At 42.9% G+C, this 275,034-nt stretch overlaps 2 protein-coding genes across 2 annotated transcripts; both read right to left on the bottom strand.

Annotated features, from left to right (window-relative positions):
* Positions 1-60,629: 60,629 nt before the first annotated feature.
* Positions 60,630-161,552, bottom strand: LOC148481535 (vomeronasal type-2 receptor 116-like). Its single transcript, XM_088453293.1, has 3 exons — positions 161,334-161,552; positions 149,460-149,583; positions 60,630-61,537 (listed from the first exon to the last, which is right to left on the bottom strand). Exons 1-3 carry the CDS (start codon positions 161,550-161,552, stop codon positions 60,630-60,632), a joined length of 1,251 nt encoding a protein of 416 aa, XP_088309419.1.
* An 885-nt stretch (positions 161,553-162,437) lies between these two features.
* Positions 162,438-247,945, bottom strand: LOC148481534 (vomeronasal type-2 receptor 26-like). The gene is made up of 3 exons (XM_088453292.1): positions 247,821-247,945; positions 241,097-241,388; positions 162,438-163,310 (listed from the first exon to the last, which is right to left on the bottom strand). Exons 1-3 carry the CDS (start codon positions 247,943-247,945, stop codon positions 162,438-162,440), a joined length of 1,290 nt encoding a protein of 429 aa, XP_088309418.1.
* Positions 247,946-275,034: the final 27,089 nt, after the last annotated feature.

The following is a 275,034-nucleotide window of genomic DNA, read 5'->3' as shown; positions in this document are numbered from 1 at the left end:
CCTGACCGCATATCACTGGTACTTTACACTGCTTCACCTGCCTCACCTGACTGAACATCACTGGCACTTTGCACTGCCTCACCTGCCTCACCTGACTGAACATCACTGGCACTTTGCACTGCCTCAACTGACCACACATCACTGGCACTTAGCACTGCCTCACCTGCCTCACGTGCTCACACATCACTGCCACGAAGCACTGCCTAACCTGACTGCACATCACTGGCATTTATCACTGCCTCAGCTGCCCCGCCTAACTGCACATCACTGGCACTTAGCATTGCCTCACCTGACTGCACATCACTGTCACTTAGCATTGCCTCACCGGACTGCACATCACTGTCACTTAGCACTGCCTCACCTGACCACACATCACTGTCACTTAGCACTGCCTCACCTGACCGCACATCACTGTCACACTTAGCTCTGCCTCACCTTAGTGCACATCACTTGCACTTAGCACTGCCTCACCTGACCACACATCACTTGCACTTAGCACTGCCTCACCTGCCTCACCTGACCACATGTCACTGGCACTTAGCACTGCCTCACCTCCCTCCCCTGACCACACATCACTGGCAATTAGCTGTGCCATAACCTGAAAGCACAAAACTTTCACTTAGCTCTACCTCTCCTGCCTCAACTGACCACACATCACTGGCACTTAGCTCTACCATAACCTGACTGCAGAACACTAGCACTTAGCTCAGCCTCACCTGACCGCACATCACTGACACTTAGCACTGCCTCACCTGACTACACATCACTGGCATTTAGCACTGCCTCATCTGCCTCACTTGCCTACACATCACTGGCAATTAGCAATGCCTCTCTTGTCCGCACATCACTGGCATTTAGCACTGCCTCACTTGACCACAAATCAATGGCACTAAACACTGCATCACCTGACCGCATATCATTGGCACTTAGCATTGCCTCACCTGAGTGCACATCACTGGCACTTAGCACTGCCTCACCTGACTGCACATCACTGGCACTTAGCACTGCCTCACCTGACTGCACATCAATGGCACTTAGCACTGCCTCACCTGACCGCACATCACTGTGTCACTTAGCTCTGCCTCACCTGAGTGCATGTCACTGGCACTTAGCTCTGCCTCACCTGACCGCACATCACTGGCACTTAGCACTGCCTCACCTGACCACACATCACTTGCACTTAGCACTGCCTCACCTCCCTCACCCGACCACACATCACTGGCACGTAGCACTGCCTAACCTGACTGCACATCACTGGCACATAGCACTGCCTCAGCTGCCCCTCCTGACCTAACATCACTGGCACTTAGCTGTGCCATAACCTGTCCACTAGAAAATTTCACTTTGCTCTGCCTCACCTGACCACACATTACTGGCACTTAGCACTCCCTCACCTGACCACACATTACTGGCACTTAGCACTGCCTCTCCTGCCTCGCCTGAAAGCACATCACTGGCACTTAGCACTGCTTCACCTGCATCGCCTGAAAGCACATCACTGACACTTAGGTCTGCCTCAACTGCATCGCCTGACAACACATCTGGAACTTAGCATTGTCTCACCTGACTGCACATCACTGGCACTTAGTACAGCCTCACCTGACTGCACATCACTGTGACACTTAGCTCTACCTCACCTGCCTCACCTGAGTGCATGTCACTGGCACTTAGCACTGCCTCACCTGACTGCACATCACTGACACTTAGCACTGCCTCACCTGACCGCACATCACTGTGACTCTTAGCTCTACCTTACCTGCCTCACCTGAGTGCACATCAATGCCACTTAGCACTGCATCACCTGAACAAACATAATGCTTGCACTTAGCACTGCCTCACCTGCCTCACGTGAACACACATCACTGGCACTTAGCACTGCCTCAGATGCCCCGCCTGACCGCACATCACTGGCACTTAGCACTGCCTCACCTGACCGCACATCACTGGTACTTAGCACTGCCTCACCTGACTGCACATCACTGGCACTTAGCACTGCCTCACCTGACTGCACATCACTGGCACTTAGCACTTCCTCACCTGACCGCACATCACTGGCACTTAGCACTGCCTCACCTGACTGCACATCATTGGCACTTAGCTCTGCCTCCCAAATGTGTCACTTAGCTGCCTCTCCCCTTCCTTGATTACCCTACATGTAGCGATATTCACCAATACTGTAAACCATAACACCATCAATGTGGACCATCGATGGATTACTATTTAATGACCATATAATATATAGTATAAAGGATAAATGCTGAAGCACATCTTACAGTATAGAGCTTGCAGGAGGATCTCATCGAGTAACCTTCATAACACAATCATAAGGATTATGTGTCTCTCTCTAATTGTCTGCTCTGGACCTGGATTCTGAGTCAGACACAACACAGATACTCACACCCCATGGTATGTACATACAGAGCCGCAGAAAATATATTGGGCATGTTATAGGATTGTTGCACAACTAATTCATTACTCAAATGCTTATTTGCAAACATTGGAGCCCATACTCTCATGGTGATCCTGCAGCAAGCATGGGGCTGGTGGAAGTGCTGGTGGTGGATCCGATGGCTTACTTACCGGCTTTCCAAATATCCTCTCTGGGAGCAGCTAGAAGAGGAGATGCTGGTGTCTGCTTTGGAGGGTGGGGCCAGACTGCCGAACTCTTTAGGCCCCACCCCTTTTATCAGGAAAACACAATTTGTGTGTCTGTGAAGAGTAGCAATGGCTATATGATGTGATTCCCGTTATTTAGCTTCACCCCCTCCTTACACACCCAAAAATTTCCCAGTAAATCTCCCCATCCTGCCCACTTCACTAGAAAGAGGGAGATCTGCCTACTCTTTCAGGCCTACCTGAAAAATCAGGAGCCTCTTGCAACTTCCAGGAAAGAAAATATCTGATAGCTGTGAATGCACCAATGTTCCCTGCTAATGTCTCATCATATATACCTGTCACTGATCATTATACAGTGTGTGTTACACAGCGTGTGTGATATATACAGTAATGTGTGACACTATCACCTGTTATTACACCATAACGCTCTCATGTACAGACCACAGTCATTATAGTGTAATACTCACTCCAGATCTATCAGGCTGCACCAATGTTCCCTGCTAATGTCTCATCATATATACCTGTCACTGATCATTATACAGTGTGTGTTACACAGCGTGTGTGATATATACAGTAATGTGTGACACTATCACCTGTTATTACACCATAACGCTCTCATGTACAGACCACAGTCATTATAGTGTAATACTCACTCCAGATCTATCAGGCTGCACCAATGTTCCCTGCTAATGTCTCATCATATATACCTGTCACTGATCATTATACAGTGTGTGTTACACAGCGTGTGTGATATATACAGCAATGTGTGACACTATCACCTGTTATTACACCATAACCCTCTCATGTACAGACCACAGTCATTATAGTGTAATACTCACTCCAGATCTATCAGGCTGTACCGATGTTCCCTGCTAATGTCTCATCATATATACCTGTCACTGATCATTATACAGTGTGTGTTACACAGCGTGTGTTATATATAGGGGTGAGCAGGTTCGGATTTCTGAAATCCGAACCCCCCCGAGCCCCCCCGATCCGAGTCCGATCCGAATCACGCTCGACTTTTCCCGCCTGACTCGGATCTGAAATCGAGGCAAAACGTCATCATCCCGCCTTCCGAGTCTCGCGGGTTTTGGATCCTATATAAGGTACCCACGTCGGCGCCATTTTCTCACTCGGCTGTGGACAGTGAAGAGGGAGGGTGGGAGTTAGGGCTGTGTAGTGTAGTGTAGTGTAGTGCTGCTGTTGTCCACTACTTCAAAGTCCATAGGGGCTGGCTGTGTTGTGCTGTGCTGCTGTTGTTAATAGGGGCTCTGTCCACTACTTCAAAGTCCATAGGGGCTGGCTGGACTGTGTTGTGCAGTCAGTTCTCCATAGGGGCTGTGTCCACTCCAAAGTCCTGTGCAGTGTCCCAGTCCTAAAGGAGTGCTGTAGTGTTGTCCAGGGGGTGCTCTGTCCATCAGGGGTGCTCCCCCCAAGTGCTAAAAAAATAATATATTTTCTGTGTTTGTGAATTGTGTGCGCAGTAGCCGCACGTGCATCAACAAAGTAGTGCCAAGCGTGCGCCTGTGTCATAAGTAAAGGGCCGGCTGGCTTGACCGTTAAGGGTGCTGTAACCCCCGAAAGTACACACCAGTCCAAACCAAAAAAAAAAATATTTTCTGTGTTTGTGAATTGTGTGCGCAGTAGCCGCATGTGCATCAACAAAGTAGTCCCAAGCGTGCACCTGTGTCATAAGTAAAGGGCCGGCTGGCTTGACCGTTAAGGGTGCTGTAACCCCCGAAAGTACACTCCAGTCCAAACCAAAAAAAAAATTATTTTCTGTGTTTGTGAATTGTGTGCGCAGTAGCCGCACGTGCATCAACAAAGTAGTGCCAAGCGTGCACCTGTGTCATAAGTAAAGGGCCGGCTGGCTTGACCGTTAAGGGTGCTGTAACCCCCGAAAGTACACTCCAGTCCAAACCAAAAAAAAAATTATTTTCTGTGTTTGTGAATTGTGTGCGCAGTAGCCGCACGTGCATCAACAAAGTAGTGCCAAGCGTGCGCCTGTGTCATAAGTAAAGGGCCGGCTGGCTTGACCGTTAAAGGGTGCTGTAACCCCCAAAGTACACTCCAGTCCAAACCCAAAAAAAAAATATTTTCTGTGTTTGTGAATTGTGTGCGCAGTAGCCGCACGTGCATCAACAAAGTAGTGCCAAGCGTGCGCCTGTGTCATAAGTAAAGGGCCGGCTGGCTTGACCGTTAAAGGGTGCTGTAACCCCCGAAAGTACACTCCAGTCCAAACCAAAAAAAAATTATTTTCTGTGTTTGTGAATTGTGTGCGCAGTAGCCGCACGTGCATCAACAAAGTAGTGCCAAGCGTGCGCCTGTGTCATAAGTAAAGGGCCGGCTGGCTTGACCGTTAAAGGGTGCTGTAACCCCCAAAGTACACTCCAGTCCAAACCAAAAAAAAAATTATTTTCTGTGTTTGTGAATTGTGTGCGCAGTAGCCGCACGTGCATCAACAAAGTAGTGCCAAGCGTGCGCCTGTGTCATAAGTAAAGGGCCGGCTGGCTTGACCGTTAAAGGGTGCTGTAACCCCCGAAAGTACACTCCAGTCCAAACCAAAAAAAAATTATTTTCTGTGTTTGTGAATTGTGTGCGCAGTAGCCGCACGTGCATCAACAAAGTAGTGCCAAGCGTGCGCCTGTGTCATAAGTAAAGGGCCGGCTGGCTTGACCGTTAAGGGTGCTGTAACCCACAAAGTACACTCCAGTCCAAACCAAAAAAAAATTATTTTCTGTGTTTAGCCGCACGTATATATCAAATCGATATAACATAAATGGAGGACCAAACTTTCTCCGATAAAAATAAAATAGAGAAAGATCAAGAACCACTTCCTCCTAGTGCTGAAGCTGCTGCCACTAGTCATGACATAGACGATAACATGCCATCAACGTCGTCTGCCAAGGCCGATGCCCAATGTCATAGTAGAGGGCACATACAATCCCAAATGGCAAAGTTCAGGAAAATGACCTTGAAAAAGACATTTAAATCAGCTGAAGAGAAACGTAAACTTGCCAATATGCCATTTACGACACGGAGTGGCAAGGAACGGCTAAGGTCGATCCCTAGTATGTTCATGACTAGTGGTTCAGCTTCACATGACGATGGAAGCCCTCCTCCCACTAAAAAAATCAAAAGAGTTAAGCTGGCAAAAGCACAGCGAAGAACTGTGCTTTCTAAGAAGATATCACAAATCCCCAAGGAGAGTCCAAGTGTGGTGGTGGTTGCGATGCCTGACCTTCCCAGCACTGGATGGGAAGAGGTGGCTCTTTCCACCATTTGCACGCCCCCTGCAAGTGCTGAAAGGAGCACCCACAGTCCACTTGCTGATATGCAAATTGAAGATGTCACAGTTGAAGTACAACAGGATGAGGATACTGGTGTAGCTGGCGCTGAGGAGGAAGTTGGCGAGGAGGATTCTGATGGTGATGTGGTTTGTTTAAATCAGGCTCCGGGGGAGACAGTTGTTGTCCATGGGATGAAAAAGCCCATCACGGTCATGCCTGGGCAGAAGACCAAACATTCCACCTCTTTGGTCTGGCAATATTTCTATCCAAATCCGGACAACAACTGTCTTGCCATATGTACCATATGTAAAGGTGAAATAAGTAGGGGTAGGGACGTCAACCACCTAGGAACATCCTCCCTTATACGGCACCTGCAGCGCGTTCATAAAAAGTTACTGTCAAGTTCAGAAACTTTGGCTAAGACCGTAAGCAGTCCAGGGACACCTAAATCCCGTTGTCCTGTTGTATCCAAGCGCCTGCAAACCACACCGTCAACTCCCTCCTCGTCAATTTCCTCCTTAGTCAGGATCGGAAGTAGTCCTGCAGGCCATGTCACTGGCATGACTGACTCTCCTATCCGGGATTCCTCTGGAGGATCCTGCATTGCTACGCCTACTGCTGCCGCTGCTGCTGTTGCTGCTGCTGGGAGTCGTTCATCATCCCAGAGAGGAAGTAGGAACACCACTACTTTTACTAAACAATTGACCCTCCAACAGTCCTTAGCGAGGAGGATGAAGTACGACAGCAGTCATCCTGAAGCAAAACGTATAACTGAGGCCTTGACTGCTATGTTGGTGTTAGACGTGCGTCCGGTATCCGCCATTAGTGCAGTGGGATTTAGACAATTGATGGAGGTAGTGTGTCCCCGGTTCCAAATCCCGTCTAGATTCCACTTCACTAGGCAGGCGATACCGAGACTGTACAGAAACGTCAGAAAAAGTGTCCTCAGTGTCCTGAAAAATGCCGTTGTACACAATGTCCACTTAACCACGGACATGTGGACAAGTGGAACAGGGCAGACTAAGGACTATATGACTGTGACAGCCCACTGGGTAGATGTATCACCTTACGCAGCAACAGCAGCAGCGTCACCAGTAGCAGCATCTCAGAAATGCCAGCTCGTTACAAGGCAGGCTACGCTGTGTATCACCGGTTTCAGTAAGAGGCACACCGCCGACAACCTCTTAGACAAACTGAGGGAAATCATCGCCCAGTGGCTTACCCCACTTAGACTCTCCTGGGGATTTGTGATATCTGACAACGCCACCAATATTGTGCGGGCATTACATCTGGGCAAATTCCAGCACGTCCCATGTTTTGCTCACACAATAAACTTGGTGGTGCAGAATTTTCTGAAAAGCGACAGGGGCGTGCAGGAGACGCTTTGGGTGGCCCGAAAAATTTCTGGCCACTTTCGCCATTCAGCGACTGCGTGCCGAAGACTGGAGCGCCAGCAAACACTCTTGAACCTGCCCCGCCATCACCTGAAGCAAGAGGTTGTGACGCGGTGGAACTCAACCCTCTATATGCTTCAGAGGATGGAGGAGCAGCAAAAGGCCATACAAGCCTATACATCCACCTATGACATAGGCAAAGGAGGGGGTATGCACCTGACTCAAGCGCAGTGGAGAATGATTTCCGTGTTGTGCAAGGTTCTCCAGCCCTTCGAACTTGCCACACGTGAAGTCAGTTCAGACACTGCCAGCTTGAGTCAGGTCATTCCCCTCATCAGGCTTTTGCAGAAGCAGCTGGAGAAAGTGAAGGAGGAGCTAAGACGGAGCGATTCCGCTCGGCATGTGGGACTTGTGGATGAAGCCCTTCATTCGCTTTGCCAGGATTCCAGGGTGGTCAATCTGTTTAAATCAGACCACTACGTTTTGGCCACCGTGCTCGATCCTAGGTTTAAAGCCTATGTGGTGTCTCTCTTTCCGGCCGACACAAGCCTGCAGAGGTGCAAAGACCTGCTGGTGAACACACTGTCAGCTGAAGCGGAACGTGACACGTCAACGGCTCCTTCTTCATTTTCTCCTGCAACTGGGGCTGCCAGGAAAAAACTTAGGTATCCTAAGCAACCCGCTGGCGGTGATGCAGGGCAGGCAGGACCAAGTTTGGACATCTGGTCCGGACTGAAGGACCTGGCAACAATTTCTGACATGTCTACTGTCACTGCATATGATACTGTCACCATTGACAGAATGGTGGAGGATTACATCGGTGACAGCATCCAAGTAGGCATGTCAGACAGTCCATACCTGTACTGGCAGGAAAAAGAGGCAATTTGGAGGCCCCTGTACAAACTGGCTCTATTTTACCTGAGTTGCCCCCCCTCCAGTGTGTACTCCGAAAGAGTGTTTAGTGCAGCCGGGAACCTTGTCAGCGAAAGGCGTAGGAGGTTGCTTCCACAGAATGTGGAGAAGATGATGTTCATCAAAATGAATTATCAGCTCTTCCAGGGAGACCAGCCTCCAGAAGGTACAGAGGGACCTGTGGTGGTGGATTCAAGTGGGGACGAGTTAATACTTTGTGAGGATGAGGATGTACACACTGAAGAGGGTGAGGAATCGGTGGATGAGGAGGATGAGGATGACATCTTGCCTCCATAGAGCCAGTTTGTGCAGGGACACATTAATTGCCAGCTTGTTTTGTGGGGGCCCAAACGAACCAATCATTTCAGCCACAGTTGTGTGGCAGACCCTGGCGCTGAAATTATTGGTTTGTTAAAGTGTGCATGTCCTGTTTATACAACATAAGGGTGGGTGGGAGGGCCCAAGGACAATTCCATCTTGCACCTCTTTTTTTTCTTTGCATTATGTACAGTTTGGGGCCTAGTTTTTCAAACTGCCATCCTGTCTGCCACTGCAGTTTCACGCCTAGATGGGTCACGTGTTTGTGCCGCCCACTCGTGTCGCTTAGCATAGTCATCCAGCTACCTCGGTGCAACGTTTTGGACATAAAAACACTATTGTGAGGTGTGAGGTGTTCAGAATAGACTGGAAATTAGTGGAAATTAAGGTTATTGAGGTTAATAATAGCATAGGAGCAGAAAAACCTACAAATTCTGTGATTTTAGCTGTTTTTATGCTTTTTAAAAAAAAATTACAGATCCAAAACACAAAACCCAGAACCCAAAACACGGAAGGGTGGTTTTGGCAAAACCAATCCAGATCCAAAACACGAAGAAAGATCCAGATCCAAAACCAAAACACAAAACACGAAAAGTGGCCGGTGCACACCCCTAGTTATATATACAGCAATGTGTGACACTATCACCTGTTATTACACCATAACCCTCTCAAGTACAGACCACAGTCATTATAGTGTAATACTCACTCCAGATCTATCAGGCTGCACCAATGTTCCCTGCTAATGTCTCATCATATATACCTGTCACTGATCATTATACAATGTGTGTTACACAGTGTGTGTGATATATACAGCAATGTGTGACACTATCACCTGTTATTACACCATAACCCTCTCATGTACAGATCACAGTCACTATAGTATAATACTCACTCCAGATCTATCAGGCTGCACCGATGTTCCCTGCTAATATCTCATCATATATACCTGTCACTGATCATTATAGAATGTGTGTTACACAGTGTGTGTGATATATACAGCAATGTGTGACACTGTCACCTGTTATTACACCATAACACTCTCATATACAGACCACAGTCATTATAGTGTAATACTCACTCCAGATCTATCAGGCTGCACCGATGTTCCCTGCTAATGTCTCATCATATATACCTGTCACTGATCATTATACAGTGTGTGTTACACAGCGTGTGTGATATATACATCAATGTGTGACACTATCACCTGTTATTACACCATAACCCTCTCATGTACAGACCACAGTCATTATAGTGTAATACTCACTCCAGATCTATCAGTCTGCACCGATGTTCCCTGCTAATGTCTCATCATATATACCTGTCACTGATCCTTATACAATGTGTGTTATACAGCGTGTGTGATATATACATCAATGTGTGACACTATCACCTGTTATTACACCATAACCCTCTCATGTACAGACCACAGTCATTATAGTGTAATACTCACTCCAGATCTATCAGGCTGCACCGATGTTCCCTGCTAATGTCTCATCATATATACCTGTCACTGATCATTATACAGTGTGTGTTACACAGTATGTGTGATATATACAGCAATGTGTGACACTATCTCCTGTTATTACACCATAACCCTCTCATGTACAGACCACAGTCATTATAGTGTAATACTCACTCCAGATCTGTCAGGCTGCACCGATGTTCCCTGCTAATGTCTCATCATATATACCTGTCACTGATCATTATACAGTGTGTGTTACACAGCGTGTGTGATATATACAGTAATGTGTGACACTATCACCTGTTATTACACCATAACCCTCTCATGTACAGACCACAGTCATTATAGTGTAATACTCACTTCAGATCTATCAGGCTGCACCGATGTTCCCTGCTAATGTCTCATCATATATACCTGTCACTGATCATTATACAGTGTGTGTTGCACAGCATGTGTGATATATACAGCAATGTGTGACACTATCACCTGTTATTACACCATAACCCTCTCATGTACAGACCACAGTCATTATAGTGTAATACTCACTCCAGATCTATCAGGCTGCACTGATGTTCCCAGCTTTCTTTCCTCCCACTCCCTCCTTGACCCTTTTCAGTCTGGCTTCCGTTCTCTCCACTCCACAGAAACTGCCCTCATTAAAGTCAGCAATGACCTCCTTGCTGCCAAATCCAAAGGCCACTACTCTCTACTCATTCTCCTTGACATTTCTGCTGCTTTTGACACTGTGGACCTCCCTCTCCTGCTGCAGATACTTCACTCCCTTGGTTTACGTGACACTGCCCTCTCCTGGCTATCCTCCTACCTTTCTTTCTGATCGATCCTTCTCTGTCTCCTCTCATGGCCTATCTTCCCCCCCACATCCTCTCACAGTAGGTGTTCCCCAAGGTTCTGTTCTTGGACCACTCCTTTTCTCCCTCTATACATCCTCTCTAGGTGAACTCATCAGCTCTTTTGACCTCCATTATCTTCTTTATGCTGACGACACTCAGATCTACCTTTACTCCCCTGACATCTCTCCCTCTCTCCTCACTCGGATCTCCAACTGTCTTTCTGCTATATCTTCCTGGATGTCCCAGCGATTTCTTAAACTTAATATGTCTAAGACTGAGATGATCATCTTCCCACCCTCCCACATAACCTCACCTCCCACTATTTCTTTATCAATTGACGGTACAACTATCTCCTCTAGCCTCAAAGTGCGCTGTCTTGGAGTTATCCTGGACTCCTCCCTCTCCTTTAAACCACATATCCAGAACCTCTCACAGTCCTGTCATTTCCATCTTAAAAATATTTCCAGGATCAGACCCTTTCTCACCCAGGATGCAACTAAGACGTTAATACACTCACTGGTCATCTCAAGATTGGATTACTGTAACCTTCTCCTATCTGGCCTCCCCAAATCCCATCTCGCTCCTCTCCAGTCTATCCTTAATGCTGCTGCACGGCTTATCTTCCTCTCCAAATGCTCTACATCTGCCTCCCCTCTCCTACAAGCCCTCCACTGGCTCCCCTTCCCCTTCAGAGCCCAATTCATGGTTCTCACAACCACAAAGCCCTCACACACTCCTGTCCCATTTACATCTCTGACCTCATCTCCCTTCACTTTCCAGTCCGCCCTCTTCGTTCAACAAATGCACACCTCCTCTCATGCCAGCTGATTACTTCCTCCCACTCCCGCCTCCAAGACTTTGCCCGTGCTGCTCCCCACCTCTGGAACTCTCTCCCTCTCCCCATCAGACTCTCCACCTCTCTACAATCCTTCAAACGGGCTCTCAAGACCCACTACTTCATCAACGCTTTCCAGCTCTCATCCTAACTTGCTACTACATGCTCCTTCCTCCCTGTCTTCCCCATCTGTATCACACCCATCTGTCTGCCCCTCCCCTTGAGAATGTAAGCTCTTACGAGCAGGGCCCTCTACCCTCTTGTGCTTCTCCTTACTATATGTTCATCTACCTCTTACTCAGCACCTGGACACCTAACACTTGGTGCCTATGCTTTGCTGCTTATTTGGGTTTTATGGCCACCTTTGTATCAATGTATATTATCCATGTCCTTGTTCTTCATTGTATTGTATTTTACTGTAAGTCACTTTTTGGAAATGTACCTTGTAAGGCGCTGCGGAACACTTGTGGCGCCATATAAATAAACGATAATAATAATAATAATAATAATAATAATAATAATAATAATAATGTCTCATCATATATACCTGTCACTGATCATTATACAGTGTGTGTTACACAGCATGTGTGATATATACAGCAATATGTGACACTATCACCTGTTATTACACCATAACCCTCTCATGTACAGACCACAGTCATTATAGTGTAATACTCACTCCAGATCTATCAGGCTGCACCGATGTTCCCTGCTAATGTCTCATCATATATACCTGTCACTGATCATTTTACAGTGTGTGTTACACAGCGTGTGTGATATATATAGCAATGTGTGACACTATCTCCTGTTATTACACCATAACCCTCTCATGTACAGACCACAGTCATTATAGTGTAATACTCACTCCAGATCTATTAGGCTGCACCAATGTTCCCTGCTAATGTCTCATCATATATACCTGTCACTGATCATTATACAGTGTGTATTACACAGCGTGTGTGATATATACAGCAATGTGTGACACTATTATCTGTTATTACACCATAACCCTCTCATGTACAGACCACAGTCACTATAGTGTAATACTCACTCCAGATCTATCAGGCTGCACCGATGTTCCCTGCTAATGTCTCATCATATGTACCTGTCACTGATCATTATACAATGTGTGTTATACAGCGTGTGTGATATATACAGCAATGTGTGACACTATCACCTGTTATTACACCATAATCCTCTCATGTACAGACCACAGTCATTATAGTGTAATACTCACTCCAGATCTATCAGGCTGCACCGATGTTCCCTGCTAATGTCTCATCATATATATCTGTCACTGATCATTATACAGTGTGTATTACACAGCGTGTGTGATATATACAGCAATGTGTGACACTATCACCTGTTATTACACCATAACCCTCTCAAGTACAGACCACAGTCATTATAGTGTAATACTCACTCCAGATCTATCAGGCTGCACCGATGTTCCCTGCTAATGTCTCATCATATATACCTGTCACTGATCATTATACAATGTGTGTTACACAGCATGTGTAATATATACAGCAATGTGTGACACTATCACCTGTTATTACACCATAACCCTCTCATGTACAGACCACAGTCATTTTAGTGTAATACTCACTCCAGATCTATCAGGCTGCACCGATGTTCCCTGCTAATGTCTCATCATATATACCTGTCACTGATCATTATACAGTGTGTGTTACACAGCGTGTGTAATATATACAGCAATGTGTGACACTATCACCTGTTATTACACCATAACCCTCTCATGTACATACCACAGTCATTATAGTGTAATACTCACTCCAGATCTATCAGGCTGCACCGATGTTCCCTACTAATGTCTCATCATATGTACCTGTCACTGATCATTATACAATGTGTGTTATACAGCGTGTGAGATATATACAGCAATGTGTGACACTATCACCTGTTATTACACCATAACCCTCTCATGTACAGACCACAGTCATTATAGTGTAATACTCACTCCAGATCTATCAGGCTGCACCGATGTTCCCTGCTAATGTCTCATCATATATACCTGTCACTGATCATTATACAGTGTGTGTTACACAGCGTGTGTGATATATACAGCAATGTGTGACACTATCACCTGTTATTACACCATAACCCTCTCATGTACAGAGCACAGTCATTATAGTGTAATACTCACTCCAGATCTATCAGGTTGCACCGATGTTCCCTGCTAATGTCTCATCATATATACCTGTCACTGATCATTATACAGTGTGTGTTACACAGCGTGTGTGATATATACAGCAATGTGTGACACTATTACCTGTTATTACACCATAACCCTCTCATGTACAGAGCACAGTCATTATAGTGTAATACTCACTCCAGATCTATCAGGCTGCACCGATGTTCCCTGCTAATGTCTCATCATATATACCTGTCACTGATCATTATACAGTGTGTGTTACACAGCGTGTGGGATATATACAGCAATGTGTGACACTATCACCTGTTATTACACCATAATCCTCTCATGTACAAACCACAGTCATTATAGTGTAATACTCACTCCAGATCTATCAGGCTGCACCGATGTTCCCTGCTAATATCTCATCATATATACCTGTCACTGATCACTATACAATGTATGTTACACAGCGTGTGTGATATATACAGCAATGTGTGACACTATCTCCTGTAGAAATATCTGGTAAGTAGCTGCACACGTGCTGGTGTATCTCTCAGTACATGTATGTAGTAAGGGGCCTGTCAGGGGAAAATATGAATCTCTATTTTCTTACTATATTTAAACCTATTTTTCATAGACAAGAAAACTATTCCCATAGTGTAAGTGCCACATATACTTACAATGTACACACACTGTATAATTTATGTTTTCCCCTCAATTTAGTCATCTCTGTAGTTCTGGAATGAGCAGATATTAATCCTCCGATAATGATGTCTCCATCTTGGTAATATTTATACTCAAAAAAAGATTTATGTGCGGCCAGGTTACACTGAATGGCTGAGTCCTGCATTATATGTCCATAACATGTTACCGGCAGGGTAAGTAACAGCAAATAGGAGGCAGAGTGTACAGGAGACCAGTCCATGACATACACAGGATCTTCTCCTTCTGTATAATCACTGACAGCTCTGCAGGTCCTCAGTACAGGGGATTATACAGTCACCAGCAGCTTATATACATTATCTGGGACTGATATAGACTCAGAGCTACAGCTGCTTAGTAATAAATAACTGTAATAATTGCAACATCAACTTCTAAAATAATATCTATATTTGATTGTGGTAAATTATATTGTCAACTATATGATATTTTTATTAGATCTGTTTTATGTACAAGATAATTAATAGATTTTTAACAGAAAAAGTTTTTTAAGACTAAAGAATAATCCATTTGGTTTAGCACAATACTGTATTCCAATGCACTGATAATAATGCAAACAAATAACAAGGTTCTTTACCTTAAAACATAAACCACAAAGGGGGTTCTTAAAAATATTAACCATTGAAATCACATTTTATATATGGCCCACACAAATGACAGTCAGCTGAAAACCAAAATGTTACAAGAACTGATAATTAGGATGAGCAGGTCCAGTTCTCTGAGTACACAATCCGGGCCAGCTCGGGTTTTACCGCCTTACCCGGATCCCAAAACGAGGCAAAATGTCATCCTCCCACTGTTGGATTCTTGCGGGTTTTGGAATCTATAAAGGTCCCAGGTCATCGGCACCATTTTCTCTCTGGCTGTGGAGAGTGTACTGAGCAGATGAGTGTGTGTTATCCAGAGGTGATCTGTCCATCATAAAGGGGCCACTGTGTCCTTCAGGGGTGCTCTCTTGGTCTAGGGGTGCTATGTCTATCTAAAATGGTGCTGCTGTGTCCATCAGGGGTTTACTGTCAGTCTAGTAGTTCTCTGTCCATTCAATGGTACCCAGTGTAAAATAAATAAAAGGTAATAATATATTTTTGTGCTGTACCTCAGTGTGCTATATATTTTTTTATTTTACTGTGATGCTACAGGTCAGACCGCAGTGTAATATTCATTAAAAATATTGTGACACTGTAAGTGGAACCGCAGTGTAATATTCTTAAAAACATTGTGACACTGTAAGTGGCGTAGTGTTATATTCATACATGTATTGTGATGCTGTAAGTGGTAGCACAGTGTAATATTATTCATAAATGTATTATGACATTATTGGTCAATAATACTGTAGTGTATTATTTATAAAAATATTGTGACTCTGTATGTCATTGATATGGCAGTTTTATTTTTAAACTTGGTACAAATTGACATGTGTACTAAACCCCATTTCTTTTGTGTTTGTTTATATGGAGAACAATCAGTTGAGAGGAGAGCAGGAACCACATACTAGTGCTGGAGCTGCTGCCAGTGCCACCAGTCATGACTATACTAGTCCGTCTACATCCTTTAATAAAGCTGATGCCCAAGGGCATACAGAGCTTAAGTCAGGGCATCTAAAATCAAATAAACATTCTTTTACATTGGTAAAGAAAAAAAACATCAAAGGGAAAGTTAGCTGCTGAAAGACATAAAAATGGCAATTTGCCTTTCACCTCACGAAGGTGTTTCTGCCTCTTATGATGCCACTGGTGTTTCTGCCTCTTATGATGATGTAAGCCCTTCTCCCTGTAGACTTAAAAAAAAAATAAGGCACAGTAACCAACTGTGTGCTCAGAAATGTCACAAATCGCTGAGGAGAGTTTAAGTGTGTCAATGGGTGCCATGTGTGAGCCTGGCCTTTCCAATACTGTAGTCAAAGAGGAGCCTCCTTCTACCACTTGTGCATCTTCTGCAAATGTGGGGATGAGCAGCACAAGTGAACATGCTAACATAGAAAAAAAATGCTTCTATAGAAGTACTCTAAGATAAGGCTAGGTGACTCGTCCCTTATCCAGTATTCCTTAGAAGAATTATTGAGTGCTAGGTCTGCTGCTGCTGGGTGTGAATCTTCATCCCAGAAAGGAACCAAGAAGACTACTACTAGTAGTAGTAATAGTAGTGAAAACAATATTGTGAGCTGTGAGGTGGTTAAAAATGCCTGGAAATACCTATAATTTATTACTATTAAGGCTAATAATACTATAGGTACAAAAGCTGGCCTGAATCATGTGGTTTTAGCCATTTTTTTCATTTATAAAAAAAATACAGAACCAAAACGCACAAGGGTGGTTTTGCAAAACCAAATTCAGATCCAAAACCAAAACACATCAGTGTACATCCCTACTTATAATTAGAGATGAGCGGATCTGGATCTCAGAGATCCAAACCCACCCAAATTTTGAGATCCGGGGCGAGAACCAAACATGCGTTCGGTTCATGTGTCAGCCCCAGATCTCAAGCTGAGGCAAAATCATAGAGACGAAAACTCGCGGCTCATGAACTTTCGTCTCTATGATCTATGTATTATATATGGACCACGCGGCGGATGCCATTTCACTCCGGCTGTGGAGACTGGGTAGTGTAGGGCTGGGAGAGGTGCTGGTGCTGTGCTGTCTGCTGTGTCCTGGGATGGTGCTGATCTTTTCTGGACTGGAGCTGTGCTGTCTGCTATGTCCATCTGGGCTGGTGCTTTGCTGTCTGCTGCTGGTGCTGTGCTGTCTGCTGTGTTCTGGGATGGTGCAGAACCATTCTGGTCTGGTGCTGTGCTATCTGATGTGTCCATCTGGGTTGTTGCTGATCCATCTGGGCTGGTGCTGTGCTATCTGCTGCGTCCATCTGGGCCCAAGTTCTGGACCCCCCCAAAAATATATATCTTGTCAATTTATTTTCTGTGTGTGTGTGCATGTTAGGTTTAGCCGCACAAGATACAGCAAGTTGAAACCTAGTGCTCCAGTCCCAAGTTCTGGACCTTAAAAGATAAATAAAAATAAAGTGTCTTTTTTGGTATAATATTTGTGTGTGTGTGTTAGGCATAACTGCACAAGATACAGCAAGTCAGCAACACAACCTAGTGCTGCCCAACTCCAGTCATCATCAATCTGTGCTATGGGCCCAAGATCTGGACCTGAACAAATAAATAAAAAGAAAGTGTCTTTTTTTGTATAATATTTGTGTGTGTGTGTGTGTGTGTGTTAGGCATAACTGCACAAGATACAGCAAGTCAGCAATGCAACCTAGTGCTGCCCAACTCCAGTCATCATTAATCGGTGCTCCGGGCCCAAGTTGTGGACTGGCAAAAAAAAAATAAAACTTAGTATATTTTTTGGTCAAATTTTTTTCTGTGTGCGCATGACTGCAGGTGTGTGAATTTTGTAACCACACCTTGGCTACACTAATGGTGCTTTTGACACTGCTTCAAGACTGCAGAAAATATGGAGGGCTATCACATGACAGGAGAACAAGGCCAAGAACCACATGTTGTAGCTGCTGCCAGCAGTGCAAGGCCATCAACTTCCTCATCCTCTATGAAGGCTCATGCGCCAGGACTTGCCATTGATATGGTAAAGCTACTTTTACTGAAGTTAAGAAAAAAAATTGAAAGGAAATTTGCCATTAGAAAAACAAAAAATTGTCAATATGCCATTCACTACACGAAGTGGCAAGGAAAGGATAAGGCCTTGGCCTTTCTTTATGAAGACTGCTGGTTCTGATTCTGATAGCCCTTCTGCTTGTAGTAGTAGTAGCGGTGGTGGTACCATTAAAAAATTTTAAGTTGTTATGATGAGTAAGACAGCTCCGGAAAAAACAACTGTGTGCCCTGAGAAATCAAAATCACAAATCCTGGAGGAGAGTTCAAGTGTGTCTGCGGTTGGCATGTGTGAGCCAGACCTAAATACTAGTGTACTGGAGGATCCTCCAAGTTCCAACATTTGTGTGCCCTCTGTAAATGTGGGGAAGGGCAGTCAACATCTTGCAGATGTAGTCATCGAGGATGCTTCTATGGAATTGCACATGGAGGAGGAGGATATTTTTGTAGTTGAAGGTGATAAGAATGTTGATGATAAAGATGTTGGTGATGGGGATGTTGATGCTGAGGATGTCCTTTGTGTAAGTAAGGCAACAGCTGTTGCCCATGGATTGAAAAAGCCAAAGCCCATTGTTGTCATGCCGGGGCTAAAGACAAAAAAATCCACTTCTCACGAGTGGAATTATTTCCACCCCAATCCGGACAACTGATGTCAATCCATATGTAATCATTGCCAAGCAAGAGTGAGCAGAGGGAGGAACCTAAACAACCTTGGAACCTCCTCCTTGTTATGTCACTTGGAGCGCATTCTTCAAATATCAAAGTGTATGTCGCCAAATTCCAAATCTCAAAACGTAACAAGTCCAGTGTCACCTACCTGCTCCCTCTCTGTGGGATCCAAGCGCTTTTGATCTCCAACACCAACATCTGCATCATCAACATCCTCATTCATCATCAGGAGTAGTCCTGCTGCATCCAACGTTGTTATTCGAACCATGATTGACTCCTCTCCTATTCGTGATTCCTTAGAAGGATCCTTGATGACTACGCCTGTTGCTGCTGCTGCTGTGAGTGGATCTTCATCCCAGAAGGGGACCAGGAGGAAGATTACTTGTAGCATATACTCCAAAAAACAATTATCTGTCAAACAAATGTTTGCAAGGGCAAACAAGTATGACAGCAATCACCCAGTTGCACATCATATTACTGATGTCATAACAACTATGCTGGAATTAGATATGCATCCAGTTTCTGCCATTACTGCAGTGGGTTTTCAATAGTTAATTGAGGTCCTGTGTCCTTGCTACCAGATCCCTTCTAGATTCCACTTTGCTAGAACAGCAATTCCAGGTCTGTACAAGGACATTAAAAAAATCTTATTAATGTCCTCAGAAATGCTGTTGTACCCACTGTCAGAGGTAGTAACTCCGTCGAATTCTACCCTCTATATGCTTCAGCGGATGGAGGAACAGCAAAAGGCCATCCAGGGCTACAACAGCCTATGACATAGGCCGTGGAGTGGGAATGCACCTTACTCAAGCACAGTGGAGAATAATTTCTTTGTTGTTCAAGGTTCTCAAACCCTTTGAACTTGCCACACGTGATGCTAGTTTAGACACTGCCAGCTTGAGTCATGTCATTCCCCTTATCAGACTTTTGCAAAAACAGCTGGAGAATCTGAAGAAGGAGCTGAAATGGAGTGATTGCCCATAGTATGCTGGACTGGTGAATCAAGCCCTTGATTCACTTCACCAGGATCCAAGAGACGTCAATCTATTGAAATCTGAAAAACACATTTTGGCCACCATTCTGGAACCTAGGTTTAAGTCCTACCTTGTGAGTTTTTTTCCAACAGGCCAAAATCTAAAACTATGCAAAGAGCTGTTGGTCAAAAAATTGTCAGCTGCAGTTCCACTTGAAACGCCATCATCTCCTCCTTCAGTTTCTGCAGCTGCCAGGAAAAAACGAAATTTTCCTTACAGATTGCCTGCTGGTCATGCAGATCGTTCAAAAAAAATGACATCTGGACAGGCCAGAGAGAACTGCCTACTAGTGACATGTCTTCTACTGTGACTATGTGTGATGCAGTCTCCATTCACATAATGGTGGATGACTATTTCAGAGATAACATCATAATAGGCATGTCAGACAATCCCTTTTAGTACTGGCAGGAAAAAGAGGCAATTTGGAGTCCCATACACAAACTTGCTTGTCATTGCTTAAGTTGCCCACCCTCCATTGTGTACTCCGAAAGAGTTTTCAGTGCAGCTGGCAACCTTGTCACTGATTGGTGTAGAAGGTTAATTCCTAAAAATGTGTAAAAGATGATGTTCATTAAAATGAATTACAAATTCCACGAGAAAGACCTCTACCAACAATTACATAAATAAAATACAGAGGCACCTATGGTGGATTCCAGTGGGGACAAAGTAATATTGTGTGAAGAAGAGGATGTACATGCTGATGGGGATGACGATGATGAGGACAACGACAACTTGTAATGTAAAGCCAGTTTGTGTATGGGATCATTTTCATTTCCATGTCCAATGCACATTGGCAGCTTGTTTTATGGGGGTCCAAACAAACCAATCATTTCAGCCACAATTGGCAGTCCTTGTCGCTGAAATGATTGGTTTGTTAAACTGTGAATGTCCTGTTTCATATACAACATAAGGGTGGGTGGGAGGGCCCAAGGACTTTTCCATCTTGCTCCTTTTTCCTTTCCATTATTTGCTGGTTGGGGCATTGCTGCCTGACATTTTAAATTAATGTATTATTTGGTTTAGGAACCAATGATTTATTCTTAAATTACTTTATTATCTATTTTACAGCCAGGGGCTGTACCAATGAATTGTTTTTTATTAATTATTCAGCCAGGGGCTACACCCAATTAATTGTTTTTAATTAATTTATTATCAATTTTACTGCCAGGGGATGCACCAATGATCTTATTTTTATTGATTATTTAGCCAGGGGCTGCACCCAATGAATTGTATTTGAATTAATTTATTATCAATTTTACAGCCAGGGGCTGCACCAATGAATTTCTATTTATTAATTATTCATCCAGGGGCTGCACCCAATTAATTGTGTTTTAATTAATTTATTATCAATTTTACAGCCAGGGACTGCACCCAATGAATTGTTTTTTAATTAATGTATTATTAATTTTACATCCAGAAGCTGCACCAATGAATTTATTTTTATTATTAATTATTTATCCCAGGGCTGCACCAATGATTTGTTTTTTTTTAAATTAATTTATTGTCATTTTTACAGCCAGGGGCTGCACCATTGAATGTATTTTTATTAATTATTCAGCCAGGGGCTGCAAACAATGAATTGTTTTTTTACTTTTTTAATTAAATTATTATTATTCAGCCCGAGGCTGCACCAATAAATTGTTTTTTAATTAATTTATTATCAATTTTACAGCCAGGGGCTGCACCAACTATCAATTATTCAATCCTCAAGGGTAACACAACCATCATCTTTGCATAGTCCTCAACTCTATTATTAAATATATCAATCAGTTTTAAGCCAGCAAGCTGGATGCAACCTTTTGGCCCTTTAACTAGATGAAAGAATCAATATTGTGAGCTGTGAGGTGGTAAAAATTGACTGGAAACGAGTGGAAATAAATTTTATTGAGGATATTAATACAGTAGGAACAAAAAAGGCCAATTTTATGTGATTTTAGCTGTTTTTTTATTTTTTAAGAAAAATACAGATCCAAAACCAAAGCACGAAATGAAAACTTGGAGGTGAGGTTTTGGCAAAAAACATATCAAAAACCAGGGGAGATCCAGCTACAAAACCAAAACCAAAACACAGGGGTCAGCGCACATCTCTACTTATAATACTGGGATATAATTTCCTTTGTATTTTGAGCAAAGGTATTTGTGTGAAGTGAATTAAGCTATTAAAATCATCCTTCAATGATTTTTAAATGATAACATATAAATAGACAATAAGGGGTAAATTTAGTAAGAATCGAGTTTGGGCGAGATTAAACTCACCGTGTTTCACACGAACAAGCTCGAGTTTTCCCCGACTGATTACGTTAATTTACTAAGATGCAAGTTTTACCTTTTGAGTTTTTTAATGGTGAATGTATTCGAGTTTTTTTGCATGAAACTCGCATGAGTCCAATCTCATGTGCAAATGTTTTTCAGTACCCGTGTGAGTCAAAATAAATGAAAATGGGGGGTAGGATATTTAAAAGTTGCTATAGTGAAATTTTAAAAATCGTTAAAAATCCACTACTGAAAGCATCTGCAATAAAAAAAACACCTGGGGCATACTTGGGGACCCCCCTGGAGTGTATTTCGCTATTTTCTAACTTTGTCCCCCAAATTTTTTTTATCGCCCCTAAAACAAAAGTATTTTTTTGGGGTTTTCTTAAGTGTTTTTTTTATTTTAATGCAGTTTACTATTGGGGGACTGTCTTAAGGCTTAAGGTTCCCGCAATGTTGCACCCCAAAACCCCAATTCTGCACTATTTTCCACCTGCTATTCATAGGCAAACTTTTTTGACGGGTCCATTGCAAAAAGTCTTTGAAATTGCGTAGGCAAAAAATCTTTGAAATTGAATATGAGGTAAAGGCAAAATAAGCAAAAATGACGTAATCGGTGAACGAATATTGCCGAAACTGACTTTTCGCTCCAAATTCAATACGGCCTTGAGTGCCCGGGATACCGATGCCCCCAGGCACAGTGGTAAGTTTTGGTTTTTTTTTATATGTGCAGAAGTACTTGTTTGGCTTTTTTGGACTGTTTTTCAAAGGATTCACTATGATTTGTGGTCGGTGGTTCAAATCCCGACAGCGGCATCCAGGCAGCAGTGAAAATCCTGATCGTCCCCAGGTAAGTATTTCCTAACCTATTCTACCCCTAACCATCCCTTAGGGGTGCCTACCCCTAACCTCCCCCCCAAGTGCCTAACCCTAAGCCTCCCTCTAAGTGCCTAAACCTAACCCCCCCTTTTATCCCACCTAAACCTAAGTCCCCAGGGGGTGACTCACCCTAACCTCCCCCTGGGGGTGCATAACCCTAAGCCCCCCTTCCCCTAGCCTAACCCTAAACTCCTGGGGCGGTGCCTGACCCTATGTCCGCACCTGGCTTGCCTTCGATCGGTAAGCCGGGTGTCGGATTCCTGGTGTAGGTAAAATGATAGGCGTCAGGATTTTGATTTGTCAGATTTGTCAGATGAACGATTTGAACGACTGAACAATTTTTAAATCATTATTGTTCAGATCTGTAGAAAAAATCTGACCGTGTGTATGCACCATAATATGCATCCCTACAGCTGTGGTGAAACTACATATACCAGCATTACATGCTACAGTGTTGGCATGCCATCATATGTTATCTGTTATAATCCATGCTGGGATATGTAGTGCCACAGCAGCTGGATGTGGCCTTTTTGACCAACACTTTTTTTATTTTTGACGTAATGCTTAATGTGTTTATTTTATAAAAACATAAATTTTTTGGGTCGTGTTTTTTAGTTTGCAAATGTAGACCCAGCTTGCCATGTCGTTTTTTTTCATTGGCCAACACATTAACTTAGTGTTAAAATGCTAATCACACTACACTTGCTTTGCCACTTCACACCATACTATGGCTTGTTCTTGTTTTGTTGTTGCCACATTTTAAAGTACACGAGGGGGTCTCACATGGAGCAATATGTTGTAAGATCACCTACCTGCTCTTTTATTACTCTGATCTGGGACTTGGTGCTCTATAGACTTATGTTAAGGCAGGGCCGCAACTAGGGGGGGCTAGAGGTGCACGTGCACTGGGTGGGGATTGCGGGGGGAGTGAAAAAAGCTGACTCAGCCATCCAAAAATGGCCGCCCCCAAAGAGGAGTCAAATTCTAGAGGTCATTACTGGACCTCTAGTGTCTGTCTCCTCCTTGGCGGTAGCCATTTTTGGATGGCCGTTTTCAGCAGATTCCATGCAGACTAGCCGTCCGCATGGACTCTGCTGAAAATGGCCATCCAAAAATGACCGCTGCCAAGGAAGAGACACAGCATTCCCAGAAGTGCCGGGAATGCTGGCGCTGCCGAGATGTATGTGTATAATGTATATATTACTCCTCACACTGTATGAGAGGAAGGAGACGCCCAGCTGTATACAGGAGGAGTAAGATTGCCGCTGTGCTGTATATGTGTGATGTATGTGTATAATAGATATATTACTCCTCACACTGTATGAGAGGAAGGAGACACCCAGCTGTATACAGGGAGAGTAAGATGGCCGCTGTGCTGTGTATGTGTGATGTATGTGTATAATAGATATATTACTCCTCACACTGTATGAGAAAGCTGCATCTTCTCCCATGAAATCCCCTGGCAACGAGCATGTAACCCCCTGGCAATGAGCATGTAACCCCTGGCAATGAACATGGCACTCCTGGCAACGAGCATAACTCCCCTGACAACAAGCATGAAACCCCCATGGTAACGAGCATGAAACCCCATGACAATGAGCATGAAACCCCTGGCAATGAGCATAAACCCCCTGGCAATGAGCAGGTAATTTTAAAGTAATTAGAAGCCTTACTGTGGGATATAATATGGTGTCGGGCAAATATGTAATTGGCACTTTGGTAATAGGCATTACAGTGTGTGGCATAATGTGTAATGGGCATTATGGTGTGTGGAATAATGTAAGTCACTATACCAGGGACATCTGAGTAGTGCACTGCCTTATGGAGGAGCTAACAAACTTCAGGTACATGAAGGGAGGGGGCACAAAATTGCTGCCTTGCACCGAGTGATGGATATAGTCTAGTTTCGGCTTGGTTAAGGTTCTGTGCTTGTGTTATGTTATTATTGTGTATGCTAGATAAATCATGTGTATACTGAAAATGTTTGCCAATATACATTAAAGTCTCAATCTGTTTGGTGTGCAAATTACAAATTCAACCATGATAGCAAAATACAAACACAAACTTAATATTGTAAATTTGCTTTGCATTTAGAAACAGGCAAAAAATCTGCAAAAAAAAGAAAACTCAACAACAGGAGGATACAGATTTGGAAGAGACTGGTAAATAATTACACAAAGTATTTCCACTTATACACAACAGTAAGAAGAAACCTTGTAAAATAAACTGTAATTTGTTCAGGCCCATCCACTCAACAGCAACTAGCAGCAAGAAGAAAGCTACGTAGCCAAGTGCGGGCCTCGGACACCGATGCTGCAGGTAATTATTGTCTACCATTGTTGTCTGTGCTGTCACCATTTAGAAGTACCAATGTAAAAATGTAAATGTTTGCCATTAAGCTCCAGCCAGGCCATAGCAACCTGCATGGAACAAAAGCCTCTCCAGGCAACTTCAAGTTTTGGATTTGGATGATGAAGGTAATTAAATAATTAAATTTATTATTATTATTATTATTATTATTATTATTATTATTATTATTATTATTATTATCATCGTTTATTTATATGGTGCCACAAGTGTTCTGCAGCGCCTTACAAAGTACATAACCAAAAAGTGACTTACAGTAAAATACAATACAGGACAAGGACATGGATAATATACAATGATACATAGGTGGCCATAACACCCAATTAAGCAACAAAGCATAGGCACCAAGTGTTAGGTGCCCTAGAGGTGAGTAAGAAGTAGATGAATATAAAGTAAGTAGAAGCACAAGAGGGTAGAGGGCCCTGCTTGCAAGAGCTTACATTCTCAAGGGGAGGGGCAGACAGATGGGTGTGATACAGATGGGGAAGACAGGGAGGAGGGAGCATGTAGCAGTGGGTTAGAATCAGAGCTGGAAGGCATTGATGAAGTAGTGGGGTCTTGAGAGCCCGTTTGAAATTATTGTAGAGAGGTGGAGAGTCTGATGGGAAGAGGGAGAGAGTTTCAGAGGTGGGGAGAAGCACAGAAACATTATTTGTCTACCTGCAGACAAGATTAAAAAAGTAAAGATTAATGTATGGAACATATTTATTTTAGGCCCCTCCTTGCTTCTAGCACAATTGACCCCCTCAACACACCTACAGCAAGGAACCTACACACCTACAGTAAGGCACCTACACACCTACAGCAAGGCACCTACACACCTACAGCAAGGCATCTACACACCTACACACCTAGAGCAAGACACCTACACACCTACACACCTACAGCAAGGCACGTACAGCAAGGCATCTACACACCTACACACCTAGAGCAAGACACCTACACACATACAGCAAGGCACCTACAGCAAGGCATCTACACACCTACACACCTAGAGCAAGACACCTACACACCTACAGCAAGGCAGCTACACACCTACAGCAAGGCACATACACACCTACAGCAAGGCAACTACACACCTACAAACCTAGAGCAAGGCACCTACACACCTAGAGCAAGGCACCTACACATCTACACACCTAGAGCAAGGCACCTACACACCTACAGCAAGGCACATACACACCTTCAGCAAGGCACCTACACACCTACAGCAAGGAACCTACACACCTACAGCAAGTCACCTACACACCTACAGCAGGGCAACTACACACCTACAGCAAGGCATATACACACCTACAGCAAGGCACCTACACACCTACAACAAGGCACCTACACACCTACAGCAAGGCACCTACACTCTTAGACCAAGGCACCTACACACCTACAGCAAGGCACGTACACACCTATAGCAAGGCACCTACACACCTACACACCTAGAGCAAGGCACCTACACACCTACTGCAAGGCACCTACACACCTACAGCAAGGAATCAACACACCTACACACCTAGAGCAAGGCACCAACACATCTACACACCTACACACCTACAGAAAGGCACAAACACACCTTCAGCAAGGAACCTACACACCTACAGCAAGTCACCTACACACCTACAGCAGGGCAACTACACACCTACAGCAAGGCATATACACACCTACAGCAAGGCACCTACACACCTACAACAAGGCACCTACACACCTACAGCAAGGCACCTACACACCTACACTCTTAGACCAAGGCACCTACACACCTACAGCAAGGCACGTACACACCTATAGCAAGGCACCTACACACCTACACACCTAGAGCAAGGCACCTACACACCTACTGCAAGGCACCTACACACCTACAGCAAGGCATCAACACACCTACACACCTAGAGCAAGGCACCAACACACCTACACACCTAGAGTAAGGCACCTACACACCTACACACCTACAGCAAGGCACCTACACACCTACAGCAAGTCACCTACACACCTACACACCTACACTGCTACAGCAAGGCACCTACACACCTACAGCAAGGCACATACACACCTAAAACCTACAGCAAGGCACCTACACACCTACAGCAAGGCACCTACACACCTAGAGCAAGGCACCAACACACATACAGCAAGGCACCTACACACCTACAGCAAGGCACCTACACACTTATACACCTACAGCAAGGCACCTACACACCTACAAACCTACACACCCACACACCTAGAGAAAGGTACCTACACACCTACAGCAAGACACCTATACACCTACAGCAAGGCACCTACACACCTACACACCTAGAGCAAGGCAACTACACACCTACACACCTATAGCAAGGCACCTACACACCTACAGCAATGCACCTACACACCTATATACCTACAGCAAGTCACCTACACACCTACAAACCTACACACCCACACACCTAGAGAAAGGCACCTACACACCTACAGCAAGGCACCTACACACCTACAGCAAGGCACCTACACGCCTACACACCTAGAGCAAGGCACTTACACACCTAGAGCAAGGCACCTACACACCTATAGCAAGGCACCTACACACCTACACACCTATAGCAAGGCACCTACACACCTACAGCAAGGCACCTACACACCTACAGCAAGGCACCTACACACCTGCACACCTAGAGCAAAGCACCTACACACCTACAGCAATGCACCTACACACCTACAGCAAGGCACCTACACACCTACAGCAAGGCACCTACACACCTATAGCAAGGCACCTACACACCTACAGCAAGGCACCTACACACCTACAGCAAGGCACCTACACACCTACAGCATGGCATCTACACACCTACAGCAAGGCACCTACACACCTACAGCAAGGCACCTACACACCTACAGCAAGGCACCTACACACCTACAGAAAGGCACCTACACACCTACAGCAAGGCTCCTACACACCTACAGCAAGGCACCTACACACCTACAGCAAGGCACCTACACACCTACAGGAAGGCACCGGTCCAACAATGTCCTCTCTGAATCTGACTTCTGGAAGGTGAGTCTGTGATTACTGTAAAGAAACAATTACACTGCATACTACAACATTTGTAGTTGTCCCCCAAAGTTTCATATACACATACTTATATTTATCTTGAAATGGGTTGTAATTGAGTGCTTCCAGGGATCAGAATTTTAGCATTTGTATAATGCATTAGGTTATTTTTTGAGGGGTACTGTTGAGGCCAAATAAGGTACTGTTTATAGGTGAGGGGGGACACACCAGCATGGGCACACACCAGCATGGGCACCCACCATCTTGTTTTGAGAATCACATACATTACATCCATTACTTTCATTACCTTTTAAACTGCATGATACATTTCTAAACTAAGCAACATACATATAAATCTGCACATTCATTATTTTCCTTAGGTGTAATGGTTAGCATTACTGCCATACAGCACTGTGGTCATGGGTTCGATTACCACCATGGCCCTGTGTGGAGTTTGTATATTCTCCCTGTGCTTGTGTGGGTTTCCCCCAGGTGCTCTGGTTTTACTCCCACACTGCAAAAAGATACTGGTAGGTTAATTGGATCCCAACAAAAATTAACCCTAGTGTGTATGTGTGTGAGCATGTGATAGGGAATATAGAGTGTAAGCTCCACTGGGGCAGGGACTGATGTGAATGGCCAAATATTCACTGTAAAGTGCTGCGGAATATGTGTGAGCTATATAAATAACTGGTACTAAAATAAATAAGTGTTCAGATGACTTAATGATGGGGTATTAATTGTTTAAGCATAAGGAACACAAAAGATTGATAAATACATTTAGATGCACTTGTTTAAACTCGCTTGCTACATTTACCAAAACAAACAGCAGGAAATAATGAGATATTTGTCCATGGCCTCTTACCCAAAGTGGATATCTTAATATAGTGTTGCTTTGGCGAAGTGGAGATGTTGCTCTTATTTTGTAAAACATTTCAAACAGATATCCGGGAAAAGTATGACAAACAAGCGCAAAAATATTACTAGTTTTTTTCAAAGTTCAGAAAGCACACCTTAAAAGAACACACACATTTACACCTAAAACCAAAAGTGTGGAAACATTTTTAAACTTGTGTTATATCATTGACTGTGCTTGCCTAATGGATGCACACCCTGTAAATTTTGATGGTTGTGGAAATATAGCATTATAGCAAGGTAGATCAGAACATTTGCAGTATGTTGATGGTTTTCATGACTTGAAACATGTAATTATGTTTGGATCAAACAAAATATGTCTTAAAGCCTTGTGTATATTTTCAGTATATGTGTGTTCCAAACAATACTTACTCTAAACTTTTTTTTGAGGCTTGCATGACACACCTGTGGACCTGTTGGGAGACATCAGCAATTTGGAGCCTGCAGAAGCAGAAGATGATCAAGTTACTCTAACAATGGTACCGGTGTCTCCATCCATGACAACACAGCATACAGAACATCAGACAACACCAGAACTACGGGCAATCCCACACATCCTCCTCCTGGTCAGCCTGACCTGTCCTATTACCAAGCTATGTTAGAGTATCAAAAGCAGCAGCTCAATCTTCTCACAAACATTCACACAGGCGTAATAGGTCCGTGTCGGGGCAAACTGCCTTGAGCAAATTAGAGAGGGCAATAGAAGGTTCCAAAACAGTTTTATTGATGCAGCAAAATCAAGAAAGATATTAGGAGGCTAATAACCGCTTTCATGCAACTTTCTTACATCTACTTGAGAACCAGAACACTGCTCTACAGGACATAAATGGCACAATAGTTAATGTTGGGAAACAAATCTTAGTGTAAGCACTTCTTGAGCCAGCACTTCACAGAAAAATACACCTGCAAGCATAAATAAATGCAGGGGGGGTTCTATCTGCCTGGAAACCCCCTCCCCAGCCCACACCATGACGACAATAGAAATAGTAATGTAATACAATTTTACTAGTGTTGCATTTTCTTCACAGTATCAAAAATTAAATAATTAGCACCACCTGTGAATCTTTTTTTTTCATGTATCAGACAGTAATAAATAACCTGTGCACCAACTCGGAGATATGGAAAACATGCACTGTTAGAGATGTACTGCTATAGAGCCCAATATGTACATATATGTCCAGGGCAGTGCTAGGTTCTTCTGCTGCTCCCCCAGACTTGCTCTAATACTCTGGAATGGTATACTCCAGGGCTTGTGGCCATGAGACCCTACCGCAAGGGTCTCATCGCAATCCAGATGGTCGCGATGGTCTTGACCATCGCTACCATCATTTTGGCTGCTCGCTATAGCTGTGGGTGGTCACCCACAGCTATGTGAGTTGTCAGGAGGCCGCTCTTAAATTCAGAGGGACGGCCCTGATTCAGAGCGAGCGCTCTGTCAGAGCATCCGGCTCTGAATCAGGGCCCGTGCCCACATCTAAAAGAAAAACATTGAGCTCAGGCAGGATGGCCCTACTGCCATATCTAATGGCTTACTGTGATCGCTGATCCTGTATATGCTGGAGTTATGACACACAATACCCTTTGTATGATGCATATTAAAGCTGGTTAAGTTCTAATTCTGCCCTCTTCATGGACTGGCCACACTCACTCTAAAATCAAGCATTTGGAAACCCCCCTCTAGAAATCCTGCATTTGCTACTGGCAAGCACACCACCAAGATGGACACCATGCACTAGAGGTGGAATGCAAGTGGCACGGGGTGGTAAAGTCCCACCCAGGGGTAGGTTTTAAATAAAAAATGTTAGGCACAAACACAAAGCATTCATCTTGTGTGAAATTTGGCCATGATGCTTTCGATTTTAAAAATTAACCAAATATGAAAATGTGCACTTGTGGTGACCTTACACGTTTACACCTATTTTTGGTCAAAACAAAAAACATATGAATACGGTGTAAATTGTGTTCTGTACATTACATTTTTATATACTTTTATATACCACCATTTCACTTTAAATATACAATTTTTAAAAACATTATGGAAAGTAAAGATTGTGTGGGTATATGTATGTGTTTAACACACCTTAAGGGAACATGCAAGTGTTTTTGTCATGTATGTTTAGAAGAATGTACACTGTTATTTGCAAAACAACATATATATTTATGTGTACATGTGAAATACATTATAGTGATTATACACAATGTTGTTTGTTAACCACATTTTGGCCACAAAGGGGACTGTGCATGTTGCCTTGGAAATCAACACACACTGTTTTATATTTTTGCCACAATCAGATTGCTGAGGATGAGAAGAAAACAATTTAAGGGTTAATAAAAAAAAAAACATTGTCACTACTGACTAATAATAAACTTGATTGTATTGTATGTGAACATTTGAACAATGGATAATACATAACCCAAAAACATTTCCAAAAAAGAGAAATGACCAATGTGCTGCTTGTGTTTTCCTTAATTGATTTTAACTTTAAATATTTGTGTAGCACAAGGCTTAGAAATTGGTCTAGGTTAGTTTCGAATGACCACCCTAAAATTAATATTACCTCAAAAATATTGGTATAAAACCTATTGCACCCTAGCAGAAGGATATCACAATGCTGATAGATCAAATGAGGTTTATTGAAGCGGATAAGTCCTATACAACTAAGCAAGTCATAAACAAATTATGGTGACACATTTAATGGGGCTCACATGGTTTATACATAACATTTGAGATGTTGGACTTTACCTTAAAAATGTGTACACTACTGGTAAAATTAAATGTACAATTACAAAGGTGATCGGATATTTTAAAGGCTAAAACAGGGGTAAGTAACTACACACAAAAAAGGGGGAAAGCTTATCCTGGAAATGCTGATTGATGAGCTGGAGCCTGATCTGCCTCCCACTCTCTGTGGTCAAATTGTCACCAGGTACAACAGAGGGCCTGATTCAGACCCGGTCACAAGCGCTGAGCGCTCACAACTAGGTTGATGGTGGCCCACAGTGCATGTGCATGGCTCCATCGTTCACATGTGCCAGACCCGGGCACTTCGTCGCTCCGGGTCTCGCACCAAAGGGGGCGAGCTGTCGATGTTGAGTGACAGCTCACCCCGTTTGGTGGGCGGGCTGGGGGGGGGTGGTTGCCCAAACTGAGGTGTTCCCATGAGAACACCTGCCGTTTTGGGGGGCAGCCCCACTGACATCACAAGTGATGTCAGTGGAGAGCTTCTGACTCTGTTAGAATTATTATATAAATGTATTTTCGAGACCTAGATAAAGATAAGATGGCAACTGCTACCTTGTTTACTGGATTGTATGTATAGATAATGTCATAAGCAGACATATGGCGTTTGATCTATGAATCATTTATTAATTAGTAATGTAATACAAGGCTTGTACAATTGATCAAGTTAAAGGTAATATAGCACTTGTAAAAATATTCTATTTTCATACTTTCATACTTCAAAAACATATTAAGAAGTGTGAAGTATTTAAATCTTTTTTTATATTAAGTGAATAAAGTATTTTATATTCTTCTAAAATGGCTGACACCAGAATGTTGTTTCTCAATATATAAAGTTTCAGATGTGCTTCTCATTTCTTGCTGAGTTATAATCTGAAGACACCAGATGTCTTCTGTCTTGGTGGGTCATGAATGACTAAGAATGACTGTGCAAAATGACATTGCCCACTTTGCTGTACAAAATTGCATGCTTGAGATATCAGTATGCCATCTGTCACCAATTGCTGATATTGTGGAGAAAAGCCAAACCAAGTTGGCTTGGACACTGTTCTTTTCATTACAAAGGAACTATTGCTGGAAGTCAAGAAGGCTCTTGACCTATGGACTTTGAGTTACAGCCTAGGACATTTGCTTACAGGCAATATAAATTGAGACGTCCCTTTAAAACATGAAAAGCAAAGATTATGGAGACAGATTAAAAGTTGACATCATGTACTTATGAATATTGTAATGAGCTTTGATATATAACGCAACTGTTGAAATGAGTTAACAAGCTTTCAGAATTGAAGCCCAAGCATGCTGCCACTCCATAGTGGCTGGCTGATATCAAATATCCAATGATAAAATAATTGTAAAGAACAATTATTTCTGCCCCAGGAGTGGTTACAAGTTATTGCACTTTGATAACTTTGGGGGCTCGTCTGTCTTCATCTAAAACTGACCGCGGACTACATGCTTCCTCCATCACACTGCCCGATGGGGGATCAATCCAGTATTGAGGTAAGTAAGATGACTGACTTCTAATTTCACTTTTGTTTTCATTGATTGAGCTCTGTTGTGTGGTATTGCATGGAAGGAATTCATCCATGTAGTGAGTTTCTACTGCATGAAGTTAAATGAATTTTAAAATAACTAATGTGTCCAGTAATTGAATTTATAATTTTATTAGCATTTCTAATCTGATGCCTGTTATATCAGTTTGTTTTCGTGTTTTCAAGATTTTAAAAGTGTTAATAATAATAATAATAATAATATTATCTTATATTTATATGGTACCACAAGGGTTCTGCAGTGCCTAACAGTACATAAACAAATGAACACACAAGAAATAGTTATTAACAGTACAAACAATACAGGACAAATACATGATTTATAAACATTGCAGCATAACACTTAAATAAGCAGCATGGTGTCACCAACCAAGTGTTAGGTGCTGTTGTAAATTAAAACAGAAGTAAGGGAAGGAGAAGCACTTGAGGTAAGAGGGCCCTGCTCGTGAGAGCTTACATTCTAAAGGGGAGGGGGCAGACAAACAGGGTGACACAGATGGGCTGGATTGTAAGGAAGGAACAGGGAGTAGTGGGTTAGGATGAGCACTGGAAAACTTGAGGAAGAAATGGGTCTAGAGAGTCCATTTGAAGATTAGGAGCCAAGAAGCAAAGTTATCATCAAATTTTGACCCAAGTCCAGGGGGGAAAAAAGGCAGCTACTTGAGGAAGCTGGAAGAAGCAACTGATATGTTCATTGAATGGAAATAATGAAATGGAGAGTTTAGAAGGTAAGAGTAGGTGGTAGTGACCAAACAATAGAATCTCCCCAACACTGTGGCAACCTCCAGTCCAGGTAGCATGAAAGAAGGTGAGGCACCCAAAGGAGATAGCTGCAGGAGGAGAGGTGGTGTCAGATGGGTAAATCCAGGATTTGGTGATGGCTAGGATATTCAAGGAGTTGGCGAAGAAACCATCATGGATGGTGACCAGTTGATTATAGACAGAACTGGATTTCCAGAGGAGACAGGAGAAAGGGACAGGGGTGGGAGGAGAGAGAAGGATACTGTTAGGGTTGCTGTAGTGTGGGGTTGAGATTGATTTAGTGCAGGGGGATAAGGAGAGTGTGGGTATGTGGTGGGCTTCTGAATGAGAAAGGGTGACAGCAGGTGGTTTGCAAGGTGGAGGTTTTGTGTGGCATGGGTTAAGAAGAGGTGCAACTTGAAGAAAAGTGAGGGTTCAGTGCTTAGGAGTTATGGGATATCTTGTGGAGAGTACTAGATGGGATGAAGGGAAACAGAGGAGAGGAAGGAGGGAGAGGAGAAGGTGGAAGAGACTATGGAGGGAGGAAAGAGATGGGAACTGGTGGTAGATGAGAGTATTATGTAGCTTTTGAGTGATGGGGATAGACTAAAAGAAAAACATAGTGTAGATGAGGGTATTGGGAGAGAAACAGCAGTAGTAGTGATGAGAGTGAGGAACAGTACAGTTAAGATGTTAAAAAAATCAGAAAAGGAAGAACACTGCTGGTAGAGTTAAAGGCACAACTACAATAGTATATAATAAACAAAATGAGATTGGAGCTGTTAAAGTTAAAGGACTTTAAATTAAGGGTAAAGTATTCTTAAAGATGTACAGGTGTTAAACAATGGTAGATACTACAGTGGTATAGAGAGAAAGTGAAAGTGGTATAGGAATAATATAAACAGTGTAGAGTAAAAAGAAAAAAAAGACACATACAAAATTAAAATGGAGCAAACTACCTGTAATTGTTTGTAATGCTATGTTCCTCCTGTTTAACTCCTGTGTAACTCTTTAAATACTGATGTATATCTAATACCACTTTGAAATAAAAAGACAATGCAGCCTTGAACAGGCCTGCAGCCTGTGAACCTACTGAGTATATAGTCAAGCATACATGTGTAGTCACTGACTGCACCCCACCCCCCAATAACCTCACCCACACTAGATACAAGTCATTTTCTAAAGGATTGAAAAATACTATAGTTGTGGATTAGCTGCTATTACTAAATTCTTGATCAATCTCTGTTGTTGAAAGTTGTGTGACATGTGTGTCTGGCTGTAGAGAGCATTATGTTCATGAATGTTCAGACAAAATGTTTCAAGCTTTCCCACTCCATGGTACATTTAAGCATCTGTATTGGTGAATGTTGAAGAACACATCATTGTGTAATGCACTGCTAAAATATATTGAACCAGTTGAAATGTCTGGATCTATGGAAACATAAAGGCATATGCATGCAGACAGCTCAGTATTCTGGCATGATATCACCAGCCACCCCAATTGTACCCCCACATATAGCCTTGCAGTGTTAGTGCCAGCGCATAGTTACCTCTTGCAAATAGAAAATTCTACTTTAAATGAGAAACCTGATACCTCTGCGGAAGCTGCAGATGTTTCCATACTTACAGGAACAAAACAATTGTGTACTGCGCTCCTGTACTTATGTTGGGACATTAGAATACCACAAAACAATTTATATGCATGAAAATGTAATCAATAATAAACAATTTTTAAGACAAAGACCTAAAATGAATAAACTCAAACAATTTACACATATATCTAATAGTATAACATATGAAAATATCTATAGTTGGATTCACAATATATTCCTATTACATAAATAATTGTATCCAACGATAAAAAAGAGTTGATCAGACTCTCGGTATATATTGCTAAATGGGAGTAATAATTCCAATATGAAGCAGCTATATCTCAGCATTATAAAAGTCAAATGTGCCAGTAACTAATTTGAGATTGTGGTTTAATTGTATCCTCATACAGTAGCTGATACTGATGAAATTAGTATCTAGGTGATGATTCCCTGGAGATTCTCTCTGACAAATAAGTACAGTTTGCGGCATTAAAACCAGCTCTCCTTTAGTTGTTTAGATGGAGAAAAAATAGCCCGTCATGATGATATAATGGAGTCACTGTTATATTGGTCAGACTCAATAGGTGTATAACAATTTTGCCATCTAAATAGCCCAAAGTGCAGTTTGTGTCCCCTCAGCTCATCAGCTGTTAGTAGTCCTGTACATGTGCACATCAGTGAATGGGGTCTTGTCAGTATCTATCACTGACAGCCTGTACCTTGCGCTGTGACTGTAAGGAGGCTAGGACATGGCAGAGGAAGAAGGCTTGGTTTAATGAACCACCACAGTCACGAGTGACTTCTGTCTCTATGTTGTTATTGCGGCATAGGAGATATAATGGGTAATTGCCAGCAATCAGTGACCATGTGTACCAGTGCTGTAGATGTGGTCAACTCCTGCCTCTGTAGAAGCCTGATGGTGTGGAGCTTGTAGCATCAATTGCCATGAGCCAATCCATAGCAGGCAGTTGGACATAGATCGAATCTCCAGTGTTCCTTGTAGTGATCTCAGTCTGCATGAAAATGTTCAACCGCTTGCCTAGCACTAGGTGTATATCTCTTTCTTTATATACTTACAGATACCCATTTACATGAAATGCCACCCACATTTGACTCTTCTTCTGTCTGTATGTCCAAAGAGCATGAGGATACAGTACCAAATGGAGCAGCATCTCCACCAGTTCCACTTTGTACTCTCTCCTCCATCCACTGTGCCACAATATATCAAGTAAAACAACACAGGAGTGGAAAGAAAATGAGAAAGGGCACAGACCAAGAAAACACACCATTGCTGTTACATCTGCAGGGTCTAGTGGTTCTTCACCCCCAGATACTACTAATCCTCATTTAATGCCCATTAGATATATGCTTCTCCTGTGAGAACAGGAACATCCAAATCGCACTGTGGTTATGGATGTTGCTCAATAAACTAGTCTTTCTCCATAGACAGTTGTCTGGCATAAACTAATTACACTTAAGCAATCAAGCCAGGAATTAGTAAGAGATTATTGCAAAAGAGTGGTATCAGAGATGAAACATTTTACAGGCCTACAAGATGTAGATACAAGTGCCACACATACTATGGCTGCCAGTATATTAGTTGATGATCTCTTAGATCCTATTAAAACCAGATTTTGTACACAATTACCTTGATGGAGAACAGACACGTACAGCTCTTTCAATGAAATCATGTACAAACTGGATTACAATATTCTCAGACAGAAAAACATGCCACAAAGTAAATGACTTCACTTGCAGTTGCACACCTTGCACTTACAACAAACACAGTTACAGGCTATACAAGTAGGCCAAACCCATTACAGGGCTAAGGCATCCCATACTAATATGGACTCCTCCAGTCTATCTACCACCAGTTTATCTACACTTTTCTCCCACTGTCAGTGCAATGACTACAGTCATCTGCTATGAATGGAAAATGAGGCCACATCGGCAGCAATTGTAGATTGTCGTCAAAGACAGACAAGCATTTCAAAGCCCTAGGGATCAGTCATTTTACACAGAATCATCCTGGAGACCTAAAATGGACTTCAAGTTACCACAGCCCCCTTTCCAACAGCGTGTGTCCCATGGTACCTGCTCATAAATTACCAAGGTTGATGAAGTCTTGGCCATCTACAAGACAGTCTGGGTTCTCCTCTACAACATTTCATGTGAATGAGGATGATGGGTCTGTTTAATCCAAAATAGTTCTCCTCTTCCATTTTAGGAATAAACTAAAACATTTCCATAAAAATTACACAATTGTTAAAAAAAATAATATTTTTTAATTGCAATGATGCTAACAGCATATCCTAAATTTAACAGACATTTTCCAAATTCCGCATGATGCAATAATTTTAAGTTTTTTTATTTTTTGGCCCATATGCTACATATACTTTGATGACTATTCTTTTTTTTGCTTTGTAACAGTACAACTGCAGAGTATAAAAACATAAGCATTTATATTTACTTTTACATAAGTAAAAGGTACCTCTACTTACAAATGGATTGTATAATAAGGCTTAAAAGTGTCTAAACTGGTATTAACTTCTTCTACCTATGATGGAACTGCGCTCGCAGGAAAAAAAATACTTTCAGTTAAATCTTGTAAAACAAAAATTAATATATGCTTCATTTGGTGAAAGATATTGTGCTGGATTTAAGATGCTAGTTCCACTAACAAAAACTGTTCTTACAAAAGTATTTTGCTAACTAAAAATTCCAAGTTTAAATAATTTTTCTACATTTCATTTAAGCAAGCTTTCTCATTCTGACATGACATATCTGCTCTTGCCAAGTGATACCAACATGTTATCTTTTGTTTCAACACCAATAACACCATTAGAAGAGAAAAAAAAAATGAAATTACTTGGGTATTTCTTAACTTTTTCTTGAAGTAACAAACCCGACATATTTAAACCATACTAATTTATGTTACAGTACTCACTAATTTTCTCATTTTATTTCTTAAAAATACAAAACAGAGGTTTAATATTTGTTTTTATTTTGAACAAAGAAAAGCTCTCACAAAAGTATAGACATAATGAATTCAGTTTATCCTTAATGAAGAATGAGTATTATATTTCAAAAAATTACTAACCTATTTCTTGCCTAAGCATAGACCAGTTGGTTTTATTATTATTTAATAAGCATGTAATTTTTTTTAACTCATATCTTCTCTGTGATATTAATGGAAAAATTGGGAAATTTTTTACCAATGTTATACAGTACCTTAGTATTGTTTATTTTGTTGCTGTGTAATTAGGGATAATAATACTTTATTATCATTATTGAAAAGGCAACATTTGACTTCATAGTTTATATATGTGAACTTGCACTTTTTTATTACAAAATTGTTTAACCATGTACAGGTACTACCAAAATATGTTACTGTAAAAAAAACTTTATTATTTGGTTCTTAAGTTCTATTATTTTTAGTAGGACAAATGGAGCTACTGCTAAACTCTCATTGTGGTTTTAAGTTTTATCAATATTATAAGGTATAAATAGACTCCCAAATTTGTTGTACTCCATACATATTGTTATATACAACAACAAAGTGCTTTTTATGGGATATAGTTAATAGACTGGCAGACAACATGCTGCTGTTCTATATCCTGACAGCGAGATGGGTGACTTAATATAGGTGCCAAAATACAGACACCTATCTTAATCCCGATGCCAGATTACAGAAGGATGCTGGACTGATCGAAGTAAGTCCAGATGTCTTAGCACTTAGCCATAGGGGGTTAGGTTTTGGGACTCCCGAAAGGACTTAGAGTTAGGCACCCCCCAGGGAGGGTTAGGGTTAGTATAGGGGAGTGGGGGGTTAGGGATAGGTACCACTGGGGGAGGTTAGGGTTAGGCACCCCCCTGGGAGGGCTAGGTTTAGGGCGTGTGAAGGGAGAGTAAGGTTTAGTCCCCCCCAGTGGGATTTAGGGTTAGGTACCAATCCAGGGGTTTTAGGATTAGGCACCACTAAAGGAGGGTTAGGGGGGAGAGGGGAGGGTTAGGTTACTTAGCCTAGTTGGGTTCTTTTCTTGAGTTGGGATTTAAACCAGCGGCTAAGCCCATTCCCTTTTTATTGACATCTATGAGTACACAATTAATAATTGTATTCCCAGATTACTAGTTACATGTGATTATTCAGACATTTGGAAGAAAAAGTTTTGCTAGATCTTATAATTAGTATATAATGTAGTTACTAAGTATTTTATAAAGTACAAATATTACATTGTTTTCAGAATTGTACTATAAAACACCAGTGATAGAATGGGGTTGTTCACATAATGTAGTAAATACACAGGTTTAATGAAATAATTATTCTTTTTAAAAATAAATTTATATGTAAATTTCTTGTTTTGTATCAGATTTAGGTGTATGCTGTCTTATATTTATATGCTCACTCTGATCATTTCTAAGGATCTACTATTAACCAAGAGGGAGATACTGTAGGTTGATGAACTTTTTTATGAGCTCTCAAGTTAGGTTTCCAAATTGCAGCTCATTCTGTTAAGAGCCATTCATGACTCACCAGCTGTATGTGCTGATAGTTGTGAAAGCTAAGCAGAGTTAGGTCTGGTCATCATTAGGATGGGAGACCACACATACATAGAATAATTAGCTTATATCTAAAATAGTTTATACTGTATATATTTGTATACTATAAAGAACTCCTTAGTACTCTCTCTTTAAATTAAAGAAAATATATTAATATATCTTTTAAAAAATATTTTAAATAACAATATAAAGTAGATTTGATGCAATTCAGGCACTAATATAAGATGTGTAATTAGATATATATTTTTTACTTTTTTGGCACTTTTAAAATAATATATAGATGGTATGTATAAATATATAAAGGTGATTAAGAATAAATATTTTAAAACAAAGAAAAAATGGTTTATATATTCTACACAGTGTATATTATTGTGCATATATAGATGAAAGGAATTCTTTAACATTTTTTTTTACTTTTTTGTATATTCATAAATTATTTAAATAAGACAAAAGACTTTTCTCTCTTTGTACTGGTTGTACAGGTATATATTTTTATAGAGAATAGCTATATATATATATATATTCACAAATGTCAGTCCGTCACTCACTATATGAGGGTGCCTCTTGTATACATTAATAATGTGGATAGAAAATAACCAGCGGCACTCTGAGATTTGTGAAAATACAAAATATTATACTAAGACCATTAGTCAAAAATAGGCCAATGTTTCGGGGCCCACACGCCCCTTTGTCAAGGTGAAATGCAAGCCTATTTTTGACTAATGGTTTCAATATAATATTTTGTACTTTCACAAATCTCGGAGTGCCGCTGGTTATTATATATATGTATATATATGTATATATATATATATATATAGTAATAAAATACTAAGTTTATTGTAAGTTGAAACAAAACAAATGAATGTGAATGGGTCCATAATTAAGTAATTGACTGCGCTGTGATGAATCAATCAATCTAAATTCCCTTTATAAGGAGACCCTGAAACACAATACCTGTGTCTTGAAAAACCTCCAGATAAAGAGTGAAATGCATAAACTAAAAGGTTAAACAGACTGATATCTCTCAGGAATTTCTACTGTACCACTTGTTTATGCTCGTGGATTACCCCACGTAAAAACTATCACTATCCAGTAAAACAAGCATGGAGAGAAGCAGCCGGCAAGAGGAGCGACCACCGCATAGATGCATGCCGTGGTCTTCCTCCATTACCAAAGTTGATCTAGCTATTCGCTAAAGACATTTCAGCTTTCACTAGTACGTTGCATTTATTCACCAGCTGGTCCGAGACTTTCTTGTTATGTGCTAATTGCAGGTTATATAGCCATTTTAGTAACCGCTAAAGGACTTGCTCTTTTGGACATTTAACATATTTGGAAGGGTAAGAGAACTATAATTTATTATCATGTGTGGACAGCAGAACAAAGAGAAAACACTGTTTCTTGATTGCTAAGATTACACATATATATATATATATATATATATATATATATATATAAATGTTCCTCTGGATACATCTGTATGAACTGAGGAACTAACTATATTCTGATCAGCATGAACATGAATTACAATTTATACTCATAGCAACCTTACTATTATTATTAATATACTGTATGTGTTTATTCATTATCATATTTATTTATGTATGTTATTTAATATGTGTTGTTTTAATAAATGTATTTTATCTGAGAGAAGTCTTGATACAATTATTTTCAGTCAAGTTATTCCATAATATTTTTAGATTTCTATTTTTATATTTATATTTTTATATTCACATTTATGTAAATTATAGTGCAGTCCAAATCTGGTCTTTGTTGGTGTGTGTGTTTTTTTTAGGCCAGTTGGTTCCTGGCCAATTGGACTAGAGGCAATTATGGTAGATCTTTAGAAGTGCAAGGATACTAGGTGTTAGACAACTAATACAATTTAAATTATATGTCAGGTTTGCAATCTCAAATTCCAATTGTGGGTGGACAGCTACAAATGGGGGAAATAGATAATACCAATAGATGACACTCTAATCTAGAAACAAAATCTGCGAAGAACAATACAAACCTGTAATAAATATGCATGTTTTTACAGAATGAATATAACAATGTTCTAAGGTTGTATCTCATAGGAACGGGCCACGTGGAAACTAAAGGGATGTGAACAGGAAACATTTTTTTTTACTGCCAGCACTAGCTGAAACAATAGCACATGATATGTGCCATGTTAAAAAGGTATTTGTACAATCATTGGACACTATTGGTATGCCCAAAATTCAATTCATATTCCTCTAACTACTGGTCTTATCCAGAGAAAGCAAATTGACTTCATACAAATGCAAAAGGTAAATTTCAAAATGCTAATTTACAAATGTTTTAATGATAAATAGATTTATTTTCACATAAATCTAGAGGTTTATTCAGTGGCTTACTGTATAGCAGCATTTGTAGCAAAGAAATTGGTTCAGGAATTTATATCTAGGTATGGTATCCCACAGATGATAGAAAGTGATATAGGTACTCATTTCATAAAGAAATTTTAACTTTGACAAAGATAAATTTACCAGAATAACTAAGAACCAGCTTTATAAGGTGGTTTCACAGACAAGAATGGGATTACTTAAGGTACTGCCAATGGTCTTATATAGTTTGTGTCACCTCCAAAGAGTCCTTTTACTTTTTCCTTTTGAGGCATTTTGTTTTTAAAACAGTCCAATGTGATTGTAAGCCCAGCTACAGACTTTTCATGATTTGACAATGGACTATATCATACAAAAAATTCTGAACATTTAAAGGATTTACAAAAAAACAAAAGAAACTAATCAATTTTCACCAAAAATAAATGGACTTTTTACATAGAAGTAAAATATTAATTTATATGAAATGCATTAAATTTAAAATTTAAAAATCAAAAAAGTAAAAGTTTTAAAAGTGATAGAGTGGAGAGTACGAAAGAGTGAGTTCCTAGCAACACGTTTCACAGAGCCAATGTCTGCTTCTTTAGGTTGAGGCTCTGTCAAAAATCCGTTTATCCCTTGTAAATTTGTATATTTATTTGGCGTAACTTGAACGCACCATAATAGAATAATAAGTACAAATTATTTGGTAACTTAATTTTTCAAGAGTATTTAATTTTGGATTAAATAAGTACTTTTGGGATCCATTGATTATTTATCTATTCATATATTACCGATGTACATCGAGTTTTCAGAAATAAATGTCCAAGGCTTTCATTACACCCCATTTAGGGTGATTATACAACATAATCTTGTAGGACCTTGTATTGGATACACTGATCTGCACTGTGGAGGCTTGTTTTATGTGTCTTCCCACTAAATATGTAATTATCTGGAGTGAATTACTGACCATATTGGCCAGATCTACCTTACATTCTGCGATCATTGTAAGATCACAGTGAAAATTGTATCCAAAGTCTATTACTCACTTCTGAAGGGTGAGTGCACATCTGTTTCTTATAAGAAACAATATATGTTTATGTTATCGCACTATATTATTGTTTCTTTTCTCACATATCTTTGAATAAATTGAGAATCCAATCAAAAAATTATATCAGAGCCCTAGCATCTCAAGATATTGGATCTGACAATCACATATATAGAAATAATCTATTCAGCATGTAATATTAAACAAATAGTAGTGACCTATTAACCATGCAGTATTAAAGAAAGATGATTTGGTATATTATTAGTAAATTACATCAATGGTAGATGTCAGTATGGCAGAAGGAAATTGAGACAGGAAGGAGAGAAGCATAGTCCTAGAATCAAGGTTATAGACTGGAATATATAGAGATGTAAAAACATAAGGTATATATCCAGTAAGATTACCTGATAACTTATATGTCAGCAGATGTTAATAATAGAGTATGGATAACTTCATCCAGTACCATATCCTCTATGAATCTAAAGTTGTTACTTACAATACATTAAAGAGGAATAAGATCTTCATCCCTCATAGCTTCATGGTTGTAAATCAATGGGCATATCCTTAGAGGGGATGTAGTCGGCATCCCGGAGTACGGGATGCCGACGGTCCAAATACCGGCACCAAAATCCAGACAGGTTGGGATCCTGGTATCAGTATCCCAACCATCGGCATCCCAAAGGTTAGTATCAGGGTGTTAGGGGGAGGTTAGCATTAGCTAGCAGGGTTAGGGTTAATCATAAGGGGGAGGGTTAGACACTGGTGAGGGAGTATTAGGATTAAGGTGTGGGGAGGGGGATGTTAGGTTAGGTTTAGGCACCATGAAGGGGTTCTGAGGTTTAGGGTGTGGGGAGGGGGAGGTTAGCATTAGCTAGCAGGGTTAGTCATTAGGGGGAGGGTTAGGCACCAGGGAGAGAGAATTAGGATTAGGGTGCAGGGAGAGAGAATTAGGATTAGGGTGCAGGAAGGGGGATGTTAGGGTTAGGCACCATTAAGAGGGTCTGAGGTTTAGGGTGTGGGGAGTGTTGCAGTCAAATAATTGGTTATGATCATTTTTAATTATTATCTGATGGTCTAGTCATTTATGGGCTGATAAAGAGTAAATCGGACGCTACTCTGTGTTGGAAGCAAGCCTATGCACAGAAATTCACATATATATATATATATATATATATATATATATGTCATTCAAGGTTTAGTCAAGTGTTTGAGAAGCAGGAGTATGACTTTGACAAGTAATTGAAAATACACAAAGATCCTGTGAGTGATTTGCATATATATTGAGAAGCTCCCCATACAGATACAGTATGTCTGTGGCAATTGAAGTGTAACACAGACACTGATATGCTCCAAAGAAGTGTTCTGAATGTAGAGTTAGAAACAATTGTCAGAAGTTTGATTATCATTAACAATTGTATGCCGTGTGTCCAATGCTGATGTTGTTAAAAAGTACTGACAATGGTATTCTAAATAAGCATAAGAAAGCCTTTGTTAAAGTTATCAGATGTCTTGACTATGGCCAAGGCTTGCCCCACCTGTCAGCAGGACAAACTTCATCTTATATGACCTTTTGTTATTAGATTCAGACTGATATAATATCAAAAATATTACCGTATAAATCTATCGCTTTCTCTCTCTCTCTGTCTCTATATATATATATATATATATATATATATATATATATATATATAAACACAGCAGAATGGACAGCAATCATGAGACTAATAATGAAAATATAAATGAGACCATGACACCAGTCGGCGTGCAGTCACTGCACGCCGACCGGTGTCATGGTCTCATTTATATTTTCATTATTAGTCTCATGAGTGCCGTCCATTCTGCTGTGTTTATGGATTTATACAAGACAGGCACCAGGGCAGTTGCTTGGGTAAAGGAGTGCCGGTAACTTTGGACTATTATATATATATAATTTTAATCCATGACACAAACACTAATGCACATTACACACACATGCATACACATAGACAATCACATGTGTATCCACAATGCGGACACTCTTATGCTTGCGCACATACCCACGAACATACCCTGTAATTATTTTAATATGAAGACGCACAATGCACATTAGCATATGTAAGATAAAAAGCACAAACAAAGGGCATAATTGCGTTGTGCACAATACATACATGCACCTCAACATTTGCGCTGTGCTCAGTTGCACAACACATACTTATGTATTTCTGTAAATATCTCACTATTACTTATGCAAGCCATATAGAAAAGGTTTTATTAGACAATCATTATGGTATAAAGTGTGCATATATGATATTTAAGGTATACAACATGGTAGACATGGTTTGTTTGGTACTATACTGTCACCCTGTTTATTTCCAGATACTCGAATCTATCAGCGAGGGAGCCGCATCTTGCATTCAATGGTATTGGATTATAGGAAATTATTGGTTAGAATGTATACTCTGTATGTAGTGTCTTAAACCAGTTAAAGAAAGACGATGTAATCTCAAGACATTATTGGAGAATTGGGACATACCCCTAGTGACTACATATGAACTGTCCTATTAACTACAGTGTACCACAAAGACAAAGAGCAAGAACCAATGGAATTATGTTTGTCTGTCTATATGATTGTTATCATGATCTGTAGGGTATATCTGTAGGGTATATAACCTGTGCACCAGTCCCAGTCAGTAGCCATTCTCTTGGATGACCATAGACCTCAGGATTGACGACTGTATACTGGGACTGCTGCGCATGCTTATGTATGAAGCTGCACCTTTTGTATTTAATTGTCTTTGCACTAATTGTGATAGATAAAAACGTATAACTTACTTTTTGTTGCAAAAATAACTTTTTGTGCTTTGGAATCACAATCAAAGTCTGGAAAGCAATTATTTCTCTCTAGCAATCTAGGGGTATTCATAGGAGGGGGAGGTTAGGTTTAGGCACTAAGTAGAGGGGGTTAGGTTTAGGCACAGTGGAGGGAGGGTTAGTGTTTTACACTATCTATTTGGATGCTCCATGTGACAATTACCCACCCTCAATGATCATATCCAGTGTGCTATACGCACACAACCCCCTCTAACAACAATTACTAGTCCCAACCATTTTGGCACTAGACACTTCCGTGTTCCATCCAGCATCCATCATTATCCCCCTTCCCTATACCTTCCGCCCTTCCCTCCCTGCATCAGAAGTGTTTAGCAGACAAGGAGCACTGTGACTCCATAATAACTCTGCAACTTATAAATAAATAAAATACTCACCATTTGTACTTAGTTATCTCTATTCATTTATCTCATTACCACTTCACCATCTTTCAAGCGCAGGCACAATTATTGTTTTCATGTAATGGCTGGTGTCTGGCACACTGTGACATTGGTTGATACTTTATCGCTCACAATTTTATCTCTCTTCAAGCTTCTGTAAATACCAACTTACTTTTTTTCCCCTATGTATATTATAATTGCCAGGATCTGTGAATTGTCTAAACTTGAAACAGTACCCAAGGTCTGTATAAGGCTGGAGGACATATAATGAAAATTGTGAGGTTTAATAGGGTTTCTCCTCATAAAAGTAGTGTAACTGATTTATTGATACTGGCAGTAGAAGTTGGAATCTGGAAGGCACAATGCAACAGTCATTGGTTTCCAGTAAGGACTGGTAAAAATTAGAGATGTGCACCATTTTTTTTTTGTTTGTTTTGGATCTGGTTTGGTTTTGCCAAAACCTCATCTCTGTGTTTTCTTTTAATTTTTTGGTTTTGGATCTGGATTTTTTTTTTTAAATAAAAAAAACAGCTAAAATCACATAAAATGGGCCTTTTTTTGTTCTAACTGTATTAATAACCTCAATAACAATTATTTCCACTTGTTTCCAGTCAATTTTGACCACCTCACAGCACACAAGGGGACCAGGAAGTGTGCTTTCCAAAAATAAATAAACAATTAACTTAAATAATGCTTTGCAAATCTTCTATAGAGGCATTTCCAAAACTGTAGAGGGACATAAAAAAAAACATAGTTAGTTAGTGGCCTTCAAACTGCCATTGTTCCCACTATCCACTTAACCATATGAAATGTATTGTGAACAAGCAGAACAGAGCAGCAAATGCATCATTTCAGACCTAAGGTTACGTTGTATCTTTCTTGAGCACCATGCCTGTTTGCTGGAAGTTGATTTTTTTCATCCAGGAAGTGTGCTTTTCAAAAATAAATAGACAATTGACTTAAATAATCCTTTGCAAACCTTCTGTTCCGTAACAGAATTTTCCGATCTGTACAGGGACAGTAAAAAAACAGAGTTAGTTAGTGGCCTTCAAATTGCCTTTGTTCCCACTGTCCACTTCTTCTTAGATATGTGAATGTTAGAATGTGGAAGGCCAAAAATTGGGTGGACCACACATGGCTGATTGATCAACCATGGCGACTAAATTAGTGTCATAAAGAAGAGGAGGCTGCAAACTGGGTGTCATGTTATGAGATGGCCATATGATATATGTTGCTGTTAAGGGATCATGCTGTTTATCAGTGGACACATTATATTATAGTTGTTGTTATTCTGGGTTGCCATCTCCTGAAGGGTGTTTACCAACAGACAGAGACTACCTACCTATTAGTTCAGGCATAGACACTTCCTGAGGAACAGAGCTCTTTTCTCTGGAGGGAAGCCAAATAGGTGGGAGCCCCTGTGCTTCCAATATCTGAAGCTCTTATCTCTCCACATCATCTATGATAGAAGAAAAAAAATGTAATTGGGGATATCTAGCTCCTCTTTCTGTACCCTGCTTACCCTTTTTGGACAGGAAGTCCAGCATGTATAGTTTGGAAGAAGAAGGCCTAGCAACAGATGGGGATGGGCATTATCAATACCTGGTCCCCCCAGTGGGTGTAGTCTGGGAGGTATTGGTTGGCATGCAGGCAGCGGAATAACAAAGGCCTTCATGTTGTCTGTGCTTACTATTCTGTATTTCATTTTGCGATTCATGTAGGAATAAAGTGGGCTACAGAACACAGTGACAGAATCAATGGATGTCTTAGTGCATTCAGGCCAATTATGATCCATGAATTCACAGACAGATTCTGGACAGATGAATTATTTGCTTGTGATAATCTTTGGTTATTCCTGGCAAGGGTGGGTGTTATAGCCAGACACTTTGAAGGCTGTAACTTTGAACTGCTTTATAGAAAACATGTGAATGAAACCTTTCCACACTGCAGAACATGATGGAGAAATCCCTTGAAGTTCAGCACATAGAGCATCTTTTTTTTATGTTATTTGAGGCCTCTCCTGACTGTGAATAAAGATTCTCCACATGGTAGTCTTCCATTGTGGCTTTTTAATGGTGACTTCAATGTTGTCCACTGGCTGAGATCCATCTCATTTGAGGATTGGGTTTTCCCCATGCAAATGAGACAATTCACATCCAGAAGGTGACTCTTATGATTAGCCAAGGTGTCAGTCTCTCTTTTGGCAGAATTAGGCTTTAGTTTTTTACAAATATAGGCTTTAGTTCATTAGAGCATATAACTTTATAAGCTGTTAGAATAACATTTCTGCTATGTTTAAGATTTAAAAAAAAAAACCTTTTGTAACCCAATAACTTAAAAAAAAAAGTTTTCATTGCAATATTCATGCAGCCCCTTGACAGACAACAGCACAGCACCCCTGCACAGCTATGCTGATGACAGGTGTGGCTGACATGCACACAAAAAAAAATGTTTATTTATTTTTGGGGCAGCAGCCCCTCGACAGACAGGAACACAGCACCCCTGCACAGCTACGCCAATGACAGTGAAAGCCAGGTGTAAAATTGATAATAAATGAATTTAAAAACAATTCATTGGGTGCAACTCATGGCTGTTAAATTGATAATAAATGAATTTAAAAACAATTCATTGGGTGCAGCCCCTGGCCGTTAAATTGATCATAAATTAATTTAAAAATAAATCATTAGTTCCTAAACCAACCATAACATTAATTTAAAATGTCAGGCAGCAATGCACCAACCAGCACATAATGGAAAGGAAAAAGGTGCAAGATGGAAATGTCCTTGAGCCCTCCCACCCACCCTTTGTATACAAAACAGGACAGTTTAACAAACCAATCATTTCAGTGACAAGGACTGGCAATTGTGGCTGAAATGATTAGTTTGTTTGGACCCCCCATAAAACTAGCTGATCCCATACACAAACTGGCTTTACATTACAAGTTGTCCTTGTCCTCGTCATCCCCATCAGTGTGCACATCCTCTCCTTCACACAATATTAATTCGTCCTCGCTGGAATCCACCATAGGTGCCTCTGTAATTTTTCATGTAATTGTTGGTAGAGGTTTTCCTCATGGAATTTGTAATTCATTTTAGTGAACATCATCTTTTCCACATTTTGAAGAAGTAATCTCTTATGCCGATCACTGACAAGGTTGCCAGCTGCACTGAAAACTCTTTCGGAGTACACACTGGAGGGTTGGCAACTTAACTAATGCAAAGCCAGTTTGTGTATGGGACTCCAAATTGCCTCTTTTTCCTGCCAGTACTGAAAGGGACTGTCTGACATGTCTAAATAGGATGTTATCTCTGAAATAGTCCTCCACTATTCTGTGAATGGAAACCGTATCACACATAGTCACAGTAGAAGACATGTCACTAGTAGGCAGTTCTCTCAGGCCCGACCAGATGTCATGTTTTGGTTAACAATCTGCATGACCAGCAGGCATTCTGTAAGGAAAATTTAGTTTTTTCCTGGCAGCTGTTGAAACTGAAGGAGGAGATAATGGCGTTTTACATGCAGCTGCAAATGACAATTATTTGACCTACAGCTCTTTGCATAGTTTTAGATTTTGGTCTCTTGGAAAAAAACTCACAAGGTATGACTTAAACCTAGGATCCAGAATGGTGGCCAAAATATATTTTTCAGATTTCAATAGATTGACAACTCTTGAATCCTGGTGAAGTGAATCAAGGGCTTGATCCACCAGTCCCATATACTTTGCGCAATTGCTCCATTTCAGCTCCTCCTTCAGTTTCTCCAGCTGTTTTTGCAAAAGTCTGATAAGGGGAATGATCTGACTCAAGCTGGCAGTGTCTGAACTAACTTCACGTGTGGCAAGCTCACAGGGTTTGGGAACCTTGCACAACATGGAAATTATTCGTCACTGCGCTTGAGTAAGATGCATTCCCCCTCCACTGCTTATGTCATAGTCCATTGTATAAGCCTGGATGGCCTTTTGCTGTTCCTCCATCCGCTGAAGCATATAGAGGGTAGAATTCCACCAAGTTACTACCTCTGGCTTCTGCTGATGTAAGGGGAAATTTAACAGTACCTGCTGGTCATGCAATCTTCGTCAAGCAGTCGCCGAATGTCTAAAATGTCCGGATATTTTGTGGGCCAACAAGAGCATCTCCTGCATGACATGTCACTTTTTAAAAAATGTTGCACCACCAAATTAATTGTGTGAGCAAAACATGGGATGTGTTGGAATTCACCCACATGTAATGCTCTCACAATATTGGTGGCATTGTCTGAAATCACAAATCCCGAGGAGAGTGCAAGTGGGGTAAGCCATTTAGCAATGTGTAACGAAATGAGAAGTGTGGTAAAAATGTATTTGCAGTATCTCATTCCTTGCAGAAATTAATTAACTTTTTAGACCTTTTGTGTTCCCCTACCAATCTCCTAGAGTACAGTATGTGTGATCATTTCTCAGGACACACATATCCATTAGCAGGTATATTATTTACTGTAAGAATGGCAGGAAATGTAATGTTTAGTACTGTCTAGCACTTGATGTTAGCCTGATGTCTAGCCCTTGATGTTTTCACTGTGTTGTGCCATCTTTCTGCAGCCTCACTCCAGCTAGCTCCATTTGTGGAAGGACTGCAATCCTCTACCCTGTCTTGTCCGTTGCCAGCAGTCCTGTGGTCTCATCTCTGTGTGAGAGCCGTAACACTAGTTGTGTCTCAGGATTACAGGGAGCAGTTGTTAGCTCTAGCCCATGACATTCAAGCAGCAGGCCACTTTGGGGTCAGAAAAACTCTGATTCAGCTTCTCCATTAGTTTTTCTTGCCCCTTCTCACAAGATGTAAATCCATATAATGCCTCCTGTGACACCTGTCATTGGATAGGGAAGCTAACATGAAAGGCACCTCTCCACCCCCATCATCCAAGAAGAGACACAGAGCATGTGGCAAGGGGCTGATAGACTTTTTTCAGTAGGACCAGATACCCCAAGAAAGTAGTCACTTATCAAGAGGCACAATTCCAAGGAGAGCTCATGCAGACACTATGGGGAAAAAGGAGTGTACCTGGGGATACCTGTTTGTATCACCCATTATCATCCCCAAAGTAATGGGTTATGTGAGCACTTTAATGTACCATCTGAGGGGACAGAATGGGAGCAGGCCCTGCAGCAATTACTATTTGCATATCACAAGGTGCTCCAGGAGAACACTGGGTACTCTCCCTTTGATTTGCTCTTCGGTAGGAAGGTACATGGGCCACTAAATTTAGTCCTTCAAAATTGGGAAAGGACATTTAAAGAGAATTTACAGCCTATCCCCCAAAATGTGAAGGAAATGAGGAACAAAATGATGAAGCACTTACAGTGGAATCAACAGAGGCAATAGATTTTTATGACACCCATGTGCCGGCCGAGGAACTAAAGACAGTGATAAAATAATATTACTTATCCCCATCTGTAAAAATAAATTGCAGGGACTCTGGGATGGACGCTACACAGTTATCTGACAGATAGGCCCAGTTACCTACATAGTAGCTTTAAACAATGGGGGAAGGCATTTTGCACATTCCACATCATCTCATTAAAAGTGTGTGTAGACTGATATCTAGAGGTGATGCTAATATGCTGCCCACCTATGGAGACCCCGGAATTAGATTCCCTGCCAAACCTGTTAGGAGCCACTCAAGAGAGAGCAAATGGGTTAAAATGGTGTATATAGGACAACAGTTAGAGCCAGTTCTAAAGCAGGAGATGTGGAGGGTATCAGAAATTGAGAGGGCCCAGTTCACCTGCAAGTCAGGCTGCACTCATCTGGCTACTCGCCATGGAGACACCGCCCATGTGAGGCCCTTCAGGTGAGTGACGTATTGGATTACGCCTGCCGTGCTGAACCAAGTGAGAAATAATATTGAGGAAATGTTGGCCTTAGGAGTTATTGTGCCATCTAAGAGACCCTGGGCTGCTGGAGTGGTGATGGTGCCCCAGAAGGATAGCACCACTAAGTTCTGTGTAGACTAGATATGTGCGTCGGACCATTTTTCTGGTTTTGGTTTTGTTTCTAATTTGCTGTCTGGTTTTGGGTTTGGTTTTGCCAGAACGCCATAACTGGTATTGATTTTTTTCTAAAAAATGTAAAAAAAAGCTAAAATAACATAATTTGAGTATTTTTTGCTCCTAGAGTATCATTAACCTCAATAACATTAATTCCCACTCATTTCCAGTCAATTTTGACCACCTGACTGCTCACAATATTGTTTTCATCCAGTTTAGGCCACAAGGTTGCACCGAGCTAGCTGGCTGACTAAGCTACGCAACAGCAGTGGGTGGAACATAGCAGTTCTGCTTCCAACATGGCACATCAGGAAATAAATGTTTTTATTTATCAAGAGGCCTTAGGGAGATGGAGTATGTATGTATTTGAAGGCAGGGAAAAGAAGGAGTGATTTGTATTACATTTAATGTAATTTTTGAATTCCAGAGCAAATTTATGAGGTAGGAGGGGAGGCATTTATGAAAGAAATGTATCACTCACATCAGTTCTTGCCCCAGTTTAGAACTTTGGTGGTTCCAAATGTTTTACACAAAATCAAAGGGGCATGCAGGAGATGCTGTCTGTGGCCATAAAAATTTCTAGAAATTTTTGGCATTCATCAACCACATGTAAATTTCAGAAGCTGTGGTAGTTCAACTTCCAAACAAGGCATGTGACAACCTATGTACCCCCAGCATGATACAAGCCTGCAGCTTGGGTCGTCCCAAAATCATGTACTTTTTACAGCCTGCTTTCTGCTTTCAAGTGTATAAGTGCAGGAGGTGGAAAGTAGCTGTTTCTCCTGCTCAGAACCACTGCATGTGTGTCAGTGGAATGGGACATATTATATTGCAAATGATTTGTGCCTCACATTGTGCTGGGGATGAAACTGCATATTGGACATTAATATGACCTTATATAAATGGGTCTGACCATGATGTGTGACTGTGTGTAATATGTAGAAACTGTATATACAAGTGTTTGTGCCTATCAGTGTATAATATCGTTAAAGACTGATATGTTACGTATAAGATGCATATGACATATGTATCTGATTTTATAATGTCTGGTGAGGAGGCAGGTGAAGACATCCCCATCCCACTTGAATGTACAGACAGCCAGGTATCTGGGTATGCCTGCTAATATCCCCCATATGAAGTTACAAAGCTGATAACCCCCACAGCCCCCCCTCTCTAAGCTCTAGACAGGAAGCTAGAATCAGCTGAATGGCATGTGACATCACAAATTACTATGAGGGGTTAACATTGACTCCTTCTATAGCCCCAGGGGAGCCAGCCCTCTTATCAACATAATTAAGTTTCCTTTGTACCAAAGTGGACTTTGCGAGACTGGCCAGCACCGATATCCACAGGGGGGGAGCAGGAAATTATATGATCACTAACCGTACAGAGCATTCAAATCACCCAATAGCAGGGCTAAGGGGTGTCACCTAATTGTGGGAAAATTAGAGTTTTCATAATGGCAAGTGCAGGGGTTTTTAGTGAGCTCTGACGTGAGACCTGGGTGGAGTGGAGGTCCTAGCAGGACCCAGGTTGGGCAAAGGAGTTGGGAGATCCTACCAGCCTGCCATCCAGGGAGCTAACACATATGCTCCAACTGGAGGGGGTCCTGTGGGGTGCGACTGGTGTGCTAGCTGGAGCTTGGTGACTGGTTGGCACACTCTGTTTTTGGCGAGCAGAGGACCATCAGGCCAAGTGGCCAGGAACTGTAAGTCACGGATGGAGAAGCCATCTCCCGGAGAAGCGTGGAGCCACACAGCAGCCTCACACAAGTGTGGTGTCCCCAGCCCAGGTGTGTAAGCCGGTCCTAGTAGCTGTCCGCCTTTCTAACACTAAAGGGGTCTCTGCTATAGGGACATGTGTCTGGGTTCACCAAAGGTTAGCTAATACTACTGGCATTTCTGCATATATTGTATATAGTTGTGGTTGCTGATTTTACATGTAGAAGTAGTGTGTATGTATAAAATAAAGGTATTGTTATATTTTTGCTAATGTGTCAATTCCTGTGTGATCAAAAGGGACTCATAAAGGACCCAGAGTACTGTGCAAGAGAGAGCTATAACCTTTCTGCCTTTCTCAAGGTGGTAAACGGTCAAGAGGGTGCAAATAATGCATGCATAAACCCGGGATCCTCACAAGGCACATCTAGGAAACAGAATGGTACTGCAGTGGCAGACAGGATGAAAGTTTAATAAACTATATGACCCCATATAATAACCCCAGGAATGTTTTCATTAATCAATAACTAGATCAGAGGCCCAAAGGGATATGGAGAATGTATGTAGTTGAAGGCATGGAAAGAGAGGGTTGATTCGTATTAAATTGAATTTAAGTTCTGGATTCCAAAGCAAATTTATGAGGATGGAGGGGAGGTATTTTTTAAAGCACATTTTCTCATTTATATCAGTCTTTGCTCCAGTTGAGCTCTTTAGAGGTTCCAAATTCAAAATTCAAAAAGGGCATGCAAGAGATACTGTCTGTAGCCATAACATTTCTGGACATTTTTGGCATTCATCAACTGCATGTACAAGATTTCAGTGGCTGTGGCAATTCAACTTACAACATGGCACATCTAGTAAAAAGTGTCAGGAAATTTTCATTAATGAAGAACTAGATCAGTGGCCCGAGGGAGGTAGAGAATGCATGTGGTGGAAGGCAGGGAATGGAAGGATTGATTATTTAGTTTAATTAAATTTTTTTGATTCTGAAGAAAATTTATGAGGGAGGAGGGGAACCAGTGGCTTCTGAGCCCTGGCTGGAGTTTTCCCACCAGACTCATATTCAAAATCAAGGCAAAACATCATCATCTCGGTATTGGATTCCACAGGTTTTGGATTTGATATAAGTCCCTCTCACAGTGATTTGGGTTCCATTTTATAGAGAACCACTGGAAGGAGAGCTCACACTAGACTGCCGGGGCAGAAATTAATTAATAATTACAAATGGGTGAAGATGTCCCATGTTTTGCCCACCTAATAAACTGGGTAGTTCTGATTTTTTTTAAAAATGAAAGGGAAATGCAGGATATGCTGTCTGTGGCCATAAAATTTTTTGGACATTTTTGGCATTTATCAACCACATGTACAAGATTTCTGTGGCTATGGCAGTCAAATTACCAACATTGCACATCTAGGGAAGAGTATAGCAGTGCAGTGGCAGACAGGATGGCAGTTTAATAAACTATAACAATAATATTTGTTATCTACACAAATAGACAGTCAGCAATGCACCAATCAAAGCAAAAAAAGAGGTGCAAGATGGAATTGTACATGGGCCCTCCCACTGATGGGAGTAATGCTAGTGTCATGCCTGCTCATTTCGATACTTGAATGGGTGGAAGAACTATTAATGTGGCAGCACACAAAATGAAAGCTCTGAACAGGAAGGGGGCAGAGAGATTATTAAAGTCTGGTACTAAACATCTCTCATCATCATGCTCCTGGGCTTATGTATTGGTAGGCTGGGAGGGGAGAGTGGAAAACATGTCCAGATACCACCAAAAAATATCCCTCTGTTTGGTGCTTTAGATGCATCTGAACAAACATGACTGTTATGATCAAGGGAAGCCAAGCCCATCTGTTGTTACAAATTGCAATGAAAGTTTAAGAATAAAGGAAACCAGATTGGTTTCTACGAATCAAGGTTGAAAAGGCATCAGAGTATTTTGCAAGTATATCTATCTATGTGATTTTCATTGAAATAAATCTAGTATTAAACTAAAAAAAAAGAAAGTGACAGAGCAGTGGCACAAACACATGGCAGTTTAAAAAAATATTGGACATCTATGAAACATAAAGGGATGGAGAAGGAAAGCACTAACACACTGTTTTTATATACTGTATAGTACAAAAACATTTATTGATAGCTCACCTCAATGAAAGGATATTACCATCTATTAAGCAATTATTACTGAGCCAAAGTAATTTGAAAAAGCATTCATAATAATATAATAAAAACACATCAGGAAAAACACTCATAAAGAATATTTGCTGTTTTATATTATATTAATTTATACCTTCAAAAGATAAAAATAACCTCTTGATATTTATAACCACAATATCCTTATTATTGTATAACCCTTAACAGGCTATTGTCTATGAGTAACAATCACAGCTATAATATCTAGTATAAAAATCACACATAGTAACAATAGGTTAAATTTGTAACTGTTTCATAGTAATTGATATTCTTACACTAGTTGTTACACAAGTAGCAATCTAAAAAAGTGGATTCTTGTGTAACAGCTCTTTACTACAGTGTGGGGTTATTCTGCTTATTTTATCTGCACTATCCTGTATATTCAATTTAAAGCACAGTCTTCAGGCATTTTAACCCAGGGAAAAGCAGATATTAACTCGTTCCATGGCAATTTTAAATCACAGCACACAGTCAGATTCCCCAGCTGATTCCAATCACACTGCACAGCCATTTTTTTCACATGGATCTCCACACTCAATTTAAAATATAGTCCTTTATAAAAAAAAACACGAGTCCTTAGTACTCATTAATGAAAAGTTGCATGCATGCTTAAATAAAAAATATGGCCATATAAAATATATATATATATATATATATATATATATGAGAAAATCAACTCCCAGCAGCAGCCATGCTCAAGGATTCCTCTATGGCAAGGACTGATGTAAATGTATCACATTTTTTAGTAAATGCTTCCTCCCCTTCTCCTTCAAAAAAATTCTTCAGAATCAAAAAACAAATTAAATTTACTACCAATCAAACCTTCCTGTCCCTGCCCTGCCTTCAACTACATACACAATCCAACTCACTCAGGCTTCTCTTAAATAATAAAAGTGTTTCCTGATGTGCCATGTTTAAAGTTGAACTGCTATGTGTTTGTGCTGCCCACTGCTGCAGCTTAGCTTACTCAGCCCGCTATCTTGGTGCCAATTTTTGGCCTAAACTAGATTAAAAAAAATCAATATTGTGAGCTGTGAGGTTGTCAAAATTGACTGGAAATGAGTGGAAATAAATGATATTGAGGTAAGTAATACTGTTGGAACAAAAAAGGTCCATTTTACGTGATTTTAGCTGTTTTTATGATTTTGTAAGAAAAAATCCAGATACAAAACCGGAAAAAAACACGGAGTTGAGGTGTAGGCAAAACCAATCCAGATCCAAAACCAGGGGAGATCCAGATCCAAAACCAAAAGCTAAACACGAGGGTCTGTGTACATCTATAGTAATCATGGCATGGCTGAGAGATGTGGTCAGAGACAAAGCTGGGGTCTGGTACACAGTAATCATGGCATGGATGAAAGCTGTGGTCAGAGACAAAGCTGGGGTCTGGTACACAGTAATCATGGCATGGCTGATAGCTGTGGTCAGAGACAAAGCTGGGGTCTGGTACATAGTAATCATTGCATGGCTGATAGCCGTGGTCAGAGACAAAGCTGGGGTCTGGTTCACAGTAATCATGGCATGGCTGATAGCTGTGGTCAGAGACAAAGCTGGGGTCTGGTACACAGTAATCATGGCATGGCTGAGAGATGTGGTCAGAGACAAAAGCTGGGGTCTGGTACACAGTAATCATGGCATTCCTGATAGCTGTGGTCAGAGACAAAGCTGGGGACTGGTACACAGTAATCATGGCATGGCTGAGAGATGTGGTCAGAGAAAAAGCTGGGGACTGGTACACAGTAATCATGGCATGGCTGATAGCTGTGGTTAGAGATAAAGCTGGGGTCTGGTACACAGTAATCATGGCATGGCTGATAGCTGTGGTCACAGACAACGCTGGGTTCTGGTACATGAAAAAGCAGTATATATAGAGCAGTAGAACATCTGGGATAAAACCAGTTACCAGAGGTAACATAATGGAGGATTAGACAGAATGTATATGGAGTGCACTACTACATAGTCTATATGATGATCTTTTAGGGAAGCATCAGAACCTTGCAATGATGGCCGCTCGTTTGTCTTATGGTGCATTTGCAGCACCATCCTTTCAATGTGGTAGGGTGGGACACAGATGTGATACTGAAACCCTGTGATATATCCACAGATAACCTGACACCACTGCTTGTAAATGTACCACTGTCCACATACATCTCCAGTTGGTGCTCTGTATGTTCTGATCAAGCTCCACTCTCTCCAGATATTGTGCATGTAACAGTGAGTACGGCTGTATAAACTTACTAACATGCAATACACCACTTTCGTTAAGTACTGAACTGTTTGTTGACTTTGAGGATCCTCTGGTGTGTACTATTATTCTGCTTATACCATTGCTAAGTAGTAGACACATATAACATAATCAAAGCTAAATAATACAGTAGCCGGCAACAGGAGAATGCAGAGAATGCTGGATACTGGTATAAGAACTCTATAAACTGGTAACATGGTCACTGGTATCAGACACCAAAGATGATGCTGGTCTGATTAATGTTGTGGTTTGAGTCTAGTAATAAGAAGTGCCCTAAGACTAACAGGGAATATTGGAGTCATTTGTTATTTTATACAAATAAAGTTAATAGCAGACTTACACTTTGTGACGGCCTTTATAGAGAATTTACTTAGTACTTTTACCCTTAGTAGATGTGACAATTATTAATGGGAGGATGAGCCGTGTGTAATGTATTCAATATAATCTAAATGTAACTATTGCATTTCACTGAGGGTAGACAGGACACATATTCATCTATATATGTAATTAGTGCATTTAAATTTTACATTAATACATTTGAAACATAGAATAATATGTAATAGGAGGCTAGTTATATACAGAATCATATACAGATCTACGTTTGTGGACTTATCATTGCCCTATTCTGTTGCCATATTACTTAGTTCCTTGCTAAGGGGGCAGCTAGGGTACTATAATATAACACTTGGAATAGTTCTAAACATCGGATGGGTACAGAATCCCAATTCCAGCATCCTAACAGGGTTAGAATACTGACACTTGCCAGTCACTATTCTAACCCTCCCCCTCTCCCTACCCTAACCTATCTAACCTCCCCTATAGTGTCTAAACCTAACCTCCCCACCATACCCCGCACCCTAAACCTAACCATACCCCGTTTTACATAACCCTAACCTTCCCCATAGTGCCTAACCCTCCCCCTCTCCCTACCCTAGCACTGAATCTAACCTCCCCCAGTGTCTAAACCTAACCTCCCCACCATACCCTGCACCCTAAACCTAACCTCCCCACCATACCCTGCACCCTAAACCTAACCGTACCCCCTGTTTTACATAACTCTAACCTTCCCCATAGTGCCTAACCCTCCCTCCAACCAAGCTATTTACCTTTGGGATGCTGGGACCAAGATTCTATCAGGTGTCGGGATTCTGGTGCTGGTATTCTCAGTGCTGGTATCCTTTGCACCAGGATATTGAACTGATCCCTCAAATGCATCTATACTTATTTCCATAAACAATCTGATTATGCAACTGGTATTTTTTAAGCAATTTTCAGGAAACAAAAAACTATTATGGTATATATTGGTACTATGTGTAATTCTTTATAATTTGGTCTGCCCCAGTATAATTTTTCTCGAGTTCAATTCAGGTTTTATAAGCAGAATATACAACTTTGGGAAAAATATACAGCCCAGAACTCCAGCACATGAGGACAATATGGCGAATATCTCCAAAGCAACCGCGTCTTTCCCTTTGGTGCTCAGATAGGCCGGGATCATTGCAATCCAGACACTGGAGAACACCAGCATGCTGAAGGTGATGTACTTGGCCTCATTAAAACTGTCTGGTAATGTCCTCACCATGAAAGCCAGAACAAAGCTCACAGCCGCCAGTATCCCCATGTAACCCAACACAGAGTAGAACCCAATCACTGACCCTTCATTACACTGAATGGTGATCATTCCCTGATAGGAGTGATGGTCATACTCCCGGTAGGGAGGAGAAACAGACAGCCAGATACCACAGATCAGAGCTTGGACAGAGGAGCACACAATCACCACATAATTAGACACTTTGAGTGTGACCCACTTCCTCCAGGAACTGCTCGGTTTGGTGGTTCTGAAAGCAATGCAGACAGTGACCGTCTTGGCCAGAACAGAAGAGACAGCTGTGGAGAAGAAGATCCCAAATGATGTCTGTCTCAGCCTGCAGGTTATATCCACTGGCCGACCGAGGAACAAGAACACAGAGAGGAAGCTCAGCAAGATGGAGACCAGGAGAATGAAGCTTACAGCCCGATTATTGGCTTTCACAATGGGAGTGTCCCAGTAATAAATAAAGTTCCCAAATATAAATAATGTTATGGCAGAGAAAGATGAAGCTGTTACTGCAGAAATTAGCACCACAATGTCCTTCTCATATGACAGAAAGTCGTACGATTTGGGAACGCAGCACACTTTTCTTTCATCCGGCCAATCTTCATATGGACACCTATGGCAGCTCTCACTGTCTATGATGAAATATACAATAAACACATAATATCTGTGTGGCCAATAATTTGTTTAATATATAATAGTTCTAAAACATCCATAGTAAATAAAACTCTACAGGAACAATGTATAATACAATTCACTGGTAATAGTCTTGCTGTGCTTCTACCTAAAATGCTTCATCATGTAGTTGACCCATTAAGAGATGTACTGTCAATGGAACAGTATGGCCAGGGCTGCCGACAGCCATGTTGGGCCCAGGTGACAGGGGGAATGGCCTAATCGTGGGAGGTGTGGCCATGCTCCCTTAGAAAAAAAAGAAAACACATGTTTGAAGCGCTGGGTAGGGGGGTGCTGTGTGCCCCTCAGCCCTGCACACAGCCAATGGGGGGTGCGAGCAATGAAACCCTTCCCCCCACAGGCATAGGAGACTGCTGTGACTGCTGCAATTGCAGCCACGAGCAGTCTCCCAGTGAAGCCCAGCACGCAGCAGCATGTGCTGGGCTGCTGTGATGTAAGAGGGAGGGGGAGCAGTGCCGAACCCTGGCCCCTGTTTTGGCCCCTCCAGCAAACCCAGACCCAGGAAATTAGTACCCCTCCCCCCACTTGGCACCCCTGAGTATGGCAACTGCACCCTGACCTTTACCGGCTTTTGTACTTCTGACTAAGCCACAGTTTATTTTCTACTACTGAGCTGAGTTACACTAAAGATGAGCAGGGGATGATGCATGTGGAGCAGTGAGGTAATACTGCCGTGTAGGACCTGAATGCTATTCCTATAAGGTGACAGAGTGGGCTCCATTGAGCAAATGCTACAGTGTGGTCTGTCTCTGAGTGACACTTTATGTGTTATCAGTTGTGGACAATAATTTTCTTAAAATTACAAGCGCAGTTAAAAAAAGAGGATGCTGCTAGGTTTTGCGTGTAGGCGTTCACCTCATGCAATTAAAGTTGAAACTAATAAAATTAATAAGCAAAAATCCAGAGCATCCCCTGTTTAAACAGGTTCACATATACACCCACTATATAGTGAGAGAATAGACAAATAAATTGCAAATACAGGCACCTAATAATAAATAAAAAAACTTCCCCAAGTCCTTATTAGTTGGTAGCCAGTCCCAAATGTAAGGGTCCCATTATTACAATCACCAGACAGTGCTTTTGAATTAATTCAGGAAGGGGGAACTTGATAAAGATGTCCTCTTCTTATTCCCTGTAAGAAATATATCCTCCTCCCATATAAATGGGTATAGAGGGAAAAAGACTTTAGTGCAGAGACCTTTATAACATTCGGAGATCTTTAATAATAAAATGCACTCACAGGCCTGGTTGTTGAGATAAACATGAAATCAATCCTCAATGGCACAACAGGAAACACATAGACTGTCAGCCAATAATCCAATAGCCAGGTAATTTCCTAAAAGATATCAGTGTCCTCTTCCCATGTACATACATGGATCAATAGGATACAGAAAAATCAAAACAAGCCGTAGTGCAGAGACCCTTTAGGCGCATACAAATCATTTAATACTCAGTTGCACTCACAATTTAAATACCTATAAAAACATGGTATCACTTCCTTAATGGCAAAGCAGGAACATTCGAAGATGAACAGTGTCCTAGTTCAGGTGGTATAACAGGATAGCTAGGTGACAGTTCCAGAACCCATACCCGCCTCACTGCATGTTTCAACTGTCCAGCATTCCTCAGTGAAGTGTTCCACGGAAGCCATGCTTTACCCGCTTCCTTCATCAGAAGCATGGCTAACTCTTTCACTTTAGCCCTTTAAATACCCATGTTAATTCATTCCAGCTGTATCCATCATCAGTCAATCAATGTGCCAGACATTTGCTTCACTCATCACGGCAGAAATGACGAATGTGGAAACCGGATCTAGTATGGCTGCCGAATTGCATTCCAAGCTGTGCGTTCCAGCATAAACTCCACAAAGCTTATAATCCTCCTTCTGCACATGCGCTCTCATAGACATCACAGATAGGAGTATTACATGATACCGTGGTATTGGATCAATCCAATCATTGTATTTATAATGATTCAATAAAACTACAGAAAATGGGTATGAAGGGGAAAAAAATACGTATAAATAACCAATATAAAAAAATATTTAAGATTAAAATCACGAAAAAATATGTTTGTTTACATCAGACTAAAAAACATTTAAACTCAAATTCACTGTTTAAACTTTTGGGTACCAAGGTCTTTAATTCATAAACCCATTTCATTTCGGATCTTGATAACCTTCTGTCCAAATATCAGGTTCTCCATTTATTTAAGATCTGTTGTACTGTTTACCACCAAAATGTTTGATACAACATTCCCTAGAGTTATGGGTCTTTTTAAAAAAGCTGAGACCGTATGTGTCTCCAATCCCTTGCATATATTATATATGCGTTTGCTAAACGCAATTTAAGACATCTAGTCATTTTAGCTATGTACAGTATATAAGACTGCATATACACTCTAGGGCATAAATTATATTCTTTGATTTACATGTGATGAATACATTTATGGGGTAATTTTTACCATTAGCAGTAAATTGCTAAAATGTGTTATTTGTGCTTTTGACAGCTCTGCACATTAGGGAGGCCCCACACCTATGAATACTCATAGTCTGGGCTCACCTTACAGACTACTATGCACCAAGAGGTCCTTCAAGGCTGGGGCCTTCCTATATATAAAAATTGGGTCTGATGGTAAACTCTCACACAAAACAGGATCCTGCTTTAAAAGTTTCCAATTGCTCTTAAAAATTATTTCAATTCAATTTATTTCTTTAAAACAATTACTATATTGACTGATAAAAGCCCATTGATATTTATCATCTTTCAATTGTTTTGTGCTTTTCTCTAATAATAGGTCCTTCCTATAAATTTTATCTATTCTCACCTTTGCCTTTTCCAGAGTGCTTGAACTATAACCTTTATTTAAAAATCACTCAGACACTTCCTTTATTGTTACTTACATATTGCCTTATTTGTACAATTTATTTTTACTCAGATAAACCGTCCAAATGGGATACCATCTTGCCAGTTTACATATTATTGACCTGTTTTGTCGATGAAGCTGTTAGATTCAGTTATTTTCCTATAATTTTTAGTTTTAACCATACCTTCATCGATATAATTACATAAATCAAGGAAAGATACCTCTCTCTTACTTTGGGCAATAGTTAGATTGATTCACATATTATTAGAAATAAGTGAGTCACAAAAATGTAAGAGGGAATTTGCATTCCCCTTCCAGACAAATAGAATGTCGTCTATAAAGCACTGCCAGGATACCAGGTCCGCCACCAAACCACCATCATGCCAAATGTGGTGCTCTTCCCAGTATGCCATAAATAAATTGGCATAACTGGGGGTGAACCTGGTAACAATGGCTGTGCTGACAACTTGCAGAGAGAATGAACCTCCAAAATAGAAAAAGTTATTCTGGAGTATAAATTTTTTGCCATCCAAAATAAAATCCTTCAGTTATTTATTTAAATTACTTTTCTCCAAAAAATAGGATACAGCTGTTAGGCCTGTTTTACATTTCTTTAATTGTGTATAATGTACACACATCAGCACTACATAGATAAAGGTCATATTCCCAAGTTAAAAGAGATAGTTTTCTCAGTACATCCACTGTATCCTTTAAACAGGTCTTTGTCTCCTGCATTAATGGTTGCAAATAAAAATCTATTAAGGCTGACAAGTTACAGTACATTAAAAGCTGTTATAAACCGATATTATGGGTCTATTTGGATGTTCTTTGGGTTTTTGTGGACTTTGGGGACAATAAAAATCGATGGTATTGAAGGATTATTAATATGTAAGAATTCAAATTCATTTTTGGAAATTACCTCATTTTTTAGAGCTTTCTTAGTGAATTCTAACAATGCTTTTTCTATTTACAATGTGAGATTATTCTTATAATCTTTTATATGTGCACCCATCATTAAGTTCTATCAATATCTCCTCTGTATATTTATCCTTGTCCATTAAAACAACATCGCCCTCTTATCAGCTGGCTTAATAACTAAATCTGCATCCTCTTTTAATGACTTTAAAATTCCAAAAAATTCCTTTTTGTTAAATTGGACTTTTTTCTAATTTTACTTTGTATGGATTTCTCCATTTCATCACAAACTACCTTATTACAACATTATATAAATTACTTTTACACTATGTAGGATAAAATGTAGCAGGTGGTTTCAATTTTATTTTTTGTAATGTGGGCTGACTTACCTCATCTTTTTTCTGCAAATTTTAGCCCCTTTTTGAGTACATTTTCCTCATATATATATATATATATATATATATATATATATATATATATGTCTTCCTGATTCTCTATAATATCTCCTAATTTTAGAATTTAATCTGTTCTTATTATTTTTATTCCAATGGGATTTCTGGGAGTTTGTTCTATTCCTCGGAGGTATACATTGATTCATATTTAATTCCCTTTTACATTGCTGTATATTTGTGTTCCTTGAATTATAATTTTTCTTCAAATATGGAGTGGAATTTTTTACATTTATTTTTCAAATTTTTACTTTTTCTAAATCAATTCTTGAGGAGGTGGATATGATATTCTGAAATTAATTTCCTACAAACTATGGTTAATCCATTCAAAGAAATGGAAGAATTCAAAGCAGCAGTAACAGAACTCCTTAAAAAAATGAATAAAAACACCAAGGAACTTAGGGAAAAAGTATAAAAATATTTAATGGATTTTAACTTAATGAAGGTTAAAGAAACATAAATATCATATGCAACTAACCAAGAACGGATTGAGAAAAAAAGTCAAACATGTGAAAAATTCCACTCTGTATTGGAAGAAAAATAAACACAAATATACAGCAATATAATAGGGAATTTAATATGAATCATTCTTTTCCTGTGAGGAATAGAACAAACTCCCAGAAATACCATTGGAAAAAAAAGAACAGAATATATTCTAAAATTAGGAAAGAGTATATAGAGAATCAGGAAAGTATACATATATATATATATATATATATATATATACAGTATATATATGTATATATAGATAGATAGATTGTTTACCATCTAGATTCCAAACAACAAATAGATTTGCTTCCTTAGCAAATGAGGACATGGAAGGATCATCCTCATCCAATGGACCTTTTTTATATAGGGACCCGAGGATCCCACAGAGCCAAATTTTTATTAAAAATAAAAAAGAAACAGAGGTGGTATAAAAAAAACTAAGAAAGAATAGGACTCTATTAAGCTCACCTGATGTAATTTATAAAATAGATGAAGAAAACATCTTTAATTTAAGTAAGAGGGTATTGGATAAAGATGAGGAAAATGTACTCAAACAGGAGCTAAAATTTGCTTCTTCTTTCACACCTAAGGCTTTTGCTATCATTTTAGATGTACAGAAATTTATAAGAAAGATAAAAGTTAAAAGTTTTTGCTTAAATCAGGACAAAAAGATGAGGGCAGTCAGCCCACATTAGAAAAAATAAAATTTAAACCACCTTCTACATTTTTTCCTATACTCATACACAGTAATGAGGTAGATTATAGAATGTTTTAATAAGGTAGTTTGAAATTAAATGGAGAAATCCATGCAAAGTAAAATTAGAAAAAAGCCCAATTTAACAAAAAGGAATTTTTAGCATTAAAGTCATTAAAAGATGATTTAGATTTAGTTATTATGCCAGCTGATAAGGGGGGTGGGGTTGTTTTAATGGACAAGGAAAAATATACAGAGGAGATATTGAGACAACTTAATGATGGGTGCACATATAAAAGATTGAAGAGTGATCCCACATTGCGAATAGAAAAAGCATTGTTAGAATTCACTAAGGAAGCACTAGAAAATGAGGTAATTTACAAAAATGAATTAGAATTCTTAAATATTAATAATCCTTCAATACCAACAATTTGTATTATTCCCAAAGTCCATAAAAACCCAAAGAATGCCCCTGGTAGACCCACAATTTCGGGTTGTAACAGCTTACCATGTAACTTGTCAGCCTTAATAGATTTTTATAAGCAACCATTAGTGCAGGAGACATAGGCCTACGTAATGGATACTGGGTATTTACTGAGAAAACTAGCTCTTTTAACTTGGGAAGATGACCATTATCTATGTAGTGCCAATGTGAGTACACTATACACAATTAAAGAAATGGAAACAGGCCTAATAGCTGTATCCTTATTTTTGGAGAAAAGTAATTTAAATAAATAACTGAATGATTTTATTTTGGAAGGCATCCAATTTATACTAAAGAATAACTGTTTCTATTTTGGAGGTTCAGTCTCTCTGCAAGTTGTCGGCACTGCCATTGGTACCACGTTCACCCCAAGTTATGCCAAGTTATTTATGGTATATTGGGAAGAGCACCACATTTGGCGTGTTGGGAGTTTGGTGGTGGAGCTGGTATCCTAGCAGCACTTCATAGATGACATTCTATTTGTCTGGAAGGGGGATGCAAATTTCCTCTTACATTTTTGTGACTTACTTAATTCTAATAATATGTGAATCAATTTAACTTTTGCTCAAAGTAAGACGGAGGTAGCTTTCCTTTATTTATGTATTTATATTGATGAAGGTATGGTTAAAACTAAAAATTATATGAAAATAACTGACTCTAACAGCTTCATCAACAAAACAAGTCAACTTTATGTAAACTGGCAAGATGGTATCCCGTTTGGACAGTTTACCTGAGTAAACATAAATTGTACAGATAAGTCAATATGTGAGGAACAATTAAAGTAAGTGTCTGAGTGATTCTTAAATAAAGGTTATAGTTCAAGCACTCTGGAAAAGGCAAAGGTGAGAATAGTCAAAAATTATAGGAAGGACCTATTATTAGAGAAAAGCACAAAACATTAAAAGCTGATAAATATCATTGGGCTTTTATCAGTCAATATAGTAATTGTTTTAGAGATATTGAAATAATTTTAAGGAACAATTGGAAATTTTGAAATCAGGATCCTTGTTTGTGCGATATCTTCGAAGGAACTCTTGGTGCTTAGTAGTCTGGAAGGTGTGGGGTCTGCCTAATGTGCAGAACGCGAATGGTCAAAAGCACAAATAATAAAATTAAGGAATTTACTGTTAATGTTAAAAATTACCCCATAAATGAATTCATCACATGTAAATTAAAGAATATAACTTATATAATTTATGCCCTAGAGTGTATTTGTAGTCTTATATACAATATATATATATATATATATATATATATATATATATATATATATATAAAAAGAACAGCAAATCCTGCACACTCTCACTATTTTTCAAAAAATATCTTAGGGTGCCGGATCATAAATATTAATAGTCACAAAAGTCCAGAACACCAGACGACCGGCACACCCTTTTCAAATGCAAAAAATAAGTTTTAATCCATAAAAACCATCAAAAGGTAAATAGCCCAATGGCTAATAACGTCCGTTCATGTGAGACAAAAGAATGCAACACCCCCTCTTATCAAATTCTTATTCTGATGGAACGCACGCGTCACTTCCGGTTTCCCGCTGGACGCGTGGTTCCATTCTCCGGAGTTTCCAGGTGAGAAGATTATCCACAGGTGAATGCTGTTGATTGATGCCGTTTGCTTCAGGTGCAGGCTGTCAGGACGCTATAAGACATGAGGCCTTAGTGTTTGTGGCAGTGCCCTTGGAAGAAGGTACCGGAGGATACCAAAACAGCTGTCGGGCCGGGCCACAGTTCATTGCTACAACGAAGGTTCTACTAACGATGAGTATCATGCTGGAATTACATTACTTGATTGCATGTTGCATTCTTTTGTCTCACATGAACGGACGTTGTTAGCCATTGGACTATTTACCTTTTGATGGTTTTTATGGATTAAAACTTATTTTTTGCATTTGAAAAGGGTGTGCCGGTCGTCTGGTGTTCTGGACTTTTGTGACTATCTATCTATCTATCTATCTATCTATCTATCTATATATATATATATATATATATATATATATAATATATGCAAGGGATTGGAGACACATATGGTCTCAACACATTTTAAAAAGACCCATAACTCTAAGGATTGTTGCATCAAATGTTTTGGGGGTATACAACAGATCTTACCTAAATGGAGAACCCAATATTTGGATAGAAGGTTATTAAGATCCGAAATTAATCCCAAAGTTTTAAACAGTGAATTTGAGTTGAAATGTTTTTTAGTCTGATATAAATTAACACATTTTATCGTGTTTTTTATCTTGATTATTTTTTTATATTGGTTATTTATACGTATTTTTCTTTCCCCTTCATACACATTTTCTGTAGTTTCATTGACTCATTATAAATACATTGATATGATTGATCCAATACCACCGTATCATGTAATACTCCTATCTGTAATGTCTATGAGAGCGCATGTGCAGAAGGAGGAATTAAAAGCTTTGTGGAGTTTATGCTGCAACGCACAGCTTAGAACATAATTCAGTGGCAATACTTAATCTGGTTTCCACATTCGTCAGTTCCACCGCGACGAGTGAAGCAAATGCCTGGCACATTGATTGACTGATGATGGATACAGCTGGAATGAATTAACATGGGTATTTAAGGGGCTAAAGGAAGAGAGTTAGCCATGCTTCTGATGAAGGATTTGGTGCGGTCAGAAACACGTAAAGCATGGCTACCGTTCTAAACTTCACTGAGATTTGCTGGACATTTGAAACATTCGGTGAGGCGAGTATGGGTTCCTGAACTGTCACCTAGCTATCCTGTTATACCACCTGAACTAGGACACTGTTCATCTTTGAATGTTCCTGCTTTGCCATTAAGGAAGTGATACCATGTTTTTATAGGTATTTAAATTGTGAGTGCAACTGAGTATTAAATGATTTGTATGCGCCTAAAGGGTCTCTGCACTACGGCTTGTTTTGATTTTTCTGTATCCTATTGATCCATGTATGTACATGGGAAGAGGACACTGATATCTTTTAGGAAATTACCTGGCTATTGGATTATTGGCTGACAGTCTATGTGTTTCCTGTTGTGCCATTGAGGATTGATTTCATGTTTATCTCAACAACCAGGCCTGTGAGTGCATTTTATTATTAAAGATCTCCGAATGTTATAAAGGTCTCTGCACTAAAGTCTTTTTCCCTCTATACCCATTTATATGGGAGGAGGATATATTTCTTACAGGGAATAAGAAGAGGACATCTTTATCAAGTTCCCCCTTCCTGAATTAATTCAAAAGCACTGTCTGGTGATTGTAATAATGGGACCCTTACAATTGGTACTGGCTACAAACTATTAAGGACTTGGGGAAGTTTTTTGTTTATTATGTTAGGTGCTGGTAATTGTACTTTATTTGTCTATTCTCTCACTATATAGTGGGTGTACACATGTATGTGAACCTGTTTAAACAGAGGAAATGCTGGATTTTTGTATATTTATCATTTGTGAGTGACTTTGGGCCTGATTCTGCAAAGAACACAGATGCAAATTCCTATGCACCCCGGATGATGTTTGCCCTCTGCGCATGCATATACATCATACTGTTCGTGTGCGCAAACTATACAATAAAAGAGAAGACACAAAACCCAGCACTATTTACTGTATATAATAGTAAATGTATTGTTTATCCAACTTATTAATCACATAAATAAGCAGTAAAAAAAAGATCGATGTGAATGAAACAGAGCCAAGACATAAACTATATTTTATATTTTTTTACTAATATTATTTCAAATGACCGGTCAATATAAAAAAAACAATATACAAAGAACAATCACAATAATTAAATCATTAAAAAATGAATTGAACATGGTACATCTGTATATCAATACATTAAAAAGATTGATAGAGGAGGTGTATCCAAAAAAATATATTATTATGTATAAGCAATTGTAGTCATCCAATATGAAAATGTGGTTTATTCCTTAAAAATCCCCACCCGCAATAAAGTATCCGATGATCTCACCAGGGATTAAAATAACTTGAATGCAATCATGTCATGCTCCATAGTGCTTCATATCCTGGGAGACTGTATTATGTGGGGATCATTTACAAATTGTTAAGTCCACATTCAAATGAGTGTGAAAACATACAGATGTTGGAGGAGGCTATTGCACCAGGAGAGAAAGGATAAAGCCCAAGACCTGTGGAGTGAAACGCATCAGTGGACTTTCTTTGGACCCATTGGGAAAACCTAAATCCAATTGATCACCTGCTCTAATACTGCAACCCAAGATGAGAGATCCGTGATCCCGGTGGATGCACACTGACAGTCAGAGTAGAGGCCAGTATCGAGACACAGCAGGAACAACATAATCTATTTGCAAGGTAGCCACTTTACTCCTGTCTCTCCGGGGCGCAATATCCTCCTCCAACATCTGTACATTTTCACACTCATTTGGCCCGGAGTGATTTTGGCTCTATCAGAGCCAAAATCACTCCCACTGACATCACTAGTGATGTCAGTGGGCCGGCTTCTGACAGGAGGCGGTCCCTTAGGAACGCCCCCGTCAGGGAGGCACGCCCCCGGCATGCCCACCAAAGGGGGCGTGCTGTCATTCAACATTGACAGCACGCCCCCTTTGATCAGACACAACGAGCGAAGGAAAGTCCTTCGTTCGTCGCGTCTGGCGCATGCGCACGACGGAGCTCCCTCCGTCGTGCGCATGCTCAGTGCAGAACATCGACCCACTTGCTAGCGGACAGCCGCTCGCGAGTGGGTCTGAATCAGGCCCATAGATTGTAAGCTCTACTGGGCAGGGACTGGTGTGAATGGCCGAATATTCTCTGTAAAGTGCTGCGGAATGTGTGCACTATACAAATAACTGGTAATACATAAACAAATAATAAATGATGGGGTAAGTATTGGGCCAATTCCCCAATTCCCAGATGCTGGGGCCAGGACATCGGTGGAATCCAACATTTTGGGTTTTCCTGATTTTCCAATCCTGACCCAAATATGAACGGGATCAGGAAATTGGGAATTTTTAAAAGGTAGATTTTCAATGATTCCCCCATAGATTAGGGATCATAGATGGCCACTGGCTGCCATTATAATAGGTGGATCTGTGTTTCCAGTCCAAAGGGAGGATTGGTGAAACAACCACCTGATATATTGAGGCTTTAGGCCCTGATTCAGAGCCGGACTCTCTGACAGAGCGCTCGCTCTGAATCAGGGCAGTCCTTAACTTTTAGAGTGGCCTCCTGGCTGCTCGTATAGTTGTGGGTGACCACCCACAGCATTAGCGAGCAGCCAGAAAGATGGTCGCGATGGTCAAGACCATTGTGACCATTGGGCTTGTGACGAGACCCTTGTGGTAGGGTCTCGATGCCACAAGCCCTGGAGTGCTTTCGGCTCTATCAGAGCCAAAGGCACTCCCACTGACATCACTTGTGATGTCAGTGGGGCTGGCCCCAGACAGTAGGCAATCCCATGGGAATGCCTCCATCTGTGCAGCCACACCCCCAGCACGCCCACCAAAGGGGGCATGCTGTCACTCACCATCGACAGCATGCCCCCTTTGGTATGAGACCCAGAGTGACGGCTTGCATGTCGCTATCCGGGTCTCGCGCATGTGCATGACAGAGCCGGCTCCGTCGTGCGCATATGCACTGGGCCAACATCAACCCGCTTGCGAGCACTCAGCGGTCGCAAGCGGGTCTGAATCAGGCCCTTAGTTTGTAGAGTTACACATATCCTGATTCTCTATGGATCGCTATTCTTCTTATACGCACACATCGCAGGTGCTAATACCAGCGGTGATATGTAAATGTTTGCATTCACATGGCGATCACAGCCTGACATAAGGATGCCCAGTTCCCCATACTCACATCCGTATACTTTGGAAACATAGTGAAACAATCGGTAACATCGGACACATGAGGCCTCAGGCTGCATATGGTATTGCAGTGGATGATTTATGCATGCCCATGTAACAGCATTGAAACACACTGGTACACACCTGCTTTCACTCAACCACCCCACTGTCAACACTCGCATTTCCACTGCGATTGCAGTTTTGATCACAGCATTTGGTAAGCGCATGCAAATTGCAATACATACGCATCCACAGTGTGAAATAATAGAGTGATTGCGAACAAATAAGCCACTGCGATCCTTGCAGAATCAGGTCTTCAGTTTCTAGCAGTGGGACTGGGGGTCTTATTCAGACCCCCACGCAAGCGCCTATACACTCGCAAGTGGGTCAATGTTGAGGCCCTGCACACGCGCAGTGGCCACACTGTGCATGCGCAAGCCCCGGAGCGAGAGAATTTCTCAATACAAAAGGGGCGGCTGTCAGTGGTGATCGACAGCTCGCCCTGTTTTGTAGGCAGGGGGTGGATTCACAAATGGAGGCGTCCCCGACAGAATGCCTGCTGTTTGGGGGCAGCCCCACTGACATCACAAGTGATGTCAGTGGTGAACTTCCAGCTCTAATAGAGCCAAAAGCTCACTGGAGCTTACAGTAGACGAGACCCTACCACAAGGGTCTCGTCGCAAGATCCGATGGTAGTGATGGTCTTGACCATCATGTCCATCAACATGGCTGCTTGCTAAAGCTGTGGGTGGTCACCCACAACTTAGCGAGCGGCCAGGAGGCTGTCTCTGTCAATAAAAGCGGCTGCTCTCATTCAGAGTGAGCGCTCGCATTTTGCAAGCAGCTCTGAATGAGGTCCTGAGTGTTTACTCACTGTACAAAATGGTTTCCTGGTCCTCTCTGCAAACAGCAGGTAAAACACAGTAATGGATGATAACAATTAGGCAGCTGCTGAATAATATTATACTAAGGGGCCTATATATCATCGCTTAATTTTACAAAAGCGTGTTCACCTGCAGTTGTAAAAATTAAGTATTCAGGTTATTCATCACAAAGGTAAAGCAGGAGTAATCACAGATATACCCATACACTAGTATTACAGATATCTCCTGCTTACCTTTCTCTCCCGGAATGGCCCACTGTCCCCATACACTAGTATCACAGATATCTCCTACTTACCTTCCTCTCCCGGCATGGCCCACTGTCCCCATACACTAGTATCACAGATATCTCCTACTTACCTTCCTCTCCCGGAATGGCCCACTGTCCCCATACACTAGTATCACAGATATCTCCTACTTATCTTCCTCTCCCAGAATGGCCCACAGTCCCCATACACTAGTATCACAGATATCTCCCTGCTTACCTTCCTCTCCCGGAATGGCCGCTGTCCCCATACACTAGTATCACAGATATCTCCGGCTTACCTTCCTCTCCTGGAATGTCCTGCTGTCCCCATACACTAGTATCACAGATATCTCCTGCTTATCTTCCTCTCCCGGAATGGCCCACAGTCCACATACACTAGTATCACAGATATCTCCTGCTTACCTTCCTCTCCCGGAATGGCCGCTGTCCACATACACTAGTATCACAGATATCTCCTGCTTACCTTTCTCTCCCAGACTGGCCCGCTGTCCCCATACACTAGTATCACAGATATCTCCTGCTTACCTTCCTCTCCGAGACTGGCCCGCTGTCCTCATACACTAGTATCACACATATCTCCTGCTTACCTTCCTCTCCCAGACTGGCCCGCTGTCCCCATACACTAGTATCACAGATATCTCCTTCTTACCTTTCTCTGCTGGAATGTACCGCTGTCCCCATACACTAGTATCAAAGATATCTCCTGCTTACCTTCCCGTCCCGGAATGGCCGCTGTCCCCATACACTAGTATCACAGATATCTCCTGCTTACCTTTCTCTCATGGAATGTGCAGCTGTCCCCATACACTAGTATCACAGATATCTCCTACTTACCTTTCTCTCCCGGAATGACCGCTGTCCCCATACACTAGTATCACAGATATCTCCTGCGTACCTTCCTCTACTGGAATGGCCCACTGTCCCCATACACTAGTATCACAGATATCTCCGGCTTACCTTTCTCTCTCAGAATGGCTCACTGTCCCCATACACTAGTATCACAGAAATCTACTGCTTACCTTCCTCTCCCGGAATGGCCGCTGTCCCCATACACCAGTATCACAGATATCTCCTGCTTACCTTCCTCTCCCGGATTGGCCCCCTGTCCCCATACATTAGTACCACAGATATCTCCTGATAATCTTTCTCTCCCGGATTGGCCCGCGGTCCCCATACACTAGTATCACAGATATCTCCTGCTTACCTTCCTGTCCCGTAATGGCCCACTGTCCCCATACACAAGTATCACAGATATCTCCTGCTTACCTTTCTTTCCTGGAAAGTCCTGCTGTCCCCATACACTAGTATCACAGATATCTCCTGCTTACCTTTCTCTCCTGGAATGTCCCGCTGTCCCCATACACTAGTATCACAGATATCTCCTGCTTACCTTTCTCTCCCGGAATGACCGCTGTCCCCATACAGTAGTATCAAAGATATCTCCTGCTTACCTTTCTCTCCCGGAATGACTGCTGTCCCCATACACTAGTATCACAGATATCTCCTGCTTACCTTTCTCTCCTGGAATGTCCCGCTGTCCCCATACACTAGTATCATAGATATCTCCTTCTTACCTTCCTCTCCCGGAATGTCCCCCTGTTCCCATACACTAGTATCACAGATATCTCCAGCTTACATTTCTCTCCTGGAATGGCCCGCTGTCCCCATACACTAGTATCACAGATATCTCCTGCTTACCTTCCTCTCCCAGACTGGCCTGCTTTCCCCATACACTAATATCACAGATATCTCCTGCTTAACTTCCTGTCCCGGACTGGCCCGCTGTCCCCATACACTAGTATCACAGATATCTCCTGCTTACCTTTCTCTCCTGGAATGGCCGCTGTCCCCATACACTAGTATCACAGATATCTCCTGCTTACCTTTCTCTCCCGGATTGGCCCGCTGTCCCCATACACTAGTATCACAGATATCTCCTGCTTACCTTCCTTTCCTGGAATGGCACTGTACCCATACACTAGTATCACAGATATCCCCTGCATACCTTTCTCTCTCAGAATGGCCCGCTGTCCCCATACACTAGTATCACATATATCTCCTGCTTACCTTCCTCTCTCAGAATGGCGCTGTCCCCATACACTAGTATCACAGATATCTCCTGCTTACCTTTCTCTCCCGGAATTGCCCCCTGTCCCCATACATTAGTATCACAGATATCTCCTGCTTAACTGCCTCTCCCGGAATGGCCCGCTGTCCCTATACACTAGTATCACAGATATCTCCTGATAATCTTTCTCACCAGGAATAGTCCGCGGTCCCCAAGCACTAGTCTCACAGATATACTCTGCTTACCTTCCTGTCCCGAAATAGCCCGCTGACCCCATAGACTAGTATGGGTATACAAGTCATCCTATGGGAAGGAGTCCCGGGTTGTGAAGAGGGATCCTTTCAGATCCTTCTGCCTAAATTCAGGGCTCTTGTGTACATGTGTGACTGTTCATGTACAGTATATGATAGTTATGGTGACTGTGCATGTACAGTATGTGATAGCTATGGTGACTGCATGTACAGTATGTGATAGATGTGGTGACTGTGCATGTACAGTATGTGACAGATGTGGTGACTGTGCATGTACAGTAGGTGATAGCTGTGGTGAATGTGCATGTACAGTATGTGATAGCTGTGGTGAATGTGCATGTACAGTAGGTGATAGCTGTGGTGAATGTGCATGTACAGTAGGTGATAGATGTGATGACTGTGTATGTACAGTATGTGACAGATGTGGTGACTGCATGTACAGTATGTGATAGCTGTGGTGACTGTACATGTATAGTATGTGACAGATGTGGAGACTGCATGTACAGTATGTGATAGCTGTGGTGACTGTGCATGTACAGTAGGTGATAGATGTGGTGACTGTACATGTACAGTATGTGATTGCTGTGGTGACTGTACATGTACAGTATGTGATTGCAGTGGTGACTGTGCATGTACAGTAGGTGATAGATGTGATGACTGTGTATGTACAGTATGTGATAGCTGTGGTGAATGTGCATGTACAGTAGGTGATAGCTGTGGTGACTGTGTATGTACAGTATGTGATAGCTGTGGTGAATGTGCATGTACAGTAGGTGATAGCTGTGGTGACTGTACATGTATAGTATGTGACAGATGTGGAGACTGCATGTACAGTATGTGATAGCTGTGGTGACTGTGCATGTACAGTAGGTGATAGATGTGGTGACTGTGCATGCACAGTATGTGATTGCTGTGGTGACTGTACATGGACAGTATGTGATTGCAGTGGTGACTGTGCATGTACAGTAGGTGATAGCTGTGGTGAATGTGCCTGTACAGTAGGTGATTGTTGTGGTGAATGTGCATGTACAGTAGGTGATAGATGTGATGACTGTGTATGTACAGTAGGTGATAGCTGTGGTGAATGTGCATGTACAGTAGGTGATAGATGTGGTGACTATGTATGTACAGTAGGTGATAGATGTGGTGACTGTGCATGTACAGTAGGTGATAGCTGTGGTGACTGTGTATGTACAGTATGTGATAGCTGTGGTGAATGTGCATGTACAGTATGTGATAGCTGTGGTGACTGTGTATGTACAGTATGTGATAGCTATGGTGACTGTGCATGTACAGTATGTGATAGCTGTGGTGACTGTGTATGTACAGTATGTGATAGATGTGGTGACAATGCATGTACAGTAGGTGATAGCTGTGGTGAATGTGCATGTACAGTAGGTGATAGATGTGGTGACTGTGCATGTACAGTATGTGATAGATGTGGTGACTGTGCATGTACAGTATGTGATAGCTGTGGTGTCTGTGCATGTACAGTATGTGATAGCTGTGGTGTCTGTGCATGTACAGTATGTGATAGCTGTGGTGAATGTGCATGTACAGTAGGTGATAGATGTGACGACTGTGCATGTACAGTAGGTGATAGCTGTGGTGACTGTGTATATACAGTATGTGATAGCTGTGGTGAATGTGCATGTACAGTATGTGATAGCTATGGTGACTGTGCATGTACAGTATGTGATAGCTGTGGTGACTGTGTATGTACAGTATGTGATAGATGTGGTGACAGTTCATGTACAGTAGGTGATAGCTGTGGTGAATGTGCATGTACAGTAGGTGATAGCTGTGGTGACTGTGCATGTACAGTATGTGATAGATGTGGTGACTGTGCATGTACAGTAGGTGATAGCTGTGGTGACTGTGTATGTACAGTATGTGATAGCTGTGGTGAATGTGCATGTACAGTATGTGATAGCTATGGTGACTGTGCATGTACAGTAGGTGATAGATGTGACGACTGTGCATGTACAGTAGGTGATAGCTGTGGTGACTGTGTATATACAGTATGTGATAGCTGTGGTGAATGTGCATGTACAGTATGTGATAGCTATGGTGACTGTGCATGTACAGTATGTGATAGCTGTGGTGACTGTGTATGTACAGTATGTGATAGCTGTGGTGACTGTGTATGTACAGTAGGTGATAACAGTGGTGAATGTGCATGTACAGTATGTGATAGCTGTGGTGTCTGTGCATGTACAGTATGTGATAGTTGTGATGACTGTGTATGTACAGTATGTGATAGCTGTGGTGAATGTGCATGTACAGTAGGTGATAGCTGTGGTGACTGTGTATGTACAGTAGGTGATAGCTGTGGTGAATGTGCATGTACAGTATGTGATAGATGTGGTGACTGCATGTACAGTATGTGTAAACTGTGGTGACTGTGCATGTACAGTATGTCATAGATGTGGTGACTGTGCATGTACAGTAGGTGATAGCTGTGGTGACTGTGCATGTACAGTAGATGATAGATGTGGTGACTGTACAGGTACAGTATGTAATAGATGTGGTGACTGTATGTACAGTATATGATAGTTGTGATGACTGTGTATGTACAGTATGTGATAGCTGTGGTGAATGTGCATGTACAGTAGGTGATAGCTGTGGTGACTGTGCATGTACAGTAGGTGATAGCTGTGGTGACTGTGTATGTACACTAGGTGATAGTTGTGGTGAGAGTGCATGTACAGTATGTGATAGATGTGGTGACTGCATGTACAGTATGTGTAAACTGTGGTGACTGTGCATGTACAGTATGTCATAGATGTGGTGACTGTGCATGTACAGTAGGTGATAGATGTGGTGACTGTGCATGTACAGTAGGTGATAGATGTGGTGACTGTGCATGTACAGTGTGTAATAGCTGTGGTGACTGTGCATGTACAGTAGATGATAGATTTGGTGACTGCATGTACAGGAGGTGGTAGATGTGATGACTGTGCATGTACAGTAGATGATAGATGTGGTGACTGTACAGGTACAGTATGTAATAGATGTGGTGACTGTATGTACAGTATGTGATAGCTGTGGTGACTGTGCATGTACAGTATGTGATAGATGTGGTGACTGTGCATGTACAGTATGTGATAGATGTGGTGACTGCATGTACAGTAGGTGGTAGGTGTGATGACTGTGCATGTACAGTAGATGATAGATGTGGTGACTGTACAGGTACAGTATGTAATAGATGTGGTGACTGTATGTACAGTATGTGATAGCTGTGGTGACTGTGCATGTACAGTATGTGATAGATGTGGTGACTGTGCATGTACAGTAGATGATAGATTTGGTGACTGCATGTACAGGAGGTGGTAGATGTGATGACTGTGCATGTACAGTAGATGATAGATGTGGTGACTGTACAGGTACAGTATGTGATAGATGTGGTGACTGTATGTACAGTATGTGATAGCTGTGGTGACTGTGCATGTACAGTATGAGATAGCTGTGGTGACTGTGTATGTACAGTATGTGATAGATGTGGTGACTGTGTATGTACAGTATATGATAGTTGTGGTGACTGTGCATGTACAGTATGTGATAGATGTGGTGACTGTGTATGTACAGTATGTGATAGATGTGGTGACTGTGTATGTACAGTATATGATAGTTGTGGTGACTGTGCATGTACAGTATGTGATAGATGTGGTGACTGCATGTACAGTAGGTGATAGCTGTGGTGAATGTGCCTGTACAGTAGGTGATTGTTGTGGTGAATGTGCATGTACAGTAGGTGATAGATGTGATGACTGTGTATGTACAGTAGGTGATAGCTGTGGTGAATGTGCATGTACAGTAGGTGATAGATGTGGTGACTATGTATGTACAGTAGGTGATAGATGTGGTGACTGTGCATGTACAGTAGGTGATAGCTGTGGTGACTGTGTATGTACAGTATGTGATAGCTGTGGTGAATGTGCATGTACAGTATGTGATAGCTGTGGTGACTGTGTATGTACAGTATGTGATAGCTATGGTGACTGTGCATGTACAGTATGTGATAGCTGTGGTGACTGTGTATGTACAGTATGTGATAGATGTGGTGACAATGCATGTACAGTAGGTGATAGCTGTGGTGAATGTGCATGTACAGTAGGTGATAGATGTGGTGACTGTGCATGTACAGTATGTGATAGATGTGATGACTGTGCATGTACAGTATGTGACAGCTGTGGTGACTGTGCATGTACAGTATGTGATAGCTATGGTGACTGTGCATGTACTGTATGTGATAGCTGTGGTGTCTGTGCATGTACAGTATGTGATAGCTGTGGTGTCTGTGCATGTACAGTATGTGATAGCTGTGGTGAATGTGCATGTACAGTAGGTGATAGATGTGACGACTGTGCATGTACAGTAGGTGATAGCTGTGGTGACTGTGTATGTACAGTATGTGATAGCTGTGGTGAATGTGCATGTACAGTATGTGATAGCTATGGTGACTGTGCATGTACAGTATGTGATAGCTGTGGTGACTGTGTATGTACAGTATGTGATAGATGTGGTGACAGTGCATGTACAGTAGGTGATAGCTGTGGTGAATGTGCATGTACAGTAGGTGATAGCTGTGGTGACTGTGCATGTACAGTAGGTGATAGATGTGGTGACTGTGCATGTACAGTAGGTGATAGCTGTGGTGACTGTGTATGTACAGTATGTGATAGCTGTGGTGAATGTGCATGTACAGTATGTGATAGCTATGGTGACTGTGCATGTACAGTATGTGATAGCTGTGGTGACTGTGTATGTACAGTATGTGATAGATGTGGTGACAGTGCATGTACAGTAGGTGATAGCTGTGGTGAATGTGCATGTACAGTATGTGATAGCTGTGGTGTCTGTGCATGTACAGTATGTGATAGTTGTGATGACTGTGTATGTACAGTATGTGATAGCTATGGTGACTGTGCATGTACAGTATGTGATAGCTGTGGTGTCTGTGCATGTACAGTATGTGATAGTTGTGATGACTGTGTATGTACAGTATGTGATAGCTGTGGTGAATGTGCATGTACAGTAGGTGATAGCTGTGGTGACTGTGTATGTACAGTAGGTGATAGCTGTGGTGAATGTGCATGTACAGTATGTGATAGATGTGGTGACTGCATGTACAGTATGTGTAAACTGTGGTGACTGTGCATGTACAGTATGTCATAGATGTGGTGACTGTGCATGTACAGTAGGTGATAGCTGTGGTGACTGTGCATGTACAGTAGATGATAGATGTGGTGACTGTACAGGTACAGTATGTAATAGATGTGGTGACTGTATGTACAGTATGTGATAGCTGTGGTGAATGTGCATGTACAGTAGGTGATAGCTGTGGTGACTGTGCATGTACAGTAGGTGATAGCTGTGGTGACTGTGTATGTACACTAGGTGATAGTTGTGGTGACAGTGCATGTACAGTATGTGATAGATGTGGTGACTGCATGTACAGTATGTGTAAACTGTGGTGACTGTGCATGTACAGTATGTCATAGATGTGGTGACTGTGCATGTACAGTAGGTGATAGATGTGGTGACTGTGCATGTACAGTAGGTGATAGATGTGGTGACTGTGCATGTACAGTGTGTAATAGCTGTGGTGACTGTGCATGTACAGTAGATGATAGATTTGGTGACTGCATGTACAGGAGGTGGTAGATGTGATGACTGTGCATGTACAGTAGATGATAGATGTGGTGACTGCATGTACAGTATGTGTAAACTGTGGTGACTGTGCATGTACAGTATGTCATAGATGTGGTGACTGTGCATGTACAGTAGGTGATAGATGTGGTGACTGTGCATGTACAGTAGGTGATAGATGTGGTGACTGTGCATGTACAGTGTGTAATAGCTGTGGTGACTGTGCATGTACAGTAGATGATATATTTGGTGACTGCATGTATAGGAGGTGGTAGATGTGATGACTGTGCATGTACAGTAGATGATAGATGTGGTGACTGTGCATGTACAGTATGTGATAGATGTGGTGACTGTGCATGTACAGTAGATGATAGATTTGGTGACTGCATGTACAGGAGGTGGTAGATGTGATGACTGTGCATGTACAGTAGATGATAGATGTGGTGACTGTACAGGTACAGTATGTAATAGATGTGGTGACTGTATGTACAGTATGTGATAGCTGTGGTGACTGTGCATGTACAGTATGAGATAGCTGTGGTGACTGTGTATGTACAGTATGTGATAGATGTGGTGACTGTGTATGTACAGTATATGATAGTTGTGGTGACTGTGCATGTACAGTATGTGATAGATGTGGTGACTGTGTATGTACAGTATGTGATAGATGTGGTGACTGTGTATGTACAGTATATGAAAGTTGTGGTGACTGTGCATGTACAGTATGTGATTGCTGTGGTGACTGTACATGTACAGTATGTGATTGCAGTGGTGACTGTGCATGTACAGTAGGTGATAGTTGTGGTGACTGTGTATGTACAGTAGGTGATAGCTGTGGTGACTGTACATGTACAGTGTGTGATAGCTGTGGTGACTGCATGTACAGTATATGATAGTTATGGTGACTGCATGTACAGTAGGTGATAGATGTGGTGACTGCATGTACAGTAGGTGATAGATGTGGTGACTGCATGTACAGTAGGTGATAGCTGTGGTGACTGTGCATGTACAGTAAGTGATAGCTCTGGTGACTGTATGTACAGTATGTGATAGATGTGGTGACTGCATGTACAGTAGGTGATAGATGTGGTGACTGCATGTACAGTAGGTGATAGCTGTGGTGACTGTGCATGTACAGTAAGTGATAGCTGTGGTGACTGTGCATGTACAGTATGTGATAGATGTGGTGACTGCATGTACAGTATGTGATAGATGTGGTGACTGCATGTACAGTAGGTGATAGATGTGGTGACTGCATGTACAGTAGGTGATAGCTGTGGTGACTGTGCATGTACAGTAAGTGATAGCTGTGGTGACTGCATGTACAGTATGTGATATATGTGGTGACTGTGCATGAACAGTAGGTGATAGCTGTGGTGACTGCATGTACAGTATGTGATAGATGTAATGACAGTGTATGTACAGTATGTGATAGTTGTGGTGACTGTGCATGTACACTATGTGATAGTTGTGGTGACTGTGTATGTACAGTAGGTGATAGATGTGATGACTGTGTATGTACAGTATGTGATAGATGTGGTGACTGTGCATGAACAGTATGTGACAGATGTGGTGACTTCATGTACAGTATGTGATAGCTGTGGTGACTGTACATGTACTGTATGTGACAGATGTGGTGACTGTGTATGTACAGTAGAGAAACCGAAAGATTGCATAAGAAAAGAGGTGTGTTAAACCTCTAGGATGGGGGCAGGCATGTATGCAAATTACTTGTGGGAGTTAGCCTATGGCAAGCAGGGGCGGGTTTGTAACAGGAACATTATATAGTGGGATAAAAGTGTGGGCCAAAGCCTCTTTGTTCCAGATTCCTCCAGGACAGGGAAGTGCAATTTGTCAGTTGTCATTTTCCTTAATAAAACTCTCTTAGTGCTTCTCCTCCTTCTTCTCTTCTTCTCTCCTCCTTTTCCTTATTGTATTTAGTCTCTTTTCATTTACTTCATATCATTGCTTTTACTTTTCCTTTCTGTCCTCAATCACTGTCTTTTCTGATTTCTTGTTCTGCTGGGGGTGGGTGTAGCTATGTCCTGCCTAGTAATGAGCCTCCCCAGACCCTGGTCTCTGGCTCCACAGTGTCCCCATGTTATTAGGAGCTGCAGGTGTGGTTCCCCTATTGATAGTTCTATCCCCCCTCAGGCTGCAGCAGCTTTGTGGAAGGTGTGCCAGTGCGGGGGAGGGGTGCTTCCCTTTAGTCCTTAATGCCCCTGGTCAATATTATCTTTGTGGCTGCAGTGGCCAGCACCATAGGCAAATGCAGGAGGGGTTTATGAGTGCCTTGCCTGAACCCCCCCTCAGCCCACACCATGATGACTACAATAGAAATAGCATATAATACTAAAGTTGCATGTTTTTTAGGATCCCCTCAGTGTCACAAATGAAATAACTAGCACTACAGTCCCTGTTGATCTTTTAAATGTGTCAGCCAGTAGAAAAAGTTAAAAAGCCAGTAATGAATATTGTTGTGCACCAACTAGATCTGGAAAACATGCACTGTACGGGGTGCACTGATATGGATCACCTATTGGATCAATTATTAATACTGGATAATACACCATCCAGTACATAGGGGGACCAATCTGTGCATCTATGTCCAGGACAGTGCATGGTTTCTTTTTCTGCCCTCTCCCAGATTCCCCAACTTGCTCATATGATCTGTAAAGGAGACGGCACATGAAATAAAAAGATTCAGCTCAGACAGGATGGCTCTACTTCTACATATAATTACTAGGGGTGTGCACCGGCCACTTTTCGTGTTTTGTGTTTTGGTTTTGGATCTGGATCTTTCTTCGTGTTTTGGATCTGGATTGGTTTTGCCAAAACCACCCTTCTGTGTTTTGGGTTCTGGGTTTTGTGTTTTGGATCTGTATTTTTTTGAAAAAAAGCATAAAAACAGCTAAAATCACAGAATTTGTAGGTTTTTCTGCTCCTATGCTATTATTAACCTCAATAACCTTAATTTCCACTCATTTCCAGTCTATTCTGAACACCTCACACCTCACAATAGTGTTTTTATGTCCAAAAGGTTGCACCGAGGTAGCCTAAATGACTATGCTAAGCGACACGAGTGGGCGGCACAAACACGTGACCCATCTAGGCGTGATACTGCAGTGGCAGACAGGATGGCAGTTTGAAAAACTAGGCCCCAAACAGTACATAATGCAAAGAAAAAAAAGAGGTGCAAGATGGAATTGTCCTTGGGCCCTCCCACCCACCCTTATGTTGTATAAACAGGACATGCACACTTTAACAAACCAATCATTTCAGCGCCAGGGTCTGCCACACAACTGTGGCTGAAATGATTGGTTCGTTTGGGCCCCCACAAAACAAGCTGGCAATTAATGTGTCCCTGCACAAACTGGCTCTACGGAGGCAAGATGTCATCCTCATCCTCCTCATCCACCGATTCCTCACCCTCTTCAGTGTGTACATCCTCATCCTCACAAAGTATTAACTCGTCCCCACTTGAATCCACCACCACAGGTCCCTCTGTACATTCTGGAGGCTGGTCTCCCTGGAAGAGCTGATAATTCATTTTGATGAACATCATCTTCTACACATTCTGTGGAAGCAACCTCCTACGCCTTTCGCTGACAAGGTTCCCGGCTGCACTAAACACTCTTTCAGAGTACACACTGGAGGGGGGGCAACTCAGGTAAAATAGAGCCAGTTTGTACAGGGGCCTCCAAATTGCCTCTTTTTCCTGCCAGTACAGGTATGGACTGTCTGACATGCCTACTTGGATGCTGTCACCGATGTAATCCTCCACCATTCTGTCAATGGTGACAGTATCATATGCAGTGACAGTAGACATGTCAGAAATTGTTGCCAGGTCCTTCAGTCCGGACCAGATGTCCAAACTTGGTCCTGCCTGCCCTGCATCACCGCCAGCCCCAGTTGCGGGAGAAAATGAAGAAGGAGCTGTTGACGTGTCACGTTCCGCTTCAGCTGACAGTGTATTCACCAGCAGGTCTTTGCACCTCTGCAGGCTTGTGTCGGCTGGAAAGAGAGACACCACATAGGCTTTAAACCTAGGATCGAGCACGGTGGCCAAAATGTAGTGGTCTGATTTCAACAGATTGACCACCCTGGAATCCTGGCAAAGCGAATGAAGGGCTTCATCCACAAGTCCCACATGCCGAGCGGAATCGCTCCATCTTAGCTCCTCCTTCACTTTCTCCAGCTGCTTCTGCAAAAGCCTGATGAGGGGAATGACCTGACTCAAGCTGGCAGTGTCTGAACTGACTTCACGTGTGGCAAGTTCGAAGGGCTGGAGAACCTTGCACAACACGGAAATCATTCTCCACTGCGCTTGAGTCAGGTGCATACCCCCTCCTTTGCCTATGTCATAGGTGGATGTATAGGCTTGAATGGCCTTTTGCTGCTCCTCCATCCTCTGAAGCATATAGAGGGTTGAGTTCCACCGCGTCACAACCTCTTGCTTCAGGTGATGGCGGGGCAGGTTCAAGAGTGTTTGCTGGCGCTCCAGTCTTCGGCACGCAGTCGCTGAATGGCGAAAGTGGCCAGAAATTTTTCGGGCTACCCAAAGCGTCTCCTGCACGCCCCTGTCGCTTTTCAGAAAATTCTGCACCACCAAGTTTATTGTGTGAGCAAAACATGGGATGTGCTGGAATTTGCCAAGATGTAATGCCCGCACAATATTGGTGGCGTTGTCAGATATCACAAATCCCCAGGAGAGTCTAAGTGGGGTAAGCCACTGGGCGATGATTTCCCTCAGTTTCTCTAAGAGGTTGTCGGTGGTGTGCCTCTTACTGAAACCGGTGATACACAGCGTAGCCTGCCTTGGAACGAGCTGGCGTTTCTGAGATGCTGCGACTGGTGACGTTGCTGCTGTTGCTGCGTAAGGTGATACATCTACCCAGTGGGCTGTCACAGTCATATAGTCCTTAGTCTGCCCTGTTCCACTTGTCCACATGTCCGTGGTTAAGTGGACATTGGGTACAACCGCATTTTTCAGGACACTGAGGACACTTTTTCTGACGTTTCTGTACAGTCTCGGTATTGCCTGCCTAGTGAAGTGGAATCTAGACGGGATTTGGAACCGGGGACACACTACCTCCAGCAATTGTCTAAATCCCACTGCACTAATGGCGGATACCGGACGCACATCTAACACCAACATAGCAGTCAAGGCCTCAGTTATACGTTTTGCTTCAGGATGACTGCTGTCGTACTTCATCCTCCTTGCTAAGGACTGTTGGAGGGTCAATTGTTTAGTAAAAGTAGTGGTGTTCCTAATTCCTCTCTGGGATGATGAACGACTCCCAGCAGCAGCAACAGCAGCAGTGGCAGCAGTAGGCGTAGCAATGCAGGATCCTCCGGAGGAATCCGGGATAGGAGAGTCAGTCATGCCAGTGACATGGCCTGCAGGACTACTTCCGATCCTGACTAAGGAGGAAATTGACGAGGAGGGAGTTGACGGTGTGGTTTGCAGGCGCTTGGATACAACAGGACAACGGGATTTAGGTGTCCCTGGACTGCTTACGGTCTTAGCCAAAGTTTCTGAACTTGACAGTAACTTATTATGAACGCGCTGCAGGTGCCGTATAAGGGAGGATGTTCCTAGGTGGTTAACGTCCCTACCCCTACTTATTCCACCTTTACATAAGGTACATATGGCAAGACAGTTGTTGTCCGGATTTAGATAGAAATATTGCCAGACCAAAGAGGTGGAATGTTTGGTCTTCTGCCCAGGCATGACCGTGATGGGCTTTTTCATCCCACGGACAACAACTGTCTCCCCCGGAGCCTGATTTAAACAAACCACATCACCATCAGAATCCTCCTCGCCAACTTCCTCCTCAGCGCCAGCTACACCAGTATCCTCATCCTGTTGTACTTCAACAGTGACATCTTCAATTTGCATATCAGCAAGTGGACTGTGGGTGCTCCTTTCAGCACTTGCAGGGGGCGTGCAAATGGTGGAAAGAGCCACCTCTTCCCGTCCAGTGCTGGGAAGGTCAGGCATCGCAACCACCACCACACTTGGACTCTCCTTGGGGATTTGTGATATCTTCTTAGAAAGCACAGTTCTTCGCTGTGCTTTTGCCAGCTTAACTCTTTTGATTTTTTTAGTGGGAGGAGGGCTTCCATCGTCATGTGAAGCTGAACCACTAGTCATGAACATACTAGGGATCGACCTTAGCCGTTCCTTGCCACTCTGTGTCGTAAATGGCATATTGGCAAGTTTACGTTTCTCTTCAGCTGATTTAAATGTCTTTTTCAAGGTCATTTTCCGGAACTTTGCCATTTGGGATTGTATGTGCCCTCTACTATGACATTGGGCATCGGCCTTGGCAGACGACGTTGATGGCATGTTATCGTCTATGTCATGACTAGTGGCAGCAGCTTCAGCACTAGGAGGAAGTGGTTCTTGATCTTTCTCTATTTTATTTTTATCGGAGAAAGTTTGGTCCTCCATTTATGTTATATCGATTTGATATATACGTGCGGCTAAACACAGAAAATAATTTTTTTTTTGGTTTGGACTGGAGTGTACTTTCGGGGGTTACAGCACCCTTTAACGGTCAAGCCAGCCGGCCCTTTACTTATGACACAGGCGCACGCTTGGCACTACTTTGTTGATGCACGTGCGGCTACTGCGCACACAAATCACAAACACAGAAAATAATTTTTTTTTGGTTTGGACTGGAGTGTACTTTCGGGGGTTGCAGCACCCTTTAACGGTCAAGCCAGCCGGCCCTTTACTTATGACACAGGCGCACGCTTGGCACTACTTTGTTGATGCACGTGCGGCTACTGCGCACACAATTCACAAACACAGAAAATAATTTTTTTTTGGTTTGGACTGGAGTGTACTTTCGGGGGTTACAGCACCCTTTAACGGTCAAGCCAGCCGGCCCTTTACTTATGATACAGGCGCACGCTTGGCACTACTTTGTTGATGCACGTGCGGCTACAGCGCACACAATTCACAAACACAGAAAATTATTTTTTTTTTGGTTTGGACTGGAGTGTACTTTGGGGGTTACAGCACCCTTTAACGGTCAAGCCAGCCGGCCCTTTACTTATGACACAGGCGCACGCTTGGCACTACTTTGTTGATGCACGTGCGGCTACTGCGCACACAATTCACAAACACAGAAAATAATTTTTTTTTGGTTTGGACTGGAGTGTACTTTCGGGGGTTACAGCACCCTTTAACGGTCAAGCCAGCAGGCCCTTTACTTATGACACAGGCGCACGCTTGGCACTACTTTGTTGATGCACGTGCGGCTACTGCGCACACAATTCACAAACACAGAAAATAATTTTTTTTTGGTTTGGACTGGAGTGTACTTTCGGGGGTTACAGCACCCTTTAACGGTCAAGCCAGCCGGCCCTTTACTTATGACACAGGCGCACGCTTGGCACTACTTTGTTGATGCACGTGCGGCTACTGCGCACACAATTCACAAACACAGAAAATAATTTTTTTTTGGTTTGGACTGGAGTGTACTTTCGGGGGTTACAGCACCCTTTAACGGTCAAGCCAGCCGGCCCTTTACTTATGACACAGGCGCACGCTTGGCACTACTTTGTTGATGCACGTGCGGCTACTGCGCACACAATTCACAAACACAGAAAATTATTTTTTTTTGGTTTGGACTGGAGTGTACTTTCGGGGGTTACAGCACCCTTTAACGGTCAAGCCAGCCGGCCCTTTACTTATGACACAGGCGCACGCTTGGCACTACTTTGTTGATGCACGTGCGGCTACTGCGCACACAATTCACAAACACAGAAAATAATTTTTTTTTGGTTTGGACTGGAGTGTACTTTCGGGGGTTACAGCACCCTTTAACGGTCAAGCCAGCCGGCCCTTTACTTATGACACAGGCGCACGCTTGGCACTACTTTGTTGATGCACGTGCGGCTACTGCGCACACAATTCACAAACACAGAAAATATATTATTTTTTTAGCACTTGGGGGGAGCACCCCTGATGGACAGAGCACCCCCTGGACAACACTACAGCACTCCTTTAGGACTGGGACACTGCACAGGACTTTGGAGTGGACACAGCCCCTATGGAGAACTGACTGCACAACACAGTCCAGCCAGCCCCTATGGACTTTGAAGTAGTGGACACAGCCCCTATTAACAACAGCAGCACAGCACAACACAGCCAGCCCCTATGGACTTTGAAGTAGTGGACAACAGCAGCACTACACTACACTACACTACACTACACAGCCCTAACTCCCACCCTCCCTCTTCACTGTCCACAGCCGAGTGAGAAAATGGCGCCGACGCGGGTACCTTATATAGGATCCAAAACCCGTGAGACTCGGAAGGCGGGATGATGACGTTTTGCCTCGATTTCATATCCGAGTCAGGCGGGAAAAGTCGAGCCTGACTCGGATCGGACTCGGATCGGGGGGGCTCGGGGGGGTTCGGATTTCAGAAATCCGAACCCGCTCACCCCTAATAATTACTTACTGTGTTTGCTGGTCCTGTATATGCCAGAATTATATCATTCAGTACATTCGTATGATGTATTTTATAGATGGTCTAAGTGCTGATTATGCCCTCTTAATGGTAGAAAACAGTTGCAGCAAACAGTGTCAGTATTATGCTGGGCATTGAGGTATCATTGGGGGAATAGAATGCTTTAGTGATGCGTTATATGACAGTAAGGGGTAATGGCTTTGACACTGCTTTATTTATCTATAGCACCTAAGATCTAGCTTTTATCTCCTTTGAATCATTATTATCAGCCAATAGAGGAGATTGTATTATATACTGTATTCTGAGCATTTAACTTACTAAATAGACAGAATACATGTGCTACAGTGAATTTCTACAGGGTGCACAGCATATTATTGCAATCACTGCCCCAAGCAGCTATCACCGGGAAGCTCCATTCTCAGCTATGCTCCTACTTCGACAAATATACATTGCTGGAGGTCACGCAGCCTTCGCGTCCTGCCTATGAGGGGTACAACGCGTGCAAAGCAGCTAGTTCAGTTCGTCAGGGCTAACAGCAGGCGTCTGGGGAAAATGCTTCGCCTTTAATAATTCCACATTAAAATGTCGCTTTCGTCACCTCTGCTTGCGATGTGGTGGCAATCACCCAGTTGCCAAGTGTTTCAAGGGGGGTGCCCAGCAGCAGCCTGCACAGCCAGCAAAAGGCACAAGTGCTAAGTAAAGTTCCATCCCCTGTCCGTGTCACAGCGATAGCAAAATGGTTGAGTTGGTACCCGGTTCTGCAGGACGCAGAATTTTCGTTAAAAGGCTTCAGTTTTGGTTTTCGTTTACCTATTTGCAGGGATGTCGACACATATTCGCCTAGAAATTTGAAGTCTGCCTTTGAATTGCCTCACATTCTTAGGGAAAAAGTGGCTGGCGAGGTTAGCGCAGGCGCATTGCTGGGCCTTTTGCAGAACCCCCATTAGGGATCTTGTGAATTCCCCGGTGGGAGTGGTTCCCAAGAAAATTCCAGGAAAATAAGGGCTCATGCAACATCTGTCTTATCCGCCAGGCTCGTCAGTAAATTATGCCATACCAGTTGAGGTTTCCTCGGTGGTGTACCAGTCTTTTGACGATGCTTTGGACGTCATTAGGTGTTATGGTCCGGGCGCACTGATGGCTAAGATAGATGTTGAGTCAGCTTTTCGTCTACTTCCTTTGCACCCAGAGTCATTCCAGTTTATGGGTTTTTAGCTTGGACAACGGATATTGCATAGACAAATGCTTGCCTATGGGGTGTTCTGTGTCCTGTGCGTTTTTCGAGCATTTTAGCACCTTCCTACACTGGTGCGCGGAATTTATTTATTTAATTTTTGCGGTAGTCATGGAATAGCCCACTATCTCGATGACTTTCTGTGTGTCGGCCCTTCCGGTTCAGGCAGATGCAGTTATCTTTTGTTTTCTTTACGAGCGCTGTTTTTTCATTTGGAGTTCCCGTTGCTGTGGAAAAAACGGAGGGCCCTTCCCCTTGTCATTCCTGGATATCGAGATCTGTACCTCGGTGGGTTCTTGTCGCATTCCTCTCGATAAGCCTGTCAAGTAATGCCATAGCGGAATGCACGGCTTCCAGTAGAATTACCCTGCGGCAGGCGCAATCCCTCCTGGGCCTGTAAAGTAATTCCAATGGGCAGAGCTTTTTCACGTAAATTGGAAAGGGCCACGGCTGGTGTCACTAACCGAGACATTTGCTACGTTTATCCTCAGAGATTAAGCAGGACGTCTCTGTCTGGGTCTCGTTTCTTCGGGATTTTAATGGCGTTCGGTTGTGGATGTCTCCAGCCGCTGACAATTTGCAGCTGCAGCTGTTCACCGACGCAGCAGGCACCACGGGGTTCGGATGTTACCTTGATGGCTCCTGGTGCGTTGGCCGTTGGCTGGAAGAATGGGTGGGAAAGGGTTTGACTAAGGACTTACTCCTTCTCAAACTCTTTCCCATAATGGTTTCCTTGGAAATCTGGGGGGAATGGTTACGCAATCGCAGCATCATTATCAGGTGTGACAACCTGGGCATGGTCCATGCGATACAATCAGCAACATGCGGCTTCCCTGCTGGTTTTGCGCTTGCTAGCGCAGCTGTGCTCACATGTTTGCGCTGTAACATCATGTTTAAGGCAAGACATGTTCCTGGGGTGGAGAATGAGATAGACGATGCGTTATCACGTTTCCAGTGGGCTAGGTCCCGATCTGTGGCCCTGGTGCTGACGTTGTGCTTTGCCCCTCTTATGTTTGGCAGGTGATCGAGCCGGCATGGAGGGCTAAGCAGAACAGTCTTTAGCCCCCTCCACGTTGCGAGCATATCGGCAGGCATGGAATGAATGGGAAGATTATTCCCGTAGCAGCAAACAGGCAGGTAAGAGTCAGCATCGTTCGATGCTTTCTTTTATTTGGAGTCTCCGTTTGGCTGGCAGATCCAGGGCTTCTGTTTCGCGCTCTTTGGGGGGCATTGCATTTTATTGTAAATTGATTGGCCAACCTGACTTTACTAAAAGTTTTCTGATAGTGAAGGCTTTAAAGGGTTGGGCACGGGTCTCCCAGCCAGTAGCTGACCGTAGGAGACCTGTGGACGCTCATCTGCTTCCGGCAGTATTAGGGGCGGTTCTCGGAGTGGCTCTTACTGCGTATGAGGCGGTCCTGATTCAAGTGGTGTTTTCGGAGGCTTTTCACGGCACCTTGAGGGTATCGGAGCTGGTGGCATCATCCAAATGGGTTGATGCCGCCATGCTCCTCTCGTATATCCTGGTCAGTGAGAGGTCTGTTCTCTGTAGGATTCGGCAGTCGAAGACCGACCAGACTGGTAGGGGTAGGTGGATCTCGTTGGGTCCATCTAGGGACGAACAGATCTGCCCCGTGGCACTAGCTATGCGGTATGAGTTATTGCGGCCGGATGTTCCTGGTTCATGACTCATGCATATGGACAGGACTCCGCTTACCAAATACCAGTTTGGTTGGTTTTTGAAGAGGTGTGTATCAGTTTTAGGCCTCCCGCCTCAAGATTTTGGTACACACTCGTTTCTGATCGGAGCCGCAACTTCGGCGGCAGCTGCGGGTTTCTCGGCATCAGAAATTAAGGCCCTAGGACATTGGAAATCGGATAGTTATAAAGGTTACATTCGACCTAGGCATGAAGGCCCTTTGTTTAAAGTCATTTCACAGTCTGTTCCGGTTACGTTTATATTTTATGCTTGCCTGGTTTTTGTCTTGTCTCATGTACTGTCCTGTCTTGTCTGTTACCCCTGTCCGTCCTACTCGGGATTAGCTACTCGCCATTGCTGGCAATGGGAGTCTTGAGGGATTTTACAATTTTTACCTGAACTGACGGATTCAATTCGGCTATTCTCAATCATTTAATTAGGCCATAGTCCATCCCTCAGCAGGTTTTTATTTTACCTCTTGCCGAGTTCACCTGTTTTTTCCCAATTCCCCCCCACCCATTCTTCCCCTTTGTGTCTTCTGTTTGTCTCAGCCACTTCAAATAGTAAAGTCGGCGACCAATAGAAAATTTTTCTTTTTGGCAGATACTCACTTATGTTCTATCAGATCCCACTAATACACCATAAAATTTTATTGTTTTATGACAATTACTAATTTTTTATTTACTGCTTTCCTCCACCTTTAGGATTGCTCTTTGACACGCAGGACATTTGGGTTATAGGCCACTCATATATTTTCTGGGCTGCTAGGTTTGAGTTCAGATCAAGCTCCAATTTTTGAATATTCAGCTAGGGTCCGTTGGATAGGTTCCAGAGGTATGAGATGGCATTCCTTTTGTCCTAACTGTTAGAGTATGCAAGGCTTTTTGGTAGGCCACGTATTTTGGTGGCTTATTTAGGAGGCAACGACTTAGGGCAGAGGTCCACTGTAGAATTACGAGTTGATATTGTCAACGATTTGGTGAGGGTGCTATCGGCCTGGCCCTTGTGTAAATTAATTTGGTCTTGCATTGTACCTCGACAGGTCTGGCGTGGGGTTAGGAGTTTTCCTGCTAATGACGAAGCTAGGAAGAAACTTAATTTCGCAGTTGCCAAATTTGTGATGGCCAATTATGGCTGTTTCATTTACCATAATAACATTCAATTTCGATTTAGTTATATGTATAGACCTGATGGAGTTCATTTAACAGAGGAGGGTGTGTCATTGTTTATTGGGGATCTTTTTGAGGAGTTGGCGTTATTGGGGTAGTACTTGGTATGGTGGCGGTGCGGCGGTTCTATAAGCTGAACCTTGCTGTGGCGGGAAAGAACGGCAGGTCGCCAGTCCGGGTGCAATTATGATTTAAGGGCGCTCCCTTCGTTGACTGGTAGTTGGCTGTACCAACCTAACGGGGGGCAGTATCACCACCTAAACGGGTGGGAAGTCAAGATGGGGGTGAGCGTTACCTTTTGTTGATGATATGAGTTACATGGTTATGTGTATGCACTCTGGGCGATCTACGCCTGCTATGCCTTTTGTTGTTTGTGTGTGGGCATAGCAGATCTGGCTGATTTCTGGCCGTCCTTTCTTTGCCACCATACATCCTTAAATAAATAATAATTATTATTGCTCCAATAAATCGCCATCAAGTTATCTGCCAAATCCACGTCTCAGTGTCTTTATTTTATGTTAGTATGATAAGTGGTTTGCACACATGACAACACCTCATCCGATAGAAGGTTTAGAGAAACCGAAAGATTGCATAAGAAAAGAGGTGTTTTAAACCTCTAGGATGGGGGCAGGCATGTATGCAAATTACTTGTGGGAGTTAGCCTATGGCAAGCAGGGGCGGGTTTGTAACAGGAACATTATATAGTGGGATAAAAGTGTGGGCCAAAGCCTCTTTGTTCCAGATTCCCCACCCTCCCTCCCCTATAAATTTTGGTATGTTGTGGGTTTGGTTTTGGGTGGCGGGAAAGAACGGCAGGTCGCCAGTCCGGGTGCAATTATGATTTAAGGGCGCTCCCTTCGTTGACTGGTAGTTGGCTGTACCAACCTAACGGGGGGCAGTATCACCACCTAAACGGGTGGGAAGTCAAGATGGGGGTGAGCGTTACCTTTTGTTGATGATATGAGTTACATGGTTATGTGTATGCACTCTGGGCGATCTACGCCTGCTATGCCTTTTGTTGTTTGTGTGTGGGCATAGCAGATCTGGCTGATTTCTGGCCGTCCTTTCTTTGCCACCATACATCCTTAAATAAATAATAATTATTATTGCTCCAATAAATCGCCATCAAGTTATCTGCCAAATCCACGTCTCAGTGTCTTTATTTTATGTTAGTATGATAAGTGGTTTGCACACATGACAACACCTCATCCGATAGAAGGTTTATGTGATAGCTGTGGTGAATGTGCATGTACAGTAGGTGATAGCTGTGGTGACTGTGTATGTACAGTATGTGATAGCTGTGGTGACTGTGTATGTACAGTATGTGATAGATGTGGTGACTGTGCATGTACAGTATGTGATAGCTGTGGTGAATGTGCATGTACAGTAGGTGATAGCTGTGGTGAATGTGCATGTACAGTAGGAGATAGATGTGATGACTGTGTATGTACAGTATGTGATAGCTGTGGTGAATGTGCATGTACAGTAGGTGATAGCTGTGGTGACTGTGTATGTACAGTATGTGATAGCTATGGTGACTGTGCATGTACAGTATGTGATAGCTGTGGTGTCTGTGCATGTACAGTATGTGATAGTTGTGATGACTGTGTATGTACAGTATGTGATAGCTGTGGTGAATGTGCATGTACAGTAGGTGATATCTGTAGTGATTGTGTAGGTACAGTATGTGATAGCTGTGGTGAATGTGCATGTACAGTAGGTGATAGTTGTGGTGACAGTGCATGTACAGTATGTGATAGATGTGGTGACTGCATGTACAGTATGTGTAAACTGTAGTGACTGTGCATGCACAGTATGTCATAGATGTGGTGACTGTGCATGTACAGTAGGTGATAGATGTGGTGACTGTGCATGTACAGTAGGTGATAGATGTGGTGACTGCATGAACAGTAGGTAATAGATGTGGTGACTGTGCATGTACAGTATGTGATAGCTGTGGTGACTGTGCATGTACAGTAGATGATAGATTTGGTGACTGCATGTACAGGAGGTGGTAGATGTGATGACTGTGCATGTACAGTAGATGATAGATGTGGTGACTGTACAGGTACAGTATGTAATAGATGTGGTGACTGTATGTACAGTATGTGATAGCTGTGGTGATTGTGCATGTACAGTATGTGATAGATGTGGTGACTGTGCATGTACAGTAGATGATAGATGTGGTGACTGTGTATGTACAGTATGTGATAGATGTGGTGACTGCATGTACAGTAGGTGGTAGGTGTGATGACTGCATGTACAGTATGAGATAGCTGTGGTGACTGTGTATGTACAGTATGTGATAGATGTGGTGACTGTGCATGTACAGTATGTGATAGATGTGGTGACTGTGTATGTACAGTATATGATAGTTGTGGTGACTGTGTATGTACAGTATGTGATAGATGTGGTGACTGTGCATGTACAGTATGTGATAGATGTGGTGACTGTGTATGTACAGTATATGATAGTTGTGGTGACTGTGCATGTACAGTATGTGATAGATGTGATGACTGTGCATGTACAGTAGGTGATAGATGTGGTGACTGTGCATGCACAGTATGTGATTGCTGTGGTGACTGTACATGTACAGTATGTGATTGCTGTGGTGACTGTACATGTACAGTATGTGATTGCAGTGGTGACTGTGCATGTACAGTAGGTGATAGATGTGGTGACTGTGCATGTACAGTAGATGATAGATGTGGTGACTGTACAGGTACAGTATGTAATAGATGTGGTGACTGTATGTACAGTATGTGATAGCTGTGGTGATTGTGCATGTACAGTATGTGATAGATGTGGTGACTGTGCATGTACAGTAGATGATAGATGTGGTGACTGTGTATGTACAGTATATGATAGTTGTGGTGACTGTGCATGTACAGTATGTGATAGATGTGGTGACTGTGTATGTACAGTATGTGATAGATGTGGTGACTGTGCATGTACAGTATATGATAGTTGTGGTGACTGTGCATGTACAGTATGTGATAGATGTGGTGACTGTGTATGTACAGTATGTGATAGATGTGGTGACTGTGCATGTACAGTATGTGATAGTTGTGGTGACTGTGCATGTACAGTATGTGATAGATGTGATGACTGTGCATGTACAGTAGGTGATAGATGTGGTGACTGTGCATGCACAGTATGTAATTGCTGTGGTGACTGTACATGTACAGTATGTGATTGCTGTGGTGACTGTGCATGTACAGTAGGTGATAGATGTGGTGACTGTGCATGTACAGTAGGTGATAGATGTGGTGAATGTGCATGTACAGTAGGTGATAGATGTGGTGACTGTGCATGTACAGTAGGTGATAGATGGGATGACTGTGTATGTACAGTAGGTGATAGATGGGATGACTGTGCATGTACAGTAGGTAATAACTGTGATGACTGTGTATGTACAGTATATGATAGTTATGGTGACTGTGCATGTACAGTATGTGATAGCTATGGTGACTGCATGTACAGTATGTGATAGATGTGGTGACTGTGCATGTACAGTATTTGATATATGTGGTGACTGTGCATGAACAGTAGGTGATAGCTGTGGTGACTGTGCATGTACAGTAGGTGATAGCTGTGGTGACGGTGCAGGTACAGTATGTGATGGATGTGGTGACTGTGCATGTACAGTATGTGATTGCTGTGGTGTCTGTGCAGGTACAGTAGGTGACAGCTGTGGTGACAGTGCATGTACAGTAGGTGATAGCTGTGGTGACTGTGCATGTACAGTATGTGATAGATGTGGTGACTGTGCAGGTACAGTATGAGATAGCTGTGGTGACTATGTATGTACAGTATGTGATAGATGTGGTGACTGTGAATGTACAGTATGTGATAGCTATGGTGACTGTGCATGCAGAGTATGTGATAGATGTGGTGACTGTGCATGTACAGTATGTGATAGATGTGGTGACTGTGCATGTACAGTATGTGATAGATGTGGTGACTGTGCATGTACAGTAGATAGATGTGGTGACTATGCAGGTACAGTATGTGATAGCTGTGGTGACTGTATGAACAGTATGAGATAGCTGTGTTGGCTGTGCATGTACAGCATGTGATAGCTGTGGTTACTGTACATGTACAGTATGTGATAGCTGTGGTGACTGTGCATGTACTGTGTGTGATAGCTGTGGTGAATGTGCAGATACAGTATGTGATAGATGTTGTGATTATGCAGGTACAGTATGTGATAGATGTGGTGACTGTATGTACAGTATGTGATAGATGTGATGACTGTGTATTTAGAGTATGTGATAGATGTGGTGACTGTACATATACAGTATATGATAGATGTGATGATTGTATGTACAGTATGTGATAGATGTGGTGACTGTGCATGCACAGTATGTGATTGAAGTGGTGACTGTAGATGTACAGTATGTGATAGATGTGGTGACTGTATGTACAGTATGTGATAGTTGTGGTGACTGTGCATGTACAGTATGTGATAGATGTGGTGACTGTAGATGTACAGTATGTGATAGATGTGGTGACTGTATGTACAGTATGTGATAGTTGTGGTGGCTGTGCATGTACAGCATGTGATAGCTGTGGTGACTGTACATGTACGGTGTGTGATAGCTGTGGTGAATGTGCAGGTACAGTATGTGATAGATGTGGTGACTGTGCATTTACAGTAGATAGATGTGGTGACTGTGCAGGTACACTATGTGATAGACTAATGACTGTATGTACAGTATGTGATAGCTGTGGTGACTGTGCATGTACAGTATGTGATAGATGTGGTGACTGTGCATGTACAGTATGTGATAGATGTGGTGACTGTGCATGTACAGTAGATAGATGTGGTGACTATGCAGGTACAGTATGTGATAGCTATGGTGACTGTGCATATACAGTAGGTGATAGATGTGGAGACTGCATGTACAGTAGGTGGTAGATGTGGTGGCTGTACATGTACAGTATGTGATAGATGTGGTGATTGTGTATGTACAGTATGTGATAGATGTGGTGACTGTGCATGTACAGTGTGTGATAGATGTGGTGACTGTGTATGTACAGTATGTGATAGCTGTGGTGACTGTGCATGTACAGTATATGATAGCTGTGGTGACTGTGCATGTACAATAGGTGATAGCTGTGGTGACTGTGTATGTACAATAGGTGATAGCGGTGGTGACTGCTCATGTACAGTATGTGATAGCTGTGGTGACTGTGCAGGTACAGAATGTGATAGCTGCGGTGACTGCATATACAGTATGAGATAGCTGCGGTGACTGTATGTACAGTATGAGATAGCTGTGGTGACTGTATTTACAGTATAAGATAGCTGTGTTGGCTGTGCATGTACAGTGTGTGATTGCTGTGGTGACTGTGCATGTACGGTGTGTGATAGATGTTGTGATTATGCAGGTACAGTAGGTGATAGCTGTGGTGACTGTGCATGTACAGTAGGTGATAGCTGTGGTGACTGTTTATTTAGAGTATGTGATAGATGTGGTGACTGTGCAGGTACAGTACGTGATAGCTGTGGTGACTGTGCAGGTACAGTATTAGATGTGGTGACTGTACTTGTACAGTAGGTGATAGCTGTGGTAACTGGTCATGTACAGTAGGTGATAGCTGTTGTGACTGTGTATTTAGAGTATGTGATAGCTGTGATGACTGTGCATGTACATTATGTGATAGATGTGGTGACTGTGCATGCACAGTATGTGATTGCTGTGGTGACTGTACATGTACAGTATGTGATTGCAGTGGTGACTGTGCATGTACAGTATGTGATAGTTGTGGTGACTGTGCATGTACAGTATGTGATAGCTGTGGTGAATGTGCAGGTACAGAATGTGATAGATGTGGTGACTGTGCATGTACAGTAGGAGATAGCTGTGATGACTGTATATTTACAGTATGTGATAGCTGTGGTGGCTGTGCATGTACAGTATGTGATAGCTGTGGTGACTTGTCATGTACAGCATGTGATAGCTTTGGTGACTGTACATGTACAGTGTGTGATAGCTGTGGTGACTGTGCATGTACAGTGTGTGAAAGCTGTGGTGACTGTGCATGTACAGTATGTGATAGCTTTGGTGAATGTGCAGGTACAGTATGTGATGTGGTGATTGTGCATGTACAGTATGTGATAGATGTGGTGACTGTGCATGTACAGTAGATAGATGTGATGACTGTGCAGGTACAGTATGTGATAGACTTAATGACTGTGTATGTACAGTAGGTGATAGCTGTGGTGACTGTGCATGTACAGTATGTGATAGCTGTGGTGTCTGTGCATGTACAGTAGGTGATAGCTGTGGTGACTGTGTATGTACAGTATGTGATAGCTGTGGTGACTGTGCAGGTACAGTATGTGATAGATGTGTTGACTGTGCATGTACAGTATGTGATAGCTGTGGTGTCTGTGCATGTACAGTAGGTGATAGCTGTGGTGACTGCATGCACAGTCACCACAGCTATCACATACTGTACAGGCACAGTCACCACAGCTATCACCTACTGTACATGCACAGTCACCACAGCTATCACCTACTGTACATGCACAGTAACCGCATCTATCACATACTGTACATGCACAGTCACCACAGCTATCACCTACTGTACATACACAGTCGTCACATCTAAATACATACAGTCATCACATCTATCACCTGCTGTACATGCAGAGTCACCACATCTATCACATACTGTACATGCACAATCACCACATCACATACTGTACCTGCACATTCACCACAGCTATCACATACTGTACATGCACAGTCACCACAGTTATCACACACCATACATGCACAGTCACCACAGCAATCACATGATGTTCATGCACAGCCACCACAGCTGTCCCATACTGTAAATAAACAGTCATCACAGCTATCACCTACTGTTCATTCACAGTCACCACATCTATCTCATACTGTACATACAGTCACCACAGCAACACATACTGTACATGTACAGTCACCACAGCAATCACATACTGTTCATTCACAGTCACCACATCTATCTCATACTGCACATACAGTCACCACAGCAACACATACTGTACATGTACAGTCACCATAGCAATCACATACTGTGCATGCACAGTCACCACATCTATCACATACTGTACATGCACAGTCATCACATCTATCACATACTGTGCATGCACAGTCACCACAGCTATCACATACTGTACATGCACAGTCACCACAGTTATCACATACTGTACATGCACAGTCACCACAGCTATCACACACTGTACATGTACAGTCACCACAGCTATCACATGCTGTACATGCACAGCCACCACAGCTGTCACATACTGTAAATAAACAGTCACCACATCTATCTCATACTGTACATACAGTCACCACTTCAATCACATACTGTACATGCACAGTCACCACATCTATCACATACTGTGCATACACAGTCACCACAGCTATAACCTACTGTACATACACAGTCATCACAGTTATCACCTACTGTACTTGTACAGTCACCACATCAATACCTACTGAACATGCACAGTCACCACATCTATCACATACTGTACATGCAGAGTCACCACAGCTATCACCTACTGTACATGCACAGTCACCACAGCTATCACCTACTGTACATGCACAGTCAACACAGCTATCACCTTCTGTACTTGTACAGTCACCACATCAATACCTACTGTACATACACAGTCACCACAGCTATCACATACTGTACATGCACAGTCACCACACCTATTACCTATTGCACATACACAGTCATCAAACCTATCACCTACTGTACATGCAGCCACCACATCTATCACATACTGTACATGCACATTCACTACATCTATCACATACTGTACATACAGTTATCACAGTTATAACCTACTGTACATACACAGTCACCACAGCTATAACCTACTGTACATACACAGTCTCCACAGCTATCACATACTGTACATGCACACAGTATGTGATAGATGTGGTGACTGTACATGTGCAGTGTGTGATAGCTGTGGTGACTGGTCATGTACAGTATGTGATAGCTGTGGTGACTGTGCATGTACAGTATGTCATAGATGTGGTGACTGTGCAGGTACAGTATGTGATAGATGTGGTGACTGTGTATGTACAGTATGTGATAGATGTGGTGACTGTGCAGGTATAGTAGGTGATAGCTGTGGTGACTGTGCATGTACAGTAGGTGATAGATGTGGTGACTGTGCATGTACAGTATGTGATAGTTGTGGTGACTGTGCATGTACAGTAGGTGATAGATGTGGTGACTGTGCATGTACAGTATGTGATAGATGTTGTGATTATGCAGGTACAGTATGTGATAGATGTGGTGACTGTGCATGCACAGTAGGTGATAGCTGTGGTGACTGTGCATGTACAGTAGGTGATAGCTGTGGTGACTGTGCATGTACAGTAGGTGATAGATGTGGTGACTGTGCATGTACAGTATGTGATAGCTGTGATGACTGTACTGGTACAGTATGTGATAGATGTGGTGACTGTGCATGTACAGTATGTGATAGATGTGGTGACTGTGCATGTACAGTAGGTGATAGATGTGATGACTGTGTATGTACAGTATGTGATAGATGTGGTGACTGTATGTACAGTAGGTGATAGATGTGGTGACTGTGCATGTACAGTATGTGATAGCTGTGATGACTGTACTGGTACAGTATGTGATAGATGTGGTGACTGTGCATGTACAGTAGGTGATAGATGTGGTGACTGGTCATGTACAGTATGTGATAGATGTGGTGACTGTATGTACAGTAGGTGATAGATGTGGTGACTGTGCATGTACAGTATGTGATAGCTGTGATGACTGTACTGGTACAGTATGTGATAGATGTGGTGACTGTGCATGTACAGTAGGTGATAGATGTGGTGACTGGTCATGTACAGTATGTGATAGATGTGATGACTGTATGTACAGTAGATAAACGAAATGACTGTATAGGAGTGGAGAGGATTAAACCTCCTAGGATGGGGGCGGACCAGTGTGGGGAATCATGTGATAATTATGGCTTATGGATTCTTAGGATTGTAGGTGGTAGCAGGGATATTAGAGTTTGTTGGAGGCGGAGTCAGCCTCTTTTGGTACTTTCTATCTTCAGAGTTAGTAAGTGTTTTTACTGGGCTTTGTGTTGCTTGTGGATCTTTCTTTAATTCCATGCTCCCTATTTTTGTGACCCTGATTTCTTTGCCCCAAAATTACAACCCCCCCATTTGTGACATGCCCCGCCCCAGGCACGCAGCGCGGATCCCCGCCCGTTACCAGGTACCAGAGGCTAACGCTGGCACCATAGTGGAAGCTCTTGATTGGCAGGATGGTACTGAGGTGGCCAGTGGGGAGTCCTCAGTGCCACAGCAGCGGCAAAGCTTAGGCGTGGCTGTGCTGTGCAGCCGTGAGCGGGGATCAGGTGCGGCAGCTCAGAGCCGCCATGAGCAGCCTGAAGAGACCCTGTGGGCGGGCAGAGCCACCGCAATGAGGTCGGCGACTGCTCGTCCCCAGAGGTTAGGCGCGGTGGCTCAGAGCCGCCCTGAGCAGCAGTTAGTGAGCCCGCGGGCGGGCAGAGCCACCGCAGGGAGGTCAGCGGATGCATGCCCCCCACGGGTGCAGAGCCCACAGGGGCGCGCACGCTCCTATAGAGGAGGTGTAGGGAGTAGGGCTAGTGCCCGGATGGGCAGCGGGGATCATCCCTGCAGTTCAGGTAGTGAGGGAGGTGAGAGACCTGGCCTTGTCAGTAGTGTAAGGGCTAGGTCAGGCAGGGAGGCTGGCATCCATTACAGGGCAGTAGGAGCAGGCGTAGGAGGGGAGGGGCAAGGAGACAATATGGAGGATGATTGGCAGGCTGTGCACAGCTCTGATGGCAGCAGCCTGTCAGGTCCTGTTGTACAGCCAGAATCCACTGCTGCTGGTCAGCGCTCAGCGTGTAGGGGTGGGAGAAGCATTCCTGCGGTTGCAGTTTCCGGCCCTGTGGATATGCAGTCCAGTAGTGGGCTTCCTAGTCAGGCTTTCGACCCTGCAGCATTCGCGGCCATGATGTCATCTATGGCATCTGCATTTGTTCCCATGGTGGCGGCATTGGGTCCCAACTATGCAGCTAATGCGGGGGTAGATCAAGGGCAGCATTCCATTCCTGCTAATCTGGGGCCTGCTGTAAATCAGTTCATGCAGGCTTGTAGAGCTATGGGTGCCGCTGCTGCTCAGTTGGCAGCTGTTCCGGGGATGTCTGCTGCGCCTACTGCTGTGTCTTCTCCTGCCATGTTGGCTGGGTCCGGGGTTTCGGCCCTGGGGCCAGCTTTACTGTCTTTTTCAGATGCTGTTGATGGCGGGACTGTGGAGCAGGATTACAGCATTGAGGAGGCCTCATCATCGGCAGCTTCTGGTGGTGACAAGGCTGGGTCGTCAGGTGCGACCTCAGAGGTTTTTTGATGATGGTATTGCTGATTCTGCCTCCTCTTTCTCCTCTGTTTCGGACTTGTCGTCGTCCTCTTCCTCTTTGGCTTCTTCAGCCAGCAGCACGATGAAGGCGCGGAAGAGGGCTGCTAGATATGCACGACGAGAGGCGGCAAGGCGTGATAAAAGGGCAAAACGATGGCGTAAGGGGAATAGTTTGCGTAAGTCCAGGTAGCACCAGGGTCAGCCAGGTGTGGTGTATTGCGACAATACAGCAGTTTTGCGGGGTTTGCGTGCTTGTTGCAAGAAGAAAATTAGGAAGGGCAATTACGTGGACATGTTTATCTTAACTGAGCAAGCCAAAAAAGATTTTAAAGCAGCTAAGCTTAAAGGGGGTGTGGGGGTGGAAGCTTTTTGCTCTTATGATAACTGGCTGGCTTGGTTTTGCGTATTCGCAGCATGAAAGACCGCCCAGGGGAGCACCTGAACATAATGCGGTATATCCACCTGATTCATGGGATGCAGCATAAATCCAGGGGCAGCGCCTGGAGATCCTATGATGAGGAGTTTAGGCGCAAGCAGATTTCGGGTGCAAGGATGTGGAAGTGTGGCTTGACGTCACTCAACCACCTAAAGGTGGAGTGGAGGAGTCTCGGGCAGGCAGGGGTACTAATAAGGGGGGGTCTGGTGCGTGGCGCCCAAATTCTGATCCCTTCCCTGGGCACCGGCAGACGGGCCCCGGGCGGCTTTCCGGGCAGACACTTTTTAAGGGTAAATGTTTTGACTTTAATAATGCCACCTGTCCCCAGGGCCAATGGTGTCATTTTCGACACCTTTGCTTGCGTTGTAATGGATTGCACCCCGCCTCTAATTGCTTCCGGTTGTCGGCCCAACAGAGGTCCAAGTTGGGAGGAGGAGCTATTCCCAAAGCCGGAGGTAGCGCAGGCGCTAAATAGGGCCCCAACACCTATCCGTTTGGATGCTATGTCCAGGTGGCTAGGGTGGTACCCTAATAGACAGGACGCTGAATTTTCATTTTTCGGGTTCGAGTTGGGTTTTCGTTTACCCGTTATAGGCAAAGTTCGAGTCTGTTCCCCTAGGAATTTACAATCTGCTCGAGTTTTTCCTGAAGTTCTTCAGGCAAAGATCGAGAAAGAAGTTCAGTTACAATGGATGGCGGGTCCCTTTGCACATCCTCCAGTGGGGAATCTGATTCTTTCCCCGGTGGGGGTGGTGCCCAAGAATACTCCTGGAAAATTTCAGCTGATCCGGCATCTGTCTTATCCATCGGGGTCCTCGGTTAATGATGCTATACCTCTTGAATACTGTTCAGTGAGGTATCAGTGTTTTGATGATGCTTTCAGTATCTTTAGAGCATATGGATGCGGGGCCCTCATGGCTAGGATGGATGTTGAATCAGCCTTTCGTTTGCTCCCTTTGCGACCTGAATCATTTAGGTTCAGGGGTTTTCGCATTCGGGGGGAATACTTCATAGACAAGTGCTTGCCTAAGGTGTGTTCAATTTCCTGCACATTTTTTGAAAATTTAGCACCTTCCTTCATTACTGCGTGGATTTTTCTTGTGGGGATCATGGGATAGCGATGACTTCCTCTGCGTGGGGCCCGCTGGTTCAGAGCGTTGTAACGAGCTACTTGGTTCCATGAGAGCGCAGTTTTTTCTTTTTTCTTGTACCAATGGTAGACGAGAAGACAGAGGGTCCCCTCTCGTGTTTGTCGTTTTTTAGGTATCAGGATTGATACCTTGTCCGGCTCCTGTCGTCTTCCGTGCGATAAAGTTGGCAAATTGTGAAAATCCATTTCAGAGCGTTTGGTTACGCGTAAAATTTGTCTTCGGCAGGCCCAATCGCTTTTGGGTTGTATGAACTTTGCCTGTAGAGTTATACCAATGGGTATGGCATTTTGCCGAAAGCTAGAGAGGGCCAAGGCGGGGGTTTCCATACCGCACCATTTGATCGGTTTATCAACAAAAATAAAAAGAGACCTGAAAGTTTGGGTTTCCTTTCTGGCGAATTTTACTGGGGTGAGGGTCTGGTATCCCCTCTTGTGGACAATGTGGATTTGCAGCTTTTTACTGACGCAGCAGGATCTTTGGGGTTCGGTTGCTACCTGAAGGGATCCTGGTGCATCGCAACTTGGCCGGAGAAGTGGGTTCGTACAGGTTTGACAAGGGAAATGCTGCTCTTAGAGTTGTTCACAATAATGGTGGCCTTGGAGGTCTGGGGCGAGCGCATCTGCAATCGCAGCATTTTGTTCAGATGTGACAATCTGGGCGTGGTGCATGCGATAAATGGTCAGAGAGCAAAGTTTATGCAGGTTTTGCGTGTGAGAGTGGGAAGTTTTTTCCCGTGGACAAGGCCTCGGTGGTAAGCGTAAGCATCAATTGATGCTTTCTTTTATTTGGCAGCTGTACGTATCTGGCAAGTCAAGAGCAGTAGTCTCACGGTATCTGGCAAGTATTTTGTTTTCTCCAAATTGAAGGGAATCCCTGACCTTACAAGGAGTTTTGTCATCACAAAGGCATTGAAAGGATGGGCGCACTTTCCTTGTCACTGTCGATCCTAGGAGCAGTTGAGAACGTGGCGGTTTCCGGTTTCGAAACACTTTTGTTTGAGTTAGCTTTCTCCATGGCTTTTCATGGTGCTTTCCGGGTGTCAGAATTAGTTGCTCCCTCCAAATGGAGGGATTCAACTATGCTACATTCAGATGTGAAGGTGGGAGAGAGGTCCTTGCTGTGCAGATTGCATCGTTCTAAGACCAATCAGTTAGGCAGGGGTCGCTGGACAACATTGGTCCCCTCGGCGGATTGTTCGAATTTGTCCGGTCGGCTTGGCCACTCGTTATGCATCGGTTAGACCTTCAGCGGAGGGCTCATGGCTGATGCATTGCGATGGGCTTCCACTGACAAAATTTCAGTTTAGCTGGATGCTGCGGCGATGTCTTTGCAGCGTGGGCCTCTCACCAGGGGAATTCGGCACGCAGTCATTTTGAATCGGTGCTGCCGCTTCCGCCGCCGCTGTGGGATTTTCCCGAGTCAGAGATTCAGGCTTTGGGCAGGTGGAAATCAGCCAGTGATAAGCGTTACATTCGGCCAAATCGTTGAGGTTTAAGGTCGGGCATGCATGTTAATTATGGTTTGTTATGTGTTTACGAAATGTCATTGGTCCTGGTCTTGTCTGTTCTTACCATGTCTCTCCTACTCGGGGATTAGCTACTCACCATTGATTTCCGTGGGAGTCTGGAGAGTTTTGACGATTTTTTTTACCTGATCTGACGAAATTAATTCGGCTATTTGATTCACTATGATAATTATATGTCCCTCAGCAGGTTTTACATTTTCACTCCTGTCGCATTTATTTGTGTTATCCCTAACCCCCCCCTGCCTTTTTATTGTTTTAACCTATCCTCTTGTGTCTTTATGTCGCTTCAGATTGGCGCAGAAGCTTGTTGATCTTTAAAGATTCAGAACAAAATTTTTCTTTTTGGCAGATCCTCACTAATATGTTCCCCGTTAGATATACATTATTAAATATGCTAAGATTTTTACAATAACTTTAATCTTTTCATTGTTTTTCCCTCATTTATAGGAATCGCTAGTGATGATTGTACTGTATGGATAGTTGGCTATTTATTTGTTTTTGGGCAGCTCAGTTCATGACCGCGCTGGAGGCGCCATTGTTTCCGGGATCTAGTGGAGTTAGATGGCTAGGGATCAGAGGTATGTTGAGGGAGAGCCTTAAGCCTACACTCTTGCAGCAGGTTCAGCGGTGTGGCTTGCCGAGAGTCTTGGTGATACATCTAGGCGGGAATGTTCAGGGCAAGGGACATCTCTGGAGTTAAGGCATGCGGAGGTGGATGATTTGGGTCAGATTATGATGGCTTGGCCATCTTGCAAAATAGTCTGCGCTTTCATGTTCCCTAGATTGTTGGCGTGGTGTGGTTGACGGCGAGCCATTGATAAAGCTCGGAAAAAAGTGAACTTGGCTGTTTCAAAATATGTGTTGAGAAATGGCGGGGTGGTGGTCAGTCATCCTAGGATTAAATTTAGGTATACTTACCTTTTTCGGTCTGACGGGGTACACTTAGCTAAGGAAGGTTAGGTTCTTTTTCTTGAGAATCTGTTTGAGGTTGTGGTTTCTGTGCGTTAGTTCTATGGTGGCGGTGCAAGGTTTCTGTTAGCAGAACCTTGCTTTTGGCGGGAAAGAACGACAGGTTACCTATTAGCTCTGTGAATATTGGTTTACTATTTGTTTCGCTCATCTTTGTTGACTGTTAAAGTCTGCTGGACCACCCCGCCGGGGGCAGCATCATCACCTTTCCGGGTGGGTAGTCAAGGTAGAAGGCTTGAATGTATGTGTTGTGGTTGGAGTGTTTATAGTGTTAGGCTTGGGCTGTTGTTAGCCGTTCTTTCTTTGCAACCATATTTAAATTAATTTAATTAATTTTAGTAATTAATTCATTATCTGTTAATTAAATAAAATAGCTAACAATTCTGCCAAATACAAATCTCTGTGTCTTTATTTCAATTGAGTATGTTTTACTGTCAATGATTCTCGCACTGGTCAATCCTCAGACGATGGGAGGTTTAGATAAACGAAATGACTGTATAGGAGTGGAGAGGATTAAACCTCCTAGGATGGGGGCGGACCAGTGTGGGGAATCATGTGATAATTAGGGCCTATGGTTCTTAGGATTGTAGGTGGTAGCAGGAATATTAGAGTTTGTTGGAGGCGGAGTCAGCCTCTTTTGTTCCTGTCTTCCCACCCACCCTCCCTAAATTTTACGTTATGTGCTCTCTTTGATTTGGGTTTGGTGATATCTTCGATGGCTATTTTAGACGGGAAAGAACGGCAGGTTACCTATTAGCACTGTGAATATTGGTTTACTTTTTGTTTCGCTCACCTTCGTTGACTGTTAAAGTCTGCTGGACCACCACGCCGAGGGCAGCATCATCACCTTTCCGGGTGGGAAGTCAAGGTAGAAGGCTTGAGTGTATGTGTTGTGGTTGGAGTGTTTATAGTGCTAGGCTTGGGCTGTTGTTAGCTGTTCTTTCTTTGCCAACCATTTTTAAATTAATTTAATTCATTTTAGTAATGAATTCATTATCTGTTAATTAAATAAAATAGCTAACAATTCTGCCAAATACAAATCTCTGTGTCTTTATTTCAATTGAGTATGTTTTGCTGTCAATGATTCTCGCACTGGTCAATCCTCAGATGATGGGAGGTTTATGTGATAGCTGTGGTGACTGTGCATGTACAGTAGGTGATAGATGTGGTGACTGTGCATGTACAGTAGGTGATAGATGTGGTGACTGTGCATGTACAGTAGGTGATAGATGTGGTGACTGTGTATGTACAGTAGGTGATAGATGTGGTGACTGTGTATGTACAGTATGTGATAGCTGTGGTGACTGTGCATGTACAGTAGGTGATAGATGTGGTGACTGTGTATGTACAGTATGTGATAGCTGTGGTGACTGTGTATATACAGTAGGTGATAGATGTGGTGACTGTGCATGTACAGTATGTGATAGCTGTGGTGACTGTGTATATACAGTAGGTGATAGTTGTGGTGACTGTGCATGTACAGTATGTGATAGATTAGGTGACTGTGCAGGTACAGTATGTAATAGATGTGGTGACTGTGTATGTACAGTATGTGATAGCTGTGGTGACTGTGCATGTACAGTATATGATAGATGTGGTGACTGTGCATGTACAGTATTAGATGTGGTGACTGTGCATGTACAGTATGTGATAGCGGTGGTGACTGTGTATGTACAGTATGAGATAGCTGTGGGGACTGTATGTACAGTATGTGATAGATGTGGTGACTGTGCATGTACAGTATGTGATAGCGGTGTTGACAGTGCATGTACAGTGTGTGATAGCTGTGATGACTGTGCATGTACAGTGTGTGATAGCTGTGGTGATTGTGCATGTACAGTATGTGATAGATGTGGTGACTGTGCATGTACAGTATGTGATAGCTGTGGTGATTGTGCATGTACAGTATGTGATAGATGTGGTGACTGTGCAAGTACAGTATGTGATAGCTGTGGTGACTGTGCATGTACAGTATGTGATAGATGAGGTGACTGTGCATGTACAGTATGTGATAGCTGTGGTGACTGCATGTACAGTAGGTGATAGCTGTGGTGACTGTGCATGTACAGTAGGTGATAGATGTGGTGACTGTGTATGTACAGTATGTGATAGATGTATGTATGTGATAGCTGTATGTATGTGATAGCTGTGGTGACTGTGCATGTACAGTAGGTGATAGATGTGGTGACTGTGTATGTACAGTATGTGATAGATGTGGTGACTGTATGTACAGTATGTGATAGATGTAATGACTGTGCATGTACAGTATTTGATAGATGTGGTGACTGTGCATGTACAGTATGTGATAGCTGTGGTGACTGTGCATGTACAGTATGTGATAGATGTGATGACTGTATGTACAGTATGTGACAGATGTGGTGACTGTGCATGTACAGTATGTGATAGCTGTGGTGACTGTGCATGTACAGTATGTGATAGCTGTGGTGACTGTGCATGTACAGTATGTGATAGATGTGGTGACTGTATGTACAGTATGTGATAGATGTGGTGACTGTGCATGTACAGTATGTGATAGATGTGGTGACTGTGCATGTACAGTATGTGATAGCTGTGGTGACTGTGCATGTACAGTATGTGATAGATGTGGTGACTGTGCATGTACAGTATGTGATTGCAGTGGTGACTGTGCATGTACAGTATGTAATAGATGTGGTGACTGTGCATGTACAGTATGTGATAGATGTGGTGACTGTGCATGTACAGTAGGTGATAGATGTGGTGACTGTGCATGTACAGTATGTAATATATGTGGTGACTGTGTATGTACAGTATGTAATAGATGTGGTGACTGTGCAGGTACAGTATGTGATAGCTGTGGTGACTGTGCATGTACAGTATGTGATAGCTGTGTTGACTGTGCATGTACAGTATGTAATATATGTGGTGACTGTGCATGTACAGTAGGTGATAGATGTGGTGACTGTGCAGGTACAGTATGTGATAGATGTAGTGATTGTGCAGGTACAGTATGTGATAGATGTGGTGACTGTGCATGTACAGTATGTGATAGCTGTGTTGACTGTGAATGTACAGTATGTAATATATGTGGTGACTGTGAATGTACAGTATGTAATAGATGTGGTGACTGTGAATGTACAGTATGTAATAGATGTGGTGACTGTGAATGTACAGTATGTGATAGCTGTGGTGACTGTGCATGTACAGTATGTGATAGATGTGGTGATTGTGCAGGTACAGTATGTGATAGATGTGGTGACTGTGCATGTACAGTAGGAGATAGATGTGGTGACTGTGCATGTACAGTATGTGATAGTTGTGGTGACTGTGTATGTACAGTATGTGATAGTTGTGGTGATTGTGCATGTACAGTAGGTGATAGCTGTGGTGACCGTGCATGTACAGTAGGTGATAGATGTGGTGACTGTGCATGTACAGTATGTGATAGTTGTGGTGATTGTGCATGTACAGTAGGTGATAACTGTGGTGACCGTGCATGTACAGTAGGTGATAGATGTGGTGACCGTGCATGTACAGTAGGTGATAGCTGTGGTGACTGTGCATGTACAGTAGGTGATAGCTGTGGTGATTGTGCATGTACAGTAGGTGATAGCTGTGGTGACCGTGCATGTACAGTAGGTGATAGATGTGGTGACTGTGCATGTACAGTATGTGATAGATGTGGTGAATGTGCATGTACAGTAGGTGATAGATGTCGTGACTGTGTATGTACAGTATGTGATAGCTGTGGTGACTGTGCATGTACAGTATGTGATAGATGTGGTGACTGTGCATGTACAGTATGTGATAGCTGTGGTGACTGTGTATGTACAGTATGTGATAGATGTGGTGACTGTGCATGTACAGTATGTGATAGCTCTGGTGACTGTGTATGTACAGTATGTGATAGCTGTGGTGACTGTGCATGTACAGTATGTGATAGCTGTGGTGACTGTGCAGGTACAGTATGTGATAGATGTGGTAACTGTGTATGTACAGTATGTGATACATGTGGTAACTGTGTATGTACAGTATGTGATAGATGTGGTGACTGTGCATGTACAGTATGTGATAGCTGTGGTGACTGCATGTACAGTATATGATAGCTGTGGTGACTGTGCATGTACAGTATGTGATAGATGTGGTGATTGTGTATGTACAGTAGGTGATAGTTGTGGTGACTGTGCATGTACAGTATTTGATAGATGTGGTGACTGTGCATGTACAGTAGGTGATAGCTGTGGTGACTGTGCATGTACAGTATGTGATAGATGTGGTGACTGTGCATGTACAGTAGGAGATAGATGTGGTGACTGTGTATGTACAGTAGGTGATAGCTGTGGTGATTGTGCAGGTACAGTATGTGATATATGTGGTGACTGTGCAGGTACAGTATGTGATAGATGTGGTGACTGTGCATGTACAGTATGTGATATATGTGGTGACTGTGCAGGTACAGTATGTGATAGGTGTGGTGACTGTGCATGTACAGTAGATGATAGATGTGGTGACTGTGCATGTACAGTATGTGATAGATGTGGTGACTGTGCATGTACAGTAGGTGATAGATGTGGTGACTGTGCAGGTACAGTAAGTGATAGATGTGCTGACTGTGTAGGTACAGTATGTGATAGTTGTGGTGACTGTGCAGGTACAGTATGTGATAGATGTGGTGACTGTGCAGGTACAGTATGTGATAGATGTGGTGACTGTGTATATACAGTATGTGATACATGTGGTGACTGTGCATGTACAGTATGTGATAGCTGTGGTGACTGTGCATGTACAGTATGTGATAGATGTGGTGACTGTGCATGTACAGTATGTGATAGCTGTGGTGATTGTGTAGGTACAGTATGTGATAGATGTGGTGACTGTGAATGTACAGTATGTGATAGCTGTGGTGACTGTGTAGGTACAGTATGTGATAGATGTGGTGACCGAGCATGTACATTATGTGATTGTTGTGGTGACTGTGTATGTACAGAATGTGATAGCTGTGGTGACTGTGTAGGTACATTATGTGTTAGTTTTGGTGACTGTGCAGGTACAGTATGTGATAGATGTGGTGACTGTGCAGGTACAGTATGTGATAGATGTGGTGACTGTGTATGTACAGTATGTGATAGCTGTGGTGACTGTGTATGTACAGTAGGTGATAGATGTGGTGACTTTGCATGTACAGTATGTGATAGATGTGGTGACTGTGCATGTACAGTATGTGATAGATGTGCTGACTGTGCAGGTACAGTAGGTGATAGATGTGCTGACTGTGCAGGTACAGTAGGTGATAGATGTGGTGACTGTGCATGTACAGTATTTGATAGCTGTGGTGATTGTGTATGTACAGTATGTGATAGATGTGGTGACTGTGCATGTACAGTATGTGATAGCTGTGGTGACTGTGTATGTACAGTAGGTGATAGATGTGGTGACTGTGCATGTACAGTATGTGATAGCTGTGGTGACTGTGCAGGTACAGTAGGTGATAGATGTGATGACTGTGCATGTACAGTATGTGATAGCTGTGGTGACTGTGCCTGTACAGTATGTGATAGATGTGGTGATTGTATATGTACAGTATGTGATAGATGTGGTGACTGTGTAAGTACAGTATGTGATAGATGTGGTCACTGTGCAGGTACAGTATGTGTTAGATGTGGTGACTGTGTATGTACAGTAGGTGATAGATGTGATGACTGTGCAGGTACATTATGTGATAGCTGTGGTGACTGTGCAGGTACAGTATGTGATAGTTGTGGTGACTGTGCAGGTACAGTATGTGATAGATGTGGTGACTGTGCATGTACAGTAGGTGATAGCTGTGGTGACTGTGCATGTACAGTAGGTGATAGATGTGGTGACTGTGCAGGTACAGTATGTGATAGATGTGGTGACTGTGTATGTACAGTATGTGATAGCTGTGGTGACTGTGTATGTACAGTAGGTGATAGATGTGGTGACTGTGCATGTACAGTAGGTGATAGATGTGGTGACTGTGTATGTACAGTATGTGATAGATGTGCTGACTGTGCAGGTACAGTAGGTGATAGATGTGGTGATTGTGTATGTACAGTATGTGATAGATGTGGTGACTGTGCATGTACAGTATGTGATAGCTGTGGTGACTGTGCATGTACAGTAGGTGATAGATGTGGTGACTGTGCATGTACAGTAGGTGATAGTTGTGGTGACTGTGCATGTACAGTATGTGATAGATGTGGTGACTGTGCATGTACAGTAGGTGATAGCTGTAGTGACTGTGCATGTACAGTATGTGATAGATGTGGTGACTGTGTATGTACAGTAGGTGATAGATGTGGTGACTGTGCATGTACAGTAGGTGATAGTTGTGGTGACTGTGCATGTACAGTATGTGATAGGTGTGGTGAATGTGCATGTACAGTATGTGATAGATGTGGTGACTGTGCATGTACAGTAGGTGATAGATGTGGTGACTGTGCAGGTACAGTAGGTGATAGATGTGATGACTGTGTATTTACAGTATATGATAGCTGTGGTGACTGTGCAGGTACAGGATGTGATAGATGTGATGACTGTGCATGTACAGTATGTGATAGCTGTGGATACTGTGTATGTACAGTATGTGATAGATGTGGTGACTGTACATGTACAGTAGGTGATAGGTGTGGTGACTGTGCCTGTACAGTATGTGATAGATGTGGCGACTGTGTATGTACAGTATGTTTTAGATGTGGTGACTGTCTATGTACAGTATGTGATAGGTGTGGTGACTGTGCAGGTACAGTATGTGATAGGTGTGGTGAATTTGACTGTACAGTATATGATAGCTGTGGTGACTGTCTATGTACAGTAGGTGATAGGTGTGTTGACTGTGCCAGTACAGTATGTGATAGATGTGGTGACTGTGTATGTACAGTATGTGTTAGATGTGGTGACTGTGCCTGTACAGTATGTGATAGATGTGTTGACTGTGTATGTACAGTATGTGATAGGTGTGGTGACTGTGCCTGTACAGTATGTGATAGATGTGGCGACTGTGTATGTACAGTATGTTTTAGATGTGGTGACTGTGCCTGTACAGTATGTGATAGGTGTGGTGACTGCATGTACAGTAGGTGATAGATGTGGTGACTGTGCAGGTACAGTAGGTGATAGCTGTGGTGACTGTGCATGTACAGTATTTGATATATTTGGTGACTGTGCATGTACAGTAGGTGATAGCTGTGGTGACTGTGCATGTACAGTAGTTGATGGCTGTGGTGACTGTGCATGTACAGTATTTGATATATTTGGTGACTGTGCATGTACAGTATGTGATAGCTGTGGTGACTGTGCATGTACAGTATGTGATAGATGTGGTGACTGGTCATGTACAGTATGTGATAGATGTAATGACAGTGTATGTACAGTATGTGATAGATGTGGTGACTGTGCATGTACAGTATGTGATAGCTGTGGTGACTGTGCATGTACAGTATGTGATAGATGTGGTGACTGTGCATGTACAGTATGTGATAGATGTGGTGACTGTGCATGTACAGTATGTGATAGATGTGGTGACTGTGCATGTACAGTAGGTGATAGCTGTGGTGACTGTGCATGTACTGTAGGTGATAGATGTGGTGACTGTGCAGGAACAGTAGGTGATAGATGTGGTGACTGTGCATGTACAGTAGGTGATAGCTGTGGTGACTGTGCATGTACAGTAGGTGATAGCTGTGGTGACTGTGCATGTACAGTAGGTGATAGCTGTGTGAACTGCGCATGTACAGTAGGTGATAGATGTGGTGACTCTGTATGTACAGTGTGTGTTAGATGTGGTGACTGTGTATGTACAGTATATGATAGTTGTGGTGACTGTGCCTGTACAGTATGTGATAGATGAGGTGACTGTGTATGTACAGTATTTCTACTTCAGGGTCCATAGGGTATCCACAGGATACCTTGGGGTATAGGTGTGACGTCAGTCGCAGGGCACCAAAGAGTTAAGCTTTCAGCCTCCCAGGATGCACTAGGTCCCCCTCCTATACCCCGCCCCCGGGCCAAGGCACCTCAGTTTAGTTTGGTGCCCGGCCGGAGTCGGGTGCACCTGTTGGAGTGGGGGCTAGAAGAGCCCCTGAAGCTTTTTCTTCATGCAGCTGTGGCTGCACATCTGGATGAACAGCATGGACAGTCAGTCCTGACGTCCATGCTGTCTTCCCTACACCCCGCCGGTACCAGAACGCCGGTACTGATTCGGTGGATGCTGGTGGGCGTCTGGGGTCACAGCTAGCGGTGACCCCAGATGCTCCGGACCATGGCCGGATTCAAGGGGGACAGAGGTAAGCAGCGGGGTCCCGCGGTGGGTCCCCGCTGATCACATGGTCCTAAGTCCCCAGGCTGGGGGCTCCCTGGGGACTGGCTGCAGCGTGGAGCCAGGCGACCAACCTGCGCTTCCACTACCCCCTGGGACAGCGGACCGCAGCAGAGCGGTAGCGCTGCGGCGTCCCAGGGGTTAAATGCATGCCAGGGGAGTGCGCCTTCCCTGTCTCACAGCCGGCGCCTCCCCCGCTGCACACAGCCCTCTCTGCACTGTGCTGACTGGTCCTGTGTCAGCGCTCCTCCCCCAGGCCAGCTTCTCTCTGCTCCTCGGCGGCCATCTTCTCTGCAACGCATGGTGAACGCTGCTGGAAGTCTGGAAGGAAGCATCGTGGTCTGGGTCCCCCCGCATACCTCTCCTCCGCTGTGGCTCAGGTCTGTGTATGCAGCGCTGTGTCCTACCAGGCCCTGTGTCTGTGTAGTTGAGTGATCAGCGCTGTTAGTGCAGGAATTGTTATTTCTCTGCATTGTATGTGACTGTGCTAGCGCTGCCTGTAACTATTCTTCTCTAAACTGTCAGCTTTATTACTGTCCCTGTTCTTTCTGCTAAAGCCCTTGCGGTGCGGTGCTGCAGGGTGGTCTCTCGCCTATTTAATACTTAATTGGTGAGAGAGGTCACATACGTGGTGCCATCATGTCTGAAAGTGATTTTCCCCTCCGGCTACAGTGTACCACGTGCAAAGTACAGTTAGCGGAGGGGGAGGGTAGCGCGGAGGGCCTTTGCCGGCAGTGTTTGTCCATGGCGCGGCCTATTACGGTTACAGCACCGGTACAGGAGCCGCCCTGGGCTTGTTTCGCTCAGGCGTTAACAGCTTTAGTGGGCCAGTTAGCTCCGCAGCCCGCATTTACTCCGATGGGTTTGTCCCAGCAGTCTGTGGTGTCGTCACCCATGCAGGGGTTCCCACGACAATTGGTGGTACCCCACAGTCTCCCTATTTCCCCGCTCCCGGGTTCTCAGGAGCCAGCGTGGGTTAACTCCCTGACGAGTTCTTTACAGCACTTGTCGGATGTGTTGCAAGGGGAGTCCGTGATGCGGCCTCATAAAAGGCCGGTGGCGTCTCTGTCCGCTCCTTATGAGGATGACGAAGGGACGTCTGATGATGGGGAGATTCTGGATCCTTACGATCAGGAACCTTTCCATACTAAGGACGCTGATGCTAAGTCCAAAGTATATATTCCTGGACTTATTCGGGCGGTCCGCACAGCCTTGGTGATTGAGGACGAAGTTCCCCCAGCGGCTAAATCTAAGTATGCCTTTTTCAAAGATGTGAAGGGCGATGCCACAGTCTTTCCTCTTTCGGGTCAGTTGGTGGACCATTTAGAGGAGGCGTGGAAACAACCTGGCAAAAGATACCAGCCGCAGAGACGCCTGGCGGTGGCTTATCCGTTCGCGGATAATTATTTTGCTAAGTGTGAATCCCCTCCACAGGTGGATTCTCACGTGACCCGTCTTGTCCGTAGTGCCACATTGCCGATGCCATCCATGTCCTCCCTTAAGGATGCTACGGACCGCAAGGTAGAAATCTGCCTGAAGTCCGCTTATTCCCTTGCAGGGGGGGCAGCACGGCCGGCTATGGCCATTTGCTGGGTTGCAAGAGCGATGGAGCGCTGGGCGGATTCATTAGAGGCTTCTTTTGAATCCGACTGTCCGGCCGAACAAGCGGAGTTGATTGGCAATCTCCGTGATTCGGCCACCTACATCAACGAGGCGGCTCTAGACATTAGTACTCTGGTGTCTAGAATTTCTTCAGCAGCGGTAGCTGCTCGTCGCACCTTGTGGCTGCGATCCTGGAAGGCGGACGCAGATCCAAGAAAGGTCTGGAAGCGTTGCCGTTTACCGGAGAAGTTCTATTCGGTCCGGATCTGGATAAGATTGTGGCCACGCTGGCGGCAGCCAAATCTGCTTGTCTCCCGTCGGCCGCTGCTCCTTCTGGTTCTGGACCATCGTCCTTTCGGTCATCTAGGGCCCAGGGCAGGCCCAAACCACAGTTGTTTCCTAGACAGGCTGGCCCTAAGAAATCGGTCAAGCCCCGGAAACAGGCATGGAGTACCAGACGTCCGGCCCCCAAGCCAGATGACAAGCCTGCGGCCTGACGGTCCGGGTCTCCCCTTGGGGGATCCCAGGGTGGGAGGCCGCCTGCTGCAGTTCTCCCGGTGTTGGTCGTTCACTACGACAGACACTTGGGTTCTGGAGGTGGTCTCTCACGGGTACGCCCTCTCCTTCCGGCACAGACCCCCGGCTCGATTCTTCACCACGGGTCTACCATCAGACCGGAACAAGGCTACGGAGCTGCGGAAGGTATTGCACACTATGCTCCAGGCTGGAGTTATAGTGCCTGTTCCATTCTCCCAGAGGGGCCAGGGTTTCTATTCAAATCTATTTTTGGTACAGAAACCCAATGGGTCATATCGTCCGATTCTCAACCTCAAAGCACTCAACAAGTCTTTGCGGGTCCCGAAGTTTCGGATGGAGACCCTACGGTCCATCATTCTGGCGCTGGAACCTGGGGACTACATGGTGTCATTGGACATACAGGACGCTATGGCGGTCATGGCGGCTTCTCTGCGGCTGCAAGGAGTCCGCATGTTGCCGTACTTGGACGACCTGTTATTGGTGGCAGGATCTCCAGAGCTCCTGTTACACCACTTGGACCTGACCATTGCACTGCTGCAACGGCACGGCTGGCTAATCAACTGGCAGAAGTCCACTCTAATCCCGTCTCGGAGGATTCTGCATCTTGGAGCCTTATTGGACTCGGGACAGCAAAGGATCTTCGTGACGGAGGACAAGATCTCTGCTTTACAGTCAAGGGTGCGCAGTTGTCTGCACAGCCGCCGGGTGTCCTTACACTCGGCGATGAGGTTACTGGGCTCCATGGTGTCGGTGTTCGACATGGTGGAATACGCCCAGTTTCACTCTAGACCTCTGCAGCACCTGATCCTGTCCAAGTGGAACGGGCTGCCTCAGTCTCTGAAGTTCCAGACGATTGTGCTCACCCCGGAGGTTCGCCTGTCCCTTGCGTGGTGGTTAAAGACGACCCACCTCAACAAGGGACGTCCGTTCTGGGTTCCAAATTGGGTCCTGTTGACAACGGACGCCAGTCTTCGGGGCTGGGGAGCAGTTTCGGGTCCACACTTGTTCCAGGGCAGGTGGACACCGACAGAAGCGGAGCTTCCAATAAATATCTTGGAACTCCGTGCGGTCTTCAATGCTTTCCTGCAGGCACAGCGGTTTCTCCAGGGTCACCCGGTGCAGGTCCAGTCGGACAATGCTACCACCGTGGCCTACATAAATAGGCAAGGAGGAACTCGCAGTCGGGCGGCTCTCGTAGAGGTCTCTCGGATCCTGGTTTGGGCGGAGCGCAATCTTCCGGCCATATCAGCGGTCTTCATCCCGGGAGTGCTAAATTGGGAGGCGGACTTTCTAAGTCGCCAGGACGTTCATCCAGGGGAATGGTCCCTGCACCCGGACGTTTTTCAACTACTGGTGGACAGGTGGGGTCTTCCAGAAATCGACCTCATGGCGTCCCGGCACAACAACTTGTTGCCGGTGTACGGGTCTCGCACAAGAGACGAAGGGGCGTCTCTGGTGGATGCTCTGTCCGTCCGGTGGACGTTCAGGTTCGCATACCTGTTCCCTCCGGTCTCCCTTCTTCCACGGGTAATCCGGAAATTCAAACAGGAAGGAGGGACGCTCCTGTTGATAGCTCCCGCGTGGCCCAGACGGCACTGGTTCTCAGACCTTCAGGGTCTGTCCGTGGACAGTCCTCTGCGGTTGCCGCTACGACCGGACCTTCTGTCTCAGGGTCCTTGTCTTCACCCGGACCTGACTCAGCTGTCTTTGGCGGCGTGGCTGTTGAGACGGCCATGCTGAGGTCCTGGGGGTTTGCCAGCTCTGTGGTGCGTACCATGTTACGAGCTCGGAAACCGTCTTCCGCGAGGATATACCATCGCGTGTGGCATACGTTCTTCCAGTGGTGTCGACCGAGAGGTTATGCACCGCGGGAGTTTCATCTGTCTCGGATTCTCGCCTTCCTGCAAGCGGGACTAGATCATGGGCTTCGCCTTGCTTCTTTGAAGGTACAGGTTTCGGCCCTATCTGTCTGGTTTCACCGTAGGATTGCTACAATCCCGGATGTGCGCACCTTTATGCAAGGTGTTCTCCGTATTCAGCCGCCCTTTGTTCCACCTGTGGCGCCTTGGGATTTGGCTGTGGTCCTGAGGGCTCTCCAAGGACCGCTGTTTGAACCACTGGGCTCAGTGGATATTAAATGGCTAACAGCTAAGACTGTTTTCCTTCTGGCCGTTGCTTCAGCCAGACGTGTTTCTGAGTTAGGGGCTCTTTCTTGTAGACCCCCTTTCTTGGTTTTTCATGGGAACAGGGCAGTGCTCCGCACTCGGCCCGAGTTTCTTCCCAAAGTTTTTTCCCAGTTTCATGTTAACGAGGAAATAGTTGTTCCGGCCTTTAACTCACCGGGTCTTTCCGTGGGTGAGGCCTCTTTGGATGTTGTGCGGGCCTTAAGGACTTCTGTTGACCGCACTTCTTTGTTTAGGAAGTCGGACGCTTTGTTGTCCTCTATGGCTTCTGTAAAAAGGGTTGGCCTGCTTCAAAGCAAACTTTGGCAGCCTGGATCCGTATGGCTATTTCTGAAGCTTATCTTCATGAAGGCCTACCGGTCCCTCCTTCTCTGAAGGCTCATTCCACTAGGTCTGTGGGTCCTTCGTGGGCAGCTCAACGTGGTGCCTCGGCAGTTCAGATCTGCAAGGCTGCTACGTGGTCTTCTGTCCATACCTTCGTGAGGTATTACAGGTTTGACACCTTCGCCTCTCAGGATGCTTCCTTCGGGCGGCGGATTCTCCTTTCTGCACAGGAGCGTCCCCACCCTTAAAGGATACTGCTTTGGGACATCCCCAAGGTATCCTGTGGATACCCTATGGACCCTGAAGTAGAAAATATGAGATATGGTAAGAACTTACACTTGTTATCTCTATTTCTACGAAGTCCATAGGGTTCCACAGGACTCCCGCCCTGTCGCACCTGTGCTGCAGATGGGCTTTGCTCTGGTCACCGGTTTTCCGTCTCCCTCTGGTGAGAATGTGATTCTTGTATGTGTCCAGATCTTTGTTCTCTCTCTTCCTTCTCCTCCTCCGGCCTATGGCTTGGTAACTAACTGAGGTGCCTTGGCCCGGGGGCGGGGTATAGGAGGGGGACCTAGTGCATCCTGGGAGGCTGAAAGCTTAACTCTTTGGTGCCCTGCGACTGACGTCACACCTATACCCCAAGGTATCCTGTGGAACCCTATGGACTTCGTAGAAATAGAGATAACAAGGGTAAGTTCTTACCATATCTCATATTGTGTTAGATGTGGTGACTGTCTATGTACAGTATGTGATAGATGAGGTGACTGTGTATGTACAGTATGTGTTAGATGTGGTGACTGTGCATGTACAGTAGGTGATAGATGTGGTGACTGTGCATGTACAGTAGGTGATAGATGTGGTGACTGTGCCTGTACAGTATGTGATAGATGTGGCGACTGTGTATGTACAGTATGTTTTAGATGTGGTGACTGTCTATGTACAGTATGTTTTAGATGTGGTGACTGTGTATGTACAGTAGGTGATAGATGTGGTGACTGTGTATGTACAGTATGTGATAGCTGTGGTGACTGTGCATGTACAGTATGTGATAGATGTGGTGACTGTGTATGTACAGTATGTGATAGATGTGGTGACTGTGCCTGTACAGTATGTGATAGATGTGGCGACTGTGTATGTACAGTATGTTTTAGATGTGGTGACTGTCTATGTACAGTATGTGATAGGTGTGGTGACTGCATGTACAGTATGTGATAGATGTGGCGACTGTGTATGTACAGTATGTTTTAGATGTGGTGACTGTCTATGTACAGTATGTGATAGGTGTGGTGACTGCATGTACAGTATGTGATAGCTGTGGTGACTGTGCAGGTACAGTATGTGATAGATGTGGTGACTGTACATGTACAGTAGGTGATAGTTGTGGTGACTGTGTATGTACAGTATGTGATAGATGTGGTGACTGTGTATGTACAGTATGTGATAGTTGTGGTGACTGTGCATGTACAGTAGGTGATAGATGTGGTGACTGTGCATATACAGTATGTGATAGCTGTGGTGACTGTGCAGGTACAGTATGTAATAGATGTGGTGACTGTGCATGTACAGTATGTGATAGATGTGGTGACTGTACATGTACAGTATGCGATAGCTGTGGTGACTGTGCATGTACAGTATGTAATAGATGTGGTGACTGTGCATGTACAGTATGTGATAGATGTGGTGACTGTACATGTACAGTATGTGATAGATGTGGTGACTGTGCATGTACAGTATGTGATAGATGTGGTGACTGTACATGTACAGTATGTGATAGATGTGGTGACTGTGCATGTACAGTATGTGATAGATGTGGTGACTGTACATGTACAGTATGTGATAGATGTGGTGACTGTGCAGGTACAGTATGTGATAGCTGTGGTGACTGTGTATGTACATTATGTGTTAGATGTGGTGACTGTCTATGTACAGTATGTGATAGATGAGGTGACTGTGTATGTACAGTATGTGTTAGATGTGGTGACTGTGCATGTACAGTAGGTGATAGCTGTGGTGACAGTGCCTGTACAGTATGTGATAGATGTGATGACTGTGTATGTACAGTATGTGATAGATGAGGTGACTGTGTATGTACAGTATGTGATAGTTGTGGTGACTGTGTATGTACAGTACGTGATAGCTGTGGTGTCTGTGCATGTACAGTATGTGATAGATGTGGTGACTGTGCATGTACAGTAGGTGATAGCTGTGGTGACTGTGCATGTACAGTATGTAATAGATGTGGTGACTGTGAATGTACAGTATGTGATAGTTGTGGTGACTGTCTATGTACAGTATGTGATAGGTGTGGTGACTGTGCATGTACAGTATGCGTTAGCTGTGGTGACTGTGCAGGTACAGTATGCGATAGCTGTGGTGACTGTGCATGTACAGTATGTAATAGATGTGGTGACTGTGAATGTACAGTATGTGATAGATGTGGTGACTGTGTATGTACAGTATGTGATAGTTGTGGTGACTGTGTATGTACAGTACGTGATAGCTGTGGTGTCTGTGCATGTACAGTATGTGATAGATGTGGTGACTGTGCATGTACAGTAGGTGATAGCTGTGGTGACTGTGCATGTACAGTATGTAATAGATGTGGTGACTGTGAATGTACAGTATGTGATAGTTGTGGTGACTGTGTATGTACAGTATGTGATAGATGTGGTGACTGTACATGTACAGTATGTGATAGCTGTGGTGACTCTGCTGGTATAGTATGTGATAGATGTGGTGACTGTGCAGGTTCAGTATGTGATAGCTGTGGTGACTGTGTATGTACAGTATGTGATAGCTGTGGTGACTGTGCATGTACAGTATGTGATAGATGTGGTGACTGTGTATGTACAGTATGTGATAGCTGTGGTGACTGTGCATGTACAGTTTGTGATAGATGTGGTGACTGTGTATGTACAGTATGTGATAGCTGTGGTGACTGTGCATGTACAGTAGGTGATAGCTGTGGTGACTGTGCATGTACAGTATGTGATAGCTGTGGTGACTGTGTATGTACAGTATGTGATAGATGTGGTGACTGTGTATGTACAGTATGTGATAGCTGTGGTGACTGTGCATGTACAGTAGGTGATAGATGTGGTGACTGTGCAGGTACAGTATGTGATAGCTGTGGTGACTGTGCAGGTACAGTATCTGATAGCTGTGGTGAATGTGCATGTACAGTATGTGATAGCTGTGGTGACTGTGCATGTACAGTATGTGATAGCTGTGGTGACTGTGCAGGTACAGTATGTGATAGATGTGGTGACTGTGTATGTACAGTATGTGATAGCTGTGGTGACTGTGCATGTACAGTAGGTGATAGCTGTGGTGAATGTGCAGGTACAGTATGTGATAGCTGTGGTGACTGTGTAGGTACAGTATGTGATAGATGTGGTGACTGTACATGTACAGTATGTGATAGATGTGGTGACTGTGCATGTACAGTAGGTGATAGATGTGGTGACTGTGCATGTACAGTAGGTGATAGATGTGGTGAATTTGCCTGTACAGTATGTGATAGATGTGGTGACTGTGCATGTACAGTATGTGATAGATGTGGTGACTGTGCATGTACAGTATGTGATATATGTGGTGACTGTGCATGTACAGTAGGTGATAGATGAGGTGACTGTGTATGTACAGTATGTGATAGTTGTGGTGACTGTGCATGTACAGTATGTGATAGCTGTGGTGACTGTGCATGTACAGTAGGTGATAGATGTGGTGACTGTGCATGTACAGTATGTGATAGCTGTGGTGAATGTGCAGGTACAGTATGTGATAGATGTGGTGACTGTGCATGTACAGTATGTGATAGCTGTGGTGACTGTGCATGTACAGTTTGTGATAGATGTGGTGACTGTGTATGTACAGTATGTGATAGCTGTGGTGACTGTGCATGTACAGTATGTGATATATGTGGTGACTGTGCATGTACAGTAGGTGATAGATGAGGTGACTGTGTATGTACAGTATGTGATAGATGTGGTGACTGTGTATGTACAGTATGTGATAGTTGTGGTGACTGTGCATGTACAGTATGTGATAGCTGTGGTGACTGTGCATGTACAGTATGTGATAGCTGTGGTGACTGTGCATGTACAGTATGTGATAGATGTGGTGACTGTACATGTACAGTATGCGATAGCTGTGGTGACTGTGCATGTACAGTATGTAATAGATGTGGTGACTGTGCATGTACAGTATGTGATAGATGTGGTGACTGTACATGTACAGTATGTGATAGATGTGGTGACTGTGCATGTACAGTATGTGATAGATGTGGTGACTGTACATGTACAGTATGTGATAGATGTGGTGACTGTGCATGTACAGTATGTGATAGATGTGGTGACTGTACATGTACAGTATGTGATAGATGTGGTGACTGTGCAGGTACAGTATGTGATAGCTGTGGTGACTGTGCATGTACAGTAGGTGATAGATGAGGTGACTGTGTATGTACATTATGTGTTAGATGTGGTGACTGTCTATGTACAGTATGTGATAGATGAGGTGACTGTGTATGTACAGTATGTGTTAGATGTGGTGACTGTGCCTGTACAGTAGGTGATAGCTGTGGTGACTGTGCCTGTACAGTATGTGATAGATGTGATGACTGTGTATGTACAGTATGTGATAGATGAGGTGACTGTGTATGTACAGTATGTGATAGTTGTGGTGACTGTGTATGTACAGTACGTGATAGCTGTGGTGTCTGTGCATGTACAGTATGTGATAGATGTGGTGACTGTGCATGTACAGTAGGTGATAGCTGTGGTGACTGTGCATGTACAGTATGTAATAGATGTGGTGACTGTGAATGTACAGTATGTGATAGTTGTGGTGACTGTCTATGTACAGTATGTGATAGGTGTGGTGACTGTGCATGTACAGTATGCGTTAGCTGTAGGTGTGGTGACTGTACATGTACAGTATGTGATAGCTGTGGTGACTCTGCTGGTATAGTATGTGATAGATGTGGTGACTGTGCAGGTTCAGTATGTGATAGCTGTGGTGACTGTGTATGTACAGTATGTGATAGCTGTGGTGACTGTGCATGTACAGTATGTGATAGATGTGGTGACTGTGTATGTACAGTATGCGATAGCTGTGGTGACTGTGCATGTACAGTTTGTGATAGATGTGGTGACTGTGTATGTACAGTATGTGATAGCTGTGGTGACTGTGCATGTACAGTAGGTGATAGCTGTGGTGACTGTGCATGTACAGTATGTGATAGCTGTGGTGACTGTGTATGTACAGTATGTGATAGATGTGGTGACTGTGTATGTACAGTATGTGATAGCTGTGGTGACTGTGCATGTACAGTAGGTGATAGATGTGGTGACTGTGCAGGTACAGTATGTGATAGCTGTGGTGACTGTGCAGGTACAGTATCTGATAGCTGTGGTGAATGTGCATGTACAGTATGTGATAGCTGTGGTGACTGTGCATGTACAGTATGTGATAGCTGTGGTGACTGTGCAGGTACAGTATGTGATAGATGTGGTGACTGTGTATGTACAGTATGTGATAGCTGTGGTGACTGTGCATGTACAGTAGGTGATAGCTGTGGTGAATGTGCAGGTACAGTATGTGATAGCTGTGGTGACTGTGTAGGTAAAGTATGTGATAGATGTGGTGACTGTACATGTACAGTATGTGATAGATGTGGTGACTGTGCATGTACAGTAGGTGATAGATGTGGTGACTGTGCATGTACAGTAGGTGATAGATGTGGTGAATTTGCCTGTACAGTATGTGATAGATGTGGTGACTGTGCATGTACAGTATGTGATAGATGTGGTGACTGTGCATGTACAGTATGTGATATATGTGGTGACTGTGCATGTACAGTAGGTGATAGATGAGGTGACTGTGTATGTACAGTATGTGATAGATGTGGTGACTGTGTATGTACAGTATGTGATAGTTGTGGTGACTGTGCATGTACAGTATGTGATAGCTGTGGTGACTGTGCATGTACAGTAGGTGATAGATGTGGTGACTGTGCATGTACAGTATGTGATAGCTGTGGTGACTGTGCAGGTACAGTATGTGATAGATGTGGTGACTGTGCATGTACAGTATGTGATAGCTGTGGTGACTGTGCATGTACAGTTTGTGATAGATGTGGTGACTGTGTATGTACAGTATGTGATAGCTGTGGTGACTGTGCATGTACAGTATGTGATATATGTGGTGACTGTGCATGTACAGTAGGTGATAGATGAGGTGACTGTGTATGTACAGTATGTGATAGATGTGGTGACTGTGTATGTACAGTATGTGATAGTTGTGGTGACTGTGCATGTACAGTATGTGATAGCTGTGGTGACTGTGCATGTACAGTATGTGATAGCTGTGGTGACTGTGCATGTACAGTATGTGATAGATGTGGTGACTGTACATGTACAGTATGCGATAGCTGTGGTGACTGTGCATGTACAGTATGTAATAGATGTGGTGACTGTGCATGTACAGTATGTGATAGATGTGGTGACTGTACATGTACAGTATGTGATAGATGTGGTGACTGTGCATGTACAGTATGTGATAGATGTGGTGACTGTACATGTACAGTATGTGATAGATGTGGTGACTGTGCATGTACAGTATGTGATAGATGTGGTGACTGTACATGTACAGTATGTGATAGATGTGGTGACTGTGCAGGTACAGTATGTGATAGCTGTGGTGACTGTGCATGTACAGTAGGTGATAGATGAGGTGACTGTGTATGTACATTATGTGTTAGATGTGGTGACTGTCTATGTACAGTATGTGATAGATGAGGTGACTGTGTATGTACAGTATGTGTTAGATGTGGTGACTGTGCATGTACAGTAGGTGATAGCTGTGGTGACTGTGCCTGTACAGTATGTGATAGATGTGATGACTGTGTATGTACAGTATGTGATAGATGAGGTGACTGTGTATGTACAGTATGTGATAGTTGTGGTGACTGTGTATGTACAGTACGTGATAGCTGTGGTGTCTGTGCATGTACAGTATGTGATAGATGTGGTGACTGTGCATGTACAGTAGGTGATAGCTGTGGTGACTGTGCATGTACAGTATGTAATAGATGTGGTGACTGTGAATGTACAGTATGTGATAGTTGTGGTGACAGTCTATGTACAGTATGTGATAGGTGTGGTGACTGTGCATGTACAGTATGCGTTAGCTGTGGTGAATGTGCAGGTACAGTATGCGATAGCTGTGGTGACTGTGCATGTACAGTATGTAATAGATGTGGTGACTGTGAATGTACAGTATGTGATAGATGTGGTGACTGTGTATGTACAGTATGTGATAGTTGTGGTGACTGTGTATGTACAGTACGTGATAGCTGTGGTGTCTGTGCATGTACAGTATGTGATAGATGTGGTGACTGTGCATGTACAGTAGGTGATAGCTGTGGTGACTGTGCATGTACAGTATGTAATAGATGTGGTGACTGTGAATGTACAGTATGTGATAGTTGTGGTGACTGTCTATGTACAGTATGTGATAGGTGTGGTGACTGTACATGTACAGTATGTGATAGCTGTGGTGACTCTGCTGGTATAGTATGTGATAGATGTGGTGACTGTGCAGGTTCAGTATGTGATAGCTGTGGTGACTGTGTATGTACAGTATGTGATAGCTGTGGTGACTGTGCATGTACAGTATGTGATAGATGTGGTGACTGTGTATGTACAGTATGTGATAGCTGTGGTGACTGTGCATGTACAGTTTGTGATAGATGTGGTGACTGTGTATGTACAGTATGTGATAGCTGTGGTGACTGTGCATGTACAGTAGGTGATAGCTGTGGTGACTGTGCATGTACAGTAGGTGATAGCTGTGGTGACTGTGTATGTACAGTATGTGATAGATGTGGTGACTGTGTATGTACAGTATGTGATAGCTGTGGTGACTGTGCATGTACAGTAGGTGATAGATGTGGTGACTGTGCAGGTACAGTATGTGATAGCTGTGGTGACTGTGCAGGTACAGTATCTGATAGCTGTGGTGAATGTGCATGTACAGTATGTGATAGCTGTGGTGACTGTGCAGGTACAGTATCTGATAGCTGTGGTGAATGTGCATGTACAGTATGTGATAGCTGTGGTGACTGTGCATGTACAGTATGTGATAGCTGTGGTGACTGTGCAGGTACAGTATGTGATAGATGTGGTGACTGTGTATGTACAGTATGTGATAGCTGTGGTGACTGTGCATGTACAGTAGGTGATAGCTGTGGTGAATGTGCAGGTACAGTATGTGATAGCTGTGGTAACTGTGTATGTACAGTATGTGATAGATGTGGTGACTGTACATGTACAGTATGTGATAGATGTGGTGACTGTGCATGTACAGTAGGTGATAGATGTGGTGACTGTGTATGTACAGTATGTGATAGATGTGGTGACTGTGTATGTACAGTATGTGATAGCTGTGGTGACTGTGCATGTACAGTATGTGATAGCTGTGGTGACTGTGCATGTACAGTAGGTGATAGATGTGGTGACTGTGCATGTACAGTATGTGATAGCTGTGGTGACTGTGCAGGTACAGTATGTGATAGATGTGGTGACTGTGCATGTACAGTATGTGATAGATGTGGTGACTGTGCATGTACAGTATGCGATAGCTGTGGTGACTGTGCATGTACAGTATGTGATAGATGTGGTGACTGTGCATGTACAGTATGTGATAGATGTGGTGACTGTACATGTACAGTATGTGATAGATGTGGTGACTGTGCATGTACAGTATGTGATAGCTGTGGTGACTGTGCATGTACAGTAGGTGATAGATGAGGTGACTGTGTATGTACATTATGTGTTAGATGTGGTGACTGTCTATGTACAGTATGTGATAGATGAGGTGACTGTGTATGTACAGTATGTGTTAGATGTGGTGACTGTGCCTGTACAGTAGGTGATAGCTGTGGTGACTGTGCCTGTACAGTATGTGATAGATGTGGTGACTGTACATGTACAGATAGATGTGGTGACTGTGCATGTACAGTAGGTGATAGATGTGGTGACTGTGCATGTACAGTATGTGATAGCTGTGGTGACTGTGCAGGTACAGTATGTGATAGATGTGGTGACTGTGCATGTACAGTATGTGATAGATGTGGTGACTGTGCATGTACAGTATGCGATAGCTGTGGTGACTGTGCATGTACAGTATGTGATAGATGTGGTGACTGTGCATGTACAGTATGTGATAGATGTGGTGACTGTACATGTACAGTATGTGATAGATGTGGTGACTGTGCATGTACAGTATGTGATAGCTGTGGTGACTGTGTATGTACATTATGTGTTAGATGTGGTGACTGTCTATGTACAGTATGTGATAGATGAGGTGACTGTGTATGTACAGTATGTGTTAGATGTGGTGACTGTGCATGTACAGTAGGTGATAGCTGTGGTGACTGTGCCTGTACAGTAGGTGATAGATGTGGTGACTGTGCCTGTACAGTATGTGATAGGTGTGGTGACTGTGCCTGTACAGTATGTGATAGATGTGGCAACTGTGTATGTACAGTATGTTTTAGATGTGGTCACTGTCTATGTACAGTATGCGATAGATGTGGTGACTGTGCATGTACAGTATGCGATAGCTGTGGTGACTGTGCAGGTACAGTATGCGATAGCTGTGGTGACTGTGCATGTACAGTATGTAATAGATGTGGTGACTGTACATGTACAGTATGTGATAGATGTGGTGACTGTGCATGTACAGTAGGTGATAGCTGTGGTGACTGTGCATGTACAGTAGGTGATAGCTGTGGTGACTGTGCATGTACAGTAGGTGATAGCTGTGGTGACTGTGTATGTACAGTAGGTGATAGATGTGGTGACTGTGCATGTACAGTATGTGATAGCTGTGGTGACTGTGCATGTACAGTATGTGATAGCTGTGGTGACTGTGCATGTACAGTATGTGATAGCTGTGGTGACTGTGCATGTACAGTATGTGATAGTTGTCGTGACTGTGTATGTACAGTATGTGATAGATGTGGTGACTGTGCATGTACAGTATGTGATAGATGTGGTGACTGTGCATGTACAGTATGTGATAGCTGTGGTGACTGTGCATGTACAGTATGTGATAGCTGTGGTGACTGTGCATGTACAGTATGTGATAGATGTGGTGACTGTGTATGTACAGTATGTGATAGATGTGGTGACTGTGCATGTAAAGTATGTGATAGCTGTGGTGACTGTGTATGTACAGTATGTGATAGCTGTGGTGACTGTGCATGTACTGTATGTGATAGCTGTGGTGACTGTGCATGTACAGTATGTGATAGCTGCGGTGACTGCATGTACAGTATGTGATAGATGTGGTGACTGTGTATGTACAGTATGTGATAGCTGTGGTGAATGTGTATGTACAGTACGTGATTGCTGTGGTGACTGTGTATGTACAGTAGGTGATAGATGTGGTGACTGTACATGTACAGTATGTGATAGATGTGGTGACTGTGCATGTACAGTATGTGATAGCTGTGGTGACTGTGCATGTACAGTATGTGATAGCTGTGGTGACTGTGCATGTACAGTATGTGATAGATGTGGTGACTGTGTATGTACAGTATGTGATAGCTGTGGTGATTGTGTATGTACAGTATGTGATAGCTGTGGTGACTGTGCATGTACAATATGTGATAGATGTGGTGACTGTGTATGTACAGTATGTGATAGATGTGGTGACTGTGCATGTACAGTATGTGATAGCTGTGGTGACTGTGCATGTACAGTAGGTGATAGATGAGGTGACTGTGTATGTACATTATGTGTTAGATGTGGTGACTGTCTATGTACAGTATGTGATAGATGAGGTGACTGTGTATGTACAGTATGTGTTAGATGTGGTGACTGTGCATGTACAGTAGGTGATAGCTGTGGTGACTGTGCCTGTACAGTATGTGATAGGTGTGGTGACTGTGCCTGTACAGTATGTGATAGATGAGGTGACTGTGTATGTACAGTATGTGTTAGATGTGGTGACTGTGCATGTACAGTAGGTGATAGATGTGGTGACTGTGCCTGTACAGTATGTGATAGGTGTGGTGACTGTGCCTGTACAGTATGTGATAGATGTGGCGACTGTGTTTGTACAGTATGCGATAGATGTGGTCACTGTGCATGTACAGTATGCGATAGCTGTGGTGACTGTGCAGGTACAGTATGCGAAAGCTGTGGTGACTGTGCATGTACAGTATGTAATAGATGTGGTGACTGTACATGTACAGTATGTGATAGATGTGGTGACTGTGCATGTACAGTAGGTGATAGCTGTGGTGACTGTGCATGTACAGTAGGTGATAGCTGTGATGACTGTGCATGTACAGTAGGTGATAGCTGTGGTGACTGTGTATGTACAGTATGTGATAGATGTGGTGACTGTGCATGTACAGTATGTGATAGATGTGGTGACTGTGCATGTACAGTATGTGATAGCTGTGGTGACTGTGCATGTACAGTATGTGATAGCTGTGGTGACTGTGCATGTACAGTATGTGATAGATGTGGTGACTGTGTATGTACAGTATGTGATAGATGTGGTGACTGTGCATGTACAGTATGTGATAGCTGTGGTGACTGTGCATGTACAGTACGTGATAGCTGTGGTGACTGTGTATGTACAGTACGTGATTGCTGTGGTGACTGTGTATGTACAGTAGGTGATAGATGTGGTGACTGTGCATGTACAGTATGTGATAGACGTGGTGATTGTGCATGTACAGTATGTAATAGATGTGGTGACTGTGTATGTACAGTATGTGATAGCTGTGGTGACTGTGTATGTACAGTATGTGATAGCTGTGGTGACTGTGTATGTACAGTAGGTGATAGATGTGGTGACTGTGCATGTACAGTAGGTGATAGATGTGGTGACTGTGCATGTACAGTATGTGATAGATGTGGTGACTGTGCATGTACAGTATGTGATAGATGTGGTGACTGTGTATGTACAGTAGGTGATAGATGTGATGACTGTGTATGTACAGTAGGTGATAGCTGTGGTGACCATGCATGTACAGTAGGTGATAGATGTGGTGACTGTGTATGTACAGTTGGTGATAGATGTGGTGACTGTGTATGTACAGTAGGTGATAGCTGTGGTGACTGTGCATGTACAGTATGTGATAGATGTGGTGACTGTGCATGTACAGTATGTGATAGCTGTGGTGACTGTGCATGTACAGTAGGTGATAGATGAGGTGACTGTGTATGTACATTATGTGTTAGATGTGGTGACTGTGCAGGTACAGTATGTGATAGATGTGGTGACTGTGCCTGTACAGTATGTGATAGATGTGGCGACTGTGCCTGTACAGTATGTGATAGGTGTGGCGACTGTGCCTGTACAGTATGTGATAGATGTGGCGACTGTGTATGTACAGTATGTTTTAGATGTGGTCACTGTCTATGTACAGTATGCGATAGATGTGGTGACTGTGCATGTACAGTATGCGATAGCTGTGGTGACTGTGCAGGTACAGTATGCGATAGCTGTGGTGACTGTGCATGTACAGTATGTGATAGATGTGGTGACTGTGCATGTACAGTATGTGATAGATGTGGTGACTGTGCATGTACAGTAGGTGATAGCTGTGGTGACTGTGCATGTACAGTATGTGATAGCTGTGGTGACTGTGCATGTACAGTATGTGATAGCTGTGGTGACTGTGTATGTACAGTATGTGATAGATGTGGTGACTGTGCATGTACAGTATGTGATAGATGTGGTGACTGTGCATGTACAGTATGTGATAGATGTGGTGACTGTGCATGTACAGTATGTGATAGATGTGGTGACTGTGCATGTACAGTATGTGATAGCTGTGGTGACTGTGTATGTACAGTATGTGATAGATGTGGTGACTGTGCATGTACAGTATGTGATAGCTGTGGTGACTGTGCATGTACAGTATGTGATAGCTGTGGTGACTGTGCATGTACAGTATGTGATAGCTGTGGTGACTGCATGTACAGTATGTGATAGATGTGGTGACTGTATGTACAGTATGTGATAGCTGTGGTGACTGTGTATGTACAGTATGTGATAGCTGTGGTGACTGTGTATGTACAGTAGGTGATAGATGTGGTGACTGTGCATGTACAGTAGGTGATAGACGTGGTGATTGTGCATGTACAGTATGTAATAGATGTGGTGACTGTGTATGTACAGTATGTGATAGCAGTGGTGACTTTGTATGTACAGTAGGTGATAGATGTGGTGACTGTGCATGTACAGTAGGTGATAGATGTGGTGACTGTGCATGTACAGTAGGTGATAGATGTGGTGACTGTGTATGTACAGTAGGTGATAGCTGTGATGACCGTGTATGTACAGTATGTGATAGCTGTGGTGACCGTGCATGTACAGTATGTGATAGATGTGGTGACTGTGTATGTACAGTTGGTGATAGATGTGGTGACTGTGTATGTACAGTAGGTGATAGCTGTGGTGACTGTGCATGTACAGTAGGTGATAGATGTGGTGACTGTATGTACAGTAGGTGATAGATGTGATGACCGTGTATGTACAGTATGTGATAGCTGTGGTGACCGTGCATGTACAGTATGTGATAGATGTTGTGACTGTGTATGTACAGTATGTGATAGATGTGGTGACTGTGTATGTACAGTAGGTGATAGATGTGATGACTGTGTATGTACAGTATGTGATAGCTGTGGTGACCGTGCATGTACAGTATGTGATAGATGTGGTGACTGTGCATGTACAGTAGGTGATAGCTGTGGTGACTGTGCATGTACAGTAGGTGATAGCTGTGGTGACTGTGCATGTACAGTATGTGATAGATGTGGTGACTGTATGTACAGTAGGTGATAGATGTGATGACTGAGTATGTAGAGTAGGTGATAGCTGTGGTGACCGTGCATGTACAGTATGTGATAGCTGTGGTGACTGTGTATGTACAGTATGTGATAGATGTGATGACTGTGCAGGTACAGTATGTGATAGCTGTGGTGACTGTGTATGTACAGTATGTGATAGATGTGGTGACTGTGTATGTACAGTATGTGATAGCTGTGGTGACTGTGCAGGTACAGTATGTGATAGATGTGGTGACTGTGCATGTACAGTATGTGATAGTTGTGGTGACTGTGTATGTACAGTATGTGATAGATGTGGTGACTGTGTATGTACAGTATGTGATAGCTGTGGTGACTGTGTATGTACAGTAGGTGATAGATGTGGTGACTGTGCATGTACAGTAGGTGATAGATGTGGTAACTGTGCATGTACAGTAGGTGATAGCTGTGGTGACTGTGCATGTACAGTAGGTGATAGCTGTGGTGACTGTGCATGTACAGTATGTGATAGCTGTGGTGACTGTGTATGTACAGTATGTGATAGATGTGGTGACTGTGCATGTACAGTATGTGATAGATGTGGTGACTGTGCATGTACAGTATGTGATAGCTGTGGTGACTGTGCATGTACAGTATGTGATAGCTGTGGTGACTGTGCATGTACAGTATGTGATAGATGTGGTGACTGTGCATGTACAGTATGTGATAGCTGTGGTGACTGTGTATGTACAGTATGTGATAGATGTGGTGACTGTGCATGTACAGTATGTGATAGCTGTGGTGACTGTGCATGTACAGTATGTGATAGCTGTGGTGACTGTGCATGTACAGTATGTGATAGCTGTGGTGACTGCATGTACAGTATGTGATAGATGTGGTGACTGTGTATGTACAGTATGTGATAGCTGTGGTGACTGTGTATGTACAGTATGTGATAGCTGTGGTGACTGTGTATGTACAGTAGGTGATAGATGTGGTGACTGTGCATGTACAGTATGTGATAGACGAGGTGATTGTGCATGTACATTATGTAATAGATGTGGTGACTGTGTATGTACAGTATGTGATAGCTGTGGTGACTGTGTATGTACAGTATGTGATAGCTGTGGTGACTGTGCATGTACAGTAGGTGATAGATGTGGTGACTGTGCATGTACAGTATGTGATAGATGTGGTGACTGTGCATGTACAGTATGTGATAGATGTGGTGACTGTGCATGTACAGTATGTGATAGATGTGGTGACTGTGTATGTACAGTAGGTGATAGATGTGATGACTGTGTATGTACAGTAGGTGATAGCTGTGGTGACCGTGCATGTACAGTATGTGATAGATGTGGTGACTGTGTATGTACAGTTGGTGATAGATGTGGTGACTGTGTATGTACAGTAGGTGATAGCTGTGGTGACTGTGTATGTACAGTAGGTGATAGATGTGGTGACTGTGCATGTACAGTATGTGATAGACGTGGTGATTGTGCATGTACAGTATGTAATAGATGTGGTGACTGTGTATGTACAGTATGTGATAGCTGTGGTGACTGTGTATGTACAGTATGTGATAGCTGTGGTGACTGTGCATGTACAGTAGGTGATGGATGTGGTGACTGTGCATGTACAGTAGGTGATAGATGTGGTGACTGTGCATGTACAGTATGTGATAGATGTGGTGACTGTGCATGTACAGTATGTGATAGATGTGGTGACTGTGTATGTACAGTAGGTGATAGATGTGGTGACTGTGTATGTACAGTAGGTGATAGATCTGATGACTGTGTATGTACAGTATGTGATAGCTGTGGTGACCGTGCATGTACAGTATGTGATAGATGTGGTGACTGTGTATGTACAGTTGGTGATAGCTGTGGTGACTGTGCATGTACAGTAGGTGATAGCTGTGGTGACTGTGCATGTACAGTATGTGATAGCTGTGGTGACTGTGCATGTACAGTATGTGATAGCTGTGGTGACTGTGTATGTACAGTATGTGATAGATGTGGTGACTGTGCATGTACAGTATGTGATAGCTGTGGTGACTGTGCATGTACAGTATGTGATAGCTGTGGTGACTGTGCATGTACAGTATGTGATAGCTGTGGTGACTGTGCATGTACAGTATGTGATAGATGTGGTGACTGTGTATGTACAGTATGTGATAGCTGTGGTGACTGTGTATGTACAGTATGTGATAGCTGTGGTGACTGTGTATGTACACTAGGTGATAGACGTGGTGACTGTGCATGTACAGTATGTGATAGACGTGGTGATTGTGCATGTACAGTATGTAATAGATGTGGTGACAGTGTATGTACAGTAGGTGATAGATGTGGTGACTGTGCATGTACAGTATGTGATAGCTGTGGTGACTGTGTATGTACAGTAGGTGATAGATGTGGTGACTGTGCATGTACAGTAGGTGATAGATGTGGTGACTGTGCATGTACAGCATGTGATAGATGTGGTGACTGTGCATGTACAGTAGGTGATAGCTGTGGTGACTGTGCATGTACAGTATGTGAAAGCTGTGGTGACTGTGCATGTACAGTATGTGATAGCTGTGGTGACTGTGTATGTACAGTATGTGATAGATGTGGTGACTGTGCATGTACAGTATGTGATAGATGTGGTGACTGTGCATGTACAGTATGTGATAGCTGTGGTGACTGTGCATGTACAGTATGTGATAGATGTGGTGACTGTGCATGTACAGTATGTGATAGATGTGGTGACTGTGCATGTACAGTATGTGATAGCTGTGGTGACTGTGTATGTACAGTATGTGATAGATGTGGTGACTGTGCATGTACAGTATGTGATAGCTGTGGTGACTGTGCATGTACAGTATGTGATAGCTGTGGTGACTGCATGTACAGTATGTGATAGATGTGGTGACTGTGTATGTACAGTATGTGATAGCTGTGGTGACTGTGTATGTACAGTATGTGATAGCTGTGGTGACTGTGTATGTACAGTAGGTGATAGATGTGGTGACTGTGCATGTACAGTAGGTGATAGACGAGGTGATTGTGCATGTACATTATGTAATAGATGTGGTGACTGTGTATGTACAGTATGTGATAGCTGTGGTGACAGTGTATGTACAGTATGTGATAGCTGTGGTGACTGTGTATGTACAGTAGGTGATAGATGTGGTGACTGTGCATGTACAGTATGTGATAGATGTGGTGACTGTGCATGTACAGTATGTGATAGATGTGGTGACTGTGCATGTACAGTATGTGATAGATGTGGTGACTGTGTATGTACAGTAGGTGATAGATGTGATGACTGTGTATGTACAGTAGGTGATAGATGTGGTGACTGTGCATGTACAGTAGGTGATAGCTGTGGTGACTGTGTATGTACAGTATGTGATAGATGTGGTGACTGTGCATGTAGAGTATGTGATAGCTGTGGTGACTGTGCATGTACAGTATGTGATAGCTGTGGTGACTGCATGTACAGTATGTGATAGATGTGGTGACTGTGTATGTACAGTATGTGATAGCTGTGGTGACTGTGTATGTACAGTATGTGATAGCTGTGGTGACTGTGTATGTACAGTAGGTGATAGATGTGGTGACTGTGCATGTACAGTAGGTGATAGACGTGGTGATTGTGCATGTACAGTATGTAATAGATGTGGTGACTGTGTATGTACAGTATGTGATAGCTGTGGTGACTGTGCAGGTACAGTATGTGATAGATGTGGTGACTGTGCATGTACAGTATGTGATAGTTGTGGTGACTGTGTATGTACAGTATGTGATAGATGTGGTGACTAAGTATGTACAGTATGTGATAGATGTGGTGACTGTGCATGTACAGTATGTGATAGCTGTGGTGACTGTGTATGTACAGTATGTGATAGATGTGGTGACTGTGCATGTACAGTATGTGATAGCTGTGGTGACTGTGCATGTAGAGTATGTGATAGATGTGGTGACTGTGTATGTACAGTATGTGATAGCTGTGGTGACTGCATGTACAGTATGTGATAGATGTGGTGACTGTGTATGTACAGTATGTGATAGCTGTGGTGACTGTGTATGTACAGTAGGTGATAGCTGTGGTGACTGTGTATGTACAGTAGGTGATAGATGTGGTGACTGTGCATGTACAGTAGGTGATAGACGTGGTGATTGTGCATGTACAGTATGTAATAGATGTGGTGACTGTGTATGTACAGTATGTGATAGCTGTGGTGACTGTGTATGTACAGTATGTGATAGCTGTGGTGACTGTGTATGTACAGTAGGTGATAGATGTGGTGACTGTGCATGTACAGTAGGTGATAGATGTGGTGACTGTGCATGTACAGTAGGTGATAGATGTGGTGACTGTGTATGTACAGTAGGTGATAGATGTGGTGACTGTGTATGTACAGTAGGTGATAGATGTGATGACTGTGTATGTACAGTAGGTGATAGCTGTGGTGACCGTGCATGTACAGTAGGTGATAGATGTGGTGACTGTGTATGTACAGTTGGTGATAGATGTGGTGACTGTGTATGTACAGTAGGTGATAGCTGTGGTGACTGTGCATGTACAGTATGTGATAGATGTGGTGACTGTATGTACAGTAGGTGATAGATGTGATGACTGTGTATGTACAGTAGGTGATAGCTGTGGTGACCGTGCATGTACAGTAGGTGATAGATGTGGTGACTGTGCATGTACAGTAGGTGATAGATGTGGTGACTGTGTATGTACAGTAGGTGATAGATGTGGTGACTGTGCATGTACAGTATGTGATAGCTGTGGTGACTGTGTATGTACAGTATGTGATAGATGTGGTGACTGTGCATGTACAGTATGTGATAGCTGTGGTGACTGTGCATGTACAGTATGTGATAGCTGTGGGTGACTGCATGTACAGTATGTGATAGATGTGGTGACTGTGTATGTACAGTATGTGATAGCTGTGGTGACTGTGTATGTACAGTATGTGATAGCTGTGGTGACTGTGTATGTACAGTAGGTGATAGATGTGGTGACTGTGCATGTACAGTATGTGATAGACGTGGTGACTGTGCATGTACAGTATGTAATAGATGTGGTGACAGTGTATGTACAGTAGGTGATAGATGTGGTGACTGTGCATGTACAGTATGTGATAGATGTGGTGACTGTGCATGTACAGTATGTGATAGATGTGGTGACTGTGTATGTACAGTAGGTGATAGATGTGATGACCGTGTATGTACAGTATGTGATAGCTGTGGTGACCGTGCATGTACAGTATGTGATAGATGTGGTGACTGTGTATGTACAGTTGGTGATAGATGTGGTGACTGTGTATGTACAGTAGGTGATAGCTGTGGTGACTGTGCATGTACAGTATGTGATAGATGTGGTGACTGTATGTACAGTAGGTGATAGATGTGATGAGCGTGTATGTACAGTATGTGATAGCTGTGGTGACCGTGCATGTACAGTATGTGATAGATGTGGTGACTGTGTATGTACAGTATGTGATAGCTGTGGTGACTGTGCATGTACAGTATGTGATAGATGTGGTGACTGTGTATGTACAGTATGTGATAGATGTGGTGACTGTGCATGTACAGTATGTGATAGCTGTGGTGACTGTGTATGTACAGTATGTGATAGATGTGGTGACTGTGCATGTACAGTATGTGATAGCTGTGGTGACTGTGCATGTACAGTATGTGATAGCTGTGGTGACTGCATGTACAGTATGTGATAGATGTGGTGACTGTGTATGTACAGTATGTGATAGCTGTGGTGACTGTGTATGTACAGTATGTGATAGCTGTGGTGACTGTGCATGTACAGTAGGTGATAGATGTGGTGACTGTGCATGTACAGTAGGTGATAGACGTGGTGATTGTGCATGTACAGTATGTAATAGATTTGGTGACTGTGCATGTACAGTATGTGATAGATGTGGTGACTGTGCATGTACAGTATGTGATAGATGTGGTGACTGTGCATGTACAGTATGTGATAGATGTGGTGACTGTGAATGTACAGTAGGTGATAGATGTGATGACTGTGTATGTATAGTAGGTGATAGCTGTGGTGACCGTGCATGTACAGTATGTGATAGATGTGGTGACTGTGTATGTACAGTTGGTGATAGATGTGGTGACTGTGTATGTACAGTAGGTGATAGCTGTGGTGACTGTGCATGTACAGTATGTGATAGATGTGGTGACTGTATGTACAGTAGGTGATAGATGTGATGACTGTGTATGTACAGTATGTGATAGCTGTGGTGACTGTGTATGTACAGTAGGTGATAGATGTGGTGACTGTGCATGTACAGTATGTGATAGACGTGGTGATTGTGCATGTACAGTATGTAATAGATGTGGTGACTGTGTATGTACAGTATGTGATAGCTGTGGTGACTGTGCATGTACAGTAGGTGATGGATGTGGTGACTGTGTATGTACAGTACGTGATAGATGTGGTGACTGTGTATGTACAGTATGTGATAGCTGTGGTGACTGTGCATGTACAGTAGGTGATGGATGTGGTGACTGTGCATGTACAGTATGTGATAGATGTGGTGACTGTGCATGTACAGTAGGTGATAGATGTGGTGACTGTGTATGTACAGTAGGTGATAGATGTGATGACTGTGTATGTACAGTATGTGATAGATGTGGTGACTGTGTATGTACAGTTGGTGATAGATGTGGTGACTGTGCATGTACAGTATGTGATAGATGTGGTGACTGTGTATGTACAGTAGGTGATAGATGTGGTGACTGTGTATGTACAGTAGGTGATAGATGTGGTGACTGAGCATGTACAGTATGTGATAGATGTGGTGACTGTGTATGTACAGTAGGTGATAGCTGTGGTGACCGTGCATGTACAGTAGGTGATAGATGTGGTGACTGTGCATGTACAGTATGTGATAGATGTGGTGACTGTGTATGTACAGTATGTGATAGATGTGGTGACTGTGCATGTACAGTATGTGATAGCTGTGGTGACTGTGTATGTACAGTATGTGATAGATGTGGTGACTGTGCATGTACAGTATGTGATAGCTGTGGTGACTGTGCATGTACAGTATGTGATAGCTGTGGTGACTGTGTATGTACAGTATGTGATAACTGTGGTGACTGTGTATGTACAGTAGGTGATAGATGTGGTGACTGTGCATGTACAGTAGGTGATAGACGTGGTGATTGTGCATGTACAGTATGTAATAGATGTGGTGACAGTGTATGTACAGTAGGTGATAGATGTGTTGACTGTGCATGTACAGTAGGTGATAGATGTGGTGACTGTGCATGTACAGTATGTGATAGATGTGGTGACTGTGTATGTACAGTAGGTGATAGATGTGATGACCGTGTATGTACAGTATGTGATAGCTGTGGTGACCGTGCATGTACAGTATGTGATAGATGTGGTGACTGTGTATGTACAGTTGGTGATAGATGTGGTGACTGTGTATGTACAGTAGGTGATAGCTGTGGTGACTGTGCATGTACAGTAGGTGATAGATGTGGTGACTGTATGTACAGTAGGTGATAGATGTGATGACTGTGTATGTACAGTATGTGATAGCTGTGGTGACCGTGCATGTACAGTATGTGATAGATGTGGTGACTGTGTATGTACAGTATGTGATAGCTGTGGTGACTGTGCATGTACAGTATGTGATAGATGTGGTGACTGTGTATGTACAGTATGTGATAGATGTGGTGACTGTGCATGTACAGTATGTGATAGCTGTGGTGACTGTGTATGTACAGTATGTGATAGATGTGGTGACTGTGCATGTACAGTATGTGATAGCTGTGGTGACTGTGCATGTACAGTATGTGATAGCTGTGGTGACTGCATGTACAGTATGTGATAGATGTGGTGACTGTGTATGTACAGTATGTGATAGCTGTGGTGACTGTGCATGTACAGTATGTGATAGATGTGGTGACTGTGTATGTACAGTATGTGATAGCTGTGGTGACTGTGAAGGTACAGTATGTGATAGATGTGGTGACTGTGCATGTACAGTATGTGATAGTTGTGGTGACTGTGCATGTACAGTATGTGATAGATGTGGTGACTGTGTATGTACAGTATGTGATAGCTGTGGTGACTGTGTATGTACAGTAGGTGATAGATGTGGTGACTGTGCATGTACAGAAGGTGATAGATGTGGTGACTGTGCATGTACAGTATGTGATAGATGTGGTGACTGTGCATGTACAGTATGTGATAGATGTGGTGACTGTGCAGGTACAGTAGGTGATAGATGTGGTGACTGTGCAGGTACAGTAGGTGATAGATGTGATGACTGTGCATGTACAGTATGTGATAGCTGTTGTGACTGTGCATGTACAGTATGTGATAGATGTGGTGACTGTATGTACAGTAGGTGATAGATGTGATGACTGTGCATGTACAGTATGTGATAGATGTGGTGACTGTGCATGTACAGTATGTGATAGACGTGGTGATTGTGCATGTACAGTATGTAATAGATGTGGTAACTGTGTATGTACAGTATGTGATAGCTGTGGTGACTGTGTATGTACAGTATGTGATAGCTGTGGTGACTGTGCATGTACAGTAGGTGATGGATGTGGTGACTGTGCATGTACAGTATGTGATAGATGTGGTGACTGTGCATGTACAGTATGTGATAGATGTGGTGACTGTGCATGTACAGTATGTGATAGATGTGGTGACTGTGTATGTACAGTAGGTGATAGATGTGGTGACTGTGTATGTACAGTAGGTGATAGATGTGGTGACTGTGTATGTACAGTAGGTGATAGATGTGGTGACTGTGTATGTACAGTAGGTGATAGATGTGGTGACTGTGCATGTACAGTATGTGATAGATGTGGTGACTGTGTATGTACAGTAGGTGATAGATGTGGTGACTGTGTATGTACAGTAGGTGATAGATGTGGTGACTGAGCATGTACAGTATGTGATAGATGTGGTGACTGTGTATGTACAGTAGGTGATAGCTGTGGTGACTGTGCATGTACAGTAGGTGATAGATGTGGTGACTGTGTATGTACAGTATGTGATAGCTGTGGTGACTGTGCATGTACAGTATGTGATAGATGTGGTGACTGTGTATGTACAGTATGTGATAGATGTGGTGACTGTGCATGTACAGTATGTGATAGCTGTGGTGACTGTGCATGTACAGTATGTGATAGATGTGGTGACTGTGTATGTACAGTATGTGATAGATGTGGTGACTGTGCATGTACAGTATGTGATAGCTGTGGTGACTGTGTATGTACAGTATGTGATAGATGTGGTGACTGTGCATGTACAGTATGTGATAGCTGTGGTGACTGTGCATGTACAGTATGTGATAGCTGTGGTGACTGTGTATGTACAGTATGTGATAACTGTGGTGACTGTGTATGTACAGTAGGTGATAGATGTGGTGACTGTGCATGTACAGTAGGTGATAGACGTGGTGATTGTGCATGTACAGTATGTAATAGATGTGGTGACAGTGTATGTACAGTAGGTGATAGATGTGTTGACTGTGCATGTACAGTATGTGATAGATGTGGTGACTGTGCATGTACAGTATGTGATAGATGTGGTGACTGTGTATGTACAGTAGGTGATAGATGTGATGACCGTGTATGTACAGTATGTGATAGCTGTGGTGACCGTGCATGTACAGTATGTGATAGATGTGGTGACTGTGTATGTACAGTTGGTGATAGATGTGGTGACTGTGTATGTACAGTAGGTGATAGCTGTGGTGACTGTGCATGTACAGTAGGTGATAGATGTGGTGACTGTATGTACAGTAGGTGATAGATGTGATGACTGTGTATGTACAGTATGTGATAGCTGTGGTGACCGTGCATGTACAGTATGTGATAGATGTGGTGACTGTGTATGTACAGTATGTGATAGCTGTGGTGACTGTGCATGTACAGTATGTGATAGATGTGGTGACTGTGTATGTACAGTATGTGATAGATGTGGTGACTGTGCATGTACAGTATGTGATAGCTGTGGTGACTGTGTATGTACAGTATGTGATAGATGTGGTGACTGTGCATGTACAGTATGTGATAGCTGTGGTGACTGTGCATGTACAGTATGTGATAGCTGTGGTGACTGCATGTACAGTATGTGATAGATGTGGTGACTGTGTATGTACAGTATGTGATAGCTGTGGTGACTGTGCATGTACAGTATGTGATAGATGTGGTGACTGTGTATGTACAGTATGTGATAGCTGTGGTGACTGTGAAGGTACAGTATGTGATAGATGTGGTGACTGTGCATGTACAGTATGTGATAGTTGTGGTGACTGTGCATGTACAGTATGTGATAGATGTGGTGACTGTGTATGTACAGTATGTGATAGCTGTGGTGACTGTGTATGTACAGTAGGTGATAGATGTGGTGACTGTGCATGTACAGAAGGTGATAGATGTGGTGACTGTGCATGTACAGTATGTGATAGATGTGGTGACTGTGCAGGTACAGTAGGTGATAGATGTGGTGACTGTGCATGTACAGTATGTGATAGATGTGATGACTGTGCATGTACAGTATGTGATAGCTGTTGTGACTGTGCATGTACAGTATGTGATAGATGTGGTGACTGTGCAGGTACAGTAGGTGATAGATGTGGTGACTGTGCATGTACAGTATGTGATAGATGTGGTGACTGTACATGTACAGTAGGTGATAGCTGTGGTTACTGTGCATGTACAGTATGTGATAGATGTGGTGACTGTGTATGTACAGTATGTGATAGATGTGGTGACTGTGTATGTACAGTATGTGATAGCTGTGGTGACCGTGCATGTACAGTATGTGATAGCTGTGGTGACTGTGTATGTACAGTATGTGATAGATGTGGTGACTGTGCATGTACAGTATGTGATAGATGTGGTGACTGTATGTACAGTAGGTGATAGATGTGATGACCGTGTATGTACAGTATGTGATAGCTGTGGTGACCGTGCATGTACAGTATGTGATAGCTGTGGTGACTGTGTATGTACAGTATGTGATAGATGTGGTGACTGTGTATGTACAGTATGTGATAGCTGTGGTGACTGTGCAGGTACAGTATGTGATAGATGTGGTGACTGTGCATGTACAGTATGTGATAGTTGTGGTGACTGTGTATGTACAGTATGTGATAGATGTGGTGACTGTGCATGTACAGTATGTGATAGATGTGGTGACTGTGTAGGTACAGTAGGTGATAGATGTGGTGAATGTGCATGTACAGTATGTGATAGCTGTGGTGATTGTGTATGTACAGTATGTGATAGCTGTGGTGACTGTGCATGTACAATATGTGATAGATGTGGTGACTGTGTATGTACAGTATGTGATAGATGTGGTGACTGTGCATGTACAGTATGTGATAGCTGTGGTGATTGTGCATGTACAGTATGTGATAGCTGTGGTGACTGTGTATGTACAGTATGTGATAGATGTGGTGACTGTGCAGGTACAGTATGTGATAGATGTGGTGACTGTGCAGGTACAGTATGTGATAGCTGTGGTGACTGTGCAGGTACAGTATGTGATAGCTGTGGTGACTGTGTATGTACAGTATGTGATAGCTGTGGTGACTGTGTATGTACAGTATGTGATAGATGTGGTGACTGTGCATGTACAGTATGTGATAGATGTGGTGACTGCATGTACAGTAGGTGATAGATGTGGTGACTGTGCATGTACAGTAGGTGATAGATGTGGTGACTGTGCATGTACAGTAGGTGATAGATGTGGTGACTGTGCATGTACAGTAAGTGATAGATGTGGTGACTGTGCAGGTACAGTAGGTGATAGATGTGGTGACTGTGTAGGTACAGTAGGTGATAGCTGTAGTGACTGTGTATGTACAGTAGGTGATAGATGTGGTGACTGTGCATGTACAGTAAGTGATAGATGTGGTAACTGTGCAGGTACAGTATGTGATAGATGTGGTGACTGTGTATGTACAGTAGGTGATAGATGTGGTGACTGCATGTACAGTAGGTGATAGCTGTGGTGATTGTGTATGTACAGTAAGTGATAGATGTGGTGACTGTGTATGTACAGTAAGTGATAGATGTGGTGACTGTGCAGGTACAGTATGTGATAGATGTGGTGACTGTGCATGTACAGTAGGTGATAGATGTGGTGATTGTGTATGTACAGTATGTGATAGCTGTGGTGACTGTGTATGTACAGTAGGTGATAGATGTGGTGACTGTGCATGTACAGTATGTGATAGATGTGGTGACTGTGCAGGTACAGTATGTGATAGATGTGGTGACTGTGTATGTACAGTATGTGATAGATGTGGTGACTGTGCATGTACAGTATGTGATAGCTGTGGTGACTGTGCATGTACAGTAGGTGATAGATGTGGTGACTGTGCATGTACAGTAGGTGATAGATGTGGTGACTGTGCATGTACAGTAAGTGATAGATGTGGTGACTGTGCAGGTACAGTAGGTGATAGATGTGGTGACTGTGTAGGTACAGTAGGTGATAGCTGTAGTGACTGTGTATGTACAGTAGGTGATAGATGTGGTGACTGTGCATGTACAGTAAGTGATAGATGTGGTAACTGTGCAGGTACAGTATGTGATAGATGTGGTGACTGTGTATGTACAGTAGGTGATAGATGTGGTGACTGCATGTACAGTAGGTGATAGCTGTGGTGATTGTGTATGTACAGTAAGTGATAGATGTGGTGACTGTGTATGTACAGTATGTGATAGCTGTGGTGACTGTGTATGTACAGTAGGTGATAGATGTGGTGACTGTGCATGTACAGTATGTGATAGATGTGGTGACTGTGCAGGTACAGTATGTGATAGATGTGGTGACTGTGTATGTACAGTATGTGATAGATGTGGTGACTGTGCATGTACAGTATGTGATAGCTGTGGTGACTGTGCATGTACAGTAGGTGATAGATGTGGTGACTGTGCATGTACAGTAGGTGATAGATGTGGTGACTGTGCATGTACAGTAGGTGATGCCTTCACTGCTAGTGTTAAAATAAGAATGAGCTAAGCAGATTTTTTCTTGTACAGTAGCCTGAATGCATTTACAGCCTCTCTCATATGAGGATTCTTCCTGTGTATGACACATCCCTACCTGTAACATTGGACATTTCCCCCTCAGAACACGGGACACAGTCATAGCAGCAGACATGGAATCCTCCATTAGAAGCTTTTCTGTTGCCAGGAGAACATCTGTCATTGCACCGAGATCTGGGGATCTTATACAGGGAGTAATAATTAAATCATGAATCTAATTTTATTTACAAACTACTTATTACATAAATGTTTAATTGTCACTCTGTTGTTTTCTAAATATCTGATGTATACTTCTTTTGTAATACATAACTGATGAAACTTACAGTATTTTGTTTAATTATTGTGACTTGAGTTTTGTTTTTATTATTGATGAGCAGGTTTAGATTTTTTAAAATCCAAACCCCACCCCAAGCCCCCCCGTCCCGAGCCAGGAACCAAGTTCGTCTCGGGTTTTCCCTCCAGACTCGGTTCCCAGAACAAGGCAAAACATCATCATCCTGGTGTCGGATTCTCACGAGACCTGGACTTTGCACATTTCACGCCTCCCACCCCGACATCTTCACACCAGTCCAAGAGAGTGTAGTGAGAGGACGTGTAGTGTAGTGTCTGTGGGAAAGTGACTCTGCTGTATCATATCAACCTGCTCTGCTATATCAGTCTAGTCCTATGGTGCTGTGCTGCTATATCAGTCTAGTCCTATGGTGCTGTGCTGCTATATCAGTCTAGTCCTATGGTGCTGTGCTGCTATATCAGTCTAGTCCTATGGTGCTGTGCTGCTATATCAGTCTAGTCCTATGGTGCTGTGCTGCTATATCAGTCCAGTCCTATGGTGCTGTGCTGCTGTATCAGTCTAGTCCTATGGTGCTGTGCTGCTATATCAGTCTAGTCCTATGGTGCTGTGCTGCTATATCAGTCCAGTCCTATGGTGCTGTGCTGCTGTATCAGTCTGGGGGGTGACCTGCTCTGCTATATTAGTCCAGTACAGTGGTGCTGTCCTGTGCTGCTATATCAGTCCAGTCCTATGGTGCTGTGCTGCTATATCAGTCCAGTCCTATGGTGCTGTGCTGCTATATCAGTCCAGTCCTATGGTGCTGTGCTGCTGTATCAGTCCAGTCCTATGGTGCTGTGCTGCTATATCAGTCCAGTCCTATGGTGCTGTGCTGCTGTATCAGTCCAGTCCTATGGTGCTGTGCTGCTATATCAGTCCAGTCCTATGGTGCTGTGCTGCTGTATCAGTCCAGTCCTATGGTGCTGTGCTGCTATATCAGTCCAGTCCTATGGTGCTGTGCTGCTATATCAGTCCAGTCCTATGGTGCTGTGCTGCTATATCAGTCTAGTCCTATGGTGCTGTGCTGCTATATCAGTCTAGTCCTATGGTGCTGTGCTGCTATATCAGTCTAGTCCTATGGTGCTGTGCTGCTATATCAGTCTAGTCCTATGGTGCTGTGCTGCTATATCAGTCTAGTCCTATGGTGCTGTGCTGCTGTATCAGTCCAGTCCTATGGTGCTGTGCTGCTATATCAGTCAAGTCCTATGGTGCTGTGCTGCTATATCAGTCTAGTCCTATGGTGCTGTGCTGCTATATCAGTCCAGTCCTATGGTGCTGTGCTGCTGTATCAGTCTGGGGGGTGACCTGATCTGCTATATTAGTCCAGTACAGTGGTGCTGTCCTGTGCTGCTATATCAGTCCAGTCCTATGGTGCTGTGCTGCTATATCAGTCCAGTCCTATGGTGCTGTGCTGCTATATCAGTCCAGTCCTATGGTGCTGTGCTGCTGTATCAGTCCAGTCCTATGGTGCTGTGCTGCTATATCAGTCCAGTCCTATGGTGCTGTGCTGCTGTATCAGTCCAGTCCTATGGTGCTGTGCTGCTATATCAGTCCAGTCCTATGGTGCTGTGCTGCTGTATCAGTCCAGTCCTATGGTGCTGTGCTGCTATATCAGTCCAGTCCTATGGTGCTGTGCTGCTATATCAGTCCAGTCCTATGGTGCTGTGCTGCTATATCAGTCTAGTCCTATGGTGCTGTGCTGCTATATCAGTCTAGTCCTATGGTGCTGTGCTGCTATATCAGTCTAGTCCTATGGTGCTGTGCTGCTATATCAGTCTAGTCCTATGGTGCTGTGCTGCTGTATCAGTCCAGTCCTATGGTGCTGTGCTGCTATATCAGTCAAGTCCTATGGTGCTGTGCTGCTGTATCAGTCCAGTCCTATGGTGCTGTGCTGCTGTATCAGTCCAGTCCTATGGTGCTGTGCTGCTATATCAGTCAAGTCCTATGGTGCTGTGCTGCTGTATCAGTCCAGTCCTATGGTGCTGTGCTGCTATATCAGTCAAGTCCTATGGTGCTGTGCTGCTATATCAGTCTAGTCCTATGGTGCTGTGCTGCTGTATCAGTCTGGGGGGTGACCTGATCTGCTATATTAGTCCAGTACAGTGGTGCTGTCCTGTGCTGTTTATTCAGTCCAAATATTTTTTACAGGGGCTGCCCTATGTGGTGTAGGGGTAATTTATACCGGGGCTATTCACTCCATAAAAATAATGGAGGACAAAAATTTGGAGGATAAAATAGGGAAAGATCAAAAACCACTTCCTCCTAGTGCTGAAGCTGCTGCCAATAGTCATGACATAGACAGTGAAATGCCATCAACTTTGTCTGCCAGGGCCAATGCCCAATGTCATAGTAGAGGGAATGTAAAATCCAAAAAGCCAAAGTTCAGTAAAATTACCCCAAAAAATTTATTGAAATCGTCTGAGGAGAATGTAAACTTGCCAGTATGCCACTTATGACACGGAGTCACAAGGAACGGCTAAGGTCCTGGCCTATGTTCATGACTAGTGGTTCAGCTTCACATGATGATGGAAGCCCTCCTCCTCCCGCTAGAAAAATGAAAAGAGTTAAGTTGGCAAAAGCACAGCAAATAACTGCGTTCTAAGAAGATATCACAGATCCTGAAGGAGAGTCCAAGTGTGTCGACAGTTGCGATGCCTGACTATACCAACACTTGATGGGAAGAGGTGGCTCCTTCCACCATTTGCACGCCCCCTACAAGTGCTGAAAGGAGCACCCACAGTCCAGTTGCTGATATTCAAATTGAAGATGTCACTGTAGAAGTACAACAGGATGAGAATATTGATGTAGCTGGCGCTGAGGAGGAAGTTGACGAGGAGGATTCTGATGGTGATGTGGTTTGTTTACATCAGGCACCAGGGGAGACAGTTGTTGTCCGTGGGATGAAAAAGTCCATCACGGTCCATGCCTGGTAGAAGACTAAAAATTCCACCTCTTTGGTCTGGAAATATTTCTATCTAAATCAGATAACAAATGTCTTCCAAATGTAGCTTATGTAAAGGTATAATAAGTATGTTTAAGGACTTTAACCACCTAGGAACATCCTCCCTTATACATCACCTGCAGCACATTCATAAAAAGTTACTGTCAATTTCAGAAACTGTGGCTAAGACCATAAGCAGTCCAGGGACACATAAATCCCTTTGTCCTGTTGTATCCAAGTGCCTGCAAACCACACAGTCAACTCCCTCCTCATCAATTTCCTCCTCAATGAGGATCGGAAGTAGTCTTGCAGGCCATGTCACTGGCATGACTAACGCCTCTCCAATCTGGGATTACTCCGGAGGATCCTTCATTGTTACACCTACTGCTGCTGCTTGGAGTTGTTCATCATCCCAGAGAGGAGGTTGGAACATATTACTTCTTTTAAAAGGCAATTGACCCTCCAACATTCCTTAGCGAGGAGAATGAAGTATGACAGCAGTCATCCTGTTGCAAAGCGGATAACTGAGGACTTGACAGCTATGTTGGTGTTAGATGTGCATCCAGTATCCGCCATTAGGGCAGGTGGATTTAGACAATTGATGGAGGTAATGTGTCCCCGGTACAAAATCCCATCTAGATTCCAATTCACTAGGCAGGCGATACCGAGAATGTACAGAGATGTCAGAAAAAGTGTCCTCAGTGTCCTAAAAAATTCAGTTGTAACCAATGACCACTTAACCACGGACATGTGGACAAGTGGAACAGGGCAGACTAAGGACTATATGACTGTGACTGCCCACTGGGTAGATGTATCACCTTACGCAGCAACAATAGCAGCATCACCAGTAGCAGTATAACTTGGGCACCCTGATAAACTTGTTCAGAGATTTGAGATTGAGGATAGGCCAATGAGACCCATTGGGCTTCTTAACTAAGAAAAGGGTAGAATAATAGCCCTGGCACCGATGTGAGGAGGGGACCCAAATTATTACTCCTGAATTCAGTAAGGACTGAATGGCTTTATGGAGCAGCAGGGCTTGTTTGAGCCCAATGGAGGTCCTGTGCAAAATAACTATTGGGGGGTTGCTCTGGAAGGGGAGGTCATATCCGTGGGAGACCACTTCCAAGCATCTGACGTGGTCTATTGCCAAATCTGGGTGAATTAAACAAGTCGGCCTCCCATCTTGGGAGCCCCCAGGGAGAGGCCTGCACCGTCAGTCTGCAAGCTTATCCATAGACTTGGCTGCTGGATGTCTTGTAGCCCACGACTGTTTGGCCCTAGGCTTGGAGGCCTTGGCTGACATCTGGTGACATGGAAAAGACTGACCTTTGGCTTTTACTTGAGTGCAAAAGGACCGAAAGGATGATGTCCAAGGCTTTGTATTGTATGTAGAGAGCAGAAAAGCTGTATTTTAAACTGCCATAGTAGTCACAATTTGATCTAGCTCTGGACCAAATAGTATGTCCCCCAAATAGGGAAGAGACTCCAGAGCATGTTTCTAATATTAACCTGCTTTACAGGAACTTAGAAAAATGATATGACGGGCCACTACCTAAGTGGCAGATATCCTGGAGGCCAAGAGAGCCATAACCATAGCTGCCTCCCCTAAGTAGGAGGCTGCATCCCTAATGTGAGATACATAAGATAGTTGATCCTATGAATCATCAGAGGGAAATGTTTCTTCTAGAGCTTCTGCCCAACTCTCAATGGCTTTTGCCACCCAGCATTTTTAACCAAACAAGATTTATGAGAATTCACTGGTGGGGGAACTTCCCATTTACTGCAATCGATAGCTGGAATTGGGCAAATGGTACTGAATTATGTCCCTGATTCAGAGCCGGACGCAAATAGCGCTCACTCGGCCTGAAATTAGGGGTGGCTATTCAAATGAACCATTCGCTGTTTGCCTTCTGTTCACGCCTCTAGGTCTGAACGAGAGAACAAAACTTGCGGTCGTTTTTTGGAAAACTACGCCCCCTGGCCGCTCGCATCCTACGTCATGTCCGCTATTTATTAGATTAATCGAGTACATCGAACAGGGTATGAACTGCTCGCTATTCTTGTGGTTGGTTTTTGCTACGACAATTTTTCGAGCAGTTCTGGCTTAAAAAAAACCCAGTGACGTGGTCAATGATGCTGCTATTTTAAATATGCACACCCATAAAATGCCCGTTTTGACCTTTAAGCACGCCTGCGATCAGATCTCCACTCCCTGTTTTCAAGCACCTTCCCCTGTTACCACCCTTATTCTGTCACTCAAAATAGCAGGCATTTGCTATTTTGTGAGCACATGAATTTTGACTGCACTGACTGGTTCGCGCATGCGTATAACGATACGTACGCATGCGCAGTTGGGCAAACATCGCTCGGAGCGAACGAGCTGCCGCTTACGAGTGGCTCTGAATCAGGCCCTATATTCGGATTTCAAACATTTTACCAGTATATTCCATGCTTCACTCATGTGATCAGATAGCTGGTCTGATTGAGGGAACTCTGGTAAAACTATCTTTTGTCATTTAAAAAGTGCATTATTTTTCTTAGGAGTGGGTTCAGCCTCTTCAATTTGTAAAATGGATTTTACAGCTCTAACAAGAGCAGGTATATATCTAGCTTAGAGGGTGGCTATATGGAGTCAGAGAGAGGTCTGCGTCTTCCAGATGATATGTCCGAATCAGATAACTGAGTGGACTGCAAGGAGAACAGAGCCTGTTTAGAGGGTCGGTAGGTAAATACTTTTCCTTGTGTAGCATTTGCTGCAAGGCTGTAGAGGTATTAGCTAAACTCTGTACTGAGGGATACAGCATGTCTACCCATGGGGGAGGCAAAGGATTTGCAGGAAGTACCTGCTGTGGCCATCCCACAGGGGGAGCCACTATGGGGACAGCTCTCTGCCAGCATCTGTGAAAAGGCTGCCCAGGGATGGTCCTGAGGGAGAGACACCAGGGCTGAGGGACCAGGGGCTGTGTAGCAATTAGTGCAAAGCCCATCCTGAATAAAGTCTCCTGGGGCCAAACCCACTGAGCAGGCTTTACAGGACAACAAAATAGTGACAGGATCCCGAGGCTGTTTATTATTCTTTATTATTCTTTCCTCTGCCCGTCATAGTAATGATGCAATGCAGTAAACATGGTGCAGTGTGTGAACTATTGCACAATGTAGTGTATAAACATGCTATATATGACCCAATAACATATGGAACAGCACTATATATGGCACCACATAGTATGCAACAGCATTAAAAATGACAGCATGTAGTATGCAACACTGCTATATATGGCACAAGGTAATGTGCAACAGTGCAATATATGTATATAAATGTAGCACAATATAGTGTGTTATTGCAGTAATAGAAGCCCCCTGGAGTGGCAGCACTTTATAAGGCACAAGTTAGTTGCACAAGTGCAAAATAAGATACCTGGGGGTGTGCAACCGCATTAAATATGGCACCATGTAGTGTGCAACGCGGTGTCATGTATGTGATTGCCCTCACAAATGTGAGGTACAATGACCCTCTTTACCTTAGTATGACAGGGTACAGCAGAAGAAAGGGATAGTTATAACTGTCAGCAGTGGTGATAGCTTCATTCCAGATGCCCGAAGGCAAGTTATAATAGCTGCTGACACTGTAATGTAGCATTTTGCATGCAGACAGATTATAGGCCGGGAAGAGGTGCCATGTATTGGGCGGCCATGATGGTACACTCCGGGTACATACTTACAGCCCTAAGTGGGGTGAATATGTTGTGGACAATGGAGGAGGTGCCCCTTCAGAGCTGGAGCCCGGCAGAAGGCACCTCCATTGTCTCCCATAGTTCTGCCCATGACTGACAGTATAGAAAAGGAAAAGTTAGAGCTAGCACAAGTCACATACAAATAAAAAAAAAATCACATTTTCTGCAATGTGTACTAATATCAACTACACAGACCACAGTGGCTGGTTGGTTATAGCACTGTATTACTTAACCCTTGGGAGAGGTATACAGGGAGATCGGACCCAGCAATTTCTTGAGTCTATTTGCCTAAAATGGCTGCCATTTGTCTCTGAGAGGGCGGAGGGTGAAGGAGGAGCAGCTGGGAAATCACCTTTTTCCCCTGGCTGACTTTAACCACCAGGTCCCCTGGCCTTAATATATGCTTCTGTACCAGTATGTTAATGCCCGGTGGTCTATTGGAGTAGTGGGCTGCTTCCCCAGTGTTCACATCAGTGACTCTGGTCTGTGGTCGGAGACTGGAGGCAAGACTGCAATATTATGTGAGTACCTGCAAACAGGGTTCTGCTTTACTTGACCCCTGGATTCCAAGCTGCAGTCTGGGGGTCCAGGGAGCCTGCTAGATAGTCCCCACTGTATCCCCAAAGGGAGTAAATAGCACAGGCTTGGAGTCACAGTGCCGCGGAGGGGTGATGGGGTGGCAGCACAGATGTCCTGAGGACAGTCTGGTGCTGCTCACCCTTCTGGTAGAAATAAAAATTAAATAAAATGAAAAAAAATAAAAGCTTGGGCTGCATAAGGCAGCCCCTGTTATAATGGTGGTCCAGCTCCTTGCCGGACACCAACAAAACTGAAGTGCCCTCAGGCGGAGGGCAGGGTATAGAGGGAAGGACTGGAGCATCTTGGGATTAAAAGGCTTTTCACCTCAATGTCTCCCCATGGAGCCATATGGACCCTGAAGAAGAACATTTTTGTATCAGTTTCCTGCCATACAGATAGAGATCATTCTCACAGCTAAATCTGTAAAAAATGGAGGTAGGAGAGAGAGTCAATCCTTTTTTCGGTAATGATGTTTGCGTTGCAGAGAGTGTTTTATTGAATAGATTGATACATTTTTAAATCATCTAAGTTTTGGATTTCAATCAAATTCTCCTGTTGGTTTGAGACAATTGTGTTTGAGGCATTGGTGAATCTCATTCTGATGGTTCTGTTTCATCTTCCTACTCCCATGCCTTCCTCCTCATCCTCCCCTTGTCCAGTAGATTCCGGGACAATTGGCTGTGGAGATGTGGAGAACGGTTCCCATTGATATACAAACAAACCAAAGATAGCAAGTGCAATATCATTTAGGGTACAACTTGCTTTACAAATGTACTTGAAGCTTGAAGTAACTGTCAGGCAATCTTTAGGCCCACAAGGATTGTTCTTTTTCTGATGCAATTCCTCTTACATTTGTTCCTCAAGAAAAAGGGATAGAAGAACCATTCAGTTGATTCAGTAAACTCAAATTGAATTAAAATATTCCTACTCACATCTAAGTTAAAGATGTCCATCTCCCTTCAATATCTCTTTCAGCTTGATGCAATAACTATTGATGGGACATCCTATGCTGATAACATGTGTCCTTTCGTGTCTGCAATAACATGACGGGAGTAATCCACTAAGGTCCCTTCCAAAAGAACACCTTGTCCACTTGCCCTTTCTAGTAAATCCGGTTCCCCCGTCCTTCATCCTCTCTCCTGAGAGTCTGTCCCGGCTGTGATCCGGGAGCTGTTTGTCTGAGCCGGGCCCTGGCTCTTAGCTCCACGTGTGGCCGCCGGTGTCTGGCTATGACCAGCCAATGTAGATGACATCAGTGGGTCCGTGGCAGGCAGGCAGAGTCTGTGATTCTGTGTTGTCCTCTTCACAGGAGTAATCTACTTCAAATGGCGAATAGTGGGAATTGTAACATTTGTTTAAAGTACTGTAGCTCTAAGTTCCTGATTCCACTTTAAGATTTTTCCTGTGGAGAAATCTTTTTTATCAAGACTGGATTTGTTCCATTTGTGTTCAGTAATGGTCTTCTCAAATTTCTCTAAATCTTTTTTGATCTTGTCAAAACAATTCTGAAAATGGTTGTCTTGTTCCCACTGTGAGAGTTTCTTGCCAAGGGTCTCTCTCTTTCCTTTTCACACTTTTCTAAAACTGAAAGTTTATGCTTTATTAGAATAGTGATACAATCCTGTGAACACTTTAATAAGCAGGATTCCCACTGTTTATGTACATTCTCCATAATAAGATTGAAAATTGAAAAAAGTTTAGGTTTTGGACCTCCTGGAGATAATTTCTATTTTTGGTAGTTTTCAAGGATTGTAAGGTCTGAGTTGTAAATAATACTTCAGTTGTTTGAAATTGTTTTCCCAATTAGTGCTGGGTATCATATCCCTCAGATCTGGTGGGATAATGCTGTGAAGGTCCTCTTGGTTCTTCTTCTTGGAGATTCTGTAATTTTTAAGTCTAGATCTTGCCATAACACTGAGTTGAATGTGAATATATATATTTTTTATATCAGAAGTAAAGTTGATTTATTAGTATGTCCTCTATGCTATAATTTACTTAAAAATGCTATAAAATGTATATAATCATGTAAACATGTTTGCAAATGTAAAACTGAGACTAGATTCTTGGTCCAGCGCTCTCTCTCAAACTGGAAGAACCTGATTGAGTGTGAGGTGCTTCCTTGTGAGAAAGCTCCATGGGTGAAACACGTGTCTGAACCACCAAGTACCTTGTTACTGTGAAGAGCAGAACACCCCAGCATACAGATCCAAGTCTCTCACCCTGCTCTGCAGTACACTGCAAGCAGTTTCTCACACAGACTACTCAGGGGTGTGTGCAGGTAACCTATGTGCTTAAGCTCCATACACACGGAGTGATGCCTCTGATCAGACAATGATCAGATGATCATTGACTGATCGTCCTGCATGTGCTGGATGTTTGATATCGAACATCCAGCACATGCAGCAACCCCCCCAATTACTATAATGACCTGCGATTAACGATCTTAGGGGGTCATTCAGACCTGCTTGCGAGCGGCAGTATGCTCGCAAGTGGGTCGATGTTCCCCACTGCGCATGCGCATGACGGAGGGAGCACCGTCGTGCGCATGCGCGAGACCCGACGAGCGACGGGCTTTCCATCGCTCCGGGTCTCGCACCAAAGGGGGCATGCTGTTGATGTTGATTGACTTTTTAATTTGTTCAATGTATTTATATATGCTTTGTAAATGAAGGTGGCTCCTCCCAGTAATTAGAACTACTATCCCAAGGGCTATAAATATCTGGGAGGGAGAAACCTAATCCCATGCCTTGAAAAAGATCAGAGGACTTTTCAAAACGCGTTGGCTTGAAAGGAGATTGGCATACCTGACCAGACCAGGAGAAGACGGGCTGCCTATTGGGATCTGATGTTTCCCCAGGGATTTGAGACACCCATCTAGTGTCTATGTGCACCCTTATACACCATACTCTGGTAGGAAGCCACCCTCATCAATTTGGGATTTTCTGTTTGTGAATATTTTTACCCTGGTGTCATATGGATTATTTATCTGAAATTTTGGATTAAAAAATGACTTTTCTTTAGGTTTTCCTGGACTATATTTTCAGTGGTTCATCATATTAATGCTTAATTACTTACTGATAAATGCATTTAATTTGCAAATGGTATTTTTTGTGATTATGCTGCACTAGTTTGTGTTTATTTATATTTTTACATGTATCATCATTTGGGAACTTATCTTTCATTAATACAAATATCTGTGAAGACTTCTACCTGACAGGGAATTTAAAGAACTCCCAGAATAAGAAGGCTTAACCCTTTGTTTGAAATTTTTATGTGGCGCAGAAGGGAGGGTGTCTGTGTATTCTGTCTATAAAGTGTGTGGGTGAGGGTAACACCCTTTAGACACTTACCTTTCAGCTGCCTAAGGGCCTGATTCAGAGCCGAACGCTATGACAAGAGCGCTCACTCTGAGTAAGAGCCCTCCCACCTATTATTGGAGCGGCCTCCTGGCCGCTCACATAGCTGTGGGTTACCACCCACAGCTTATGCGAGCGGCCAAATAGATGGTCGCGATGGTCAAGACCATCGCGACCAATGGGCTTGCGATGAGACCCTGCAGTACGGTATCACAGCCCAGGAGTGCTTTTGGCTCTATCACAGCCAAAAGCACTCCCACTCACATCACTAGTGATGTCAGTGGGGCCGGACGAAGATGGTAGGCGTTCCCATGGGAATGCCTCCATCTGGGCAGCAACGCCCCTGGCACGCCCACCAAAGGGGGCGTGCTGTCACTCACCATCATCAGCACGCCCCCTTTGGTGCAAGACCCATAGTGACAGCTTGGCCGTTGCCATTCGGGTCTCGCACATGCGCACGACGGAGCTCCCTCTGTTGTGCACATATGCACTACGGCACCATCGACCCACTTGCGAGTGCTCAGCGATCACGAGCGGGTCTGAATCAGGCCCTAAGTGCGCTATCCGACCGGTGCTAATCTTTTTTTCTGTATTGATGAAGGACAATGACTAAATACCATGTTGAGAAAGATATTAATCAGTTTGGGATGAGTACGGGAGGTTGACAGTGATGATGTCACCAGTCAATCAGAAGACCTCACATCCTGACTTGCATGAAATTTGCCTTAGTGCATTTCACCTGTTTGGGTGTTATAATTTTAAACAAGCCGCTTCCTGGTTACATGTTTAAAGTTATAACAACTGCACGGGTGAAATACTGTAAGTAGGATGTCAGCCATGATGGGATCCCGGCACCGGTATAGTGAGGAGGACATAGTGACTGGTGACATCATTATTGCCAACCTGCTGACCACATACCAATAAGCTTATTTATTCATTCACTCAATCAATTATACAGATGCATCATATCAAACATCATGTGATATTCTCTCACCGAGCCTTTTTTCCATGTGATATCTCCAGGTTCGATATGATAATCCTGGTCATCTTGTAGTGATTCTCCAAAGGTGGTCAAGTGTTTTATATCAAACTCAATTCTATGGCCAAATCTATAAATGACCCAGTTTGCTAGAGACCATGTAGAGGGAAGATCTCCTCTCTCATTAAAGATAATCTCTTCCCCAGAGGGATCTGTGTAATGAAGGTTTTTCATATAGCGCCACTTACATAGGGAAATAAAAAAGAGAATGATAAAATAATAACATATAAATTGTTACAGATTACCACATATACACCTGCTTACATCATAGACTGGGCTGTAAGTTTTGCAGGCAATGATAACATTTCATTCAGAATAATTGGTGATCTAACTATAAGTGCAGAATATATATGCTATTATGTCTCTGCCGTATGACCTGGGATTGTGCTGTATACATTGTGTCAACTTGTAGATAAAGCTTCAAATACACAACATGTCAATTTAGGGCAAAAAGTTTGTTAATCATATATCATCATATAAATTCAAGCTAGAAGCTACAATGAGGTCATCTCCTTCACAACCATCGGGCTTGCGACGAGACCTTTGTAGTAGGGTCTCATGGCCACAAGCCTCAGAGAGCTTTCGGCTCTAACAGAGCCGGAAGCTCTCCCACTGACATCACTGGTGATGTCAGTGGGGCCACCCCCAAACGGCAAGCGATCCATTGGGAACGCCTCCATATGGCCGGCCACCCCCCCGGCCTGCCCTTCAAATGGGGCGAGCTGTCACTCACCATTGACAGCTCGCCCCCTTTGGTGTGAGACCCGGAGTGACGTAGCACCCGTCGCTAGCCGGGTCTCGCACATGCACACGACGGAGCTGGTTCTGTGATGCGCATGCCCAGTGGGCAAACATCGACCCGGTTGCGAGCGCTCAGCGCTTGCGACCGGGTCTGAATCAGGCCCAGTGTTACAGCAGGTCAGGAAGGGACAGGGAAATGTACAGCTTTTCAGGATTTCTTGCTCTGCCAACAAATGTAATTTATTTGCTGCCTTTATATGTTGCTGGCCATAAAGATGGAAAAACTGGATAGTTGGACATTTGTCATCTTTCCATAAACTAAATGCCATAGCAACTGGATGAACTATCAACAGTCACTACCACAAATGTCATCTTCATGCATTTACTGTACATACAACTTACTGTTTGTCGTAATCCAGAAGTCTCAGATTTTCTCTTATATTGGTTCATGTTCTGCAAAGCGTGAGCCAGCGCATACACGCCCATGTACGAGTAATACGGCTTTGAATCATTCTTACCATGATATGCAGGTAAAATATAAGTTTTGCCAGTACAGTTCACTCCAGAAAACTTATATAGATATTTATAAAAATCATTTTTTAATTTGTCTGAGGAAAGACACCTGAAAAACCGGAGCCAAATATCTTCCAATACTGGATCATTTGGGCGATTAGACGGATTTATGTTGCTGATATAACTATTAATTTTGGGCATCTTTTTAGGAGACAATATGAAAATTAAGCTACAATTTACTGGTAGAAATATAGATTCTTGCATGTACTTAATATCAGACCCTGATTCATGCAGAATTAGTGTAATATTTTTATTTAAATTTTCTGATTTATTAAAAAATGTTATAACATTTAGGGAGAATATGCCACATATTATTAGAACTCTACAAGTTAACTTATCAATCTCAGTCATTTTTCTTCTGTTAATGTCATCATCATTAGTAAACTTAATGATCAACTCGATGCAGATCCCATGCTGGGTCATCATTGTACTCAGTTCTCGTAATTCCATGTCCCCACTACCATCACTTGGAGTAATGACTCCAACCCAGTTCCATCCAAAATGTTGCAGACACTTCACAATCGCAGCATAACGGCTCCGAGCATCTGGGACAATCCGGTAAAAGGTTGGGTATAATTGTCTGCCACTTAGGACAGGGTCACTGGTTCCATAATTGATCTGTGGGAACAGAACATAATGGAAAATTATGTAAATATATTTAATTTTTTTATTCATTGCAAAAGTAAATGTAATGATTGATAAGAGGAAAATGTTAAAAAGAGACAGAGATTCCCATAATAGGAGTAATTATTCCTGGCTGCTCTTATTGTGTATTCTGCAGTGTCCCCATAGTATCTACAGAGAGTAAATATTAAACATAATTGGTGGTTTCCCTGCAAATTAGAGTATTTGGGTCCTGGTTTTTGCATAGGATAAAGATTGTAACCATTTCATGTTCACAGTTTTCAATATTTTGGTTCACAGTATAAGAGGTAGTAAGCATGGTGCAGTCTGAGAGACCCAACCGCCCTAAAGGTTTGAGAGATCAAAATGATAAATCAGCAGCCAGCATAGATTTGGGTGTGTGGGACCATAAAGACCCCCATACACCTACACGATTTCTGGACGATTACACGATTTTCATGCAATCATAATATGGTTCTTGTGAAAATCGTATCTTTTTTTAGTAACTTACGATCCGATGCGCGCTGCCGCTGTTCGTTCAATCGTGTCTTCTGATCATATGTGCAGCACATCATGCCCGTCGTATCCGTATGAGGATCGTGCCGTTTATTTTGTTCATGTGATCCATCATGTGGCATTTCAAGTCATTTCAATGACTGTTTCCCTGATGAGCCCCTGATGAACCTGTGAGACAAAGGATCGATCTTACGACTGATCCTGTGATAGAAAAACCACAAACATGCAGGGACTGCCAGGGAGCTCCGGGAGAATCATAGGGAAAACGTCTCATTCATCTGATCTTATGCTGGTCGTTTAGGTGTATGGGCCCTATTACCCATCCATCCTTAGGGTTGCAGAAAAGACCATGTGAGCTCTGTTTGGCTGAAATGTTTAACCAAACCACAATATGTACCTCATTTTCTTTGAGAATCTCTCAGTGTGAGTTTGGATGGAGCTGAGGAAGAATAAATCAGAGAGAGTACTGTTATTTTATAGCATTAGGGTAATTATTTGACTGAAGTCTTAAGGACCCTGTCACAAGTCTTGCTGGGATAATATGAATGTTGGCCATACTTATAGGCTTGGTGCACACCTATAGCAGAGAGGTGGATGGAGTCTGATGTACAGTATTAGTCATTTTGACAATGGATTCCTGCAAAGGGATGTAAGCAGTACCATGGGATCAGGTCAGGGGTGTCATGGGTGAAAGAGGACTTGGACCCATGGTGGAACCAAGGAGAGGTTTTTTAGGGCTGATTGCTGGTACTGGAAGGATGCAGGCTTCTTGAGTGGCCCGCTGGTGATCCAGACAGAAGTATACCCAATAGGTACGCAGGGTACAGGCGACTGGTAACCGGATAAATGGGCAGATATCAGCAGAAGCTCCCCTAGGGAGCCTGGAGTAGCACTGCTGTTACACAGAGGTTTGATGAGGGTGACTGGAGTCTGGAGCGAGCAGGGTCTGAGGATTACAGGAAACAGCAAGAGAGCACAGAAAACTAGTACTCAGCTTGCACTGGGATAAACATTGCACGGGCAAAGAAAGGACTGCTCAGCAGCCCTTAAATACCAAAGGAAGTGCATAATGGTTGCTAGAATTCCTGATAATGCTCTGGCTGATTTGGCTGAAACGAGTCACCTGTTGAAATCCAAGATGGCATTGCCCATGTCGCTCTGCATCGCTGCTTAAAGTCACACAAACTGACACCTGCATTCAGAAAACTGTGCCTGCATGACCCTGAGGTATGCAGATACCCACGCCCCCACCAGAGGGACACTGCCACAGCATCTGAACAGGTAAGGCTCGCTGGCCCCAGACACATGCAGCCCTGGTTGTGACAGTACCCCCTCCTTTACGGGTGACCTCTGGGCACCTCTTGGGTTTTTCAGCAGTTTCAGCATGGAACTTGTGAAGAAGACAGGGAGCATTGACGTCTTCTTCTTTTACCCAACACCTTTCTTCTGGACCATACCCCCTCCAGTCCAACAAATATTGGAGTTGTCCATAGCAGTATCGGGAATCCAGGATTAGTTTAATCTCAAACTTCACTCCTCTCTCGATATGGATCTTGGGAGATGGAGGCAGAGTTGGAAGAAATTGATCTAAAGCTAATGGCTGTAGAAGAGAGATGTGGAAGGAGTTTGGAATTTTAAGATATGCTTGAAGTTGTAGTCTGTAGGCCATGGGATTGATCAATTCCATAATAGTAAATGGACTGATGAAGCAGGGAGCAAACTTAATAGATGGTTAGGGGGTGATAGGCTGTGGAGAATTCCAACTTGACTAGTAGAGCAGAACATAAGGCTCTCCAAAATGTTGCCACGAACTGAACTCCCTGGTCAGAAACAATCTTAGTTAAGAGTCTATGCAGACTAAATATATGGGTGATGAAAGTCTGGGCTAGTTCAGGGGCAGACAGTAATTTCTTGAGGTGTATGTAGTGCACCATTTTAGAAAAGTGATCTATCATGACCAAGATTGTAGAGTAACCATTAGAATCAGGCAGGATAGCTTTGAAATCCATGGACAAATGGGTAAAAGACCGAGTCGGAATGGACAGAGTTCTCAGTTCACCTGCGGGTGCTTGCCAGAGAATCTTATGCTGAGCGCACTTGGTACAAGAGGAGATTAATTCAGAGATTCTGGCCTTCATGGCATGCCACCAATAAGATTGCTGGAGAAATTTCATGATTTGTGAATAGTATACCCATATATCTGGAAATGCGGGACTTATGAGCCTAGGTTAGAAGTTGTTTCCTTAGATTTGGGCAATGAAGATCTTTCCTGGAGGTGGTTGAATATTAGTAGCAGCAAACACTTTGGGTTCCAGGACAGGTGTCTCCCCAAGATCTTCTGTAGCGCTTTCAGACAAGAAGGATTGTGACAGGGAGTCTGCTTTCGGATTTTGAGCTCCCGGGTGGAAGGTTTAAGAGAAATTGAAATGAGATAAGAAGATCACCCACCAGGCTAAATGAGGACTGACACAATGAATTTTCTGTAGGAAGAGCAAATTCCTATGATCCGTATAGACAGTGATAGGGTGCTTGGCACCTTCAAGCAAATACCACCACTCTTCGAAGGCAAGTTTGACAGCTAACAGTTCTTGATCCCTGATGGGGTAATTTCTCTCAGCTTGCAGACATTTCTTGGAGAAATACCCACAGGGATAAACTTGATTATCCTCGAACTCTTGAAAGAGGACAGCTCCAATAGCCTCTGAAGAGGCATCCACCTCCAACAGAAAAGGTCTATCCACATCAGGTTGTCCTAGAATTGGAGCAGGCATGAATGCTTGTTTTAATAATTGAAAAGAAGATTCAGCCTCTAGAGGCCATTGAGAGGAGAATGCCCCCTTACGAGTCAGAGCAGATATTGGTGCTACTAAAGTGAAGAAGCCTTTGATGAAATGTCTATAATAATTGGCAAAGCCCAGGAATCTTTGGATTGCCTTAAGGGAGCCAGGACGGGACCAGTCAAGAATGGCTTGTACCTTTTTGGGAATCCATCTTCCATCTTGAGCTAGGGTTGTTTTACCCCAAGAAAAAGATGAAGGACACCCCGAAGACACATTACTCAAGCTTACAGTACAAATGGTTCTTTTGCAAGTGAGGTAGGGCCTCTTTTACATGTTCTTGATACTCCTACAGAGAGGAAGAAAAAATCAAAATATCATCATGATAAACTACGACATAGGAGTACAGCAGGTCTCTGAAAATCTCATTTACGAATCCTTGGAAGACCACGGGGTCATTATATATGCCAAAGGGCATCACCAGATATTCAAAATGTCCAACCTGAGTATTGAATGTGGTCTTCCATTCATCTCCAGGTCAGATTCTGATGAGGTTGTATGCCCCTCTTAAATTTAATTTTGAAAATATGGTAGCGACCTTGACTCTGTCAAATAGTTTTGTAATAAGCAGCAAGGGGTAGCGATTTTTTACCGTAATGTCCTTCAGGCCCCAATAGTCAATGCAGGGTTATAGACCAAAGTTTTTTTGGACACGAAGGAGAATCCTGCCCTGGCTGGAGAGATGGAAGGCCTAATGAAGCCTTTTGCAAATTTTCCTGAATATATTCAATTATCGTTTTGGTCTTAGCCAGGGATAGAGGGTATGTGCGACCTTGAGGTGGTGACTTGCCAGGAATCAATTCAATAGAACAGTCCCAGTCCCAATGGGGTGGTAACAAGTCAGCTCCAGCCTTACAAAAAACATCACAAAAGGAAGCATATTGGTAAGGAAATACAGCACCAATCCTGCACCAGCCATCTATTTAGTAATTAATAGTTTACATTTTTTGTTTGTCCTCTCTCCAATTAGCTATTAATCAATTCATCTGTATCAACAGAATAAATTTAAAGCTTGCTGAGGTGCTACCCCCTACTTAAACATTATAGAAATCACATATACAAAGAAGAAAAGTAAGTAGCTTTAATGGGTGCACTGGGACCCACATTGGTAATTTAAAATGCAATATTTTTAATAGGTATGCATTAAAATCACACTATATTAAATTTGCTAAAATGGTGAAATATAAAAAGATAGAATTATGCAAAAGAGATAAAAATTGATGTGTACAATAAAATATGCAAAACAAAACTGTTTTCAATTTGTCATTGTTTCAATATGATCAGTGTTTAGTAGCACAGTGGTTCATTAATAATAGTTTATTCTGTTATTTATGTTGCAAATAATTATTTTTCAAGGTTAAATGGCTTCATCAGCTCCTAGAAGGAAGTAGCAAATTGTATCAAACAATGCATTGACTAATATTGTGTATAGTCAGTTTTCCAAACTAATACAATGTCTTCTCTTGCTATACTTAGATGCCTTATCCTTATGTATTGCCATGCAATGCTTATAGTGAATATTTGTTAGCTTTGCAGTATACACAAATATATGTTGTAGTTCTGAGTCTCTAAGCTATAATGTATAATCCCACACAGCAGCTATATGTTAGTATATAATTGGTCAACACACCTAGTATTACTGGGTCTCCACTACGTGTGATATATAATAGTAGTAGTTCCCATTATTGAATTTTAGTTACATGACATTGACAATCGGTTACAGATAGCCTACGGCCATTTCACCAGTCAGGCTTTCGCAAGGCATCACCTGTCATGTCATTTCCTTTTCCTTAAACCCCCTTCCCTAAGTTCTGATTGGTTGTCAGCAAATCAATCATGTTTAACATTATTAGAATGGTAGTATAGTCTTAATAGTCTTAATTAGTAGGCTGGAATAGTCTGGCTGGAAATACCTATATCAGAAGTGCAAAAATCAAAAGTGCAATTTAAAATTAATACTGGTGTTAGACCGGCTTTAAACCGAAGGGAAACAGAAGGGAAACAACCTATCTACACTTCTAACAACCTGATCTATATTTGAAGAAAATAACATCAGCAAAAGTGAATCCACATTCTCACTGCTACAAGATCCTGCTGACTGCATAGCCTGGACCTTCAACACTGGACTCTGTTTGGTTTCTACAGAAACTTTGTGCATCACTTTCTACAATTTGTGCTGCCTCTGTGCTTAACAGATAATCTTTATGTACACTGTTAATGTCAGCTTACCTCTCTAATAATGTATTTCTACCTTGGCTCTTTTGCCTAGTCTTACATCATCTAGCTACTACCACTGTCTACTCTAATATTCAATTTCTGCTCCCATCAAATCTCCATTTTTTCTAAACTCTATAATCTATTTTTGTTGTGCTGACACTGTACCTCATCCTTACCATGGCCATGTTGTCTTCAAATCCTCCCTTCACTCAGTTTCTAACTAATCTTTTGTTCTACCCTCTAATTCCACCTCTATCCTTTTTCCCAGGTCTCCTCTACCTCCTCCTATCTCCCCTTCTCTCTCTGCCTTCCTCTCCTTCTTCCCCCATTACTCCATTTTCTTTATCTTATACCACCCAAGGATCCTACTACCCCACTTCTAATCTCTCCTCCCTCACTTCTCTCCCTATCAATTTACCCCACCTCCATCCACATCCCTTTAATTTCCCTCCATGCCCACCTCCTATGGATTCCCCCCCTAACACAGGATCCAGAATGATCCCTACACTCCATTCACCTTGGTCTCCCAAAGTAATCTCCTCTCCACACTATAGCAACCCTGACAATCTCATTCACATCTCTCCTATCAACTGTCAATCTATCCTGTGCACTCTGGAATGCCAGATCAGTCTGTAATAAACTGGCCCCCACCCATGACCTTTTCATCTCCAACTCACTGAATCTCCTAGCCATCACTGAAACCTGGATTTTACCCTCTGACACCACTTCTCCTGCAGCATTCTCCTATGGGGGCCTCACTTTCTCCAACAACCCCAGGCCAGGGGGTCACCATGGGGGTGGTGTTAGGGTCCTTCTTTCCCCCAATTTATAATCTCAGAACAATCCCTTACATTCTCCACATTTGAAGTTCATGCTATACGCCTCTTCCAACCAGTACAGCTCAGAGTAGCTGTCATCTACCTTCCCCCTGGCCCTCCCTCCAAGTTCCTTGACAACTTTGCTTCCCCGCTGACTCACTTTCTCTCCTTAGACCTTCCCTCTATTATCCTAGGTGACTTCAATATTCCAATTGATATTCCCACAGAATCCATTGCCTCCAAACTACTTACCCTCACTTCCTCATTTGGCCTCTCCCAATGGACTTCCTCACCCTCCGATACAAGTGGGCATTTGCTCGATCTGGTATTCACCATTTTGCTATTTCTGCCTACTCCAATTCCCCATTCCCCCTCTCTGACCTTCACCTTCTCTTTTTTAACCTATCCCTCTCTCCTTCCCCTCCTCTACCTCAAAGAGCCATCATCACTAAGCGTAACGTTGAAGCTATTGACACTGCTTTCTTTTCTTCCCTACTTGACTCACTTCTCTCCCCTATCATCTCTTTCTCCGTGCTGAACAAGCTGCTTCCCTAGACAATGCCTCCCTTACTTCTGCTCTTGACTCTATTACTCCGGCAATCACTAATCACCCTCACAAATCCACACCTCAACCCTGGCATTCCAAATGCACCAGATACCTGCAAATATGTTCATGAACCGCCGAGCTACAGTGGAGAAGATCACGCTCTCAGGCAGATTTTCTCCATTTCAAATTCATGCTGTCATCCTATAGTGCTGCCCTTTCCCTCTCTAAACAGTCATATTTCAAGAATCTCATCTCCTCCCAGTCCTCTAATCCCCAGCGTCTCTTTTCCACCTTCAACTCCCTCCTCTGCCCACCTCCTCCTCGTCTCCCCTCCTTGCTCTCTGCCACTGACTTTGCTACCTATTTTACATCTAAAATTGATTCCATACATCAGGACATCATGTCCAACCAGTCCCCCAGCTCTCTACCTCCTCTTTTCCTGGATCTCCCCTCCCCATCCATTTTACTGACTCTGATATCCTTCTCCCCTTTGACTGGAGAGGAAGTTATGGCCCTTATCCAGTCCTCCCCCTTTCCACCTCTCCCCTCGACCATATACCCTCCTGCCTCTTCTACTACCTCTCTTCTTCTGTCTGCTCCCATCTTGCCCATCTCTTTAATCTCTCCCTCTCTTATGGCACTGTTCCTTCTGAATTCAAGCATGCTCTTGTCTCCCCATTCTTAAAAAACCTAACCTTGATCCCAACACTCTCTCCAACTACCAAACAATCTCTCTCCTCCCTTTTGCATCCAAACTCATGAATATATTGTCTACAATTGCCTCACCACATTTCTTTTATCCCACTCCCTCCTTGACCCTTTTCAGTCTGGCTTCCGTTCGGTCCACTCCACTGAAACTACCCTCACAAAAGTTAGCAATGACCTCTCTGCTGCCAAATCCAAGAGCCACTACTCCCTTCTCATTCTCCTTAACCTCTCTGGTGCTTTTGACACTGTGGACCATCCTCTACTGCTGCATATCCTTCACTCCCTTGTTCTATGTGACACTGCTCTCCCCTGGCTGTCCTCTTACCTCTCTGACCACTTCCTTCTATGTTTCCTCCCACGACAACTCCTCCCCACCACAGCCTCTTACAGTATGTGTTCCCCAAGGTTCTGTTCTTGGACCTATCCTATTCGCTCTCTATACGTCCTCTCTAGGTAAACTCATCCACTCTTTTGACTTCCATTATCATCTCTATGCTGATGATACTCAGATCTACCTTTCCTCACCTGATCTTTCCCCCTCTCTACTGACTCGTATCTCTGTCTCTCTGCTATCTCTTCCTGGATGTCCCAGCGATTTCTCAAACTTAATACTGTATGTCTATGACTGAGCTGATCATCTTCCATAACATCATGTCCCACTATTTCTTTATCAATAGATGGCATAACTATCTCGTCTAGTCCCAAAGTGCATTGTTTTGGAGTCATCCTGGACTCTTCCCTCTCCTTCAAACCACACATACAGAACCTCTCACAGTCCTGTTGTTTAAATCTCAAGAATATTTTCAAGATCAGACCCTTTCTCACTCAGGATGCCACCAAAACCCTCATACATTCACTGGTCATCTCCAGATTGGACTACTGTAACCTCCTCCTATTTGGCCTTCCCAAATCCCATCTCTCTCCTCTCCAGTCTGTGCTCAGTGCTGCTTCTCAGCTAATCTTCCGATCCAAATGCTTTACATCTGCCTCCCCTCTCTTACAAGCCCTCCACTGGCTCCCCTTCCCTTTCAGAACCCAATTCAAGGTTCTCACACTCACTTACAAAGCCCTCACCCATTCCTCTCCCATTTACATATCTGATCTCCTCTCCCCTCACTCTTCTGTCCGCCCTCTTCGTTCACTTAATACATGCCGCCTTTAATGCCAATTAATTACTTTTTCCCACTCCCTCCTCCAAAATTTTGCCCACGCTGCTCCCCACCTTTGGAACTCCCTCCCTCTCCCCATCAGACTCTCCACCTCTCTACAATCTATCAAATGACTATTAAGACCCACTACTTCATTAAAGCCTTCCAGCTCTCATCCTAACTTGCTGCTACATTTTCCTTCCTCCCCGCCTACCCCATTTGTGTCACTCCTGTTTGACTAGCCCCTCCCTTTTAGAATGTAAACTCTTTCAAGCAGGTCTCTCTACCCTCTTGTGCTTCTCCCTACTGTAATTTAATTTATCTCTTACTCCCCACTAGGACAACCAACACATTTGGCTGCTTATGTGGGTGTAAAGGTTGCTAATATAGCAATGTTTATTATACATGTCCATGTCCTGCTTTGTATTGTATTGTAAGTCACTGGTTACTTATTTGTTCATGTACTTTGTAAGGCACTGCAGAACACTTGTGGTGCCATATAAATAAATAATAATAATAATAATAATAATAATAATAATAATAATAATAATAATAATAATAATAATAATATTAATAATAATAATAATCCACCAACATCCACTTCTTAAAACTTAAATATGAACAATTTATTTTATTATATTAATAATAATGTTAAAACACATCCTCTGATGTTTTTAGTTATGATTTCTCAGACAGATATCCTATATAAAATTTGATTTTGAGTTTATCCATTATAAACATATAAATTATTCCTTTATGTCAGATATTCTATATCTTTCCATTTGATGTCCAATTTAATCAGATATTTTTTATATATCTCTCTCATAGGGGGTGATGATATTTCTATTATGATGGAAAGAAGTATGCATAGTGACAGTGATTTATGTTCTCTAAATTCTGATTGGTTGTCAGCAAATCAATCATGTTTAATATTATTTGAATGGTAGTATAATCTTAATAGTAATCCATCAACATCCACTTCTTTCTTTCTGAGACAGATATCCTATAAAAAATTTGATTTTGAGTTTATCCATTATAAATATATAAATTATTCCTTAATGTCAGATCTTCTATATCTTTCCATTTGATGTCCAAGTTAATCAGACATTAGTTTTATATTTCTACATATCTCTCATAGGAGTGATTATATTTCTATCATGATGAAAAGAAGTATACATAGGGACAGTGACATATCAGACACATATACCAATATATATCCAAAGTATATCACAATATATCACAATCCATCTCCATCCATCTAGCATTAACATGGTACATTTTATAACAATGTTCAACATTCATTGTGTTCGACTTTTAGATCACTTATACCTCTTTTACACAGGAGCTAAAAAACAGTTTATTTCAGGGTTAACCCGGGCAGCTCCTTGGTGTAAAAGGGGTGAGGGTTGGATCGCTGGGTCGAGTAAACCGGCAATCCAACCCAGGTAAATAGCAGGGTTTAACACGGGAGTAACCCGTGAAACCCTGCTGTGTGTACGGCGCACTCTGGGTCTTGATGACCTGCAAGGCGCCACAAGCCGGCCACTTGATCCGGAATCAGTGGCGCTTGGAGATGACATCATCTCCAAGCATCCATTTTCACGCCAGAAAAGCCAGGTCTATGCAGACCCAACTGCGGTGTGAGCGGCGCCAACTCGGGAATATCCCGAGTCGGTGCAGGCTAAATTCCGGGTCTGATCCGGATAGGAACCCTTTTCCAACTCTGGGTCAGACACGGAATTTTGGTGGAAAAGGGGTATTAATTTCAGTACTATTATCTTTTAGGTAGTGATCACATTATTAGAATAGTGGTATAGTCTTAATAGCAATCCACTAACATCTACTTCCTAAAACATAAATATAGTAAATGTACTTCATAATATTCCTTTGATGATTTTATTTGTTGTTTAACGGCCCGATGTCATTTCTAAAATTTGTTTTTAAGTTATCCATTATATCTATATGAATTAATGCTTGTTACCAGATCTTTTATCAGGGGTATTCAATATGAAATGTAAACTTCGCCGTCTATGCGTGTCGAAGTTTTCGCCGCACATTGGAGCTTTTGCCGGTGAAAAAGTATCACACGTCCCCAATTATACCCGTATTCAATATGAAATCGTCAAAAACGGCACCCGGCGAATGTGAAATCAGCGAAAACTTCGCAGATTTTTGGGGAAATTACCATAACACCCCGAAAAAGATGCTCTGACATGGGGGATCACTCTGGATACCCCCGATTAGCCCTGCTGAAGGTTTTTGGGGTCTTTAAAAGTGCTCAATAGCTGCTATTTTGGGGATTTGGGAAGGTGGTGAAGAATTGTATTTAGAAGGTTTTTTTGCAGAAAATTTGGGGTACTTGAAAATGGGGGTGAGCATATTTAAAAGTTGCTAAAGTGAAGTTTTAAAAAGCATGAAAAATCCCCCTGCCGCAAACACCTGCAATGAAAAAAACACCTGGGGCATACTTGGGGACTCCCCTAGATTGTAGTTCACTAATTTTTAACTTTGTACCCACAATTTTTTGTCTCACCCTTAAAATGACAGTTATTTTTTTGGTGTCCTCTGAGGTATTTTTTTTATTTTTTTTTTACACAGTTTACCTTTGGGGGACGCCTGAAGGTTGCAGGGTGGTTTCTGAAAAATGTTACGCCCCAAATCCCCAATTCTGCACTTTTTTTTGCCACCCATTCCTTGGTGATTCTTTTCTGCAGGGTCAAATGCAATATACTTTTCGCACCGGTGAAAAGTTTTCAAATTGAATACGGTGTAAAAGTAAAAGCGGCGAAAATTACATAATCCGAGCGAAAACCTCGCAGAAACTGCGTTTCGCTCCATATTGAATACCCCTATATATCTTTTCCATTTGGTGTCTAATATAATAGCCAATCATGTATATTTTATTAAATAATATCACAGGGAGTGGTGATATATCTTATGAGAAAAAGTAATGGCATATGTGACATACATTTCACATATGTATAAGGTGTATCACAATCCATCTTCATCCATCTAATGTTACCAATTATCATAGTAGATATAGTAACAGTGATTTAGATTTATTATAATCAAATTTTAGATCACTTCATTTCAGTATCATTATCATTTCAGGTGATGTGATCATCTTAATCTTGTTTAACATAGTTTGAATGGTTGTATATTCCTAACTAATTCAAAATGGTTATAATAAAGTTTTCTAATTAGGGGGGATTCTTAGTCTCAGTTATTTTGTGCTCATATAAAAGGATTAAACAATGTGCTGAAACTACCAAATGAACCGTACTATTGATAAAAGTGATAGTGATAATTTCTATTAAATACTGTGCACTGCAAATGTGTTACTATCTCAAAAAATGCTAATTCAACATGTTTGTGCAGTTCTAATAGACATATGTACTAAAATATATTATAAGCATATTAATGTGAATATTTAATAATTATCTGTTCTTTTATAAAGTGAAGTGATTGAGTGAATACAGTTGTCACTTTTATAATCTCCTATAAGTATTTAAGTAAGTGATCATATTGTGAAGTTGTCTTGAGGCTAACCTATAATACAGTATGAGGTACTGTAATATCTGGTAAGTATAAGGTGTGACAGATGATGTAATGTCTATATCACTCTCATCCTCTAATCCCCTAATAATATCCTATCATATCTAATGATGGTCCTTATTGATGTGTTGTTACCCCCTTATGATTAGGGGATTTGTATATTCTCCATACTCTCCAGTTATTTGATATCAGTATTACACGGATCTGTCCTTGAATTTGTATCATTGTGGGGATAATCCATTTATTTAAAGGGATCAGAGAAAGGCAGCAAATTGGTTATTTTCATTCATTCCATTTGGTTCAATACTGTCCATCAGGAAGATCCATCTTGGAAGTTCTTGCATCATATTCCCTCCTCTGATTCCCAGATATATTTTTTCCATTCCAAATGCTGTCAACAACTCATGATTTCCATTATGTGCTGTCAAAAAGTGTATGGCCACACTAGTCAGGGTTTTGAACCTTTAACGGTCCAGCTTGGCATTTTTAATGCTCCTCAAATGTTCCATCACCCTAATTCTCATGGCTCTGCTGGTCATGCCTATGTACAATTTCCCACAAGGGCATGAGAGACAGTATATTACTCCAATTGATCTACAATTAAATTAATTTTTAATTACATGGTTCTTACCAAATTGGTCCTGAAATTGTTGCATAGGTGTAATATACTTGCATGTTTTGCAGTGTTCACATTTGTGGTATCCAACAAGTCTCTCTTTTTTGTTAATATTTAAAGAGAAATGGCTATGCACCAAGATGTTCCTAAGGTTGGGTGATTTTCTCCAGCTTGTATATATACAATTCCCCAGTACCTCTTTTAGATCTTTATCTGTTGTTAAGATGTTCCAGTGTTTTTGGAGAATGTTCTGTATGTCCCTCCATTCTGTGCAAAAGGTGCCTATAAACCTTATTTTTTCTTCCATTTTGTCATGTGTTTTCTCTTTACTTATCAGGGTCTCTCTTACTGTTCTTAGCCACTCTGTATCTCTTCTTAATGATCTTTCTACTATATTCTCTCTGCTCTAATCTAAGACTCAGTTCCCTGGCTCTGTGATTAATTTTTTTTTTCAGTTGAGCAGTTCCATCACATCCAGAGGAATTCTCCTTTTGGGACTCCTTTTAAGGTGGTGGGGAGTTGTGCACTTCCAGAGTGCAGAATACTGTTAGTTGCTGTTGGTTTTCTAAAGAGATCTGTAGTGACTCTTCCATCTTTCTCAACTTCAATCGTCAGGTCTAAAAATGTCACCGATGTCTGGCTCATCTCTGAAGTCAGTCTCAGGTTCAATGAATTCATATTTAGGATGTTAAGGAAGTCTTGTAGTATCTTCTATTCTCCTTCCCATATTATCAGTACGTCATCAATGTACCTAATGTACCTATACCAACTTATGATGTGATTGGTATAGTACTCATTGACTTCTGAGAAGACCAGTTCTTTTTCCCATCACCTGAGGTACAGATTGGCATACGTGGGCATGCACGTACTGCCCATCACTGTACCTCTGGTCTGTAGGTAGAACCGCTCGTTAAATACAAAATAATTTTTGTAAGTTGGAGGATAAAGTTGTCAAATGTCTCCATTCCTTTCATTTTGAGGAAGTAAAACATGGCTATCTTTCCTTTGGTGTGGTCAATACTTGTATAAAGTGACTCAATATTGCAGGTGCAGAGCCATGTATTGGAGGTCAGTGTAAGATTTTCCAATTTCCCCAAGATATCCAGAGTATCCCTTGTGTATGAGGGTAATTGTAAAACAAATTCTCTAAGTTGTTTGTCTACAACGGTACTCGCCTTTTCTGTAAGTCCTCCAATTCCCGATACAATGAGTTTTCCTGAAGGTTTGTCCTTGTTTTTATGTATCTTGGGTAATATGTAAAATGTGGGTATTTTTGGATATTCTACCCATAGGTAATCCCTTTCTCTTTTTGTGATAACATTGTTTTTGAAATTTTTGTTCAATCATATTTTGATATTTTTTCAGAAAGTTAGCCATAGGGTTAAATATCAGTTGTTGATAGCATTCTATATTATTTAGCTGTCTTATTACTTCCTCCAAATACAGTTCTTTCTCCAAAGGACAATATTGCTGCCTTTATCGGATGGTTTCACTTCAATATCCTCCCATGTTTCTGTCTCTGGTAAGGCTTTATACTTTTCTGTAGTAAGGTTATAGTGTTTATTTCTCCTTTGCATGAAAAGGACATTAAGATCTTTTGAAACTAGATCAAGGTATATTTTAGCTTGAGGACATATCTGGAAACTGAGAACGAAGGTAGACTTCTTTTTCAATGTCTTATGTCTATTGTAAAGGTTTTCACTTGGAGCTGATTCCACATTCTCTGTGAGTAGTTCTTCTAAAGTATTGATAGCTTCTTCATCCATGTTATCCAGAGTAGGGCCCTCTGAAATCAGGAAATCCTGATTTACATGGTTAGTATAAAACTTTTTTAGCAGGATTATCCTCACAAACAGCTTGAGGTCTTTCTCAATAAAAAACCTTTCCATTGGTCTTGTAGGGGAGAATGACAATCCTTTAGCTAATACACTACAGTGATATTCATTTAGATAAAAATGAGAATGAGTGCTATTTGGATAAATTAGGCATAATAAATGTGTAATATAAAATAAACATACATGATATTGATGTTTATAGTCTTTTTAATAATGTGGGAGGAAAGTCAGGACCAGGTACGGGTGATGGTCCACCTATGCCCGTACTACCTGTCCCTACCTTACAGCCGATCTTCTTAGAGGTTACCTCCGTCGGGGACTTCCCTTTGCTTCTTTGGCGGGGACTTGTTGCGGGCAGTCGGCTGTGCCGCGGTGATGGTTGATGACGTCTAGCGCCCAGCGCCGGATGTAATTCTCGAGTCCTGTTAGGCAAGATGGATGTGAGGCTACGAGATTTTATCTTTCCACACAGACAAACATCATAAACAGACAAATTAATTTTATAATGGAAAACATCGATTTTATTCTTACGCACAATTATTTTTGGAACAGTGATGAATTATTTTTACAAATCCAGGGAACCGCCATGGGGACTTCATTTGGACCCAGTTACGCTAATCTATTTGTAGCATACTGGGAAGACAATAATATATGGACAAATAATCCCTTTCTAGACAAATTGATATGCTGGCGTAGATATATAGACGACCTGTTAATTATTTGAAACGGTTCAAATGAAGAATTACAACAATTCATTCTACACATGGGAAACAATAAATACAATCTGGAGTTTACAACTACACAAAGTAAAGACTCAGTTATTTATTTGGACTTGGAAATTTTTATTAAAGACATAGATAACCATATACATACTTGTAATCACATAAAATAAGTTAACGGGAATAATATCCTACCAATCGAAAGCAACCATCATAGGAAATGGATTCATAATATTCCAGGAGGACAATTCAGATGCATATAAAGGAATTGTACCGAGAACTCCACTTACCAACACCAGATTACAGAGATGAAAGAAAGATTCATACAAAAAGGATATAAAGAGAGTTTTCTCCAACAGGAAATAGAAAAAATATCTAAATTAGAAAGAAGAGTACTCATCACATATAAACAAAAGAACAAAGAAGATCACGGACCAATTTCTTTTATCACCCAATTTAATGGAAACCATGCAATAATAGAAAACATTCTCCAGAAGCACTGGAACATACTATCTTTGGATAATGATATTAAAACAATAATAACAAAGAAACCACGTATAATATACAAAAAAGCGAAAAATTTAAAACAGCATTTGACACAGAGCTTCTTACCGAAATCTGAAACATCAATAAATATAGGGCAAAAAGGTTTCCACTACTGTACAAAATGCATGGGTTGTAAGAACCAAAATTCAAGTACGAAACCAACACAGATATTTACATCCTCAATTACCAAAAAAGAGTACAAAATAAAAGAAATTATATCATGCGAGAGTGAAGGAGTTATATATTTTCTCCAATGTCCCTGTGGGATCCAGTATGTAGGACAAACAAAACGTAAACTGAAAATAAGGATATCAGAACATCTACAATATAAGAAGGGGCCTTACCACCCACAGTCTATCGGCCCACTTTCTCAACCATCACAACAAAGACCCCAAAGGGCTAAAATTAATGGGAATACAGAAGATATTACCCCATTGGAGAGGAGAAGATGTGGTAAACCTCTTGAAGAGAACAGAAACAAAATTGATCTTTCTTTTAAACACATTGGAATCGAATGGTTTAAACATAGATATAGAACTCAAATCCTTTTTATAACACATACAGTCACACATAATTTAAGCATAATAAACGGTTTTAACATTTCTAAACAATTTAAAAAAAAAATAAATAAATTTAAAAAAAATTTTATTTGTTTATTTGGCCCAGGAACATGTGCTTGACGACAAAAACTGAGGCTCATCTGGTTTTTAAACTAATTACCAATAAAGTTTTACCTATTTAAAGAGCTGTGGGAGAGGTCTCTCCCATTCTTGAGAAAGGACCTAGATGGTCTGAAACGCGTAGAAGCAAGGAGGAAGGAGGAAGCAGTACATTCAATTCTGACAAACGCCTAACAGGACTTGAGTATTACATCCGGTGTCGGGAGCTAGACGTTATCAACCAGAACCGCGGCACAGCCGACTGCCCGCAACAAGTCCCCGCCAAAGAAGCAGAGGGAAGTCCCCGACGGAGGTAACCCCTAAGAAGATCGGCGGTAAGGTAGGGACAGGTAGTACGGGCATAGGCGGACCATCACCCGGACCGGGTCCTGACTTTCCTCCCACATTAGTCAAAAGACAATAAACATCAATATCATTTATGTTTATTTTATGTTACACATTTATTATGCCTAATTTATCCATATAGCGCTCATTCTCATTTTTATATACTATGAATAATACTGAGCTGCTTTTACACCACAAGCGCATTGCACTCATCCATTATTTGATGTTCATTTAGAACCCTGTCAGTGAGCTTGACAATTTTCAGGTTGTCATCTGGTATCATTTCATGAAGCTGTTGTATTTCTTTTGTGGGTTCATTCCCCAATGTCCCCTTTCCCTTTTCCTTCTGTTTCTTATTATTTTGTCTGCACCTGATTATCTTAAAGGTCCTGGGTCTCCTTGTGTGGCTGGGCCTAACCCTAAAAAATGTTGTCATCTAAGCTTAATTTGGTTGCCTCTTGTTGGCTGATCAGACATCTCACTTTCTGAGGTTTCAAATTCAGATATTGAATACTTTTGTTCCCTTCGTCTATCTGTCTTGTATTGTCTTTTGATATTCCACTTGAAAATATTTCCTTGCAAATAATCATTTTTATCCCTAATGATTTTTTGTTGTTTACGTTCTATAATTTTCTTTTCAACAATTTCCACTTCATTTTTGTATTTGAGGTATGTATTCTGGAATAGTTCTATACTTTCAAATTGTTTCAGACTTTCCCCTATCTTTGAGATCTCATCTGTATAAATTTTTAACTTAATCTCATCATGTCTGATTAGAATATTCATGAGATTTTTAGAGCAGGTGAGTAGTGTATCTTCCCACTCCTTTCTCAAACCTTCCTCCAACTCGAATGTTGGGAAGATTTTGGGCCGCAAACCTCTGGGCATCAGATTATTCTTCTGGTAGCTGTCAAACATGGTTTTGTTCCATAATGTTTTTGTTTTACTAATACATTTTTCAAATCGAAATAAACCACTTGACCAGTTAGCTAGCACCCAATTTTCCACGCTTTTCCATCAATACCTCTCCAAAAGTGGTTGCAATGTTGGTCTGTCATTTTTCTTGTCTACTATTAAGATCCTGACTTAGATTGAATGATGTCATGTTTAATCAAAAACAGTACGTAAAGGAATAATTTATATGTATATAATGGATAAACTCAAAATCAAATTTTATATAGGATATTTGTCTGAGAAATCACAAATAAAAACATCAGAGGTTGTGTTTTAACATACTTAATATAATTAAATTGTTCATAATTATGTTTTAAGAAGTGGATGTTGGTGGATTACTATTAAGACTATACTACCTTTCTAATAATGTTAAACATGATTGATTTGCTGACAACCGATCAGAACTTAGGGAAGGGGATTTAAGGAAAAGGAAATTACATGACAGGTGATGCCTTGAGAAAGCCTGACTGGTGAAATGGCCGTAGGCTATCTGCAACCAATTGTCAATGTCATGTAACTAAAATTCAATGTTAAATATGTTGCTAAATGGATATAAATTCCAGCCATTGATGTCAAAGTAAAATGATATATGCACTATACATAGTGCTGATACTAATTGCTATTGCCTACAATTAGTGAAAGCTTTGCTAAATATATGAGGCCTATGCTCCAGCTACTGATGTATAAAATTATACATTTAATATATGCTGTGCTGGGAATGACTGCAATTGCCTAAAGGTTCAGCTGCACTAATGTTTACATGAATATCCAGAGCTGCAAAGGTTATTTTTACCTATCATTTTTTTTATGGTATGTGATTCACACACACACATGATATAATGGGAACTACTACTATTATATATCACACATATTGGAGACCCAGTAATACTAGGTGTGTTGACCAATTATATACTAACATATACCTGCTGTGTGGGATTATACCTTACAGCTAAAAGACTCAGAACTACAACAAATATTTGTGTATACTGCATAGCTAACAAATATTCACTATAAGCATTGCATGGCAATACATAAGGATAAGGCATCTAAGTATAGGAAGAGAAGACATTGTATCAACTTGGAAAACTGACTACACACAATATTAGTCAATGCATTGTTTGATACAATTTGCTACTTCCTTCTAGGAGCTGATGAGGGAATTAAGAAATAATTATTTGCAACATAAATAACAGAATAAACTATAAAAAGTAATGAACCACTGTGCTACTAAACACTGGTCACATTGAAACAATGACAAATTGACAACGGTTTTGTTTTGCATATTTTATTGTACACATCAATTTTTATCTCATTTGCACGATTCTATCTTTTTATATTTCACCATCTTAGCAAATGTAATATGTTGAGATTTAAATGCATACCTATTAATTAAATATTAAATTTTCAATTACCAATGTGGGTCCCAGTGCACCCATTAAAGCTACTTATTTTTGTTCTTTGTATACAGTCAGGTTCATAAATATTGGGACATTGACAGAATTTTCATATTTTGACCTCTATTCACCACCACAATCGCTTTGAAATGAAACAAACAAGATGTGCTTTAACTGCAGACTTTCAGATTTAATTTGAGGGTAATTACAGCCAAATCAGGTGAACGGTGTAGGAATTACAACAGTTTCTATATGTGCCTCCCACTTTTTAAGAGGCCAAAAGTAATGGAACAAAATAAACAATCCTAAATCTAACTTTCACTTTTTAATACTTTGTTGCAAAAGCTTTGCAGGCAATTACAGCCTGAAGTCTGGAATGCATAGACATCACCAGACGCTGGGTTTCATCCCTGGTGATGCTCTGCCAGGCCTCTACTGCAAATGTCTTCAGTTCCTGCTTGTTCTTGGGGCATTTTCCCTTCAGTTTTGTCTTCTTCAAGTGAAATGCATGCTCAATCGGATTTAGGTCAGGGGATTGACTTGGCCATTGCATAACATTCCACTTTTTAGCCTTAAAAAACTCTTTGGTTACTTCTGCAGTATGCTTCGGGTCATTGTCCATCTGCACTGTGAAGCACCGTCCAATGAGTTCTGAAGCATTTGGCTCAATATGAGCATATAATATTGCCCAAAACACTTCAGAATTCATTCTCCTGCTTTTGTCAGTAGTCACATCATCAATAAATACAAGGGAACCAGTTCCATTGGCAGCCATACATGCCCAAGCCATGTCTCTAACACCACCATGCTTCACTGATGAGGTGGTATGTTTTGGATCATGAGCAGTTTCTTTCCTTCTCCATACTCTTCTGTTCCCATCACTCTGGTACAAGTTGATCTTTGTCTCATCTGTCCATAGGATGTTGTTCCAGAACTGTAATGGCTTTTTTAGATGTTGTTTGGCAAACTCTAATCTGGTCTTCCTGTTTTTGTGGCTCACCAATGGTTTACATCTGGTGGTGAACCCTCTATATTCACTCTTGTGAAGTCTTCTCTTGATTGTTGACTTTGATACATATACACCTACCTCCTGGAGAGTGTTCTTGATTTGGCCAACTGTTGGGAATGGGTTTTTCTTCACCAGGGAAATAATTCTTCTGTCATCCACCACAGTTGTTTTCTGTGGTCTCCTGGGTCTTTTGGTGTTGCTGAGCTCTCCGATGCATTCTTTCTTTTTAAGAATGTTCCAAAAAGTTGATTTGGCCACACCTAATGTTTTTGCTATCTCTCTGATGGGTTTGTTTTGATTTTTCAGCCTAATGATGGCTTGCTTCCCTGATAGTTACAGCTCTTTGGATCTCATATTGAGAGTCGACAGCAACTGATTCCAAATGCAAATGTAACACCTAGAATCAACTCCAGACCTTTTACCTGCTTAATTGATAATGAAATAACGAGGGAATAGCCCACACCTGTCCATGAAATAGCTTTTGAGTTGATAGTCCCATTACTTTTGGCCCCTTAAAAAGTGGGAGGCACATATAGAAACCGTTGTAATTCCCACACCGTTCACCTGATTTGGATGTAATTACCCTCAAATTAAATCTGAAAGTCTGCAGTTAAAGCACATCTAGTTTGTGTAATTTCAAAGCCATTGTGGTGGTGAATAAAGGCCAAAATATGAAAATTCTGTCAATGTCCCAATATTTATGGACCTGACTGTATGTGATTTCTTTATTGGTAAGGAATTTGTGCATTTTCGGTTATGTGTTTTTTCCTCTCAGACTTAGCATAGGGTAAACAAGATGTACAGTATGTCAAACCTTTCCCGAAGACAAAATTTTGCATAGAGTTCCAGTCAATCTTAGAGTTATGTTGGCATAACAAGGGGTATCCCAATATAACCCCGTGTGAGGCCTTGGGGATGACTAGAAATTGTATGGCCTCAGTATGAAGGGCCTCTATGTGGATTCATATAGGGAAGGTAACAAAATATGTAGTTCTATTACAAATTCAGCTTCCATCAACCGCAGACATATCATGGTCAAGTGTCTTGACGGGTATCTGGAATTTCTTGATATGTTCAACTGCGATAAAGTTTTCCGCTGCTCCTGAGTCAAGGAGAGAAAACATTTTTATTGTCCTGTCCCATCTCCAGAGAAAGAGACAGAGTAGATTCAGTCTATGATGGAGACAGTGTCATAACTGCTAACCTGGTGTCCCTAATGTCAGATAGGAGCGAGAGTTTCCCAGGAGCTGAGGGCAGGATGCCACTATATGACCATTTCCACCCCAATACAAGCAGAAGTTCTCTTGGTGATGTCTTTGCCACTCCTCGGGGGATAAATGGGCTCTGTTAATCTGCATAGGCTCATCACCAACAGGTTCTGGTGTGGCAGTACTAGAAGCATTAGACATGCAAAACTGATTGCAGCCACCCTTAGATTTCTAAACTTGGCATTCCCTATATCTGAGATCCACCTTGTTACAGACGGAAATAACCCCATCCAGGGAAGAAGGAAGGTCTCTTGTCACCAGATCATCCTTCACCCGGTCTGAGAGGCTGCTCCAGAAAGCTGCTATCAGAGCATCTTTGTTCCATTCCAACTCTGAGGCCAGTGTCTGAAACTGAATGACGTTCTTGCTCACAGGACTGTTGCCGGGGAGAAGTCGCATAATCTCAGCGGCAGCCGAAGATGTTCTCCCTGGCTCATTGAAAATCCTCCTAAAGGAGGCAATAAATTCAGGTTAACTGTCTAAGATTGGGTCGGATCTTTCTCAGAGGGGAGACACCCAGTCCAAAGTGGACCCAGAAAAAAGTGACACAATGTAGGCCACCTTGGCCTTAGCTGAAGGAAAGTTTGCTGGCTTCAGTGTGAAGTTCATGTCACACTGGTTGAGGAATCCCCTGCACAGTTTCAGGTACCCATCAAACTCAGAGTGCATTGGAAGATGTAGATGGCATGAGGCAGCCAGAGCGAGAATGACCGGGGAGACTGGCTTGCTAATGGAGGTCAGCATATTCATGGTGACCAGCGAAGCCTGTAAATTATCTTGGTGGAGAGACATCTCCTGTAAAAACTGGGCCAGTTGTTGCTGCAAAGCTTCCAGCCCCTCCAGTTGGCTGACAATGTCATGGAGAATATCTGTCCTGGGATCCTGTCCACTGGCCAAATCCATGTGGCCAGTGCAAACTGTCATGGGTGAAAGAGGACTTGGACCCGGAGTGGAACCAGGAGAGATTTTCAGGGCAGATTGCTGGTGCTGGAAGGATACAGGCTTCAGAGGGGTATTATTCATGAGTGGCCCACTGGCAGGTGGAGATCCAGATGGAAGTATACCCAATAGGTACGCAGGGTACAGGTAACTGGTAACCAGATGACTGGGGAGAAGCACAGACTGTTTGGATATCAGCAGAAGTTCCCCTAGGGGTGGTAGCCTGGAGTAGTACTGCTGTCACACAGAGGTCTAACGACGGTGACTGGAGTTTGGAGCAAGCAGGGTCTGAGGATAACAGTTAGGAACAGGTAACAGCAAGAGAGCACAGAGAACTAGTACCCAGCTTGCATGTGGATAAACATTACACTGGCAAAGAAAGGACTACTCAGCAGCCCTTAAATACCAAAGGAAGTGTATAATAGTTGCTAGGATTCCTGATAATGCACTGGCTGTTTTGGCTGAAATGAGTCACCTGATGAAATCCAAGATGGTGGCACCCATGTCACGATGCAGCACTGCGTAAAGTGTTCCAGACTGACACCTGCATTCAGAACTCTGTGCCTGCTTGACCCTGAGGTATGCAGCACTGACCTCCAGATACCTGTGCCTGCACCAGAGGGACCACGCCACAGCATCCGAACAGGTAAGGCTTGCTGGCCCTGGACACACAAAGACCTGGTCATGACAAGGGGCATCTTTAGAGAGGAGGGGTCCCAGTTCCATTTCCCATCCAGGGTCCACTCCTCTCTTCCCGGCGGCCAGCAGTCAACTTATGCGGCTGGCTGGCCACCGGAGCATTGTGTAGACTTTAGGCACTAGACTGTGCCCGGAGTCTACTGCGCATGCGCAAAATGCCAGAAAAATGGCTGTGGCAGCCATTTTTCAGGCTTTTTGTATAGCGCTGATGCCCGGCATGAGACCTCAGAGATGTAAGTTTTAAACAATATGGTTGCAGGGGGTGCGGTGCAGGCCCCCCTGGACCCAGGAACCCATGTGCACCACACACCTTGCACCCATTATAGATACGCCCCTGGATCAGGTGAGGTAAATCATTAGATGGACTGGATGAATACACATGTAAGTTTGCAGAAAGTTCAAGCAGAATAGATGCTGGAAATCAGAACATGAGACTAATATTCTGATCCTGAATAGTGCCCAGAGATGTACTTATAGTGGGAGGGATTGAAATACAGTATATGCACCAACAAAGAGCCGGCCCTAGGAACAGGCAGAATAAGCCTAGAGTGACATCTGAGCAGGGGGGCACCACTGAGGCTGGATACAATTATCTAATTATCAATTTTGTGAGGACGGACATTTATCTAGTGCAGGCAGCAGCAATGGATCCGTTCCATGAATAAGGGAGCTCAGGTTCTTAATCTCTCTCCCCGCTACAGCATCAGATCATTCTGACAGAAGCTACACATGGGATATGGAGAGACTATGGCCCTCATTCAGAGCCGGACGCTCTGAGCAGAGCGCTCGCTCTGAATGAGGGCCGTCTTCCATAAAAATGGAGCGTCCTCCTGGACACTTGTATAGCTGTGGGTTACCACCCACAGCACATACGAGCGTGCAGGATGATGGTCGTGATGGTCTTGACCATCGCGACCATCGCCAGTGCGACCAGAAGCCTGTGGTCGGGTTTTTCTACCACAAGCCCTGGAGTGATTTTGGCTCTATCAGAGCCAAAATCACTCCCACTGACATCACTAGTGATGTCAGTGGGGCCGGCTTCTGACGGTAGGCGTTCCCTTGGGTACGCCTCCATCTGGCAGACATGCCCCTGGCACGCCCACCAAAGGGGGCGTGCTGTCAATCAACATCGACAGCACGGCCCCTTTGATCAGACACAACGAGCGGAGGAAAGTCCTTCGCTCGTCGCATCTGGCGCATGCGCACGACGGAGCTCCCTCCATCATGCGCATGCGCAGTGCACACCATCGACCCACTTGAGAGCGGACAGCCGCTTGTGAGTGGGTCTGAATGAGGCCCTATGACCCTCAGCTTCCTCTCTCTCTGCTTGCTGTATAGCTGAGTGAGTCAGAGGCTAGAACATTAGTGTCATTTGTTATCATGTCTGAATGTCAGATATCCCAGTCAGTCTGTGTGCCACAGCTTCATTGAGCACAGAGCGAGCAGAAGAAAGAGTAAATGAGAACTGAAAAGAGAAGAGCTCGAGTAAGAAGACAGAGAGGTAGAATGTTAGAACTTGCATGTACAACAGTTTTTAAGCCACCAGATGTCTGAATAAATGTTTTTCTTGATCTCATGATCAGCTATAAAGTGTCTGTTTTGCATAAAGAGTCCATGGTCAGGGTATATATATATATATATATATATATATATATATAATATATATATACTCCAGCAGAACAAACGGCACTCAGAGATGTCAGGACCACATACAACAGCCCATACACAAACAATTACCCCTTAAGTACCCCTATATATGTATCTGACATCAGACCAACACGTTGCTTACCAGTTCTGCCCATCAAAAGTCCCGCTGGCACACTTCTTGGGTCTGCAGGAAGTGTAACCATGGCAATGTTCAGTTTGCGCTCCTCAGCTCCCTCCTTCCTGCATTCCACCGGCCACATCAGCACTGAACCCTGTTGGGCAGACATGTATCCAATGGGGGAATGTCTGATACCCAGAGCAATCATCTGTAACACCAACACAGAACATATATATATATATGATCAGTGAGTTACAGAAAAATACATCATGAATGAGTTAAAGAGAAACAATTTATGTTCTGTGTTGGTGTTACAGATGATGGCTCTGGGTATCAGACATTCCCCCATTGGTTACATGTCTGCCCGACTGGGTTCAGTGCTGATGTGGCCGGTGGAACGCAGGAAGGAGGGAGCTGTGCATTGCCATGGTTACACTTCTGGCAGACCCATAAGTGCGCCAGGGGGACTTTTGATGGGCAGAACTTGTGAGCAACGTGGTGGTCTGGTACATAAAGGGGTACTTAAGGGGGTAATTGTTTGTGTGTGTGTTGTATGTGGTCCTGATGAAGGAGTGGTGATCCCAAAACGTTGATCTAGAATACATATATATACTTTTTTTTACTGAAGTCTCTGAGTACCATTTGTTCTGCTGGAGTATTGTATTCATCTATTTAAACAGGCACCAGAGCCATTTAACTCTCTGATTAGGAGTGCCAGCAGATTGTGGAACTATATATATATATATATATATATATATGTGTATATTATACATGCAAATATCTGTATGTCTAGACATACAGAGCAATTATGTAAAAATAAATGAAAAATTATAGAGGTTTGTGAGTAATTAGTACAGTTCTATGTATGTGTCCAGCTGGCTCATGCGATGCGGGAGAGTTCTGAGTATCTAGAAACCCCAGTGCCCCCCAATCTGTTGCTGCAGCTGTCTGATATGTATTTTTGGTAGACAGAGGATCTCAGACAGCTATACCAGTAACACACCTGCAGATACCTGCCTCCTAATATCCACATAACTGAGAGGCTGACTAATTCTAGAGGGAGCTGCAGTGCGTAGGTCTTCTGTTTATCATGTCCCCTTATATCCTGTCCTCATGCCTCTGTCTCTTTCTTTCTTTCAAGTTCCCACATCACTATACTTTCCAGCCCCTATCAGGGACACTCAGAGACACCCTTCACTTAAAAAAACACTCACACACACAAATAAACACATCTGCCTATCATTGAGTCAGTGGATCACCTTCAAAGCCCCATGGGAATGGTGGAGCTATGTGCTGCAGCTCCCTATAGATTCTGCACAATAAAACTATCTGCAGGTAGCTTGCATGAAAACCCTTGACTTGTGTGCTGTTTCCTGGCTGCTGTGTGTTTGAAGGTGTCCATCTACCCCAGGAGAAGGACCTCCTACCCTGATCATATTACAATATATATGTGTGTATGAATGCAAAAAATAAGTAATTCTCCAATGTGTTATTTTTGGTGTCTGCATATAAGCGCTAAGCTTGGTGGTGGGATTACCCACTAGGGAGCATGAGCCAAAACCATGCCTAGGTCACCAAATTGGTTAGGGCCAGCGCTGTGCCAACATAATAACATCATGTTTTTGGTACACCTGTGTCTTCTCATTTTAAAAAGAATGGCATGGATTGGTAAATGCAGGATTTCTAGAGGGGGGTTTCCAAATGCTTGATTTTAGTGCAAGTGTGGCCAGTCCATGAAGAGGGCATAATTACCACTTATCCAGCTTTAATATGCATCATACAATGTGTATTGTGTGTCATAATTCTAGCATATACAGTATCACAGTAAGTCATTTGATGCGGCAGTAAGCCATCCTGCCTGAGCTGAATGTTTTTATTTTAGATGTGGGCACAATTCCAGAGCATGGGAGCAAGTCAGGGAGCCTGGAAGAGCAGCAGAAGAACCTAGCACTGCCATGGACATATATGTACATATTGGGCTCTATAGCAGTGCATCCCTAACAATGCATGTTTTCCAAATCTCCTAGTTGGTGCACGGGTTATTTATTACTGGCTGATACATGTTAAAAGATCCACAGGTGGTGCTAATTATTTAATTGTGATACTGAGAAGAACTTGTAGCACTAGTAAAATACTATTATATTACTATTTCTACTGTGGTCATGGTATGTGCTGGAGAGCGGGGTTTCCAGGCAGACGGAAACCCCCCCTGCGTGGCATGATCATCCCTGGGGGTGGGTGGGGAGCTGAAGCCAACTGTAGCAGATCCATCTAGAGAGCTAGCATTTCTGGACCTGTTAATTGAGCCAGGTTCTGGAACACTATCACATTACACCCTCCTCTATGGGTGGGCACTGAACTCCTCAGAAAATAGTTTAATCTGGAAATTTCTTATGGAAGTTTCATACCACTTTAGATGCATGGGCATCTAAAGACTTAACTCAACAATTCTCCTCTGGAACAAAAACCTTCCAGTCCACCAAATATAGATCTTCTAAAGGCTCTCTAGATTCCAAGATTTGTTTTACTTAATTTTCCTATTGATGATAAACTGATATGGCAGTAGGAGGACACTTACAATTGGAAAACCATTTTAGAATTTCTGGTTTCAGAAGAGATATCTGAAAGACACTAAAGATCTTGAGTGTAGGTGGGAGCTTTAATCTGAACACAACTGGATTGATAAATTTAGAATTTTAAATGGCCCAATGAATCTAGGTGCTAGTTTCAAAGTAGACATCTTTAAATGTAGATGTTTAGTCAAAAGCCAAGCCTAATCTCCTGGCCTTAGCAAAGGAACCAGGGACATAACTAGGTATTTGAAGGCCCTATAGGAAAAGACAGTAAGGGCCCCTATATACCATCCAATGGTGGAAAATGTATATAACACATATAACTTTGACAAGGAAGATGGTGCCCCTCAGCTCTGGGACCCATAGCAGCTGCACCCCTTATACCTATGGTAGTTATGGCCATGAAAGGAACAATCCTTCTATCAGTGAAGAACTTGTAACAATAAGAGGGTTTCTGTAGATTTCTCTTTACCTTACTCCAAATTTCAAGAAAATGTTTAACAGTGTCACAAACTGCTGTAAGAGGAACTAACTGACATGAGGGTGATTCTGGCAAGTGAGGATGGAACGCATTCTGTTTCTAGAAGGGCAAGTACTCTAGAAGGGAGAAAAGCCTGAAGCCTCCAGGAGGAATTTATTATGGGCAAATTCATCCCATGGCATATAATCTGATACATTTCTCCAGGTATCGATGCACATGTGCCTTTTGTCCATTACTCTAAAGATGACATACTAATAAGACATTTAATCTAATGTTGAAACATTTTTAGGGGGCCTTCCAAAACTTGGAAGTGAACTGGACTTTCCAATATGAATTGATGTTTTCCACAAGTCCATGAATGCTGAAGATTTATTTTTTCTTTAAATATCTTTACATCAGCGAAACAAATACAAAAGCCAAATCAGTGCAACATACATGTAGGAATAGGCATGAAAAAACAGACAGCAGAACTATGGATATTGCAATATGTAATAGTGATACAAAAATCAAATATTCAGGCTAAACAGAAATTCCAGGTGCGGTCGACCAAAAATATAGAGATAAGGAAAGAAAGAAAAAAAAGGGGGAGAATGGGTATTTCTAAAACAGACATGAATCGGGGGTTGGAGAGAGGGCGAGAGTATGTCAATATACAGATGTGTCCTCACTCATCTAGCATTTATATGATGAGACTAGCTAGTCATGTCTCATACACACACATCAAAATGCATTTTCCCATATTCAGGGACTGATTCCACATTGCATACTAGTGCACTGCTCATCTGAGATTATCGATTACCGGGAATATGCATGTGCAAGTGTGCAGAATGGGTCCTGCGTAGTTGCCAGCAGACTCTTCTATATCTGATTGACAGGTAGAGGCATTTAAGGGGCGGTGTCGGAGTGGGGTCAGCCGGCATTCCAGAAAATGGGGGCATGTCCTGGGCTCACAAGCCAGCCAGCCTGAGTAAGATGAGGCTTACTCAGCTGGCACATGGCCCGGTGCCATCCACCATCACAACCATTGACCACCAATGGCCGTGATGGTGATCCCAGCCTGCGACCTCTGTCACAGTGCTGGGATCGCCAATGCAGCAGGTGGTGTCATACAGGGGGTGTTATTCTGGGAGTGTCATACAGGGGGTGTTATACAGGGGATGTCATACAGGGATGTCATACAGGGGGTGTCATACATGGAGTGTCATACAGGGTGTGTCATACAGGGAGTATCATACAGGGGGTTTCATACAGGGGGTGTCATACAGGGAGTGTCATAAAGGGAGTGTCATACAGGGAGTGTCATACCGGGGGTGTCATACAGGGGGTGTCATACAGGGGGTGTCATACAGGGAGTGTCATACAGGAGGTGTCATACAGGGAGTGTCATACAGGGGGTATCATACAGGGAGTGTCATACAGGGGGTGTCATACAGGGAGTGTCATACAGGGGGTATCATACAGGGAGTGTCATACAGGGGGTGTCATACAGGGGATGTCATATGGGGGGTGTCATACAGGGGGTGTCATACAAGAGGTGTCATACAGGGAGTGTCATACAAGAGGTGTCATACAGGGAGTGTCATACATGGGGTGTCATACAGGAGGTGTCATACAGGGAGTGTCAAACAAGAGGTGTCATACAGGGAGTGTCACACAGGAGGTGTCATAGTTGGAGTGTCATACAGGGAGTGTCATACAGGGGGTGTCATACAGGGGGTGTCATACAGGGAGTGTCATACAGGAGGTGTCATACAGGGGGTGTCATACAGGGGGTGTCATACAGGAAGTGTCATACAGGAGGTGTCATACAGGGGATGTCATACAGTGGGTGTCATACAGGAGGTGTCATACAGGGGGTGTCATTCAGGGGGTGTCATACAGGGGGTGTCATACAGGGAGTGTCATACAGGGGGTGTCATACAGGGGGTGTCATAAAGGAGGTGTCATACAGGGAGTGTCATACATGGGGTGTCATACAGGGGATGTCATACAGAGAGTATCATACAGGGGGTGTCATACAGGGGGTGTCATACAGGGAATGTCATACAGGGGGTGTCATACAGGGGGTGTCATTCAGGGGGTGTCATACAGTGGGTGTCATACTGGAGGTGTCATACAAGGGGTGTCATTCAGGGAGTGTCATACAGGGAGTGTCATACAGGGGGTGTCATACAGGGAGTGTCATACAGGGGGTGTCATACAGGGAGTGTCATACAGGGGGTGTCATACAGGGGGTGTCATACAGGGAATGTCATACAGGGGGTGTCATACAGGGGGTGTCATAGAGGGGGTGTCATACAGGGAGTGTCATACAGGGAGTGTCATACAGGGGGTGTCATACAGGGGGCGTCATACAGGGGGTGTCATACAGGAGGTGTCATACAGGGGGTGTCATACAGGGGATGTCATACAGGAGGTGTCATACAGGGAGTGTCATACAGGGAGTGTCATACAGGGGATGTCATACAGGAGGTGTCATACAGGGAGTGTCATACAGGGGGTGTCATACAGGAGGTATCATACAGGGAGTGTCATACAGGGGGTGTCATACAGGGAGGGTCATACAGGGAGTGTCATACAGGGGGTATCATACAGGGGGTGTCATACAGGGGGTGTCATTCAGGGGGCGTCATACAGGGGGTGTCATACAGGGGGTGTCATACAGGGGGTATCATACACGGGGTATCATACAGGGGGTGTCATACAGGGGGTGTCATACAGGAAGTGTCATACAGGGGATGTCATATGGGGGGTGTCATACAGGGGGTGTCATACAAGAGGTGTCATACAGGGAGTGTCATACAAGAGGTGTCATACAGGGAGTGTCATACATGGGGTGTCATACAGGAGGTGTCATACAGGGAGTGTCAAACAAGAGGTGTCATACAGGGAGTGTCACACAGGAGGTGTCATAGTTGGAGTGTCATACAGGGAGTGTCATACAGGGGGTGTCATACAGGGGGTGTCATACAGGGAGTGTCATACAGGAGGTGTCATACAGGGGGTGTCATACAGGGGGTGTCATACAGGGGGTGTCATACAGGAAGTGTCATACAGGAGGTGTCATACAGGGGATGTCATACAGTGGGTGTCATACAGGAGGTGTCATACAGGGGGTGTCATACAGGCGGTGTCATACAGGGGGTGTCATTCAGGGGGTGTCATACAGGGGGTGTCATACAGGGAGTGTCATACAGGGGGTGTCATACAGGGGGTGTCATAAAGGAGGTGTCATACAGGGAGTGTCATACATGGGGTGTCATACAGGGGGTGTCATACAGAGAGTATCATACAGGGGGTGTCATACAGGGGGTGTCATACAGGGAATGTCATACAGGGGGTGTCATACAGGGGGTGTCATTCAGGGGGTGTCATACAGTGGGTGTCATACTGGAGGTGTCATACAAGGGGTGTCATTCAGGGAGTGTCATACAGGGAGTGTCATACAGTGGGTGTCATACAGGGGGTGTCATACAGGGAGTGTCATACAGGGGGTGTCATACAGGGGGTGTCATACAGGGAATGTCATACAGGGGGTGTCATACAGGGGGTGTCATAGAGGGGGTGTCATACAGGGAGTGTCATACAGAGAGTGTCATACAGGGGGTGTCATACAGGGGGCGTCATACAGGGGGCGTCATACAGGAGGTGTCATACAGGGGGTGTCATACAGGGGGTGTCATACAGGAGGTGTCATACAGGGAGTGTCATACAGGGAGTGTCATACAGGGGATGTCATACAGGAGGTGTCATACAGGGAGTGTCATACAGGGATTGTCATACAGGAGGTGTCATACAGGGAGTGTCATACAGGGGGTGTCATACAGGGAGGGTCATACAGGGAGTGTCATACAGGGGGTGTCATACAGGGAGTGTCATACAGGGGGTGTCATACAGGGGGTGTCATACAGGGGGTGTCATACAGGGGGTGTCATAGAGGGGGTGTCATACAGGGAGTGTCATACAGAGAGTGTCATACAGGGGGTGTCATACAGGGGGCGTCATACAGGGGGTGTCATACAGGAGGTGTCATACAGGGGGTGTCATACAGGGGGTGTCATACAGGAGGTGTCATACAGGGAGTGTCATACAGGGAGTGTCATACAGGGGATGTCATACAGGAGGTGTCATACAGGGAGTGTCATACAGGGAGTGTCATACAGGAGGTGTCATACAGGGAGTGTCATACAGGGGGTGTCATACAGGGAGGGTCATACAGGGAGTGTCATACAGGGGGTATCATACAGGGGGTGTCATACAGGGGGTGTCATTCAGGGGGCGTCATACAGGGGGCGTCATACAGGGGGTGTCATACAGGGGGTATCATACACGGGGTATCATACAGGGGGTGTCATACAGGGGGTGTCATACAGGGGGTGTCATACAGGGGTAGTCATACACGGGGTGTCATACAGGGAGTGTCATACAGGGGGTGTCATACAGGGGTAATCATACAGGGGGTATCATACAGGGGGTGTCATACAGGGGGTGTCATACAGGGGGTGTCATACAGGGGGTATCATACACGGGGTATCATACAGGGGGTGTCATACAGGGGGTGGCATCCAGGGGGTGTCATACAGGTGGTGTCATACAGGGGTAGTCATACACGGGGTGTCATACAGGGAGTGTCATTCAGGGGGTGTCATACAGGGGGTGTCATACAGGGGTAGTCATACAAGGGGTGTCATACAGGGAGTGTCATACACCTCCTGTTGCATTTGCATTATTGCTAGGATGCCTGCATGCAGCTTTGCAATTGCGTTCTATGCTCAATCAGGGTCTCAGTTGCAGCACAGTGTATGGAGATGTCAATGAGTGTAATAGTAGTTTCCATCTACCATATCTCTTGAGATATCACTGCAGGACAAAGCACTGCCAGGCAGAACAATCACCTACCATACTGTATGGTGTCAGCACATCCGCTGCTTCTGGAAGAAGATGCTGTAAATGTACAGATGTAAAGTACGGCAAACCACTGGAGCAGCAGCGCACAGGGAGGTTATCCGGCAGAAAAGTCACAAGTTTGACAGTGAATATGTCTGAAGTGCCGTCTTTAATAGAATAAAATGTTCTCATGATGAGACTGGCTGACATGTCCTCTAACAGCTTACATTACGGTACCTTATTGCTTTCTATAATGTTGCAAAAGAATTGCCTTATTTAATGCCCAAACTTCTCATACTACACTGGCCCCTATGTAATAATAGTGAGATTAATCAGGACCATCAGAAAGGGACGTGTGCGGCACCTGAATCGTTGGCTTCTGTGGCTAAGATGTATATTGGATGCTTAGCATGGTCTTAACCTGGTTGTTGATTCCTTTTGAGGACAGGGGTATTTACTGTAGATACAGTGTAAAGTATTTTTAAAATGTTAATTTTGAATTGTTCTGCAAGTGAACTATTGACATGCGTATGACTGCAAAATAGAAATCACAGTAAGTACAGTAGATGAGTTCTGTAAGTACAGTAAGTGATTACAGTAAGTACAGTAAGTACAGTAAGTGATTACAGTAAGTACAGTAAGTGATTACAGTAAGTACAGTAAGTACAGTAAATTAGTTTAGTAAGTACAGTAAATGAGTACAGTAAGTACAGTAAATGAGTTCAGTAAGTACAGTAAATTAGTACAGTAAATGAGTACAGTAAGTACAGTAAGTACAATAAATGAGTACAATACATGAGTACAGTAAGTACAGTAAATGAGTACAGTACTTGAGTACAGTAAGTACAGTAAATTATTACAGAAAGTACAGTAAAGGAGTACAGTAAATGAGTTCAGTAAGTACAGTAAATGAGTACAGTAAGTACAGTAAATGAGTACAGTAAGTACAGTAAATGAGTACAGTAAGTACAGTAAGTACAGTAAATGAGTAAAGTAAGTACAGTAAATGAGTACAGTAAATGAGTACAGTACATGAGTACAGTAAGAACAGTAAATGAGCTCTGTAAGTATAGTAAATGAGTACAGTAAATTAGTACAGTAAGTACAGTAAATTAGTACAGTAAATGAGTACAGTGAGTACAGTAAATGAGTTCAGTAAGTACAGTAAGTACAGTAAATTAGTACAGTAAGTACAGTAAATTAGTACAGAAAGTACAGTAAGTTCAGTAAGTACAGTAAATTAGTACAGTAGGTACAGTAAATGAGTACAGTGAGTACAGTACATGAGTACAGTAAGTACAGTAAATGAGTACAGTAAGTACAGTAAATGAGTACAGTAAGTACAGTAAGTACAGTAAATGAGTAAAGTAAATACAGTAAATGAGTACAGTAAATGAGTACAGTACATGAGTACAGTAAGAACAGTAAATGAGTTCTGTAAGTACAGTAAATTAGTACAGTAAGTACAGTAAATGAGTACAGTAAGTACAGTAAATGAGTACAGTGAGTACAGTAAATTAGTTCAGTTATTACAGTAAGTACAGTAAATTAGTACAGTAAGTACAGTAAATTAGTACAGAAAGTACAGTAAGTTCAGTAAGTACAGTAAATTAGTACAGTAGGTACAGTAAATGAGTACAATGAGTACAGTAAATTAGTTCAGTAAGTACAGTAAATGAGTACAATGAGTACAGTAAATTAGTACAGTAAATGAGTACAATAAATGAGTACAGTAAGTACAGTAAATTAGTTCAGTAAGTACAGTAAATGAGTACAGTGAGTACAGTAAATGAGTTCAGTAAGTACAGTAAATGAGTACAATGAGTACAGTAAATGAGTACAGTAAATGAGTACAGTAAATGAGTACAGTAAATGAGTACAATGAGTACAGTAAATGAGTACAGTAAATGAGTACAGTAAATGAGTACAGTAAGTACAGTAAATTAGTTCAGTAAGTACAGTAAATGAGTACAGTGAGTACAGTAAATGAGTTCAGTAAGTACAGTAAATTAGTTCAGTAAGTACAGTAAATGAGTACAGTAAATGAGTACAGTAAATTAGTTCAGTAAGTACAGTAAATGAGTACAGTAAGTACAGTAAATGAGCACAGTAAGTACAGTAAATTAGTTCAGTAAGTACAGTAAATGAGTACAGTAAGTACAGTAAATTAGTTCAGTAAGTTCAGTAAATGAGTACAGTAAATTAGTTCAGTAAGTACAGTAAATTAGTACAGTAAGTACGATAAATGAGTTCAGTAAGTACAGTAAATGAGTACAGTAAGTGCAGTAAATGAGTACAGTAAGTGCAGTAAATGAATACAGTAAGTACAGTAAATTAGTTCAGTAAGTGCAGTAAATGAGTATAGTAAGTACAGTAAATTAGTTCAATAAGTACAGTAAATGAGTTCAGTAAGTACTGTAAATGAGTACAGTAAGTACAGTAAGTACAGTAAATGAGTACAGTAAGTACAGTAAATGAGTTCAGTAAGTGCAGTAAATGAGAACAGTTAGTACAGTAAATTAGTTCAGTAAGTACAGTAAATGAGTACAGTAAGTACAGTAAATGAGTTCAGTAAGTGCAGTAAATGAGTACAGTAAGTAGAGTAAATGAGTACAGTAAGTACAGTAAATTAGTTCAGTAAGTACAGTAAATGAGTTCAGTAAGTACAGTAAATGAGTACAGTAAGTACAGTAAGTACAGTAAATGAGTACAGTAAGTACAGTAAATGAGTTCAGTAAGTGCAGTAAATGAGTACAGTAAGTACAGTAAATGAGTTCAGTAAGTACAGTAAATGAGTACAGTAAGTACTGTAAATTAGTTCAGTAAGTACAGTAAATGAGTACAGTAAGTACAGTAAATGAGTACAGTAAGTACAGTAAATTAGTTCAGTAAGTACAGTAAATGAGTACAGTAAGTACAGTAAATGAGTTCAGTAAGTGCAGTAAATGAGTACAGTAAGTACTGTAAATTAGTTCAGTAAGTACAGTAAATGAGTACAGTAAGTACAGTAAATGAGTACAGTAAGTACAGTAAATTAGTTCAGTAAGTACAGTAAATGAGTATAGTAAGTACAGTAAATGAGTTCAGTAAGTGCAGTAAATGAGTACAGTAAGTACAGTAAATGAGTTCAGTAAGTGCAGTAAATGAGTACAGTAAGTACAGTAAATGAGTTCAGTAAGTGCAGTAAATGAGTACAGTAAGTACAGTAAATGAGTACAGTAAGTACAGTAAATTAGTTCAGTAAGTACAGTAAATGAGTACAGTAAGTACAGTAAGAACAGTAAATGAGTACAGTAAGTACAGTAAATGAGTACAGTACATGAGTACAGTAAGTACAGTAAATGAGTACAGTAAGTACAGTAAATGAGTACAGTACACAGCGGCAGTTAGAAAGAAAAATACTATAAGCAAATGTTGCAGCCGCATACAAGTGCCTGTGACTGCGACAGTCGCCTACTGTATTATATTTTCACTAGAGTTGTGCTCTGTTCCCCGTGTTTTGGTTTTTGATCTGGATTTATCTTCATGTTTTGGTTTTATTTTTGGATCTGGAATTAAAAAAAAAATAGATAAAAAGTTTTTAGAAAAAGCTAAAATCATGTAATTTATGCAATCCAAAACCCTGAAATTTGGATTTAAAATCTGAATTCCAAACCACAAAATGATAAGAATCATGACACGGATTTACCCGGATTCATGAAATTCTGGTGGATTCAGATTTCTGGAGAACCGAACCGCACATTTCGAATTTTCACTGGGTTTTTTAGTAGAATTTGCAAACTTGACTGCTAATACTGTATGTGGCAAAGACAGTGGGCTTATTAATAGCACAATCTTCTCATACTGCTCAGGTCCTGATGCAATAACAGTAAGTATAATCAGGGCCACCAGAAAGGGATGTGTGCAAGTGCAAAAATGTTAGAAATAAATTAAAATGTTGTGGGGTCCACCCAAAAAGCATAATCAGCCCTGGACCTCTGATCCCAGTCTGGTAGAATAAAAGTACCAGCAGGTCACTTGAACCAGTGCCCCCATTCTTGGAAATATATAAAAAAACAACAAGACACAGACATCTAATGTTTTATTATTTTATGACACATGCATTCAGTCACCGACTCTATCATTCACTCCACTCACACTACACACTTACCTAATTCCTGGTGCAGGTCAATCCTATTGTACAGTAGGTACCCCGGTCTTCAGAAAAATAAAAAACTTTTCATAGACCACAAACACAGCTATACTGTATCTACACTGCCCTGATCTTAGCCAATCAGCAGATGGTTAATATGTCAATGGTCGCTGATTGGCTAAGTGCAGTTGGACCATAGACAATCAAAGGAAACCACATGGGACATGTCATTCAGTTAGTGCTGTACTGTAGATACTGTATAGTGGTCCGTGAGCTCCGGGTCACTCGTTGATTTATTGAATGTTTTGTAGCATTGGGGTTTGCCACTTTTTTCCTAATGTTGGTATGTTTTTATTTAACCCATTGCCCAAGAAATTAGAGTAATTTTACTGTGGCAAAGGGTTGGGGAACCTGCTACACATTCTCTTAGAGACAAATGCACCCATTCCTCGCAATATACAGTTCCGAAGAGAACTACTATGATATCCATTGATAAGCATGGATATCCTTAAAACCATTGATGTTAGCATTCAGGTTTGTGATTTTTATGCAGAAAACTCAGTCAAAATATAGCATACAATATGCGACTTTCGCAGTCACAGGCACTTGAATGTGGCAGCCACATTCATATATTTTTTATATTTTTTTTTACATTTATTATCTCTAGTTATGGTTTCTAAAACGTTTGGCTAAGACTCCTTCTGCTTGGTATTTACACCCCACCCATCTGCCCTTAGGTGTTTTTAATCAGTATAGGTTCCTACATTGCTGTCTACATATTAGAATGGGCACTATTACAGGTAAGTCTTGGATAAACTGAAATAATGGGCCAAATGTAATAGGGTGAGAGATTAGAAAATGTGACAGTTTAGCAGTAACCTCTCGCATTGGTGGATTTTTATCTTAAAAATGGGAAAACATCTGAATGAGATTTTAAATCGTGAGAGTTTATTAAGTCTGAAAAACATGCAAATTCGCTCTGTTACTTTGTTTTTGAACTCTATTACATTGGCCAAGTCTAAAAAGTGTCAGAAACTCTCAAATTTTCGAAACTCTCACCATGTTACTTTTGGCCCAATGTATTAATATTAGGGTTGTTAGTGACCAATCTTATGGGGTTCACCTTGACATAGTGGATGGGCAAACAATTTTGGCCAGACATGTACTAAGAAACTCACTTATACTCCATTTTAATTATAGAGTTTATGAGGATTATTTTGATTATCATTGCTCTTAGTACTGAAAGTGTGCGCTTGCATTCGGGATGCAGTCAGGAAGCCGATGGTCAAAATGCTGACCGCTGTCTTCCCAACTGTCTAATCATGGCAGGGGTCTAATGACAGGCATCAAAACCTTGATGCCTGTAATTTTACCTACACCGGTAGCAAGAGGCCCGGCATACTGATTGAAGGTAAGCCAGGTGGCAGGTGTGGACAGCCACATGGGGGTGGGCTAGGTTAGGGGCTACCAGGGGAGAATTAGGGTTAGGCACCCCCTCGGGAGGGTTAATGTTAGGCTAGGGGAAGGGGGGATTAGGGTTAGGCACTCCCGGGTGGAAGTTAGGGTTAGGCACCCCTCGGGAGACTTAGGCTTAGGCTGCAGGAAGGGGGGGTTAGGTTTAGGCACTTATAGGGGAGGTTAGAGTTATGCACTTGGGATTAGGTTAGTAAATAGTTAAAATACTTATCTGTCGGGATCTTCACTGCCGGTCTTCCTTGCGTCCGGCAGTATTTCATACCGATTCCCTGCATTCTATGTCCCCTGTATTGTACTTCAAGCCTCAGAATGGCAGCACCTCATATTATATTTAAATTAGGATGTGCTGCCCAAGCCCCCCCCTTTCCAACAAGTAGAGATGTGCGCCGAGCCCTGTGTTTGGGTTTTGGTTTTGGATCTGTATCTCCTCTGGTTTGGGATCTGGATTGGTTTTGCCAAAACCTCCCTTTCTTGTTTTGTTTTTTTGGTTTAGGTTTTGGATCTGTATTAAAAAAAAAAACAAAATACATAATTTGGGCCTGTTTTTGTTCCTATAGTATTATTAACTTCAATGAAATTAATTTCCACTCATATTTCCAGTCAATTTTGACCACCTTATAGCTCACAATATTATTTTCATTCAGTTTTGGCCCAAAATTAGCAGAAAGCTAGCTGACTGACTAAGCTAAGCGGCAGCAGTGGGCACAAACACTTGGCAGTTCAACTTCCAACATGGCACATCAGTAAACAAAAGTTTTTATTATTCAAGAGGCCTAAGGAAGATGGAGCATGTATATAGTTGAAGGCAGGGACAGGAAGAGTTGATTGGTAGTAAATTTCATCTATTTTTTTATTCTGAAGTAAACGTATGAGGGAGAAGGGGAGGAGAGGCATTTACAAAAAATATTTTACTCAATCACATCAGTCCTAGCCCAAGAAGAATCCTTGAGCACCATGCCTGCTGCAGGGAGTGGATTTTTATCCCAGAAGGGGACCAGGAAAACTTCTAGTAGTGATTTCCAAAACACTTGACTGTTAAATAATCCTTTTCAAAGATTCCACTTGAAAAGCATTTCCCAACCTGTATAGGACATTAAAAAACATAGTTAGTTAATGGCCTCCAAACTGCCGTTGTACCCACTGTCTACCAGCACAGATATGTGGAAAAGCGGAATAGAGCAAATGCAAGATTTCAGATTTAATTCTTACATTGTGTTTTCTGGAGAATCCTGCGCCTGCTTCTGCTGCTAGGAGTGGATTTTCATCCCAGAAGGGGACCTGGTAGAGTGCTTTCCAAAACAACTGACTGTTAAGGAATCCATTTCAAAGCTTCCACTCTAAACTTTTTTCCAACCTATACAGAAAAAAAAAAAACATAGTTAGTTAGTGGCCTTCAAACTGCCAGTGTACCCACTGTCCACTAAACCAGCACAGATATGTGGACAAGTGGAATAGAGCAAATGCAAGTTTTCCAATTTTAAGGTATAAGTCTTACATTGTGTCTTTCTTGAGAATCCTTGAGCACGATTCCTACTGCTGGGAGTGGATTTTCATCCCAAAAGGGATGAAAACGTTGTTTCTTCTTCCCAGTGGACACAGATATGAAAAGCTCAAGTGGCACATGATGCAGCAATGGCTTCTCCTTTAGTTTCCCTAGCAATTGCATCTGCTAAGAGAAAACTAAATTTTCAAAACACCCACTGGTGATGCAGTTGAATAAACACAACCAATTTTTGACATCTGGTCGGGTCAGACAAAGAATTGCCAACAAATAATGACACCTCTAGTGTGACTCCATCTGATATGGTCACCATTCAAAGAATGATTGGGGCGAATTTAAACATTTTTAATGATAGCATCCAAATAGGCACATCAGACAGTCCGTTTGCCTACTGGGAGGTAAAAAAGGTAATTTGGAGGCTCTTCACAAACTGTCTTTGCTTTACTTGAGCTGCCCACCCTCCAGTGTGTACTTTAGCATAGCCGGGAATCTTGTCAGTGATCGGCCTGTGACTACTTTGCCAAAATATAGAAAAGATGATATCCATCAAAATGAACTACAAATTTTATGAGAACGACCTTTACCATCAATTACATGGAAAAATTACAGAGGCACCTGCAATGGTAAATTCCAGTGGGGACAAATTAATATTGTGTGATGATGATGTATACATCACACCAGATTCCACCAGCACCCAAGCCTATATTGTCATCCCATCCTGTGTTGTGTATAAATTACAGCTGTGCTCTCTGTTAGATTGGGGATTCATTGTCCACTTTAGTGGATGTGAACTCAATTTTAGTCCATATCATCACACCCCCTACACATCTTCTGACCTGGGCTAAAGAAGGAGCAGCTGCACTCTGGAATATGGTTGCCATGGAGTTGCCCCTCTGACTCACTGAAATTCAGGTAAAGGGGCCATGGGTAGAGCATAGGGACACTATAATCAGAGGGGAAGCAGTTGGGAAGCCGACGGTCACAATGCTGACTGCCGGCTTCCCGACTGTCTAATCCTGGCAAGTGTCAAATAGCAGGCATCGAAATCTGGATGCCTGTCATTAGACCTGTGCCAGGAGCCTGACACCCAGCTTACTGATCGATGGGGGGTTAGGTTTAGGCACTTTGGGGTGAGGTAAGGGTTAGGCACCCCTAAATGAGGGTTAGGGGGGGAATTAGGTTAGCTATACTTACCTTAATGGACATTCAGGTTTTGCACCTATGATGGGCTGCTACTGTTGGGATTAGAACTGCTGGCCATGGGGCCAGCGGTAAATCATACTAATCCCAATCAGAGAATGCAGTTTTAGCTGCTTTATTCCATTTCTGAAACTATATCCTCTGTTTTCACCTTTTGAAATATGTTTATGTGAATCTCTGCTAAGGCATTTGTGATGTCATTATGTTTATAATATAATGCATGTTATTTAGCACTTTGTTGTGGTCTGGTAGTCATCATTTAGACTAATGTTTTATTCATGATTGAATATTGAATAGTAACTTTGTTTTTGCTAACTTTGTGATATTAAATTGTAAAACTGTCAAGTTTCCACTTACAGTGTCACAAGACTTTTTTTATGAATAAGAAAATAACACACTGCGCTACCACTTACAGTGTGACAATATTTTTTACAAATACACCCCTGCAGCCCCTGGATGGACACAGCAGCCCCTGGATGGACACAGCAGCCCCTGGATGGACACAGCAGCCCCTGTCCTGGATGGACACAGCAGCCCCTGCCCCTGGATGGACACAGCAGCCCCTGGATGGACACAGCAGTCCCTGGATGGACACAGCAGCCCCTGGATGGACACAGCAGCCCCTTGATTAATGACACAGGCAGCATGCTTGGCGCAGCTTTGTATGTATGAAAAAAGTATTAGATCAAGAGGGGCCATAGATATAACTTATCTAGACTTTAGTAAGGCTTTTGGCACTGTCCCACATCGCAGACTGATAAACAAAACTGGAAAAGCTTGGGATTGGATTCTGTGACTGTTGAATGGATAAGATCTTGGTTTCAGAATAGGAAACAGAGATTTGTAGTAAATGGAGTTTATTCATGGGAGGAAAAAGTTACCAGTGGATACCCAAGGGATGGTCTTGACCATTGCGATCATCATCATGGACGCTCGCATAAGCTGTGGGTGGTAACCCACAGCTATGCGAGCGTCCATGAGGATGCTCCTATAACTGGTAGGAGGGCCCTGATTCAGAGCGAGCGCTCTGGTCAGAGCATTCAGCACTGAATCAGGCCCATAGATTGTAAACTCCACTGGTGTGAATGGCCAACTATTCTCTGTAAAGCGCTGCAGAATATGTGTGTGCTATATAAATAACTGGTAATAAATAAATAAATATTCACATGACATCATTCCTGGTGATTATTGCTGAGATAATTGCCACACCCCCTCTTCTGTCTGCAGCACAGCTCCTATAGACAACAACACAGCCCTTATGGACAACAGCACAGCCAGCCCCTATGCGCAGCAACAGCACAGCCACTATGGACAACAACAGCACAGCCCCTCTTCACTCTACACAGCCAGAATTAATTGTTGGCAAAGCACGGGAACCTTTAAAGGATCCAAAACCCTGTGAGAATCTGACAGTGGAAGAATTACACTTTGCTTCGCTTTGAGATCCGAGTCAGGCAGGAAAACCCAAGCTGGACTCGGATCTGCAAGTTAGGGTGTGCCCAGTTCTCTGAGAACCAGACCCGCTCATCTCTACCAACAAGGATAAAGAACACATCTGTAACTTTCCCATAATTCAAATAAAAAACTTAAACAGTGTTCCTTTTGCAAGACAGATTCAACCCAAACCATGCGGTGTCACAAGCCGCCACACTGCTAATGCTGTGCAAAGTGAATGCTGGGCCAGCATTCTCTGAAACTCCACCTACCTCCTGTCAATCCTTCAGGGATTGGCCTGGATTTACTCCTATGTCCATGACCTTCTCCTGTGAATACTGCTCCAAGGCCGGTAATAGCATTTCACGTGTTTCCGGTTCTGGCAATGTCTCCTGTATCCAATTGAGTATCCAATCCTCCTGCTATCTAGTATACCTGCCATTTGTATCATCTGGGCAGCACAGTTTACTACTATATACCTACCGTTTGTGTCATCTGGGCGACACTGTTCGCTTACCATCTATCTGCCGTTTGTGTCATCCAGGTGGCACAGGTTGAAATCCTCTGTCCTCAGTACACAAGCCAGTGTACTCATGCTTCTGTCAACCAGGCAGCACAGGCCACAATCTAGTATCCTCATTGTACAAGCCAGTGTACTCGCACTTGTGTCAACCCAGAGAATTAGGCCACAATCCAGCATCCTCAGTGCACAAGCCAGTGTACTCACACTTGTGTCAACCTGGCGGCACAGGTTGCACTACAGCATCGGTGGCTTGTGTCAACTCGGCTGCAAAAGTCACAATCCAGCGTTCTTCCTGCAGTCATCTGCTTCAGCAGCCAGCCAAGGCACTTCCAACCCTCAAGGCCACATGTCATCTTCAGGCAACAGGACACAGCCAGCCAAGGCACTTCCAGGCATCAAGGCTGCTGCCAGCCCAAGGCCACATGTCATCTTCAGGCAACAGGACACAGCCAGCCAAGGCACTTCCAGGCATCAAGGCTGCTGCTGGCCCAAAGGCCACATCTCATCCCACTGGACCAGGCTGCAGCCACTCTAACCATATCAGTGGTTTATGATGCTACATGGTTTCATCAAGGCAAGGTTATACCAGCCCTCAAGGTGGTTGCGGGACAGTACCCTACAAAGTCTTAAACCAGGCTTAACATTATCACCAGCCACATATATTTTTTGCAGGGTATTATTCTCATCCTCAATCATGGAGCCTGGTCAGAATCAAGCTCAGATTCTGGCTGCCTAAATCCAGGTTTTGACATAGAAGGTGCAGGACCTCGTGGTGCCGCTGCTTTCACTATCATTGAATCAAAAATAAATTTGCCTGACTGATTCTCTAGAAACTGGAAGGATTTTCTAAAATTTAAAGAGAGCTGTAAGCTCTACTTCAGACTCCGGCCCAGATCTGCAGGTTCTGAGACCCAACGATTAGGCATAATAATTTCCTTACTACAGGATGAGCCACAAACCTGGGCCTTTGGTCTTCCCTCATCCAGTCCGACCTTACAGACAGTTGAGGCATTTTTTACTGCTTTAGGGTTGCTCCACGATGACCTGGATAAGGCAGCAATGGCGGAGGCAAGTGTCAGGTCACTAAAGTATTAGAAAAGAGCTGTGGAAGACTATTGTATGGAGTTCCATAAGTGGGCTGTCGATGCAAGATGGAATGATCCAGCCTTGAGAAGCCAGTTTTGTTGGAGTTTATCGGATGAAATTAAGGATATACTGGTCCAGTATTCTGCTCCAAGTTCCCTGGACGACATCATGAACTTGGCTATTTGTGTCGACTGATGGCTCTGGGAATGCCAAGTAGAGAAGAAGTTACCTTCTCAACCCCCTTGATATCCCTTGTGGATGGCTCCATCCGACTCAGAAGAACCCATGCAGCTGGGAGCGTTTTGTCTTACGCCCAAAGAGAAACATAGGAGACGCTCATTTGGTTTATGTCTTTAATGTGACGGTAGAGGTCATGTTGCTCAGCTCTGTCCTCTGAAGTCAGGAAAAGGCAAGATCTAGGTGAACTATGTTATGTTCATCTAGGCCTTGCTTCCGTCTCCGTGGAAAATTCTGTCCTGATAACTGAAGTTGTTCATGAACCTAACATGCAGGTCTCCATCATTTGTCGATAGTGGTGCAGCAGATAATTTCATGGACATGTCTTTCTTCCAAACTTTGGGTCTGACCTTGCTATCATTATCCACTCCTGTGTTAGTGATTGGACTGGAAGGGACCAGCCTTTATGAAGCCCCAGTGCTCTTCCAGACTCCTCCTTTGCTGTTGTCGGTGGTGTCCTACATCATGAGGAACGGTCATTTCTTCTCCAGCAGTGTCCTTTGGCCCCAGTGGTCTTGGGGTTACCCTGGCTGAAGAAGCATAACCCCGTGAACCAGTGGCAGACTGGTGAAATTCTGGAATGGTGTACATCTTGCTTCTCTCAATGTCTGTCCTGACCTATTTGACTGGAAGCTGCTGCTGTCGCCTCATCAGTTCCAGCTCCATATCGTGACCTAGCCAAAGTTTTCTCTAAGAAAAATGCAGATGTCCTGCCACCTCACCGTCCCTTCAACTGCTCCATCAATTTATTACCCAGTGCCAGTCTTCCCAATGGCCATTTATATGCCTTGTCCATTCTGGGGGATAAAGCCATGCAGGACTATATTCAGGAAGCTCTGGATAAAGGCATTTTCGTCCATCAAAATCCCCAGTGAGAGCAGGGTTCTACTTTTTCCAGAAGAAGGACGAATCCCTCTGACTCTGAAATGACTTCCGTGGACTGACCAATATCACAGTCAAGAATGCATATCCCTTGCTGCTCTTCTCTGTGCTCTTTGACCAACTGTGTGAGGCATCCATCTTATCTAAGATTGATCTCAGAGGCACATACAACCTCATTCACATCAGAGAAGGGTATGAGTGGAAGATGGCCTTGAACACCCATTCAGGACATTTTGAGTACCTAGTTATGCCATTCGGCCCCTCCAACACCCCAGTCCTGTTTCAAGATTTTATTAATGAGGTGTTAAGGGATTTCTTGGGAGTCTTTGCAGTGGTTTATTTAGATGACATCCTCATCTATTCTAAATCTGTGGTGGAACATCAGAGACATGTCAGGCAGATCTTGCGAAGATTACTGGATAACAACATGTATGCAAAACTAGAGAAGTGCGAACTTGAAGTTAAAGAGGTGTCATTCTTGGGCTACAGTATTTCTTTGCAAGGTTTCTCTATGAATACTGGCAAGGTGAAGGCCATCCTGGACTGTGAGCAACCTGCTACATTGTAGGCCATTTAGCAGTTTCTATGGTTTGCGAATTATTATCGAAGGTTCATCAAGTCCTTCTCTGTCATATTCTCCCACATTGTGGAGCTAACCAAAAAAGGAGCTGAGGTCACAAATTGGTCACCTGGGGCCATTCGAGCCTTTGACACTTTGAAGACGACTTTTGTGCCTGCTCCTGTCCTCCGTCATCTGTATCCAGAGCTCCCGTTCATTGTAGAGGTGGATGCATCTGAGATTGGAGTGGGTGCTATCCTTTCTCAGAAATATATCAAGGACAGTAAGCTGCACCTGTGTGGTTTCTTCTCCAGGAAAATCGGTTCGGTGGAGAAAAACTATGATGTGGGCAACCAAGAGCTGTTTGCGTTTAACTTGGCCTCTGAGGACTGGAGGCACTGGTTAGAGGGGGCTAATCATGTGTTGGCAGTTCTCACGTATAACAAAAATCTGGCCTACATTGAGACAGCGAAAAGGTTGAACACAAGGCAGGCATAATGGGCCCTTTTCTTCACCCACTTTAATTGTATGATTTTGTTCCAAGTCCAAGAATATTAAAGTGGATGCCCTTTCTCAAAGCTTCACTGTCACTCAACCTCATATTGCTTCAGAAGAAACCATAATTCCAGCTTCCAGGATCCATTGTGCCATCACCAGGATGCTGGCAGATCTCTTAGGGCTAGTCAAACTGAAGCTCCTCTTAGTAAACCATTATGTGTGCTTTTTGTCCCTGAGAGACTTCATAAAGCTGTTTTGAAGGACATTCATTCCTCTAAGGCAGGGGGTCATCCTGGCATTTCTAGAAATATTTAACTTCTGTTTTGATCTGTGTGGTGGCAGTCCATGTCTAGAGAAACTCGTGAGTTTGTCCTGGGCTGTGATGTATGTTCTAGAAATAATCCCCTTAAGCACTACTCCACAATGTCTGTTGTACCCTCTTCCAACGCCCTCTAAACCATGTGCCCACATGGCAATGGACTTTGCTGTGGACCTTTCTGTGTCTTCTTGTTGGATGGTCATCTAGCCCATCATAGACCATTTTTCCAAAATGGTACATTGCATTCCTCTTGTCAAGTTACTGTCTGCCAAGGAGTTGTCTGCATTGTTCCTAAGCATGTCTTCAGGCTCCATGCACTTCCAGTGGATATCATCTCAGATCGGGGGACACAATTTGTTGCACAATTCTGGAGATATTTTTGTGCTGATCTGGGCATCAATGTCATCCTGTCATCAAGGTATCACCCACAGTGCTATGGGCAGATGAAGTGGGGCCAATCAGTCCCAGCCAAACAGTACCTCTGCTGTTTAATCTCAAAGTACCAAGACAATTGGGCTTCACTGTTGCCCTTTGCAGAATTTGCTTATAACAACTTCTGCCATTCTGCTTCTTCTAACACTCCCTTCTACTTCAACTCTGGGACCCATCCTAGGAGCAATTCTTTTGAGCCTTTGACAACCAGAACACTTTCTTCTCCATCTGTTTCTAGGTTGCGGTCACTTTGGAGGAAGGTACATCAGTCTCTCCTTCAGGCATCAGGTCAGTTCAAAGTGTGGGCTGATAAGCATTGGAGGCCCTGTAATTTCAAAATAGGAAACAGGGTCCGGCTGTCTAGTAGAAATATTAATCTACGTCAGAGGTCACAAAAGTTGGGGGCCCAAGTTCATTGGCCCATTTCATATTATTTTTCAAGTGATTCATGTGGCCTTTCGACAGAGATTACCAAGGACTCTTTGGATCAATAATACCTTTCATTGCTCCCTCCTGATGCCAGTGTTTCTTTCTCCCAAGTTTTCTCCTAGACGTTCAATCAGACCTCCACCTGTCCTTGTCCAGGGTCACCAGGAATTTATTGTGAAGTAGATCCTAGACCAGAATTTCCCATGGATGTCTTTAGTTTCTGGTCCACCGTAAGGGGTATTGATCAGAGGAGCATTCCAGGATTCCAGAAAACACTTTGCATGCTCCTACTCTGAGATGAAGATTATTTTTGGACTTTCCAACCAAACAAGGGTCTAGGGGTTTCCGTAACCCTTTGTCAAGGGGTGGAGGGGTACTGTCACAAGCCACCTCACTGCTAATGCTGTGCAAAGCAAACTCCGGGCCAGCATTCGCTGAAACTCCGCCTACGTCCTGCCCATCATTGTGGGATCAGCCTGGATTGGCTCCTACATCCATGACCTTCTCCTGTGAACTATGACCCTCATTCAGAGTCTCTCGCAAGATGCAATCGGTCGCTTGCAAAATGGGTCCGGTTATGCAAATCAAGCGATCACTCTTTGCGCTGTGAGGACGCCCTCTATGTCTTAGTGAACTACTGCAGTTAGCATATACTGGACTATAAAACATCCCACCTTCACTCGCAGCACACGTCATCTCTGGAAAAAGTCTGATTAATCGTGAACATCGAGGGCTATCGTAGCTGCTCGCAGCACTTGGGGTTGACAACCAAGTCACGTGTGCAATTACGCTGCTTTGCTAATTATGCACATGCATTAAATGCCGTTCTGATGGTCAGACAGGCCTGAGTTCGCACAACCACACCCCCATTCACAAGTACTTTCCCCTGTTACCACCCACAAACGTAACTATCTGTCAGTCAAAGCAGCGACCTGAAAGTGGCTTGCGAGCTAGCAAAATCAGATAGCAACGAATGACTTGCGCATGTGCACTGCGAATTATATGCATGCACAGATGTGCAATTATCTCTCCCAGCTGGCGAGCATGCCCTAACGAGAGACTCTGAATGAGGTCCTATATCACTAAAGAAATAGATACATCAATCCACGCTGGTATTACTTCTCTTATAAGTCGGTGGTATATATGTATATCGAAAAAGCCCTGATATCCTATACCTTAATTATTAATAATTTACAGACAAGGGGTGCTATCATACAATAATAGATTAGGTACTCTCTATGAAGAGAAGAAAGATATGTCATTGAGTGATGCACTAAGATTAAAACATAACCTTTATTATATGCCTTAATAACAAAATTGTATCTTTTATATTTACTGTTACAACATTTAATATTGATGTATTTTACATGCATAAAATAAAGGTTATGTTTTCATTTTAGTGCATCACTCAATGCCGGTGATAGCGTTTCATGTGTTTCCGGTTCTGGCATTATCTCCTGTATACAGTGGAGTATCCAGTCCTCCTGCTATCTTGTATACCTGCCATTTGTGTCATCTGAGTGGCACAGGTCACACTCCTGTGTCCTCAATACACAAGTCAGTGTACTCGCACTTCCATCAACCCGGCGGCACAGACCACAATCCAGGGTCCTCAGTACAAAAGATAGTGTACTCGCTTTTGTGTCAACCCAGTGGCACAGGCCGCAATCCATGGTCCTCAGTGCACAAGCTAGTGTACACATGCTTGTGTCAACCCGGCAGCACAGGCCGCAATCCAGGATTCTTAGTGCACAAATCAGTGTAATCACGCTCATGTCAACCACCCGGCACAGGCCACAATCCAGCATCCTCAGTGCACAAGCCAGTGTACTCACGCTTGTGTCAACCAGACGGCACAGGCCGCAATCCAGGGTCCTCAGTGAAAAATCCAGTGTACTCACGCTTGTGTCAACCCGGTGGCACAGGCCGCAATCCAGCATCCTTAGTGCACAAGTCAGTGTACTCATGCTTGTTTCAACCTGGCAGTACAGGCCACAATCCACCGTCCTCAGTGCAAAATCCAGTGTACTCGCACTAGTGTCAACCCGATGACCCAGGCTGCAATCAAGCATCCTCAGTGCAAAATCCAGTGTACTCACGCTTGTGTCAACCCGGTGGCACAGGCCACAATCCAGCATCCTTAGTGCACAAGTCAGTGTACTCACACTTGTGTCAACCAGACGGCACAGGCCACAACCCAGGGTCCTCAGTGCAAAATCCAGTGTACTCACGTTAGTGTCAACCCGATGACCCACACTGCAATCCAGCGTCCTCAGTGCACAAGCCAGTGTACTCACAGCACAAGCGGCTTGCGTCAACTCGGCGGCACAAGTCGCAATTCAAAGTACTTCCTGCACTCATTTGCTACAGCAGCCAGCAGCCAGCCAAGGCACTTCCAGCCCCTAAGACTGCTACTGGCCCAAAGGCTGCATCTCTTCCCACTGGTCCAGTCTTCAGCCACTCTAACCATATCACCGGTTTATGCTGGTACATGGCCGCATCAAGCCAAGGTTATACAAGCCCTCAGGGCAGTTGCGGGACAATACCCTATGAAGTCTTACCCCAGGTTTAACATGGAAAAGGCATAGAATATTTGAGTTTAAAATAAGGACAAAGTCAGAGGTTCACTTTTGATAAATATATGTAAAATGCATTTTCTAGCAAGATCAGATAAATTCAAAATATTTTCAAAGGTCCTAGTGGGTTGAGAGGAAGTTGAATTAATACCCAAAATGCCCCACTCATGGAAGAGGGGGTTAAAGTTAGCTTATTGACCTATGGAGTATGTCCTAACCTGTCTCCAGACAAATTGATAAGGTGAAATTCCCATATACAGTATTAAGAGGAAAACTCTCTTGATCAACATATGGGACAAGCATCTCAATCAGATAAAACATTGAAAACTGTATCTGGGATGACAAATATACTTAATGAAAATATTATAAAACATCTCCTCATAAATACTATAAGGTAAAACTGATAGGGAATTAGAAATTTACCCCAAGATGATATCCAATAAGATATTGGTCACCCACAGCTATGCGAGTGGCCAGGAGGCCGTTCTAAAAAAAAAAAAGACTGGCCCTGATTCAGAGCCTATGTGTCTTCCACAGAGATCACATGCAAGTAGACACACAAAGAGCATGTGTCCATGTATGGACAAGGGTGATAGCATATGTGGCTGAAGCCCAACCACACATGATTAAAATGGCTGCCACGGCACTGAAGGGACTAACCCTCATGTGCGACGGGAACCACATACTGCAAATGTATATGTAATATGTTTGAACAAGTTATATTCAATGTGCTGTGTGCAGTTGTGGAAATGTACTTTCAAATGTATAGCCTATGCACTTATAAGGAATGTATAGCTTATGCACTTATAAGGAATGTATAGCCTATGCACTTATAAGGAATGTATAGCCTATGCACTTATAAGGAATGTATAGCCTATGCACTTATAAGGAATGTATAATTTATTTTGTCTTAGAAGGCTGTAACATTTAGAATCAAATGGTTTTGAGACATTCTCACCTCCTAGTGATATGCTAATTATCTTTATGTTGTGACAAAACCTTAATTTACAGCACTTTTATTGAAATGCAATACAGAGATCTCCGGAGTGTCTCTATGTACAATACCCAGCAAGTTTGGGAAAAACAATAGAAGCTCCTAATAGGTGGAACTTCCTAAGCTTAGAAGGTGTTAAGATTGTAAATAAGCCAAATTGGTTTAAGTCATAAATATGTGAAAGGATGAATGCAATTGAAATTTGCATTATATTTTCCTTTTGAGAGACTGTATATGCTAACTCGGTTTGTGTTTTTAGGAAAGCCAACTATTTTCTGGGTGGTACCAAGAAAATTTTGTTAGGTCCTTCAAATTATAACATGTGTTTGTTTATTTTTTGTGAGCTAGCATGATTGGCTAAAAGTAGCACAGGGTGTACTTACCCCCTGTGGTAATGTGAATTGGAGTTACATACTGTATATACCAGGCCTGCGAGCATGCTTTGTGTGCATCTTCTTAAACATCAATGATTGAACTGCTGTAACATATCTGTATGCTGTACCCCCTTAAAGCTGTGGGAAGATACATTTTTAAGACTATTGAGCAATAAACATCTTTGTCTTTTGCAACAACTGCATCCGAGTCCTGCGACAACAGAATTGCACAAAAATACTATTCTGTTCTCCGGCTGTTCTGGAATGAGCCCAGTTTCCTCCAAGCTCAAGCTTTCTGGCAGCTACTGTGCAGAACCTGGTCTATTGTGAGGGGTCAGGAGGAAAATCAGGAGCTGCGGCTCAAGCTCATTGACACATACACAGCAGAAGTGGTTCCAGGCACTGGCAGTAGGAGCCTGGTTGTATGTAAGAAGTGGTGCCAAATGCCAATGGTAGAGTTTGGTGGTGGCAGCATCATTACATGCCCACTGTGCCATGGACGGAGTCAGTGACAGGTGGTTACTGACAGTTAGCTGGAATTCCGGATACCCCAAAATCCAGTGGGGATAGAACCCAATCTGTGATCGGTGTTGAGTTGAAGTCATCCAGTCACCGATATTGGTGGCATAGTGGTGGGATAATCCCAGGTGGCTTTTCATTCAGCTCACGGGAGAAGCCAAGTTACTCAGGAGAGGAGTAACTTCAGCTCTGGAGAATATGCAGCTTGGCTGACTACAGCAGAATGGAGTTGCACCAGCCAGAGGTAGAAAGTGTGGACAGCACCTCAGATCCTGGTGAGAGCTACAATCCCACCCCTTCTAACAGCAGTTATGTTTCCCAACATTCCCCAGCATGGCAAGAATCCCTTCATCCCAGGGGGGTGGAATGTATACCCTAGCAGATTGGCTAGTCAAATTGGGAGAAAGAGCAATGGAACAGGAATGTATACTCATCATCCAGATGTGGCACAGCAAGCAAGTACCACCAGCCATTATACCCCAAGAACTGTTGCTGTACCCAGATTAGGATGTATAAAGTTTGCCAAGTTTGCAGACAATGATGGGACATTGATGGACATTTGCAAGTATTTGAAAGGACTTGCAAACTACACGATTTACCCAAGCAGGAGTGGGTCAGACACCTGGTGCCCACACTGCACGGAGAGGCCCTGGAGGCCTATTGAGGAGTGACCACCGAGGACTGCGGTGACTATGCTGATGTCATAAAGGCCCTCCTACAGCGATACTTTGTCACTACAGGAAGTTCTGGGACTTGCCCAAGTACCCTAACAGCACCCATGAACAATTCACCACACGGCTAAGGCAGTACATGGTGAAGTGGGTGAAGGGATCTTATGCCACTACCTGGGATGCAATGATTGATCTGCTGTGCAAAGAGCAGTTCTAATGTAGGTGCACCACAGATGTGAAGGAGTGGGTGCTAGTCCAGGTGCCATCCAGCTTGAAGATGGCAGCCCAGTTAGCAGACAAATATGTGGCAATATGGCCACAAGGTCAGAAGCACCTGACAAGCAGCTGACCCCAAAAGACTTTAAAACCAGAGGGACACCCCTCTTCTGCTCATTGCTGCCCAAAGCAAGCATCCTCCAACCCAAGCCAGCAACTGCCCCATAATGTCCCTGCAAATCATCAGGGACCACTGGGAACCCGAATGGACAAGAAGTTATATGGCTGTGGGAACTGTACCACACCCCAAGCACACCAGACCCATCCTTGAGATCTGAGTGAAAAACCCAAAGAGACTATTCTTAGTCCAGTCCAATGGAGTGTGGCAAGGAGCAGGTGGACTCTGTGGAGAGAGTGTCGAAGCCGGATGATTGGCTGAGACAGAATCTGTTAGAATTAAAATCTGCACAACGCCATTTTGCGAAAGGCAACAAGACACCATTTTGCAAATGGCCATTTTAACGAATCTCACACAATATCAGTACATACGGTGATGTTATTATTTAGCGTCATGCATTTCCCACGCAATAGAACAATGTTCAATGTCCTCATTATATAAATACATACATTTACTTAAACATAATATGAACAATCCTGCAAAACACATACCACGGTTTACTCCACAAACACGTAGATGCACAACGCTAACTAGCGTCTTTTCTTAAATATCCTTACACTTACACATTGCATACTTACATAGAAAGGTTCCCTAGCATAAAGGTTAATATTCAAGGTTTTATTCATTATTAATTATGTAATAAAGTGACTGTATTTAAGATCTAAGGTTTAGTACATGATAAGCAGACTGTGTTTGGTGCTATTCTAAACCACTTTTTATTTGCAGATCTCCGGTTCCATCAGCAGGGAGATTGCAACATGCATCTGCAAATTATGGATCATAGAGAGTTAGGCATTAAAATTTACTCTGTACTGTAATGTTTGTTAGCCAGTTTAGACTTGTTATTTGGTGGGAAAAACATACACAAAGAGCTGTTGGAGGGCTGGACCCACACTGTACAAACTGGCCTATAGACTGCATCATTACAGAAGAACCAAGAGGAAGAACCAATGGGATTATACCAACTCATTCTATTGTATTGCCTATCTCTGCAAGGGTACATAAGCAAGCACCTTGGATCTGGTAGTTAGTCATTTTTCTTTTATATTGACGGAGGTTTCATAGTTGGTGCTGGGAAATCTGGATCCAGAGCGCATGCGTATATATCGACTGTACCTTGTGATTGTATAATTTGTTTGCACTAATTGTTTTTAGATTACAGCGTGCAACTATATGCATTTTGGTGAATAATACCTTTTTGTGCTTTGGAACCACAATCAAAGTCTGGAATGCAATTATTTCTTGTGCGACTTACAATGCTAAATAGCGACATTTAGGGTGTATAGATCATTAGGTATTCATAGTTGGGGGCTCGTAGAGTGAGATCACGCTGCCAATTTACATCATAACACACGGTTATCGGTCCCTCATGAAAGGTTGGAGGTTCAATACGCAGGAAAGAATGCATTGTGCCTTCGAAAACCTGTGCCACTTGATGCTGAGAGACTGCAATATGTTATTGTGTAAGTTCATGGAGCGCTGATTAGAATTGAGGGACAAGGAAGGAAAAAGTTTGTTTTCCTTCATTGATTAAGGTTCATGTTAAAAAAGGGAAGTGGCACAATAGCGTACACTGCTATATTAAGGGAAAAAGGTTTTTATTTTCTGTTCAGAAAAGGAGTGTATAATTGAAACGTTTGATTGCAAAGTGGAGTCTACTCTCTGTTAAGCCTAAGTGAAAGTGCAGGTTTTCTGTCTGTTAAACCTCAGTGAAAATTCGGTAGGTGCCCGATGGGTCAGTACAAACTACTGTGCCAGTGTACAAAGCAGGTACATTCTGGTTTAGGTCATCGAGAAACTAAGTCCGGCACCCATTAATCGCAAAGTCCATTGATCAGTAAGGTTCTTTGGGCAATGCGATCGGACCGCATGGTTATATAAATTGTGATTATGAAGTGGGTTGTTGTGGGAGTGAAACTGCTGGCAAGGGTAGGGAGCTATTGGAACTTCTAGATGCTACCAGTGGAAGTAAACTTAATGTAGGAAGCTAGTAGTGAAGCTTGGAGTTAAATTCACCACAAGTAAAATAATTTGCTAGGCGGTTACTTTTCTCCTTGTGTATACCCACGGATCATAACGTAGCAGTGAAGTGGTGTATAGCGGGAAGGAGTGAGCGGCTGAAGCTTGGTTTAATACGGCCACAAGTAGAATCATTTACAATAGATGGTTAGTCTGCTCCTCGTTGTGCAAGCTGATTGTAATGTCAGGCAGGTCAGCTGGGTATAATGGGAGGGAGGGCGTGAACGTAGCTCTTTGAAAATCGTTCACCAATCAAAATTCTCTAGAAATTGCTAAGCGTTTTCCCAGATGGGTGCGATGCAATCTCTAGTAATGTTCGATGATGTGCTGCAGATGGAAAGGCCATCAGGATTGGCCTGGTATGTTATGTTTAAAAAGTATGGTGTGTACGCTACAGCGTACTGTGATATATGGGTCAAAATTACCAAGAAAGGTAGAACACATTTTCCTAAGCTTGGCAGCTTTGATTTGGAGGTTCTGAACAATCTCAGAGACAGAATATGCTTAGTGAAGTCTCTGAAGACAAGTGTAAAGTTTAATGATTGCTTGAAGTTGTGGCAGCATGAGGGGGATGTGTGGCTTTGCGATGTGCACGCGATGCAAACTAGCATCTTGCACACAACACAAGAGAACACGCACGCAAATAGCATTGCATGCACGCTGCAAAGTAGCACGCACACACAGCAAGGTAGCATTGCAGAAGGTAATGTCAGCAGTGCAAGCGCACCACCACCGCATGCAGATGGGGGTGAAGGTATAGTCGATCTCAAAAATCATAAAAATATAACAAATAACTTGTACCTTCTTCTAAGTAACTATAAGGAACATGTTTATGATGCAGATGATGAACCTGTTGTGATGTCCACTCTTTCCCATGGTGCATAAATGTTAAATGTACCACCACAGCAAGCAAAGGTAGCTGCCGCGCTAGTACCGAAATGGAGGAACCAGTGCAGGAAGTATTAACACCATATTTAACAGCTGTGGAGATTACTAATACCATGCCTAGTAGCAGTAGGCTGACCCCTCAACTAGGTAATCAGGCCAAAGGTAACATTATGGCAGGCATCCATCCCATCCGGACAATAACTGTTCCCAATATGAATCCGGACACACGTGGAGTAGTGGCCACAAGGGATGTAGCAATGCATTATCCATGGACAAGAGCAGAACAACGTTCCATAATGACAGATTTCCCCGACCCTAGGAAAGAACTAGCAAAATGCCAGAGATTTGTAAAGGATTTAGGTAATGCTCAGGAACCAACCAATAAAGATTGGCAAGTGGTATTACGGGCATGTCTTCCACACAATATCGACATGAAAAAGTTTATCACATCCTGTGTATTGGATGGAGATAGTCCCATAACTGATGCAGGTAATCAGGACAATATAGCCCACATTGTCACCCAATTGGCTGTATTTTTCCCATTAATTGTTAACTGGAGTAAAATATTCACGATTAAGCAGAAAGAGAGTGAGTCTGCAGCAGATTATTTTACCAGAGCGCTGCAGATTATTACCCAATACAGAGGTATAAAGGATATAAAAGACAACACCCATCACAGGGAAATGACAAGTGCTTGTGGATGGTCTTAAGGACACTCTAAAAGCCAGGGTTCAGACCTCACTTCCTGGGTGGAGGGGAGTTACAGTGGACACACTCAGGGAATCTACAATTGAACATGATGAAAACAGCTTTAGGAAGAGAGAAATGCAGAGCGAGAAACTAATGGCTGTTAGAATCCAAGGTCTCGAAGGAATGCAAATAACACCGCAGCACTCTTACCACACTCAGCCACAATATACTCATCCCATACAACCTCCAAACCCTTATCCCTATACACAACCACAATCTTCCCTCATTCCCCAACCCACACAACAGCAATCTTTCACAACACGTCAACTACGAAGGTGTTATAGATATAACTAAGAGGGCCATATAAGTAAGTTCTGTACGGCTAGAAAATGGGAAACACCAAACCAGGAAGCACCAACATACCCACAGAAGGGGCACACACCACAGAAAGGACAATTCCAGCCATCACCTGCTCACGTCGCAGCAGTGAATGATTTGCTGGAAGAAGATAGTCAGCTTTAGGGGTCAGGTCACGCCTGTAGTCTACAGTTAGTCAGGTTAACTAGGGATGTTAGAGAAGAACCTGTAATGTTAATTGATGTAGCTGGTAATAAACATTATTTTCTTGTAGACACAGGGGCGATCAGATCAGTGATAAAATCTCTATCTAATTTACAGGTGACCAGTGAATCATAACCAGCAATGGGTGTAATAGGTAAAGTGCAACATTATCATTTAACCAAATCTGCAGAGGAAACTATTGGTCCATTGCAGACCAGGCATGCCTTTCTTCTTGCAGCAGCAGCCCCTACAAACCTACTGGGAAAGGATTTATTATGTAAAATGGTATGTGTCATTTATTGTACCACTGATGGTATATTTCTAGATATCCCAGAGAGAGTTGCACATGAGGTGAGGGATATACTGGACACTCTACTGTTTCAGATAAAAATCCATCTCAAGTAGAACAAATGTTATCTCAGATACCGGGGTCCCTCTGGATCAAAGATGGACAGGACACTAGATTGATGGCAAATGTAGCTCCCGTAATGGTAAATCTAAAAAGCAGTAGGCAAACTCCAAAAATACCCCAGTACCCTTTAAAACAGGAGGTAGAGATAGGGGTTTATCCCATAATTGAGCATTTATTACAACAGGGATTTTTAGTCCGTACAGTGAGTGTAGCCAACAGTCCCATCTTTCCCATGAAGAAGAGTGGTGGGAGGGGTTATAGACTGGTACAGGACCTTAGAGGGGTTAATAAGGTAGTAGAGAGCCAATTCCCCATAGTGATGAATCCAGCTGTCATCCTCATGCAGATCCCACCAAATGCAACCCATTTTACTGTCATTGACCTTTGTTCTGCCTTCTACTCTATTCCTCTTCATCCTGACTGTCAGTACATATTTGCATTTACATACAGGGGGGTACAATACACATGGACACAATTTCCCCAGGGTTTCATAGCCAGCCACAGTATCTTCTCCCAGGCCTTACACGACTGTTTACAATCTTTTCAACCTCCCAATGGATCTGTTCAAATACAATATGTGGACGATTTATTGTGTTCTGATTTGTTTATGTCATGTTTAAATGATAATAGACTTTTATTGCTTCATCTCTTGCAAACAGGACATGAGGCTGCTAAGGAGAAACTACAGCCATGCCAGTCCAGTGTTAAATTCTTGGGACACTGGCTTACTCAGGGTTTATGACATTTTACCACTGACAAAATCCAGGCCATACAGACCATGACACTACCGATGAACCAACAGCAAATCCATACCTTCTTGGGAATGTGTGGATACCAGGTTTTTCAATTTTAGCTTTACCATTACAGGACTTAGGCCCTCATTCGAAGGCGCTCGCAAGAAGTGAGCGCTCGTTCTGAATGAGGGCGGCCACTTCATTTTTGAAGTGCGGCCTACTGGTCAATAGGTAAGCTGTGGAGGCATTCATTAAGGAATGCCTCCATTTTGGAAACCACCCCCCCGGCCCACCTACAAAATGGGACGAGCTGTCGATCAACATCGACAGCTGCCCCTTTTTTAGAAAGCTCCGGAACAAGAGAGTTTCTCTCGCGCCGGGGCTTGTGCACGCGCAGTGCAGCCACTGCGCGTGCACAGGGCTAACTATCAACCCGGATGGGAGCACATTGGTGCTTGCGACCAGGTCTGAATGAGACCTTTAGTCTCTTCCTCAAAGCCCAATCGTGTCATACACACAGTGGAAACAGAGCAGGCTTTCCTTCACCTTAAGGATAGTCTGACAAGAGCACCCGCATTGGGAATACCTGATTATGAAAAATCTTTTTACTTGTATTGTACAGAAGCTAATGGTTGCGCAGCAGGTGTCCTCACACAAAAACATGGTAATGCCAGTAGCCCATAGCATACTACAGTGCACAGTTGGACACTGTGGCAAGATCACTCCCAATGTGTTTAAGAAGTGTAGCAGCAACTGCTTTATTGGTCAGTAAGAGTGAGGATGTAGTATTAGGCCATGATATGATTGTCTATACTCCCCATGCTGTATCTGCTTTGCTACATTCTGCCCAAACCAGACACGTCTCCTCAGCTAGGTTCACAAAATGGTAACTAGACCTAATAGACCTGCAAACATCACCATTAAGTGCAGTATGTTAAATCCAGCAGTGTATTTATCATATGTGCCTCAGGATGCACAAAGGGTGGAGAGAGGTGATTCGCTGGCGGAAGGTGAGTTCTGCAGGTATATTGATGCACATGCTTGTGTGGAATATCTGAATCAGACCTTTATTGCAAGACCTGACATACGTGATACATCTTTAGAAAAGGAAGATGTGACATTTTACACAGATGGGAGATGTCATAGACAGACTGACACTGGAGAGTTATGAACAGGTTTTTCTGAGGTAAATGACGAAGACATCATAGAAGCCTAACCTCTTGGTCCACTTTACTCAGCCCAAGTGGTGGAGCTGGTGGCACTAAGGATAGCATGTGAATTAGCAAAAGGCAAATCTGCTAATATCTACACTGACTCTAGGTATGCCTTCGGGGTAGTACATGATTTTGGTGCTCTATGGCATCAGAGAAATTTTATGACAGCAGCAGGCACACCAGTTGCACATTCCAGACATATAAAAGGACTACTGACAGTGATCCAATTGTCTAAGGCAGTGGCCGTAATTAAGTGTAAAGCCCATACATGTGAGGATGATCCGGTGTCACTGGGCAATAGCAGGGCAGATGAAGCTGCCAAATGGGTAGCAGGGTCAAAAGTGAACATGCCAATTAATCAAATGATGTTTCAAATTATTGATATGCAGAAATTAATTGAGATGCAAAATTTGTGTTCCATTCAGGAGAAGGCAGTCTGGAGGTCCAAGGGATGTGGGCAAGAGTCTTCTGGACTCTGGAGAGATGGACAAGGTAAGCCAGTGGCTCCAAAGATGTTCTACCCAAGCCTTCCTGAGGCAGTGCACGGTCTGACACACTTGGGAAAGCAAGGTATGTGCAAAATGGTGAGAGCATACTGGAGTGCACTGGGTTTTTCTTCCGAAGTGGAAAAGAGAGCAATGTCCTGTTTGACCTGCTTGAGGAAAAACATTGGGAAAACAATCCCTACTGAGCCATCCCACATTCCTCTTACCAACTGACCTATTCAGGTAATATAAATTAATTTCATCCAATTACCACCCTGCAGTATGTATTACAGTGCACTGATGTGTTTTCTAATTGGGTTGAGGAAGACCCAGCTGCTACTAATACTGCTGCGTTTACTGCTAAGAAAATAGTTCAGGAGTTTGTATGCAGATACGGTGTCACTAGAATTATTGAAGGTGACAGGGGTACTAATTTCACAGATGATATCTTCCAAAACATGTGTAAGTTGAAGGGTATTAATAGTAGACTTCACACCCCTTAATGACCGCAAGCCAGCGCCAAGGTGGAGAGGATGAACGGTACTATTAAAAATAAATTAAGTAAGATCATGGCAGAAACTGGGCTGGGGTGGCCAGAAGCACTACCACTTGTCCTCCACAGTATCAGGGCAACTCCTAGACCCCCTCTCAATCTGTCCCCTTTGAAATAATGTTTGGTAGACAACCTCATTTGATTATAAGTCCACAGGAAGATTTGAAAAGTAACAACAAAGTTACTGTAAGGTATCTTATAACAATGAGTAAACAGTTAAAACAGCAACAGCAGAATCTGAAATTGTTGTCACATGATATGCCTGAAACAAACTGTCATAATGATGAACCTGGAGAATTTGTTATAATCTGAAATTTATTGCATTCAGGTTGTTTGACAGATCTGTGGGACGGTCCATATCAGGTTTTGCTGACAAGTACAACTTCCTTGAAAGTGGCAGAGAGAGATACCTGGGTCCATTCCACTTACTATAAGAAGGTCAACCAACCAGTGGAGAGACAAGGTGGAATCGAGGCAGATAACATAGACCTGTCAATTGCGAGTCTGTTCTAGGAGGGTTAAAGGTTACAGTGAGATACCTGAGCTAAAGAGGTTTGTATATTATTGTTTTCAGCAATGGAGTGGTCTGCTGTGGTTATATTTGTGTTTTCTCCCAGTTTTCTCATCATCCTGAATTGTTTCAGGATCCCTGATTTCAGTGACAGAGGACAGAGAACGGAGAGGGGAGCTGATGGTGATATCAATGGAGTGGAGTTGGGATAAGGAGCAATACAGTCACAAGGGCGGTATCTGACCAAACCCAGTACAGTAATTGTTAAGAGATCTGTTATGTCTGAAACTCAGAGACAGTGTGAAGGTCTATCGTCTGAGGACTATTGTATTTGTGAGTTTTGTGGATCCCTAGTTGATGAGAAATGCATCCAAAGGTGCAAACCTAAGTATAACCAGTATTGGGGTGGGTATCCTTTCGAGGATTAACATACTATGGTGGGCAAAGATTTAAACTAGACTGACTGTTGGGTGTGCTCTCATGTGCCTCAAGGACAGCAAAATGTAGGGTTAGTGCCATATCCATTAAATGTCTCTGAGGTCTTAGAATTGAAACAAGCGAAGACGCTTGATGGAAAATTTCTTAACACCAAACCACCTCATTTTAAACTCCACCAGTACCAAGTGGATAAATTACTTTTATGTTTGAACATCACCAACTTCAATAGACCAGGTAGTTGGGAGGTGACTGGGAATAACCAGACAATGACCTTCTCACTAAGAGCTGATTATGAGCCTATAAATTTTGAACTGTTATGCACAATTAGGTTTAGTGGGAAACACTTCCTGTACACTAAAGGACACCAAATAAATGGTTGGTAGAGTACCGGAAGGGTACTGTGCCTGGGTTATACAACCAGAAATGTGTGTTAGCCAGATGGGAGAACCTGAGATAGGATAATTTGTTAGGGAAATGTGTTGGATGATCATGATGCATTCTATTCCTTATGTTCTCCCCGATGATGTGTATTTTATTTGTGTGAAGAAAAGCGTATAAGTGGCTCTCTCTGAGTTCCGAAGATTTGTGTTTTCTGGGAAGAGTACTCCCTGAGGTTATGACCCTTACACATGGTGAAATGCTTGGTATTCATAAAAAAACACCATCACCATATCTTCACACACAGTATGAACACAGAGACAAAATAAATATGATACCTGGTGATGTACATAAAGCTACACAGTTGATTAGTGAAATAACTGGCTTTCAAGTTTTAGTCACATTGGATCCCACCAGGATCGCTTGGGGAACTCAAAATTTCAGATATATTCAAGATCTTGTTAAATTAATAGAAAATATCACTGAGATGTATGATGACACATTCAGGTACACAGGTAAGGAGTTACTTGCCTACAAGAAAGAACTGGTGCAACATAGATTAGTGTTAAATTTTCGAACAGCTGTCACTGGAGGGTACTTTGTGACTTTAGCCACCCAATTTGGTGTAAAGTGTAGCACATACATCACAAACGATACTGGTGACCCCAAGGTGGTGTTAGACCGGAAAACTGACAAAATCTGCAGTTAAAATGGGAATTTCGGAAGAACCATAATGCTCCAGTGGCTAAAGCAGAGGAAAAGGTAGAAGAATGGGTTTCTTGGTTGAACCCAGTGAAATGGTTCTCTGGCCTAGGAGAGTGGGTCCAGGAAATAGTTACTTGCATAGGTGTACTCCTGATCCTCATATTGGTTGTCATCATAGTAATTGGCTTATGTGTCAAATGTGTTCTTACTATGTTGAAGTGTGGAAAATGTAAAGATAAGGTAAATCGAAGGAATGAAATTATGATGGTGGTTAGTAGTAACAATATGAATACTGAGGTAAATGAAGGACTGCATTACAACCTTGAACTAGAATGTACCATCAGATGATGTATAGATTTAGCCATGCATGAAATGTATTATGAAATGTTATTTTAAACATCTTAAATAATGTAAGTCCCTATCCCCTCCAGGACTTCCTTTATAGGTTAGGTGCATAACCACATCTTTCCCATGATCTTCCAAGCTCCACAGTGTGCGTATAAGGGTAGTTTTATGTCCCACTCAGAGACTCATTATTGATGGTTTAAGAACCACCTTGTGCCATCCCATAATATAACTTTAAATAATATGTCAAAATTTAAGCCTAAATTCATTTTAAAATCCGAGTGTGATTGCGTATTGTTTGCTATCAAAGGGTGGGCTGTCAAAGCCAGATGATTGGCTGAGACAGAATCTATTGAAATTAAAATCTGCATGATGCCATTTTGCGAATGGCAACAAGAAGTAATTTTGTGAATGGCCGCCCAACGCCATTTTAGCGAATTTCACACAATATCAGTACATATGGCGATGTTATTATTTAGTGTTGTGGATTTCCCACGCAATGGAACAATGTTAAAAGTCCTAATTATATAAATACATACATTTACTAAAACATATAATATGAGCAATCCTGCAGAACATGTACCACAGTATACGCCACAAACATATAGACACACAATGCTAACTAGCATCTTTTCTTAAATATCCTTACATTTACACATTGCACACTTACATAAAAAGGTTCTCTAGAATAAAGGATAATATTCAGGTTTTATTCATTATTAATTAAGTAATAAAGTGACTGTATTTAAGATCTAAGGTTTAGTACATGATAAGCAGACCGTGTTTGGTGCTATTCTACACCACTGTTTATTTGCAGATCTCCAGTTCCATCGGCAGGGAGATTGCAACATGCATCTGCAAATTATGGATCATAGAGAGTTAGGCATTGAAATGTACTCTGTGATGAAATGTTTGTTAGCCAGTTTAGAATTGTTCTTCGGCGGGAAAAACATACACAAGGAGCCGTTGGAGGGCTGGACCCACACTGTACAAACTGGCCTATGGACTGCATCATTACAGAAGAACCAAGGGGAAGAAACAATGGGATAATGCCAACTCATTCTATTTTATTGCCTATCTCTGCAAGGTTACATAAGCAAGCACCTTGGATCTGGTAGTTAGTCATCTTTCTTTTCTGTTGACGTAGGTTTCATAGTTGATGCCGGGAAATCTGGATGCAGAGTGCATGCGTATGTAACGACTGTACCTTGTGATTGTATAATTTGTTTGCGCTAATTGCATTTAGATCACAGCGTGTAACTATATGCTTTTTGGTGAATAATATCTTTTTGTCCTTTGGAACCACAATCAGTCTGGAAAGCAATTATTTCTTGTGTGACTTACAATGCTAAATAGTGACATTTAGGGTGTATAGATCATTAGGTATTCATAAGAATCATCTGCATGGCCAATGAGCCACCCTTAAACATTTCATGGCACCTGCAGTCAATCCAAGTTGGATCCATGCAGGGACAAAGATTACGAGACTCTGGGTATTTAATCACAGTAGTAAGCCCCCAACTTATTGATCCTAATGTAGTATTGCCAGGTCGCACTGCCAAAGTGACCATGGCAGGCGGAATGGAGCAAGAGGTTCCTATGGCAAGACTCTACCTGGAATGGGGAGCTGGCCAAAGTTGTTTCCAGACTGCAGTTTCCATCAACTACACCAGAGCAGCCCAGCCAAAACGAAAATACCAAATCTGTTAGACAACTGCCAGCACAGCCTACCACAGCAGCATCCAGCCCAGAGGAAAATATTACAGTGGCTAGATCAGCACATCTACCCAGCATGCCTTTTACATCTAGTATGCCTACGTTCCCTAGCACTGCAGTGGATGTTGGTTCCAGCTCCTGTCCCTAGTGGTTTGCCAACTCCAGCAGTCAGTATGAGTGAGCACACTGACTTCCCTTTGACTGACAACAACCAGACTAACCCTAGCGATCCCAACCCATACCCCCCTATAGAATGTCCCTACTTAGAAGGAAGTGAGGGCCACAGACAGGAGTTCAGGGAAACTCAGCTTGCTGACCCATCTCTGAAAGGCAGACTGTGCCCAGTTGGCAGTGTCCTTGTAAGTTGCCCATGTAACCCCTTTGGACAGTTACCCAGAGATGGACCGTACACTGACCCCCAGCCCAACTGTAAGTCCTGTGCCATGTTCTAAAAACATAGAATGTATTAAGTTTGTCTATAAGCCAGTTTTAGTCAGAGATGTGAAAGGACGAATGTAATTGATGTCTGCATTATAATTACCTTTTGAGTATATGCTATCTCAGTTTGTGTTATAGGAAAGCCAACTGTTTTTTGGGTGACAACGAGGAAATTTTGTTGGTTCCATTAAATTGTAAGATGTTTTTATTTACATAATGTGAGATAGCATGATTGGCTAAAAGGTACACAGGGCGGATTTACCCCATGTGGTAATGTGTATTGGAGTGAATATATATACCAGGCCTGTGAGCCTGGTGTGTGTGTATCTTCTTGAACATCAGTGATTGAAGTGCTGTACCCCCTTAAGGCTGAGGGACGTGTCTTTTTTAAGACTGTTGAACAACAAACAGTTTGCCTTTTACAATGAATTAATCAGAGTCCTGTAACCAGAGAATTGCACAAAATGGTGTTCTGTTCTCTGGCTGTTGTGGATTGAGCCCAGGTGCCTCCAAGCTCAAGCCCTCTGCCAGCTACCATGCAGACAATATATAAAAAAACACACAGAATGGAGCGCTATCTGAAAGAGATGTGATAATCACTCTAAATACATGTGAAAAAAGCAATTCAATATTCACTAGTAAAAGGAATCATACAATATAATCAAGCAATAAAAAATGCAATCAGTGTGTAGGCACTAGATCAAAAAACTGACCTAATTACAACTATATTAGAGATGAAAAACAGTTTATTATGTCAGTAGTATACAGAAAAAAGAATAAACATAATGATATAAAAAGTAAAAATAAAGTAAATTAATAATAAAAATAGATAAAAAATATATTGGTAGTTAACTGAAGTATTACAAGGATGTACATAAAGTGTTTAAAAGACCCAAATGAACAGATAAAAAATTATTATTATACATATAACATGCACATATGAAAATCAGTGAAAATCTATTTTAATCTGAATAAATGAGAATTATGCACCTTGATTGGGCATATACAGTGAAAAAGAAACCTGTATATCCTTAATTATGATAATAATGGCATGTGATATTGTTGCCAGTTCATAGCAATATTTTGAGACACTGTTGCCAGTTCATTTTATTAGTGTCCTGGAATAGATAGCGGTAAATTAAACCTTCTCCAGTTTAACATTAAAGTTCCTGAAAAACGAGAAACTTGTAAATGGCGTTAAATGGCAGTGAGAAAGGATTTTGACAGGTAGCGGTCCTTTTTTGCACAGAGATCTCTGGTAAAAAATACAAGGTTGTATTTCACAGGGGAAATGTTTATAGTTTTCCAATAGGATACTGCTGTTATATCTCCACACAAAGAGAAAACACCTGCATAGAAAAGGTCCCAATTCCCATATAAAATTGATGACACCCGGGCTTTGTGTGGCACAGACTTAAATAATACTAACGCAGTGACTTGTGTGTTACCTTAAACACTCCAATTCTGCATTCATCGGGTACTGCGGGGTTAGCCCTTTATGCACTCATGTCTGTGACCGCTTGCCCTTGGAGTTTCCTTGGTGTATTCGAGTGGAAGACCTCTGCAGCGTGAGCCAGCAGACAGCAATAATGTGTGGTATGCAAGGTGTTCTTCAGCTAGGGCTCAGCTGGAAGTTTCTGCAGTGTGTATCAGCAGCCAGTGGGTGGTGCGGTATACTGAGTGGTGTTTCTCACAAGGCTCAGCTGTGCATCAGGAATCATGTGGGGTAGGCTTAATGCATTTCTCGGCACTTGCCATTTCCTCAAAATAAATCTCCCTCGTTACTGGATCCATTAGCTTTAAAACCTCAGAGAGCCAATCAGATTAGATCATCCTCACCTAAGTCCTATTCTAACTGAGCAATAGGACTTAATTAGCATGTAGACACCTTTAATCTGACTTACATAGTTTAGAGAAAGAAAACTTAAAACTTATTATTGTTATTATTCATAGATATAGATTCCTATACCAATAGTAATAATTATAATTAAAAAAATCATCAAACTCACTATATATACATTATAAAAATGGGGAATTATTAAGTATTATTCCTTACTTAACATGTGTCATTCCTGCAAATATAAAAAACGTAACCATCTTCTAAGAGTCTATATAATACCAGACAAAATTAATTAATCACTCAGAATACTTATTCTGTTTGGAAAAGTATGTTTATATAATAACACTAAGATAGTTAAAAATAGCTGTTCTCTTAGTAGTGGAAAAACCTGAAAATAAAAAATAGAAACAATAAAGACAGTATAAATATAAATTTATCACTCAGGATATTCTATTTAGGATATGTTCATATTAAAACACAAAAATAGTTAAAAATAATTACTCTCTTAGTAGTGAGAAAATAAAAACCATACATAACAGTACAAATACATGTATATGTATATATATATATATATATATATATATATATATATGCACTAACACATACATACATGTACCAATACAATTAATAATAATAATAATAATAATAATAATAATAATAATAATAATAATAATAATAATAATAATCGTAATGGTAATAACTGTAGTCATCATAGTGTCTGGGTATAAAACATAGCAATGCCTGTGTTCCCTTTTACATTAGATTATTTGGAAAATTATACTCATTTGTTAATATCAAATTGTATTTCCATATCGGATTTAGTTGCTCAAAATCATAAATAGATCTGGATTGAACACAGGTATCTAAAGATCAGTCAGACTTCCGTACTACAGCAGTAATCTGTGAACCAGTGTTCAGTGATCAGATTGAGAATCGTAATAAGAATGTATAATGTATAATGACTTGATTCACTAAAAGTATATCACACTTTCGGTTAGATGACCTAACTGGAGGTGGATTTATCTCTCCAGAATAACTTGGCTTGAGGGAGACTGAACTATTTTAGGAGGGTGGACATCTTAAATGCAGAAAAGGGTGGACATCTTGAGTGCAAAAAAAAGCAACTGCCAACAGTGGCAACAGTGTCTGAAACTATTGCTATGAACTGGCAACAGTATCGCATACCATTATTGAGTTGATTATTAAGGATATACAGGTTTCTTTTTCACTGTATATGCCCAATCAAGGGGTATAATTCACATTTATTCAGATTAAAATTGATTTTCACTGATTTTCCATATGTGCATGTTATATGTATAATAATAATTTTGTTTCTGTCCATTTGGGTCTTTTTAACACTTTATGTAAATCCTTGTAATACTTCAGTCAACTACCAATCTATTTTTTATCTATTTTTATTATTTATTTACTTTATTTTTAATTTTCATATCTTTATGTGTGTTCTATTTTCTGTATGCTACTGAAATATTAAACTGTTTTTCATCTCTAATATAGTTGTAATAAGGTCAGTTTTTTGATCTAGTGCCTACACACTGATGTGCTTTGCATTTTTTATTGCTTGATTATAATGTATGATTCCTTTTACTAGTGAATATTGAATTGCTTTTTTCACATGTATTTAGAGTGATTATCAGGTCTCTTTCAGATAGCACTCCATTCTGTGTTTTTTTTATATATTGATTGCTAGAGGGTCAGCTCCTCCAATTGTTAGCAGCAGTCTTTGAGGGCCTATTAAAAGGTATTCTAATATTGTTTCCATTTTTGTATTTTTCATTTAGTTTCTTCCATTACCTTATAGTGTCCCCGTTGTGTTTTTCTTTATGTTATTACTTTCTGGTTGTTGCTTGGGGACTGCTATTAGAAGATGTCTATATTAAAGTGCATTTCAGAATATCTACAAAGACAAAATAACTATATATGCAGTATTAATGTAGAGCCCAATTTAGGTATTCCGAATGATAATGCAGAGATGTATAAATTGTTTAACAAAATGGAGTCCCTTTGTATAACAGAAACCCATCATTGGTGGGACCAGCTATCCCTGCAGAAATACCTTGATAAGGATTTAATTCCATGTGGAATTTTTAAGACATCTTCTTTTAAGGAGGTTAAAAGCTTTACAGAAATTTGGGATAAAACACTCGATCAGTGTTCCAGAACACTAATGGAACTATTGACCACCAAAGTATTAGAGACACAAAAAGAAATAGAAGACATTCAGAGAGAACTCGGAAATTTTGAAAAATGTCCAGGATATATAGACAGAGATAGGAATATTAATCAAAAGGTAGATTTTGAAAAAAAACCTTATAGCAAGAAAAGAGAAGAAACTCCATAGAGATAGAGAAGACTATGATAATGATCAAGTCCATTCCTTCAATTGAAGGTTTAAGAAATCTTCAAATCATAGGACTCCAATCAAGTTTAGATTCAAAACACTGCCATCTATGAAATTCAGGAACAAAACCCATGCCAAACCAGGGAGGAATGATCGTAGTTTTTACACCAGATGAATTTCTCCAATAATAAATGAATATACTGATAATGACTTAACTAGGAATAATAGGTTCAGTGCTCTTCAGCATGTAAGTGCAGACACCCCAGACCCCATAGTAGGTATTAATGGAGAGAATTCTGAAACCAAACAACAAATTTTTTTAGGGAGAAAAAGGAGGACCAACCACACTCGGTCATCCCAAACACTAAGATAAAGGGACCCCTCTATAGATTGGAATGGAAAAAGATTAAGAGAAGAAGAGAGGAGTTAGAGAAGGCCTTGCCAAAAAGAAATCCAAACACAAATCTGAGGTGGAGATAGATAGTAAGGGAGTGTTTAATTTAGCAAGTAAAAAGTTTACAGCTGATTAAACTAAATAACTCAGTAAGGGTTTAAAATTTGCCCCATTATGAAACCTAACCTATTTGATCTGTTTATTGATTTAAATAAATTTGTAAGGACATTAATTTGCAAAAGGTATGTCGCACAAAAACGCTAAATCAAAAATATTGATGGATTTCCAATCATCCTGGATTCCGAGGATGTTGTACCACTTGGAATTTTGGAATCCCTTTTTGAGGAAAATAGTAACATCATAGAGAAGACTAAATTATACCATGTCTCTTCCCAGAGTAATAGTTTCAAAAACCCCTCAAACTTCTACCCCTTGCACTCCAGGGGCCCATATGTAGAGAATTTTTATTCGGCCACTATGGAGGACTTTAGGGATCTCTGCAGGAAAGTGGACATGAAGAAAAATAAAGATAATTTGACAAAGCAAGAAAGAATGGGTCTTAAAGAATTGACTGTTGACCACTCCATTGTGATCAAACAGGCAGATAATGGGGGGTGGCTTGTGACTCAGGACAGACAGGACTACTTACAAGAAGCCTACAGACAGGTGGATAACCTTGACTTTTATAAGAGACTCACTAAGGATCCCACTGAGTAATATAAAGTGGAAATGAAGAATTTGTTGGACCAAGCACTATTAGAAAATATTATAAATAAGGAGATATGGCAATTTTTGTTTATAACACATTCAGTGATCCATATCTATTACCACTTACTCAAGATACACAAAACCCTCACTTCACCTCCTGGGCGTCCCATTATTTTGGGTGTTGGGTCCCTTACCACAAACTTATTGATGTATGTTGATTCACACCTACAAGCACACATGATGTCTTTGCGATCTTATATCAAAGACACCAGATATTTTTTGGAAAAAATTAGGAATGTACCATGGAAATATACATACCCATTACTCACATGTGATGTTTAATCACTTTACACTAACATACAACATGACTTAGGTATTTCAGCAGTGAATTATTTCCTTTCTCAAGATCAAGGGCTAACAGAGACATTACAAGAGTTTATTTTGTCATCTATAAAGTTTATTTTGCTTTTGAGTCAGACTACTACTTACAGACACGTGGAAGTGCCATGGGAACCATGGTGGTTTGCTCCGAGTTTTGGCAATCTCCTCATGGGGCGTTTTGAAGAGTGCTACATTTGGGACGGTGACTTCGGGGAAAACCAGGATCTCTATGGCAGATATATAGATTATTTATTTTTCATTTGGTATGGGGATACACTTTCAGCCACTGACTTTGTTCACTATTTAAATAGGAATGACTTTGGTCTCAAATTCAATAGCACTTTGAGTAAACACACTATTAATTATTTGCACATCACAGTAAGTGTGTCAAATATGGCACTAGACACATCTACATATATTAAAGAAGTTGATTGTAGTAAGTATCTAAACTACACTAGTTGTCACCATTCAAGCTGGAAGAACAACATACATAAAGGACAGTTTATCCGTTTATGGAGAAACTGTTCCAATGAAGTGATGTTTACACAACACTCGCAAACTATGTATGGTGCATTTTTAGAGCAAGGTTATCCATCTGTCATTTTAGATGGAGCACTTGATCAAGTTAAACGGATAGAAAGTGACACATTATTAGCCCCAAGAGGCAGATATGATGATTCTAGAGGCCAACTACAACCTTCAGGTTATAAGGAGGAAAATAGATCCATGGCTTTTCTCACACAATTTAATTCATTGGACAATTAGATTAAAAAAATTATTACTAAGAACTCCTCTTTACTAAAAATGGATAGATTCCTAGCTCCCTCCATGTCTGAAACAACTAAAGTCGTTTTTAGATGGTCTAATACACTGAAACAGAAGCTAGCCCCAAGCAGACTGAAATATATCAATTTTAATGAGAGTCTCTCTGGACTATCCTGGTTACCACCTAAACCGAGTGTTTTTTTAAATGTGCATTTACCAAAAATGTTTGACATGCCAACATGTGGCACATAAGAGTACCACAGTGACCTCCTTTTTTACTGAAGAGTATTTCAAAATTGAAAAATTTCTAAACTGTAACTTCACTTATGCGATATATGTCTTACAATGTGGTTGCGGAATACAATATATTGGGTGTACCACACAGGCACTCAGCTCACCAGGGGCAGAACTATGGGAGACAATGGAGGCGCCTGCCGCCGGGCTCCAGCTCTGGAGGGGCACCTCCTCCATTGTCCACAACATATTCATCCCACTTAGGGCTGTAACTATGTAGCCGAAGTGTATCGTCATGGTCGCCCAATACATGGCACCCCTAACCCGGCACCTGAGAAGCCACCATACACTAGTGGTGAGCTCCATGTCAGACCATCAGCTGCTACTGTCGTCTTTCTATAGCCTGTCTGCATGCAAATTACTACATTACAGTGTCAGCGGCTGTGACGGGGGGGCACCAAATTATAACTTGTCTCCGGGCGTCTGGGAGGAACTTACGCCACTGCAGCTCACAATTTCTAGAACATAGGCATTATGAAGAACCTCACCAATCATAATGTACCTAGGCATTTTTCTTCCTGTCCTGAAGGTAGTATACAAAAATTTTAAATAACAGCCATTGAAGAGGTCAAAAATACCAACAGAAAAGGTGATAGATTCAAACATATTTGTAGGAAAGAAGCTTTCTGGATTTTCAAACATAACACACTTACTCCTAATGGCCTCAATGATACCATTGAACTTAATAATGTTTAGTCCTAGTTTCCACACAGTAGGACTCTATAGATCCTTACTTTTCCCTGTCTCTGCCCCCCCCACTATTGGGACACTGGTTGTTGATTATTAATTCTGATCTTTTAGACTAGACCACAGTTCCCTGTGGGTAATCTTATGGAAATCGTACTGATATGTCAGCACCTAGTTGCCTTTTTTGCATTCAAGATGTCCACCCTTTCTTGAATTCACAATGTCCAGTCTCCTAAGATAGTTCTGTCTCCCTCCAGCCAAGTTATTCTGGAGAGATGAATCCACCTCTAGTTAGGTCATCTAACCAAAAGTGTTATATACTTTTAGTGAATCAGGTCATTATACATTCTTATTACGATTCTCAATCTGATCACTGTACATTGGTTCACAGATTACAGCTATAGTCCGGAAGTCTGACTGATCTTTAGATACCTGTGATCATTTTGGATCTATGTATGATTTAAAGCAACTAAATCTGATATGGAAATACAATTTGATATTAACAAATGAGTATAATTTTCAAAATAATCTACTGTAAAAGGGAACACAGGCATTGCTATGTTTTATACCCAGACACTATGATGACTACTGTTATTACCATTACGATTATTTTTATTATAATTATGATGAATTGTATTCGAACATGTATGTATGTGTTAGTGCATATATATACATGTATTGTACTGTTCTGTATGTTTTTTTTCTCACTACTAAAAGAGTAATTATTTTTAACTATTTTTGTGTTATAATATGATCATATCCTTCTAAACAGAATAATTATTCTGAGTGATAAATTAATATTTATACTGTCTTTATTGTTTCTATTTTTTATTTTTATTTTTTTTTCACTACTAAGAGAGCAACTATTTTTAACTATGTTGGTGTTATAATATGAACATACTTTTCCAAACAGAATAAGTATTCTGAGTGATTAATTAATTTTGTCTGGTATTATATAGACTCTTAGAAGATGGTTAAGTTTTTTATATTTGCGGGAATGACACTTGTTAAGTAAGGAATAATAGTTAATAATTCCCCATTTTTATAATGTATATATACTGAGTTTTGTTAATTTTGTCCACTATAATTATTACTATTGGTAAGATAATCTATATATACGAATAATAACAACAATAAGTTTTAAGTTTTCTTTCTCTAAACTATGTAAATCGGATTAAAGGTGTCTACATACTAATTAAGTCCTATTGCTCAGTAAGAATAGAACTTAGGTGAGGATGATCTAATCTGATTGGACGTCTGAGGTTTTTAAGCTAATGGATCCACTAACGGGGGAGATTGTTTTTGAGGAAATGGCAAGTACCCAGAAATGCATCAAGCCTACCCCACATGATTCCTGATGCACAGCTGAGCCTTGTGAGAACACCACTCAGTATACCGCACCACCCACTGGCTGCCGATACACACTGCAGAAACTTCCAGCTGAGCCCTAGGTGAAGAACACCTTGCATACAACACATTATAGCCGTCAGCTGGCTCATACTGCAGAGGTCTTCCACTCAAATACACCAAGGAAACACCAAGGGCAAGCGGTCACAGACATGACTGCACTCATAAAGGACTAGCCCCGCAGTAGCCGATGATAGCAGAATCGGAGTGTTTAAGGTAACACACGTCACTGCGTTATGAGTATTATTTAAGTCTGTGCCACAAAAAGCCCAGGTGTCATCAATTTTATATGGAAATTGGGACCTTTTCTGTGCAGATGTTTTTTCCTCAAACCAATGTGAACCTCCACCCGCTAAGTACAGTACTACTGGGCACCCATGCATGTCAGGCTACAGAAGATGCCTGGACTCTGGCCTTCCCCTGAGATTCCCCCCACCTCCAAACTTTCATGTCCAGCTGTCGCTTAATGACGTCAATATATGGCCGCATCATAATGCCTTTCTGCAATGACGCGGCTGCAGTGACTATCTGACTGAGCAGCATAGTGCAGTGCCACCTGGGAGGCAGTGCTGCTGGTCGGGCCTACGGACATCCAGACTGGCCCATCTGGCCATCGGTCCAGCCCTGGTGACAGATGTAATTATGTGTATGCACACTCAGCAACTTTGCACACTCACTGCAGTATACAAATCCCTCTAGGTACACCCATATTTCCTGTTGGCTTTGTAAAAATGTCCATAAGCTTCTTGACCCATTTTGCATCCCTCACATTGAAAGGATACCTCTTCTCACTCCTGCTTGGCAGATAGATTGCTCTCCTTGCCCAGTGTTTACGCAATCAATACCCTTCTATCCGAGTGGCAGCTGGGGACTGATTCAGCAAGGAACGCAAGTTTGCACACGCACGCACGAACCCAAACGCTGCTAAATGATGCAAACAAATGCAATGACACTGGAGCACAATAAGCAGATGCCCAGCACTATATAATGCCATCTACTACCCTTTACTCACATCAGCAATACCTCGCAACACCGCGCAAACATTGAGAACAATCAGACACATACGCACAATAGTGGTTGACTCGACCTCACTCACAAATTGCTAAACTCCATGTGCACATCTACAGCTCAGGCTGTGTATACTGTCGCGGGTGCTAAATTATGCAGGCACCGGTAATGGCGTTCAAACGCACTGGCATACCTGTGTTCAGCCAACCCCTCCCGGCCACCACCCCAACTGTCATTTCCTGTAAATCACTGCATGCTGCTATCCAATCATAGTGGCTGGTTCGTGCACATGCACAGTGCAAAATAATCGAGCGGGTGTGTGCGAATTTGAAATTGCGTTCCTTGCTGAATCAGGCCCTAAATGCGATAAATAGTGAGCACCACCTTCACAATTCATTTGTTTTTCTGTGCACTGTGATAGAGGCACTGGTAAAGTGCTAAATTACATATGTTTGTTCACAGTTTCTGACCTATGTGTTCTAAACCCCCAGGGAATGTCTGTGTCTGCTTGATTAGAGTTTGGGCTATGAGTAAAAGCTCGATAATGGGTCCTGGGGGTGTGGATGTGAGAGAGAAGAGAGGGCTCCATCCGCAAGTCCGGTTTAGGTGTTGAGGCCTTCAGTCTGAGAGCAGGCTAATTAATGCCTGCAGCTGTGAGAGGCTCATAAAATCTGTGTCATGGTTTGGCTGAGTGTCTCATACCTGGAAGAGCAGGCAGTCAGGCTTGTTCAGAGAAACTGTGATGTACTACTTGTAAGCAGTGTGCATCTGTCTATGTTTGCGGTGAGGACTGTATGATCTACTATTTTAACAGAGGGAACTTATTGTTTAGTTAGTACCCAGAGGGTCTAGGATTAATTTGTATGGTTTCCATTTTTATACTGCACAATAAAAACTAGCTTTGGGTAGCTTGCATGAAAACCCTGGACTAATGTGCAAACTCCTGGCTGCTGTGTGTTTGGAGGTGTCAATATACCCCAGGAGAGGGACCTCCTACCCTGATCATATTACAACACTATATAAGACACAAATTATCCAGTGGTGAGAATATTGTATCAATATATCCTTTCATTGGAGTCAGAGGACATGGAGACAATATCATATTTACATTTCAATTAGAGCTAAAAGAGGCTCTCATCAGCATAAATGTACAATTAGTTTATCATAGAAAATACATCAGGTACCACATAATGGAATCAATGTTCTCAGTATAGGAGGTATATTTACTAAGGTGCCGTTTTTTAGAAGTGGAGATGTTTCCCATAGCAACCAATCAGATTCTAATTGACATTTATCTAGCACTTTATAGACAATGTTGCCTACTCGCTTCATAAACAAAAATACACAGTTTAATCAAAGTTAGTTAAAATAAAGACACAGTAGCAGATTATTTGAATATACTGTATGTTGCCCAATAACACGCTCCTATGTAGTCTGTAGTCAGGACAGTTCTCTATTGTAGCTAGATGACACCATATGCTTAATGCCAGAGATACAGTATTGTCCATAGACTAAACATATAACAAAGAGTTCATACACATTAATAGTTATAATAATGTTTTACTTTAGAAGGTTTTCCTATTGAGTTATATAATTCTTCATATATGGGATAATAATAGAACAAAGTTCTGTACGTTGAGCTAGTAACTAAAATATGATTGGTACCAATGTTAGTTAATGTCTCCAATGTGTGTAGGTGATGAATAGTACATACATGTGGCCGTTACATTCTACTGTGTCCTCTCTTCCATCTTCTTTCCCCCTGACCTCCTTTAGTAGATGATAAAGAAGTACTATGACTGTCAGCACTAATACTGAGCTGCTTCTGCTCTTCTATCAACTGATCCAAGATTGGTTTTATGTTACACACTATGACAGGTGTAAGGTTAATGTATCTGGGCTTAGTATAAGTGATTGTAGTACAATGAGACAGGGAAATGAGAGACTGTTACCTTTACCATGTAGTTAAAGACTGGAGATTTTTGTGGACACTGCTTAAGGATTTTCGCCATGCAGATGGTGGGCACACATCATCCCACCCCCACTAAGTACTAAGGGTACAAGCAAAAATGTGCCAGAATCCTGTGGTCAGGGCATCCTAACCAGGACTTTAGATGGGTTTAGCTGTTTTACATGGTAAAAACAGGTCTAATAAGGTGTGAAGAGGGCGATGATTAATGAGTGCCCAGAACGATTAAATTGCAAAACAGGGTGCTCATTAATGATTGCTGACCATGCAACAATAGAGTCGCCCCCTTTGTCCAAATGGTGCCCTGATAACATCCTAATGGCAATTTTCTTAGCGCTGCTACTGTGAGATACAAGCTTGGCAGGAAGACCTGAGCCTGGAAAACAGAACCGCACATGTGTAATTATTACTGGCTTGTTGTCTGTGATATTTGCTGTATTTATTTCCATGTAATATGTAAGTCCATTGCACAGACTATTTCATCTACTATACTCGTGGTTATATCTCTGAGTGCCTACAATAACTATAAGCTGTTCTAGTGTAGATTTCCAGTTACCCATGCTGGCAATGTGTGTCTCTGTGTATAGTGAGAGTACTGGGAGCCACTTACCTGTGGGTACCGGTACAGACTCAGTAACTGGGCCATCGCATGACTTGTATGGAAACCAGAATCACCGACAAATCCGGCTACTTCCCCGTGTTCCCTACAGGAATAATTAGGAGCCTCCTTCCTTTCTCCAGACAATATCTGCAGGACATAGCTTAAGGATTTCTTTGGATCCCCACAAGTGTTATATATGTGATAGCCCAGAGTAACATTGGGGAGAAGGTCGGGGTCCTTGTTAATTTCATCAACAGCAAAGATAAATGCCAGGATGCTCCTGTACTCTTCAATGTTAATGCTGCAAATTGTTAGAATATTAGCAATGATGTAATTCCATTATATTATATCTTATACCCAATTTTGAAACTTTGCAATACATAAACTCTTTTCCTTTAGCTGGCACATGAGGCATAGCACTTAGCAGTGACATGCGGTGAGGTAAATGGCAGGGGAGGCATTGGCAATGATGTGTGGTGAGGTACATGGCTGTGGAGGCACTGGCAGTGACGTACACTGAGGAAAATGGCTGGGGAGGCACTAGCAGTGACGTGCGGTGAGGTACATGGCTGGGGAGGCACTGGCAGTGACGTGCACTGAGGTAAATGGCTGGTGAGGCACTAACAGTGATGTGAAGTGAGGTAAATGGCTGGGGAGGCACTGGCAGTGATATGCAGTGAGGTAAATAGCTGGGGAGGCACTGGAAGTGACGTGCGGTGAGGTAAATGGCTGGGGAGGCACTGGCAGTGACGAGCAGTGAAGTAAATGGCTGGGGAGGCACTGGCAGTGACATGCAGTGAGGTAAATGGCTGGGGAGGCACTGGCAGTGACGTGTGGTGAGGTAAATGGCTGGGGAGGCACTGGTAGTGATGAGCCGTGAGGTAAATAGATGGGGAGGCACTGGCTAGTAATAGGACCAGATGTACAGATACATATATGTGAACATTGTACAAAGGTGCAGCAGTATAAAGTGCTGGAAATCTGTTGAGTTTTGATCGGGGATGTGCAGAAAATGTACATAAGGGAGGCAGTGCCTCACCTGCCATACACTTTTTACTCCAGAGTTTTGACTATAAAAATTATTGGAATAATACAAAGAAGATATTTAAAATATTTTCTTTAAAATTTGGTTAGAATTTTTATACTAAAAACTGTGGAGTATACCATAGCTCTGCCTCACCTGCCTCACCTAACCGTACATGACTGGCACTTAGCTCTGCCTCAACTAACCGTACATGACTGGCACTTAGCTCTGCCTCACCTGCCTCACCTAACCGTACATGACTGGCACTTAGCACTGCCTCACCTGACCGCACATCACTGGCACTTAGCACTGCCTCACCTGACCGCACATCACTGGCACTTAGCACTGCCTCACATGACCACACATCACTGGCACTTAGCACTGCCTCACCTACCAACCTAACCGCACATCACTGGCACTTAGCACTGCCTCACCTGCCTGCACATCACTGGCACTTAGCACTGCCTCACCTAACCGCACATCACTGGCACTTAGCACTGACTCACCTGACCGCACATCACTGGCACTTATCACTGCCTCACCTTCCTCACTTGCCCACACATCACTGGCACTTAGCACTGCCTCACCTGACCACACATCACAGGCACTTAGCATTGCCTCACCTTCCTCACCTGACTGCACAACACTGGCACTTAGCACTGCATCACTTGCCTCACCTGACTGCACATCACTTGCACTTAGCACTGACTCACCAGACCACACATCACTGGCACTTAGCACTGCCTCACCTTCCTCACCTGACCAAACTGGCACTTAGCACTGCCTCACCTGACCGCACATCACTGGCACTTAGCACTGCCTCACCTGTCTCAACTGACTGCACATCACTGGCACTTAGCACTGCATCACCTGACTGCACATCACTGGCACTTAGCACTGACTCACCTGACCGCACATCACTGGCACTTAGCACTGCCTCACCTTCCTCACCTGACCAAACTGGCACTTAGCACTGCCTCACCTGACCACACATTACTGGCACTTAGCATTGCCTCACCTTCCTCACCTGACTGCACAACACTGGCACTTAGCACTGCATCACTTGCCTCACCTGACTGCACATCACTGGCACTTAGCACTGACTCACCAGACCGCACATCACTGGCACTTAGCACTGCCTCACCTTCCTCACCTGACCAAACTGGCACTTAGCACTGCCTCACCTGACCGCACATCACTGGCACTTAGCACTGCCTCACCTGTCTCAACTGACTGCACATCACTGGCACTTTGCACTGCATCACCTGACCGCACATCACTGGCACTCAGCACTGCCTCACCATCCTCACCTGACTGCACAACACTGGCACTTAGCACTGCCTCACCTGCCTCACCTGACTGCACATCACTGGCACTTAGCACTGACTCACCTGACCACACATCACTGGCACTTAGCACTGCCTCACCTTCCTCACCTGACCAAACTGGCACTTAGCACTGCCTCACCTGACCGCACATTACTGGCACTTAGCACTGCCTCACCTGCCTCAACTAATTGCACATCACTGGCACTTAGCACTGCATCACTTGCCTCACCTGACTGCACATCACTGGCACTTAGCACTGACTCACCAGACCGCACATCACTGGCACTTAGCACTGCCTCACCTGACCGCACATCACTGGCACTTAGCACCACCTCACCTTCCTCACCTAACCACACATCACTGGCACTTAGCACCACCTCACCTGCCTCATCTAATCACACATCACTGGCACTTAGCACCACCTCACCTGCCTCATCTAATTACACATCACTGGCACTTAGCACTGCCTCACCTGACCACACATCACTTGTACTTAGCACTGCCTCACCTATCTGCACAACACTGGCACTTAGCACTGCCTCACCTGTCCACACATCACTGGCACTTAGCACTTCCTCACCTACCTTAACTAACCGCACATTATTATTATTACTATTATTATCATTTATTTATATGTCGCCACAAGTGTACCGCAGCGCCTTACAAAGTACATAGACAAAAAAGTAACCATTGACTTACAATACATTACAATACAATACAGGACATGGATAAACATTGCTATATTAGCGACCTTAACGCCCACATAAGCAGCCAAGTGTTAGTTGCCCTAGTGGGGAGTAAGAGATAAATTACATTAGGAAGAAAAAAGAAAAAGAGTTTCACACCTTGGGCACTGTACTATGTAGCTGCTGGGATAGGGTGGTGTACTAATTCACTAATTAGTTTTCCATATACATAAACCATAAAATACAACCTTATAATCCAACAAGCGCTGGATTATAAGGTTGTATTTTATGGTTTATACATTAGGGAGAAGTACAAGAGGGTAGAGGGCCCTGCTCGAAAGAGCTTACATTCTTTAAGGGAGGGGAAGACAAACAGGAGTGACATAGAATGGGGAGGGCGGGGAGAAAGGAAGATGTAGCAACAAGTTAGGATGAGAGCTGGAAGGCTTTGATGAAGTAGTGGGTCTTAAGAGCTTGTTTGAAAGATTGTAGAGAGGTGCAGAGGGAGAGGGAGGGAGTTTCAAAGGTGAGGAGCAGCACGGGCAAAATCTTGGAGGCGCGAGTGGGAGGAAGTAATCAATTGGCATGAAAGGCAGTGTGTAATAAGTAAACGAAGAGGGTGAACAGAAGAGTGAAGGGAGATGAGATCAGAGATGTAAATGGGAAAGGAATGGATGAGGGCTTTGTCAGTCAGTGTGAGAGCCTAGAATTGGGTTCTAAAAGGAAATGAGAGCCAGTGGAGGGCTTGCAAAAGAGGGTAGGCAGATGTAGAGCATTTGGAGAGAAAGATTAGCCAAGCAGTAGCATAGAGCACAGACTGGAGAGGAGAGAGATGGTATTTTGGGAGGCAAGCGAGGAGAAGGTTACAATAGTCCAATCTGGACATGACTAGTGAATGTACAAGGGTTTTGGTAGCATCCTGGGTGAGAAAGGGTCTGATCTTGGAAATATTCTTGAGATGGAAACAACAGGACTACGAGAGGTTCTGAATATGTGGTTTGAAGGAGAGGGAAGAGTCCAGGATGACTCCAAGACAAAGCACTTTGAGACTAGATGAGATAGTAATGTCATCTATTAATAAAGAAATAGTGGGACATGATGTTATGTGGGAGGGTGGGAAGACTATCAGCTCAGTCTTAGACATGTTAAGTTTGAGAAATCGCTGGGACATCCAGGAAGAGATAGCAGAGAGACAGTTAGAGATACGAGTCAGTAGAGAGGGGGAAAGATCTGGTGAGGAAAGGTAGATCTGAGTATCATCAGCATAGAGATGATAATGCAGGTCAAAAGAGCTGATGAGTTTACCTAGAGATGACGTATAGAGAGAGAATAGGAGAGGTCCAAGAACAGAACCTTGGGGAACACCTACTGTAAGAGGCTGTGGTGGGGAGGAGTCACCATGAGATGAAACAGAAAAGTAATGGTCAGAGAGGTAGGAGGACAGCAAGGAGAGAGTAGTGTCACGTAGATCAATGGAGTGAAGGATATGCAGCAGTAGAGGGTGGTCCACAGTGTCAAAAGCAGCAGAGAGGTCAAGGAGAATGAGCAGGGAGTTGTGGCTCTTGAATTTGGCAGCAAGGAGGTCGTTGCTGACTTTTGTGAGGGTAGTTTCAGTGGAGTGAAGAGAACGGAAGCCAGACTGAAAAGGGTCAAGGAGGGAGTGGGAGGAAAGAATGGTGGTGAGGTGGTTGTAAACAATACGCTCAAGGAGTTTGGAAGCAAAAGGAAGGATAGAGAAGGGACGGTAGTAAGAATGAATATTAGGATCAAGGTTAGGTTTTTTAAGAATGGGGGAGACATGGGCATGCTTGAATGCAGAAGGAACTGTGCCAGAAGAGAGGAAGAGATTTTGGAGGTGGGCAAGATGGGAGCAGGCAAAAGGAGAGAGGTAGCGGAGGAGGTGGGAGGGGATAGGGTTGAGGGGAGAGGTGGAAGGGGAGGAGGACTGGATAAGGGCCTTAACTTCCTCTCCAGTCACAGGGGAGAAGGATGTCAGAGTCTGTAAAATGGATGGGGAGGGGTGATCCAGGAAAGGAGGAAGTGGAGAGCTGGGGGACTGGTTGGATATGATGTACTGATGTATGGAATCAATTTTAGATGTGAAACAGGTAGCAAATTCAGTGGCAGAGAGCAAGGAGGGGAGACAAGGAGGGGGTGGGCAGAGGAGGGAGTTGAAGGTGGAAAAGAGACGCTGGGGATTTGAGGACAGGGAGGAGATGAGATTCTTGAAATATAATATGACTGTTTAGAGAGGGAAAGGGCAGCACTGTAGGATGACAGCATGAATTTGAAATGGAGAAAATCTGCCTGAGAGCGTGATCTTCTCCACTGCTGCTCGGCGGTTCATGAACATTTTTGCAGGTATCTAGTGCATTTGGAATGCCAGGGTTGAGGTGTGGATTTGCGAGGGTGAGTAGTGATCGCCAGAGCAATAGAGTCAAAAGCAGAAGTTTGGGAGGCATTATATTGGGAAGCAGCTTGTTCAGCGCAGGAGAAAGAGAGGATAGGGGAGAGAAGTGAGTCAAGTATGGAAGAAAAGAAGGCAGTGTCAATAGCTTCAATGATACGCTTAGTGATGATGGCTTTCAGAGGTAGTGGAGGGGAAGGAGAGAGGGATAGGTTAAAAGAGAGGAGGTGATGGTCAGAGAGGGGGAATGGGGAATTGGAGTAGGCAGAAATATCACAACGGTGAGTGAATACCAGATCAAACAAATGCCCTCTCGCATGGGAGGGTGAGGAGGTCCATTGGGGGAATGCAAATGAGGAAGTGTGGGTGAGTAGTTAGGAGGGAGCAGATTCTGTGGGGATATCAATAGGAATATTGAAGTCACTGAGGATAATAGAGGGAAGGTCTAAGGAGAGAAATTGAGTGAGCCAGGAAGCAAAGTTGTCAAGGAACTTGGAGAAAGAACCGGGGGACGGTAGATGACAGCTACTCTGAGGTGTACTGGTTGGAAGAGGCATATAGCATGAACTTCAAATGTGGAGAATGTAAGGGATGGTTCTGATGGTATATGTTGGTATGAGCAACCAGGGAATAGAAGGATCCCAACACCACCACCACATCACTGGCACTTAGCACTGGCTCACCTGCTTCACCTAACCACACATCACCGGTACTTAGCACTGCCTCACCAGCCTCACCTAACCGCACATCACTGGCAATTAGTACTGCCTCACCTACCTCACCTGACTGCACATCACTGGCACTTAGATCTGCCTCCTAGATGTGCCACTTAGCTGCCGTTCCCTTCCCTGATTACCCTGCATGTAGGGATGTTCACCAATGGTGCAAACCATGACACCACTAATTGGGGCCATCGATGGATAACTATTTAATAACCATATAAAATATAGTATAAAGGAGAAATGCTGGAGCACATCTTACAGCATAGAGCTATCAGGAGGATCTCATCGAGTAACCTTCATAATACAATAAGATGGATTATGTGTGTCTCTCTATTTGTCCACTCTGGGGCAGGATTCTGAATCAGACACAACATAGATACTCACACCCCATCGTATGTGCATATAGAGCCGCAGGAATAATATTGGGCATGTTATAGGATTGTCACATAACTAATTAATTACTCAAATGCTTAATTGCATACATTGGAGGCCATACTCTCATGGAGATCCTGTAGCGAGCATGGGGCTGGTGGAAGTGCTGGTGGTGGATCCGATGGCTTACTTACCGGCTTTCCAAATATCCTCTCTGGGAGCAGCTAGAAAAGGAGATGCTGGTGTCTGCATTGGAGGGTGGGGCCAGACTGCCAAAATCATTAGGCCCCACCCCTTTTATCAGGAAAACACGATTCATGGGTCTGTGAAGAGTAGCAATGGCTATATGGTGTGATTCCCGATATTTAGCTTCACCCCCTCCTTACACACCCACAAATTTCCCACAAAATTTCCCCATCCTGCCCACTTTACTAGAAATAGGGAGATCTGCCTAATCTTTCGGGCCTACCAGAAAAATCAGGAGCCTCAAGCAACTTCCAGGAGAGAAAATATCTGATAGTTGTGATGGGACACATAGAAAACTAAGTAACCCAATCATTGTACAGATTCACCGATGTTTCCTGCTAATGTCTCATCATATATACCTGTCACTGATCATTATACAGTGTGTGTTACACAGCGTGTGTGATATATACAGCAATGTGTGACACTATCACCTGTTATTACACCATAACCCTCTCATGTACAGACCACAGTCATTATAGTGTAATACTCACTCCAGATCTATCAGGCTGCACCGATGTTCCCTGCTAATGTCTCATCATATATACCTGTCACTGATCATTATACAGTGTGTGTTACACAGCGTGTGTGATATATACAGCAATATGTGAAACTATCACCTGTTATTACACCATAACCCTCTCATGTACAGACCACGGTCATTATAGTGTAATACTCACTCCAGATCTATCAGGCTGCACCGATGTTCCCTGCTAATGTCTCATCATATATACCTGTCACTGATCATTATACAATGTGTGTTACACAGCGTGTGTGATATATATACAGCAATGTGTGACACTATTACCTGTTATTACACCATAACCCTCTCATGTACAGACCACAGTCATTATAGTGTAATACTCACTCCAGATTTATCAGGCTGCACCGATGTTCCCTGCTAATGTCTCATCATATATACCTGTCACTGATCATTATACAATGTGTGTTACACAGCGTGTGTGATATATACAGCAATGTGTCTCACTATCACCTGTTATTACACCATAACCCTCTCATGTACAGACCACAGTCATTATAGTGTAATACTCACTCCAGATCTATCAGGCTGCACCGATGTTCCCTGCTAATGTCTCATCATATATACCTGTCACTGATCATTATACAATGTGTGTAACACAGCGTGTGTGATATATACAGCAATGTGTCTCACTATCACCTGTTATTACACCATAACCCTCTCATGTACAGACCACAGTCATTATAGTGTAATACTCACTCCAGATCTATCAGGCTGCACCGATGTTCCCTGCTAATGTCTTTTCATATATACCTGTCACTGATCATTATACAATGTGTGTTACACAGCGTGTGTGATATATACATCAATGTGTGACACTATCACCTGTAATTACACCATAACCCTCTCATGTACAGACCACAGTCATTATAGTGTAATACTCACTCCAGATCTATCAGGCTGCACCGATGTTCCCTGCTAATGTCTCATCATATATACCTGTCACCTATCATTATACAGTGTGTGTTACACAGCGTGTGTGATATACACAGCAATGTGTGACACTATCTCCTGTTATTACACCATAACCCTCTCATGTACAGACCACAGTCATTATAGTGTAATACTCACTCCAGATCTATCAGGCTGCACCGATGTTCCCTGCTAATGTCTCATCATAAATACCTGTCACTGATCATTATACAGTGTGTGTTACACAGCGTGTGTGATATATACAGCAATGTGTGACACTATCACCTGTTATTACACCATAACCCTCTCATGTACAGACCACAGTCATTATAGTGTAATACTCACTCCAGATCTGTCAGGCTGCACCGATGTTCCCTGCTAATGTCTCATCATATATACCTGTCACTGATCATTATACAGTGTGTGTTACACAGCGTGTGTGATATATACAGCAATGTGTGACACTATCACCTGTTATTACACCATAACCCTCTCATGTACAGACCACAGTCATTATAGTGTAATACTCACTCCAGATCTATCAGGCTGCACCGATGTTCCCTGCTAATGTCTCATCATATATACCTGTCACTGATCATTATACAATGTGTGTTACACAGCGTGTGTGATATATATACAGCAATGTGAGACACTATCACCTGTTATTACACCATAACCCTCTCATGTACAGACCACAGTCATTATAGTGTAATACTCACTCCAGATCTATCAGGCTGCACCGATGTTCCCTGCTAATGTCTCATCATATATACCTGTCACCTATCATTATACAGTGTGTGTTACACAGCGTGTGTGATATACACAGCAATGTGTGACACTATCTCCTGTTATTACACCATAACCCTCTCATGTACAGACCACAGACATTATAGTGTAATACTCACTCCAGATCTATCAGGCTGCACCGATGTTCCCTGCTAATGTCTCATCATATATACCTGTCACTGATCATTATAAAGTGTGTGTTACACAGCGTGTGTGATATATACAGCAATATGTGACACTATCAACTGTTATTACACCATAACCCTCTCATGTACAGACTAGGGGTGTGCACCGGCCACTTTTCGTGTTTTGTGTTTTGGTTTTGGATCTGGATCTTTCTTCGTGTTTTGGATCTGGATTGGTTTTGCCAAAACCACCCTTCCGTGTTTTGGGTTCTGGGTTTTGTGTTTTGGATCTGTATTTTTTTGAAAAAAAGCATAAAAACAGCTAAAATCACAGAATTTGTGGGTTTTTCTGCTCCTATGCTATTATTAACCTCAATAACCTTAATTTCCACTCATTTCCAGTCTATTCTGAACACCTCACACCTCACAATAGTGTTTTTATGTCCAAAAGGTTGCACCGAGGTAGCTGGATGACTATGCTAAGAGATACGAGTGGGCGGCACAAACACGTGGTCCATCTAGGAATGGCACTGCAGTGGCAGACAGGATGGCAGTTTGAAAAACTAGGCCCCAAACTATACATAATGCAAAGAAAGAAAAGAGGTGCAAGATGGAATTGTCCTTGGGCCCTCCCACCCACCCTTATGTTGTATAAACAGGACATGCACACTTTAACAAACCAAACATTTCAGCGCCAGGGTCTGCCACACGACTGTGGCTGAAATGATTGGTTCGTTTGGGCCCCCACAAAACAAGCTGGCAATTAATCTGTCCCTGCACAAACTGGCTCTACGGAGGCAAGATGTCGTCCTCATCCACCGTTTCCTCACCCTCTTCAGTGTTGTGTACATCCTCATCCTCACAGAGTATTAATTCGTCCCCGCTGGAATCCACAACCACAGGTCCCTCTGTACGTTCTGGAGGCTGGTCTCCCTGGAAGAGTTGATAATTCATTTTATGAACATCATCTTCTCCACATTTTGTGGAAGCAACCTCCTACGCCTTTCGCTGACAAGGTTCCCGGCTGCACTAAACACTCTTTTGGAGTACACACTGGAGGGGGGGCAACTCAGGTAAAATAGAGCCAGTTTGTACAGGGACCTCCAAATTGCTTCTTTTTCCTGCCAGTACAGGTACGGACTGTCTGACATGCCTACTTGGATGCTGTCACCGATGTAATCCTTTAACAGACAGACGCACGCTTGTCGCTGCTGCTTTGAGGATGCAAGTGCGGCTACAGCCCACACAATTCACAAAGACAGAAAAAAGAAGAATATTTTTATTGTTTGTGTAGCACACTTTGAGGGTGTCACCACCCTTTAACAGACAGACGCACGCTTGTCGCTGCTGCTTTATGGATGCAGGTGCGGCTACAGCCCACACATTTCACAAAGACCGAAAAAAAAAGAACAATATTTTAATTGTTTGTGTAGCACACTTTGAGGGTTTCACCACCCTTTAACAGACAGATGCACGCTTGTCGCTGCAGCTTTAAGGATGCAGGTGCGGCTACAGACCACACAATTCACAAAGACAGAAAAAAGAAGAATTTTTTTATTGTTTGTGGAGCACACTTTGAGGGTGTCACCACTCTTTAACAGACAGACGCACGCTTGTCGCTGCTGCTTTGAGGATGCAAGTGCGGCTACATCGCACACAAGTCACAAACACATAAAAAAAATAGTTTTTTATTTTTTGGAGCACTTTGAGAGTTACACCACCCTTTAACAGACAGACGCACGCTTGTCGCTGCTGCTTTAAGGATGCAGGTGCGGCTACAGCCCACACATTTCACAAAGACCGAAAAAAAAAGAACAATTTTTTAATTGTTTGTGTAGCACACTTTGAGGGTGCCACCACCCTTTAACAGACAGACGCACGCTTGTCGCTGCTGCTTTAAGGATGCAGGTGCGGCTACAGCCCACACAATTCACAAACACATTAAAAAAATAGTTTTTTATTTTTTGGAGCACTTTGAGAGTTACACCACCCTTTAACAGACAGACGCACGCTTGTCGCTGCTGCTTTAAGGATGCAGGTGCGGCTACAGCCCACACATTTCACAAAGACAGAAAAAAAAAGAACAATATTTTAATTGTTTGTGTAGCACACTTTGAGGGTGTCACCACCCTTTAACAGACAGACGCACGCTTGTCGCTGCTGCTTTAAGGATGCAGGTGCGGCTACAGCCCACACAATTCACAAAGAGAAAAAAGAAGAAGAATATTTTTATTGTTTGTGTAGCACACTTTGAGGGTGTCACCACCCTTTAACAGACAGACGCACGCTTGTCGCTGCTAATTTGAGGATGCAAGTGCGGCTACATCGCACACAAGTCACAAACACATTAAAAACATTTTTTTATTTTTTGGAGCACTTTGAGAGTTACAACACCCTTTAACAGACAGACGCACGCTAGTCGCTGCTGCTTTGAGGATGCAAGTGCGGCTACAGCCCACACAATTCACAAAGACAGAAAAAAAAAGAACAATATTTTAATTGTTTGTGTAGCACACTTTGAGGGTGTCACCACCCTTTAACAGACAGACGCACGCTTGTCGCTGCTGCTTTAAGGATGCAGGTGCGGCTACAGCCCACACATTTCACAAAGACAGAAAAAAAAGAACAATATTTTAATTGTTTGTGTAGCACGCTTTGAGGGTGTCACCACCCTTTAACAGACAGACGCACGCTTGTCGCTGCTGCTTTGAGGATGCAGGTGGAATCTAGACGGGATTTGGAACCGAGGACACACTACCTCCATCAATTGTCTAAATCCCACTGCACTAATGGCGGATACCGGACGCACATCTAACACCAACATAGCAGTCAAGGCCTCAGTTATACGTTTTGCTTCAGGATGACTGCTGTCGTACTTCATCCTCATCGCTAGGGACTGTTGGAGGGTCAATTGTTTAGTAAAAGTAGTGATGTTCCTACTTCCTCTCTGGGATGATGAACAACTCCCAGCAGCAGCAACAGCACTAGGAGGAAGTGGTTCTTGATCTTTCCCTATTTTATTTTTATCGGAGAAAGTTTGATCCTCCATTTATGTTATATTGATTTATACGTGCAGCTAAAGCGCACACAAACACAGAAAATATTTTTTTATTTTTGCTGGAGAGTAGTGCACTTTGTGGGTTACACCACCCTTTAAGAAATGAGCCAGCCGGCTCTTTACTTATGGGACACAGGCGCACGCTTGGCGCTGTTCCTTTGTTGATGCACGTGCAGCCACAGTGCACACAAGTCATAAACACAGAAAATATATATTTTTTTGGTTTGGAGTGTACTTTGGGGGTTACAGAACCCTTTAACGGTCAAGCCAGCCGGCCCTTTACTTATGACACAGGCGCACGCTTGGCACTACTTTGTTGATGCACGTGCGGCTACTGCGCACACAATTCACAAACACAGAAAATAATTTTTTTTTTGGTTTGGACTGGAGTGTACTTTCGGGGGTTACAGCACCCTTTAACGGTCAAGCCAGCCGGCCCTTTACTTATGACACAGGCGCACGCTTGGCACTACTTTGTTGATGCACGTGCGGCTACTGCGCACACAATTCACAAACACAGAAAATATTTTTTTTTTTGGTTTGGACTGGAGTGTACTTTGGGGGTTACAGCACCCTTTAATGGTCAAGCCAGCCGGCCCTTTACTTATGACACAGGCGCACGCTTGGCACTACTTTGTTGATGCACGTGCGGCTACTGCGCACACAATTCACAAACACAGAAAATAATTTTTTTTTGGTTTGGACTGGAGTGTACTTTCAGGGGTTACAGCACCCTTTAACGGTCAAGCCAGCCGGCCCTTTACTTATGACACAGGCGAACGCTTGGCACTACTTTGTTGATGCACGTGTGGCTACTGCGCACACAATTCACAAACACAGAAAATATTTTTTTTTTGGTTTGGACTGGAGTGTACTTTGGGGGTTACAGCACCCTTTAACAGTCAAGCCAGCTGGCCCTTTACTTATGACACAGGCGCACGCTTGGCACTACTTTGTTGATGCACGTGCGGCTACTGCGCACACAATTCACAAACACAGAAAATATTTTTTTTTTTTGGTTTGGACTGGAGTGTACTTTCGGGGGTTACAGCACCCTTTAACAGTCAAGCCAGCCGGCCCTTTACTTATGACACAGGCGCACGCTTGGCACTACTTTGTTGATGCACGTGCGGCTACTGCGCACACAATTCACAAACACAGAAAATAATTTTTTTTTGGTGTGGACTGGAGTGTACTTTCAGGGGTTACAGCACCCTTTAACGGTCAAGCCAGCCGGGCCTTTACTTATGACACAGGCGCACGCTTGGCACTACTTTGTTGATGCACGTGTGGCTACTGCGCACACAATTCACAAACACAGAAAATAATTTTTTTTTTGGTTTGGACTGGAGTGTACTTTCGGGGGTTACAGCACCCTTTAACGGTCAAGCCAGCCGGCCCTTTATTTATGACACAGGCGCATGCTTGGCACTACTTTGTTGATGCACGTGCGGCTACTGCGCACACAATTCACAAACACAGAAAATAATTTTTTTTTTGGTTTGGACTGGAGTGTACTTTCGGGGGTTACAGAACCCTTTAACGATCAAGTCAGCCGGCCCTTTACTTATGACACAGGTGCACGCTTGGCACTACTTTGTTGATGCACGTGCGGCTACTGCGCACACAATTCACAAACACAGAAAATAATTTTTTTTTTGGTTTGGACTGGAGTGTACTTTCGGGGGTTACAGCACCCTTTAACGGTCAAGCCAGCCGGCCCTTTACTTATGACACAGGCGCACGCTTGGCACTACTTTGTTGATGCACGTGCGGCTACTGCGCACACAATTCACAAACACAGAAAATATTTTTTTTTTTGGTTTGGACTGGAGTGTACTTTGGGGGTTACAGCACCCTTTAACGGTCAAGCCAGCCGGCCCTTTACTTATGACACAGGCGCACGCTTGGCACTACTTTGTTGATGCACGTGCGGCTACTGCGCACACAATTCACAAACACAGAAAATAATTTTTTTTTTGGTTTGGACTGGAGTGTACTTTGGGGGTTACAGCACCCTTTAACGGTCAAGCCAGCCGGCCCTTTACTTATGACACAGGCGCACGCTTGGCACTACTTTGTTGATGCATGTGCGGCTACTGCGCACACAATTCACAAACACAGAAAATAATTTTTTTTGGGTGTGGACTGGAGTGTACTTTCAGGGGTTACAGCACCCTTTAAAGGTCAAGCCAGCCGGCCCTTTACTTATGACACAGGCGCACGCTTGGCACTACTTTGTTGATGCATGTGCGGCTACTGCGCACACAATTCACAAACACAGAAAATTATTTTTTTTTTGGTTTGGACTGGAGTGTACTTTCGGGGGTTACAGCACCCTTTAACGATCAAGCCAGCCGGCCCTTTACTTATGACACAGGCGCATGCTTGGCACTATTTTGTTGATGCACGTGCGGCTACTGCGCACACAATTCACAAACACAGAAAATAATTTTTTTTTTGGTTTGGACTGGAGTGTACTTTGGGGGTTACAGCACCCTTTAACGGTCAAGCCAGCCGGCCCTTTACTTATGACACAGGCGCACGCTTGGCACTACTTTGTTGATGCACGTGCGGCTACTGCGCACACAATTCACAAACACAGAAAATAATTTTTTTTTTGGTTTGGACTGGAGTGTACTTTTGGGGGTTACAGCACCCTTTAACGGTCAAGCCAGCCGGCCCTTTACTTATGACACAGGCGCACGCTTGGCACTACTTTGTTGATGCTCGTGCGGCTACTGCGCACACAATTCACAAACACAGAAAATAATTTTTTTTTTGGTTTGGACTGGAGTGTACTTTCGGGGGTTACAGCACCCTTTAACGGTCAAGCCAGCCAGTCCTTTACTTATGACACAGGCGCACGCTTGGCACTACTTTGTTGATGCATGTGCGGCTACTGCGCACACAATTCACAAACACAGAAAATTATTATTTTTTGGTTTGGACTGGAGTGTACTTTCGGGGGTTACAGCACCCTTTAACGGTCAAGCCAGCCGGCCCTTTACTTATGACACAGGCGCACGCTTGGCACTACTTTGATGATGCACGTGCGGCTACTGCGCACACAATTCACAAACACAGAAAATAATTTTTTTTTTGGTTTGGACTGGAGTGTACTTTCGGGGGTTACAGCACCCTTAACGGTCAAGCCAGCCGGCCCTTTACTTATGACACAGGTGCACGCTTGGCACTACTTTGTTGATGCACGTGCGGCTACTGCGCACACAATTCACAAACACAGAAAATAATTTTTTTTTTGGTTTGGACTGGAGTGTACTTTCGGGGGTTACAGCACCCTTAACGGTCAAGCCAGCCGGCCCTTTACTTATGACACAGGCGCACGCTTGGCACTACTTTGTTGATGCACGTGCGGCTACTGCGCACACAATTCACAAACACAGAAAATAATTTTTTTTTTGGTTTGGACTGGAGTGTACTTTCGGGGGTTACAGCACCCTTAACGGTCAAGCCAGCCGGCCCTTTACTTATGACACAGGCGCACGCTTGGCACTACTTTGTTGATGCACGTGCGGCTACTGCGCACACAATTCACAAACACAGAAAATAATTTTTTTTTGGTTTGGACTGGAGTGTACTTTCGGGGGTTACAGCACCCTTTAACAGTCAAGCCAGCCGGCCATTTACTTATGACACAGGCGCACGCTTGGCACTACTTTGTTGATGCACGTGCAGCTACTGCGCACACAATTCACAAACACAGAAAATTATTATTTTTTGGTTTGGACTGGAGTGTACTTTCGGGGGTTACAGCACCCTTTAACGGTCAAGCCAGCCGGCCCTTTACTTATGACACAGGCGCACGCTTGGCACTACTTTGATGATGCACGTGCGGCTACTGCGCACACAATTCACAAACACAGAAAATAATTTTTTTTTTGGTTTGGACTGGAGTGTACTTTCGGGGGTTACAGCACCCTTAACGGTCAAGCCAGCCGGCCCTTTACTTATGACACAGGTGCACGCTTGGCACTACTTTGTTGATGCAAGTGCGGCTACTGCGCACACAATTCACAAACACAGAAAATAATTTTTTTTTTGGTTTGGACTGGAGTGTACTTTCGGGGGTTACAGCACCCTTAACGGTCAAGCCAGCCGGCCCTTTACTTATGACACAGGCGCACGCTTGGCACTACTTTGTTGATGCACGTGCGGCTACTGCGCACACAATTCACAAACACAGAAAATAATTTTTTTTTTGGTTTGGACTGGAGTGTACTTTCGGGGGTTACAGCACCCTTTAACGGTCAAGCCAGCCGGCCCTTTACTTATGACACAGGCGCACGCTTGGCACTACTTTGTTGATGCACGTGCGGCTACTGCGCACACAATTCACAAACACAGAAAATATTATTTTTTTTGGTTTGGACTGGAGTGTACTTTGGGGGTTACAGCACCCTTTAACGGTCAAGCCAGCCGGCCCTTTACTTATGACACAGGCGCACGCTTGGCACTACTTTGTTGATGCACGTGCGGCTACTGCGCACACAATTCACAAACACAGAAAATAATTTTTTTTTTGGTTTGGACTGGAGTGTACTTTGGGGGTTACAGCACCCTTTAACGGTCAAGCCAGCCGGCCCTTTACTTATGACACAGGCGCACGCTTGGCACTACTTTGTTGATGCACGTGCGGCTACTGCGCACACAATTCACAAACACAGAAAATAATTTTTTTTTGGTTTGGACTGGAGTGTACTTTCAGGGGTTACAGCACCCTTTAACGGTCAAGCCAGCCGGCGCTTTACTTATGACACAGGCGAACACTTGGCACTACTTTGTTGATGCACGTGCGGCTACTGCGCACACAATTCACAAACACAGAAAATATTTTTTTTTTGGTTTGGACTGGAGTGTACTTTGGGGGTTACAGCACCCTTTAACGGTCAAGCCAGCCGGCCCTTTACTTATGACACAGGCGCACGCTTGGCACTACTTTGTTGATGCACGTGCGGCTACTGCGCACACAATTCACAAACACAGAAAATATTTTTTTTTTTTGGTTTGGACTGGAGTGTACTTTCGGGGGTTACAGCACCCTTTAACAGTCAAGCCAGCCGGCCCTTTACTTATGACACAGGCGCACGCTTGGCACTACTTTGTTGATGCACGTGCGGCTACTGCGCACACAATTCACAAACACAGAAAATAATTTTTTTTTTGGTTTGGACTGGAGTGTACTTTGGGGGTTACAGCACCCTTTAACGGTAAAGCCAGCCGGCCCTTTACTTATGACACAGGCGCACGCTTGGCACTACTTTGTTGATGCACGTGCGGCTACTGCGCACACAATTCACAAACACAGAAAATAATTTTTTTTTGGTTTGGACTGGAGTGTACTTTCAGGGGTTACAGCACCCTTTAATGGTCAAGCCAGCCGGCGCTTTACTTATGACACAGGCGAACGCTTGGCACTACTTTGTTGATGCACGTGCGGCTACTGCGCACACAATTCACAAACACAGAAAATATTTTTTTTTTGGTTTGGACTGGAGTGTACTTTGGGGGTTACAGCACCCTTTAACGGTCAAGCCAGCCGGCCCTTTACTTATGACACAGGCGCACGCTTGGCACTACTTTGTTGATGCACGTGCGGCTACTGCGCACACAATTCACAAACACAGAAAATATTTTTTTTTTTGGTTTGGACTGGAGTGTACTTTCGGGGGTTACAGCACCCTTTAACAGTCAAGCCAGCCGGCCCTTTACTTATGACACAGGCGCACGCTTGGCACTACTTTGTTGATGCACGTGCGGCTACTGCGCACACAATTCACAAACACAGAAAATAATTTTTTTTTGGTGTGGACTGGAGTGTACTTTCAGGGGTTACAGCACCCTTTAAAGGTCAAGCCAGCCAGCCCTTTACTTATGACACAGGCGCACGCTTGGCACTACTTTGTTGATGCACGTGCGGCTACTGCGCACACAATTCACAAACACAGAAAATAATTTTTTTTTTGGTTTTGACTGGAGTGTACTTTCGGGGGTTACAGCACCTGTTAACAGTCAAGCCAGCCGGCCCTTTATTTATGACACAGGCGCACGCTTGGCACTACTTTGTTGATGCACGTGCGGCTACTGCGCACACAATTCACAAACACAGAAAATAATTTTTTTTTTGGTTTGGACTGGAGTGTACTTTCGGGGGTTACAGCACCCTTTAACGATCAAGCCAGCCGGCCCTTTACTTATGACACAGGCGCACGCTTGGCACTATTTTGTTGATGCACGTGCGGCTACTGCGCACACAATTCACAAACACAGAAAATAAATTTTTTTTTGGTTTGGACTGGAGTGTACTTTCGGGGGTTACAGCACCCTTTAACGGTCAAGCCAGCCGGCCCTTTACTTATGACACAGGCGCACGCTTGGCACTACTTTGTTGATGCTCGTGCGGCTACTGCGCACACAATTCACAAACACAGAAAATAATATTTTTTTTGGTTTGGACTGGAGTGTACTTTCGGGGGTTACAGCACCCTTTAACGGTCAAGCCAGCCAGTCCTTTACTTATGACACAGGCGCACGCTTGGCACTACTTTGTTGATGCATGTGCGGCTACTGCGCACACAATTCACAAACACAGAAAATTATTATTTTTTGGTTTGGACTGGAGTGTACTTTCGGGGGTTACAGCACCCTTTAACGGTCAAGCCAGCCGGCCCTTTACTTATGACACAGGCGCACGCTTGGCACTACTTTGATGATGCACGTGCGGCTACTGCGCACACAATTCACAAACACAGAAAATAATTTTTTTTTTGGTTTGGACTGGAGTGTACTTTCGGGGGTTACAGCACCCTTAACGGTCAAGCCAGCCGGCCCTTTACTTATGACACAGGTGCACGCTTGGCACTACTTTGTTGATGCACGTGCGGCTACTGCGCACACAATTCACAGTCACAGAAAATAATTTTTTTTTTGGTTTGGACTGGAGTGTACTTTCGGGGGTTACAGCACCCTTAACGGTCAAGCCAGCCGGCCCTTTACTTATGACACAGGCGCACGCTTGGCACTACTTTGTTGATGCACGTGCGGCTACTGCGCACACAATTCACAAACACAGAAAATAATTTTTTTTTGGTTTGGACTGGAGTGTACTTTCGGGGGTTACAGCACCCTTTAACGGTCAAGCCAGCCGGCCCTTTACTTATGACAAAGGCGCACGCTTGGCACTACTTTGTTGATGCACGTGCAGCTACTGCGCACACAATTCACAAACACAGAAAATTATTATTTTTTGGTTTGGACTGGAGTGTACTTTCGGGGGTTACAGCACCCTTTAACGGTCAAGCCAGCCGGCCCTTTACTTATGACACAGGCGCACGCTTGGCACTACTTTGATGATGCACGTGCGGCTACTGCGCACACAATTCACAAACACAGAAAATATTTTTTTTTTTGGTTTGGACTGGAGTGTACTTTCGGGGGTTACAGCACCCTTAACGGTCAAGCCAGCCGGCCCTTTACTTATGACACAGGTGCACGCTTGGCACTACTTTGTTGATGCAAGTGCGGCTACTGCGCACACAATTCACAAACACAGAAAATAATTTTTTTTTTGGTTTGGACTGGAGTGTACTTTCGGGGGTTACAGCACCTTTAACGGTCAAGCCAGCCGGCCCTTTACTTATGACACAGGCGCACGCTTGGCATTACTTTGTTGATGCACGTGCGGCTACTGCGCACACAATTCACAAACACAGAAAATAATTTTTTTTTTGGTTTGGACTGGAGTGTACTTTCGGGGGTTACAGCACCCTTAACGGTCAAGCCAGCCGGCCCTTTACTTATGACACAGGCGCACGCTTGGCACTACTTTGTTGATGCACGTGCGGCTACTGCGCACACAATTCACAAACACAGAAAATAATTTTTTTTTGGTTTGGACTGGAGTGTACTTTCGGGGGTTACAGCACCCTTTAATGGTCAAGCCAGCCGGCCCTTTACTTATGACACAGGCGCACGCTTGGCACTACTTTGTTGATGCACGTGCGGCTACTGCGCACACAATTCACAAACACAGAAAATATATTATTTTTTTAGCACTTGGGGGGAGCACCCCTGATGGACAGAGCACCCCCTGGACAACACTACAGCACTCCTTTAGGACTGGGACACTGCACAGGACTTTGGAGTGGACACAGCCCCTATGGAGAACTGACTGCACAACACAGTCCAGCCAGCCCCTATGGACTTTGAAGTAGTGGACACAGCCCCTATTAACAACAGCAGCACAGCATAACACAGCCAGCCCCTATGGACTTTGAAGTAGTGGACAACAGCAGCACTACACTACACTACACTACACAGCCCTAACTCCCACCCTCCCTCTTCACTGTCCACAGCCGAGTGAGAAAATTTCGCCGACCAGGGTACCTTATATAGGATCCAAAACCCGCGAGACTCGGAAGGCGGGATGATGACGTTTTGCCTCGATTTCAGATCCGAGTCAGGCGGGAAAAGTCGAGCCTGACTCGGATCGGACTCGGATCGGGGGGGCTCGGGGGGTTCGGATTTCAGAAATCCGAACCCGCTCACCCCTAGTACAGACCACAATCATTATAGTGTAATACTCACTCCAGAAATATCAGGCTGCACCGATGTTCCCTGCTAATGTCTCATCATATATACCTGTCACTGATCATTATACAGTGTGTGTTACACAGCGTGTGTGATATATACAGCAATGTGTGACACTATCACCTGTTATTACACCATAACCCTCTCATGTACAGACCACAGTCATTATAGTGTAATACTCACTCCAGATCTATCAGGCTGCACCGATGTTCCCTGCTAATGTCTCATCATATATACCTGTCACTGATCATTATACAGTGTGTGTTACACAGCGTGTGTGATATATACAGCAATGTGTGACACTATCACCTGTTATTACACCATAACCCTCTCATGTACAGACCACAGTCATTATAGTGTAATACTCACTCCAGCTCTATCAGGCTGCACCGATGTTCCCTACTAATGTCTCATCATATATACCTGTCACTGATCATTATACAGTGCGTGTTACACAGCGTGTGTGATATATACAGCAATGTGTGACACTATCACCTGTTATTACTAGGGGTGAGCGGGTTCGGATTTCTGAAATCCAAACCCCCCCGAGCCCCCCCGATCCGAGTCCGATCCGAATCAGGCTCGACTTTTCCCGCCTGACTCGGATCTGAAATCGAGGCAAAACGTCATCATCCCGCCTTCCGAGTCTCGCGGGTTTTGGATCCTATATAAGGTACCCGCGTCGGCGCCATTTTCTCACTCGGCTGTGGACAGTGAAGAGGGAGGGTGGGAGTTAGGGCTGTGTAGTGTAGTGTAGTGTAGTGCTGCTGTTGTCCACTACTTCAAAGTCCATAGGGGCTGGCTGTGTTGTGCTGTGCTGCTGTTGTTAATAGGGGCTGTGTCCACTACTTCAAAGTCCATAGGGGCTGGCTGGACTGTGTTGTGCAGTCAGTTTTCCATAGGGGCTGTGTCCACTCCAAAGTCCTGTGCAGTGTCCCAGTCCTAAAGGGGTGCTGTAGTGTTGTCCAGGGGGTGCTCTGTCCATCAGGGGTGCTCCCCCCAAGTGCTAAAAAAATAATATATTTTCTGTGTTTGTGAATTGTGTGCGCAGTAGCCGCACGTGCATCAACAAAGTAGTGCCAAGCATGCACCTGTGTCATAAGTAAAGGGCCGGCTGGCTTGACCGTTAAAGGGTGCTGTAACCCCCGAAAGTACACTCCAGTCCAAACCAAAAAAAAAATTATTTTCTGTGTTTGTGAATTGTGTGCGCAGTAGCCGCACGTGCATCAACAAAGTAGTGCCAAGCGTGCGCCTGTGTCATAAGTAAAGGGCCGGCTGGCTTGACCATTAAAGGGTGCTGTAACCCCCAAAGTACACTCCAGTCCAAACCAAAAAAAAAATTATTTTCTGTGTTTGTGAATTGTGTGCGCAGTAGCCGCACGTGCATCAACAAAGTAGTGCGAAGTGTGCGCCTGTGTCATAAGTAAAGGGCCGGCTGGCTTGACCGTTAAAGGGTGCTGTAACCCCCGAAAGTACACTCCAGTCCAAACCAAAAAAAAAAATATTTTCTGTGTTTGTGAATTGTGTGCGCAGTAGCCGCACGTGCATCAACAAAGTAGTGCCAAGCGTGCGCCTGTGTCATAAGTAAAGGGCCGGCTGGCTTGACCGTTAAAGGGTTCAGTAACCCCCAAAGTACACTCCAAACCAAAAAAATATATATTTTCTGTGTTTGTGACTTGTGTGCACTGTGGCTGCATGTGCATCAACAAAGGAGCAACGCCAAGCGTGCGCCTGTGTCCCATAAGTAAAGAGCCGGCTGGCTCATTTCTTAAAGGGTGGTGTAACCCACAAAGTGCACTACTCTGCAGCAAAAATAAAAAAATATTTTCTGTGTTTGTGTGCGCTTTAGCCACACGTATATTATATATCAATATAACATAAATGGAGGACCAAACTTTCTCCGATAAAAATAAAATAGGGAAAGATCAAGAACCACTTCCTCCTAGTGCTGTTGCTGCTGCTGGGAGTTGTTCATCATCCCAGAGAGGAAGTAGGAACATCACTACTTTTACTAAACAATTGACCCTCCAACAGTCCCTAGCGATGAGGATGAAGTACGAAAGTAGTCATCCTGAAGCAAAACGTATAACTGAGGCCTTGACTGCTATGTTGGTGTTAGACGTGCGTCCGGTATCCGACATTAGTGCAGTGGGATTTAGACAATTGATGGAGGTAGTGTGTCCTCGGTTCCAAATCCCGTCTAGATTCCACCTGCATCCTCAAAGCAGCAGCGACAAGCGTGCATCTGTGTGTTAAAGGGTGGTGACACCCTCAAAGTGTGCTACACAAACAATTAAAATATTGTTCTTTTTTTTCTGTCTTTGTGAATTGTGTGGGCTGTGGCCGCACTTGCATCCTCAAAGCAGCAGCAACAAGCGTGCGTCTGTCTGTTAAAGGGTGGTGTAACCCTCAAAGTGCGCTCCACAAACAATAAAAATATTCTTTTTTTTTTCTGTCTTTGTGAATTGTGTGGGCTGTAGCCGCACTTGAATCCTCAAAGCAGCAGCGACAAGCGTGCGTCTGTCTGTTAAAGGATTACATCAGTGACAGCATCCAAGTAGGCATGTCAGACAGTCCGTACCTGTACTGGCAGGAAAAAGAAGCAATTTGGAGGTCCCTGTTCAAACTGGCTCTATTTTTCCTGAGTTGCCCCCCCTCCAGTGTGTACTCCGAAAGAGTGTTTAGTGCAGCCGGGAACCTTGTCAGCGAAAGGCGTAGGAGGTTGCTTCCACAAAATGTGGAGAAGATGATGTTCATAAAATGAATTATCAACTCTTCCAGGGAGACCAGCCTCCAGAACGTACAGAGGGACCTGTGGTTCCAGCAGGGACGAATTAATACTCTGTGAGGATGAGGATGTACACACTGAAGAGGGTGAGGAATCGGTGGATGAGGAGGATGAGGATGACATCTTGCCTCCGTAGATCCAGTTTGTGCAGGGACAGATTAATTGCCAGCTTGTTTTGTGGGGGCCCAAACGAACCAATCATTTCAGCCACAGTTGTGTGGCAGACCCTGGCGCTGAAAAGATTGGTTTGTTAAAGTGTGCATGTCCTGTTTATACAACATAAGGGTGGGTGGGAGGGCCCAAGGACAATTCCATCTTGCACCTCTTTTTTTTCTTTGCATTATGTACAGTTTGGGGCCTAGTTTTTCAATGCCATCCTGTCTGCCACTGCAGTTTCACGCCTAGATGGGTCACGTGTTTGTGCCGCCCACTCGTGTCGCTTAGCATAGTCATCCAGCTACCTCGGTGCAACCTTTTGGACATAAAAACACTATTGTGAGGTGTGAGGTATTCAGAATAGACTGGAAATGAGTGGAAATTAAGGTTATTGAGGTTAATAATAGCATAGGAGCAGAAAAACCTACAAATTCTGTGATTTTAGCTGTTTTTATGCTTTTTTTCAAAAAAATACAGATCCAAAACACAAAACCCAGAACCCAAAACACGGAAGGGTGGTTTTGGCAAAACCAATCCAGATCCAAAACACGAAGAAAGATCCAGATCCAAAACCAAAACACAAAACACGAAAAGTGGCCGGTGCACACCCCTAGTTATTACACCATAACCCTCTCATGTACAGACCACAGTCATTATAGTATAATACTCACTCCAGATCTATCAGGCTGCACCGATGTTCCCTGCTAATGTCTCATCATATATACCTGTCACTGATCATTGTACAGTGTTACACAGCGTGTGTGATATATACAGAAATGTGTGACAATATTACCTGTAGAAATATCTGGTAGTAGCTGCACACGTGCTGGTGTATCTCTCAGTACATGTATGTAGTTAGGTGCCTATCAGGGGAATACATGTATTTCTATTTTCTTATTATATTTTAACCACTTTTCCATAGACTCGAAATCTATTAGTATGAATACTGAACATAAAATATAATATATAAATCCCATAGTGCCACATATACTTACAATGTACACACACTGTATAATTCATGTTTGCCCCTAATTTTAGTCATCTCTGTAGTTCTGGAATGAGCAGATATTAATCCTCCGATAATGATGTCTCCATCTTGGTAATATTTATACTCAAACATAGATTTCTGTGCAGCCAGGTTACACTGAATGGCTGAGTCCTGTATTATATGTCCATAACATGTAACATGTAGTATGATTAGCCACATATAATAGGCAGAGAACATGACAGACAAATCCATGTTCTCATTCTGTATAGTCACTGACAGCTCTGCAGGTCCTCAGTACACGGGATTATACAGTCACCAGCAGCTTATATACATTATCTGGGACTGATATAGACTCAGAGCTACAGCTGCAGGGTCATAAATAACTGTAATAATTGCAACATCAAGTTATAAAATAATATCTATATTTGATTGTGGTAAATTATATTGTCATCTATGTCATATTTTTATTAGATCTGTTTTCTGTACAAGATAATTAATAGATATTTAACAGAAAAAGTTTTTAAGACTAAAGAATAATCCATTGGTTTAACACACAGGTTCTCAAACTCGGTCCTCAGGACCCCAAACAGTGCATGTTTTGCAGGTCTCCTCACATAATTACTAGTGAAGTAATTAGCTGCACCTGTTGGGTGACCTGGAAAAAGTGAACTGTGTGGGGTCCTCAGGACCGAGTTTGAGAACCACTGGTTTAACATAATACTGTATAACAAATAATAAGGTGCTTTAACATAAAAGATAAACCAGAAAGGTGTTTTAAAAATATTAACCAATGAAATATATAAAATGTATTATGGCCCACAGAAAAGACAGTGATAATTAGAGATGAGCAGGGCTGGTTCTCTGAGTACCATAAGCGCCCAAAATTCACAATGTGGGTAAGAATCAGAGTCCGGCTCGGGTTTTCCCACCTGATCCAGATCCAAAAATGAGGCGAATTCTACCCTCCCGCTGTTGTATTCTTGCAGGTTTTGGAATCTATAAAAGTCTCAGGTCATCGGCACCATTTTATCTCTGGCTGAGGAGAGTGTACTGAGCACATGTGTGTCCTCCAGAGGTACTCTGTCCTTGCTCTGTCTGTCCAGTAAGGGCTGCTGTGTCCTCCAGGGGTGCTCTGTCCATACAAAAAAGGGGCCATAGTGTCCTTCAGGGGTGCTCTCTAGGTTTGCGGGTGCGTTGTCTATCCAAAAAGGTGCTGCTGTGTACTTCAGGGATGTTTTTTCAGTCTACGAGTGCTCTGTCTGTCCAAATGTGCCCAGTTTAAAACAATATAAGCTAATAATAATAATAATAATAATAATAATAATAATAATAATATAATTAATTATTTATCTACTATGCCTCAGTGTACTATATATATAATTTTTTTACTGTGATGCTGCCGGTCAGAATGTAGAGTACTATTTATAAATATACAAGCCTGTAATAAATATGCATGTTTTTACAAAATGACTATAACAATGTTCTAAAGTTGTATCTTGGAAACTAAAGGGATATGTAAAAGAACAGTGGCGGAACTAGAGAGTGGTGGTCCCAGGTGCAAGAATATGCTTTGGGCCCCCATCCTCCTCTGCCCATTCCTGGCACCCCACCATTTTTTCACCACCCCTCACTGCCTCCAGGTGCTGGCTGGCAACTTTTAGCCTGGGGGGCAAATGCATGCAGGCAGCCCTGGCAGAGAAGTAGCGTGTAGCCAGAGTGCCCGAGGAACGTGCGTGTTACGGTGACCCACCCTCAAGTGTACCAGGGAGACGGCGGGCCCCTATGGGATTAATTTGAAAGTATAAATAAAGATTAGGGTCAGCCCTGTCATGGTGCCCATATGCAGTGCACCCTGTGCCCCAGGAGAGGACCCCCTTATGCAGGCCTCCAGTAGTGCCCCAGTAGTGATCCCCCCTATGCAGTGTCCCTTATACAGTGCCCCCAGTAGTGGTCCCCCCTGTGCAGTGCCCCTTGTGCCCCCAGTAGTAAGCTCCTTATATAGTACCCCCAGTAGTGGTACCCCCTATGCAGTGCTCCTTATATAGTGCCCACAGTAGCAGTCCACATCACATGCAGTGCCCCCAATAGTGGTAACCCTTATGCAGTGCCCCTTAAATAGTGGCCCCAGTTGTAGTCTCCCCCCTACGCAGTACCCCCAGTATTGCCCTTTTTATAGGGCCCCCAGCAGTGGTCCCCCGATGCAGTGCCCCCAGTGGTAGCCCCCTCCCCCCTATGTAGTGCCCCAAGTAGTAGTCCCCTCTCCCCTATGCAGTACCCCTAGTAGTTGTCCCCTCCCCTTGTAGTGCCCCTAGTAGTAGTAGTCCCCCCTTGTAGTGCCCCCAGTAGTAGTCCCGCCTTGTAGTAGTAGTCTCCCCCTTGTAGTGCCCCCAGTAGTAGTCCTCCCAGTTGTAGTCCCCCCTTTGAAGTGCCCCCAATTATAATCCCCAGTAGTGGTCCCCTCCCTGTAGTGCCCCCAGTAGTGATCTCCCCTTTGTAGTACCCCCAGTAGTAGTCCCTCCCTCTTGTAGTACCCCCAGTAGTGGTTCTCCCTTTGTAGTGCCCCAAGTAGTCCCCGCCTTGTAGTGCCCCCATTAGTAGCAGTCCCCCCCTTGCAGTGCCTCCAGTAGTGGTTCCCCCTTGTGGTGCCCCCAGAAGTGGTCTTCCCCCTTGTAGTACCAGCCTCCCCAACCCAATAGACACACATAGTAAAAAAAACCCCACTTACCTGAAACCCCGCTTCCGCCGTCACCATCCGCTCCTCCGTCTGTCCTTCCCGGGCCAGGCCGCTCTGCATTATGGGAGAGACGTCATAAGACATCATGACGCCTCTCCCATTGCCCACTGTGGGAGCCGGAAGATGGAGTGTCACCTGCAGTGGGCGCAGCAGCAGCTAATGAGAGTCTGACAGACTCTCATTGGCTGCTGATCAAAACAAACACACAGCTGCCGGTGCCAGCGGCTGTGTGTTTGTCACTTGTGTAGCACTGACCGAACTCCTTCGGTCAATGCTACACACGTGGTGCAGTCTGTGTCAAAGTGACACAGACTGCCCGCGGCCTGCATGATGCTGCGGCCCAGGGGGCACATGGCACCCTGCCCCCTGGCCCAGCCCACCACTGACTGCCTCCCAGTAATTAAATCCAGTGTCTGTCCTGCTGCCCTGCCTTGTTTTTTCACCACCCCTCACTGCTCCCCCCAGTCATTAAATCCAGTCTGTCCAGCCCCAGTGTGTCAGCCTCATTCTCTCCCAGCCCCAGGGTGTCAGCCTCATTCTCTGCCAGCCCCATGGTGTCAGCTTCATTCTCTCCCAGCCCCAGGGTGTCAGCCTTATTCTCTCCCAGCCCCAAGGTGTCAGCCTCATTCTCTCCCAGCCCCAGGGTGTCAGCCTCATTCTCTCCCAGCCCCAGGGTGTCAGCCTCATAATCTCCCAGCCCCAGCATGTCAGCCGCATTCTCCCCCTCAGCCCCAGCATGTCAGCCTCATTCTCACCCCCAGCCAAAGCTTGTCAGCATCATTCTCCCCCCCAGCCCCAGCTTGTCAGTCTCTTTCTGCCCCCAGCCCCAGCATGTCAGCCTCATTCTCCCCCCAGCCCCTGCATGTCAGCCTCATTCTCCCCCCAGCCCCAGCATGTTAGACTCATTCTCACCCCAGCATGTCAGCCTCATTCTCCCCCCAGCCCCAGCATGTCAGCCTCATTCTCCCCCCAGCCCCAGCATGTCAGCCTCATTCTCCCCCCAGCCCCAGCATGTCAGCCTCATTCTCCCCCCAAGCTCCAGCATGTCAGCCTTATTCTCCCCCCCAGCCCCAGTGTTTCAGCCTAATTCCCCCTGGAGCATGTCCCAGCCCCAGCATGTCAGCCTCTATCCCCCTCAGCATGTGTCTCAGTGTGTGCCTCAGCCTTGACCCCCCACATAACACTGCAGCTGCCACTGACATACCTCTTTCCTTGGCTGCTTCTTCCTCGGTGCTCCTCTCGATACTCTCCCTCCAGCAGCCCAGCCCCTTGTTATTACATGGCACACATGATGTCACGCGCCATGTCATAACAAGGGGCCAGGCCGCGGCTGGTGTAGGTCATGTTGGAGCCTGAACGGCCGAAGTGGGCCCGCTCCAGCTCCCACCATTTACTTAATGGGGACCGGCTTGGTGGGCAGCGGCACTGTCGGATGCAGGTGGCCATGGGCCCCTGCACTACAGCGGGCCCCGGCGCAAGGCACCGGCTGCACTGCTGGTAGTACCGCCCCTGTAAAGGAAACATTTTTTTTTACCACCAGCACTAGCTGAAACAATAGCACGTGGTATGAGCCATGTTAAAAAGGTATTTGTAGAATCATTGGGCACTATTGGTATGCCCAGAATTCAAATCATATCCTTCTAACTACTGGTCTTTTCCAGAGAATGCAAATTGACTTAATACAGATGCCAATGGTAAGACATTTACAAAAGTTTTAACAATAAATAGGTTTCTTTTCAAATAAATCTAGAGGTTTTTTCAGTGGCCAGCATTTGAAGCAAAGAAATTGTTTCAGGAATTTATATCTAGGTATGGTATCCCACAGATGATAGAAATTGATAGAGGTACTCATTTCATAAGGAAATTGTAAATTTGACAAAGAGAAATTTAACAGAACAGCTAAGAACTAGCTTTCTAAGGTGGTTTCACAGACAAGAATGGGATGACTTAAGGCACTGCCAATGGTCTTATATAGTTTGTGTCACCTCTGAAGGGTTCTTAATGTTTTCCTTATGAAGCATTTTTTTTAAACTGTCCAATGTGATTGTAAGCCCAGATACAAAATTTTGGGGTTTCGCAATGGATTATGTCATACAAAAAATTCTGAACACTTAAAGGACTTACAAAAAAAAATAATCACTTTTCATAAAAAATAAAATGACTTTTTACATAGAAGAAAAAAAATGTATTTATATGAAATACAATAAATTACAAATTTAAAAACCAAAAAAAAATAAAAGTTTGAAAAGTGATAAAGTGGAGAGTACCAAAGAGTGATATTCTAGCAACATGTTTCACAGAGCCAACATCTGCTTCTTTAGGCTGAGGCTCTATGTATAAAATCCTTTAATTCTTTGTAAATATTTATTTGGTGTAATTTGACCACACCATAATAGAATAATAAATACATTTTATTTGGCAACTTATTTTTTGGATAAAATATCTACTTTTGGGATTCATTGATTACACTGGGGAACAGTGAATCTGTTGCCAGGGATTTAAGAGTCGATTTTCGATTAAATTTGTGCTCCTGATCATGAATATTCCATGCTTATTTTTCAATTGGCTTTAGTTTTTGAGATATGCATATGTCTCTAATATTTATGAAAAATTAAATTAAACAATGTAAAAAAGTTAAAAAGATATATAGTTTTTCTGATTACATTTTATTCATAAAATGTTATTAAAGGATAATTACATACATAGACTGGATGTGTGTATTCCAATGAGCACACAATTCTGTGAATTAGCAGCTCCACCACACTGTGTGTGACAGCAATCTCACTCTGTGAGAGTGCAGAACCTGCAGTTACCCACAGGGTGTGATGGCATACCATATCTGAATTGCATAAGGAACACATCCATTAAGGTGTCAGCCTTAATTATAGTAATTTTTTTGCTTTTTTAAGTTTGAGTTACATAAATTCAGTAGGTTTTATGAAATTTCAGATCAATTCTAAGAAGCCTTTATGGGACATGTGAAACCATAAGGTTTTTTGCCTTTGGAATATATATACATATACATACATACACACATGCCCATTAGTGAATTATGTTATGAGCTGCATATAGTATAAGTAAAGGGAGAAAAATTGCAATGAAGATAAGGTGAGTATGTTGTGAAGTGAAACATAAGTGGATAATGTGTGCAAATGCTGGTTTATGGACTATGCATAAGAATTAAAAATAGAAGTGTAGATATGGAGAGTAATACCGGTAGCTAATAAATGGGCTAAGTGTCATGTCAATATGTGATGCTATATGCATGCAAAAGGTGCTACATATCATGAAAGATGTACATACCTATATACACATATGTGCATATACTGTATACTTGTGCATGTATATAAAATAAATAAAAATAAATATTTATATACATGTAATACACATACCTTATAAAGATGCTTCGTAAAGTGCTCCCCATTCACTGGTCCATGTTGCACCTCCCGTCGGAGACCCGATGACATCACTTGTGCACCTCAGCATTGGCATCCTGCTCATCTCCAGGGGGCGTGGTCTATCACCATGGTGACTAATAAACAATCTTATAGTAAATATAAACATTAAAATCATGCTTTGGCATGCTACATCCCCTAGATAAGGAAAAAACCTGACAGCTATAACTATAGAAAAAAGCAAATGAAAAAAATTTGAAACACATAATTAGATAATGATATGTAATCTTCCATGGCCATAATACCAGACAAACTGTTTCTCAGACTAATCAATGTCTCGTACACTAATCAAGAAGAAAATTATGTATCTCTATGAGACAAATTATAAGAAGCTAGAAAACATCAAGATTTTGTTTCCTTTTGAAAAAGTCGTTGATCTCTATTGCCTCCTGTACGGTTCGGGGGTTTCCAGTCTATCATTTTATAATGAATGGTGGATAGAGGATGTTTATTATCACGGAATTGTCTTGCAACTGGATGATTCAACAGTTTGTCCTCCAAGGCAGCTCTGATGTTAAACCTATGTAAGGACAACCGTTCTTTTAGTTGTCTCAATGTCTTACCCACTGTATATAAAGTAGCCCACATAGGCACCTTTATATAGTAGACTATGAATCTAATCGAGTATATTTGTGGGAGTTTAAGCTTAAAGATTTTTCCCGAGTGAGGATGGGCAAATGTATTGTCTGTCTCTAAAAAACTGCAGGTTATACAGCCTGCACACTTAGAGTTGCCTACTTTTTATGTGAGAAAATGCTCTGTGGGGTTTTATTCCTCCCCGATACATCATTGTATATTACTATATATTTTATGTATTTTACCCATTTTAAATGGGGGTAAAATGGAACTTTCTTTAAACACGGGGATGTGATAATCTGTTATTACCATGGGCCAGAGTTTTTTAGCAGATTGGATAGTGATTTGCTGACTGGTGTATAGTCTTGTGTCCAAACTATTTTGTTTAATTCAGTGTTCTTTTTACTTTTCAGTGTCAAAGCTTCTCTTCTCGGTATACTAAGTGCTTATTCTTTAGCTTTTTTGAGTTCTTTGGGGTGATATCGTGAAAACGGTAATCCATTCTTTGTAGTTTGTGGATAATTGCTGCTACCATTTAGGAGAGCGTTACAATCCGTTGGTTTAGTATATAATGTGGAGTGCAATTCCTACTCCAAATTAACTGATACTTCTACATCCACATAATGTATTTTGGATTTACTACATTGCCAGGTAATTTTAATCTCTGTATCTTTTTGATTAATACATTCCATAGCTGCTTGCAAGCTTTGCTCATTTCCTGACCACAATATGAATATATTGCTGATATAGATCAACAATACCACTGAATGTGGTTTGATTCACAGTAGTTAGAAAAAAATAACTCTTTTTCCACTTTGGACATAAATATATTGGCGAAGCTATGGGCCACGCAGGACCCCATGGCACATCCTTTGTGCTGAAGGAACTTTTTAGCATCAAAAAGAAAATAGTTTATTGTCAAAGTAATTTCTAGGAGTGTAATAAAGAAATCCAAATCTGGACCCTTGTATAAAACATTATACGTCAATGCTGGTCTTACTGCCTCTAGTCCCCGTGAGGGTGGGATGCAGGTATATAGATTGACCATATCTACAGTGCATAGTAAAGTACCCATGGGTATGGGGGATAACTTTAAAAAGGTATCTTGTACTTGGACAATAGGCTGTAAATAATAATACTAATATTGTGTCACTTGATAATATAGAGAATCTTTAACCGCTATGATGGGCCTTCCAGGCGGTACTTGTGCATTCTTGTGCAGTTTGGGTATGGTATAACATACCAGAATTATTGTCCAGTCTGTAGACATGGCATCCCTGATTTTTTGAGGGATAATATGTTGTTGTACTGCATTATCAAGAACTTGATCCAGCTCTTTTGTAAAAGATTCCGTAGGCTCTTTACAAAGTACAGTGTACACACAGTCATCTGAAAGTTGTCAGTAAGCTAAATTCTTGTAAGTATTCAGGTCTTTGATCACCATCCACCTGCCTCTGTCGACGGGGCAAATCACAATATGATATGTGCCTAGATCTCTCAAGGCTTTATTATATAGCAGTCAAATTCTTAATGGTAGGTTTGTAGCTACCAATCTGTTCTATCAATTTTTATCCATTTGTGTTGTAAAAAATTTGATGGACAGTTTTTGAGACGGCGGTTCAAACGTCAATATATTTGTAGATCCGAGTATGATCACCCCCTTCTATCTCTGTATTAGCAATGTTCTTTCAGTCATAGTCTATGAATGAACTTGTGATTTAAAGAGATTGGGGTGGTTTGTGGAGATGAAGGATAGGCCTTTGTTTAATATATTATATTCATCTTGAGTAAATTTCCTAGAGGATAAGTTAAAAACGAATTCCTCTGTTTATAACTTCCTCTCCCTCATCCACTGGCCACTCCTGTGTGTCTGGGATCATCTGTGGATTCACTTCTGTCTCTGGTTGTCACCCCCAATGGTGGTTTGAGGGTAACATTGCTTGTAGATGTCTCTGCACACTCCGTCTTGCTAGAGGTCACTCCTCCACTTGAAGTCTCTGTGTCTACAAAAGATTTTTTGAGACATATATGTGGTCTGCATTGTCTCACAAATTTCTTTTCTCTGTTGTATGCCCAGCTATAAACTCTAACTTCCGCACAACTGCGAATTACTGTTTGTAGTTTAGCTTGTTTAAACTGAATCAAGTTGGCTTTATATTTATGTATTTGGCTTTGAAGTTTGCTAAATGACTCGCTGTTAGTATCCATTTTAATTTTTTCTAAATGCACATTTTCAAACTCTTGGATTTTATTCTTAATTACTTTGAGTTCACGAGGAAACTCTTCAATCACCAACAAAATGAAATCAAAAGAGCATTTGTATTCGTATTAAGCATAAATTACTTTGCCTTATGGACATTGTCATTTATATTTTAATCTGCCCTTGTGGATTATACTATGTGGGGATGAATACAACATTTTTTGGAATATGGACAC

Source organism: Taudactylus pleione, unplaced genomic scaffold (assembly GCF_031769625.1).
Source record: "Taudactylus pleione unplaced genomic scaffold, aTauple2 ptg000575l, whole genome shotgun sequence".
Lineage (NCBI taxonomy): Eukaryota > Metazoa > Chordata > Amphibia > Anura > Myobatrachidae > Taudactylus > Taudactylus pleione.
Note: the sequence above shows the minus strand (reverse complement) of the source record. Positions and strands in the feature narration are given on the sequence as shown.

Coding starts and splice junctions, on each gene's coding strand:
- LOC148481535 (XM_088453293.1), bottom strand. CDS start 161,552: ATGAAAAACCTTCATTACACAGATCCCTCTGGGGAAGAGATTATCTTT. Junction 149,584..161,333: donor TCACATGGAAAAAAGGCTCG/GTGAGAGAATAT, acceptor TCCCTGTATAAG/ATCCCCAGATCTCGGTGCAA. Junction 61,538..149,459: donor GGAAATGTCCAATGTTACAG/GTAGGGATGTGT, acceptor ATTTCATCATAG/ACAGTGAGAGCTGCCATAGG.
- LOC148481534 (XM_088453292.1), bottom strand. CDS start 247,945: ATGAATCGTGTTTTCCTGATAAAAGGGGTGGGGCCTAATGATTTTGGC. Junction 241,389..247,820: donor AGAGGATATTTGGAAAGCCG/GTAAGTAAGCCA, acceptor AACAATTTGCAG/CATTAACATTGAAGAGTACA. Junction 163,311..241,096: donor GTCTGTACCGGTACCCACAG/GTAAGTGGCTCC, acceptor CTGTTCCCACAG/ATCAATTATGGAACCAGTGA.